Genomic DNA, 272,700 nt, shown 5'->3' with positions numbered 1-272,700 from the left:
CAAAGCCTTTGACTGTGTGGATCACAATAAACTGTGGAAAATTCTGAAAGAGATGGGAATACCAGACCACCTGACCTGCCTCTTGAGAAACCTATATGTAGATCAGGAAGCAACAGTTAGAACTGGACATAGAACAACAGACTGGTTCTAAATAGGAAAAGGAGTGCGTCAGGGCTGTATATTGTCACCCTGCTTATTTAACTTCTATGCAGAGTACATCATGAGAAACGCTGGGCTGGAGGAAGCACAAGCTGGAATCAAGATTGCCGGGAGAAATATCAATCACCTCAGATATGCAGATGATACCACCCTTATGGCAGAAAGTGAAGAGGAACTCAAAAGCCTCTTGATGAAAGTGAAAGTGGAGAGTGAAAAAGTTGGCTTAAAGCTCAACATTAAGAAAACGAAGATCATGGCATCTGGTCCCATCACTTCATGAGAAATAGATGGGGAAACAGTGACAGACTTTATTTTTGGGGGCTCCAAAATCACTGCAGATGGTGACTGCAGCCGTGAAATTAAAAGACGCTTATTCCTGGGAAGAAAAGTTATGACCAACCTAGATAGCAGATTAAGAAGCAGAGAGATTACTTTGCCAACAAAGATCTGTCTGGTCAAGGCTATGGTTTTTCCAGTGGTCATGTATGGATGTGAGAGTTGGACTGTGAAGAAAGCTGAGTGCCGAAGAATTGATGCTTTTGAACTGTGGTGTTAGAGAAGACTCTTGAGAGTCCCTTGGACTGCAAGGAGATCCAACCAGTCCATTCTGAAGGAGATCAGCCCTGGGTGTTCTTTGGAAGGAATGATACTAAAGCTGAAACTCCAGTACTTTGGCCACCTTATGTGAAGAGTTGACTCATTGGAAAAGACTCTGATGCTGGGAGGGATTGGGGTCAGGAGGAAAAGGGAACAACGGAGGATGAGATGGCTGGATGGCATCACTGACTCGATGGACGTGAGTTTGAGTGAACTCCGGGAGATGGTGATAGACAGGGAGGCCTGGCGTGCTGCAATTTATGGGATCGCAAAGAGTCGGACACAACTGAGCGACTGAACTTAACTGAACTGAAGATACAAGGTTGGTTGAAGGCATCAGCAATCCACCATCAAGTGGAAATGGTATAAATAAGATGAAGTCCTAGCAGCTCCTGAAGACAGAAGCATTTGACTGAAGAAGAAAAAAAAGCTAAGGCCTAATTTATACATGGTTTTCACAATGTGTTGCTGTCAACTGGCGGCAGATGGCTGCAGCATTGTAACCCCATTCCGAGGTGGCCCTGCGAGACAATTGTAATGGAAAATCCTCTCACTCTCAGTGGATAGAACTTTGAGCAATATGTTTGTGTCTGGGTTGAGAGAAGGTCACAAGTGTAGATAGACCGATTCATGGACGGTGACTGGCAGTTGTTCACATGGTGGGGACCCAGAAAAAAGTTTTGGCAGATTGCTGACAAAGAAGATGGGGAAGGAGTTATGTGGATGAAACTTTCAGAATGAATACAGAGTGTGAAAAAGTTTTATGTCCCGCATTACTCAGCAAATGGCATCCATGTAGCAGAGACTTTAAATAAAAAGGTGGACAAAATGACTCACTCTGAATGTCAGCCTCTTTCTGCAGTTACTTTAGTGCTTGCTCACCAGCCACAGTGGTGGGAGCAAAGGTTATGGGTGGGCCCAGCAACGTGGGCTTAACCCCATCAAGGCTGGTCTGGCTGAGTGCATAACCTGCCAACAGCAGAGACTGATGCTGGGCCCTTGACACAGTGCTTTTCTCTAAGAAAGATCAGAAGATAGGCTGATGACAGCTTCATGAAAGGTTGATCATAATGCAGGGGGCAGCAGTTTGTCCTCCCTGGAAAGAAGTCAGTCAGGATATAGATTTATCATCCCTGACCACATGGTTCTGAAAACTGGTGTTTCCCGGGCCTCTGAAGAGCTTCAGTATCACAGTTCTTTATGTCTCAGTGCAGAAAAGAATTCAGTAAGAGGTAAAAGGATAGATGAGAAGTGATTTATTAGAACAGAACTTTTGTGAGCTTTACAAAGCGGGCAGGTGAGAAATGCCACGCCCTGAGAACTTAACCTGGCTACAGTTGTATAAGCAAAGAAAAAGTGGGGAGGGGGAGAACTTTTCTCTCTCTTGGGCAGACATCATGCTTCCATCATCAGTTCCTCCTCCAGGTTGAGCAGGGGAGTTTTCTTGTCTCTACATGGTCAAGCTAGGTCCACAGATTACTGTTTTTATGTGTGCAGAAAGCATGTTCTAGGGATCATTAACTCCTGAGCTCACTGGGCGGGATGTGGGTCTCATGCCACTCTTGTTTTATTGCTTTAGGGCGTGTCCTGTGCTGCTGTTGTGTGATTTTGTTGCTAGGCAAGCGTGCCTGATTTTGTGGTTAAGCAAACCTGCTTTCTTGAGTAGTCATTAACTTAAAGGGGTCTCCCATATTTTTTCTACTTACAGGCCGCTAGTGGGATTAACTGTTTAATCACCTACTTTGTCCCTTTACTCTGACCCTATCAGTTCTGCCAGTGTGACTATCCTTGTACTAAAGGAAGTTTGACACAATATTGTTTTTGACTAAAGAGTTCATTTTTAAGTCATCCTCAAAGTTACAAAAAGCCTGCATTCTTGAAGAAAAGAAAAAGAGAAGATAATATATCAAAATATTAAAAGTAGCTCTCTAGTGGGAATTGCTGATTCTTTCCACTTTTCAGTATTTTCCAGATTATTGTGTATCTGCAATAATCCATAAAGTAGATTCTGAAGGCAATTCAAGGTAGTTTTTAAACTGCACTCTGGAAAAAGTTCAGGTTTGTAACTAAGGAAGGATTTTCCCGGAGGCAACTGTATTCTAATCGTGATTTCAGTTCTATTATTTTCAGGCCAACTGTTACAGTCTCAGTCAGTGACATTTCTGTATTATCTCAGTCACTCAAATTTCAATGTACATAAGCCTCCAGGGAAACTTATAAAGATGACAACTCCCAACCTACCCCTCCATCCTAGAAATACTGGGTCATTCTGGGTGGGACAGAGGAATCTGTATATTTTAAAAAGGAGCTCAAGCTCATGACCCTTATTGAGGTGGTCCACATAACGTCCTTAAAGAAACACTGCTCCAGGAAGCTCCAGGGCTGAGGAATAGCTAGAAAGAATTAAATGACTGTGGGGGAGTTCACAGGTGCAAGTTGTTATTCTGTTTACAGTAAGATCAGATTCCAGAAACGCAAGTAGACAACCCCAGATCCTTTTTGCCTTTGCTTAGCATTGATTCAAAATGTGGCATGTCATTGCACTCACATTACCAATCTAGGTATGCAAAATAGTTCTCTGTCTGCATGAGAAAGGCTGCACAGCATAACGGGTACTGGTGTCCGATTGCTCTTTCACAGCCATGTCACAGCTGTCTCCAAAGCCAGTGGAGACATCTGAATTTGAGTATGAGCGTCATCATTTGTTAGTTTTTGATTTTAGGTGAATTAACTAAGTCCTTAGAGCCTTGGATTTTTCACAGGAATACTATTTTTGAGCTTTTACAGGGTATGACTTCTATTGAAATATTTAATCATTCTAGACTAGGGTTCTTTTATAAAAATAAAGAGCACTAGAGTCTGATGGTCTTTCCAGTTTTAAAATTCTTTGTATATTTTACTAGGATCCTATTTTTATTATAAACTAAGTGGAAACATTCAGATACTTGCAGAGAATAAAAAATGACAATATAGAGATAAAAGCCATTAAAATATTTCTGCTTTCTTAGGCAGAATTTTATTTCTAAATAATTAGTATATTCTTAAATAAAATAATGGAGAATAAAGCAGTGATTTCTTCAGGTGAAATGAGACTACATGGTGAAGCTATAAGGTCTCCTGAATTACAGGCAATCTTTGGACCTACCGCCTAAGTGCTACCTTTTCAGATAAATCCGGTGAATGCCCTCAGGAGACTCTCTGTCATGAAAGAGTGTCCAGTGAAGAGAACTTGGAGTTCTGTCACACTGAGCCTGACGTTACCACCTCCAAAGTGGAGTGTGTGGAGAGTGGATGACGCTGGATTCCTCAGGAGCCTTTGAGCTAAAATAGGGCATGGCACCTCATTTCATTCCTGATGTGTCTCAGGTTTCTCCCCACTCTCTGTCACCACCAGACAATACAAAGAGGAAAGATTTTCCAGCCAAAGACCAGGAGCCCAGAATCCTGCCTTTCCCCATTTTCTCTCATTTTCCTGGCACCCACTTGTCCACTCCAATGCATTGTCGAGGTCCGTGCAGACAACAGACCCCTGCTGCGTAGTGGGGATTCTGAGGCACGAGCACTCTTTAGTTGAGACTTTTCAAGTGCACTTGATAACATTCAGTTGGTTTACATAGTTATTAGATCGCCTAGACACGCATACTTGCCGAACAACTAAACAGATCTTGGCATTCCACCTATCTCTTGGGTCTCTATGGGGACTTCACCACTGGGAGTATAATTACTCTGATGGCTCTTTCTCCCTTTTCCATAATCGGAGTCTTTCTGTTTCCTGGAGGACTTTCCCTCACCCTGGAGGGTAGCAGGTGGCATCACTGAATCAAGGAGAAACAAAGTAAACCAGGTTCAAGAAAGCCAATGAAAAGGCCAGAATGAAAGTGTTAGTCTGTCAATCATGTCTGACTCTTTGCAACCCCATGGTCTGTAGCCCACCAGGTTTTTCCGTCCATGGAGTTTTCCAGGCGAGGATACTGGAGTGGGTAGCCATTCGTTCTCCAGGAGATCTTCCTGACCCAGGGATCAAACCTGGGTCTCCTGCATTGCAGGCAAATTCTTTACCATCTGAGCCACTAGGTTCAATAAAACCAGTGAAAAGGCCAGAGTGAAGCACAATTTAGAAAAGTCCCTGGTGGGAAAAATTTCGTGAGAGTCCGGGGTCGTGGAGAAGTTATAGGTTAAACCAGGGGAGCGCTCAGGAAACCAGAAGCAGATACAGAGAACCACAAACAAGACTTTAAAACTGAGCTCAAGTCTCAGCAGAAAGGAAGCACCATATAGTGTTCTCTTTTGCTGTCTTGCTGAAATCTTGTCGTATGAGGGATGCAAGTCACTTACTTTTCCAGAGAGGCTGGTTCAATGCAGGGTTGAAAAACTCAACCTTGCCTCCTGTGAAAGAACTTGGTTGCATTCTGTATGTGATTTAGATGTATACTCTGGCTTTTGCTTAAAGCTGCACTGACTTTCCTTTGTCAGTTTGACTGGTGTAGCTTCTCCTTTCCTGCCCTGGAGATGCTGCTCTTTTTGTCACTCCTGTATTGGCCATAAACATCCTAGATAATCTGTTTTTCCCTGTCTCTTCTTTTGTTTGTTTGTTTTCTATCAGTGATACTCTTTGGATTCTTCCTCTTCTTCTTTTCCTCCTTCTCTTCTTCTTTTCCTCCTTTGTAGTTGATCTGCTGTCACATTCACTTTTATACCCTGTGCTTTTTTCTAGCAGGTAGTTTGGTTATTCTCATAGTTTCCCCACCTTTATCTTGTGGTTATTTTTTTAGCTCGTTGTTACTTCAGTCCCTGGTTCTCCTTATTGTCAATCACCTTACATAAAGTAGAGATTATCTTGGAAGAATTTTCTTGGCTCAAATACAGTCTTTTCAGTGTGGCTACCAACTTGATAGAAGCTTTATTGTCTTGCATTGAATCAATGCATATCAAATTGCATGTTCTACACAAGAATTTAAAATAAAAAGAATTTGTTTTCTCACTTTAGTGATTATTTAAAAATTAAGCATATTGATGACCATCTGGGTACCCGTTTTATAACTAAATACTGTTATGAAATTTCAGTATCCACAGTTGCACATATAACTGCATAGAAACCGAAGAGAGCAGGAGTAGACTTAACAAAGTGGAGGGTGAACGAGATGAATATTTTTCAGTGGTTGAAATACAGAGAACTGATGGGAAAAGTGAGTCACCACAGCCAAACTAAAGCAAACTTATGCTGGAGCAATTAATACCATGTCTTGTTCAAATCACATCATTAATCACCTTAATGTTACTGATTCTCTTTTGGATTTGATTATAATTAATTTATAAAATTTAAAAACTTTTTAGTTGTATAAGAGTTTTATGTACGAGGGACTTACAACTTTTAAATTTGAGGATAGTTATGTAATATAATAAAAAGAAATTTATCTGGCTTCCACTTGCATCCAACATGGAGTAAATTTACCATTCTGCCTGAGATGACATAAAAAGTGAAAAAAAAATATATGGGACGATAATTTTCAAGATATTAAACATCAGACAATGAAGGATAGTGTTCTTTGAGAGATAAAAAACAAACAGTGAGCCCTGTGATTGCCCCAGATGACTGCCAAGAGAAAGTTTTCAGGCCATGGCAGAGGGAGGGAAGACCCTGGTTTAGCCTGGTGAACCCTCTGATTTGAGGATACCAACTGAGAACTTGGAGTAATCTGGATGACTAGAGTTTTCAGGACAGAGTACTGAAGAAGAGACAGAGTGAGCATCACAGAGCAGTCCAGAGACCTGCAGAGGGTTTCCTTCCAATATGTAGAGAGCTGCTGAAGACTGCATGTACATGAGGAAACTACCTGAGATTTGAAAGAATCACCCAAGAAAATGACACTTGGTGTTCACCTGGGGCTATGAAAAGTACCTGTCCACTGCCCATTCTCGTCCCCCGCACCTCCTGCCAAATTAGAAATCCTCATAATTCATAGGACATGGCTCAGAAGTCAGGAATCATTAGCCCTAGAATAAATACTGAATTGGGCCCACCTAACAGTATTGAGGGCTTCCCTGGTGGCTCAGACAGTAAAGAATCCACCTGCAATGCAGGAGACCTGGTTTCGATCCCTGGGTAGGGCAGATCCCCTGGAGGAGGGCATGGCAATCCCCTCCAGTATTCTTGCCTGGAGAATTCCATGGACAGAGGAGCCTGGCAGATTGCAGTCCATGGGGTCGCAAAGAGTCAGACATGACTGAGCGGCTAAGCACACATACACACAACAATCTTGAAAGACAGATATAAAAGGGCCAAACTGTCTCCTACTTATTTAACTATGGCCTAGACCAATCTCCAGGCTAGTTATAAGAATATATAAATATCCAGCTCCTAACAAGGGAAAAAACAATGTTTGCCATCCAATCAGAAATCACCAGGCAATCAATGTTGTGGGAAAATATGAACTTTAGGAAAAATAAATCAGTAGAAACTCACTCAGAACTGATAAATGAAATTATGCATAACAACATTAAAATATGACTATATTCCATATGTTCAAAAAGCTAGGGAAAAGATTGAATGCTAATTAGAGACATAGACAGTATCTTAAGCTTCCCTGGTGGCTCAGCTGGTAAAGAATCCGCCTGCAATGCGATAGACCTGGGTTCAGTCCCTGGGTTGGGAAGATCCCCAGGAGAAGGGAATGGCTACCCACTCCAGTATTCTGGCCAGGAGAGTTCCATGGACTCTATAGTCCATGGGATCGCGAAGGGTCCGACAGGACTCAGCGGCTTTCACTTTCACTTTCAAGATATCTTAAGACAGTGGAACTTTGAGAGATGAAAACAAAGATCTGACATGTCACAGAGACATGCGTCCAGTCTAATTCCCTTATGAAAACTACAAAACCATGCAAAACTATTCATTTACTTTATTGGGGTACAATAAATCCCAAGATAATGGGAGAATTCAGTATTCAGAAAAGTAATTACCTTGGGGCAGAGGGAGGGAAAGACAAACAGGCAACAAAAGGCACAAAGCAGGTTTCCAAGGTGCTCTTGGTATTCTGTGACTCAAGCTGGTGGTAGGCGTGTGGTATGTTCTAAAAAGCACGCACGTGTCATCTATGCCATTTGGTATATATAATATATTTATAGTGTACATATCTGTAATATATATATTTCATAATATATTTAATAACAATGACAGTAAAGATAACTCTGGTGGCCATGTGGATGAAGGGAGATTAATAGAGGAAGGGAGATTAATAGAGTCAGGGAGAAAATTAAAGCCACTTTTGCAGTAGTGATAAAATGGGAAAGAACAACAAAGCTCACAAGTCTTTTGAAATAGAATTTAGGAATGTGAGTTGAATGCAGTAGTTTAAAGGGAAAAAATGAGTTTTTTTCAGTTTCCTGAAACTGAAAAAGCTTCTGAGACTCTTTTAAGTTTTTATGAATTAATAGAAAATTTCTGGAAGGCTAGCTATAAACAGACAATATTGTTACTTTCATTGGGCAACTAAAAAGCTCTAGGCCCAAGAGGGAGGGTGTCTTTTTTGAATTCTGAACCATGTTTGTGTATTAACTACCGAAAAAATGGAAAGCAAAATTAAAGAGCAGAGATTTTTGTTTAGCTCAGAATTGACCATTCTAATTTAATAAGGGAAAATGTTGGGAGAAGCAAGATAATTATGGAAGTGACTTCTCCTGTTTTTAGTTTTCTGCCGCTGAATTAGGCTAAATAGCAAGTCTTTTGTATTCATCATAGACTAGGATGGGAGTCAGAGTTGACTGTCTTCTAGTCAGGGCTGACTCCTCATGAGGTAAAGTGTAGGGCCCAGGGGTGCCCCTTCAGGAGGGCAATGGGTGGGGGCAGTCACTATGGTTGATGTGTTTAGCAACAGCACAAAGAAACTATAAAGTGTTTCCAGGTGGATCCTTGTGACTGCAGCAGCACCATTTAAAAATGAGGAAGTGAGGTTGATCCTGTCTTACTACCCTTTCTATATTTTTTTCCTGATGGACCCGCTCCTGTATATAATCCTGGGCACATATTAGCTAGTCTTCAATAAGCTGCTAATTTACTGATAATGCCTTAAGGCATTTAACCCTCCAAGAGGGTTATGCATTTCTGCATTTTTATCAGAAATCCTAAAAAAAAAAAAAAAACTCAATGCTAAAAACAGATGTTGTATGCTGTCTAACATTCTTGCCTTTCATTTATATTTGACTAATTACTAAGGCTAACCTTGTCTCTCATTTTACATAATATAAAATTTTGATCATTGCTTAATTTTTATTCATGTTTTGCCTCATTTCACAAAATATTTTTGGAGACTTGTAATAAACACATACCATAAAGTGGTGAGCTATGAATAAATTAAAAATCAGGCTCAGAGAAATAAAAACTTGAAAGTTGTCCCCAGGTATAAAAGCAGAACACAAATGGAGCACTAGAACTGAGTTTCTTTCAAGTATGGTCTAGGATTCGTGGCGAAAGTGATAAAGGAGACGTGACATGTTACTAGTTATTCTCTGTCCCCCTCCCCCTCTCATCTCCTCCCCAAAACCCACTATTTCCGTAAAGGAAGTATATAGCTTTTCCTACATAAGACCCTAGAAGAAATTTCTCACCAGGATTATAAGCTTTTATTATCACATCCAAATCTGCATGCCTTTGAAAATAAAGGACACAGAACCAAAGAAAAAATAAGTTTTAGCTGAATTAAAATGGAGCACTGGGCAAGGAAGGGACAGTAGATATATCTGACATTTGAGAGAACTGTGTCTTTGTTTACTAGTTTATATCTCAGTAACAAATAACCAGGGATTTAAGAATCCTCATTGTGTACTTCAGAAATACCATGCAATCACCTGATATGGTTGCATCACTTTGGGGGTTCATATGAAAATAGTTGAAGTGATTTCACTTGAAAATTCTGTTTGCTGAACTTTGTAATACATGTTGTTATTCTATAGCATATTTAAGTTGTTCTTTACAGAATTAAACACCTTTATTTAATGGGCCACTGGGGAAATAATAATAGTTTCTAAGGAAAAGTTTTTTCCAGCATGTTTATTATTGACCTGAAGAGAGAATATATGGATTAAAACTATACTGGACATGAAGCTGTCAGGGGGAACTGGAACCATGGATGATGGAATCCGGGTCTCATTTCATTTTGAGACCCTAAGTGACCCTTGATGAAAAGAGCCTCTTCATGAAAGTGAAAGAGGAGAGTGAAAAAGTTGGCTTAAAACTCAACATTTATAAAACTAAGATCATGGCATCTAGTCCCATCATTTCATGGCAAATAGATGGGGAAACAATAGAAACAGTGACAGACTTTATTTTCTTGGGCTCCAAAGTCACTGCAGATGGTGACTACAGCCATGAAATTAAAAGACCCTTGCTCCTTGGAAGAAAAACTATGACCAACCTAGATAGCATATTAAAAAGCAGAGATATTTCTTTACCAGCAAAGATCCATACAGTCAAAGCTATGGTTTTTCCAGTAGTCATGTATGGATGTGAGAGTTGGACTATAAAGAAAGCTGAGTGCTGAAGAATTGATGCTTTTGAACTGTGGTGTTGGAGAAGACTCTTGAGAGTTCATTGGACTGCAAGGAGATCAAAGCAACCAATCCTAAAGGAAATTAGTCCTGAATATTCATTGGAAGGACTGATGCTGAAGCTGAAGCTCCAATACTTTGGCCAGACAATGTAAAGAACCAACTCATTTGAAAAAACCCTGATGCTGGGAAAGATTGAAGGCAGGAGGAGAAAGCGATGACAGAGGATGAGATGGTTGGATGGCATCACTGACTCGATGGACATGAGTTTGAGCAAGCTCTGGGAGTTGGTGAAGGACAGGGAAGCCTGGCATGGTGTAGTCCATGGGGTCGCAAAGAGTTGGACACGACTGACCAACTGAACTGAGCTGAACTGAAGTGACCCTGTCACAAGTTGTCTGAAACATGTTCACATCAGCCAAATCCATTTCCACCTATCCATGGGATTTCTCAGATAATTCTTCTGAGCTTCTGTTCCTTTCTCTGCTCTGTATCTACACTGGTTCAACCCTGTCATCTCAGGACTTGCTGCAGGTCTTTTGCTCACTGACCTACTTGGACCCTCTTCTCCAGCTCGACCCTTGGTGCTAGTTTCTGGAGATGGGCTTATGTTCAGTTCGACTCCATGCCCTGAAGCTCTGTGGCAAGGGTGTTCCTGGCCTCTCCTGCTCCTGCTTACCCGGCTTGGCTCAGCTTATCATGTTTCCTCATGGTATGTGAGTGTTTCAGTGTTTATCTCCTTCGTGTTCTGACTGGAGTCAAGGTTGAGGAAACCTGAGCGCTGCTCTGAGTTGTTTAACAAAACCGAAAAGCTCAAGGGAATATTCATAATTAATTCATCGTTCATTCATTGTCCATTGTGTGCTGGGTACTGAGACCACCAAGGCAAAAATAATAGACACTGTGTGTCTTCACAGAATTGAATTAACAGCAAAGGAGGAAGTCATTTCAAGGCAGCCTTTTATGTATGTGATTTACTTGTCATTGAGTTACCTAGTAGACATAGTTGATGGGACATTTAGGCAAGAGTGATAAGACAAAGAGGGAGCGTCAGTGTCCTGAATAGCAGCTATTAATTGCTCTAGCACAGTAGTTGTCAAACTGAGGTGATTTTGCTTCCCACTCCTGCCCCAGAGACACACAGCAATGTCTAGAGACACTGGATATTACAATTGAGACAGTGCTTCATAGTGGTTAGATGTCAAGGTTGCTGCCAAACATCCTACAGTGCTTAGGACAGTCCCCCATAACAAAGAATTATCAAGTCTAAAAGGCCAGCAGTTCTGAACTTGAGAATCCTTGGCTAGTGTATGTGTCAATTGTATGTTTCTGAGAAAGCAACTCTCAAGAAAGCTTCCTTTGGCCTGTTGTTTGTTACTGTTAGTTGCAGCTGACATTCATTGAGGGCTTACTATATGCCAGGTATTTATTGTAAACAGTTTAAGTGGATTATCTCATTTAATCATCAAAAACTCTATGCTGGATAGAGACAGTACCAGGGCAAGTGAGAGCTGCACGGGCACTTGGAAACTCTCTGCCTCTCGGAGGAAAGATAATTAAAAATGGGCAAAGGAGATCGTAAGAGGGAAAATGTTATCATATGCATCCTTTGTGCAAACTTGCCAGGAGGAGCACAGGAAGAAGCACCGGGATGTTTCAGTCAACTTCTCAGAGTTTTCTAAGAAGTGCTCAGAGAGGTGGAAGACCATGTCTGCTACAGCGAAAAGAAAATTTGAAGAAATGAAAAAGGCAGACAAGGCCCGTTATGAAAGAGAAATGAAAACTTATATCCCTCCTAAAGGGGAAACAAAAAAGTTCAAGGATCCCAGTACACCCAAGAGGAATCCTTCAGCCTTTTTCTTGTTTTGTTCTGAGTATTGTCCAAAAGTCAAACATGACCATCCTGGCCTGTCCATTGGTGATGTTGCAAAGAAACTGGGAGAGACGTGGAATAACACTGCTGCAGATGACAAGCAGCCCTATGAGAAGAAGGCTGCTAAGCTGAAGGAAAAGTACGAAAAGGATATTGCTGCATCCCGAGCTAAAGGGAAGCCTAATTCAGCAAAAAGGGAGTCATCAAGGCTGAAATAAGCAAGAAAAAGAAGGAAGAGGAGAAAGATGAGGAAGATGAAGAGGAGGAAGAAGATGAAGAGGATGAGGAGGAAGAAGAAAATGATGAATAAGTTGGTTCTAGTGCAGTTTTTTTTTTTTTTTTTTTGTCTATAAAGCATTTAACCCCCCTGTGCACAACTTACTCCTGTTAAAGAAAAGCATTGAAATATAAGGCTGTGTAAGATTTGTTTTAAAACTGTACAGTGTCTTTTTTTGTGTAGTTAACACAGTACCAAATGTGTCTTTAGATAGCCCTGTCCTGATGGTATTTTCAATAGCCACTAGTCTTGCCTGGTGCAGTATGAGGGTTGTAGATAGGCATGGAAATTTAAAGCAGGTTCTTATGGTGCACAGTGTAAATTAGGTATATATGGGGATGGTAGTTTTTTCATCTTCAGTTGTCTCTGACGCAGCTTATACGAATAATTGTTGTTCTGTTAACTGAATTACCACTCAGTAATTACAAATAAAGAAAAAACTGCAGCTGTTTTGTTGACATTCTGAATTCTTCTAAGTAAACACAATTTTAAAAATTAGTATTGTGTTTTTCATAGGTCTGAAAATTTTTCTTTTTAAGGGGAAGCTAGTCTTTTGCTTTTGCCTATTTTGGATCACACGAATTATTACAGTGTTTATCTTTCATATAGTTAGCTGATAAATAAAAAGCTTTTGTCTACGCACCCTGCGTATCCATGATGAGGGTATAAAAGTTGAATTGAGACAGTTTTCATCCATAACTGAAACTTAAGTCTTGACCAGTTAATAGCAGATTTCACATAGCCCAGTTATGTTTACAAAGTGAAGAGTAATGGGATTACTCACAGCATGGGATTATTAGAATCAAACATTTTGAAAGTCTGTCCTTGAAGGACTAATACAAAAGTATGTTCTAGTCTTTACGTGAAGACTCTATACTCTTTAACTCCCATTACCATGTAATGGCAGTTTTATTTGGAGTTCCTATGTTTGTTTGTTTTTTGTTTTTTTTTGGAGTTCCTATGTTAAAGACCTGAGAATGTATCCCCAAAAGCGTGAGCTTAAAATACAAGGCTGCAGAAGCTTAGGTCCCTTTGTTTATCTTTGCTTTTGTTTCCAGTATTCTGGGAGGTGGGTCATAGAGGATCCTGCTGTGATTTGTCAGAGAGTGTTTTGCCTATGTTCTCCTCTAGGAGTTTTATAGTTTCTGGTCTTACGTTTAGATCTTTAATCCATTTTGAGTTTATTTTTGTGTATGGTGTTAGAAAGTGTTCTCAGTTCAGTTCAGTTCAGTTGCTCAGTCGTGTCCGACTCTGCGACCCCATGAATCACAGCACGCCAGGCCTCCCTATCCATCACCAACTCCCAGAGTTCACCCAGACTCATGTCCATCGAGTCAGTGATGCCATCCAGCCATCTCATCCTCTGTTGTCCCCTTCTCCTCCTGCCCCCAATCCCTCCCAGCATCAGAGTCTTTTCCAGTGAGTCAACTCTTCGCATGAGGTGGCCAAAGTACTGGAGTTTCAGCTTCAGTATCATTCCTTCCAAAGAAATCCCAGGGCTGATCTCCTTCAGAATGGACTGGTTGGATCTCCTTGCAGTCCAAGGGACTCTCAAGAGTGCAACCACAGTTCAAAGCATCAATTCTTCAGTGCTCAGCTTTCTTCACAGTCCAACTCTCACATCCATACATGACCACTGGAAAAACCATAGCCTTGACTAGACGGACCTTTGTTGGCAAAGTAATGCTCTGCTTTTCAATATGCTATCTAGGTTGGTCATAACTTTCCTTCCAAGGAGTAAGCGTCTTTTAATTTCATGGCTGCAGTCACCATCTGCAGTGATTTTGGAGCCCAGAAAAATAAAGTCTGACACTGTTTCCACTGTTTCCCCATCTATTTCCCATGAAGTGATGGGATGCCATGATCTTCGTTTTCTGAATGTTGAGCTTTAAGCCAACTTTTTCACTCTCCTCTTTCACTTTCATCAAGAGGCTTTTTAGTTCCTCTTCAGTTTCTGCCTTAAGGGTGGTGTCATCTGCATATCTAGGGTTATTGATATTTCTCCCGGCAATCTTGATTCTAGCTTGTCCTTCATCCAGCCCAGCGTTTCTCATGATGTACTCTGCATGTAAGTTAAATAAGCAGGGTGACAATACACAGCCTTGACGTACTCCTTTTCCTATTTGGAACCAGTCTGTCATTCCATGTCCAGTTCTAACTGTTGCTTCCTGATCTGCATATAGGTTTCTCAAGAGGCAGGTCAGGCGGTCTGGTATTCCCATCTCTTTCAGAATTTTCCAGTTTATTGTGATCCACACAGTCAAAGGCTTTGGCGTAGTCAGTAAAGCAGAAATAGATGTTTTTCTGGAACTCTCTTGCTTTTTTGACCATCCAGCAGATGTTGGCAATTTGATCTGTGGTTCCTCTGCCTTTTCTAAAACCAGCTTGAACATCTGGAAGTTCATGGTTCACGTATTGCTGAAGCCTGGCTTGGAGAATTTTGAGCATTACTTTACTAGCATGTGAGATGAGTGCAATTGTGTGGTATTGTGAGCATTATTTGGCATTGCCTTTCTTTGGGATTGGAATGAAAACTGACCTTTTCCAGTCCTGTGGCCACTGCTGAGTTTTCCAAATTTGCTGGCATATTGCGTGCAGCACTTTCACAGCATCATCTTTCAGGATTTGAAATAGCTCGACTGGAATTTTATCACCTCCATAGCTTTGTTCGTAGTGATGCTTTCTAAGGCCCACTTGACTTCACATTCCAGGATGTCTGGCTCTAGGTGAGTGATCACACCATCGTGATTATCTTGGTCATGAAGATCTTTTTTGTACAGTTCTTCTGTGTATTCTTGCCACCTCTTCTTAATATCTTCTGCTTCTGTTAGGTCCATATCATTTCTGTCCTTTATCGAGCCCATCTTTGCATGAAATGTTCCCTTGGTATCTCTAATTTTCTTGAAGAGATCTCTAGTCTTTCCCATTCTGTTGTTTTCCTCTATGCATTGATCTCTGAGGAAGGCTTTCTTATCTCTTCTTGCTATTCTTTGGAACTCTGCATTCAGATGCTTATATCTTTCCTTTTCTCCTTTGCTTTTCGCTTCTCTTCTTTTCACAGCTATTTGTAAGGCCTCCTCAGACAGCCATTTTGCTTTTTTGCATTTCTTTTCCATGGGGATGGTCTTGATCCCTGTCTCCTGTACAATGTCACGAACCTCTGTCCATAGTTCATCAGGCACTCTATCTATCAGATCTATTCCCTTAAATCTATTTCTCACTTCCACTGTATAATCATAAGGGATTTGATTTAGGTCATACCTGAATGGTCTAGTGGTTTTCCCTACTTTCTTCAATTTAAGTCTGAATTTGCCTATAAGGAGTTCATGATCTGAGCCACAGTCAGCTCCTGGTATTGTTTTTGCTGACTGTATAGAGCTTCTCCATCCTTGGCTGCAAAGAATATAATTAATCTGATTTCGGTGTTGACCATCTGGTGATGTCCATGTGTAGAGTCTTCTCTTGTGTTGTTGGAAGAGGGTGTTTGCTATGACCAGTGCATTTTCTTAGCAAAACTCTATTAGCCTTTGCCCTGCTTCATTCCATATTCCAAGGCCAAATTTGCCTGTTACTCCAGGTGTTTCTTGACTTCCTACTTTTGCATTCCAGTCCCCTATAATGAAAAGGACATCTTTTTTGGGTGTTAGTTCTAAAAGGTCTTGTAGGTCTTCATAAAACCATTCAATTTCACCTTCTTCAGCATTACTGGTTGGGGCATAGACTTGGATTACTGTGATATTGAATGGTTTGCCTTGGAAACGAACAGAGATCATTCTGTCATTTTTGAGATTGCATCCAAGTACTGCATTTCAGACTCTCTTGTTGACCATGATGGCTACTCCATTTCTTCTAAGGGATTCCTGCCCACAGTAGTAGATATAATGGTCATCTGAGTTAAATCCACCCATTCCAGTCCATTTCAGTTCTCTGCTTCCTAGAATGTCAATGTTCACTCTTGCCATCTCCTGTTTGACCACTTCCAATTTGCCTTGATTCATGGACCTAACATTCCAGGTTCCTATGCAATATTGCTCTTTACAGCATCGGACCTTGCTTCTATCACCAGTCACATCCACAACTGGGTATTGGTTTTGCTTTGGCTCCATCCCTTCATTCTTTCTGGAGTTATTTCTCCACTGATCTCCAGTAGCATATTGGGCACCTACTGACCTGGGGAGTTCCTCTTTCAGTATCCTTATCATTTTGCCTTTTCATACTGTTCATGGGGTTCTCAAGGCAAGAATACTGAAGTGGTTTGCCATTCTCTTCTCCAGTGGACCACATTGTGTCAGACCTCTCCACCACGCCCACCCATCTTGGGTGGCCCCGCAGGGCATGGCTTAGTTTCATTGAGTTAGACAAGGCTGTGGTCCTAGTGTGATTAGATTGACTAGTTTTCTGTGATTATGGTTTCAGTGTGTCTGCCCTCTGATGCCGTCTTGCAGCACCTACCGTCTTACTTGGGTTTCTCTTACCTTGGACGTGGGGTATCTCTTCATGGCTGATCCAGCAAAGCACAGCCACTGCTCCTTACCTTGGACGAAGGGTATCTCCTCACCACCGCCCCTCCCGACTTTGAATGTGGAATAGCTCCTCTAGGCCCACCGGCGCCCTCGCAGCCACCGCTCCTTGGACGTGGGGTTGCTCCTCCCGGCGCTGCCTCTGGTATCGGGTGTGGGGCAGCTCCTCCTGGCTGCCGCCCCTGACCTCGGACCTGGGGTAGCTCTTCTCGGCTGCTCCTGCGCTGTTGCAGCCTGGTGCTCCCGGCTGCTGCCCCGGACGTGGGGTAGCTCCTCTTGGCTGCGCTCTGCGTGCCGTCGCAGCTGCCCGCACTCTGTGTTCTAGTTTCTAGCGTTCTAGTTTCATTCTTTTACAAGTGGTTGACCAGTTTTCCCAGCACCGCTTGTTAAAGAGATTGTCTTTAATCCATTGTATATTCTTGCCTCCTTTGTCAAAGGTAAGATGTCCATAGGTGCGTGGATTTATCTCTGGGCTTTCTATTTTGTTCCATTGATCTGTATTTCTATCTTTGTGCCAGTACCATACTGTCTTGATGACTCTGGCTTTGTAGTAGAGCCTGAAGTCAGGCAGGTTGATTCCTCCAGTTCCATTCTTCTTTCTCAAGATTGCTTTGGTTATTCGAGGTTTTTTGTATTTCCATACAAATTGTGAAATTATTTGTTTCTAGCTCTGTGAAAAATACCATTGGTAGCTTGTTAGGGATTGCATTGAATCTATAGATTGCTTTGGGTAGTATACTCATTTTCACTATATTGAAAACATGGTATATTTCTCCATCTATTAGTGTCCTCTTTGATTTCTTTCACCAGTGTTTTATAGTTTTCTATATATAGGTCTTTATTTTCTTTAGGTAGATATATTCCTAAGTATTTTATTCTTTTTGTTGCAATGGTGAATGGAATTGTTTCCTTAATTTCTCTTTCTATTTTCTCATTGTTAGTGTATAGGAATGCAAGGGATTTCTGTGTGTTGATTTTATATCCTGCAACTTTACTATATTCATTGATTAGCTCTAGTAATTTTCTGGTGGAGTCTTTAGGGTTTTCTATGTAGAGAATCATGTCATCTGCAAACAGTGAGAGTTTTACTTCTTCTTTCCCACTTTGGATTCCTTTTATTTATACACAATGGAGTATTACTCAGCCATTAAAAAGAATACATTTGGATCAGTTCTAATGAGGTGGATGAAACTGGAGCCTATTATACAGAGTGAAGTAAGCCAGAAAGAAAAACACCAATACAGTATACTAACGCATATATATGGAATTTTAAAAAAAGGTAACGATAACCCTGTAAGCGAGACAGCAAAAGAGACACAGATGTATAGAACAGTCTTTTGGACGCTGTGGGAGAGGGAGACGGTGGGATGATTTGGGAGAATGGCATTGAAACATGTATAATATTATATATGAAATGAATCACCAGTCCAGATTCGATGCATGATACTGGAGGCTTGGGGCTGGTGCACTGGGACGAACCAGAGGGATGGTACGGGGAGGGTGGAGGGAGGGGGGTTCAAGATGGGGAACACGTGTATACCTGTGGCAGATTCATGTTGATGTATGGCAAAACCAATACAATATTGTAAAGTAATTAATCTCCAATTAAAATAAATATATTAAAAAAAATACAAGGCTGCCATATTGTTTTTTTGTTGTTTGTCCCAGCAAAGGCTCTGGGGGAAAAAGTGCTGGCTATAAATGTCTTCTCCTATTTATCTAAATACAGACTGTTTAGGAAACTTGAGACGCTCACTTAAAGGTATTTTTTAATTAATTAGACTGACTTTTAAAACTGTATACCACGTTTAAAATCAGGTTTATCTTCCTATATTATGGGTTGCCCCTTTATAAGTTGAATAGACATGAGGGGAAAAGACACTTTGTATTTCAGTATGAGTTATCTGATTTATTTGAATTTTACTTTTGTTTACAAAACTCGAGCTCATATATTAGGGTCATATGTTTATCTGCTTAGCAGTTTGGGGAACAATTTGGCAATTTTGTGGCTTTTGAGATTATTGTTCTCTTAACGTGCCAGTGTTTTAAAGTAGCATTCTTGTAATTTTACATGCTTTTGTGAGGGAGTGCTGTTTTATTATAGAATTTTGACTTGGGTTCTTTCCATTTGCTTTTGTTTATGTAATTTCAGGAGGAATACTGAACATCTGAGTCCTGGATGATACTAATAAACTAATTTCAGAGGTTTAAAAACAACAGCAACAACAACAACAACTCTATGATGCAGTCCACAACCTTTTTGGCACCAGGGACAGGTTTCATGGAAGACAGTTTTTCCATGGACAGGGGGCAGGGAAGGGGATAGTTTTAGGATGCTCCAGCTCAGATCATCAGGCATTAGATCCCAGAGATTGTGTATCCCTGCTATAGAAGTGAAGAAGTGAAGTCGCTCAGTTGTGTCCGACTCTTTGCGACCCCATGAACTGTAGCCTTCCAGGCTCCTCCATCCATGGGATTTTCCAAGCAAGAATACTAGAGTGGATTGCCATTTCATAGAGTAGGTATTATTAGCTCTGCTTTACAAATAAAGGAGCAAGTTTATTGGGATTAAGAAACTTGGCCAAGATCTAATGTCTAACAAGTGACAGAGCAGGGAGTTGAATCCAGGACACCTGGCTCTTCATTCTTCACTACCAGAAATGGTTAGCATCTCTAACTTAGAGTCAAGCGCTCCCTTCAGCTGGGCCTTATAGCTCCTGAGAAGTTGCTGGCATGACAGCTGAGCTAGCTGGCTACGGGCTTCTGCTGGAGGCCTGAGGGGAAAGACAGGTTAATTTAACAGCATGTTAGTCATTCAGTCATGTACGACTGTTTTGTGACCCCATGGACTGTAGCCCAGTAGGCTTTTCTGTTCATGGAATTCTCCAGGCAAGAATTTAACAGTATAATTCAGCCCAAACTTGGGAAAAGAGAATTTAATACTATATTAAACACCAGCATCTAGTTTAGGATGAACGGTTCTCCCACATGGGTGTGCAGCTAGCTCATTAATCTGACCCGATTAAACTGGATCAACCAAAACTGTTAGTCATATCTAATTTAGCGATGATTGTGTTGATAGAGTGAGCCACAGCACTATAAATAGCAGAATGGCACTAATAGGCTCTGATGCTGTCAGCTTTCATTAGCTTACACTTTAGTTTTACTTTTCATGGTTTTATACTTCTGCTTTTCTAAGAGCTTCTGGGCAGTTTGGGGTAAGATTTTTAGGCTCAGACTGCGCTTTTTGTCAGTTTGGTGTTCTCCGAGGGCAAAGCAGCAGCCCACTGTCATCCATACCTTTATTAGCGTTACGAGGCCTGAACGCTCTTGGACAGTAATTTGATCTAGTTCCTTAACCCTATAATCTAGCTGATAGAAGGTAATTGAACACCACGTCTGCCCATGTGATAGGGCAGAATTCTTCTGTCTTCTCACCTGAGTACATCAGGCTTGTGCCACCCAGAAGAATGAAAAGGTAACTCAGAATATGTGGGGTCCGTATAGCCCAAGCGGATATCCTTATGAAGAAGAGGAAGTATGGGCCCCACAGATAGCAGGTTAGTGTGAAGCGAGCGTGGTTTTGGTCCCAGTAAGTTTCTAAAATGACTTGCTCTGAGAACGGTATATGTGTGTGTCATTTTGAAATCCTAGGAATTTTTAGAGTAACTTCCGTAGAATTCCTGTTTGGTTGACAGGAAAGACACCTTTGTCTTAGGGCCAGTAACAGCTTCTAAGAGGTGGCTAAATGTGAAGGATGTTGACTTTCTTTTTTATTGTGATCATAGTATGAGCTGTTATGTAAAGGAAGGTTGGCAGGTGAAGGTTTTTGGTGGGTGAGCGTTGTTTTTTCTTTCATCAAGACTTGTGTGTTACCTCTCCCCCATATCATTCAATAGGTCTCTTAGACACTATTTCATTAATTACCTCTCTGAATTCCTGGGGTCAGTGTCGGCATTTTTTTTTTCCTCTTGTCCTTTGAAAAGTTATAGAGACGTTGAATATCTTGAACTGAATGACAATGAAGTAGAGATCATAGTCCCTATCATTTATTGACGGCAGTGTGCTAAGCACAGTACTGAATGCTTTAAATGTGCTCTCTCTTTTTATCTGTACAATCACCCTTTTATTTATTCATCCTCATTTTACAGAGCAGAAAAGTTTACATTAAGCAATACAAGTTGGGTTGAGTGTGGTAAGAAGGCAGCTGGGTAGCTAGACTGGGATTTGGACACATGTCTGCTGATACCAAGTTTCCTGTGATTAACTACTCTCCTGCACTGGGGATCCTTCTTGGGCTCAGAATTTAGCTGAAGGATTATAGAGCACAGGGAAAAAGGAATAAGAAGTGAAAGAATAGAGCAGGAGTAAAGGAGTGAAACTTTCCACCAGGAGACAGATAACAGTTTGTTTCCATTTTTTTTCAGCCAGGTTCTGCTTCTGTATTTCACAACACTTCTAAAAAGTGGCAATGTGCTCTAGGCAAACTGATGTCACCTTCCAGATATACAGTACAATATTTCATAATCATCATTTTTAAGGGCACACACTTAGAGCATTTTACTAGTGTTGCAGATCTCAGGCTTATTTCTGATAGAATTTCTCTCCCTTCTCTTTTCCCTTTAAGAGGCAAATAAAAGTTTAAATAAGACTTACCTAAGAAGCTACTACAAGTGTAGTAGTCATTTGATCAGAGATATAATATGTTGAGTTGTAATTTCTATCCAAAAGTCTGAATGTTTTTAGACAGATGTTTCCCGATACTTAGGCTTCGCAGTCTTTTCACAGACCATAAATCTTTAGGGGGAAATATGGATGTGAAAGTTGGACTGTGAAGAAAGCTGAGCACTGAAGCATTGATGCTTTTGAACTGTGGTGTTGGAGAAGACTCTTGAGAGTTCCTTGGACTGCAAGGAGATCCAACCAGTCCGTTCTAAAGGAGATCAGTCCTGGGTGTTCATTGGAAGGACTGATGCTAAAGCTGAAACTCCAATACTTTGGCCACCTCGTTCGAAGAGTTGACTCGTTGGAAGAGACTCTGATGCTGGGAGGGATTGGGGGCAGGAGGAGAAGGGGACGACAGAGGATGAGATGGCTGGATGGCATCACTGATTCAATGGACATGAATTTGGGTGAACTCCAGGAGTTGGTGATGGACAGGGAGGCCTGGCGTGCTGCAATTCATGGGGTCGTAAAGAGTCGGACACGACTGAGCGACTGAACTGAACTGAACTGAAGGAAATGTTAGTTCTTTTTGAATGTTTTCCAATACTTCTTGGTTCTTACCTGCTTTTGACTCAGCTTCATCTGCAAAGGAAGGTTGTAGGGCAGTAGTTGAATAAGCTGGTACTTCAGTGTGATGTCTAATAATAGCTACTATTTATTGAGCACTCAACTATCTGGCCCAGTACTAAAGCTGGGTACTTCACACTGTTATCCATTCTAGCAACCCAATATGTAGGTACCAGTGTCATCCCTTTTACAGATGATAAAACTGAGGTTCAGTGAGGTTTAGAAACTAGCACAGTGACAGAGCTTATACTCAATCACAGGTCTGACTCCAAAGTCAATATTTTCAGTTTTGCCTCAGTGGTATCTGTATTGAAACACTCCCAATGCCTCAGCTGGTGTTAGAAAGTGCCCATTATTTTTCTCATATCCTAGAATTTTCTTTCATTTGCCCCTTGCTCCAGTCACATCACATTGGATTACTCATCATACCCCAGGCATGCTTCACCTTTTTTTTTGGCTGCACTGTGTGGGATGTGGAATCTTAGTTCCTTGACCAGGGATTGAACCCGTGTCCCCTGCAGTGGAAGTGAGGAGTCTTAACCACTGAACCACCAGGGAAGTCCCTGCTTTACCTTTTTAGGTTACAAATTTGTCTTGGATTTAATAGATACAGGGAATTCCTTAAATATACGGAAGGTTAAAGAAGAACAGATAGTTCATAGTCAAGTGAAATCCATTTCCTTTCTATAGTTTAAGTATTTCAAATATTCACTCTTCTCCAAATAATCTCTACTGAGTCCCAAAGTTGTTAGGTGATCCCAATTTGTAATTCATAAAGAAAATAGGAGTAATTAGAAAAGTATACCATTTTTACCACTTGCCAACCCAATTAATAAATGTAAGTACATTTGCTCTTATTCTTACTTCCTCCCGTCTAATCTTAGAATTGAGATTGGCAAACTACGGTATCTGGGTTTGCCGAATGCTTTTGTGAATAGAATTTCATTGGAAGGCAACTACGCCCACTTGTTCATGTATTACCTATGGCTTTTTCTGGAGTTTGAAGGTAGAGTTGAGTAGTTACCACAGAGACTCTGTGACACAAAAAACCCTAAAGTATTTACTATTTAGCCCTTTAAGAAAAGTTGGCCAATCCCTGTCTTAGAAGATGGAATGGTCCTCACATGATCAAGGCTAATCTTTCTCATTCTTAATCTTGTTTTCTTTTCTTTCTTCAGATCATTTAGGCTTTCCCTTTGTCCTCTGCCTCTCCAACTCCCTTGGCCCCTTTCCCTCAGTCTATCAATATGCTATTCTCAAAATACCAGCCTTAAGACAAAACAGAATAAAGCAAAATGAAACTTTCCTTTGGTCTTTCAAGTCTCATGACCTTGCCTTATTTTTTGTCTTCCCTACTGACCTACTTCTTAAAAGTGTTGCTTTCAGGATTGATCTCACTCAAATCACTTCAGCCTTGCTTTTGTCTTCATCATTTGTTTTTAATTAGTTAATTAAACCAATCAGTTTAATTTATCAAGTATACTATTTAATTAATCAATTAGAATATTTGTTGGGTTACCACCATGTTCCAGGTTCTGTACTAAGCTGAGGACACAATTGAGTGAACCAAATTGGCAGAAATTCTTGCCATGAGAAATTTATAATCTGGTTGGGGAGACACAATAAATAAAATAAATAAGCAAAATATCCAACATATTAGAAAGTGATAAGTACTACTGAGGAAAATCAATCAGGAAAGGGAGATAGAAGTGTTGGTTGAGAGTGGGAAGTTCAGATTTTAAAGGAGTGGTCATAGAAGTATTCAATGAGAAGATGGCACTTGAACAAAGACCTAAAGGACGTGAATGAGTGAATCCCCAGCGGAGAGAACAGCAAGGGCAAGAGCCCTGAAGTGGGTGTGTGTATAGGATGTTCAGGAGCAATGTGGCTGGAGTGAATGGGAATAAAGGGCAGAGTGATAGGAGATGGGGCCGCAGGGCTAAAGGAGAGACTGTCATTTAGAGCCCCATATGCCATTTAAAGGATTCTGGCTTTTACCCTGAAGGATTTGGGACATTTTGAGCCAAGAAGTGATACGATGTAACTTAGCATTTTAAAGATTGTTGTGGTAGTTCTGTTAAGACTAGACCACAGTTGACAAAGGCAGAATGAGGAAAGTCAGTTGGGAGATTGTTGCAACTATCCTCGAGTGATAGTGGTTTGGATGTGGTAGGGTGATGAAGAGCTGTTCCAGTTCTCAATATATTTTCATGGTAGAGGCGACAAGATTTGCTACAGATTATATGTGGTATATGACATTATACTATTTAATTAATCAATTAGAATATTTGTTGGCTTACCACCATGTTCCAGGTTCTGTACTAGGCTCTGAGGACACAATTGGGTGAACCAAATTGGCAGAAATTCTTGCCATGAGAAATTTATAATCTTCCCTGGTGGCTCAGAGGTAAAGCCTCTGCCTGCAATGTGGGAGACCCCGGTTTGATCCCTGGGTCAGGAAGATACCCTGGAGAAGGAAATGGCAACCCACTCCAGTACTCTTGCCTGGAAAATTCTGTGGGCTACAATCCATGGGGTCGCAAAGACCCGGACATGACTGAATGACTTCACTTTCATGACATAAAAAGGGGGGCTGTAGTTAGTTGCTTCAGTCATGTCCAACTCTTTGTGGTCCCATGGATGGCAGCCTGCCAGGTTCCTCTGTCCATGGGATTTTTCAGGCAAGAATACTGGAGTGGGTTGCCATTCCCTTCTTTAGGGGATTGTCCTGATTCAGGGATTGAACCTGCCTCTCTAACGTCTCCTGCTTTGGCACACAAGTTCTTTACTGCTAATGCCACCTAAGAGGGGGGAATCAAGGATAAATCCAAGGTTTTTAAGCTGAGGGACTGGAAAGGTAGAATTGCCATTAATTGAGAAGAAGCTTGTATGTGGAGCAAGTTTGGGGGGAAAGATCAGGAACTTGTTTTGGACATGCCTTTTACGTATTCAAGTGAGTATATCTAGTTGGATATGTAAGTCAAGAGATCAGTGGAGATGTCAGGGTTGGAGATAAACTTGTGCAGGTCAGCGTATCAATCAGAGTTAAAGCCAAAAATGAGCTACGATTGTAACAGGAGTGGCTGAGATAGAGAAGAGAAGTGTATAGGCTCTGTGTCCTGGGGTACTCCAGTTTTAAGAGATTGAGAAAATGAGGAGGAACAGAGTCCAAAAAAGCAGCAACCAATGAAACAGAAAGAGAATCAGGAGACATGGTGTCATGGAAGCCAAGTGAGGAAAGTGATTCTAGGAGGAGGAAGCAAACAGTGGGGTCCAGGATTGCAAATAGGTCAAGTAAGAGGAAGACAAGAGACTTGACTGTTTAACTTAGCACTATGTGGATCAATGGTGACCTTGATAAGAGCAGTTTTGATGGAATGGTGGGTATAGATGCCTGATTGGAGTATGCTCAAGGGAATGAGAGGAAGAACTGGTATCAGGGAGGAAAAAAACATTTTGAGTTTTGCCATGAAAGGCAGCAGTGAAACAACTTCTAAGGGGCAAATCCAAAGACAGGTCATTTCTGTGTTCTTTATCTGTTATCTTTGACACTATGGACACTTCAGTTTAATTCAGTCACTCAGTCATGTCTGACACTTTGCAACCACAGGACTGCAGCATGCCAGGCTTCCCTGTCCACCACCAACTCCCGGAGCTTGCTCAAATTCATGTCCATCGAGTTGGTGATGTCATCCAACTGTCTCATCCTCTGTTGTCCCCTTCTCCTTCCGCCTTCAATCTTTTCCAACATCAGGGTCTTTTCAAATGAGTCAGTTCTTTGCATCACATGGCCAAAGTATTGGAGTTTCAACTTCAGCATCAGTCCTTCAGTGAATATTCAGGACTGATTTCCTTTAGGATTGACTGGTTTGATCTTATTGTAGTTCAAGGGACTCTCAAGAGTCTTCTCCAACATTATAGTTCAAAAGCATCAATTCTTCAGTGCTCAGCTTTCTTTACAGTCCAACTCTTATATCTGTATATGACTACTGGAAAAACCATCACTTTGACTAGATGGACCTTTGTTGGCAAAGGAATGTCTCTGCTTTTTAACATGCTGTCTAGGTTGGTCATAACTTTTCTTCCAAGGAGCAAGCATCTTTTAATTTCATGGCTGCAATCACCATCAGCAGTGATTTTGGAGCCCAAGAAAATAGAGTCTGTCACTGTTTCCATTGTTTCCCCATCTATTTGCCATGAAGTGATGATAGGACTGAATGCTGTGATCTTAGTTTTTTGAATGTTGAGTTTTAAGCCAGCTTTTTCACTCTCTTCTTTCACTTTCACCAAGGAGCTCTTCAGTTCCTTTTCACTTTCTGCCATAAGGGTGGTGTCATCTACATATATGAGGTTATTGGTATTTCTTCCAGCAATCTTGACTCCAGCTTGTGCTTTATCCAGCCCAGCATTTTGTATGATGTACTTTCACTTCAGTTCAGTTCAGTCACTCAGTCATGTCTGACTCTTAGGGACCTCATGGACTGTAGCACACCAGGCTTCCCTGTCCATCACCAACTCCCAGAGCTTAGTCAAACTCATATCTATCGAGTCGGTGATGCCATCCAGCCATCTCATCCTCTGTCGTGCCCTTCTCCTCCTGCCTTCAATCTTTCCTAGCATCAGGGTCTTTTCCAATGAGTCAGTTCTTCGCATCAGGTGGTCAAAGTACTCTGCATATGATGTACTCTTTATATAAGTTAAATAAGCTTGGTGATAATATACAGCCTTGATGTACTCCTTTCCCTATTTGGAACCAGTTTGTTGTTCCATGTCTGGTTCTAACCGTTGCTTCTTGACCCGAATACAGGTTTCTCTGTATACTCTGTATACAGAGTACTTTTTACATTTCTTTTTCTTGGGGATGGTGTGAAAATGCAAACAGGCAAAATGTTTGTCTGAGGAGGCCTTACAAATAGCTGAGAAAAGAAGAGGGAAAGGAAAGATATACTAATTTGAATGCAGAGTTTCAAAGAACAGCAAGGAGAGATAAGAAAGTGATCCTTCCTCAGTGATCAGTGCAAAGAAATAGAGGAAAACAATACAGTGGGAAAGACTAGAGATCTCTTCAAGAAAATTGGAGATACCAAGGGAACATATCATGCAAAGATGGGCACAATAAAGGACAGAAATGGTATGGCTCTAACAGAAGCAGAAGATATTAAGAAGAGGTGGCAAGAGTATACAGAAAAACTGTACAAAAAAGATCTTCATGACCCAGATCACCACAATGGTGTGATCACCTCCACTTGTTTCTAGAACTTCTTTCTGTCAGTATCTGCATCTCTGTGCCTAAGGATCCTCTCTGAAACAGGCACACACCAAAGTGAAGTGTCAGAGAATTGACATCCATGGGAGCAGCCCACAACCAATAGATAGCGGGAGGTGGTAGACAAATATCATAAGTCCTTTGTCCTTTGGTTGATTTGGGGGTACTCTGGGACACCTGAGTTTACACCCTTATCCTGTGGACCCAGTGGCAGCTGGCTTTGAAACATACCCTCCATTGCTTGACTTCCTTCTCTGCCCATGTCCTCACTCCCCATGTGAAGTTCTTTGCATCTCTCAAATAAATAACTTGCACTTGAACCCTTGTTTCAGAATCTACTTCTTGGGGAATGTAAACTAAAACATTGCATATATAGATTTAATCTAAGAAATAAAGCTCAAATGGGCCCACATTAATAAATACTGATTTTTGGCTTCAGTCAGTCAGTTCAGTCATGTCCAACTCTTTGTGACCCTGTGGACTGCAGCACGCCAGGCTTCCTGGTCCATCTGCAACTCCTGGCGCTTACTCAAACTCATGTCTATCAAGTCAGTGATGCCATCCAACCATCTCATCCTCTGTCATTCCCTTCTCCTCCTGTCTTCAACTGTTCCCAGCATCAGGGTCTTTTCAAATGAGTCAGTTCTTCACATCACGTGGCCAAAGTATTGGAGTTTCAGCTTCAGCATCAGTCCTTCCAATGAATATTCAGGACTGATCTCCTTTAGGATGGACTGATTGGATTTCCTTGCAGTCCAAGGGACTCTCAAGAGTCTTCTCCAACACCACAGTTCAAAAGCATCAATTCTTCGGCGCTCAGCTTTCTTTATAGTCCAACTCTCTCATCCGAACATGACTACTGGAAAAACCACAGCTGGGACTAGACAGAACTTTGTTGACAAAGGAATGTCTCTGCTTTTTAATATGCTGTTTAGGTTGGTCATAGCTTTTCTTTCAAAGAGCAACTGTCTTTTAATTTCATGGTTTTTAATGTCTTTAAATTAATGTCTTTTAATCATTTCCAGTGATTTTGGACCCTCAAAAAATAAAGTCTGTCACTGTTTCCATTGTTTCTCCATCTATTTGCCATGAAGTGCCATGATCTTAGTTTTCTGAATGCTGAGTTTTAAGCCAACTTTTTCGCTCTCCTCTTTCACTCTTATCAAGAGGCTCTTTAGTTTTTCTTCACTTTCTGCCATAAGGGTGGTATCATCTGCCTATCTGAGGTTACTGATATTTCTCCTAGCAATCTTGATTCCAGCTTGTGCTTCATCCAGCCTGGCATTTCTCATGATGTACTCTGCATGTAAGTTAAATAAACAGGGTGACAATATACAGCCTTGACGTACTCCTTTCCTGATTTGGAACCAGTCTGTTGTTCCATGCCCAGTTCTAACTGTTGCTTCTTGACCTTCATATAGATTTCTCAGGAGGCAGGTCAGGTGGTCTGGTATTCCCATCTCTTTCAGAATTTTCCACAGTATATTGTGATCCACACAGTCAAAGGCTGTGATGTAGTCAATAAAGAGGAAGTAGATGTTTTCTGGAACTCTTGCTTTTTTGATGATCCAACAGATGTTGGCAATTCGATCTCTGGTTCCTCTACCTTTTCTAAATCCAGCTTGAACATCTGGAATTTCACAATTCATGTATTACTGAAGCCTGGCTTGGATAATTTTGAGCATTACTTTGCTAGTGTGTGAGATGAGTGCAGTTGGTGCGGTAGTTTGAACATTCTTTGGTATTGCCTTTCTTTGGGATTGGACTGAAAACAGACCTTTTCCAGTCCTGTGGCCACTGCTGAGTTTTCCAAGTTTGCTGGCATATTGAGTGTAGCACTTTCACAGCATCATCTTTTAGGGTTTGAAATAGCTCAACTGGAATTCCATCACCTCTGCTAGCTTTGTTCATAGTGAGGCTTCCTAAGGCCCACTTGACTTCAAATTCCAGGATATCTGGCTCTAGATGAGTGATCACACCATCGTGGTTACCTGGGTCATGAAGATCTTTTTTGTACAGTTCTTCTGTGTATTCTTGCCACCACCTCTTCATATCTTCTGCTTCTGTTAGGTCCATACCATTTCTGTCTTTTATTGTGCCCATCTTTGCATGAAATGTTCCCTTGGTATCTCCAATTTTCTTGAAGAGATCTCTAGTCTTTCCCATTCTATTATTTTTGGCTTATAGTTCACATATTTGCAATTAACAGCTTCTTCTTAACAAATAGTTTTGGGCAATGTACCCAGGCACTAGAAAATGAAAAGGCTGAGAAAACCTCCTTTCTGAAATAATGCCTAGGCAGCTTTTCTACCTGTGCTAAGAAATATATATTTAGTCTTTTTTTGTTTCTGACACAGAGCTTGTAAAACCCTTGGAACTTCCTGAGTGAAAGGGTGAGAGGAGCATCTTTTGTTATTCATAACAAATCTTATCTGAGTTTATGCTAATAAGGTGACTCCTACAGATACATTCTGGAGGGTGTAGGTGTTGGATACCTTGTAATTTAGTCAGTCAGTTAAGTAGCTCAGTTGTGTCCGACTCTTTGTGACACCATGGACACAGCATGCCAGGCTTCCCTGTCCATCACCAATTCCCATAGCTTGCTCCAACTCATGTCGTTTCAGTCAGTGGTGCCTTCCAACCATCTCATCCTCTGTTGTCCCAAGGGAACTTTCAGCCCCACCCCTGGACAGCTGAGAAGGGGAGAGAGGCTTGAGATTGAACACCCTAATGGCCAGTGGTTAAAAGAAAGGGTTTGGAGAACTTCAGAGTTGGTGAATGGCTTCCCAGGAGGCTCAGTGGTAAAGAAATTGCCTGCCAATGCAGTAGACCTCAGTTTGATCACTGGGTCGGGAAAATCCCCTGGAGGAGGAAATAGCAACCCATTCCAGTATTCCTAAAGGAGGAAACAGACAGAACAGGCTGCAACTTGAAAGCAGGACTCCATCTTGGGCTGGACTGTGGACTGAGCTATATGCCCAGTATCTATGGAAACAACATACCAACTGGAAAACCAGACCCCCCGGATGGAAGAGCCGGGGCTTGTACCTAGACTGTCCAGCTAAAAGAATATCCTAATTATCTGTGTAGCTGAACAGAATCATAAATTCTTTTATGCTTATTGGGGTATGACCACGGGCCTATTGATAATTGTCAACTGTTAACTACCTAGGCTTAAGGCATATGAATCACGGGTTAACTTTGAGTATATCTTTCCTTTGTTCAGACTAGTTTCAGGGAATTTGGGGAGGTGGGTTTGGGCATGTACACTCAGGGTATATCAGGTTTTCACAAAAACTGGTCGGGGTCCTTGGCTAAGAGGAGACTCTGCCTTGGACCCACCGATATAATAAACTGAACTCCGCTATCTGCATTGTCCTTCTGAGTGAGTTTGTTTCCCGGAACGTGTGGCTACAACATTCCAATCTGGGAAATAGCATGGACAGAGGACCCTGGCTGACTACAGTTCATGGGGTCATGAAAGAGTCAGACATGACTGAGCAACAAATCAACAACAACAAGAGCTGGTGATGACATCGAGGTGCAGGGAGGGTGACATGCCCAGAGAGGACATGGATGCGCTGAGCCCCTCCCTTCCGCAGACCTTGCCTTATGCATCTCTTCCATTTGGCCCTTCCTGATTGTATCCCTTGTAATTAACTGGCAATAGTAAATAAAATGTTTTCCTTACTCTTGTAAGGAGCTATTACTTACTCTTGTAAAAGAGCAATTACCCTTGTAATTGAGCTATTCTAGCAAATTATTGAACCTAGGAGGGAGTCATGGAAAACCCTGTTTAAAGTTGGTGGATTAGAATTACAGGCAACCTGGGACCTGTGACTGGCATCTGATGTAGGGCAGCCTTGTGGGACACAGCCATGTGGTCTGTTCTATCTCTAGGTAGATAGTGTCAGAACTGAATTGAACTGCAGAACATCTAGTTAATATCCACAGAGATTTGGAGAATTGTTTGGTGTGGGGGAAAAAACAAACAACCATTTATTTGGTGTTAGAAGTATTGTGAGTAGAAATAGTAGAGAACTACCAAAAAGTATTTTTAAAAGGTGCATTTCCTGGACTTCCCTGGTGGTACAGTGGGTAGGAATCTGTATGCCAATATAGGAGACATGAGTTCGATCCCTGGTTTGGGAAGATCTCACATAGTGGTGATTTATTCACTAAGGCCTGTCCGAGTCTTGTGACCCCAGGGACAGAAGTAGCCCGCCAGGCTCCTCTGTCCATGGAATTTTCCAGACAAGAATAAGCCCATTCTCCACAACTACTGAAGTCCATGTGCCTAGAGCCTGTGCTCTGCAACAAGAGAAGCCACTGCAGTGAGAGGCCAGTGTACCACAAAAAGCAGTAGCCCCTGCTCACCAAAACTAAAGCCAGCCCTCACTAGGAAAGCACCTAGCAACCCAGACCCAGTAAACCAAAAATAAAAGTAAATTAATTCATTAAGAAAAAGGTACATTTCCTGCATTTTAAAGTGTGTGGTATCCTTTTCTGGTTATAAAGAAGCCTCACATTTGAAAAGTTTTGAATTTGCTGCCTTAGAAAAAACCACAGGCTCTCAAGAGGAGTAAAACTGCTCTGATCATAAAATAGTGTCTACTTTACAGATTCTAGGTTGAATAATTAATGTTCATAAAGTGTTCCAAAAGGAAAATCACTTCTCACACATGCCATCTTACTTTTTTCAGTTAATTAGAATATTTTAATAAAGTATAATTCTTGTATAGTTTACTTTTTACATTTGCTTAGGGTCCTTTAGTAAAAATACCTACAATTTAGAGGAAATATACATTGCCTTATTCACATTTATTAATATGCAGATTATTAAAAATTTCTTTTGGGAGTATAGGTGCTTTAAAATATTGTGTTTCTACTGTACCGTGAAGTGAATCAGCTGTACATATACATATGTCCCCTGTTTTGGATTTCCTCCCCAGTTAGGTCACCACAGAACACTGAGTAGAATTCCTTGTGCTATACCGTAGGTTCTCGTTAGTTACCTATCGTATACTTAGTAGTATGTATACATTAGTCCCAGTCTCACAGTTCTTCCCACCCTTCTTCCCCCTGTTGGTTTCCATATGTTTCTTCTCTATGTCTGTGTCTCTGCTTTGCAAATAGGTTCATCTGTACCATTTTTTCCTGATTCCACAAATATGTGTTAATATACAATATTTGTTTTCACTTTCTAAATTACTTCAGTCAGTATTACAATCTCTAGGTCCATCCACATCTTTGCAAATGGCACAATTTTGTTCTTTTTTATGACTGAGTAAAATCCTGTCATAAATATGTGCCACATCCTCTTTATTCATTCATATGTCGATGGACATTTAGACTGCTTCCATGTGCTGGCTGTTGTAAATAGTGCTGCAGTGAACATTGGCATACATGTATCTTTTGGAATCACATTTTTCTCTGGGTATATGCCCAGGAATGGGATTGCTGGATCATATGGTTGTTTTATTTTTAGTTTTCTAAGGACCTCCATGCTGCTGCTGCTAAGTCGCTTCAGTCGTGTCCGACTCTGTGCGACCCCACAGACGGCAGCCCACCGGGCTCCCCTGTCCCTGGGATTCTCCAGGCAAGAATACTGGCGTGGGTTGCCAGTTCCTTCTCCAATGAATGAAAGTGAAAAATGTAAGTGAAGTCGCTCAGTCGTGTCTGACTCCTAGCGACCCCATGGACTGCAGCCCACCAGGCTCCTCCGTCCATGGGATTTTCCAGGCAAGAGTACTGGAGTGGGGTGCCATTGCCTTATAGTGGCTATATTAGTTTACATTCCCACCAACAATGTAGGAGAGTTCCCTTCTCTCCATACTCTCTCCATTTATTGTTTGTGGATTTTTTGATGATAGTTATTTTGACTGATGTGAGGTGATATCTCACTGTAGTTTTAATTTTCATTTCTCTAATAATTAGTAATGTTGAGCAATTTTCATGTACCTCTTGGCCCCTTATGTCTTTGGAAAAATATGTATTAAATCTTCTGCCCATTTTTTGATTGGATTGTTTTTGTGGTTTTTTTTAGTATTAAGCTTTGTGAGGTATGTATATATTTTGAAGATTAATCTCTTGTCAGTTGCTTCATTTGCAAGTGTTTTCTGAGGGCTGTCTTTTCATCTTGTTTATGGTTTCCTTTGCTGAATATATATAAATTAAATTTCAAGAATCTCAGATAGCTCTTCCTTTTGTGCACTTAATTACATTCTGCAAAAATTGGGCAAATTCGACTGTCTTTTTAACAGTGAGAAGAAAAGGAAAGAATGAAAGCCCCTATTAAGTGAGCCTTAGTCTATATTGTTATAATTCTGCTTCTTTGGGGATAACTGGGTAAGCTCCAATCTATTTACAATTAGTTTAACTATTTTGTACACTATTTCCAGCAATTTTTTAATCCCCACCTGACTAGACTTTTCCTACTTAATATATTTTAATTTTGGTGCCCTCTTGCCTCTGGATAATGTCCAAATTTTTAACCTTTTCTTACCAAGATTCCTTTCCCTCTTCTCCCTCTTCACACTCTATTCTGGAGCCAAATGAAACTATTTCAGATCTCTAAAGCAGCCTTTCTCATGATGTTTCCCAGCCTATGTATAGACTATTTTCTCGGCCAGAGATTCTTTCTTTGCATCTTCCTCCTTCTTACCTCCCTTGCCCTTTTTTCGCTCCACAACCTGGCTCCTTCCATCTGGCTAACTCTTGCGTGGGGGTGGGGAGTGTGTGTGTGTGCCCAGTAGTTCAGTCGTGTCTGAGTCTTCTCGACTCTATGAACTGTAGCCCGCCAGTCTCTTCTGTCCATGAAATTTTCCAGGCAAGAATACTGGAGTGGTCCTACTTCAGGGGAGCTTCTGGACCCAGGGATCAAACCTGCATTTCTTGTGTCTCCTGCATTGGCAGGCGGATTCTTTACCACTAGCACCTCCTTATTCAGTCTCAAGTCTAGGTTTCTGCAGAGAAGTCTTCCCTCACTTCTTAGCACTAACGCTGTCCTCAAAAGCTTCCTAATAATACTCTCCACTTTCTCCAACCTATCATGTATCTTGTTTTTGGGGCTTACTTGCTTATCTATATCACTGTCTAGAATGTATATTTCTCAAGAAAACAATCTACCTTGTCCTTGATTGTATTAATAATCCTAGCACCTAGTACACTGCCAGGAAATAGTATCTATTTGTTGAATGAGTGAATGCATAAATATAAAAAGAAAATGTATGCTTGATGTTATGGGAAATAAAACATGGTTATGAAGAGAAGTATTTTATCTAAAATATGTTGTATATATATATATATGTTTATATATTTTATATATATTTTAGGATAAGCAGAAATTATTTTTGTCTGTGTGCACAGTAGATTATTCAAATCATTATTATTCTACACTAACATGTCCAAATTATACTTTAGATATAATCTAAAGAATAACACAGAATCTTCATGTAGGAAGGCTTGGTACACAGAAGACATTAAGTGTGTTTGTTTCAATACAATTATAGGTGTTAATAACAACAGCAGCAAGAACAACCATCAGGAATCATTCAATAATTGTATACAATGTTGTGATTGGAAAAATGGAAACCAAGAGTCTCCCTTTAGTCTGTCGAAATATTATTTTCTCCTGGAGTTTCTGCACAGGAGTAGGCAAAACCTGAGATTCTAAAGGAGCACCAAGGGTCACCATAGGAACCACAGGGAACAACATTTGTGTTTCAGGCTTCTGGAACAGAACAACTGAAAGAATGTGAGCCAGAGCAGGGGAATTTAGGAATCCATGGAAATTGCTTGAATGGATTGTTGACCCCAGTCACATTCTAGGGACAGTACGATGCTGCAGGCAATCCAAAATGAAGGACAACATTTACTTGTATCCTGTGGAATTGTCTTCAGTTGATCAAAACAGCTTCCCTGTGAGTGTATATTTTGCTTGTGTTTTTAATCCAGGTATAAATTAAGTAACAATACATAGATCCAAAAAGACATGTTTGGAGGCTTGTGAACATCAGATTTTGGAAATAATTCAGTATTTAATATCGGCTTTAACACCAGTAATGAATGTTTGTATACAATGGCATCATAACATAGTAGTCTTATTGAATTCTACAATTATTCTTGTGAGTTAGAAGTTATTATAATCCCCATTTAACACCAGAGGAAATAGTCTAGGATAATGCATACATTTGGTGATAGAGTGATACCTGAAACCCAGGCTTCCAATGATAAATCCCAGTATTTTTTCTGCTATCTAGGCTACCAAGGAACCAATTTACATATCCAAGTGATTCACATAAGTCCACCTTCCAACATTTTAAATACTCAATTATTTATTCTCCAAATATTCATTGAGCATCTGTTTTGTGGCTGTTTTCTCATCTGTAAAGTGGGAATAATAATACCTGCCTCAAAGACAACTGATGTGAGACCTGCCACATAGGTAACTGATGTGAGACCTGAGATATAAATCGCTCTACTTGGTTTTCAATAAACTCAACTTTTACTGCTTTCCTGATAAAAACATGTATAGAGTATAGTAGTGACAGTATTAAATGTACATGTGGGAGTGAACATCGGAAACAAGATTAACATGTGAGTTCACTAATGATATTTCTCATCAGGGTGATGGTAAAAGGGGTGGTGGTAAGTTGAAGTAGTGATGATCAGGGTGAAGAATGGTGGGAGGAATATTATTTTATACAGTTTTGGAGAAAAAAGTTCACTTCTTTATTTCTTCTTCAAAAAGTAGGAATGACAGATAAGTGTAGATGAATAAACTATGTAAATTTTAAAAGTTAATTATTTATTTAGCTTTTGGCTGTGCTGTGTGTTTGTTGCTTTCTCTAGTTGTGGCAAGAGGGGGCTACTCTTCATTGTGGTGCTTGGGCTTCTCACTGTTGTGGCTTCTCTTGTTATGGAGCACCAAGTCTAGGTGCATCAGTTCAGTTCCGTTCAGTTCAGTCCCTCAGTCGTGTCCGACTCTTTGCGACCCCATGAATTGCAGCATGCCAGGCCTCTCTGTCCATCACCAACTCCCGGAGTTCACCCAGACTCACATCCATCGAGTCAGTGATGCCATCCAGCCATCTCATCCTCTGTCGTCCCCTTCTCCTCTTGCTCCCAATCCCTCCCAGCATCAGAGTCTTTTCCAATGACTCAACTCTTCGCATGAGGTGGCCAAAGTACTGGAGTTTCAGCTTTAGCATCATTCCTTCCAAAGAACACCCAGGACTGATCTCCTTCAGAATGGACTGGTTGGATCTCCTTGCAGTCCAAGGGACTCTCAAGAGTCTTCTCCAACACCACAGTTCAAAAGCATCAGTTCTTTGGTGCTCAGCTTTCTTCACAGTCCAACTCTCACATCCATACATGACCACAGGAAAAACCATAGCCTTGACTAGATGGACCTTTGTTGGAAAAGTAATGTCTCTGCTTTTCAATATGCTATCTAGGTTGGTCATAACTTTCCTTCCAAGGAGTAAGCGTCTTTTAATTTCATGGCTGCAGTCACCATCTGCAGTGATTTTGGAGCCCCCCAAAATAAAGTCTGACACTGTTTCCACTGTTTCCCCATCTATTTCCCATGAAGTGATGGGACCGGATGCCATGATCTTCATTTTCTGAAGGGGCTTCAGTAGTTGCAGCACGTTAGCTCAGAAGCTGTGGTGCACGGGCTTAACTGCCCTGTGGCATGTTGGATCTTCCCAGACCAGGGATCAAACCTGTGTTCCTTGCACTGGCAGGCAGATTCTTAGCCACTAGACCTTCAGGGATGTTCCAAACAATGTAAATTTAAAAATTGTATTTTAAACTATTTGAAAAAGTAGCAAAGTGGTCAACAAATTGAGCCATCTTATGTATAGTGACCTGCCCATGGAACTTTCTTTTACTTTCTAAAACTACATCCTTCTTTACTGACAGCATTAGTCAAGGATGAGGTAATTATTGAATTATTTTATTTAGTGTTCACTGAAACTATTTCTTAAACTATATAGAATGCTGGTATACTATTGATAAATCACAGGGGTGGAAAAATAATTCAGAATTTTATAGAAGCCACATGACAACAATAGCAATGCAGATAATTAAGCACCTTTTATTTTTTCATTCTGAGTTTAAATTATTTTCTCTAAAATTTTGAAGAAAATAGTTAATAATGTACATTATTGGTTGATATTGTATCATTTCAAAATTTTCAGAATCTATGAACTAAGCAATGTCAATAAGCTAAGTTAGGGGAAAACTTAGAAAAGATGGTTAATAGAGCAAATAATGAATTCTTGATTCTACCACCAATCAGCTACATACCTTGGGAAACTGGTTTTTTACTGTGAACCTCAGTTTCTTCTTTTTTCTTTCCTATATTTTGACACATTATCTTTTACAAATGAAATATTTTATAGAAATCCTATGTGCTTGCTCATCCTTCCCTCTCCACCTCCATCCCTAGGTGGGGCCTCTGCTCCCTTAGATTCCACGGAATCTGCTTGAAAACTGGACCTAGCTAACCTTTCAGGTCCCTTCTGGTTTTTACTATCTTTGATTCTGGCTTGAAATTCTTAAATACAATTAGTGTGATGCTGAATATGACTGGGTCAGGCCAAGATTTAGCATCTGTGAGCAGCCACACTGTCTATAATTTTTTGTGTATCTGTATTTTATTAAAAGCTGCTGTAAATTATTTTTGACATTAGATAAGCAATCTATCAAAATATTGAAACAATTAAAATTACTTTGAATTTCAAATTACGCAACAGTGTAGGTTTCTACTGCCCCTTGATTCACAGTTAAACTGAAAATTAAATTTTTAGAAAGAATTCAACATATATTTTGTGTATTTGCTTTTACTTATGTAGATAACATCATGACTGAACAAGCAACTAAAAGAGCAAGTTAAAATTATAGTCTGAGAAATAATGATAATTTTAACAGAATTGAATATGTAAATATCATAGCTGTCAGGCCTTTGACTATTCTGAGCAACTTTTTCCCCCTCTCTTCTAATGAGAGAATATTTTTCTTTTATTTTTGGCAGCCAAATAATAAAACAGTTCTTGGATGGTTTTCAATCCTTTTATTCCCATCTGAATCTTCATCAGTGCCTTTTTTTCTGATCTCAGAACTAGTCACACCAGGTCACCACTGGCCTGCATTTGGTCCTGGGACAAACTTTATGAAGGATACAGTTCAGTTCAGTTCAGTTCAGTCGCTCAGTCGTGTCCAGCTCTTTGCGACCCCATGAATTGCAGCATGCCAGGCCTCCCTGTCCATCACCACCTCCTGGAGTTCACCCAAACTCATGTCCATCGAGTCGGTGATGCCATCCAGCCATCTCATCCTTTGTCGTCCCCTTCTCCTCCTGCCCCAAATCCCTCCCAGCATCAGAGTCTTTTTCAATGAGTTATCTATTCGCATGAGGTGGCCAAAGTATTGGAGTTTCAGCTTTAGCATCATTCCTTCCAAAGAACACCCAGGGGACTGATCTCCTTTAGAATGGACTGGTTGGATCTCCTTGCAGTCCAAGGCAAGTTGGAAAAGAGAGTGACTGGATAACAAAGGGGCTTGCAATCCATGTCATTTAAAAAAACGTTGAAGAAAATGGAGATTTCTATATGGGAAATAGAAAGGAGGAAGAAGTGGCCTAAGGGAGCTACCTTTGCATCTTTGAAGACTTGTTATGAAAACGAATAACAAACAGTGTTCAGCACAGTCTTAAGGGACAGAATTAGAACCAGAGAGTGATAACCTATTTTGGAACTGCCTCCAGAAGTGAGTTTTCTAGCTCTGGAGATGTATAAGCATAGGCTGCAGACTGCCTGTCAGGGCGGCAGAGGCAGGATTCAAGCTATGTTGACAAAGTTGGAATAAATATAGTCAAGTTTTCAAACTTGAGACACTTCTATACTTAGTTAAATTTCTATGTATAACATTACTTTCCCTCTCTCCAGTTCAGTGATGTCTGAATTCTCTTAGTACTTTCTTTATATGTGAAACACTGTTCCTTATTGTTGTTTAAGATAAAAGTCAGTTCCTAACATTTATATTGAGTGATTGGAAAGAAGTTTTTCCCATTATCTTCCTCCATAGACTGTGAAATCATGCCTTTATTATGAAACAACCATTAGGAACTTTGACCTCATGATAATTGAGAGAATAAAGTGTTTTATGATCTCATTAGAACCTTGACATGTATGTGTGCTCTGCGGACTATTTTGGTCACAATTTTTCTTGTAGGATTTTTTAAATACCATTTCGATTGTGAAGATTTTGGTTTAGAGAGATTTGATTGTATGGACAATCACTTATTTTCCTTTATGCAGCTTCAAAAAAACATTATAAAGTCTTATCAACCTGAAAAATTTCATTAGAATACTCATTATAAATATGCTAAAGAAAAAATAAACATTTTCATTTTGAGTTCTTAATTTTAAGAACCTCTATTTGTTTGAGTCATAATTCACTCCTCACGACCAAAATTTCTAAGCAAGAGAGTTACATGAAAGAAAATGTTTTCATAAATTCATTCTTGAAAACAGCAAGAAATGTTTAATTAAATCTGACTTACCTGAAAGTGTAGATTTAGAGTTCTTTCCATTAGACTATTAACTTAGTAAAATGAAAAGTTCATGCATTGAATGAGAACCAGAGCTTCTTTTTTCTAATGCAATTTTTCTAATACAACACTTATATGAAAAGTTGTTAGGAATTTTGTTAAGGAATTTAGTCTACATGAATTTTACATCATCAAATTTGGAAACAGATTGCCAGCACTGGATTAATATAGCTTTTTAAACAAAGTGGGTAAGTTTATTGAGACATTCACATATTTTGCTTTTCCATAACTTTCACATATTAAGTCTCAAACTTCAGCAAAATAATATGAACTGGCCGACATGACTGCTGATACTCGATTTGTGGGAATAAATATCAGGGAAAATGCAAACAATTGTTGAATGTGGACAGGACATTTAGAGATACTTCGTTCTTTAGAATTCCATAGCCATGGCCAGGGGCCCGTAAAACGAGAAGTGCATCTCGGCAGAGTGGAACACTCATTAGAATTCATCTTTTCAGGACTTTTTCGGCTTTAAAAACTCTTTTGAGATAAGCTTTACTCAAAACTAGGTGATGACAGGAAGTCGTCTTTACTGAGTCCCCAGTTTTAAATTTATATGATTCTTGTCTTAAAGATGTGGATGTTAGGGTAGGTTTTTCTTTTTAACTATCTTGCAAGGGCTTGTTCGATCTGAATATCCAAGTAATATTCGTTTATCATTTTTCTGCGGCTGTTCAGCCTGTTGGATAGCCAGCAAAGCTAAGACCAGTAAATTGAGTTTTACTTGCTGGCCTCAGAGCGCTCCTTGAGTCAGTCGTCTCTTCTCTTGCGCGCCCCCTTCCTCCAAGAGGTAAACAAACGACTGCGAAACCGAAGGCTGGCACAAATCCTTTTCTGTTTCTGGAGAAACCACTCAGAGCGCATGCTCTTCCGGCGATAGGTCCGTAGCGCCATTTTCATATCGCAGGGACTGCCCTTTAATTAAGCTCGCGGGTAGGACACCCGGCATTAAAGTTGTTCTAGCTGTTCAAAAAGCCTTACAGAATCAAGTCAAGGGCTTCTTTGAGATGAACCACTCCCAGCGCTTCAGCTCAGACTGCGTCAAGAAATTCTTTTGTGTTTATTTTTCCCGTGGACATGTGGCCCTCTCCCCATACCTCTGTTCCCTCCCCGCCCCCGGGCTGGTCGCGTTCCTCCGCCCCGCCCACCACGGGGACCAGAGCGATATTAAGGTTTGGCATTTGTGATGATTTGCGCCCACAGCGGCGACCCAAATGAGAGGACGTGGGGAACCGGATGGGAACGTTTTACCCCGTGAGAACAAAGCACAAGTTAATTCAGAATCCAGTATGTGTAGAGGAAACCAGTAGGTGTTCTTCTGAGCTAGGAGGTAGGGCTTTTTTTTTTTTTTTCCTGCAGATTTTATTTCTTATAAAGATAGAGATCCATCAGTGGTGGGATGGGCGGTGGTTGAAAGATTAGCTGTAGGTAATCTTATAGATCTTATCGATCCTAGATCTGTAAGACTGCGTGTGCTCGCGCGCATGCAAGAGTTTGGAACAAGGGTGAGTGGGGCGAGAGAAGTAGAGAATGAGAGAGACAAACGAAAACTCTAGAGTGGGAACAAGACTCAGTGGGGTGCAGAAAACGAAGGGGCGCGGGCTCATCCTTGCCTGAAAAGCCACAGCAGCGCTCTCCGGGACACTCCCAACTCCACCGTTTCATTCATAAGTTTCTGCTCTGGAGGCCCCTCCTGGCTCTTCTGCCCAGGGCCGCGTATCCCGTACAGCAATTGGTGGACGGCAACAAAGCCTTAGCAACTGGCTCTTAGTGACCTGCGGGGCGCCTGGTAACTGGGGCGCGGACCCGGCGCGGAGAAAGGAGCTGGGCTGTCCCTTTAAGGGATGGCCGCGGAGCCGTGAAAGTGGAGGGAGCCGTGGGAGGGCGGGGAGGAAGGCCTGGGGGCGGACCCAAGGGGAGGAGGAGGAGGAAGAGTTGCTGCTGAAAGGAGGCGGCGAAGGAGGAGCCGGAGCAGCTGCTGCCAGCCGGCGGGCACCAGAGTCCTGCCCGCTGCCTCACGAGTAGCCACGGGCGCGATCGGGGCCAGACGTCTCCTCCTCCATGATCACTTTGGGAGCCGGGGGAAGACTTTGCCCGGCCGTGAGAGCTGGTCTGCGTTTCCCAGGCGCGGCGGCGGTGCAGCAGCGGCAGCAGCCGGGTCCGAATCGGAGTGGCCACAGCCCGGGGCGTGTGCGCCCCGCTCGGAGCGTGCTCGGGTTCCCCACGGAATGTCCCCGGGGCGCCCGGCGCGCTGACCCCCCAGCCGCCTCCGCCTTCGGCGCCTGCTGCCTCTCTCGGGCGGGCTCGGTGTTCGCGACTGCAAGCTTCCCGGCTCCTGGGCACTGGGGAAGCCCCCGGGGGCGGGTAACCTCAGCTGGCCACGACCCAGCCCTCCCCCGTGCGTATCTCGCTTAAGATGGCAGCGGAGTCAGGGGAACTAATCGGGGCTTGCGAGTTCATGAAAGGTGAGGAGCAGTCGCCCCGCATCCTCCAACCCTCTGTCGACACCCCAGCTCTTCACTTCTCGCCCCTGTGTCCCAACCACTGTCTCCGGCTTCTTCTGGGGCCCCCAGCGTACTACAATCGCTGCGCGCGCTCTCATCCCTTTTTTGTACTATCCTTTCCCCCGAGGACCCCCCGCTTCCGGCTTCTCTGTCTTTCTTGCGTCCCTCGTTCCCTCTGCAGCACTTTCGGAAGGCCTCCCAGCTCGGTAAAGGGACCGCACCGTCCTCTGCCGGGCTCCAGCGTGCAGCGGCTCGAGGGGATTCTGCTCCAGGGGATCCTTTCAGTTGCCTTTATCCTACTGTTGCTGGATCTCGGTTTTCGGGACACCTCCAACCACACCCCCTGTCTCTCCTCCCTTCCTCTTCTTGAAGTCTCCGGAGCTGTAGGGGAGAGTCTCGCCTCTCTCTTCCCCTTCCGCAGCGGTCTGGAGATTTCTGAACCAAACTTGCATCTCCAGTTCAACGGGTACCCTCAGCTTCTACCTGCTCCCGCTGGCCTGAAACCAGGGAGATCAGGGAGTTTTGCACGCCACTGAGTCCCTCAGTCGGGCCCTCGACTCGCTTCTCTAACTGGTGTGCTCTTGGATCTCTGTGGCTTTCCGGGAGAGATCAGGTTTCTGCAAGAATTCCACGTGTTAATGGGATCTTTAAATACCGGGTAGCAGTTGTTATTTTGTTATAGTGTATTAGCACCCCTTACCCCACCAGCTTCCCTGCTTCTCATGTTTTCTCCCATCTTTTAAACTTGTCTTTCAGATCGATTATATTTTGCTACTTTAAGGAATAGACCAAAAAGCACAGTAAATACCCACTATTTCTCCATCGATGAGGAGCTGGTCTATGAAAAGTAAGTTTCTATATATTTTTTTAATCTCAGCTATTTAACTTGTTGGCTCTTGGGTAAGGAAATGCTATGCACCTTTATGACAGTTTTATTCTCCTTCTCCAGTGGTGCAAGTAACAAATCCAATTTCTTAGGCTCAGAGCTGGGGAAGAGGTGCAGGGAAAGTTAAGGTAATTTGAACCTGTCATCACCTCATTCCTTTTAGTCCTCTGTCTGTATTAGTTCTTCCTACCACCACAGTAAACTGCAGCTGTAGATTCCGAACACTCCCCAGAGCAGGGCCAGGGAGAGGCACCCTCTGTCCTTGCTGGATTCTGTAATAGGCATGTGAATCAGTCACAGAGTATTTATTGGAGCACCTACAGAGTACAGGGCAGTGTGTGTATTACAGGTGCTTCAGCTTTACCGATCACAAGGCCTCTGCTGTATCTCAGGATGTTTTTGTTTGTGCAGCTCATATTTGGAAAGTGGGACACACTTAGCTGTGTCCCAGTCATATCTATGAGTAAGATTTTACCTGGGTGGTAAATTGCTGCGTTATTTTATTTGAGTGTCCCAAGCGTCACTGCATTATTATTTTTGCCTTTGAGGAAGTGGCATAGGAGTGCTGATTTACATTCTTTGGTTACTTTGGCTTTGTGGGGTTAGGATTTAAGAGTGAAAGATGCATGTAGGGAACTGTTTTCTGTGAAAGACTGTTGATCTACATGAAAAAGATTATAGTATAGTAAACATGTAATTCAAAGAGAGAGAAGTCTCGATTCTATAAAAGCAACATAATAGTAAGGAATAAGAAGGCTGAGTTGGCTTGATTATGTCCTTTTATCAAAAGAGCTGGTGTTTCAGGGTAGTCAGTATATTCTAACAGAAAATTTAATTTTATTTTCTTGTTGCCTTAACCAGAAGTCCAATTACATGAACATAGTTAAGTGAACTGTATTCATGATAGAAAGTGCCCTAGGACTTGTGCTGTTAAGGGGGATTTTGGGAGTTCTGCCTAAGGATTTGTGAGTACCATCAGGCGTTCAAAGAGTGAGAGTATTCTCGACCATCCAGAGCATATCTTTTCTTTGAGGGAAAACAATCTTTAATTGTCACTTCATCAGAGGGATTCATGAAACTGATGTCTTCAGGACATTTCTCTTACTGGTGCTGGGAGCAGGATGCTTCTTGAATGGCTGAAGCAAAAGTGGGAATGAAAGAGCCCTTTGCTGCTGCTCATGAATGCCCAGAGCTGCTGCAGCAAAGAGGTCTAAATCCCTGGTGTCAGATTACAGCTCTGCTCCTAGACAGAATGGAGTGCTGCACTGCCTACTCCCTGACCTCAGGTACCTGGGTGATGTCACGGCCAGCAGTGTTTCTGGAGTATTCATTCTGTTGTTGTGAATGTGCATTGTTGTCGCTTTCTTTTTCTGTGTGTAGAGTTTGGGGGCCTCCCCTGAGTCTGAGGGTAGGAACAGTGTATACATTATTATGTTCAGTTCTTCAGTGATGTGCTGGAGGTTAATATGTCACTGAATTAACCCCAGGCATTAAGGTCTCAGTTGCTTCTTTTGGGATTGCTAGTTGATAGATCTAGATCTAACAGGAAATTATGTTTAGTCAATTAAACACAGTGCTCAGTGGTTTGATTCTGATGTTTATATATGAGGAAAGATTTTGTATGATTTTAATGTTAGTATTTTAGGATAGGACTTCAAATCACATTCTTCTTATACTGATTCTACTGTATTTCTGTAAAGAAAGACTTTCTGGAAAGACCATCCAATTTATATTGTGAAATTTTGATGTCATTTGAAACTTTGATAAAGACTTCAGTCTGGGCAGAGTGTGTACTTCTTTTTGTTTGAGGTGCCCAAGTACTGTGCCACAGGAGTAGCTATGGTTCTGATCACCCACAACTCCATTTTTTGGTCACCTTCAACATTATACAGGGTTAGATGATATAGTGAATACAATGAAGATGGATACACGTTACCTTCACGGAGCTCCAGAGCTGGAGGGAAAAAGACAGGACTTCAGTGAGAGAGAGAGAAAAGATAACTGCCATAGATTCACATACTCCCCTGTGCTGGGGGGAATTCACGGCTGGGGGAGCACATTTGGTTGAGGGGTTCAGAAAAGCCTTCATGGAAAAGTTAAGACTGGCTTGCAGAATGGACAGAGATGGGAGAGGAGAGATCCCAGAAGCAGGAATAGCAAGGACGAGGAGGGAGGCTCTAGAGTGTCCTCAGGGAATAGTGAGACCTCTGGTTGGCCTGGTGTGTATACAGGTTCAAATGGGGCTGTGTAATCTGAAGCTGAAAGGTCAGCTGGGCGAATTGAGTGCCAGGGTTCCCTTAGTATGCCATGGGACTCTTGAGGATTTGGGGGCAGTCCACGGTATGACTGGTCCTATGCTACTGCAAATAATGGCACATTTCATCAAGAATTTAAATGCACGCCAGGTGCTAGGTGCTCCACAACTATTAATTTATTTTATTTTCACTTCGGTTTTTAGGCAGTTACTGTTATTATCCTTAGTGTGCAAACAATGAGAGTAAGGGACAGAGAGGTTAGGTAAATTGCCCAAGGTCACAGAAGTAAGAAGTAGCAGACCTGGAATTTGAAATCGAGCCCTCTAGTTCTGGAGTACGTATGTGTGTTCTGTGCTTAGTCGCTCAATTGTGTTTGACTCTTTGCAACCCTTTGGACTGTAGCCCTCCAGACTCCTCTGTCCGTGGGATTCTCCAGACAAGAATATTGGAGTGGGTTGCCGTTTCCTCCTCCAGGGGATCTTCCTGACCCAGGGACTGAACCCAAGTCTCCTGTGTCTTCTGCATTGCAGGCAGATCCTTTACCACTGAGCCATCTGGGAAACCCTAGAATACATAGGTCCTCAAAAAATTAATATGATAGCATCATTTTGGACAGATTAGAGAGGAAGTAGAGCCTGCTTAGAGAAATTCTGAAATGTTCAGGGGGAAGAAATAAATGCCTTGATTAGAACTGGTGGCAATGGTGGTGGAAAGAAGAGCTCTGAATCCATGTGACTTGGCAACAGATCATGTGCGTGGGTTGGTGCGGTGCTGAGGAAAAAGAGGGGTCCAAGAAGTCTTTAAGACAGCCTGGGTCACAGTAAACCTGTTGGGACCATTGACTGAAACAAGAAGTAGGGCAGAACTGGTTTTTGTGGGGAGATCAGGCGTTCCGTGTTGGTCAGGTTGGAAGGAGGGAGTTTATGGGATGTGCACATCAGGGTTGGATATCACATAAATTAGAAGTCCTTAAATTTGGAGGTTTTCCTCCAAAGATGATAAAGCTGTGAGAATGATGTAATTTCTGGGAGATACAGAAAAATATGAAGGGCTGTATTTCATAGGCATGACCAGGATGAGAGGAACCAAGGGAAAGAGGTAGTAATAAGCAGCCAAAAAGGTGGATCAACGCTGAAGGAGAGAGTAGAGAGGGGAGAGGAATAGACGCAGTGGAATCCGTCTTGTCAGCACTGCTTTTAGGACGTATTGAATTAGAGAGACCACAGAGACCTTTGAAGGATGAGTAATATCAGAGTTCTTCTATGACAGATAGCTTATGGTGACAAAAACCTGGACTATTATATCAGATTGTAATTCTCCAAGGAAAGAAGAGGGCTTGCCTGGTGGCTCAGCGGTAAAAGAATCTGCCTTCAATACAGGAGCTCAGGAGACTCAGGTTCGATCCCTGGGTCGGGAAGATCCCCTGGAGGAGGGCATGGTAACCCACTCCAGTATTCTTGCCTGGAGAATTCCATGGACAGAGGAGCCTGGTGGGCTACAGCCTATAGGGTCACAAAGAGCCAGACACGACTGAACCGATGCCTGCAAGGAAAAGAGAATATTAGTATATGTGATCACATGGGGCCTTATACAGCCCTATATCTGTGTACTTATTTACGGAATGTGTAAGTGAAATGCTGCCTTTCTGGCTAAATTATCATCGTGGAAATGCAACTATTATTTTTTGAATTAAATAAATCAACAAATATTTAAATAGTGAGGCTTTGTTCCTCTTAAGGGAACTAAGGGCAAAATTTCTCCCAGCCAAAATTTTAGAACTGTTTTCAAGCTGACTTTGCCTGTGGGGTTGTTGGAGTGGGGTGTCCACTGCAGTGATAGCCCACACCTCTGAGTTGGATCTGGGAAGGCAGTAAAGGCCCTGAAGTTTCTTAATCCTGGTTTGGTAGCTACCGGCTCTGACACCTGTCAGGGCAGAAGGCATAGATTGGCAACCCAGACCCACAGGTGCATCTGCTACCCACACCTGGCAACTGTCTGAGAAGCTAGTGGAGAAGGGTTAACAAAGTTGGCCTTATGAGATCCCAACTATCTATTAGAAATGAATTTTCTCTTTGAGTTTTAAACAGAAGTTACCACATTAGTATAAAGGCATGAGCAATTTTAGTAAAATGTGGTTGATAATAAAGCATACATTTATCCTTGGGTTATGATTTCACAGATCAGAATTAAAATCAGAGTGTAAACTACCACACTTGTGGGGAAAATGTAGCCCCTAAAAAAGGGAGCCCTTTAAAGATTTGTCTGTATTTGATTAAGCTATAAATAATGCACAACTTTCCAGAAAGGCTAGTTCTTTGGTTTTGGAATTGGGCCGTGTAATCCAAATAGAGGCTTACTTTTTATAACTTGGCTCAAATTCCTTTTGGCTCGAAAGTTAACAAAATCAAATATGTTAATTGTTATAACTTTGTGGGCCCCTCCTAACTGTGATGGGTATAGAGTTGAACGTTTATGCATAGAAAGGAGACTGTAGAATTCTTATCCATTTTCATTTCTTCTGTCTTCGTGTTTGCAAAGGTACTGAAAATGCAGGAGAAAACTCTTCATGGACATACTCTGGGTACTGCATATTAAGCAGTTTCTGAAATGATTCAAAGAATTTCACCAAATGTTTTAGCATGGAAGAATGAGCAGCCTCTAATGAGAACTAATTAACTTGAAGCTTTAAATAATTTAAAATGTCCAAATTTCATTTAAACTTTATTAAAGTAGCCTGATATTAACGCAACTGGGAATTTTGGAATAAATAATTTATAAAAGAATGATTTCTTATATGTAGCTTGTAGCATAGGCTGGAGTTGAAATGTGAGACTAGGACATCTTTGAGAGAAAGACAGAAAAACTTCTCTTGCCCGGAAATATTGTAGGAATAGAAAATTTAGGTTAAATCGAGGTAGGAAGAAACCCTTTTGTTTTTTCAGTTTTTATTTTGAATTTAATGTGTAACAAGTAGGCTAATGTCACAGAAAGCTGAATGCCACCTAAGCATATGAACATACACAGATATACACAGATATGTGATCTTATATAGAGCCTTGAAGTGAAAGTTGCTCAGTTGTGTCTGACTCTGTGGCCCATGGACTCTAGCCCATCAGACTCCTCTGTCCATGAAATTCTCCAAGCAAGAGTACTAGAGTGGGTAGCTGTTCCCTTCTCCAGGGGATCTTCCTGACCCAAGGATGGAACCTGAGTTTCCTGCATTGAGCCAGGTTCTTTACCTTCTCAGCCACCAGGGAAGCCCCTGGGCCTAGAGCCTTAGGGCCATCATTTGGTACCTCAAGTCTCATTATAAATTGCTATGATATAGACAGAACAGGGGATACAGTTGAATTCAGAGGCACATTTCATCATGAGAATAAAAATAAAATTATAGCAACAGCTAGTATTTATAGTCCCATGACAAGCTAATATTTACAGTCCTATGACAAGCAATGTTCTTTATGTACATTAACTCAATCTTGGGAACAACCCTAGGAGTTAGGTGCTATTATTGTCACTACTTTATAGTTGAGGAAACTGAGACTCAGAGAGGATTATGTAGATCCGAAGGTCATTGAGCTAGTAAATTTACCCTGAAGTCATGCTCTCCTGCTTCCAGCAAGTTCCCTTTTGTCTTGAGCCTGAGGCTGGTAAAGAGGGTGGAGAACAGCTTTGCCCCTCCCTGGCTCATGTGACCCTTCTAACTTGAGTGGTGATGGCTTTGGCAAGGAATGGGCTGCTGACATTGTGTACACAAATTTATGTCCAGGCTGTATCTGGATATGTGCAGTAGTAATTAAAATGTTTTCCCGCAGCTCCACTTTTGTGGATATGAATTTGCTTTTTCTCCTTTCAGTGGTCTGCCCTGCCTAAAAGAGAGAGAGAAAATAAATTGAGTTAATTATCATTGTATGTTAATAGGAGAGGTGAAAACAAAAGAAGCCCAGTTTTTATAAGCTTATGAAAATTCTTTGCAGGAAGACTGTGAAATGTTCTTGCTGCTTAACTGGTGTCACTTAAGATGTAATGATATGTGCATAGAATTCTCCTGAAAAATCAGAAAACTCTTTAGCATTTAAAAGGTGATATAGGTTTCTACTTTCTTCCCCTTTTCTCCTTTCTCTCATGCTAATCCTGCAGAAATAACAGTTCTGTTCAGGGCCACTTTTTCCATTCTCTGTTTTGAACAAAGAGTTTTAGGTGTGTGCTTATGTATGTGTACCTGTGTATATAACCAGGATTATTATGCTGTATATGTCATGAGAAAATAGATATCTGTAAACATTCACCACTTCCCTGGTGGCTCGGGGACAGTAAAAGTGTCTGCCTACAATTCAGGAGACCCGGGTTTGATCCCTGGGTTGGGAAGATCCCCTGGAGAAGGAAATGGCACCCCACTGCAGTACTCTTGCCTTGAAAATCCCATGGATGGAGGAGCCTGGTAGGCTACAAGTCCATGGGGTCGCAAAGAGTTGGACACAACTGAGAGACTTCACTCATTTCGCTTATACATTCACCAGTCAGTTCTTAATTCTGTGACCCACTAGAGTCAACTTTTACTTTCAGGATACTGATTTATCAAATACTTGCTGTTTTGACCTCTTTGGCATTCACAGTGGGGTCGTCGATTTCTGTTCTTCATAACGACAATTGTTACTCAGTTCTTTCAATTTGCTTGAGCCAAGCTTGGTGAAAATGCAAAAATTAACTGAGGTGCTGAGGACTCAGTTAAAACTGACAGGGCTAGTCTTAATCAGGAAGCCTGAGAAGGGATTCAAATGGGTTGGAGGAGAGTCCTGTGAGGAGCTGTGTGCCGTCCAAGTTCTTTGTTGGCCAAGTCACCACAGGGCGGCTTCATTATTGTGTTTGAAGTAGATCCCTAAGACATCAGATGTTCTCATTTGTAAGTTCATAAACACATTCCAAAGCCGAAAGTAAATGACTTACACTTAGCCACAGCTTAATGCATCTTTGTGCTTTAAAAAGAAAGAGAAGGAAAAAAAGACTCTTGACATGTTTTTATGGGAAGTGAAAAAAGCATAATTTAAAAGCTGTAGGTGGTTGGAAATAGAGGAAACAGTGCAGTCCTGTGATTGATACATCGTGCTTCCACTGCAGAGGCACGGGTTTGATCCCTGGCGGAGGAACTAGGATCCCTCATGCCGCATGGTGGGGCCAAAAAAAAAACCCCACTCCCCCCAAAACAAACAAACAAATGAAATATTTAGATGTGATAGATTTTGGTACAGAGCAGTATGCTAATGCTTTGGGGGTACATAAATACAGAAAGAAGGAAGTGTAAACAAACACAGGCAAGAAATGACAAAAGTTGTAAACGAATATATTAAAAATCCAAGAAAGGAAGAGATATTACTTCCCAGAGTGATAAAGACTTCATAGAGTGATATTTGAACTAGCTTTTGAAGGGTGTGTAAGAGCGAAGAGTATATTTTATGATCTTTATGAGGACAAGTACCGCCTATTTTTGCTCACCACTGTATACATATATCTAGCACAGAGCTTGGCTTAGAGGTTGTACAAGAAATTTTAGCTGAATGAATGAGAGAAGAAGGAAAGAAAGAAAAATTTCAGTGTTGGGGAATAGCAAGATTTTGTTAGGTGAGGCAAAATATTTGAAGTGCAGAGAGGTCGTGGGTGAGGCTGGACGCGTGGTTGGGGACTGGCTTATGGAAAGCTGTTTGGATCTCAGTTCTGCTGGTTTACGAATGACACAGGGAGACTGAGCAGAGCTCTGCTTAGGGCAAGTACTCCCGTGACTGGGAGGTGTGGCAGGACTGGATTATGGTTACAGCAATGGGAACAGAAAGGCTAGGTGGGAGAGAGGCTAGAGGGGATGGATTGTCTATATTTGAGGCATTTGAGGGGTCAGGGCAATTGAAGGTTAAGTTCAAGATGTATGGTTTGGATGATTGGGAGAAAGTGACACCTTAAAGTAGGGCATGTATGTAAATCAGAAGGAGAAGCTACCTTTTTGTTGCTTTATTTGGGGGATGGGGAAGGGAAATAAAAAGGGGAGTCTATAATGAAAGTAAAAGAGGAGTCATTGTCCTTTGTGATCTTTAAGCAGAAAATAGACAATGCCTGCCCTGGATATCTAGCTATTTCCTTGTTTTAAAAATCTGGGGAGGTGGGTGGGACAGCTGATCTCAAGTTCCTTTCTGGCTCACTGATTTGAAGTGGGCTCAAGTGTGGAGTTCATTGTTTCTTTAAAAAATTTTTAAGCTTTAGTTTCAATTTACATTAAAAAAGTTGGTTTTGTTAATCGGCTTCCAGGACCACCGAAGAATCAGATGTTGAATGAGAACCATCAAAAACATTATTTTATTTATTAAAGCATGTAATGATCCCAGCCTTTGACAAACTTGGAAACATCTGGTAAAGCATCACAATTATTTGTGATCATCAGTGAATTTCCTTTATGGAAAATAGTTTCATAAGCTATAGTTTTTGAATAAAGTGTTTCATTTATTAATTTAATATTTTGGTGTTAAAGATCTTCATATCCTATTGATGAACTGAAGAATTTGCTAGTTCAGACATGTTCTTCTTTTATAAAATTTAGTTTTCTTTTGAGAACCAGAAGAGATGGTGTATTTCAAATTTGCTCTCCTTGCTACATATACTCTTACAACGCATATACTCTTATCTAGTCTTGTCTGGGAATGTGGCATTTCAGTAGGGCAGCTTCTACAAAAAGATGGAAAATTACATCTTAAAATATCAAAGTAGTTTTGTAATTTATGGGAACCTTTCTAAAATGAATCTACATTGTTGCCTTCGTAAAGAATTTACTGATTATGATTTACTCTTTTTTTCTGTGAGACTTTATTACTATGAGTACATTGGTTGTACAGTTTCATTGTAATTCAGGTATAGTTTTAGGAGCTCCTAAAGGTGGCTGAGGCAGTAAAGAATCTGCCTGCAATGTGGGAGATCTGAGTCGATCCCTGGGTTGGAAGATCCCCTGGAGTAGGAAAGCGCAACCTGCTCCAGTATTCTTGCCTGGAAAATTCCATGGGCAGGGGACCCTGGTGGGCTACAGTCTACAGGTTGCAAAGAATGGGACATGATGGAGCATCTGAGCAAGCGACTGATCACAGCACAATAAAGAGATTTCTGCTTAAGTATCAGATTTGCTAAACATCTTTTGTTTCGTAAACATCTTGTATCTTTTAGTGTTTTTAATCTAGTTAGTTTCTGTTGATGAATAGCTCACCTGAGTACTTTCTAGGTGTTATTTACTGTTGGATTATGTACATTAGTCGCTCAGTTGTGTCTGACTCTTTTCAACCCCATGGACTGTAGCCCACCAGGCTCCTCTGTCCGTGGGATTCTTCAGGCATCCTGGAGTGGGTTGCTATGCTCTTCTCCAGGGATCTTTCTGGCCCAGGGATAGAACCCAGGTGCCCGCATTGTGGGCAGATTCTTTACAGTTTGAGCTATTAGCTTTTGACATTTCTATCAGTGTACCAGCAGCCACCAATAGCTGCCTCCTGCCTGTGGTCTGTCTGATGAGTCTAACATGCTATGGGCATAGAAACCAGATATCATGTTTTATTAGCCTTTGGTGCAGTATAAGGCTATATAGACTTCCAAGTGAGTTGGAGACTTTCATAAATATTGCTAAAGGGCATGGGTTTGTGGCAGGCTTTAAAAGAAATAATATGCCTTACTTGTGATTCTCATTTATATTCCCGATTGAGATTTCTGAATTGGGGATCCATGTATAACTGATTTCTGATTCTACACATTTCTTTTTCTTTTAAGAGAGTGTGAAATTGATATAGCACTTATCTTTAGTCCCCATAATCAAATTGTTGATCATCTGTAGCTGAATTAATCTGAAATGCTAAAAGCATTTTATTTTTATCTAAGTGTGATGCAAAGAAAAAGGGTTAAAAAGGTCTCTTCTAGGGAGCTGTGAATAGTGGGATTGTAAAATAGTGCGTTTTCTGTTCTGCCAGACACTTCAGTGTCCAATGTACTTCATTCTATATGCTCTATAGATTGCCTACAGCTCTAGAAAACTCATAAGTAAAGTTTTAGGCTGATTTTAGCTTGGCAAAACTCTCAGATACCACTGAAGGGGCTGCTAAGCAAAAAAAAAAAAGGAGTTGGGATGCTGTATAGTTGGGGTGAGTCTTTTTAGACTGGGAGCCACTTCTGGAGCAGGTCACATTTAGAGCAAGCCAGACTCTGTGTGACCCTATGGACTGTAGCCCACCAGGCTTCTCTGTCCATGGGATTCTCCAGGCAAGAACACTGGAGTGGGTTGCCATTTGGGCCTTAGGGAAGCTATTAATGAATATTCAGATATCGGACAGTCTGTAAACTCTCTCAAGGAAAGACCTACGATTCTTTGGAAGCACACAAGAATAGGACCTGGCCTGTAGGATGGAGTGGTGTGTGTGTGTGTATGTGTGTGTGTATGTGTGAAGTGGGATGAGGGTGGAGGTGGGGATACAGATGGAGGAGGGATCAGAGAAGAATATCCTGAGGAAGTGTGACTGGAGCTGAGTCCTGAAGGGTAAAAGGGTGTTAATTAGGCCAAGGAGGGTAATGTGCGAAGGGCCTGAGGCAGGAATGAAAAGAAGTAGCTTGCTTGGAGCTTACTAGTACTGAAATGGAAATGGTACAAAATGAGAACTAGGTGGGGGCTACATCATCCTGGCCTCACAGACAAGTTTCAGGGTTTTGGTTTTAATTTCAGGAGTTTAGAGAGGTGATGTGATCATTGCCAGATGTTAGAGTGATTATTTTCCTTTTCAGGGCCTCCCTTGCTTTATGACGTGTGAGGAGGGTTAGTCTTTTATGTACAGGGGATCAGTCACCAATCTGTTTTCTACCAAAGTCACATGTGTACTCTCTGCATAGCTCTCCTGCCTTTAATACCTCCCACTGAATAAAGGGGTTAATTTACACTGCTTGAGAATGTTTCTATGGGAGTGAATTTTAATCTTGCCAGTGCATTCCTGAAGAAGTCTTCTTTTGTTTTCATTAATCTGAGACTCAAAGTGGGAGTGTTTAATTAATTGACTTGCTTCAAAAAGGGAAGTCACAGGATTACAGACCTTGGTGCTGAAGGTTCTCTGTTATCGTTTAGTCCTGTCTTCCGTTGTTGTTGTTGTTCTGTGGCTAAGTTGTGTTCTACTCTTTGCAATCCCATGGCCTGCAGCACTCCAGGCTTCCATGCCCTTCATTATCTTCCAGAGTTTGCTCAAATTCATGTTCGTTGAGTCAGTGATGCCATCCAACCATCTCATCCTCTGCCACCTCCTTCTCTTTTTGCCCTCAGTGTTTCCCATCATCAAAGTTTTTTCCCATGAGTCAGCTCTTCACATCAGGTGGCCAGAGTATTAGAGCTTCAGCTTCAGCATCAGTCCTTCCAATGAATATTCAGGGTTGTTTTTCTTTAAGACTGACTAGTTTGCTCTCTGCTCAGTCCAAGGGACTCTCAAGAGTCTTCTCCAGCTCCACAATTTGAAAGCCTCAATTCTTCGAAGCTCAACCTTCCTTATGGTTCAACTCTCAGATCTGCACATGACTGCTGGAAAAACCATAGCTTTGAATATATGGACCTTTGTCAGCTAAGTGATGTCTCTGCTTTTTAATATGCTGTCTAGGTTTGTCACATAACTTTCCTTCCAAGGAGCATCTTTTAATTTTGTGGCTGCAGTCACTGTCTGCAGTGATTTTTGAAAATAAAATCTGTCACTGCTTCCATTTTTGCTCTTTCTGTTTGCCATGAAGTGATGGGACCAGATACCATGATCTTAGTTTTTTGAATGTTGAGTTTCAAGCCAACTTTTTCACTCTCCTCTTTCACCCTCATTAAGAGGCTGTTTTTTTTTTTTAATTTTTTTTCAATTTTTTTAAGTTTAATTTTATTTTTTAAACTTTACAATATTGTATTAGTTTTGCCAAATATTGAAATGAATCCGCCATAGGTATACCTGTGTTCCCCATCCTGAACCCTCCTCCCTCCTCCCTCCCCATACCATCCCTCTGGGTCGTCCCAGTGCACCAGCCCCAAGCCTCCAGTATTGTGCATCGAACCTGGACTGGCGACTCGTTTCATACATGATATTATACATGTTTCAATGCCATTCTCCCAAGGAGGCTGTTTAATTCCTCTTCATTTTCTGCCATTCAAGTGATATCGCCTGCATATCTGAGGTTGTTGATATTTCTCCCAGCAATCTCAATTCTAGTTTGTGATTCATCCAGCCCAGTATTTCTCATGATGTACTCTGCATGGAAGTTAAATAAGCAGGATGACAATATACAGCCTTGACATACTCCTTTCCCAATTTGGAACCAGTCTGTTGTTCCATGTCCTATTCTAACTATTGCTTCTTGACCTGCATACAGGTTTCTCTTTGGCTTTAAGGCAAAGTGGCAGCATTAACCCATTTTACAGAAGCAGCAGCGGGAGCCTCAGGTGGCCCTGCTACTTGCCCCAGATTAATAACTGAGTAGGTGGAGAAGGGTTCTACATATTCCCAGTGTTTTGTATCTGGACGTCCCTAAAACCCTGGATAATGCACCAAAAGACAGGAGTGAGAGTTGATGTTGGGGTTCTCTCCTTTCTTTGTGATCTCAACAAATGTCAGACTTTATGTAGGTAAATAAATAGTAATGATGTCAAGTTTTCCTATCTTATAAAGCTTCTCTCTGAACTGTTGATTTGTTCTCTAGCTATGTTGAGAGCATAGTGAATTTCAGGGAGAAAGCTGTGAGGGTCTTCCCCTTCTCTGTGGGGGATACCCTGAGGGAAATGCCTTCTGAACCCAGACCCAACACACTGAGAGAGCAGAGTACATCAATTAGAGTGAGTAGATCTTGAAAAACATTTGAACTGTTGAATAGTTTGTCCAATATGGATAACCAGAGTCATGAACAATCTAGACTATTTTTAATATATATTCTATAACAGTCATATAGAATGACTGTGATAGGAAAATGTAATATAATATAATAGGCGGAAGGAACTTTAGAAGCAAATTGAGCATTTTCATTCAATAGATGAGAATGTGGAGTTGCAGAGAGGCTAAGACTTCAGCCCAGGGACATTGAGTGGTTCAATTGGGACTGGAACCCCTTGCTTTCCAATGGTCTTTAGTTTTCCATCAGTCTGTAGTTGACTGATGTGTGGCTGGGAAGCTTCTTAGACGTGTAGCTTTTCTACCCTAGGAAGTTGACATCATTGTGACTATGGTTTATTATACATGAGCAACAACTCAGAATTGTACTTTGATCTTAGGTTAGTGTTTGCTGAACATTTGAGGCCTTTTTGAATTTTGATTGTTGTAAGTTTCAGCTATGCACAGGATCTTTATCATCAGACTGGAGGGGTGCTGATAAGTTTTAGTAATAGGGGAAATATTAGGTGTAGCGTGTAGCCTAGAGGTCTGTGCTGATTAATTTCACCAAAATTTTGCACATATGTACATACATACACATGCACACATATCACTGTCCTTTGGAGGAGACTGCTGTCTTAGTTAGTGCTTATCAGCGGTAATTATGTTTACTTGTCTGTCATTGGGTGGTGAGCTCCTTGTGGGTAAGGACTGGTGATCAGCAGGTTCTCAGTGATATTTGATTAATGGAATGAATGAATAGATGAAACATGTCAGCAGTGCTGACAAAAAAAAATGAAGAGTTGGCATGCCTTATAATGATCTTACAGACTTTTAAATATTTTTGGTATGGACAGATCAGATCAGATCAGTCACTCAGTTGTGTCCGACTCTTTGCGACCCCATGAATCGCAGCACGCCAGGCCTCCCTGTCCATCACCAGCTCCCGGAGTTCACTGAGACTCACGTCCATCGACTCAGTGATGCCATCCAGCCATCTCATCCTCTGTCGTCCCCTTCTCCTCCTGCCCCCAATCCCTCCCAGCATCAGAGTCTTTTCCAATGAGTCAACTCTTCGCATGAGGTGGCCAAAGTACTGGAGTTTCAGCCTTAGCATCATTCCTTCCAAAGAAATCCCAGGGCTGATCTTCAGAATGGACTGGTTGGATCTCCTTGTAGTCCAAGGGACTCTCAAAAGTCTTCTCCAACACCACAGTTCAAAAGCATCAATTCTTCGGTGCTCAGCCTTCTTCACAGTCCAACTCTCACATCCATACATGACCACAGGAAAAACCATAGCCTTGATTAGACAGACCTTTGTTGGCAAAGTAATGTCTCTGCTTTTGAATATGCTATCTAGGTTGGTCATAACTTTCCTTCCAAGGAGTAAGCGTCTTTTAATTTCATGGCTGTAGTCACCATCTGCAGTGATTTTGGAGCCCAGAAAAATAAAGTCTGACACTGTTTCCACTGTTTCCCCATCTATTTCCCCTGAAGTGGTGGGGCCGGATGCCATGATCTTCGTTTTCTGAATGTTGAGCTTTAAGCCAACTTTTTCACTCTCCACTTTCACTTTCATCAAGAGGCTTTTGAGTTCCTCTTCACTTTCTGCCTTAAGGGTGGTGTCATCTGCATATCTGAGGTTATTGATATTTCTCCCAGCAATCTTGATTCCAGCTTGTGTTTCTTCCAGTCCAACGTTTCTCATGATGTACTCTGCATATAAGTTAAATAAACAGGGTGACAAAATACAGCCTTGACGTACTCCTTTTCCTATTTGGAACCAGTCTGTTGTTCCATGTCCAGTTCTAACTGTTGCTTCCTGACCTGCATACAAATTTCTCAAGAGGCAGATCAGGTGTTCTGGTATTCCCATCTCTTTCAGAATTTTCCACAGTTTATTGCGTTCCACACAGTCAAAGGCTTTGGCATAGTCAATAAAGCAGAAATAGATGTTTTTCTGGAACTCTCTTGCTTTTTCCATGATCCAGCAGATATTGGCAATTTGATCTCTGGTTCCTCTGCCTTGTCTAAAACCAGCTTGAATGGATAGCACTCTTTAATTAATATGTTAACTTTTAGTGCCTTGCTCAGAGCAGGTGGTCAAAATTTTGTTTAGTGAGTATTGCTTGGAATATAGTTTATCTTTTTTGCTGAAGAGTTGAAAATTTTCAGAGAAAACTTCTGATATATAGAATAAGGTATCAGGAGGGAGGGGACATAGGTATACCTTTGGCTGATTCATGTTGATGTATGGCAGAGACCAACACAATATTGTAAAGCAATTATCCTCCAATTAAAAAAGAACAACAGCAGCAAAAAAGACTAAGACACAACTGTACTGTAAACAATGATTCCTCTAGGAATGGACCCACTTAAATTAGAGTTTGTTAGAAAAGCCAAACACAACACAAAATAATGATGCATCGTTAAGTGTCATGAATCTCATGAGAAGACGTAGACATGTTGGGTATAATAGAAATGCTTCTAGGTCCAATTTTTTTTTTTTTTTTAATTTAATTTTTGGCCACACCCTGCAGCTTAGTTCCCTGACCTGGGATTGAACCCGTGCCCCTAGCACTGGAAGGTGGAGTCTTTAAGCACTGGATGGTAGGGGAAGTTCCTAGGCTTAACTCCATTTCCTTAAAATCTGTGGGTCATGGGTGACCCTGATCAACATTTGCTCTGTCCTTGGGCTCCCATTTCTTCATCCTGTCCACATAACCCTCCCTTCCCTTTCTTCCCCACTTGTAGGACTCCAGTTCTTTTAATTTCTTTTCTAACAAAACAGGGAAGAATTTGATTTTAGCTACTTAACACTTACTGAATAAAAGTAAGTGTTGATTTTCACTTAAAAATTCAGGAGTTTCATTCTAGATATTGGCCCATAATTTGCCAACCTTACAAGGGGAAATTTATATATAGATACAACATATATTGGGAAAGGAAATGGCAACACACCCTACTATTCCTGCCTGGGAAATCCCATGGATAGAGGAGGTTGGTGGGCTATAGTCCATGGGGTTGCAAAAGAGTCAGACATGACTTAGCAACTAAACAACAACAACAACAACAATGATATATATGTATTGATAAGGGATAGATATATAGACAAAGGATATTTACTCATATGTTCATTCATTCATTCAATTTGGAGGAGTACCTCAGGGTGCTCTACAATAATAAAATAATACATCCATGGTCTTCCTTGCCCAAAGGAGATGTTTCCCCTCATTCCAGCAAAAGTCTGGGGCCTTGCTTGGCAGTGGCTCTGGTGACCTCCTTCCTGGGAGTTGCCAAAAGAAGACACTATCAAGGGTCATTACCCTCAGGCTTAGGAGCCCACTCAGCCCTTGGGTTTCTTTATTGCATTTCTGCAGGGCTTATCTGTGCCATTTCTCCTCCCCATTTTCACTGTCCCCGGGTTGATGACCTTCCAGTCCTCTTCTACCCTGAGCCCAATTCTTTTATTCTCCTGCCTTGGTTCCAAGTTACCATAGTACGTATTTTATGCCTTCTAGCAATTATTTTGGGAGGAGGCAATGGCACCCCACTCCAGTACTCTTGCCTGGAAAATCCCAGGGACGGAGGAGCCTGGTAGGCTGCAGTCCATGGGGTCCCTAAGAGTCTGACACCACTCAGCGACTTCACTTTCACTTTTCACTTTCATGCATTGGAGAAGGAAATGGCAACCCACTCCAGTGTTCTTGCCTGGAGAATCCCAGGGACGGCGGGGCCTGATGGGCTGCCGTCTATGGGGTTGCACAGAGTCGGACACGACTGAAGAGACTTAGCAGCAGTAGCAGCAGCAGCAATTATTTCAATAGTTACCAATTGATTTTTCTGTTTTCACATTTTCTATGTGAAAATTAGCTAATGGTCTGTCTTGTAATGCATTTCCATTTTCCCCACCCTGGGTGAGGAAAATTCTTACAAAGATACATGTTGTAGGGAGGTGTCTTCTTTGTTCCAGGCATTTTATTGTACCTAAGTCAGTGATAACCTGTCTTGGTGTGAGCAGTGAGCGGCTGTGATTGGTTTTTCAGTGCTCTGGACATTTTTGAAATGTATTTAGCTTGTTAGAAAATTGTATATATACGTATAATATATATGCCTATATACATATATATGGTGCTGGTGCTTTAGTCATGTCTGACTCTTTGAAACCCTGTGGACTGTAGCCTACCAGGCTCCTCTGTCCATGGAATTCTACAAGCAAGAATACTCGAGTGGTTGTCCGTGCCCTCCTCCAGGGAATCTTCCAGACCCAGGGATTGAACCCGTTTCTTATATCTCATGCAATAGCAGGAGGGTTCTTTACCACTAGCTAAAATCCCATGGACGGAGGAACCTGGAGGGCTGCAGTCCATGGGGTCGCTGAGGGTCGGACATGACTGAGCGACTTCACTTTCACACTGTATTATAAATACTGTAAGCACTGTAAGGAAAGGATGTATAAAATGACCATAAGATAGAGTTTGTTGGCTGTATACTTGTCTGTGACAGTTCTGAACTTTGAAGACCTGTTCTGAATTGCTCTTGGCTGTGCAAAATGTTTTTTAAATTATATTTATTTATCTTTGTGCTGGGTCTTCGTTGCTGTGCAGGCCTTTTTTCTCTAGTTGAGGCAAGTTGGGGGGCTGTTGTCTAGATGCGGTATGCAGGCTTCTCACTGTGGGGTCTCCTGCCTTAAAGCACAGGCTCTAGGGCACGTGGGCTTCAGCAGTTGTGGCTCGAAGGCTCTAGAGTGCGAGCTCAACAGTTGCGGTGCATGGGCTTCATTGCTCCACTGCATGTGGAATCTTTCCAGAGCAGGGTTCCGTGTCCCCTGCATTGGCAGGCAGATTCTCAACCACTGGACCACCAGGGAAGCCCCTCTAGTTATTTTAAATAATTTATCTATTTATTTATATTATCTCTAGTAGTGTTAGTCGCTCAGTCATGTCCGACTCTGCAATCCCACGAACTGTAGCCCACTGGGCTCCTCTGTCCATGGGATTCTCCAGACAAGGATACTGGAGTGGATTGCCATTCCCTTTTCCAGGCGATCTTCCCAACCCAGGGATCGAACCCAGGTTTCCTGCATTGCAAGCAGATTCTTTACTGTCTGAGCTACAGGAAAGATATATATCTCTAGTTGTTTGTTATTTTTGTTTTTATTTCTTTAAAAAAAAATCTTGATCAGTATCATCTCTCAGCGCAGAACATTTTCTGCAGGGATGGAAATGTTCCATTTCTGTATTGTACAACTTAGTAGCCACTGGCCACATGTGGTTTTTGAACTCTTGATATGGGCTAATAAGATGGGAGAACTGAATTTTTAATTAATTAATTTACTTTACTGAAATAAATTTATTAATTAATTTAACTTAATTTAAATAGCCACATGTGGCTAGTGGCTGCCATATTGGAGAGTGCAGATCAACTTAAGAATAACGTCTGTATTTGATTTACTTTTTTCTGTGTTATTGCAGTATACCAATTTATTTTCATGGTTTTGGTGAAGTAAGTTTGTTCATTAACCATGTACTTCCAAAAGTACTCATGGCTAAGCTGGCTGTAATGTTAGAAACAGCTTTGAGTTTGGGATTGAAGTTGGTTTGTAATGGTTAGTATGAAATTAGAGATGACTTGAATTCTTTGTGCTTTCCTAAACTTTGTTCACAGTGAGTTAAAAAAGCTGAAATAATTTTAACTAAAAATTCTAGATTTACCTTAAAATTCTACATCTCAATATTTATGTTCAAGTAGCAAAAGAATCAGATATATTAGTTAAGAGTTTTTCTTACAGTAAGCCAAGGACAAGGAGATCTGTGTGATAGAAACGGGCTGCCTTAACCAGTGCTGATAGGTGCTTATTTGCACAGTCCATTCATTTTGCCTCTCTTGAGTGAATTCTTGTCAACAGGGCTTAACTGGTCAGTAATTAAATGTTATAGGTATAGTTCCTTTTGCGTTCATGGGTATTTTGTTTATACTTAGAGCACAATATCACACTGGGGACTTTAGAAATAGATCAAGAATTTTTAATTTCAAATTGTTGCAGCTTTCCTTTTTTGGTAACTCTACTCAACTCTCATGGAGCCTGTGTGGAGGGACACCTAATTTTTGTGTTACCTTGAATATAAATTACGTGTTACCAAAATATTGTCAAGTTGTCTGACATGGTAAAATAAACAAGTTTAGTACTCTTTGCTTAAGTAAGGCAGGAGACTGTTGACAGATTTGTAATGACATATCTATGATAATGTATTTTGGGTAACAGAAAAAATTAAGTAAACCCTAATTTTTATTTAAAAAACTTAAACAAGGGTCTTTTGGGGATGCTTTTTTTGGGGAAACGTGTTGATATTTAGTAAACTTATGGTCTAGGTTAAATTGAATTTGGGCATTAATGAGCAAAATATTCATAATGCAGACTCATTTCTGTCTGTGAATGTTGCTCAGTCGTATCTGACTCTTTGTGACCCCATGGACTGTAGCCTGCCAGGCTCACCTGTCCATAGAATTCTCCAGGCAACAATGCTGGAGTGGGTTCCCTTCTCCAGGGTGTCTTCCCAACCCAGGGTTTGAACCCAGGTCTCCTGCATTGCAGGCAGATTCTTTACCATCTGAGCCACCAGGGAAGCAGACTCATTTGCTGAAGTTTATTATGAGCAGTCCATTCTTCTAAGCATATTAGGCATGAGATACTATCACTGAGTGAGAAGCTTACACTATAGTTGGCGGTAGAATCCACACTTAAAAAGATAACTCATAGTATGTGATAGATTATGAAAAGAAAGTGAAAGTGAAAGTTGCTCAGGCGTGTCCAACTCTTTGCAACCCCAGAGACAAAATAGTCCATGGAATTCTCCAGGCCCGAATACTGGAGTGGGTAGCCTTTCCCTTTTCCAGGGAATCTTCCCAATCCAGGGATCGAACCCAGGTTTCCCACGTTGCAGGCGGATTCTTTACCAGCTGAGCCACAAGGGAAGCCCAGGAATACTGGAGTGGGTTGCCTATCCCTTCTCCAGCAGATCTTCCTGACCCAGGAATAAACCGGGGTCTCCTGCATGGTATGTGTTGTGGGCCAAAAGAACGGCTCAGATGATAAGTTTTGGGAACTTTGAGAGAAGGATGGCTAGTTTTTCCTTAGGATGAGTGGAGAAGTTAGGACTTGAACTGAATTTTGTGGAAGCTAGAAGGTATTAAAAAAGAAAAGGAGAGCACTCCAGGCAAGGAGACCAATGTGAACAGTAGCTTGGATTAAGAATGTGCATGGCGTATTTGGGAATGAAGAATGAATGTTTGGAATGAAGATTCTGTACGGGACCTGTTAGGAGAGATTTGTCTGGAAGCCAGGAGTGTGATTTTTGAGTCAAAGAATTATTCTGAAGGGAGTAAAGAGCCATTAAACATTTTTTTTTTTTATAGTGAAAACTTTTATATTTGGAATTAGCCAGCTGGACTCAGTTTAGATGATGCCAATTTTGTTGGCAACATCCAAAGCATCATAGTCAGGAGCCAGTCGAACATATGCCTTCTTCTCTCCATCAGGCCTGATCAGAGTATTGACCTTAGCCACGTCAATGTCATAGAGCTTCTTCATAGCCTGTTTAATTTGGTGCTTGTTGGCCTTGACATCCACAATGAATACCAGTGTGTTGTTGTCTTCTATTTTCTTCATGGCTGACTCGGTCGTGAGGGGGAATTTGATGATGGCATAGTGGTCAAGTTTGTTTCTCCTAGGGGCGCTCTTGCGAGGATATTTGGGCTGCCTCCTGAGCCACAGCGTTTTGGGCCACCGGAAGGTGGGCGACGTCCGGATCTTCTTTTTTTTTGTGGCTGTGGACACCTTTCAACACTGCTTTCTTGGCCTTCAAAGCCTTTGCTTTGACTTCAGCTTTAGGAGGAGCAGGGGCTTCCTTCTTCGCCTTCGGCACCATCTTCATGAAAAGGCTAAACATTTTTGAACAGTGAGAGGATATGTGAGAAGCTAGATTTTCTAAAAATTAATTTCTAGTGCGGAGTACAGGTTGATTGGGCAAGAGAGAGAAAAAATTTAAGTACTAAAGATGTGAGATGAAGAAAGACCTGGACTTTTGTTGCCAAAGTAGGAATAGAAGAGGAAGGATGACTTAGAGTAATAGCTTATTTGATATATAAGAACTAAATTGATACTTACTTGCTGCCCTATTGTGATTAGGAGGTTTCATGTCTGAGAGACTGGAAGAAGGAAAATATTTCAGTCTGGAAGGCTGATTGGAAGGAAAGATGGATTGAGTTCCAGGTGACAAAAGGACCCAAAGATGGAAAGTCCAGCAGGTAGTTGAAGATGGGAAAGACTGATGCTGGATCTCAGCTTAAAAGCCGTCTGTTTTCCATGGTGTTATCATGTAATTTATAACAGCAGACTGGTGACTGTATCCTGGAGAGGATGTAAAGGAGTGGAGAGAGGGAGCTGAGCCAGGGTGTTAGAGCATACAGAAAGTTCAAGGAGAACGAAACTGAAAAAAGACTGCACTTAAGGTACCTGAGGATTGAGAGCAAGGTTTGAGAGGAACAGTTGGAATTGGAACCTGGGGTGCATGAGCTTTTAAATAAAACCAGGAAGTACAGACCACATATATGTTTTGTTCATATTGGTTCTTTCAGTGTCTGCTTTTTAATTTTTTTGACTTAATGTCCTGGCAAAGAGATAAAAGGAGGTGGAACTCAAAGCAGGCTAAATAGTTACCTGTTGCAAGACTGCTTATACTAATTGGAGGGTATTGGCAGGGTGAAATCACTAGTTATTTGGGTCACTCTGAATCAGTTATGTACTGACTCTTAATCCTGAAAATAATTGAAACTCGGTTACAACTTTAATGAAAATAAAACTGAACATTGATGTAACTGAAAATTGTATTTTTACTAAATACTACTTAAAAAAATCTCAGTTTCTATGCAGATTTTGGACCTCTGAACTTGGCAATGGTGTACAGATACTGCTGTAAACTAAACAAGAAGCTAAAAGTGAGTATTGTGGTGATGTTTACATTTTGATATTAAACTTTTAAACTGTGAAGTCTAACCAGTGGGATTGCTATGCGTGTACCATTTAGGTAGGTAATCTTGATCTTTGGAAACTGAAGTGAGTAGTTCACCTAGAAGTTGATATTGATCTACCTAACGTGTCCCACAAAGGACACGTTAACCTCTTTCATTTTTCAGGATCAATGGAAACTTGAGCTGAATGAAGTCATTGGAATAGTGATCTAAGAAAGAAAGCACAAATCCTTTTAGGTTGTTGTTAATGAGTCTATCAAGTTCCCTCCTAGGATGATTTTTCTGAAACCTTCAGGTCTGCTCCTAGATGCTGTTAACCAGGAGATAAAAGGGGGCATGGCTCATCATTGCACAGCAGGAGTCGTGGAGCATAAGCTTTTTCTGTCTGATCAAGATTGAAATGTTTGCGTGTTTTTTGAATGCCGTCTCTGTCGCATTAATAGCCGAGTGAGAATAATGAACTAGCAACAGAGACTGGACTTTACCTTTTATGACAGAAATTGGGTCATACATTCACTGTTCATCTGTATGTTTTTATATGTAGCTTTCCCCCCCTCCTTGAATTTTAAACATATATGAGGAAAAGTGATATCTATACTCCTAGTTTTGGTAAACATTTCATCACATAGAAGGAAATATTTATCTTTTTCTCTCACCTTTCTAAATGAGGGTCTTAAATATTTCAATTTGGAAGGTGAAATCTACACAGCAGATTAAGTGCTAACCTCTAAATTATAACACTCAGTTTAATCTTTCTGTTGGGCAAAATGTTACTGGTGTGACATAGTATAATGCCTTATACATATTATCTGCTTAGTGATAATTTTTTTACTTGATTGATTTTTATCCAACTTAAGCATGAAAAGCAAGTCTGTCATGCAGAATTTCCTGTAAAATATGAATTCACAAATTTTTGTCATTTAACTCAAAATGATAAATGGACATGGAATGAAACTAAAGAGATATTTTTAAAGTAAACAATTATATAATGTAACATCTGTTGTAATCACCTTTGTAGGGAATTGATTTTGAATTTATTCTCTGACTTGAAAATGCATAGTAGGTACATTTCTTTAACTGAACCTACTTAACATTTTTCAGAAAAGAAGCTACTCCCTGTAGTTTAAAAGATAAAGTTAAAAAAATTTTTTGAAGTAGTTTTTTATTTTTAATGAAGTTAAAATTTTTATAATTACTTAGGAAGCAAATAATATCCCCCAAAGGATTTAATAAAAATATTTAATGGATTTTTAATAGATAAGTTAACAAGGATAAGATAACTTATAAATAATTGAAATCCTTTTCTTCCTTTTGAAGACCTAGGACTTCACTTCCTTGATTAGTAGTATGTAATTTGTATATAAACTGGGTATTGTAATCAGCAAAGTGGAACCAGTCTACTATCTAGACTGATTGAAGAGAAAGGAATCATTATTAGGGAAACAAAACTTCTGGTCTGACTCAGTGTTCTATATGTTGTTGTTGTCAGTCTCCCAATCGTGTCTGACTGTTAGAGACCCCACAGACTGCAGCACTCCAGGCTTCTCTGTCTCTCACCATCTCCCAACTACATAAAAGTAGATGGATTGAATTAAGATGATTTTTCTATCATATTCTGTACTAAACAATATGAGTAGGTGTATAAAGGACTTGTTTTGCTTTGCTTTCGTTTACAAAGCTTTCTTTCAACATTATATAAATTAAATAAAGTTCAGAACAGTCCTCTAGGTTCATTTCGGTGATCAGATAATCTGATGGATGCCTGGAATGAATGACATTTTTAGCTTTAGTGCAGTTAATGGGCACCTTGTTGCTTGCTGAGGGAATGAATTTTAAATGTTAATAAGTCATGGGTTATCTCAATAAAGCAGGTAGAATCTCTTTATTAGAAGAAGAAGACTTGCTTTACCAATTCAAAGCTACAGTCACTTCAGCCTTGTAGAATCTCAGTTTGCTGTAAAATAGGGATTATAGAGCTCTCAGAGAGATGGTTAGGATTATATATCTAGAGGTTAGAAAACAGGTTTAAGAAAGCGTTATGAATTTTGAAGTCCTATACAAAAGGAAGGTAACGTTTGTGAACCCTGATCGAAACTACAATAAAGACAGTTCTTCAACAAAGTTTATGACCACCTTCTCAGTTTCACAGCTATCATTTCCATATGAGAAAGCTATCTGATATAATTTAGGAATCTAGATGACCATTGAGTCCAGCCTTCTGGTTTGCAGACAGGAAAGCCCCAGAGAGGCATGTGACTTGCTCAAGGATGCAAGGTAAAGTTGGGGCCAGGTTCCCAGGCCCTTGACCACATCATTCACGCTCTTTTCTCCACCTTTCCTGCTAACTGCAGCCTCTGGTTTGTCATCTTCCTGTGCTCACCCACAGCCCAGCCCTGACTCACTTCCCCTTGCTGTCCCACTATGGTCTCATAGCTCCTCTGCCTCTTTTTTGCTCCAGTGACTGTTCCTGCCACTCTGGCTACTTTGCCTCCAGGAACCCAGATTCTAGGCTTTCTGATGTTGAACGTACCCTCCTTGTTACGTGCCCCACGTTGTCTCTCTTATCCTTGTGCAATCTCCAGACCTCAGTCTCCCTATTCCTTTCACTTCCTATCCCGTCAGTTGCCTTCTGATGTCTCTTGTCTGTAACCCGTGATCACTCATTTTGATGAGACCTTTGGCACCTTACTTTCGTGCCTTTTGTCTTTCTCACCTTGACAACTCCCATCCTTCCTGGCAGGTGATTTCATGCACCAACTTACTGATTTACTGAAGATTGCAGTCCCCCTGCCTCTCCCAGCCTTGTACTTTACCCCAATCGTATTGCTGCTCCATACAAGTGCATGTGACATCTAGTCTGACTGTGAAGAGCCCTTGCCCTCTGGCTTGATAACCCCTCATTTGAAGACCTTGTTCTGGCACCATCATGTTTTGTAAGCGTCTCCTTGTGCTGCAATACAAGGTGGGAGGTGCTGCCTTGTTTTCCCATAATTCTCTGTGCATATCTCTATTATTGATGAGCTTTAATTTTACCTGAAATTATCATTTCAGTTCTAATTTGCACTTTTTAATTGCATCTTTTTCTCACTAGACTTTGAGTCCTAGAGGATAGAGGAATGTATTATAATTTTGTTCTCCAAGTATCCAGCACAAGGATGCTAAAGACAAAGAAATCTGTTGATCTTATCATGACCTCATGACTTAGACATCCTCTTTTCCTTTGCCTCAAGAAGTTTCAGTAACCTGCCCTCAGCATTTTACATCCTCAGTGTGTCCTGATTCCTCAATCATTTGCTATTGCACCTTTGCCTACCTTACTCCACTGAAACTGCTCCAGTGACATCGTAAGTACCCAGTCTGATAGCACTGATTTGGTCCTCAAAGTCCTTTATTTCTCTGAGTAATTGGCACTATTTTAACAAATAACAGCTTCTTAGAATTCTTCTGTGTGATTTCCTGAATCATTTAGGTGCATTTTATTTCCTACTTTGGAAATTTTTATTTCTCACAATAAAGCACTCATGATTTTTTCCCCTTTATTTGATACCTTATGTAGATAGGTAATATGTTACAGTACATTCTATTTATTTCAAACCCAAATTTGTTATTTTTTATATGTTAAAAGATTTTTTTCAAATTGATGATTTGAGGTGATTTATTGCTGTTTTTTTTGGTGTGTGTGTCAGTATACATTCTATTCCCAATGGCCTTTGTTTTAATTTTATGAGTTAAAATGGAAAATTATTCATCAAATGTCTGCTTAGATTGGAAAACCAAAACCAGAAACCACCATCAGCAGCAGAAACCCTGTTTCCTATTTTAAACTATATTTTAAAAAGAGTAAGTATTAAAAGTTGTACAGTAATAGGTTGTAGTTTGTTATTTCTGCTCAAGAGTTACCATAAGAGAATCAGTCAAAGAAAAAAGATTTAATGAAGTGAGAACAATTTGAAAAACTGTATACATTATTTAATTTAAATCCATAAACTCTTGAAATTATATATAAAATTTTGTATGTGTTTACATTTTTCTTCTGAGAGGATTCATAACTTTTTAATAGGTTCTCAAAGGGATTTTTGGTGCACACAATGCTAAGAACTCTAGAATATAAGAGCTTCTTATTAATAATATAGCTTGCTTTACATTAATGAAAGACAAAGTAGTGGTATTTTGAAAAGTAAAATGCCTTTTTTCGTAGTTAATCAGTTAAGAAAATCTTTCAATTACTGATTTAATAACCTGACAGTTTTATAAACATAAGATGGCTGAAATGGCTTATTCTAAAATAAATACAGTTTTAACTGTTGATTTCACTTTTCATCAGAGAAAAATAAAAACCCAGCCTGGGGGTGGGGGAGGGGAGTCTAAGAGCATTGCTGAAAAAAGGGGACATTTTCTAGGGCACTGATTTTTTTTTTTTTTAATACCTGCTCTATGAATCAACAAGACAATCACAGTAATCTTGGGGACTTATTTTTAAAAAGATTTAACAGAATATTGACAGAAATGTAATTTAAAGTGTACAAAATGTCCTGCGTGACCCTTTTAGGGTAAAAGGAGGAAAGGGAGTGGGAGTGGGCATGGTGAAATGGATGATTGTATTAGAACAATGACAGTACCTGGCAGATGGTGGGGGCTCAGGGAATGTCCTTGTTGCTGAATGGATCAGTGCAGTAATCCTGTCTGGCAACTGCCAGGGAAGCAGGTACTTCATACAAGAACTCTTGATATAATGATCAGACCACCCTCTTATTACAACTACAAAAACATGTGGAAGATTTCTTCATGAGGTTATCTTCTGTTGTAGGTTCATGGACTTCTGGGGGAAGAAAAGCAAGCTACATTCCAGAGAGAGTTCATATAGTTTTAAAGAGGTTTATCAGGGGTGCTGAAACAGTGTGATCATACATAGAGTTTGCAAGGCCTGGAGCCTTTATGCCCATTCACAATCCTCAAGCAAGAAAACCCCCTTTTATAGAGCAACCCCAAATGCCTTCAGTTATTTTATCAGCCTGATCGAATAATCTTTATGAGCAACTGTTCTTGACATTTTGACTTCTGCTTTAATCGAGGTGCCGTTTAATTGAAAGAAACGTACTGGGTTTGAAACAAAATGGACCATAAAGAGACACTGTTTTCTTTTAAAAGAAACTATTCAACCTGCTTTATTTTAGCTCTGAATAAAAACATAAACCATATTTTGTTTTGCACAGCCAAAGAAAATTTTCAAGAATATCCCTTTCCTGGGAAAGTTGGAGGTAAAACATGTAGAGGTCATGGCTGCTCATAGGAAGACCTGTTCATTTTATCGCTTTTGCAATGGGATGACCACTGGTTGCTATGGAGACGCTGATTGCTGAGGCCATTACTGGGCTAGACTAGTCACCTGTAAGAGAATGATGCCTTGGTCACCGTGGTCCCTGTGCTGTAATCTACTTAATCTGACCACCATCATTGGCAGAGCTTGCTTGTTTAGGGAAGTGCATGGGCTCTTTTTTTTTATTAAAGGGCATATTATCCAGGCTGCACTAATATCTTCTTTAGCTCAACCAGGCTGATTCATACAGCTTGGGAAACACCACATTCTAACCACACGACTTGAAGATTTTACTTTTAAGCATGGCAAGCAACTTTACCAAATGGCTGCCCTCTGAAAATCTGTGTCTTTAAATTGGCCATTAACTCTTTTGTTTTTGTATTTTCTGGCTTTGAGCTTAATTGTATCCCCTTTGATTTTGAATGGTTATGTAGTTCTGACCTAACTGAAGAAGTGCATGATTTGTGTCTGTCATCATAATCCAAGGATAGCCTGGTGGTTCTGTGATTTGTGTAACATGTCATCATTTTCTCTCTCTCTGAGTTGCCGTGGCTTGTTTTTCACAGTGACCTCACTAGAATGCAACCTTTCACATAGCTTTCCTTCCTGAGATAGAAAATGTCTGCCTGGAGTCAGTATCCTCATTTTCATTTGTGTTTTTCTACGATTGCAGTCATTGTACTTTGGTTTACAAGTACCATCAAACATTTATATGCTGTGTTACATACTCTTATGATGTACATAAGAGTAGTAGAACTTTAACTCTCACTCAGGGAAACAGTATAGATCTGGAAATTTCCATAGCTTTGCTTAGGTTAATTGATAGATGTTCAATACTGAATCCCATCTTTTAGCTAGTATTTTTTTTACCTTGTTAAATGAAACAGTTATTGTATCTGTAATTAAGATTACTCCATTGGTCCTTCCTGTGCTATGAATGCATCCCTAGGTAGTTATTCTCTTCTGTTTGTCATAAGCCTTGGCCAATATTTCCCCCTCATTTAGCATCAGATATTCATTGAACTGTGAGCCTTATGAGGCTAGAGACTGGGGTTCTGCTCCCCTTGTTACCATGTTGCTCAGTGCTGTGCTTGACACACAACAGCTACTCAGTTCATGCTGAGAGAACCATTAGAACTGTCTTCAGCTGCAGTATCCCGGTACCCAGATTCAGCAAACTGATTACCTGTGGGCTGCTTCCAGTCCACAGACATTTTTTGGGAAGGGAGCATGAATGCTGTTTAAAAATTTTGAATTCATGGTCAACATTGCAATTTATGAAATTCTTCCTTTATTAAACTATGAATTTCTGACTTCTGTTACATATTGTAGCATCTGATTATGGGCCCAGACTCCTGCACGAGAGCTGGGTCTGCTTTGGGCATACTTTTCTAGTTTGCCAACTGACCCACCTCAAATTCGTGGCCACTCAGAGCATCTGAATTTGGAACCTCTGGAATTACACCATTTAAAGCAGTTTGGTTACTGAATCAGTAAAGGAACTTTTTCCTTAGGTGTTACCAGCTGGAATGTAATAATGTACAAATTGTAGTAAATGTTTCTGAGAATCTGGGGAAATGTGTTTTTTATAACATGCTTTAAAAAGTCATATGGCATGATTTGGAGTTCCTAAAAGAATTTAAATGTCTCTTGGAGCTACTTGACCAGATGGACAATATGTTAGGGTCCATATAGTGCATTTCCAGGTGTTGGGCTTATTCACACATTTTCATGCAGCTCTTTTTCAAGATTTAGCAATATGTTAGCACAGTAGAGGTCAGTCTGTGGTCCCTGGACCAGCAGCCTCAGTATCACTGAGGAACTTGTTAGAAATGCAACTTCTTGGGCTCTTCCCTGCTAAATCAGAAACTAGGGGTGGGGCCCAGCAATCTGTGTTTTAATAAGCCCTCCAGGTGACTCCGAACCAGTCTGTTAAGAGAATGAAATGCAGCATAATAATATAGTAATAAAATATAATTTAGATTGAAATTTAGTTTTGTTTTTTTTTTTTTCTGAAAAGTTTTAAAATTATTGACCACTTCAACCTGAGAATTATTTAAATTTCGAACCATGAAGCTTGTCATGGCCTTATGATTGAGAGTTAAAGTTTACACATGTTATCAAGCTCAGAGAGTTCTGAATTTCTCCTGTCCGCCACACTTGCAGAGAGCGTTCAACTCTCTATGATCTGACCTTGGAGCTCTGGGTCAAGTGTGGTAAACCAGGCCCTCTATGGCTTCAGGCTTATGTTCTCTTGGTAAAAGAGAAACACTGCTTGCCTGTTACACTGTAGCCTTGCCCAGAACCTCCTGTTTGGGATTTGCTGTGTCTGGTCAAACTGGACGCCTCTGGCCCTGTCCTACTGCTTTGAGAAATGATGGAATGTAGCAACTGATCAGTAAATATTAGGTTGTTGTTGCTGTTATTATAAAGGAGAGTCCACTTAGTTAAGAAGATTCAGAAGGCTATATATTCCAGTTTCTAGATATAAATCTACAATATAGTATAAATAGTGGCTGCACATTAGAATTTGCAATGAGTCATATGCAGTCTTGCTGCACAGCAGATGAACAGTCCAGAGGTCGTAGTATTCCTTCTGTGACATCCTCCCCTTTATATTTAAGACTATATCCATTTGTTTCACTAGTTTATAACTTTGCTATTGTACACAGTGTTTTTATAGTCTCAAAGCTTTTCATGTAAAGCAGGAAGAATCTGTAATAGAGCAAGGAACTCACTGGAAGCCAGAGGTGATGGTATGATTTAGCAAGTAATGTCCATGAGGGGTTTGGCCAGCACACTGGACTCTAGAGGAGACAGGCCAGGTAAGGAAGAGGCAACTGTCCAATTTGGAGGCAGGAAGTTCTCTTGATATTAGGGCAGAACTTGAGAAAATACCTACAGGGCTCATTTATAAAACAGAGTCCTATGGCTGCACACTGTACCTTTCTTCTCTTGTGTGGTAAAGTTCTACCATGAAAGTTCTCAAAGGATGAGCCACATGTTCCTCTAAAGGCACTTTAGTCATCAGTGTCTCCAATGGACGGTATTGTTCCTTCTAGAGCAGTTTGATATGTAATAGGTAGTTTGTGTGTGTGTGTGTGTTTTAAAGAAAAAGGGCATGTTTAATATTTGGAAGGAGGAAACATTAAAGAGTTTGTGTATATCAGCCCAATCATGTAAAGCACCACTAAACAACTGGCAGAATGTTTTGTTATCCCTGAAAAATTCATGTGAGTAGCAGAATATCTCCTCTGTTGAACAGCATTGCTGCTGCAAGACTGGGGCAGGCCGACCCGTAAGAGGAAGGCCTGGCTGTGACAAGGAGGGAAATTAGGACAAGGCTTGTAATGTCTAAGCTTTTTCTCTGTTGTCCTTCACTTTGAATTAGTTTTGATTCCCTGAGTGAGAACTCAACTCTGTGTGACCTGAGATACTGGGCAAGCTTCACTGAACAGATCGGTTTTTGACTGTGTGCTTTTGAGAGTTAACTGAGAAAAACACTAGAATTCCAAAATCGCTAAGCAAAATAAATACTAGGAGTTTTAGAAACATCCCTGGAAATCAGATAGAAAACTCTCATTTAAAAAAGTTCGTTATTGTAATATACTGCATGGTGACTACAGTTGATAATACTCTATTGTAAATGTGAAAGTTGCTAAGAGAGTAAGTCCTGAATGTTCTATCACATGAGAAGGAAATTTTGTGAATAGGTATGATGACAGATGTTTTAAAAAGTCAATTATGTTTCCATCTCATAGGCAGCTTCCCATAGGAGGTATTTTAAAATAGTTTAAATTTCTAGGTAGATTTTATAAAGACTATTCCTTATCTGATGTAATTTCTTAAAGCTTTTAAGGTAAATTATAAAGCCCTTAAATTTTTACTTTGTATTGTATTTACTTAAAAATTATATAGAGAGTGAAAAGAAAATTTCCTTCAGAATTCTGTCCTCAGTTTAATGGTTCCCATTGCAGGGTGGTGCTCTGCACTCCGTATACTTTAGAATTAGAGAGAAAAGCAAACAAATACAGAAAATTCAAGAACAAGCCAACAGTAAAGACCATTGGCGATAAGAGTACAGCCGTATGAGTTTGTCACTGTTGGCAAGTAGATTTGTAAAATAAATTTAATTCCACATTATTTAATGATAACTTAAGTAGTTTGTCATGAAACCTAAACTCTTAGTAGAAAAGAGCCTCCAGACAGGTAATTTAAACTTCCTCACAGGTGTGTTAGAGAGTCAGGAAATAAAAATAGTGAGAGACTGGGAGCCAGAAGAGCTGAGTCCTTGTGTTCCATCCGACTCATGTTAATGGAGGCCTGGGCTTTGTAAGGCATTCTTTAGGTGGCTTGGGATTTAGAGACCATAGAAGAAGCTTAGGTTTTAAGAGCCTTGATTCTCCTTTCAATAAATATAACTTATTGATGGAGATAAATCACTGGCAAAAACAAAGACACAAACAAGAAATGTCCAGTAGATAATGTAGTTCCAGTGGAGGAAGCAAGTAGGCAGGTGTCAGGACCATTGATGGTGACCTTGAAGTCTTTAGATAACTTGTGTGCATTAACTTGACTGAACGGAATTGAATAAAATGTACTCTTTTATTTTTAAAATGAACTCAAACTTTATTTCGTAGGGGTATTTTAGTAAGCTTGTTTGGAAATAAGGACTTTGGTACTAAGATACTCTCTTAGAGGCAGACACTTATTTTTCAAAGTTTAATTTCAAAGAGCAATGCTATTTTCAGAATATGAGCCTTGGTTATCAAAGACATGCCTGAATTGGGGCAGTGAGGGTTTCCAGGCTCACAACCATGAAACTAATTTTCTTTGGTTACATGTTAAAGCCAGAATGTTGTAGTTTCATCTTAGAATTGACTTCAGAGTTTTGAAAGAGTTTCTTTTCCTTATAGAAAATAGCAGGGTAAAGAAAGGTATATAGTTGAGTTCTTACATTTTTAAGAAGAAAGAAAGAGAAGTCACTCAATCACGTCTGACTCTTTGTGACCCCATGGACTGTAGCCTACCAGGCTCCTCTGTCCATGGGATTTTCCAGGCAAGAATACTGGAGTGGGTTGCCATTCCCTTCTCCAGGGGATCTTCCCAGCCAAGGGATTGAACCCGAGTCTTCCGCATTGCAGGCGGATGCTTTACCTTCTGAGCCACGAGGGGCTTCCCTGATGGCTCAGAAGCCTCATTATCTACATTTTTAAAGGGGCTCTCAAAGCACATATTCTGTGGGTTGTAGTCAGGGTGTAAAGTATAAAAAGCTGCTTTGGCAGTAGCAATGAATTTATAGATAAATGTTAAAATGCATTTATGTGTCTATATTTTTAGAATCATTTGTCTGTTTTGAAATATGAGGAAAACCAAATAACTGTTTTGAAATATGAGGAAATCGAGCTGTATCATGTTTTCATTGTTTTATGTTTGAGTTTATTAATAATTTTATTTTATTTTAATGGATCTTTTAATTTTTCCCTTCTTTTCATGTTTAGCATGTATACAAAATACTGTGTTGCTTATTTTGGATTTGTTTGAGCATGCAGCATATTGCCTGGCGAAGAGCAGCAGGTGCTTAATAACTGTTCGTTTGAATCCATAAATTTAGTGTATGGCTATTGTGTTAAAATGTTTGCTGGCGTAATCCTTTTGATGGTTCATCTTTTTCCATTAATCATTTATTTTCAGATAATGGGGATTTTTATAGAATGTTATAAAAAGAAAATATTAATATTGACACTCTAGTTAATATAGGCATTTAAAATTTTTTAAAGAGGAAAATAGATTGGTTGGCACATTTAAAAAGAAATGGCATAATGTAAAAAGTAAAGATAACTTTTCTGGGAGTGAATATAGTATGCTAGGGAATGAAAAATGATGAATAAATTTTACATACAAGATCAAGTGTAAATCTTCAAAAATGATTCTGGCTAATACAGATCACAATAATTTAATTATTTCCTACTGTGTTAGTCTCCTTTCTTGAAGAGAAACATATTTGATATAGTGTCAGTTCTTACATGATGATTGAGCTATAAAATGTCTGAGCTGGTAACCTTCCATCCTGTAATACTTATACACCGATGCCCCGGAAATTAAAAAATTGTTAAATGTCACTGATTATGACACGTCTCTGTACTTTAAGAGATGATGTTTTTTTGTATGGTGTTTCTGTGGTCACACTAACTCTTTTTATTCCCTCTTTCTAGTCATACAGTTTATCGAGAAAGAGAATAGTGCACTACACCTGTTTTGACCAACGGAAAAGAGCAAATGCTGCATTTTTGATAGGTGCTTATGCCGTAAGTACTTTTTTTGTGATTATTTTCTATAATCAGGCCACTGGAATATTAACACTGTCAAATAAAATCCAGGACGCTTTTTCAGTGGATTTGGGAGATGATGAAGATTATTAGCAACTTGCAAATTGATCTGGAATGGAAAGCGTGGACCGATATTGATGAACCATTTACTCTTGGGTCTTCTTTTCCAGTAGCTAATGAGAGAATCTTGGGACTAAAACATATAGCTTGTATCCCACAGTTGTATAGGTGTTTTATAAAAAGAAAGGATATTTACAGGAAAAAATATATACTAGAAGATGATTAAAGACTGTTAAGGGTTTCCTCTTAGGAATAAGAGGAAATCTTTAATTGCATGGGGGAGGATTATTATTATTGTCAGTCCCTTTATTCATCTATACAAGTGTTTACAGTAAGCAAGCTGAATATAAATCCTGCATATATTACAGCTTCCCTAATAACTAGACATGGCTTTTCAAAATTAATCTTGATTAGAAATTTTGTCCTCTGAAATGTAAATGTGAGTTCTACATGAATGTGCTACACAATTTTGGTGTGGACACTTCTAGAATTTTCTATACATACTAGGATTGGGCAGGAAGGGGAGAGAGGTGTCCTTTTCCTTCTCATCCTTCGGGAGAGTCTGTGTCTCTAAAGCCTGGAAGCTCACTGCTATGTGACCTTTCAAGGGCCTTCTTCTGAAGACCCTGACCAAAGGAGGCACCGGCTACCAGACATCAAACTCTGCCACATCAAACCAAAAGCTCTGAGGGGAAGAGCCCAGCTGTGCTGTTGCAGAGACTGTCAGCTGTTGCACGGTGTGGGCTGAGAACAGTGGCAGGCTGACAGCCAGCCTGTGGCCTGGGGCCTTGTTTCCAAACGGAGGTATCCAGCTCTGCCCACCATTTCTCATCAGGATGTGGCTACCAGAAAGCCTTGGGCCATCCCTGGTGGTACCTTTCTTTCTCGCTCTGTAGACAGCATGCTCTAGTACTTGGAATCATGACTAAGAATCAGAAACACCGCTATTCATCCTGAAGTGGCTCTGGGATGATGGGTAAACCACTTTATCTTTCCTAGCTTTACTTAGTTTCCTTATCTGTTAAATAAGAGGGTTGGATATAATGAGCTCTAAGTTTCCTCCCAATTCTGAGGATACTAGGATTATTTGTAGTGCCAGCCAGGCTCTTGCTTTTATTTGGAGAGCATGCATGAAAAGCTGGCCATTGGCATGAAGGTTCAGTGAAGTGCTGGTAAGCTGAATTAAGCTGGCATGCTTATTTTTCACTTTACCTTTGATGACTGCTATTTATTTGAAACTGATAATTGACACTGTGTATTTAGAATATGGAGAGTCTGCAATAACCTCTGGATTCAGGCCATGTAAACATCGTATCTTGCTGAGGGGTTTTGTCCTACCTTTGAGCGTGTTATTTCTTGAGGCCTTTATCACAAGTAATTGTCATCAGGAAGAGGCATCTGCTGCTCCCGCCTTTCCTTCCTCCTCTTCCCCTCTCTCCCCACTTCTTTCTTTTTTTCTTTCTTAGTGCCTGTCCTTCCTGTTTTTAGTGACATCCTTAAGTTCAGCATGGTATCTTAGGGATTTTGATCGGAAGTTTAATTCTAACAGATGTGTTGAGCTTGGGGGTAAAATATATCTTCTATTGCAGAAGTTTCCACCACTTTAAAGCAATCAAATGAGAGGAAAGCAGTCTGGGGAAGTGCTGAGGGCAGCTTGAGCTTGTCTTACAGGCTGTTACAGTCCTGAGAAGCAGGGTAATTATTCTTGTATTAGTCATTTCCCAATTGATTTTCTTTTCTAATTTTAGAAATGTGTTCCCCAGGAGGCTTTTGGACACAACACTTAATAAAAATGAAAACCAGGAGTTGCAATCTTTCCTGAAAGATAATTTTATGCTTTACTTTGTATTGTATGTGTGCATTTAATTGTTGATTCAGATATCTTAAGAAGACAGTAGTGGCATTATACATCTCAGCTAAGTTTCACATATATTACATTATTGCTATTGGGATAAGTCATAATCTCCCAGGGGAATCTTCTTGGACATAAAAGACTTTGACTTTGGAACAGCTGTGTAGTCAAATGGCATGAACTATGTACCTGTGTTTTTTTCAGAGTCCCCAGCAGTAAAGGTGTCACCCTTTTTGAAATGTGGTTATCATTCTTCTATCAAGGGTCATTGACTACTAAAAATATTTTGTACTAAGACAAGACTTTTTCTCTGAACCTTAGTTTTCTCATTAGTAAAATTTGATTAGTACCAGGGTTTTCTAGTCTGTCTCACAGGATTATTATCAAAATCAAATATCTAACTGCCTGTTGGATAGCCGCATATCTAAATGATATCTCACATTTATTGTGGCACAATTTTTAAAAATTTATTTTTAATTGGGGGATAATTGGTTTACATTGTTGTGTTGGTTTCTGTTGCACAGCAACATGAATCATCTGGAAGTGTACATATAGCCCCTTTGTCTTGAGCCTCTCTCCCACCCCACCCCTCACCCCTCTAGGTTGTCACAGAGTGCCAGGCTGAGCACCCTGTGCTATACAGGTACTTCCCGTTCGATATCTGTTTCACACTTGACGGTATATATGTGTCAGTGTTTCTCTCGGTTCGTCCCACCCTCTCCTTCCCGCTATGTCCACAAGTCTGTTCCCTACATCTGCCTCTAATCTTGGCAGACATTTTTACTCCTCTCCACAAATCTATTTATTCCCCGACTCATTGAGTTTTTAAGTAAATGAGCTACCATCAGCAACTTACTGAATCAAAGGATAGTAGTCATTTTGATTCTTGTCTCCTCCACATTATACTCATCAGTAATTTCTAACTCTAAAACCTGTACTGAGTCAGAATGCTTCTTTTCATCTCTGTTGCTGTCACCAGTCCAAGCCGCTGTCACTGTTCATGTGGCTGACCACCACAGCTTCATACATCGTCTCCTTTTCACACCCTCGCTTTCCTTTAGTTCAGTTGCCACACAATTGTCAGAGTAATGTTCTAAAACTATAAATTTGATCATTACCCTCTTTCAAATCTGTCTAATGTTTGCTCACTGTTCTTGGCATGAAATTTAGTCTCTTTACCCAATGCCATTAAGATCTTCCCTCATCTAGCCCTTTCTACCTCTGTGGTCTCCTTTCTACCTTTCTACCTCTCCTTTCTACCTCTGTGATGCCTTTTAACCATGACATCACAAGCTTATTCCCACCACAAGGCTTGGTATTTCTGTTCTCTCTCTCTGGAATGTTTTTACCTCAGACATATACATTCCTTCTTCCTTCTGATCTTATATCACCTCCTCAGAGAGACTTTCTCTCAACTTTTACCTTGCTTCCCCCACCTCCAGTACCCTCTGGCCCTTGATGTTTCATTTATTTATTTTTACTGCACTCTACTACTTGAAACTCTCAGGTCTGTTGGTGTACTTACTTTTTTATTATCTCTTTCCTAGACTATAAAGTAGGGACCTTGTCAGTTTTGTTCATTGCTGTGTCTAGGAAATGATAAAATATTTAATCAAGAGTTAGGCCCAGGCATTCACTAGTTGAACTGGAAGCTGGCCACAATGGAGCCTTCCTGCTGTGCTGAATCATGGGGAAGTCCAGGGTGGAGGGTGTCCCAGGGAAGAGACAAGGTGGCTAGCAATGAGGGGTGGGAGGGGGCTGTGCTGGGTTATTTGCCACTGGTATGAAACTGTTTCAGTACTTGAACACTGAGCATCAGTTTAGAACTGTGCCCAGTTGGTGGCAGGTGCTCCATAAGTACCTACTGAATGAATGAATAATGAAATGATAAAATATGAAAGAAAGAAGGAAGATAACTTCCTTTGGGTCACTTCAGAGAGAAACTGAAAACGATCAAATGGAATTAATTGGATATAGCTTAAAGTTGTATCTTCCTCATTACTAGAAATACTTGCAGTAATGACTGAGCCAACCATGGCCTTTAAAAATGCAGGATCAAAGTAAAGGTTATGGACCAAGGGAAGTGTCTGTATACAAAGTCACATCACTACTTTACTTCTCTTTTTTCTCTTTTGATAAACTTTTTTTCACTTATTTTTGTTATGGTGAAAAACACATATCATGCAATTTACTATCTTAATCATTTTTTCTTTGTTTCTTTTTTAATTATTTTTTAATGAGTTATAACTGACATAACATTATGTTGGTTTCAGAGGTACAACAAAATGATTCAATATTTGTATGCATTACAGTATGATCACCACAACAAATCCAGTTAACACCTGTTGCCATATATAGTTACCAAAATCTTTTTTTTTGATGAGTCTTAAGCCTTTTTAAGTGTATAGTTGAGTGGTGTTAGGTACATTCATATTGTTGTACAATTATCATACCTTGCTTTTGAGTATGACAATTTGTGCAAACATTATGTACCTGTAGAGTCAGGGCTTTCTGTGGTTTCTCTGTTAAATCATGACTTTAAGTATGTCACAGAAGCTTTCTTTTTTGTGTGTTTCTCTTTCCTTATCTGTAAGTGAGGGGGAAACTTTTTATGTTCTATCTCCTAGAATTGTCATGAGTATCAAAAAGGAGATAAAATACAGAACATCACATTCAGTAGGAAATCCACAAACCCTTCTCTGTGAGTGATCTGAAAGCCAGAGTTGTTGGAATGATGTGGCCACTGGAGATCACAGTGACACTTCCCAAGGGACAGACATCCATTTCAGGGAAGTCCCCACTCATGAAGCATCTCTTTACCCCTTAAGCTGAGCCATTGTGGACCTTAAGATGCAGGGTTCAAATTTTAAAAACAGATCAACTCTTTTGAAAAGAGGTTTTCCCTTCCAGTACAATACGCAGTGCAGTTTCAGAGTTAAGAAGCTTAGATCATTATATCATCCAGAATACTCTCAGATGAGTTTAAAGAAGATGGCTTTTGAAAAATTATAAGCATGAGTTAATTAGGTTCTTGCTACATGCTTGAAAACCAACTCCTCACTGATTTTTATACTGTTTTCAGTTCGTAGAGGGCTTCCCTGGTGGCTCAGACAATAAAGAATCTGCCTGCAATGCAGGAGACCAGGGTTCGATCCCTGGGTTGGGAAGTTCGCCTGGAAAAGGGAATGGCTACCCACTCCAATATTCTTGCCTGGAGAATTCCATGGACAGAGGAGCCTGGTGGGCTAAAGTGCATGGGGTTGCAAAGAGTCAGACATGACTGAGTGACTAACAATTTAAAGATGGCTTTTGAAAATTTATAACCATGAATTAATTAGTTTCCTGCCACATGCTTACAGACCAGATCCTCACCGATTTCTGTATTGCTTTCAGTTCACAGAACTGTGCTAAACAGGTCAAGGGGAATTTGCAGAGGCCATAATGATTGAAGGACTGGAAAATAATTCAGGGTTAAAGAATTAAGAATTTTTTCAGATATGTGGAAGATACTTAAACAAAGATGGTAACCACATTATATGTTCCTTAACACATTTGTTGAGGTTTCAGATTGCTCAGTAAGGGGTCTAATTATGGATTAACTGGGACTGGCCTGACCCAGATGTCATGTCTGGATCAGGGATGACAAAGCTAAGGTTTGTAGACTTTCTAACCATGTCTGTGTCTGCTGTTCCCTCTGTAGACTATACTTAAGGCCTTAGCAGTTGCATTATACCTCTAAGTCTACTACTAATTGCAAAGAAGCCCTTCTGCCTCTGGTGTAGAGGCTGAGAGCAAAGACTTCAGCGGAGCCACAGCTTGGCCTTGAATTCACTTGTTATTTGTATGTCTTGACCAAGTTCTTTAACTCATCCAAACTCCTGCTTTTTCCATCTTTAAAACAGAGATGATAACATCCCACCCAACATAGTTGTGGTGAGGATTGAGGAGGTCATGCTCATGAAGGGGTCAGGGCAGTGCCTGGCCTTGCGGCATTGTAAGCACTTAGGAACAGCTGGTGCTCTAGGAGGGAAAGCTGTGTTGCTTTCCAGATTGTTTTCTAAGCTGTTGTCTTACTTCCCCTGAAGAGCCAAGGCTGCTCTCCTCTTTTTGTCTTCCTTCCTTTCCATCTATTTCATACTTGATCCTTCCTTAACTCAGTGACACTCATATGGTTGTTACTCTGATGTGACTTAGAATAATTCACTGGAAGGTGTGAAGCTGTGCGTATGAGTTCTTTTTTTGCCTCCTAGGATGAAGTATAACCTTTCAAAACTGGTAAACAGACCAATCACAAGCACTGAGGTTGAAACTGAAATAAAAAAATCTTCCAGCAAACAAAAGCCCAGAGCCAGGTGGCTTCACAGGCGAATTCTACCGAAAGTTTAGAGAAGAGCTAACAGCTGTCCTGCTCAAACTCTTCCAGAAAATTGCAGAGGAAGGAAAACTCCCAAACTCATTTTACAAGGCTACCATCACCCTGATAACAAAACCAGACAAAGATGCCACAAAAAAAGAAAATTACAGGCCAATATCATTGATGAATGTAGATGCAAAAATCCTCAACAAAATTTTAGCAAACAGAATCCAATAACACATTAAAAAGGTCATACATCATGATCAAGTGGGCTTTATCCCAGGGATACAAGGATTATTCAGTATATGCAAATCAATTTGATACACCATATTAACAGATTGAAAGATAAAAACCATATGATCATCTCAATAGATGCAGAGAAAGCTTTTGACAAAATTCATTACCTGTTTATGATAAAAATTCTTCAGAAAGTTGTTTGTATTCTAAAGGAAGAATTTGCCCAAACCAGATGAATTTCTCACTTTTGAAATCTGTGTTCAGGTATTTGTTAGTTCAGTAAATATTTATTTAGTTCAGATGAGCTCTACTCAACATTGTAGTGAACTCTGGGAAATAAAAAATAATTAAAGACAAAAAGAAGGAATGCCTAGCTTTAAAATAGGGCAACAGATGAGCAATAAATAAGTTTGGGAAAATGTGTAGTAAGTGTCAAATTTGAATAAATATTCATTCAAAGAGTGTTTTTCCAGCCCTTGTAATACATGAGACCTTGTTCTAGGAGTTGAGGATACTAAGGTGAACAGCTCCCTGCCTTCTGGTTTGGGTGTGGGCAGACCGTCAAACCTGGAGAGATTTGAGAGGAATTAAGGATGACCAGTCCCAGTGGGCCAAGTTGGAAAGGGAGAATCAGACAGGGAGCATGGCATGGAAGGGAGGATGCTTTTGGTGGTGGTGGTGGGGCAATTAGGAGAAGATAGAAAATGATTAAATTATTCTAAACATCTCTTTGTAAAGAGGACAATTTAATGAATTCAATCTAAAAATTGGCATAACCACATTATAGAAGAAAAGTAGGAAACTTCTCTTGCAATTATAGCTCTCTAAAGAAAGAAAGTGAAAGTGAAGTTGCTCAGTCATGTCCGACTCTTTGTGACCCCATGGGCTGTAGCCTACCAGGCTCCTCTGTCCATGGGATTTTCCAGGCAATAGTCCTGGAGTGGATTGCCATTTCCTTCTCCAGGGGATCTTCCAGACCCAGGGATCGAACACCGGTCTCCAGCATTGTAGACAGATGCTTTACCTTCTGAGCCACCAGGGAAATCTGAGTCTAGCTCTCTAAGCTTAGGCATAATTGCAGTGTAGTTTTGTGAACTGTTTTTCACTTGGTCTAATGGGGTTACAGAGTCAGACGCAACTTAGCGACCAAACAACAACATGTGTTTTGCCTTTTTTGCTACCTACCTGACCAAATGGAGAAGGAAATGGCAACCCACTCCAGTGTTCTTACCTGGAGAATCCCAGGGACGGAGGAGCCTGGTGGGCTGCCGTCTGTGGGGTCGCACAGAGTCGGACACGATTGAAGCGGCTTAGCAGCATCAACAGCAGCAGCAGCACATGACCAAATAATATTCCCTTTAGAGTACATACCATTTTTAACATTGTAGATTCCTTTCAAAATTTTTTGTAATGTGACAAACAACTTTCTGCATTATAAATGCTTCTTTTTCTGGATTTTCATCTTTAGATTGCCACAACTGTGATTAATAGTCTTTTATTTAAAAACAAATCAGCATTAGTTTAGGCTCTTGAAGTGTATTACCATATTTAAGCTAGTTTTAACTAAATTTGTTATCATGTGAACTCTTCAGTGTCATATACCTTTGCATAATGGGTATTTAAAAATGGTAAATATGTGTGTGTGTTTAAACCATTGGAAGACTGTAAACCAGGCCAGCTAACTCTAAATTTGTTTTTGTCTTTATTTTCTGGACCAAGCATGTTCATTTCCTTAATCTCTGACTCATAATTCATCCATAAATTGCAATTTCAGAACTGCTTTAAGTTGTCATTAAAAAATTATAGATTAAACAAATGTTATTTCAAATGTAGAAAAAAAAATAAAATGTAGGTAAAATTATCAAGAAAAATGTTGGTTCAAAACAAGAAGGTGTTTTCCTTAAATACTTTTAAAATAGTAATAAAGCGGATGTCAGCTACCAGTGTTCTGTCACCCTCTGTGGCTTCTTGGTAAACCTACCAGGTAGCGTTTCTTCTGCTTATAGAAATCGTGGAGGAAGGGAGGAGTGGCCCATGGTTGGGGCAGGGCAATATCCTGTTTGCAGTTCCTTCCTTTTATAGCTTGATAGGCAAGAATGCTATTGTGATGGTGCCTGTAAATGGGCCAGAGAGGCTTTTATCCTTGCAGGCTAGTATTTTTGGTATCTTTAAGCAGGTCAGACGCCCTAAAATCATACAGCATTTTCAATTTCAAACTCTTTGAACTTGGAAATTCTGTTTGTCTTCTGCATGTGGATAGAGCAGTATCATCTTTTTCAATTCTCCTTGCATATTTCGGTTAAGCTGTGGGCTAGAAAAATCAGCAGTTTGCTTTTCACTTGTGGAAGGTTTGATTCTCAAGTTTAACTGAGTATGTCTTTTTTAGTATTTTTTTTTTCCTTTTCTCCTTCTAACAAGTTTCCTCTGTGTTGTAAACACACACACACACACACACACACACACACACAGTATTTAGGACTATACATTTCAGGGCTGATACTATGTCTGCTCACCCAGTTTTGAATCCTATAGTCTTGAAAAGACATATACTTTCTATCCGAAAAGCTTGTGTCCATTTGTTTCATTTACATACTGAATTAAGGGGATATATATTTGTAATGTAACAGGGAACTTCATTTTGTTCCCACAATAGCCCCAGAGTCTAGAACAGTGTCTGACATATCCTAAGTGCTCAATGAACACTTGCGTGAATGACTGAATACTTAATTGATAAGCATTAGTAACATTGGACAATGTTAATTGGGGTAGATGGATAATGATGTAATGTACATTGGATAATGATAATTTATCCATTTGTTTATGGATAAATAAATTATGTCCCACAATTCTTGAAAGTTTGATATGGAGCAATTAAAAAGCTCGAGTGCTTAAAAATAAACTATGAAGTTAGTACTAATTACAGAAATAACAAGAATCACAGTGTTTTGAGGCATTATTTTTTAAAGTTACTGAGTAAAATAAGATGTTTTTATAGGTCTCTAAAATTTTAGAATTGAAATGGGCTTTATTAATATATACAAACATTTGAAATCAGTGTTATGGGTGATAGTCTTCATTTTTAACCCCAGCATTATTTCTGTTTTTCTCAATAGGGGAAAATCCTTATTTATGCATTGTCAGATATTTTTAAACAGTTGTCCTTGAACTTCCAACATACTTTTCAGTAAGAACTAAGTCAAAAGCTCAAGAAAAGAATACTGGAAAAGGAAAGAAGCACTGAAAGCCCCTGAAGACATTATCTGTTACATCGTGTAACTTGGTGCTAAAAACACCCAAAAGACTCAATTTTCAGAACCACTGAAGTATCTCTGTAAGAAACTAAGAAAAAAATCTGCTCCAGTATTGCTTTCTCAGATGGAGAATCTCAGCCCAGAGAGGTCAAGTGTCTTGCCCAAGGTCAAATCCAGTTAGTGAAAGAGAAAGACTAGAACCTGCCCCCAAGTTCCCGGTTGGGGGTATATCCCCTCACAGCAGGAAGCTGAGCAGTGCCAATCTTGGAATAATACCGTCTGTAAACTAAGTGAAAGCGAAAGCAAAAGCCGCTCAGTCTTGTCTGATTCTGTGACCCCATGGACTATACAGTAGTCCATGGAATTCTTTAGGCCAGTTCTGCAAAAGAATCAAAGCAGCATTCAGTGTGGAAGGGTAGAATTTTTCCATTGGAAAGCAGCGTTTCAAATACACTGGTCACGCAGTTTCTCTTCCAGGCAGCACACTGCTGATGGAGCTAACACATGTTTGTGTACAAACCAGGTGAAATGTCAATTTTCCTCACATTTGCTTTAGTGATGTCTGTGGATGTCCCCAAGTAGTTCAAAGTGTCAGGAGTGATAGAAACACAGGAGAACTGAAGAGTGACATGACATAGTTTAGGGTGATATTAAGGACTGGGTCTTTATAAGCTTTTTTTTTTTTTTACTATAATCAATAGTAAGAAACATATTTTACATTGCAGCTTAGTTCACATACACACACACACACACACACACACACCATTCACATGAATAATTGAAACAAAAGATTAGTGAAACAATTCTTACATTATGATGGGTGAGGTATAATGATGTTTTATATTCTGTCCTATTTTATTGAAAAAAAAGAAAAGTCTTTATCCATTAAATTGATTTTGTTTCTCACAGCCATTGGAGAATCTGTGCTTAGATCTGAATTACTGTGCTTACTGCTTACTGGGCTTAGATCTGAAATGTGTTTGGATGTTTTTTAGGGCACTGATTTTGGCATTGAATGTGCAGGTGATTGGGTTAGCCTTCAATTAAAATGAACAGCTTAAGGAAATCGAAAGTGTTCTGAACTCCTCAGAGGTCCTCTCTAAATATCAAGATGTACTGCTGGCTCCCACATGATTTTCATTCAGTTGCTACTTGATCCTTAGAAAAATCTGAGTTTGGTTTAAGCCCTCAAATAATACAGTTTATCGTTTCATATCGCACTTCCATTTGAATCTCTCTGTTTTCCTCAAACTCCTCTCCTACACATCCCCTTCTTCCTGGTAGTCCGAGTGTGCATTTATTCTTTGGGGACAACCTTGAATGAGAAACGCCTGTGCTTGGGTCAGCTGTGGGGGCCCTGAGGAGCCAGCAATGAGCCTGCCTCTGGCTCTGTTATGTGAGTGCCTTTCCAATTTAATTTATAAATTTGTGCTCGTGGCATATAATACCCCATTGACCTCATGATGTCTAATCTTAAACCTTAGGTTTATAAGGGTTTTTGAATGCATACTTTTTTTGTAATGTGCAGTTTCACATTTATTAAACAACACAAGCAGATTTGAAGATGAATGAAGGTATTTTTACTTTTAAAAATTAAAATGCATTTTAAAATCAAGAAATCAGATGCAGATTATAAGATAAAGATAGAGCTAAGAAACACACTGAAATACATGAATATAAACCAAGAAAGATTCTCCCACTTAATTTTTAAAAATGTTCAGATAATCTATATAAAGAATGCTTTATTGTTTAATGTATATAAACATTATTTTTAGAGTTATAGAAATTCTTTGAAGGAAATAGTTTTAGAATGAAAGTATATTACATATCCACCAATAAAATGTCTCAAATCTGTCAGTTTATGTATTGATAAGTTTAACTGTTTACTTATTAAACTTGGATATAAAATCAGCATGCTGAAATCTGCTGCACTTCTATACACTAATAATGAACCATCAGCAAGAGAAATTAAAGAAATAATTTAGAATTTAGCTACTTTAATTTTTTATTTTAATCTCAGAAGTGTCATCCAAAAAGCTTAAATGATCAATTAAAAAAATAATAATAACTCTACAAGATAAAAATAACACAGATTATTGGTTTTTGTGACTATATACCTACATTCACAAAATAACTGGAAGACCTAAATTTACTGACAGATGAGAGCTAAAATGGCATATAAGATTTAGTTTTTCCTTCTGTTTTTTGATGTTCAAAAATTTTGGCTTTATTTAAATATACCTCAAATGATGTTTTCCCACATATATCTTCTTTTTTAAAAAAAACTTTTATTGTGGTAAAAGTCACATAATATAAAACATGATTTTAACCATATTTAACTGTACAGTTGAATGCATGCTTTTAATTTATATAAATTTTATTTCAAGACTTATTTTTCTATTTGACATAGTGAATAAAATAGTGACCTTTCCCCTACTATGGGCAGTGAACGAAAAGCGCTCTCCATATGTACTTTCTGAAGTTTTAAATAAAAGAGAAGCTAACTGCAGCTCCTGTTGAGCTTGCTGTGTGTTGAGTTATTCTAAAGATGCTTAGTGCCCCAAATATGGTCACTGCTGCCATAAACCTAGATTGTGTCCGTGCTGGCTACTAGGTCTGTGTTAGCTCTACTCTGTCCCTGGATCTTTCTTAGTTCTCTCCTCTCCTGTGCTCTGCCTCAGCCTTGTTTCCTGGTGCCTACCCCCTGGTGCCTACCCCCTCGCCCCTTCCATAATAAATGCTTGTAGGGCTTTTAAATTTTCATTATGGAAAACCAGGCTTTTATGATGAGCACCTAAAACCAGCGTTGTAGTTAGTCAGCAAATTCCGGTTAAAGTAAATAACGGGCAAAGAAAGTGTGACTTCAGCCTGAAAGAAATATTTAGAGTTGCTGCAGTACCTCAGAGAGTTATTTAATAGGGGAGAAACATTTATGGTTCATAGTTTCAAATTAATGAGCAGACAGACAAGCCTTTCCGTGTGAAGCTACCTCCTGTAGGATGAATCAGACTTTACAATCCTTTCACAAGTGGGTGTGTGAGTCAATTAGTGAGGCCTACTTTGGGAAATTTGTAAGTTGACTGAAGAAATAAAAAAAACAAAACCCCACAATTCCCTTCTCAGAAACTTTTTCTGATTTTTTTCCCCCATAATTGGTCTAGTTTCCTCTCTTCACGCCTGTTTATTTTGTCATTTCTTATTGTCTGACCCAGAACCTAGCTTAATTATAGCTTTTCTCACCTTGTCTTGTAACTAATTATGTGTAATATAATCCACTAGAATGAGCTCTTTGCTGTTACTTGCTTTGCTTTTCTTCCTACTAGAGAGCTCCTTGGGTGAAAGTATGACTGTTATTCACATTCCTATCCTCACTACTTGTCTCTGTTGTTTTAAGGAATAAGGAATGAACAAGATAGGAGACAGCCCTGGAGGTAGTTCTAATTCCCAGAGGTCTTGTGTTATCTGTGTGAGAGTTGATGCAGACAGACTCCAAGCTCAAGGTCTGCATCACAGCACTCCTGCCCCCTGGTCCTGCCCTTGACTTCTGTAACCCAGGTCTCAGCTGCAGTGCTTTCAATTTAAAATCCATGCTTATTAAAACCTATGGGAATGGACCCACCCATACAAAGAATTTAGGCTTATGTGATAACTCTCCTAATAGCATTGGAGGCTATTGTGTGTCTTGGAGTTGGAAAAGCCTTAAATCCTATTAGTTTGAATGTGGTAAAGTATGTTCCCTTCAGAAATGCCTGAACTTTGGAGAAAATCCTCAGTTGTCTGTAAGGGAGTTGTAGTTTTGGCAGTAAACTGCATATTTTGCCAGGAGCCAAATTTTAAGTTTTATTGTTCTTCGGGAAACACATCTGTGAAATAATGGAAATAGTGACAAACTGTGCTTAACATTTTAAAACAGTTTCTAAAATTATTTTGTTTACTTGAATTAAAAAACAATAACTTTAGGATAGCCTGACATTAGGCTATGACATTAACATAAAGCTTAAAAAAAATTAGAGATTAAATTTTATATGTGTGTTTTGACTGATGACAGTATTTTATTTCTGAATTTGTGGAAGAGGAAGCTAGATTTTAGTTGTCGATTAAGATCATTTTACTACAGTTTAAAATTTGGGGGTTTACCCAGAATATGAGCAAGTGGATTTCCTTGATAAACTTTATTTCACCTTTTTTTTTTTTTTTTAAAGGAACAGTAGTTGATGTAGACTTTGAGTTAAATACAGAGACTACAGAATGAGATGGGGGGTGGGGGGCGGGCGCGGGTGTCTACTCTAGCCATCCAGAGAGTAATTTCTCCTCTGAAGAACTGCTCCCGTGGAGCTGTATTCAGCAATTCTTTCCTAAGTGACAAAAACAGACAGACCTTAGACAGGTCTTCTCTTGCCCTGCCTGCCCAACTCTACGCTTTTCTCTAGGTCTCCTCGCCTCATTGTACTAGGAGACCTAGGGAAATTAAGTAACTTGCCACGAGAGACAGAGTAGGGACGGATGAGAACCCCCTGTGTAGTTGGCCCTCCAGTGCTTCCCTTCATTAGCAGCCTGCCTCCTTAGGTAGACGCCCATAGTCCAAGTTAATACCATGTGTGTAATAACCAGTTACCTCTTTTCTTACACTTTGCTCTTGGCTGTCCTTTATGCCTGTTACTCATTCACATTCCTCTGTGGAGCTCTCCATCTTCATCTTTGCTTCCACCTCCCCTGCCGGCCCCCACTATTTCCATCTCTTTTTCTTCCTTTGTTTCTGATCACGCCTCACCTGTTGCTTTGTTTCTTTCCTTTAACCCCTCCCCTTTTTTTTTTTTAAAGGTAAACTAATTCAATCTTTTAAAAAATATTTATTTATTTATTTATATCACTGCAACCAGTCTTATTCAAGGCAGGCACGACTTGGTAGTTGCCAGTAGCATGTGGGATCTTCGTTCCCCAGCCAGGGATTGAATCTGCATAGTCCCCATTGCAAGGCAGGTTCTTAACCACTGGACCACCAGGGAAGTCCCCCCTCCTTCTATCTTAATTGACTAGTATATAGAATAGCAATATTGTAATAATTAGAGTTTTTTGGTTACATGTAACAGAAATTGGCTCTGATTTGCTCGGGTTCAAAATTTTAGATGAATTTTCTGGTAGTCAAAAGAGGGAAATAGAGGGCTCCTAATGGCCTTCACTGTTTGATTAAAACTCTCTATTCATTTTAATGGGAAATAGTCTTTCCCTCTCTCCTGTCTGGTTTGTTTGATCTTTCTGTCATTGAGCAAGTAATTATTGAGCAGCTGTGCCAGATAACTTTTCTAGGCTCTAAGGATATAGCATGGAGAAGGCAATGGCACCCCACTCCAATGCTCTTGCCTGGAAAATCCCATGGACGGAAGAGCCCGGTAGGCTGCAGTCCATGGGGTTGCTAAGAGTCAGACACGACTGAGCGACTTCACTTCACTCTTGCGACCCAACCACACCTTTGGCCAAGGCCCTCCCCTTGAACCCCTCGCCTTTGGCCTAGAACGCGCTCCTGCACCCCTCGAGCCCCGTCCCTTCCTCGGCCTAGGCTCTTCCCGGTGTCCAGTGTATTGTCTACCACGCAGCCCGAGTTTGCAATAATGCAGACACCGAGGGAAAAAAAAAAAAAAAGGATATAGCAATGAACTAGAGAGATAAAAATCCTTGTCGTCATAGAGCTTACTTTCTGTTGGGGGAGACAGATGAACAAATGAAAGGTTGGTGATAATGGCTATGCTGGTGTTTTTCTGGCTACTTCAGGTTGGAAGCTCAGGGGAGCTGTCTCTGAGGTGTTGACAGTTAAGCTGATAAAGAGGAAGAACATTCTAGGCAGAGGTAATAGCAGACACAAAGGCTTTAGGGTAGACATGAACTTGAGTATGACTGAGGAGCCAAGAGAAAGCCCGTGTGGTTGGAGCATAGAGGATGAAGAGGCTGATTCAGTGATAAGGTGTGAGGTCCCTACCATAAGGTGTGAGGGCCCTGCCAGGGCTTGTATGTGAGGGGAATAGTTTGGATTTTATACTCCATGACATGGGGAGCTGTTAGAGAGTTGAAATGGTCTGATTTGCACTTAAAAGGACTTTAAAAAGTCATCTTTCAGAACTCTACTCAAAGCTCTCCTTGATACCAGTCATCTCTGTGTTTCATATTTCTCTTATGCTGCAATGCCGTGATGATCTGTGTATTTACATGTCTGCCTTCCCTGTCTTTTTTCATATCCCTAAAATATAACTCTTCTTTAATTTCTTCCAGTGTCTTCTAGTTGTCTTGTGCTGCTTTGATTTAATTTATTCTTGTGTTTATTCTTTTTGATGCTATTATGAATGGAATTGTGTTCTTAATTTCTTTTTTGGATTGTTTATTGCTTGCATTTTTATATATTGGTCTTATATCCTATAATCTTGCTGAAATTATTCTGGTTGTTTTTTGGGGATTTTTAAAATTATTTTCTCTATATATAAGATAATATCATCTGTAAAGAGAGATAGTTTTACTTTTTACTGCTTTTTTTTTTTTTCGTCTTGCTTAATTACCCTGACTGGAACTTCCAGTGTAATGTCAAGTAGAAGTTGTAACAATGGACATCCTTTTCTTATTCCTGATCTTCGGGGGGAAAACATCTAGTTTTCTGCCATTAAGTATAATGTTAGTTGTGGGGTTTTCACAGATGCCCATGAATCAGGTTGAGGAACTTTTGTGTTCTTAGTTTCTTGAGTGTTTTTTCTTTTTTTTAATCATGAAGCAGTGTTGGATTCTAACAATGTGTTTTAATGAAGAGATGGATAGATTTTGTTGTGAGTTGTACTGTCTGTGTCAGTAAGTAAATTTTCTTGAAGTGAGCTTCTAAATCTGTAAAAGATGCTAATCAGGTTGAAGCCATAGACGTGCTTGTTGACAGTTTTTAGTTTGTCAGTTGATATACATTTAATGGTTTCTAACTTCCCTGGTGACTCAGTGGTAAAGAATCTGCCTGTCAATGCAGGTTCAATCTCTGGGTCAGGAAGATCCCCTGGAGAAGGAAATGGCAACTCACTCCAGTATTCTTGCCTGGGAAATCCCATGGACAGAGGAGTCTGGCAGGGTCATAAAGAGTTGGATACAACTTAGTGACTAAACAACATATGCGATAGATCTGTGGGATGGATTTAAATTACTTTTATTTAAGTTGAAGTTTCCTTCACTCGGTTCAGTTCTACTGTTTGTGAAATTAGTAAACTATTTAGGGAACATGGTTAGTTTACACGGTTAAGAAGTAACAGTGGTTACTTCTTAAGAATGTCTGTACATTTAAGAATGATAAATCCTATTATGTTCTTGAAGGATACCTCTGTCATGTGGCATCTGTTTGAGCAGTTTGGGCTAACACACAGTAAAATTGCCACAGAATACTTTCTGCAAACACCTGACTGGTGGGCAAAGCTCTTGCTTCTCCTGCTTTCTCTAAGCAACAACTCTTTGTAAATACTGGAAAAGAACAACCAGTTCCTTGTTTGTATTCATTGTTGGTTTTCTATTCTTGAGTCAATTCAAAAGAGCAGTAGCTTACAAGTTAGCATGAGATTCTAGACCTGAGATTTAGTTCACATGCTGTGTGGCTTCTGTCTTAGAAGTTTTCAGTTTGAAAAAGAATAAGGTGACTATATTCAAAAAGGAGAAACAAAACGTTTTTGTTTTTGGTCCTTCAGGTGCATACTCTAGTTACTAAAATGAATACAGTGGGTTGTCTGGTCTACCTTCTGCTCTCCTAGGAAATCTTAGGCAGCCATGAGTTGTCATTGTCTTACTGCTCTCCCACCCAGGTTGGGTTCCATAACTGGCAAGTTTGGCCATTGTACTCTTGTATGTGCCCAGTTTCTGACTTTTCTTATTCATTTTTCTTCCAGTTATTTTGCTCTGTTTGCATTGAGAAAATCTTCTTCCTCTCATACTTGCCCTGCCTTCTTTGCCTCAGATTTGACATTAGTCCTAATCATATTGCCAAATATTGAGAAAAGCTAAAATGCATTTTGAAGTGGAATTAGATGTAATAAAGTACCAGTCAAACATTTAAAATAATTCAGGGTTCGCTTTAGACTCATTATAAACATATTTGTTGATCTCCTCACGTTTTTCTAACCTAACCTTTCCACAAGTACCAGCATTGAGGGAAAATAAAAAGCAAACAAACGTATTTAATTGAATTATTTTGTTTTAGTTTTTGAAATAATGTTTTCTACTATATTTTATTTTAGATATCTGATTGTAGTAATAATATGGAATACAATATTGTTTTTGGACTAGGCTATAAGACTAATAACCATAAGACTTTATTTTTGGGAAACTATTTCCAGAAATCTAAATATTAGCTTTTACAAATAGGCTTTTGGAATAGAATTCATTTGCAAGTTAAAGACTTTCTATAATGGGCCATAGGTGTTCAGAGGATTTAAACACAGGTTCTTGATCTATTGCAGTGGATCTATTACCTGCTTCTTCATCATAAATGAAGTTATAGGTCTTGCCTTCTAAGCTTGATCAAAAATTCAGTCTTTGCTTTAAAGACTCTTCTCACTTTAAAAAAACTTTTCTTTTTTAATTTGAAAGGTTTTATGAAATAAAACTCATACTCTACCCAGAATTAAGCAGTGAAAGTCATCATGAGAAGTTTCTAACATGAAACCATTTCATTTCAGAGTATGTATTATTCAGGTGATATTCTGGAGAGAGTCTATTTTTGTGCTTTATGCAGACACTGGTTTCTGATGATGACTGATGGTTGATATGCAGGGTTATGTTTATCTATGAATTGTAACCTAACAGCCTTGTACTCAGTTTGGGTGAGACCAAGGACTCAGCTTTTCTTAGGACCAAGTATTTTCTCCTTTTCCCCTTTAAAGGGTCCGTATAGACTTCTGTGTGCTGAGAATATTGGCTTAGTGTTTCCTTAGTTTGCTTAAATAAGCAGCTGAGCTAGTTCAGTGAGGTACAACGAGCTCAGCAATATCTGTCCTGGAACTCGAGCTCTCCTCAAGCAGGAGAAGCCCATGGCACTGAGACACTACTAGCAGGGAATATGTATTTGTCCTGGCTATGGTTGTCAGTTCTGGAAGGACATCTTTTCAAGCTGATCATGAAAGTTCTGTTTCCCATCCAATTAGATGGGAAGATACACATGGCTGATGTTGTCTGCAATTTTCCTAAATTACCCATCAAAGAGTTCCCAGTGGTTTCACTCTAATTATACCCATGAGAATGGTGGAGAGAGTATTTCTATTTTAAACTAATCCTCACATTAATAGAATAAAGTCTACTGGCTACTCACTGAATATCAAATCCCCAATTCAAATTCAAATGTGAAACAAAAACACATGAGAGTATTATAGAGCAGACATGACCTTAACCAAGAGGCACATTTATTTCTAGACCTTGTTCTTAAGAGGATAATGTGGAAGCAATGGAGATAAGAGACCTGACATGAGGCTCTGCCTTTCTTCTATAATGAGGGTTGCCTCCATTACTTGTTAAGCAGATGCATTGTCTAATATTCTGCAAGCCTTGTAACCTGTGGTTTATAATAGAATCAAAACCTGAAGAACAGGAAGAATGACTGACTTTCTTTTACGGCGTGTTCAAAGACTGTAAGAGACAACATACATTCCTTCTGTTCTCATTCAATTAAACCAGTAGAAGAAACTTAAAATAGACTGAATAATGCAAGTTGTTTTAACTATACAGTGCATTTCTGGTTTGTAATTAGTCTTACCTATCTAATGTGTAATTGTTTAACAAGGAATATTTTCATTTCCGTAAGTAGTTAGAACAAAAGTAGAAATGGCTGTGCATTTGAAAAATGTTTGCCTTTTTCCTATTTTAAAATTTTATTTTAAAGTTGAGTGCAGATATTGTTTTCTTAGTCACTGGTTATAATGGGAGGAAATGATTAAGAAGAAAAATGTTGCTAAAAATAAAAAAATTAAGCATTTTGTTTGTGCTTGTTTATGACAATCAAGACTTAATGCTTTCTTCAGGAAAAAGAAGTTTATAAATGAAGTACCCTGACACTTAGGAAGTCTGAAAACCAAGTCTTGCAAGGCAAGGAAGAGACTTTAAAAGTTTTATGTTTCAGCTCTTTGCAGAGCTTCTCACCTCATCGTATGTTTTTATAGATGTTAATTTCATGGACTTCTGTGGTTTTACATCTTGTAGATAACTGGTAATTGCTCTCTTCTCCGTAAAAAAAAAAAAAAAAAAAAAACCCAACCAAACCTGGTAATCTTACTGTTTTGTTCGTGAGAAGTTTGCATAAGGAAAAATGAGTACAACGGCTCTCTCCTGGTTACTTTGTTGGAGAGCGTTGTGGGCCAACAGTGATCTTCTGATAGTTTGACAGTGGATTGATAAAACAGGAGCCAGTGCATGTATTTTGTGGTTGTTGATACTAAGTCATCGGGAGACTCAGGATGCCCTTTGAACAAAATGAGAGGACTGAACTAAATGACGGTCTGCGTTACGGCTCTGGTGTATAGCGATCGTGAGGGATGTTTACAGCCTCGTGTTTTGATGTTTGTTTGCATACATGGGCTTTGGACTAAGGTGTCAGAAATAATAGCAGTTATGGGTCCATATTCAGATGGATACAGGTGATGGAAAAGAGAAGAAAAAATAATTTTGAGATCAAAGTTTATCTTTTTCCTGTGGTCCCTTAATATAGATGAGTAATGTGGCAGGTACAATTCTGAACACTTTATATACATTGTTAATTCACTTAATCTTCCCCAAAAATAGCCTGCTGAGGCAATTACCGTGTTATTCCCACTTCATAGGTTAAGGAAATGGAAGCACAGAGAGTTGTAATATAGCTCGTAAATGAAGAGCCTGGCAGCTTGGCTGTGGACTTGGAGTGCCTAACCACTACACTGGGTCCCCTACTCCCTAGATAGGGGATCAGTATTCTGTGATCGTGTCGTGCGTGTTCTCACATAAAATGCTCTCTTTCCCTCCACTGTTTGTTCCTGCAGCCGTCAAACATTTTTTGTGTGTGCTATGTGCCAGGCATAGTGCTGAGTCTCGTAGATATAGAAGAGACAAGAAATCCTGCTCTCAGATTTACGAGCCTAGCCAGGGAGACAGACTAAAATAACCACAGAAACCTCGTGATGACAAACGAGGGTGAGAATGTGAAGGAGAAGGGCAGGGAGCTTTGAGAACGAACAGCAGGGGCCTGAGCTCCTCGAGGTGCCAGAGAAAGCTGCCCTCCCACAGTGACTAGAGCTATGATGCCAAGGGGAGCAGGAGACCATCTAAATACTGTAGTGAGGCCAGGAAGGCTCAGGTAGAGTCTACTGTCTTTGTGGACCATTTCCCAGCCCCCTTTAGAACCCTTGTTCTCGATATCTCAGTACCAGAATGACCGTGCAGACTTCCTTGTGTCCCTGTATGTGTGCAGGTTCCTATGCAGATTGTAAGCATTAAGCAGATACATGTTGGTCTTCGGTGACTGTGTTCTGTTCCACCTACTGCTTTCTGCCTTTTATCTCATGTTGGGAGTGGCCGAGTGTAACTTCAGAACAGATAGGGGGAAGTGAGAGAATGAATATCTCAGTCAGGTGGCATGCCTTGGCTCTCAAAATACTTTCTAAAAGCTTATACAGATCATTTGATCTAAAGCCCTTATGTTTGAAATCAATCTCTTTCTTACTTTCTCTTTTAGCACACCATTGAAGTCTTGTTTCTATGTACCTGGTTTGATGCTTTCATATAACTGGGATCAGAAAGTTAATTTCACTAGCTCCTCTGGGCATTACCACTAAAGTTATAGTGACATGTTTAAAAAATCTCATTCACTGAATATTAAATAAGCTGAATTAACCCCCTAGGGCCGATATAGTCTTTGTATTTTAACAGTTTAAAGTAGTTTATATTCACTAAACATATACGTATTTATTGAACATCTACAAAGGAGGCTTTGTAAGGCTTATAGAAGTGTGAAACACTTGGTTACTGCGCTTAAGGAGCTTCATACTTAGGCTAAAGGAAAATAATTGCAACAGAACTGTGAGGGGCCCATCAGGAAGTGGTCAGGAACGCCTATGGGGGCTATGCTGCCTGACTCCACTGCACCCTAGCTATGTGGCCTTGAGGCAACTGATTCTCTGCATTTTGCGTGTAAAATGTACGTTGTGCTTGTGAGGATTAATGACCCATATTATGTAAATTGCTTAGAATAGTGCTTGCCACATAATATAAACGGTATAACTTCTTGTTTTTATTATCATCATCATTGTCATGGTCATTATAAAGAATATGAGGAAGAGTTTCTGAGCTAAAAGAAAAGACATCATGGAGGTAGTATTTGAGTTAGGTCTAACTCAAACTACTGCACAATTGCACTCATCTCAGATGCTAGTAAAATAATGCTCAAAATTCTCCAAGCCAGGCTTCAGCAATACGTGAACTGTAAACTTCCTGATGTTCAAGCTGGTGTTAGAAAAGGCAGAGGAACCAGAGATCAAATTGCCAACATCTGCTGGATCATGGAAAAAGCAAGAGAGTTCCAGAAAAACATCTATTTCTGCTTTATTGACTATGCCAAAGCCTTTGACTGTGTGGATCACAAAAATCTGTGGAAAATTCTGAAAGAGATGGGAATACCAGACCACCTGACCTGCCTCTTGAGAAATCTGTATGCAGGTCAGGAAGCAACAGTTAGAACTGGACATGAAACAACAGACTGGTTCCAAATAGGAAAAGGAGTACATCAAGGCTGTATATCATCACCCTGCTTATTTAACTTATATGCAGAGTACATCATGAGAAACGCTGGACTGGAAGAAACACAAGCTGGAATCAAGATTGCTGGGAGAAATATCAGTAACCTCAGATATGCAGATGACACCACCCTTATGGCAGAAAGTGAAGAGGAACTCAAAAGCCTCTTGATGAAAGTGAAAGTGGAGAGTGAAAAAGTTGGCTTAAAGCTCAACATTCAGAAAACAAAGATCATGGCATCTGGTCCCATCACTTCATGGGAAATAGATGGGGAAACAGTGGAAACAATGTCAGACTTTACTTCTTTGGGCTCCAATATCACTGCAGATGGTGACTGCAGCCATGAAATTAAAAGACACTTACTCCTTGGAAGGAAAGTTATGACCAACCAAGGAAAGTTAGATAGCATATTGAAAAGCAGAGACATGACTTTGCCAACAAAGGTCCGTCTAGTCAAGGCTATGGTTTTTCCAGTGGTCATGTATGGATGTGAGAGTTGGACTGTGAAGAAGGCTAAGCGCCAAAGAATTGATGCTTTTGAACTGTGGTGTTGGAGAAGACTCTTGAGAGTCCCTTGAACTGCAAGGAGATCCAAGCAGTCCATTCTGAAGGAGATCAGCCCTGGGATTTCTTTGGAGGGAATGATACTGAAGCTGAAACTCCAGTACTTTGGCCACCTCATGCGAAGAGTTGACTCATTGGAAAAGACTCTGATGCTGGGAGGGATTGGGGGCAGGAGGAGAAGAGGATGACAGAGGATGAGATGGCTGTATGGCATCACTGACTCGATGGACGTGAGTCTGGGTGAACTCTGGGAGTTGGTGATGGACCTCCCAGATGGGAGGCCTGGCCGGACATGACCGAGCGACTGAACTGAACTGAACGAAACAAGAAGGATTTTAACAGGCAGAGAAGGTGTGGAGAGGATTCCAGAACAAACCTCAGATACAAGAAAGTGTCAAGTATGATTCCAGAATGGTGAGGAGTCCAAGCTAGTGAATGGGGTTCATCCAAGGAACAGTGACAAATTCACCTGGAAAGGTGGATTAGGACCTTATCTTGGGGAAGGATTGACAGTCTGGCTGAACTTTTGAGCAGAACTGAGTCTCTCAGGCTCTGCTTTAGAATTACTAGAGTAGGCAGGAAGTGGAGGCAGAGAGAAATGGTGTGAGTTATAGCATATGGAGAGAAGGGTTTGAAATAAGTTGATAATGATGAAAAAAAGGTCATGTGCATATCTGCTGGAAAATAATGAAACTTAAAATTCAGGGCCCCTCCTGTGCTCAGAACCCTAGTGGTGGTTATGTATTAATAAAATTTCAAAAGATATTTGTATCCTCTGTTTCTTTCCCCAAATAATATGTTTCAATCCCCTAAAACTGCTTCCACCCCATAATTGAAAGAGACTGGAGAAAGAATCAGTCTATGTATTGATTTGATGAGGGTGGGTAGAGTGAGACAGAGAGGCCAGCGTTAAAAATGACTTTTGAGATTTTATCTGAGTGATGGGGGAACCTGATGGGAAAGAGGGATGATGAGGAAGCCATTTAGAGAGCACTGGTCTCAAACCAAGTGAATGTTCCAGACTGGTTAGCTACCAGGCAAAGAAACATTTTCTTTCTTTCTTTTTTTAAATCTCTGCACACCCCTATCCTCAATTGCTGTTGAACAAGTGTGATAATTTTAAGTTATATGAGGCTGGAGAAAGGGGTCTAAAGATGACTGCTAATTAATAGGCTAGAACCCAAAGCACATATCATAGGGACTTCTTTGTAATGTCCACATTAAGTATGCTGTATAGGCTAAGCCTAATTTTCTGAAACCTTTAAAGAGAGTCCCTCCTTTTTGGTATGGTTCTTCTATATTCAGCAAATCTTAGTGCTTCTAGACTATTTTCAAGTTGAAACATCTGTTTTCTGGAAACTTCTATCTTGAAGAAGTTTAATGGACTCAGACATGGTTGGTAATGCTGATTTCACGGCTGTTTTAGTGTTCCTGTGGCAGTACCTGACTGGGAAAGGCTGTTCTCAGCATTTTATTTCCTTTTTCATAAACAAGTAAAATATTAAATAACAGGAAATCAAAAGCCAAGATTGAAGAATACTGTCTCAGATGGCCAAATTGAATCTTCAGGATTATTTTCACTTTCCAGATCACAAAATATAAATGTAATTGACAGAGACACTCAGGTTTCAAAAATGAAACATTTTTGAATTATGGGTGTGTGTGTGTGGGGGGGGGGTGTTGGCTTTGCCATCAGCCTTTTTTTGGGAAATAATAATACCTAAAAACAAAGCTAAAAACATAGTAAGATCTGAAGCAAATATCTCCGGGGAGGCCCATTAGCAAATTCATGACTCAAGAGTCTGGTTTAGACTTCTGTATTAAAGCATGTGTTGTTTAAAGAATCATCTCTTGTATATCAGATAGATTAAATTATCTGAGTAAGAAAAATTGTTGTAAATTCCAAACTGCTTCTGAAATTCACATGTACCATTTTTTGACCGGCTTTAAGGATTTAATGACCATAGGATATAGTTTAAATAAATGATTTAGATGTATTTGCAGATTAGTTCAAAGAGGATTTTGTTTAACTTACCAGGTTGGTCTACTGTTCTATGAAATTAGTTCAAACTTCTTGTTCGTTACAATGGTCCTCAGTGTGTCGTGAACACAAACATTTTATTTAACTTTTTTCTTCAGTTTTATTGAGATATAACTGACATACAGCACTGTTTATGTGTATAACATAATGATTCACTCACATACATCATGAAATGATTATCCCTGTAAGTTTAGTGAACATCATAGTCTCATATAGATACAAAATTAAAGAGATAGAAAAAAATTTTATGATGAAAATTCTTAGGATATACTCTCTTAACTTTCATATATAACATGCAATAGTGCTAATTATATTTATCATGGTATACATTACATCCCTAATACTTATTTATCTCATAACTGAAAGTTGGTACCTTTTGACTCATTCACTTGCCCCTCCTGTCAGCCCCCACATCGGGTAACCATAAATGTGATCTTTTTTTTTGTATGAGACATTTATTTTTGAAGTATAATGACCTACAATACTGTGCTAGTTCCTGTTATACAGCATAGTGATTTGGTATTTCTATACATTTCAAAATGATCACCATGGTAAGTCTAGTTGTGATATGTTACCATTCAGAGATGTTGTTGTTGTTCAGTTGTCCAGTCATGTCTGACTCTTTGTGACTGCATGTACTGCAGCACGCCAGGCCTCCCTGTCCCTCACTATCTCCCAGAGCTTAGCCAAGTTCATGTCCATGGCTTAGTCCAAGTTCATATCACCAACATCCAGCCACCTTGTCCTCCGACACCCTCTTCTCTTTCTGCCTTCAGTCTTTCCCAGCATCAGGATTTCTTCCAATGAGTCAGCTGTTCACGTCAGGAAGCCAGAATATTGGAGCTTCAGCTTCAGCATCAGTCTTTCCAATGAGTATTCAGGGTTGATTTCCTTTAAGATTGACTGGTTTGATCTCCTTGCTGTCCAAGGGGCTTTCAAGTGTTTTCTCCAGCACCACAGTTCAAAGGCATCAATTTTTCAGGGCTCTGCCATTCAAAGATACTATATACTATATTCCCCACATTGCACATTTCATACGCATGGCTTATTTATTTTGCAACTGGAAGCTTGTGCCTCTTCATCTCCCTTACCTATTTCTTTTTTTCCCCTCCTCACTCCCTGCATCTCTAGCAACCATCTGTTTGTTCTCTGTCTATAACTCTGTTTTGTTATGTTGTTCCTTTTTGTTTTTTTTAGATATTTGTATAAGTAAAATCATACAGTATTTGTCTTTCTGTGACTATTTCACTTAGTATAATATTCTCTAGGTTCATCCGTGTTATTGAAAATGGCAAGATTTCATTCTGGCTGAGTAATATTCCATTGTGTGTGTGTGTGTGTGTGTGTTTGTGTGTGAGTGAGACCACATCTTCTTTATCCATTTGTCTGTTGATGTGCACTTGGATTGCTTCTGTATCTTGGCTGTTGTGAATAATGCTTCAATGAATATAGGAGTATATAGTCTTTTCAAATTAATGTTTGTGTTTTCTTTGATTAAATACTCAGGGATGAAATTTCTGTATCATATGGTAGTTTTATTTTTAATCTTTTGAGGACTCTCTGTACTGTTTTTCATAACAACTGTACCAATTTATATTCCCACCAACAGTGCAGGGGGATTTAGTTTTCTCCACGTTGTTATTTGTTGTTTTTTTGATAATAGACATTTTGACAGGTGTGAGGTGATAATCTCATTGGGGTTTTGATTTGTTTTCCCTGATGACTAGTGATGTTGGGCATCTTTTCATGTGGCTCTTGGCCATCTGAATGGCTTCTTTGGAAAAGTATCTATTTAGATCCTCTGTCCATTTTTTAATTGGGTTGTTTATTTTTTGGGTGTTGAGTTGTATGAGTTTTTGTATATTTTGTATATTAACCCCTTATCACATATATCACTTACAAATATCTTCTCCCATTCATCAGGTGGTCTTTTTGTTTTTCTGATAGTTTCCTTCACTGTCAAAAGCTTCTTAGTTTAATGTAGTCCCATTTATTTTTGCTATTATTTCCCTTGCCTGAGGAGACATAGCCAAAAAGATATTTTTAAGACCAGTGTCAAAGAGATTACTGCCTACATTTTCTTCTAGAAGTTTTGTGGTTTCAAGTCTTATATTTAAGTCTTTAATCCATTTTGAATTTATTTTTGTGCATAATGTGAGAGTTTTCCATTTGGATTCTTTTGCATTATAACTGTCCAGTTTTTCCAACATCATTTATTGAAGAGGCTGTCTTTCCTACACTGTGTATTCTTGCCTGCTTTGTTGTAGATTAGCTGCCTAAAGGCACTTCTCACAGAATTAGAATAAATAATTCTAAAAAATGTGCGGAGACACAAAGACTTCAAATAGCCAAAACAATCTTGAAAAAGAAGAGCTAAAGGTATCACTTGCTCTTACTTCAGACTGTACTACAGAACTATAGTCATCAAAGCAGTGTGGTACTGGCACAAAAACAGACAGACACACAGATCAGTAGAACAGAATAGAGACCTCAGAAATGAACTCATACTTGTATGTGCAATTAATTTTCACAAACATTTTTTAAATTTTAAGAGTTATACATTATAAAATTCATTTATGTGTAGACTCTGGCAAGTGATACTAGTTTTCCATTTATAGAAGTGGTATAAACTACTTTAGAATGAATTAAATTAAAAGATTGTGTCTATTTATAAAGAGAAGAACATAAATAGAAATGATAATACATGGTGCTACGTGTGGTGGCAGAAGTTGAGAAAGTTGATGCATGATTAACTGAAGTTTGTGAAACATTGGCTTATTGGAAAATAATATATATTATACTTGCTTACAGTACTGTAATTTTAATTAATTGTTAAATTAAAATCTCACAGCTTATTGGTCATACATATATGTTAGAATGTTAGCTCTTTAAGAATTTTTTATTAAAAGTTAAAAGAGTTATTTGGATCTTGATATGTGGCATCAGTGTTTTGTGTGTGTGTGTTCTTAGTTGCTCAGTTGTGTCCGACTCTTTGTGACCCCATGGACTGTAGCCCTCCAGGCTCCTCTGTCCATGGGGATTCTCCAGGCAAGAATATCAAAGTGGGTTGCCCTCCTCTAGGGGATCTTCCCAACCCAGGGATCGAACCCAGTTTTCCCACATTGCATCAGTGTTAATGAGCAGAAAAAAATTAGTCTAATTGGTTGACTCCTAAATGTGGGCTCAGCTGGTAAAGAATCTGCCTGCAGTGTGGGAGACCTGGGTTCGATCCCTGGGTTGGGAAGATCCCCTGGAGAAGGGAAAGGCTACCCACTCCTGTATTCTGGGCTGGAGAATTCTATGGATTGTGTAGTCCATGGGATCGCAAAGAGTCAGACACGACTGAGCAACTTTCACTTCAATAGGTTGGTTAGGAGTAAGAACATATATGTTAAATGTTATTCTATTGAGAAGAGTTATAGGACTTCCTGGCAAAGAGTGGGAAAATTTTATAAAAGCCATGCATGTACTCACTAATTTCGGGGTAAATTGTTACAGGGCTTCCCTTGGCTCAATGATAAAGAATACTCCTGCCAACGCAAGAGATGTAGGTTTGATCTCTGGGTAGGGAAGATCCCCTCAAGAAGGAAATGGTGACCCACTCCAGTATTCTTGCCTGGGAAATCCCATCAACAGAGGAGGCTGGCAGGCTACAGTCCATAGGATCACAAAAGAGTTGAACACTACTTAGCGACTAAACAATAACAATAAAACCAAGCACTGTACAAAGGGCTTTTGTTAAATTTTATCAGTCAAAGGTTGGGGAAGATTCTTCCAGTTTGGATTCATGTATGCTAATATCTATGGCACCCCACTCCAGTACTCTTGCCTGGAAGATCCCATGGATGGAGGAGCCTGGTAGGCTGTAGTCCATGGGGTCGCTAAGAGTCGGACACGACTGAGCGACTTCCCTTTCACTTTTCACTTTCATTGATTGGAGAAGGAAATGGCAACCCACTCCAGTGTTCTTGCCTGGAGAATCCCAAGGACGGGGGAGCCTGGTGGGCTTCCGTCTCTGGGGTCGCACAGAGTCGGACACGACTGAAGCGACTTAGCAGCAGCAGCAGCAGTGAGCAGAGCATTATTTTTTTTTCCTGAGAAACAGAAAAAGAAAATCAGGATATTTAGAAGATGCTTTGGAGTTAATTTTATTCAGCAATTACTTTTAGAAATATTAGAGTATCTGGGAACAATTTTTTGAGTATTAGTTAAATATAGACTTTATTTTTGGGAAGATACACATTTAATACTTTGTAAATGATTTAGTTATTCCACATTAAAAAAAATAAATGAATATACATTAGTACATAATACAAGAAATGTGAAGATAGTAGAAAATATAAAGTCCTCCCTCCTCCCACTAATCTTTCTTCAGCCCTATTCCTACACATAACTCCTATTAACAGTTTGAAGTCACATAATTTTAAAAGCCAGTGTAATGGCTTTTGTAAATTGAAAGAGTAGGGATCTTTGTTTCTGTCACAGATTCTGCTTGCATTGCCCGTATCTGTATTTTTAAGCAGATGTGATGTGTGGAATTACTGTGGCCTTTGGATTCAAATCAGAATTGGAATTCTAACTGCATCACAGAGCAGCCATGAGAGTTTGGGAAGTTCCTTACCTTTCTGAGCTTTAGGTTCCTCAACAGCAAAGGCTTAATAAATTTGTTTTATTTCTGAACTCTAGTCTTTCTCTTTTTAATCAGTGGCATATCAAAGAAGACCTGGCATAAGAATCCAAGACATTTTTTCTCCTGGAAAGATGGAATTTGTCATTTTAATGACCCCAGCATGCATGTATTCAGTGATGCACTGCTTTATTAGAATATTTCACCAGTCTCCCAAGTACCTATCATCAGGTTATAAAAGGACATTGCATTTACCTGCCCCTAGAATATTCCTGGAATTTAGATGGCCTCTGTTGAGTTTCACTTTGCACTTATTAATGATTAAGCACTGGGATAAAAATAAAAACAAAGACTCTCATCTTACAGTGTGAGAATATGGGTCATGTGTGCTAAGTCATGCAGGTAAGATGAGTAGCAAAACTCTGTGGGGTAACCGGTCTAGAGAAGTCTTTCATGTGGGCTGTTAACTCCCTCCTGTAGAATGATTGCCTCAAAATTAAATGGAGTTAATGTAATTGCTCCTGAGAATGGAAATGTATTTTGCTTTTCAAAGATGGTTGTATAAGCTTTAATTATCTAATCCAAACACAGGAGCTTTCTACAAACAGTTTTCTCTTTTAGCAGGCATAGTCAACTTGCAAATACTGCTGCATCTTTAGGCTTGAAAAATCATTGCGTTATAACCAAACCTGTAGAGTATTATATAATCTACCCATTAGGGAACAACAAACTCCTGTTTTAATGTTGGTTACAGAAAATGGTTTTTAAAGCTAGGGTTGGTTTAAGTGAATTTTTGTAATCATTTTAGCTGCAGCTCGAGATGTGGTTCTCCACTGGTGGAATCTGCATCTCCTGTCTTGATCATTCTTTTACCATGGTTTCATTTTCTCTGCTGTTTTTGTTTCATATTCAGTTCACTTTGTTTGGTAGGTGCTTTATCAGACCTTGTTTACTTGTCATAGGAATATGGAACTTTCTTAATAAAAGTTAGAAGTATTTTTTTAATATATTGATTTTAGCTTTCTTTTTTTAGAGAATTGAGTTGTTTTCTAGTCTTGAACTTACTAATAATTAAATACGTGTAATATATTGCTACCAGAATAGCTTCAAGCTGAAAGAAACTTTGTAAGCAGAGAATAAACCCTACTTTTTAAGAACTGGGACTCTGTCATTTTTGTTGTTGAAACGCATAGGGTTTTTTGTTTGGTTTTTGTTTCTTGGCTGTTCTATGTGGTATTCAGGATCTTAGTTTCCCAACCAGGGATCCAACCTGTTGCCCCTGCACTGGGAGCATGGAGTCTTAATCACTGGACTGCCAGGGAAGTTCCATGCATAGGGTTTTGATGTTGGGACATATTAAGGAAATAATGCCATTAATTCTAGGTAGAGAGGATTTTAGGGATCAAATTTGATTCAAACTGTAGAGGAAAAGGATCAGTGCTCTTGTCTGAGAATTAAAATATTAAACTGCACTTAGAATAAAATCAAACTCTCATCATGGCTTGCAAGGCTCTTCACTGACTCTCCCTTCTTCCCCCTTCCCTAGCCTCTGATCTCTGTCCGGCTCACCAAGCGCTGTCCCCACTCAAGGACCCAGCCCCTTCTGTCCCCCCTTTCCCTTAGCTATTCCATGGGTTTCCTCCTACATCTCTCCCAGAGACCCCTTCCTGACCACTTCGAGGTATTAAGTAGGTCTTCTCTTGTCCAGGACTCTGCGTATTTCCTTTTCAGCACTTATTTCAGACTGTATTTATTTTTTAATAAGTAATTTATTAATTATTGTTTTTGCCTCTCAAGAACATAAATTCTATTAAGAAAGGTGGCAATTCCTCATACAGTGCCTGGCATCTATTGTATATAGTCAATAAATTGATTAAGTGGAAATAGTTTACTGGTTTTAAGAACTCTTTTTTATTTGTGTCTTTATTTAAGATAGTTTGTCCTGCTGGTCTGGAGGGATTTAAACATCCTCGACATCAAGAGCCTAGCCAGTATGTTTTCCAGTGCTCTTACCTGCATGCATTTCCTCTCATTTCATTGTGATTTTATTGATTGTTTAGAGAGCAACATAGGCATTCCTCAGAGCAGGCAGAGAACTCAGTAGATCTCCCATGGGTCCTGTACCCTGAGATGTCTTTCAGAATTCACCAGGAACTAAATTACTTCACAGCAGATCTTCTGTGAAGGACAGAGAACTCTATATTGGTCTTTGGTGAACACACAGTTCAATCATGGAGGTACAATTATTCTGTTCCCTAGAGAAAACCCTGCCATTATTTCTGTTCAACGTGCCTTTAAACAGCCCTGGATGGTCCCTTTATGGGTTTGCCCTGTGTCTTTTGGAGAAGGAAATGGCAACCCACTCCAGTACTTTTGCCTGGAAAATTCCATGGACAGAGGAGCCTGATAGGCTACAGTCCACAGGGTTGCAAAGAGTCAGACACTGAGCAACTTCTTTCCTGTGTCTTTAAGCTCTTACTCATCCTTAAGCCAAAGGCTGCTGTTCAGCTTTAAGCTGAAAAGGAAAGTTTGGCAGCCTGCTTGCTGTCTAAATATCAACATTATCACCATGACAGTTGTCACATTCAGAGTGAAAGAACGGAAATGCAAATTTGGTGAGTAAGTAAAATTAGTTTTGTGTCATACTTTGGTTGTATTCTAAATGTTGCTATTTATTTGTCTTAGGTAATCTATTTAAAGAAGACACCAGAAGAAGCCTACAGAGCACTCCTCTCTGGCTCAAACCCCCCCTATCTTCCATTCAGGTATAACTGCTTGTGAGACTTGAGCTGTGGCACTTTGCTGGGCAGCTCTCTCTTTTAGAGTTGGATTATTGTGTTTTTTAACTGTATTAAGACTATGACTGTGATGTTATGTGGAATGAAATGAGACTAGTGTTTATTATTTCATTTTTTTAGAGATCCCCTCCCCCATCTAGTAAGAATAAAATAGCTTTCTCTTTTTAGGAATTATTTTTTTCCTTGAATTTTTTCCTGTATCTTGATGATTTAAGCATGAAGAGTACCTGGTTTATGACCTAATTAACCATGTCAAGATTTGTTAAATTTCAATAATCGGGTAAAGAATCCATCTGCAATGTGAGAGACCTGGGTTTGATCTCTGGGTTGGGAAGAACCCCTGGAGAAGGGAAAGGCTACCCACTCCAGTATTCTGGCCTGAAAAATTCCATGAACTGTATAGTCCATTGAATCGCAAAGAGTCGGACACGACTGAGTGACTTTCACTTGCATATTACTGATTCATCCATTCTTTCTTTCATTTTGTGAGCATTGATTGAGCTCTGACCAAATGTCAGGGACTGGAAATATAGAATAAGACCCTGAAAGTACCTTCCCAGATGCACATCTTTAGTGGGGACCCTAAATCACTTGTTCAGCAGACACATCTAGCTTCCATCCAGAGAAAGGCTGTCTCTCATTACAGTGTTGGAAAATGATATTTTGTAAGTATCACTTGAAGATGTTTTAAAATTTCAGGTAAACTTGAGCTTATTTGTAGAGTAGAAGGGAACATATATCAGAACTTCCACAACAGACATCTCTGATAGAATTGAGAATGATTCTAATATTTTTGCCTTTTTATTAGTGTACAAATCTACAAGCATATGGATTGCTTACTATTGTTACTAATATCAAAATTACCAACAATAAAGAAAGAAAAGAACAGGAAAAATTGAGGAGACCTCTTTGTGTTCATTACTCTCCTGAAACTCACAAAAGCAGGTCCCAGTGCCTCACACTTAAAGATGCTTTTTGTAAATATTTATTCTAATGAATAAATTAAGACTGAATCCTCTGAGATTCAGAGGATTCCCACCTCTGTTTCTTGACCACAGAAAAGAGTATTATTAGACACAGGGTGGGTGTCAAGGAGAGGAGGAGTAGGGGGTGACAGCGCCTAGTATGCTTCAGCTTCTCAGTGAAAGCAAGGGGTGAAGTACTGGAATTGGGACAGTGAGAGGAAAATATCCTCAAGCAGCCCAGAGGATAAGCTAATTAGACATTGAAGGGCAGATAGAAGAGGGCAGATTATGAGAAATGCGTGTTAGTTGCTCAGTTGTGTCCAGCACTTTACGATCCCATGGACTGTAGCCTGCTAGGCCTTCCTGTCCATGGGATTCTCCAAGCAAGAGTCCTGGAGTGGATAGCCATTCCCTTTCCCAGGGGATGTTCCCAACCCAGGGATCAAAGCCAGGTCTCCTGCATTGCAGGCAGATGCTTTACCACTGGGCTTCCCTGGTGGCTCAGTTGGTAAAGCATCTGCCTAAAATGCAGGAGACCCAGATTTGATCCCTGGGTCAGGAAAAGATCCTCTGGAGAAGGAAATGGCAACCCACTCCAGGACTCTTGCCTGGAGAATTCCATGGACAGAGGAGCCTGGTGGGCTATAGTCCACAGGATTGCGAAGAGTAGGACCCCGTGCTTGTGCAACTTTCACTTTCACTTTTCTTTACCGCTAGCGCCACCTGGGAGGCCCAGGATTATGAGAGGAGAGTTTTAATGGTGATGAGAAAGCAGTTATTTCCTTCCACTTCTAATGCCTTCTAGAATTTGAAAGTTCTTTGCACAATATAATTCTGTTTTTTAGAAAAGCATAATTGTTTTAGTCAGTTTGGGCTGTACCATAGCCTGGGTGAGTTGTAAATAACTGAAGTTTGTTTCTCATGGTTCTACAGTCTGATCAGGGACCAGCATGGTCAAGTTCTGGTGAGAGCCCTCTTCAGGGATGCACCTGCTCACCTCTTGCTGTGTCCTCACATAGTGGGGAGAGGGCAGAAAAACTCTCTGGGGTTCTTTTTTAAAAGAGCATTCATCTCAATCATGAGGGCTCCACCCTCATAACCTAATTACTTCCCAAGGTCCCACTTCCTAATACAATCCCATTGGGGGTTAGGTTTTCAACATATGACTTTTGGGGGACACAAACATTCAGTTCATTGTGGTAATGATAATATTAATTACTTCCTAAATTCTAAGCAAAGTGGTTAAGAGTGTATGATTTGAAGGCAGAGACTCTGCCTGGGTTTGAAGATTTGTTCTGCTCTTTTCTGTATATAGTAAGTACATGTAATTTGGACAAATTACTTATCCTTTCTGAGTTTCAGCTTCCTTTTCTGTACAATGGCTTCCAGGCTATCTTAGAGATGAAATGAGGTAATGCTGTATCACTGTCCTGCTGCAGTACCTGGTTTGTGTTTTTCTCGTTCTTGTTAGTACTATTACTATTTATTAATAAGACATAAGGATTATCCATAGGATATAAAATGAATAGGAAGTGTTTCTAATGATCATACATTCTAGTAGGGGCAGGTGGCTCTATAGGCACATAATTAATTATTTAAAAACTGGGTTGTATAAAAATAGAAGAAAAGATTCTGACAGAAATGTGAGAAAGTATCAGACTTATTTAAACTGAACTTTTAAAGGGTTTGGAGGTAGAGAGTGGAGGAGGGAAAGTTCGCCATGAGTGTGCCCTGCTGGACAGTCCTGGAAGGCATTGTGTCTGAGACAACTTCCAACATTGGTAGGAACCATAGCATCCATGGTGAGAAAGGGGCCAATAACTGTGAAGGGATCATAGATGTACTTTTCCTTGAGACAGTGATGATTCTTTAAAATTTTTTTTTAAATCAGAAAAATGTTTATAGTTTTTGTTGTTATTTTGAAAACAGCACATGCACCTCGGAATTGTAATGCTGTAACATTGGTAAAATTGTAATTCCAGTCAGTAGGCCCAGTGGGCAATGTATCTATTCAGGTATTTTAAGTGGAAAATATATATTAATTTTTATGCTTTTAATGTTATCCACTCAAAATTCATGGGAGATGTATTTGTTTCACAAGCCAGATGAGCCTTGTTATCCTTAATTGTCAATTTAGATGAAGATATTGAGGAGGAGAAGGAAAGAATGAATATTTCCTTTAAGCATAACTTTATTTTAGCCTATATGTGATAGGTAATTAGTTTCCTGAGAACTAGAATTTTTCAATAATTGATAAGATTGGAATGGAAGAAAAGATAGTAAGAAAATTATTACTACTACATAGACTTAAATCATAATTTTTATAGTTGTAGCCTATTTTTCCAAATTGTTATTTAAATATTTGAAAATATTTCTGTGGTTAAATACATTAACGTGGTTTAAATATTTTTAAAATATATAACAAGGTATTATTGAAAAATCTCTCTCCCACCCTTGATTCTTATCTATCTGGTCCTTTCTGGTATCTTCTGGTATTGGTTTATTCTATATCCTTCTAGAGTTTCTTTATGTGTATATAAGCAAATAAAGATATTATTTAGCCTTTTTAAGTCTAAAAAAAGTCTTATATTTCCCATTTTATCACAAAATGTGACATATTATATGTACTATTCTGCATTTTGATTTTTTTCCCCCTTAACTCATCTTGGATATCTTTTTACACAAATACATAGAGACCGTCCCTCCTCATTTTGTCATGCTGCTGCTGCTGCTAAGTCACTTCAGTCATGTCCAACTCTGTGTGACACCATAGACTGCTATATAATGTACAAAGTGCATTTAACCAGTCTCTCTCAGGTAGACATTTAGATCATTTCCTGTCTTTTAAACTGTAGCTTTTTAATTCAGATGATCTCAAATGTCTTTTAGAAGAAACTGAGATAATACTCTGGAGAATATTATAGTATTGCTGTTAGACCTAAAAAGTTTAAGTAATGTGTTTACCTGAAAAAAGAATGCTTAACACAGACATTTTTTCTTAGTTTAGGCACCTATTTCCAACTAAAAGTTTGATCTTGAACATGTTGTATGTTGTATTTTTTGATAACACCATGAGTTGTATTTATATTAAGTTGCATTTCTAAATCCGTACTCTTTGTAAATCATACATTTGAAGCAGAAAATACTACACAATGTGCATTTATAATTCAGTGAAAAATTTAGTTGAAAGAATACTACTAGTTTTCTGGAATTTTATTACAGAAACAGTTTTTTCTCCTAATGCTGACATAAGATGTGAAGTGATTTTAGTCTACAGCCCAGATCAACTTAAGGCTGATGCAGTACTATTAAGAATCATTTTTATACTAGTTCTGGTCAGCCATCATCACCTTGGCCTTCCTTTGATCTAGGGTTTCATTCCATTTATTGTTAAATTACACTTCTGTGTTCATTCTCTAGATTTTTTTTTTAAATCCTTCTTTCTTTATTAATACTTTTTCATTACTCTGCATTGATGCTGCATTAATTTGCATAATTCTACATTAATCTTTCTGCATTAACACTTCTATTTAAAAAACAGGGATTTGCAAAAGGAACTTCTATTTAAATGTGATTGTTAAAAAAAAAATAAAAAAAATAAATAAATGTGATTGTTTTATCGTGTAAGAATTAAGAAAAATGAAGAGAGTTTTGAAGGCCTGTTGAAGTGTGAATGGTGTCTTTGTATGCCCTCTTTACTGAAACGCCTGTGTTGCTGTTTGTTCTATACATAGTTTTAGTGTCTTTCTAATAAAAGTGTTTTAAGGTTTAAATTTAAATAATGCTGTTCTTCAACATTTTATTGATTTAACAAAAATTTACTGGAGCAGTCTCTTCTGTAGTGACTTGGCTCATTTTTCTAGAGAAGCTTGGCAGGTCCTGTGCCTATAATTTACTATTACATTTTGTTCATGGCCTATTACGTTTGCTACATAAACCATGAAAACAAATGTCTTATATTGTGATTATTTGTTTGCAGAGCTGACTCTCCATCAAATATAGCACAGTCTTCTCTCAAGGACTGGGATTGGACTCTTCTTATTTGTGTGCCAGAGAATAATATATACACTAATTAATTTATTGCTTTTTCTGTGCATGTCACTGTGATAGTCTATGGGTTTAAAGGTTATTAGGACAACCAGGTGGAGAAGGCAATGGCAACCCACTCCAGTACTCTTGCCTGGAAAACCCCATGGGCGGAGGAGCCTGGTAGTTTTCACTTTTCACTTTAATGCATTGGAGAAGGAAATGGCAACCCACTCCAGTGTTTTTGCCTGGAGAATCCCAGGGATGGGGGAGCCTGGTGGGCTGCCGTCTATGGGATCGTACAGAGTCGGACACGACTGAAGTGACTTAGCAGCAGCAGCAGCAGCAGCAGGACAACCAGGTACCTGCTCTAGGGAACTCAGTGTATAGTTTGTGTATGTGTAGGTATGTAAAGTAGTTAAAGGGTCTCATTAAAGTTTGGAATTAGGAGGTGTGGGAATATTGAGGAAGGAGGTTTAACACTGGAACTGGAGATTGGAGATGTTAGGGATAGGTGCCATGAATGCCTTTCACCTTAAGATGAAAATGGAGAATAAAAATGCAGGAATTGGTCTTAGGTGCTGTAATTTTTCACTTGTATGGCATAGATTATCTTTTTATAATGATAAGTTGGGTAGGATACTGTATAATATAATGTTTGCAGTGTATTGTTTTAACTAAAAGTACTATCTGAGTTTTTCTATTTGTAAACTTTTTTAGTTTTTAAATTATGAAAATGTAACACATTTATAGGAGACTTGGAAAATACAGAACAAAGTTACATAGTTCCACTATATATTACAATTATTTAAGTAGATAAATTAAGATTTTTAGAGTTTCAATATCAAACTCTCAAAAATTAATAGAATGAATATACAGAGAAATAGAAGGATAGAGTAGACCTGAAAAGCACTATGAACCAATTCAACATAATTAAGATTTATACAGTTTTTACACAATGAGTGAGTGAAAGTTGCTCAGTTGTGTCTGACTCTTTCCGACCCTATGGACTATACAGTCCATGGAATTCTCCAGGCCAGAATACTGGAGTGTGTAGCCTTTCCCTTCTCCAGGGGGTCTTCCCAACCCAGGGATCAAACCCAGGTCTCCCACATATCAGGCGGATTCTTTATCAGCTGAGCCACAAGGGAAGCCCTGCTGCTGTTGCTGCTGCTGCTGCTGCGTCGCTTCAGTCGTGTCCGACTCTGTGCAACCCCATAGACAGCAGCCCACGAGGCTCCCCCGTCCCTGGGATTCTCCAGGCAAGAACACTGGAATGGGTTGCCATTTCCTTCTCCAATGCATGAAACTGAAAAGTGAAAGTGAAGTTGCTCAGTCGTGTCCGACTCTTAGCGACCCCATGGACTGTAGCCCACCAGGCTCCTCCGTCCATGGGATTTTCCAGGCAAGAGTACTGGAGTGGGGTGCCATTGCCTTAGGATACAAATGCTATTCAAGTTCCTACAGACTACAAACTAGGAGACACTGGAACATATCCAGGGACATAAGACCAGGTGCAAAATTTGATGGTCTAAAGGTATTTTAATCTTGCAGAGTCTGTTCTTTTATCACTGTGGAATAATGTGAGTTTTTCTATTTGGATTTATCTTACAAATTGTAAATAACCTAGCTAAAAATTCACTAAAGATGAAGCAAATTTAAGAAAAGGTTTAGATAGATTTACTGCTTATTCTTTTTTCCTTCCAGTTTTATTGAGATATAATTGATATACAACACTATAAATTTTAAGTGTACAGCAAAATGACTTGACATTCATATATTGTGGAATAATTACCACAGTAAGTTTAGTTAACATTTATTACCTCAGGTAGTTACAATTTTTTTATGATGAGAACTTTTAGGATCTACTCCCTTAAGAACTTTCAAATACGCCCTACAGCAGTGTTAACTCTGGTCATCATGCTGGGCTGTATATCCCCAGTACTTGTTTATCTTATAACTGGAGGTTTGTACCTTTTGACCATCTTCGTTCAATTCTCCCACTCCTACCTCCATCTACTGCTTATCCTTGATTACTATAAGTATAGTAGACTTTGGTGGCATTTAAATTTCTTCTTGGTGTGACACTCAAGGGGTATTTGTTGTCATGTTATGTCTGCAGTTTTAGGGTGTTCTATTTAATTGAAAAGTAAATGTGTCAAAAGCTATACTTTTCACTTTACTAAAATCGCCAATGTATTTATCAAGAGTTTGGCTTAAAACTAGAGGAAAAGAGTATATTTCACTTACTTTAATTCTTTGAGTCCATTCATCTTTACTGTAGGCTTGGCCGTTGGCCGTCAAAGGAACAAGGGGCCTTTCATTTCTCGGGCCAGAGTCACAGGGTTTGAATTGGCGAGCCTGGTATGAGTCTTTTTAGGTTCTCTTCTGTCAGTCACTGTACTACCAAATTTATAGTGTGTACTGTTGACCAGTCATTCTACAAAGTCATATTAATTGCAGCCTGTCTATGAAATCACCAAACCTTAGTGGAATTCCTAGATTATTTTCTTGGTAGTCAATGGCAGTGGTTTTTAAATCTGCATTTTTGGGTGTTCATAAAACAGTGTTTGTGAAAACTCTCTAAATCTCTCCTAACATTGAAAAGGTAACCCGTCTAAATTGTACAACTCTGCTTTTATATCTTTTTTTGTGCTTTTAAATTCACTTTGCACTTCTTTTTTTTGTTGGTCCATATGTATTAGCTTGGTAACTTTTTTGGTATTGATGATTCATAAATCTGCTAAAACCCAGTTTTTCTATGACATATAAAATTAAATGGGGAATACAACCATACAGAAAATAAACAACATCAGGGTCCCAATTTCAAAGACAAATACCGAAAGCATGACTTAAAAAATAATGGCTTTAGGTGCAGAGGTGAGGATGAGATAGGGTGCTATGCTGACATCCAGTGAAATAAAGCTGGTTGAATGTTGGCTGTCTTGTCACCAGTTGTTAAGTTTAGCGTGTGTTTTGTTTTGTTATTTTTTTTGGTTGGTCTCATCCTATATAGATCCAGGAACATATTTTTGCATGGCGAATTTATTTTAGCTTGAATAAGAGGCTTACAGTCAGTGTTTCCCTAAGGAATATTGCTTCTCATGTGTTTGTGTGCTAAGTCGCTTCAGTTGTGTCTGACTGTGACCCCCAGGCTCCTCTGTCTATGGGAGTCGGCAGGCAAGAATACTGGAGTGGGATGCCATGTCCTCCTCCAGGGGACCTTCCCGACCCAGGGATCGAACCCGTGTCTCTTACGTCACCTGCATTGGCAAGTGGGTTCTTTACCACGTGTGTCACCTGGGAAGCCCCATTTACTTGTTTTTTAGAAGTCTGGGAAGCTTTTAAAAAAGATTGATGCTGGTTCTACTTCCCAAAATTCTGATATAAGTGGCCTGAGGTGAAGTCTGGGTGTTGGGATTTTTAAAAACTACCAAAATGATTCCAATATGCTGCCAAGGTTGTGAACTACTGCTCTATAAGATTTGTTGTTGTTGTTCAGTCACCCAGTTGTGTCTGACTCTTTGGGACCCCATGGACTACAGCACGCCAGGCCCCACTGACCCTCACCATATTCTGGAGTTTGCCCAAGTTCGTGTCCATTGCATTGGTGTTACTATCCAGCCATCTTACCCTCTGACACCCTCTTCTCCTCTTGCCTTCAATCTTTCCCAGCATCAGGGTCTTTTCCAATGAGTAGACTCTTCTCATCAGGTGGCCAAAGTATTGGAGCTTCAGCTTCAGCATCAGTCCTTCCAATGAATATTCAGGATCTATTTCCTTTAGGATGGACAGGGCTCTTTCTGTTAACATTCAGCAGAACTAGCCTTCTGAAACTCTACTGCACATTTCCTGATCCACACCTGTGTGGAACAAAATAGGTCTCTTGGGATTAGAATAATAAGTTGCCATTTGTGGAAATGCTTTTGTGCTGTTTCCTTAGTCTTAGAAATAGATGGTGTGTCAAATAGGGGTATTTTATCTAATAGGAATAGGAATCTAACAGGAACAGGAGTTTTCTCTTAAAGCTGACTTGATATCAGAAAACCTTCCTTAATAGAGAACCCACAAACCTCTCCCTAGCAATCCTTTAATGACATTTGTTATTAAAATGAACCCATACTGTTTGTGTTCAGGGATGGGTTTGTTGTGTTTTGGGGATGACCCCTAGTGATATATCAGTTGCTGAGCTAGTAATGTGGCCCTGTCTTAACGGGAAATCTTCTCTGGGCATGCCACAGCTTGTAGGTCTCAACAAAGGCTCAAAGGGGTCAACCTCTTAGAATTTGGCATTAGGCTGCCTACTTTCTTCTAAAGCAAAGTAAATATGTGCTAGCAGATGTTAGATGTAATTATAAAATGTATCTCAACATAAAATGTTGAACCAAATATTTGTTAGCTCGAATATGATACTGTGATTTTTGTTTGTATTTCAAAAGGAAAGTTGTCTTTAATACCATGTTTTTTTCCCTGAGTATCAAAAATGTAGAAACAAAATTTATTTTATGCTCTGCCGGGAGCCGGCGAGAGGCATTCCACTCATGACAAAGGTCATGAGGAAGGAGGCTCAGCACACGCAAAGGCGGGATCGAGCCTCAGGAGTCCCCCTGGATATTCTCGAGCATCTACCCCCCAAAACCAGAGTCTGCCTACTTTATTGCTTTGTGCTCTCACCTCTGACTTTACTGGGGGCTGTCCCCCACCACCATCTCGCTCTCTCTGTCAAAGAGTTAACTTACAGCTCCAATTAATAAAGTTCCTGGGCAATTAGGAGTGTTTAAATCCAAACCCCTCAGATAGCTCTCTAACTCGCCTGACAAGTTTACCCGGACTCCTACAGCTAGGCATACGATTGTTTACAGTCTCCCAGCCTCAAAAGGCATGGGAAGCTTAAGATATTCAAATAGCTTAGAGCCTCTCAGAGAGTTAGAAACTGTCAGAATAAACTAGTAAAAGATTTCATTGATGAGCCAGTGCTTGCTGCCAAGTTTCCACATCCCCTGAATTGTATCCTTGAATGTGAATTAATTAATATAGTTGGTATGTAGAAAAAATAAGTAGTGGCCTTGGTGTTAGCAACTTTAGACCCTTAAGGTAATAAATTCTTTCCTTTGTTGTAAACCCATTGCACCTCTGCCCTATGGGAATGCAGTTTTATCTAACACCTTCGGCAATGCTCTAAGACTTTTCTTTCATTCTCAACTTTTCTTTATGATGGCCACTTCTCTGCTTCTCAGTGTTGATCTTTGGAGTCATTTCTGCCTCCATGAATCTTTTTGCTTTTGATGCTTGATGTGATTGGGAAAAAAATCTGCATTAGTTTTTTAAAAAATAATTTTATTTATTTATTTTTGGCTGTGCTGGCTCTTCGTTGCTTCATGGGGTTTTTTTTTCCTAGTTGTGGTGAGCAGGGGCTACTCTCAGTTGTGGTTCGAGGGCTTCTCCCTGGGGTGGCTTCTGTTGCTGAGCACTGACTCTGGGGCATGCGGGCTTCAGTAGGTGTTGCTCCCAGGCTCTGGAGCAGGCTCACAGGCTCAACAGTTGTGGCTCACAGGCTTAGTTGTTCCTCAGCAGGCGGGATCTTCTCAGATCAGGGTTTGAACTTGTGTCTCCTGTATTGGTGGGGCGGATTCTTTACCACGGAAGCACCAGGGAAGCCCCTGCCTTAGTTTTGAATAGTGAGGATGGGCTCGTTTCCTGAGTCTTGAAAATAGAAGAGAAGAGATTATTCTGTCCAGACTGTTGAATCTATTCTCAACAGCTGGGGTGTATTGAGTAACTTGGACCACCATGAAAAGCAGATTTATCAGGTTTTCTTGTGACAGTGGTAAATAAGCACCACTATTCAGAATCTGAAAACAGAAACAACTGTCAAGGTCTGTATGACCCACTAAATACACAGAAGGAAGTGAGTTATATCTTTTTTTTTTTTTTTTCTTTTGAAACATGGCAGTGCTTCAATAGTTTGAGTTGTGAAAATTGGCTCAGATTACTTTTTTTGTTATTCCTGTTTTTATGGTTTCGGATCAGGGTACCAAACTTTCTGTAGTCGGGTAAGTGCCAAATTTTTTGTACTCTTTATAGTACTTTTCCAGTAGCCAGCCTTGGTTGATGAAAGTGCTTTGGAATAGTTTGCAGTCATTTGCCTTAATGAGCATAGGTATTTTGTTGAATGCCTCATATATGAAGCACTTATTTTCAATAGTGGAGTCAAAGACAATTTACTAGTATTTTTGTCTTTAAGCAAAGTTAAATGTGGTTAAATGGGGGACACTCAGATATTGATAAAAGGCCCAGAGCACAGCTCTTGGTCTCTTTCTGGTGCCTGTTATTGCTACTTCTAGACAGATTCTGTTTTGCTGATTTATATGACCTTTTACGCCATGATTTAGAAGTGAATTTTTACATATCTCTGTTTCTTTAGATAAGCAAAAATGATTAGTGTATAGCTTTATGTTCAATCTGAAAAGAAGAGATTCTGTGTCGCATTTTTTTGTTAGGTACTGGTTGTGCTCAATTTTTGGCTCTGCCCCATGAAGCCATTTGATTTTGTTTTCAAGTGGGAAATAGCTTTGTCCTCCCCACTGGTTCTTATCAAATATATTTTTATCTTGTAGGTATTAGATAATATTAAACAATTGGCTTATTCTTTTCTAGGGACCTGGTACATATATGTCACAGATGTGTTCAGAGACTGAAAGCCAGGTGTACTTTGGACAGTTGTATAAAGTATTTAGTACATTGCCTAATTCCCAGGTATCCATACAAATTAGTCTAGAGCTGAATGGCCTAGAACAGTAGCTACAACCTACATGTACTATTCAGCACTTGCAATTTGTTTTGTCCAAACTGAAATAGACTGTAAGACTACCAAACACACATTAGATTTCAAAGACTTAGTATAAAAAAGTAAAATATCTTATAATTATGTTGATTATGTTCTGAACTGATAATATTTCAGACTGGATTAAACAAAATATATTATTGAAATTGATGTCATTTATTTCTTTTTACTTTAGTATGGGTATGTAAAAATTAAAATTACACATGTGGCTCTCTATTGCATTATATTTCTGTTGGAAAACTATGATCTAGATTACATTTTTGTGACTGTATATAGTTGATGATTACAGATTGTTTTATATAATTTTTACTTTGAAATGTCAGTAGTTCCCAGCCACTTAGAGTTGTTCGGGCATATGTTGAATGGTCTCCTGGTAATGGTCATTCATTCATTCATACAACAGCCACAGCATAGTAATGTGTGCAATACTGTACTAGACTCTGGGCATACAGCATAAAGAACACATTCTCTGTCCTTAGGAAGCTTGTGATCTTGTGCTGGTTGTGCAGATGGGATTCAGTTCGGTGGTTGGAACAGTGCTCAGATGACCTTTGAGATCCTTTCTAACCCACTGCTCTGCAGATATTTGCCTACCTTGTAGCTACTTGCTATCCAGAGGATTTGCAGAGAATCATAGACTCAAGACATATAAAGGAGGCATTTCTGTTATTTCTTAGTCCATTTGCTATAGCTCTTTTTTATTCTTTAATGGAATCTCCACATTGTAAACCGTGCAACTCTGGTTTTCATTTTTTTCTTCAAACAACTTCATTACCAGAAATGTTTTCTTACTATTTTGTGTAAATATGTTCTTTCATCTCTGGTTTCATCTGCTTATTATTACCATTTGCAGGGTTGCTTCATTCTGAGTGATTTCTTAGATTCACGGGTTGTAGGCAGTGGTGTGCTGGTAAACCAGCTCTTTAAGTAAAGAGCATTTGCTGATTTCTGTGGTGTAAATATTCCCACCAAGGCTGATTTGGGCTCTCAAAATTTTTGATTATCTAACAGTTGACTCTTGAGAGTCTGTAAAAAGATAGCTCTAGGATAATCAAGTCCTTCCTCTTTGTCTTTGTGGATGTTGATTCTGGTTTTCTTTAATTTTGCTGCTACTACTTCTCTGTAAAATAAATGTAAAAATATGAAAATAAGTAAAAATCCCAGTTGTTTCATCTATTAAAATATTCATACATTTAGTTTTTTATTCAGCAAATATTTATTGACTGCCAGGGATTTTTTATGATAACTTCATAATAGTTTTATGGTTCAGTTGACTATTATGCCAGAAGTCACATTTAGAAAGATAGAATTGCCGAGGTGGATAGAATGTGGATGGTCAAGCATGAGGCTGAGCTGAATTTGTATTTGGATGTCTCTAGATTGGTCCTAATGTTAGTCTTCTGTATTGGGGGTTATAGACCCATGATTTCTTCTTCAGCAAAGCTGAATGATTAGAAGTCCTGGGTGTTTGGGGTATTACCTCCTCCTGAATAAAGAGCATCCTTGTGTTTACCTGTTTAAGTGAGTAATGCAATTTATGGTATAACTGTCATGGTAGATAAGGGTTAGAGCCATAGTTTTCCCAGGCAGCATAGGACGTGCAAGCTTTTTTCTGTGGTTGATCTCTGTAGGCTTTCAGTGGTCCTTTGTGAGGAAGGTGGAAAAACACGTGTCCTCTTATTCAACTCAGGAACTATTTGGCTCAATAAATATAAATGAATGCATGAATGATTGAGTAAAAAAGCAAATCAGGAGTTAAATAAACAAATGGGAACCATAACTGCAACAAAAACTGTGGGAGTATAAAACTTTGTAGCACATTGGTATAGTGATTTAAATCCTAAAAGCTCCCTATAACCTCTCTAAAGTATCTGGTTTAAAATAAAAGTGTGTTTAATACCACTTGACAAAAGAAAACTACTTTGAACATCATTGCTTTTAGCTTTTTTCAGTCAATACTCTTTGACAAAGAGAACAGAGGATGATATCAACGGACAAAAGAATTTTGGGTTAATGCAAAGAAAGCTCTTCTCGTTAATGAGAATTGAAGTGTTAGGCCCTTGAGATAGCAAAAGTGGCTGTAGGATATTATACAACATTTTCTTGGGATGTTCTCCCAAGCTTCTTTAATTTGAACACTTACTGACAAACATTTATTGTTTGTTTCATACCAGGCACTGTAATAGGTACTAAGGAGACAATTAGGGAGTAATAAACATATAGATGCTGTCTTCTACGTGACTCTTATATATTGAGAGGCAGAGAATCAAATGAACACATCAGGATATAATGTCAAACTGTAGTTAAGTCCAGTGGGGAAAAAAATGTTGGGGACCTGATCTAGCCAGAGAGTGGGGCTGGAGGTTTTTCCTCCTGAGACAAGTGATCTATGAACTGGGAGCTGAAGGCTGAGTAGGGTAACCTAGGAACAGGCGATTGGAGAACATGTGACCTGAGAAGCAAAGGTTCTGTGGTGGGAGCTGAGTGCCTCTCCAAGGAGCTCAGGGAAGGGCATTGTGATGGGCTCAGAGAGCGAGAAGGGAGAGTGAAATGAGGGAGAGACCGGAGGGGCAGGCAGGGCCGGGTATCACAGGCCTTGCATCTATTTTAGGATTTGAACCTTCCCTTCAGAGAGCAGTGGGAATCAGTGAAGGGTGACAGCAGAAGAGTAACAGGAGCAGACTTGCCTTTTCAAGCTATCACTCTGGCTGCCATGAAGAATGCTCAATAGAAAGGCAAGGAGTGGACATGGGGAGGCTCTTGTCTGCATGAGAGGTACTGCCTGAGAGTTAGCAGAACTGAGGAGAAGTAAGTGCATTCAAGAGATGCTTAGGAGGGAAAAGCAATAAGGCAGAGCACAGTAGAATACGGAAATGAGAGAGATGGAAGGACTTCTGGGTGCTAGCTTGAGTGATTATGGAAGCTGTATCTTTTACTGAATTAGGGTTGGAGGGCCAGGGTATTGTTGTTACTATTTTGGGGTGGGGCATATTCAGGAGAATCTTCTTACACAGTGAGACCCCATGGACTGAAGCCCACCAGACTCCTCCATCCATGGAATTCTCCAGGCAAGAGTACTGGAGTGGGTTGCCATTTCCTTCTCTAGGGGATCTTCCCAACCCAGGGATGGGACCTGGGTCTCCTGCATTGTAGGTAGATTCTTTACCAGAATCTGAGATTGTGAGCTCAGATTCTGAGCCACCAGAAAAGCCCATAAGATACCTTAAGATGCCCAAATGGAAACATCATGTATGTGGTTGGCTGTACCATCTTGGAGTTTTAAGGAATCAGTGCTAGAGAGAAGCCCTTGAAGCTTATTGGCAGATAGATGGTAACTTATGTCAATGAGTTTGTATAGGGCAGTGATCCTCAAAATGTGGTCCCTCCTACCAGAAGCACTGATAGCACCTGGAAACTTGTTAGAAATGGACAGTCTCAGCCCCTTCCCCAGACCTGCTGAATCTGAAACTCGGATGGGGTCCAGCATTCTGCGTTCTAAGAAGCCATATTGGCGGTGCTGATGCTGATGACATTAAAGTTGAGAGTGCCCAGGCTTGGGGGAAAGTATGGAGTATGAAGAATCTGAGTCTGGAGTTGAACCTTGAGGAGACGGGAGGTGAAGGATGACTTTGCACAGGACACTGGGATGGAGTAGTGTTGAGAGGGGTAGAATCCAGAAACAATGAAGAGAATATTCAGAGGGAATTACCTGTTCCTGACATATTAATAGTAAATAAAATGATGCTTGCAGAATCTTCTCTGGATTTAGAATAAGCAAATCCAGAGAGAGAGAAAATAGATTAGTGATTGTCAGGGATGGAGAGTGGGGGGAGATGGAATGAAGAGTTACTACAAATGGGTATAGTTTCTTTCTGGGGTGACAAAAATGGTTTGAAATCAGTGGTGTGAACTGTTGTTCAGCCACTCAGTTGTGTCTGACTCTTTGCAACCCCATGGACTACAGCACACCAGGCTTCCCTATTCTTCACCATCTCCTGGAGTTTGCTCAAACTCGTATCCATCAAGTCGGTGATGCCATCCAACCATCTCATCCTCTGTTGTCCCCTTCTCCTCCTGCCTTCTATCTTTCCCAGCATCAGGGTCTTTTCTAATGAGTCAGTTCTTCCCATCAGGTGGCCAAAATATTGGAACTTCAGCTTCAGCATCAGTCCTTCCAATGAATATTTAGGGTTGATTTCCTTTAGGATTGACTGGTTTGATCTCCTTGCAGTGCAGGGACCCTCAAGAGTCTACTCTAACACCACAGTTCAAAAGCATCAATTGTTCAGCGCTCAGCCTTCCTTATTGAATTGTGACTGTACTGAAATTGTGATTTGTGACTATACTAAAAATCACATTACGAAAACACTGAAAATCACTAAGTTGTGTACTTTAGAAAGGCTAAAATGATCAATTTTATTTCATTACAAGAATTTCACCTGGGTTTAGCAGTAAGGAGATCATTGGTGACCTTAGTGAGACATGTTCTTGGCATGGATGAGGGTAGAAACAGAGTTGGTTAAGATGTGAGAGAAGAGAAAGTGGTAGCAGTGAGATGAGTAATTTTTCAGAGAAGTCTTATTTGAAGAGGAAGCCAAAGAGAGGGTAGTGGTTGAAGTCAAGAAAATTTTTTATTTTAAAAATGGTAGGAACCTGAAAAATGTTAAAATTCTTTTGGGAAGGGTCCAAGAGAGAGATATAGAAAGGAGAGAAATCATCCATTGTGTTGAATAATTATGCAGTTTCAGAGTGGGAAGAACTTTTGAGTTTACTAAAGCCTGATGTATTCCTAAACTTCACCTCCATTTCACACAACAATGTAGGTGGAAAATATTCCTTGCAAGTCATCTTCCAATTCAAACTTGAACGTTGTGTGGGTCAGGTATCTTGCTGCCTTCCAGGACCAACCATTTTATTTTTAGATGCTGCTGACTACATCGGGTGGTTGAGAAAACTCAACAGGAAAGATTTATTTATAAAATGGGAGATAATATGACTTGTAGACACAATGGGGGAGGAGACATTGGGACCTATTGAGAGAGTAGCATTGAAACATATTTATTACCATATATAAAATTAGATAACCTGGGGAAATTTGATGTATGATGCAGGGAGCTCAAATCAGGTGCTCTGTGACAACTAGAGGGGATGAGGTGGGAGGTGGGAGAGAGGTTCCAGAAGGTGGGGACGTATGTATACGTATGGCTGATTCATGTTAGTGTATAGCAGAAACCAACGCAATATTGTAAAGCAATTGTTCTCTGATTAAAAATAAGTATATTTAAATAAAAAATATTTATTTTATCAAGTAAAATCTTTCAACTTCTTAAGGGTACCTTCCAACTTATTTTAGCCCTTCATCCTCACTGCCTGAAGAACCCAGTGCCGTCGCTTCCTGAACCTTTTGTGAATTATCTGGTATTGATTGGGTCGATGCTGATTTTTCTACTGTTACCTTAGTATTCAGTTTTCTTAGTCTTCTAAATTATTGTCACTCATTTATCTGATTTCCAGCTTTCAGAATTTTCTTGATGTCTGCTCTCATCTCCCTGACCTTGTTGGATTTCATGTTAAAAAGCCCTTTAGAATTCTCCTTCTGGTGGGGTTTTGGTAGATACAAAATTTATTGTCACCTTTATCATTTTCTCTCTCTTTTTCCCACAGAGAATGTGTAACATGTCTCTGTGTCCCTTCACTTTTATGGTTGCTCTCCTTTGACTGCGTATGTGCCAGGTGCCATTAATAAGCCATTTTTCTCTTGCCTAGTTACGAGGGCAGCTTTCTGCCTTCATGAGGATTAAATGTGTTAATGTGTCTAAATTACCCAGCATAGTAAGTTTTGGTAAAAAAGGTATGTCATCAACTTCCCCCAGTCCTGAGGATGTGACTTAATTTTATTGCATCCTTATTATATTAAATGTCTGCCTGTCTTTCTAGCTTGCTGTGACTGCCTTCTATCCTAATTTCGTCAGATGGCCTATTAACTCTCCCTTCACTCTCAAGTCTACATGTTTGATCACCATATCACTAGAGTTGTCTTTTCAGTTGTTGGTAGAGACTGGCTGTGCTAGGACAAGAGATATCATCATAATCTCACCATGCTTTGCAGACAGTAAGAAAGACTGGATTTGGAGCTTGTCTGATAACCTATATTTGTGCATTTGTTTAGCTGAGTCTAGGTGGGAAGGTATACTTGAAGAAGTAAGGGGCATCTTCAATTCTTATAATTTCTTCTATCTTTTTTAAATGCTGAGCTTTTCTTTTCTTTACCAAAGCAGTAGTTTTTGATCTAGTGTTTGTGGAGAGAATTCAGAGGATCAGTGAATTTAGATGACAAAAATTCTTTATTTTCACTAACCTTATAAGATAATGTGCGTGTGTTCAGTTGCTCAATCGTGTCCAGCTCTTTGTGACCCCATGAACCACCTGCCAGGCTCTTTTGTTCGTGGGATTTTCTGGGCGAGAATATTCGAATGGATTGCCATTTCCTCCTCCAGGGGATCTTCCTGTCCCAGGGATTGAATGCCGGTGTCTCCTGCATTGGCAGGTGGATTCTTTACCACTGAACCACCTGGGAAGTCCCAATTTATAAGATTAAATTCAACAACTGGGTTGGCTGAAAAGTTTGTTTGGATTTTTCTGTAAGATAATTTTTCTAAAAGATGTAACAGCAGTAAAACCTGAACGAACTTTTTGGTAACTCAATATAAATGTTGTAAATAATAAACTATAGTAGTATTAGCAATTCAAGTGACTTTTTCACAATAGAAACTATAGACATTTTAATATCCCATTACAGCTGTTGTGTATATCTTAAGATATTTATGTTCACTCCTTTAAAACTATAATCAGACCTACTACTAATATGTTAAGAATGGTATTGTACATAATTAAGTATTGTATTATATATTTGTTTTTGTTATGTTTTGATAACTTTACATTTAATTACATTTGTCTTTTATCAGTTCTATGTATTTTATTCATTTGAAAACATTCTGAAAAGAGGGATCCACAGGCTTCATGAGAATGCTGCAGGGGTCCATGACAAACAAAAGGTTCTGAACCTTGTCCTAAAAAGACACATTCCTACAAAGGAATGTGTTGTTATTTATATAAATTAGTATTTTTTCTTAGATCCATAGCTACTACTTTCACTAGCTTAATCCATTAAAATTTGCTTCTTAATATATGATTTATGTCTTTACAAGATATTTGAAAAGGGGGCTCTTTTTTTTTCCCTATGTGTTCAGATAGCATTGAAAAAGAACTCTTTAAATCAGGATGAAATACCTAGAATAACCCTTCCTTAACATAGGTTAACTTTGAAGTTTCAGGACTTTAACATTTCTTTTAGGCTGCCTTGCTTAAGATAACCTACTGTTTTTAAATTAGGTTATCAGGATGCTGAAACTCAGTGATGTTGATGTTGCATTTCAGTTCGCGGCTTAGCAGCCATCGGTTCAAGTTCCCTTGACTGGTTGTGATACAAGACTTAGTTCTATGTTAATTATGTGTTAAAACCTTAAAGAGTCATTTTCTCCCCATGAAGTGTCTTCTGTGGTGTTCCCCGCTGGGCCCCCCACTTTGTGTGGTACATTTGACTTTGTGATTGGCAGGTGCCTGACAGCTCTGTTCATTCAGGTCAGCAGTGGAGGCTGGGCCAAGCTACTGAGAGCCTTGAGGTCAAGTTTCTTGCCTTGGACACCTTGGAACATTGTTAGTGTTAAAGCTCCAATGCCAGTTCTGCTAACTGACCTGAACTTGATACTAGAGTTTTATGTTGCCTAAAGAAGGCCTGCTAAGTTGCTCTAAAAACTTAAATAAAGGATGAAGCACTCAGTTTTCGATGCAGTAGGTCTCCACTTTTCCTAGAACCCGAGAGGAGATTGTTTGGAAGCAGGATGGCATTTTCCTTAGCATTTTTTGTGGGGATGACGGTGGGGGTAGGGGAGCAGAATGGAAGTGGTGGCATTTAATCTGTGAAAGTAACTGCCAGGTTTTATTGACCTGAATACATTGTCCCCCTTAAACTTTTATGTTTGTATTTGCCATATGGGCTTTCCTGATGGCTCAGATGGTAAAGAATCTGCTTGTAATGCAGGAGACTCAGGTTTGATTCCTGAGTTGGGAAGATCTCCTGGAGAAGGGAATGGCTACCCAGTCCAGTATTCTTGCCTGGAGAATCCCCATGGACAGAGGAGCCTGGTGGGCTACAGTCCATAGGGTTGCAGAGAGTCAGACACAACTGAATGACTTTCACTTTCACCACTTTGCCGTATTCCTGCCAGATGGTTATTTCTCTTTCTGATTACCTCTCATGATGATGCATGTTTTACTTAATGAAACACTCATTGTTGATAATAGTCATAATACTTATTGAGTGGTTCCTTTGTGCTAGGCACTATAGGAAGGACATTATTTTTTTTAATGAAATCCAACAACAGTTCTGTGAATATTAAATTAGTAACTTCATTTCACAAATCAGGAAAGCAAAACAGATAGAGGTAAAATTGGCTTGAGCTCCCAGCCAATATGTGGCAGAGTTGGAATTTGAAGGCAATCTGATCACAGAGCTCTGGTTCCTAAATCTGCTCTCTCTTAACTCAGCTTGTTGGATTCAAGCAATTTCAGAAGCGCTTGAGTTAAGCTGTAGGAGTAGTTAACTAGTAGGATCTGATGTGTTATATAAGTTTACCATGTTGACAGCTGTGAAACCAAACAAGCATGTATCCAACTGACATATTATTTTGAGTATTCAAAATGCATGTCTTTAATGTTACTTTTCTTTTGTCTTCATAGGGATGCTTCCTTTGGAAATTGCACTTACAATCTCACCATCCTTGACTGTTTGCAGGGAATCAGAAAGGTAATAACAATTTCCTTGCTGTAGCTGCCATCGTAATTTAACAATATGAAAAAGGAGTGGAGTTGCTATCTTTGTTGTTGGAGAGAAGGGAGAGGGGGTAGTAAGAAGGTGGCTTTCTACTTGAACGATGGTTGATCTGCAAAATACAGACCACAGGGCCAACAGGGGAGGTGTTCTGGGGGATAACTCTTCTTATAGACGCGGAAGGGGTCTCCCTTTCTCATTTAAACTGTTTGTGTTAGCATTTCTACCTGCTGCCATTGCCGTGACCTTGCTCTGTCACCTGCTCAGCTTCCTTATCAAGCTAAATCTTGGTGTGAGAGAGGCAGGAAGTCATCTAAGCCACAACTCTCCTCTGTCAGTGTGGAGAACATTCCCACCTTGCTTTTCTCATTGGATAGTATTACATACCCAGGAAGTAGTCAGCAGGTTAGATATTATTATCTCACTTTTACAGATGAGGAAACAACCCCAGAGAGGTTAAGTCACTCTCAGGGCCACAGGGAGTTATTAGGGCTTCTTCTAACTCAGATTTCCATATCAGTCTGGAGTTCCTTCTAGTATCTTATCCGGGTATGTCATAAACCCATGGTTGTCCCAGTGTGGGAACTTGTGCAGAGATGCGGATGCTCAGACCTCATCCAGTAGCAACTGGACCATGAACTCTGGGAGCGGTGCCCTGCTGTCTGTGTGATCTGACACATCTAAAGTTTACAGCTGTAGTTATGGAGTTATTTATATATGTTGTGGAGAAGTTAATCCAAAAGATTGTTGAGAACTTTGGAATATGTTTTAGCAACATTGATTTACAGTCTGAGTCATGCATGTTATGCTGTGAATTCTAAAGAAGCTTCAGAGTACATCATTCCATCTCGAACATACAGCCATGACTTTTACCAGCCAGGAATGTATGTATTTCATAACCCATTGGCAAGGGTCATCGTGTAAATATAGTATCAGTAGTGAGCTTTGTTCTAGATTCTTTTCTCTGATGCAGTATAACATTGCTTTTGCCTTATTTTAAGTTGAGAAAATTGCTATGGTAAAATATGTACTTGTTTTCCATATGTTTGTTTTTGATTTTGTTATTTCATTTTAAAATGAACTTAAACTCTGTAAAACTTTAAAATGGTTTTCAAACATTTTTCGTTTCACTTAAAAACTATCAAGATAACCTAGCCTATCTCCTGCGAATAACATCACCAACCCACACTTCCAATAACACAAGAACCCTTATGTATATTTCACCCAGTATACAATCCAGAATTGTAGCATTTAAAAAATATGACTCAATGGAAAAGGGTAATTTATTTATGGTCACTATTATTATTATTGCTTATCCTGCCATCTGGTACAAGCTGTTTCTTTTATAATACATATGAAATTGAAGAAGAGTTCACACTGGAGTATCCCTCCTGTTGTTATGGTAACTGATAACTTGATACAGACATTTATGACATCCTTGCTCATGTAAAAGGAGGACATGACTTTGTTCATTAATAAGGTCTTCTGTAAATTTTTTGTTTCATTAAATGCTGGGGTTTATTTTACCCAAATGTAAATGAGATTTAGAGGATCTGATTGATTGTTCAACATGTCTCTAAGTAACTGGGACACATTGCCTCTCTGAACGCTCTCATATGGGGCTTCCCAGGTGGCGCAGTTGTAAAGAATCTGCCTGCCAATGCAGGAGACTCAAGAAACACAGGTTTGATCCTGGGTCAGGAAGATCCTCTGGGGTAAGGTGGGCTACAGTCCAGGGGATCAAAAAGAGTTGGGCATGATCGAGCGTGTGCACATGCCCACACACACACACACACACTCTCAGACTATTTTTGTGGCAGTGAGTATGTATCTCCTATGAAGGTAGAGTATGTCCATGTTTTTGCCTTTTTAGAAAGCATATCTTTCTGATTTTGATGTATTGGCATCATTATAAGCACAGGTTGTATATGTGTGAACTACACATAGAGGCATACACAAACACAAACACTCTTTAAAAAAAGAGGAAGCAAAGTGGTAGTTCAGGGCATGTATTCTCACTGTTTTGTCTGGAATGGTACATGAAGATGAAGTAAGTTGCTTTGTTTAAAGGTGAAATAATTGAGATAGGTTGTTCTGCTTGTCCTGTAGAGGTTGTCTGAACCAGTGTTGTCAGAGTCACTTAGGAAGGCATTTAAAAAACAATGATCCCACCCTCAAAAAACCTGATTTCATAGTTCTGCGATGGGGCCCAGGGGTCTGTATTTTAAATATAAATTACCTTCGATGCGGCCCAGGGGTCTGTATTTTAAATATAAATTACCTTAAGTGCAGGTGTTCTACGTTTTGGAAAACACCGGTCTCTAAGGTATTTTCAAAGATAGATGTACTAAACTTGGCTTAAGAGATTCTTCTATTTTTAATGACTTGATCATGTAACTTTTAAAAGTAACTGATTTTGTATTCTAAGGTAATTTGTATAGCTTCATGACTTATAAAACAAAAGACACCTCTTCAAAATATTATGTCTGAATAAGCCAGATACTTTTAAATTCTAAATCATTGGTTATAAAAAAGAAGTATGAAAATTTTCTTTGTTGTTAAAAGATCAGTTCTTCCTTCTAAATTGTAAGAGTAGTCAAGTACATTTTTACTCTTTCAAAAACTAACACTGTAAAACAAATTCTCTCATTGTAGACTTTAGGAACAAATAAGGGCCTATTAAGTAAAAACTCCCTTTTTACCAAATATCTCATTAATGATAAAAAGGAAAAAAACCTGAGAATAACTGATTTTTCTTCCAGCTGAAAATTTAATCACAATTATATATTCTGTTATAGTTAAGTATGAATTAATTGCACAGTTCCCAATAGGTTTTAACTATACATTTATAGTATGATCCATTTAATATATATGAATAATTTTAATTAAAAACTAATGTGTATTAGAACTCAAGAAGCATATTGTGTGGGACATATTTTCATATTTTTCTAAGTGTTTAGTCCCAAAGACAGCCCCAAAGCAAAATTATGTATGTTAGATGGTTTCTAGATATGTATTACGAATTGAAAGTTTCAAATTTTCTCCTTCAGGTCAGGCAGAATCATTTGTGAGCAGGAATTCCAGAAATGCCTAGAAGTCGTTATCAATTTCACATGAAAAACTAATTCAAATTCTGCTTTTAGGGATTACAACATGGATTTTTTGACTTTGAGACATTTGATGTGGATGAATATGAACATTATGAGGTTTGTACATTTTAATTTTTTGGAAGCTATAATTTCACATTGATTAAATTGTTCTTTTATTCCTAGCACTCAGGTATTACAAATTGATTGACTGCTAAATAAAAGCATTCTGCAGTTTTCTATAGTTGTCAGCTTCATCCTTTCAGCTTTGATTATTGCCTTTGAACTAGGAGTTATCAAAATTTTAGTTAGGAAAATACCATGTCTCTCTATATTCTTTCATCAAACCTTTATTGACAGTTACTTTGAACCTTTAGTTTATAAGAAAAAACAATTTAAAAGTATAATTTGGTAGTAAAATCATGTTACTTTTATTTAAAAATCTGGGTTTTGATTAAAACAAAACCAGATTTGTGTCTTGTAATATTTTTGATTGTGTATATCTTGATTTGAAAGGTGGCTGAATGTACTCAGTTCTGAGAGTTGGTTGAATTTTTTTTTTTTACCATGGGATCATAACAAAGGGTTCCCCTAGTGGCTCAGCCATAAAGAATCTGCTTGCAATTTGTGAGATGCAGAAGAGGGGTTGGGAAGATCCCCTGGAGGAAGAAATAGCAATCCACTTTAGTATTCTTGCCTGAAAAATACCACGGACAGAGAAGACTGGCAGGCTACAGTCCATGCAGTTGCAAAGAGTCTAACATGACTGAGTGACTAAACACAGACACACACACTATTACAAAGTTTTTGAATAGTTATCTTGCCTGCTCAGCAAGGCAGTTTAGGCAAAGGCTGTGCAAGTTACATTGTGCTATAAGGAGGTGTTAGGAAAGAGCACTTCCAGGTTAGTAGAGGAGTCTTCAGTTCAGTTCACTTCAGTCACTCAGTTGTGTCTGACTCTTTGTGACCATATGAACTGTAGCACTCCAGGCCGCCCTGTCCATCACCAACTCCTGGAGTTTACCCAAACTCATGTCCATTGAATCAGTGATGCCATCCAACCATCTCATCCTCTGTCGTCCCACCTTGAATCTTTTCCAGCATGAGGGTCTTTTCAAATGAGTCAGCTCTTTGCATTGGGTGGCCAAAGTATTGGAGCTTCAGCTTCAACATCAGTCCTTCCAATGAACATCCAGGACTGATCTCCTTTAGGATGGACTGGTTGGATCTCCTTGTAGTCCAAGGGACTCTCAAGAGTATTCTCCAATACCACAGTTCAAAAGCATCAGTTCTTCAGCATTCAGCTTTCTTTATAGTCCAACTCTCACATCCATACATGACCACTGGAAAAACCATAGCCTTGACTAGACAGACCTTTGTTGGCAAAGTAATGTCTCTACTTTTTAATATGTTGTCTAGGTTGGTCATAACTTTCATGGCTGCAATCACCATCTGCAGTGATTTTGGAGCCCCAAAAAATAAAGTCAGCCACTGTTTACACTGTTTCCCATCTATTTACCATGAAGTGATGGGACTGGATGCCACGATCTTTGTTTTCTGAATGTTGAGCTTTAAGCCAACTTTCTCACTTTCCTCTTTGACTTTCATGAAGAGGCTCTTTAGTTCTTCTTCACTTTCTGCCATAAGGGTGGTGTCATCTGCATATCTGAGGTTATTGATATTTCTCCCAGCAATCTTGATCAAGCTTGTGCTTCATCCAGCCCAGCGTTTCTCATGATGTACTCTGCATATAAGTTAAATAAACAGGGTGACAATATACAGCCTTGACGTACTCCTTTCCCTATTTGGAACCAGTCGGTTGTTCCATGTCCAGTTCTAACTGTTGCTTCCTGACCTGCATACAGATTTCTCAAGAGGCAGGTCCGGTGGTCTGGTATTCCCATCTCTTTCAGAATTTTCCCCAGTTTATTGTGATCCACACAGTTAAAGGATTTGGCATAGTCAATAAAGCAGAAATAGATGTTTTTCTGGAACTCTCTTGCTTTTTCCATGATCCAGCAGATGTTGGCAATTTGATCTCTGGTTCCTCTGCCTTTTCTAAAACCAGCTTGAACATCTGGAAGTTCACAGTTCACGTATTGCTGAAGCCTGGCTTGGAGAATTTTGAGCATTACTTTACTAGCGTGTGAGATGAGTGCAATTGTGCAATAGTTTGAGCATTCTTTGGCAGTGCCTTTCTTTGGGATTGGAATGAAAACTGACCTTTTCCAATCCTGTGGCCACTGCTGAGTTTTCCAAATTTGCTGACATATTGAGTGCAACACTTTCACAGCATCATCTTTTAGGATTTGAAATAGCTCAACTGGAATTCCATCACCTCCACTAGCTTTGTTTGTAGTGATGCTTCCTAAGGCCCACTTGATCTCGCATTCCAGGATGTCTGGCTCTAGGTGAGTGATCACACCATCATGATTATCTGGGTCATGAAGATCTTTTTTGTACAGTTCTTCTGTGTATTCTTGCCACCTCTTCTTAATATCTTCTGCTTCTGTTAGGTCCCTACCATTTCTGTCCTTTATGGAGCCCAACTATGCATGAAATGTTCCATTGGTATCTTTAATTTTCTTGAAGAGATCTCTAGTCTTTCCCATTCTGTTGTTTTCCTCTATTTCTTTGCATTGATTGCTGAAGAAGGCTTTCTTATCTCTCCTTGCTATTCTTTGGAACTCTGCATTCAGATGCTTATATCTTTCCTTTTTTCCTTTGCTTTTTGCTTCTCTTCTTTTCATAGCTGTTTGTAAGGCTTCCTCAGACAGCCATTTTGCTTTTTTGCATTTCTTTTTCTTGGGGATGGTCTTGATCCCTGTCTCCTGTACAGTGTCATGAACCTTCATCCATAGTTCATCAGGCACTCTGTCTATCAGATCTAGTCCCTTAAATCTATTTCTCACTTCCACTGTATAATCATAAAGGATTTGATTTAGGGTATACCTGTATGGTCTAGTGGTTCTCCCCACTTTCTTCAAATTAAGTCTGAATTTGGCAATAAGGTGTTCATGATCTGAGCCACAGTCAGCTCCCAGTCTTGTTTTTGCTGACTGTATAGAGCTTCTCCATCCTTGGCTGCAGAGAATATAATCAGTATGCTTTCAGTGTTGACCATCTGGTGATGTTCATGTGTAGAGTCTTCTCTTGTGTTGTTGGAAGAGGGTGTTTGCTATGACCAGTGTGTTCTCTTGGCAGAACTCTGTTAGCCTTTGCCCTGCTTCATTCCGTACTCCAAGGCCAAATTTGCCTGTTACTCCAGGTGTTTCTTGACTTCCTACTTTTGCATTCCAGTCCCCTATAATGAAAAGGACATCTTCTTTAGGTGTTAGTTCTAAAAGGTCTTATAGGTCTTCAGAGAACCATTCAGCTTCAGCTTCTTCAGCATTACTGGTTGGGGCATTGACTTGGATTGGCGTGATATTGAATGGTTTGCCTTGGAAATGAACAGAGATCATTCTGTTGTTTTTGAGATTGCATCCAAGTACTGCATTTCGGATTCTTTTGTTGACCATGATGGCTACTCCATTTCTTCTAAGGGATTCCTGCTCACAGTAGTAGATATAATGGTCATCTGAGTTAAATTCACCCATTCCAGTCCATCTTAGTTCGCTGATTCCTAGAATGTCGATGTTCACTCTTGCTGTCTCCTGTTTGACCACTTCCAATTTGCCTTGATTCATGGACCTAACATTCCAGGTTCCTATGCAATACTGCTCTTTACAGCATCGGACCTTGCTTCTATCACCAGTCACATCCACAACTGGATGATGTTGTTTTTGCTTTGGTTCTGTCCCTTCATTCTTTCTGGAGTTATTTCTCCACTGATCTCCAGTAGCATATTGGGCACCTACCTAGAAGTAGTCAACTTTTCCTGAAATGTGAGACACCAGTAGACTCTGAGTAGGTTGACCATTCGTGAAAATGAGCTGTTCTGTCAAGGTTCTCCAGGGTTATAACATTTATCACTCTTCTTAGCAGGGCTTCCCTGGTGGCTCAGCTGGTAAAGAATCCACCTGCAATGTGGGAAACCTGGGTTTGATCCCTGGGCTGGGAATGTCCCCTGGAGAAAGCAAAGGCTACCCACTCCAGTATTCTGGCCTAGAGAATTCCACGGACTGTATAGTCCTTGGCTTCACAAATAGACACGACTGAGCTACTTTCACTTTCACTAGGAGGACAAGGGTAGCCCTCACATTCTGGTCTCTAGGTCAGGATGTATCTGTTCGGATATCCTGCTTACATGTTACGTTTGACACATCTGAGAAGAAACTAGTCATCTTTCACCCAAACTTGGGCTTTGGCTTTGTTCATCTGTGTGAATGGCATCACTGCTCTACTGTTCACCCAGGCTCAAGACTGAAAACATCGCTTTTTTCCCCTCCATAATCTGTTGACTATTTGAGTTCCCGTTGCTAGGGCCCCTGGGGTGTGTTTCGTCTCTCTCTTCCTCTGTGTTCTCATTTCCTTCCCCTGGCTCAGGTGTTGTGTCCTCTCTGGTAGACAATTATAACTGCTCTTTAAGAAGCCCAGGCCCTTCGCCCCTTGGTCTTTCACACACTTCACTGAATGGTCTTAAAACAGAGTTCTTGCCTTGTCTTGTCCCCACACTGGCTGCCGCTCCCATTATCTGGCTGAAATGAGGGTAAATTCCCCTGTCCTGGCATTGTTAGCTTTGGATGCAGTCCAGCCCACCTTGCTGGCCCGTCTCCTGTTTCTTCAGTCTGTGCACTCTGTGTTCCAGCCCTTCTGGGCTGCTTATTTATTGTTTCTTGAATATCTCTGCACCCTGGCTGAGCTTGTTTTCTCCAAATACCCGTCACCTTTAACATTTTCCTCTCATGTGTGTAAAATCCTACACAGATCAGCTCTCACCCTTTACAATATTCTCTCCCCCTCTATTTCATGTGTCAAGATTTGTGCTTTCTATTTTTCTTATATTATGGCTATTTGCATAAAAGCTTTATTTTCCTTACTAGATTGTAAATTCCTTGTGGACTGTACATGATTAAATGGAAAATGTGTCCTGTGTTCTTGGATAGAAAGGTTTAACCTCATAAAACTGCCACTTCTCCCTAAACTAATACATGTAGTACAATTTATTAAAAATCTCCAAAGAATTTCTTCTTCTTAAATTGTAAAAACTTTGTTATTGTGGCATTTTTATTGGGTTGGCCAAAAAGTTTGTTTGGGTTTTTCCATACGATGGTACAGAAAAACCCGAATGAACTTTTTGGTGCACCCAATAGTAGTGTCGAAAAAAAAAAGAATCCTACTACCCACCCCCATCCCACAAAGAATTGGGAACAAAACGATTGCATTTTAAGGGGGAAGGTTGAATAAATAACTTCTAGTACAGATACACCATGGAATGTTATGTAGTGATTTAAAGAAATTGACTTGAGCTATGCCACTTTTCGTGAATGATTTCTATTATATATTGATTGGAAAAAGTTGATACGGAAGAGTGCTTATAACCTTCTATTTTTTTAAACAAACAATAACAAGACCCGCCTCCACCTTGTACATATATCTGTCTATCTGTATTATATGAGCAAAGGTATCAGTAATTTCCTATGAAGCGAGTGAAGTTTAAATTGTATAGGTCCCCATTTGCATGGAATCCATTTTTGTGTTCATCATTTTGTATTCTTTTTTTGAAATGGGCCTCCACGTTAGATAAGTTTCAAGTCTCCCCCAAACCTGCATCTCTGTCCCATGTATATGAACCTGGAGAAAAATACATGGCAAAACAACTGGAGCCATTTCAATGAAAGGAGAGATTGGGGTGGAGGTTAGAGAGGGAGGAGGACAAAGACCTACCACAATAAAGAGAGAAAACTAGTTGATGATTTACTTACTCCTTTCTCTTTTTTAAAACTTTGATGGTGATGTTGAGAGTTAGTTGAAAAAGCTATTGAAAACCCTAAACATAGTTTTAACTTTATTTTTGAAAAGCACGCAACCAACTAACTAAAAATCTGATAAGAATGTGATCACATCTTAACCTGAATGAATAACAACGACCATCAGCCAGGTAATGGGAGGAGAGGAGGCAGTTGAACACTTGAAAAGTTTTCCATCAAATAACTTCCTTTTAGAGAATGATTTGTCTATTCTATCATAAAGCCTATAAAATAAAAAATCAGAAGTAGATGTGTGATCAGCAGGTAGGGGGCATTTCATAAATGCTGCTTAAGAAACAAGTGGATAAATAAAGGAACTCTTCCTGACAATCTGTGGGCCCAATCGTTTTTTGTTATAACTTGTTCCACTGTTTGCTCTACTTTAGTGAGTCTGGACATTTGGTAAACTCGTGGAATAGCTAAGTTCATATACTTCATTAGCTCTAACAAAGTCAGTATTCCAACGAAGTCTATAGTTTTCAAAGTAAAAGGGTTATTATTGATAGCAGATTATGAGAATGTAAGTCTTAGATGATAAGGAAATGCGCAAATTAAAGGTTCCAAAGGCACTTCTTGACTAAACCTCATTTAATATTTGACTCAAGAAAAAGCTTAAATTGATGATATAGCAGTTCTATGTGAGATTAAAAGGGAGTCTGTTATTTATTTATGTATTTTTGGCCATGCCGGGCTTCGTTGCTGTGCGCGGGCCTTCTCTAGTTGCGGTGAGTGGGGGTTACTCTTTGCTGCTGCATGTGGACCTCTCCTTGTGCTAGCTTCTCTTGTGGAGCACGGGCGTGGGCTTCAGTTTGCAGCACTCAGTCAGGCCCAGTAGTTGTGGCACATGGGCTGAGTAGCCCCTCAGCATGTGGAATCTTCCTGGACCAGGGATCAAACCCATGTTCCCTGCATTGGAGGTGAATACCTATCCACTGTACCACCAGGGAAATCCTAAAAGAGTCTTGTGATAAGAATGCTTCTTTTAATGTTCATGACAAGGTCAGCAGAGCATAGGAACCACTCTGCTCATTCTGCAAAAGGGTCTAGAGCAGTGCTGTCCAATAGAAATATGAGAATCATATTTGTGTATATAATATATATATTCAAAAGCTAATATCTGCATTTTAAAAAGTAAAAAGATATGATGAAATTAATTGCAATAATATGTTTTCTTTAATGCACTGTACCAGAAATAATATTTTGGCATATAATCAATGTAACAATTATTAATGAAGTATTTTATATTTCTAATTTTGAATTGAGCCTTTGAAACCCAGTGTGTAGTTTGTACTGCGGCACATCTCAGTTTGGACCAGCTACATTTCAAGTGCTTGGTAGCCAGACATAGCTAAAGTGCAGATTCTTCAAGGACAGGCTTGCCAATGAACCATCATAAATGACATGAAACCTAGGATAACGGAACAGGTTACATCTTGCAGCTTCAAGTGTTTTAATTTTTCACGTAAGAATTAATTTCAAGGCTCTATTCTATTTAGAAGGTTTGGACTAAGATATCTCAGGCTGTTACATTATTTTTATATGACTTACAAATAGTCCATTGTATAAATTATTGATAAACAAAAGTATTTTCTAAAATATGGTCTCTTTAGGTCCTTTGCCAAGCTGTTGTGGAACTATATTTTTGATCATATTTGCACTGATCAAATAGATATATTCTTGGAGCTATGCTGGGAGGATCGAAAAAGTAACTGCAACATGAGGCCCCAAAAACTTATGCTAAGAATCAGTGTCCCCTTTTCCAACAGGTTTCTTAAGGTATTCTCCAAGAACTTGAGAACTAAGAACAGTCACTCCTTTGAAATCTAACCATCAATAAGTTTATTTGAAAAATTAAAATAGACCTTTAACTCTAGGGAAAAACAGTGAAGATGAATGAGTATTCAAATTATGTATCTGTAGGTATGTGAGGGGCTTCCCTGGTGGCTCAAAGGTTAAAGCGTCTGCCTGCAACGCAGGAGACCTGGGTTAAATCCCTGGATCGGGAAGATCCCCTGGAGAAGGAAATGGTAACCCACTCCAGTACTCTTGCCTGGAGAATCCCATGGACGGAGGAGCCTGGTGGGCTACAGCCCATGGGGTTGCAAAGAGTCAGACACAACTGAGCGACTTCACTTTCACTTTCTTTCAGGTACGTGAGGATGTGTATCCTCTCTAGCAGTAAAGCTTAGTAAATATTCAAAGTATAGGAAAATATTCTGTTTGTAAGACCCTGAAATAACACCCACATACAGAATCTGCCTTCGGTCAACTTCTGTTCCTTTGTGGGGAACTATCCTTACTGAGTAAGACCTTGTTTAAATACCACCGCTCACTAATGATGCCCTCTTAAGCAGTTGTTATTCATCAAAGAGAAATTGAATTACATCTTTAGTTTCTTATTTTGATTGTCCCCTAAACAAGATGGGACTTTCCACTACTTACGAGAAGGCTTGCTATATTGTTGATGTCCCTTTGTTGGGCATACACAGATGGCTCACAGAGCAGCATCCTATTTCTAGTTGTGGGGAGGGGAGAGAGAGAGAAATGCAAAGAAATGGAGCTTCCATGGCAGCATTTGGAGTTGCCTCATCAGTGTGCCTTACATTTATGACTGCATCTAGAATTTGGCCTATGCAACTTTGAGGAGCTGCTTTAAATATCTTTTTGGGATCAGCTATTTGGAGAAGACTCTTGAGAGTCCCTTGGACTGCAAGGAGATCCAACCAGTCCATTCTGAAGGAGATCAGCCCTGGGATTTCTTTGGAAGGAATGATGCTAAAGCTGAAACTCCAGTACTTTGGCCACCTCATGCGAAGAGTTGACCCATTGGAAAAGACTCTGATGCTGGGAGGGATTGGGAGCAGGAGAAGGGGACGACAGAGGATGAGATGGCTGGATGGCACCACTGACTTGATGGCCGTGAGTCTGAGTGAACTCTGGGAGTTGGTGATGGACAGGGAGGCCTGGCGTGCTGCGATTCATGGGGTCTCAAAGAGTCAGACACGACTGAGCGACTGAACTGAACTGAAGAGCTTCAAGTTAATGTAAAACCTACTTCAAAAGCTAAAAGATTGCTTTGACTTCTTTCTTTGAGCTATTTCCTTTCTGCCATTATGTTTTTCCTCCATAAGTCATCCCTTTATTTTGAGAAAAAATGCTTTCTATGAAATAATTTTATCAATATGAGGATATTTCCCAGAATATCAAGTAATTATTAACTTGATCTGGTGCTTTTATGTGCTGGCAAACCTGGGGCGTTTCTTTACCACGGGTTACTTGATGGAGGTGGGTGGAGCTGGGTTTGGCTTCGGCAGGCCTGATGACAGGCAGGCTGGCTCCTGCTGATCTGAGTAGAGTCACAGTACAGGGCTTCCTCTTGTTTTCTCTGGTCACGGCACATGTGGAAAATGTGACTGTATTTGATCAGCACTGTGTGATCATAGTTCACAGCTTTCGGCGACTGGCCTGGGATCCCAGGCTGCCCCAGCCCCAGCCCAGGCAACTCCATTCTGTTAAACTGATTGGGAGGCTTTGTTCTACAGAAATAAGGTATGCAGGTCAATGTTTGATATATGAGAACCAAGAAGCTGCATCACACTCTTTATGGCTTCAATTTGGTAGCTTTTCAGTTAATTTATTGAACAGACATTTATCAAGTACTTCCTATTTGCTCAGTATATTTGCTAGGCCAATATTTTTTTTCAGAAGGTGCCCTGTAATTTCGTTTCTCCATGGGTGGGTTTAGAGACTTTGTTCTTATCAGCTGCTGTCATACATTCCATGTATTCTTGTGCCTCATTCTGCAGGTGTTATCATGTTTGACCCTTCCTACACACTTCCCTCTTTATGATCGTCAGATTGTCTATGCAGCGTTTCTCGCTGATCTATGACAGGCTGAATGTGGAAAGTTTTGCTTCTGAGACTCTAGCAATTCATAAGTCATAGTTATTGCTATCATCGCCTCTTCTAGAAAGTGATTTCACATTTTCTTGGCTGCATTGCAATGGAGCCCATCTGGGGACTGTGAGAAAGTGTCAGTAGATTCTGAATGCTTGGGACTGGCTGGGATTTTCTTGGTCCTTGGGTGTCTTCCATCAAGTCTCCACATCACTCTCAGAGACCATGTTTTAGAACTTAAGTCTGCTTATATCACTCCCCTGCTTTAAGTCCTCCATGGGCTCTACCCTCAGGTAGAGTGTGGAGGAAACGCATGCCCCTGAGTGCAGCACAGAAAGCCCTCTGGACATGGGCTTTGCCATCTTCCCCGTTTGTCCTTTTGCCTTCCTCCTCACACCCAGTCTGCATAGCTTCCTGGGTGGCAGTGTTTCTGCATACTTTTGTGCCTTCACACATGTTCTTGTTTCCTGTTCCTCCTCCTTGTGACCTTTTCTCCCCTGCACACAATATTTATCTATTTGCATGTCTTAAGCCTTGGACGGCAAGGAGATCAAACCAGTCAATCCTGAAGGAAATTAACCCTGAATATTCATTGAAAGGACTGATGCTCATGCGCCGATACTTTGGCCACCTGATGCAAAGAGCCGACTTATTGGAAAAGACCCTGATGCTGGGAGAGATAGAGGGCAGGAGGAGAAAGGGGGTGGCAGAGGATGAGATGTTTAGATAACATCACTGACTCAATGGACGTGAATTTGAGCAAACTCCAGGAGATAGTGGAGGACAGAGGAGCCTGACATGCTGGAGTACATGGAATCCCAAGGAGTTGGATACGACTTAGCAACTGAAAAACAACAAAAACAACACAGTCATTCTTAACTCGATGGGAGCTCTTCTCACACAGCCTTGTGTGATGCTCTGTTTACACACCTGTGACATCCCTGCACTCTGGGTACTTGAAGTCAAGAACCGTGTCTCACTCATTTTTGTATCAATAAGTAACCCAGTAGCACAGAATACTCATAGTGGGCTGTCATTAAATGTTTATGAAGTGAAAGAACTAATGAATAAATGAGCGAATGAGTTCTAAAAGCAGGAGTATAACACATTTCAAGATATTTTATATTATCTGTTAAAACTAACTACTTTTCAATAGCAAATGAGCAAGACATATTAATTAAGAATCCACTTTGATTTTGTAGTGACACTCCAGGGAGAAAATTTATTGATTACGATAGGCAACTTCTTGAAATGACATTTCTTTTTTTTCATTACCAGCCAATCTATGAAGCAAGAGTGAGTTGTTATTTTCTTTTTTTAAAAAAACCCACTTATTTGCAACACAGATTGCTAGATATTGTAATCTTCAATCAGGGCTAGCATGTAATGTCAGTTTAGTTTAATATATGAACAGAGACTGTCCCCAGGTTGACTATGTCATTCTTCATTGCAGTTTAATAAGTAAATTGTCAAATGATCAGGTGGGGTAAATGCCCAATATTGCCCTTTTGTATATACCTTGAAAATAAAGTTTGTCAGGACTCTTCTCTCTCAGTGTGTTACCTCAGGTCAAGGGCAGGAATATTTGTTGAACATCTGACATATGAGGTTTCAAGGCTTTGCTTTCAATTAGAATTTGTATAGCAAATTAGAATGTTATCTAATGCTGCTTCAGCGCTCAGCTTTCTTCACAGTCCATCTCTCACATCCATACATGACCACTGGAAAAACCCTAGCCTTGACTAGATGGACCTTTGTTGGGTGTTCATTGGAAGGACTGATGCTGAGGCTGAAACTCCAATACTTTGGCCACCTCATGCGAAGAGTTGACTCACTGGACAAGACCCTGATGCTGGGAGGGATTGGGGGCAGGAGGAGAAGGGGACGACAGAAGATGAGATGGCTGGATGGCATCACCGACTCGATGCACATGAGTTTGGGTGAACTCCGGGAGTTGGTGATGGACAGGGAGGCCTGGTGTGCTGCGATTCATGGGGTAGCAAAGAGTCGGACACGACTGAGCAATTGAACTGAACTGAACTGAATGCTGCTTGCTTTGTTCTCTGTGAATGAAAAAACTGGGGGAGAAAAAAAAAAGACGTGAAGTTCTGGCACTGTAGTTTTGAATTCCTGTCATATGACTGGGTCAAGCAAGCTCCAGAATGCAGGTATATGAGCATGTCCTCACACTTGGAGGGACTAGGGAGGTGAGCCTCACAGGGTGACTATTAAAAGAACTTTTAGAAGCATTTCCCTGGAGCTGTCCTGTAGGGTTGATTATACCCCCAAAGACCACAAGTTTAAGGAAGCAAGATTCAATCTTCTTGGACCCAGTGTTTTCACATCTACTAAAACACTGTACCCATTGCTGCTTCAAAGATTGTGTTGGTTAAATTTGTAAAGTATCTTGAGGTCAAAGAAATTCCCCATTTTTTTTCTTCCTCTCTATTTATTGTTTGGTCTCTGTCCTTCCTTTCACCTCCACTTCTAAAGAGAGCAGTCTTGAATTTGTTGTCACTCACGCAGTCAACTGATAATGGGTCTTGCCTTGACCCTTATCATTCAACTGAAACTGTTCTTGTTTAATGCAAGAGTTACCCAGACGGAACAGTTGACTTGGTCTTCTTCCTACTTGATTTACTCTGTGGCCACTCTCTAATTCTAGAAACTCACTTTCCTTCCCCAACTTCAAAATTCTGTCTCTTGCTTTTCTCTTCCTTCCATCTCTGGACATGTCTTGGGCTCCCTTGCAGGTTCTTTCTCTTCCTTTGGCCACCAGAAATGCTACTGGTCTCTAGGCCAAGTGATTTCTGGTTCAAAACATTTTCCATGAGTGAGGGGACTGTCTCCAAATTCAGCAACCACATATATGCTGATGGCCTCAAATCTTGATGTCTTGAGCACTGGAAAGGCACCTATACACGTACACCAGATTCTTGCTCCCTGCGGTTGTGCCAGCAGGGGCATTCACTGGATGGGGCTGCGGGTGAAGGTCCCTAAATGTTTTCTGTATTTAGAGGTGACGCAGTCATCCACATGGGGCTGCTCTTTCCCTCTACCACACTGTTCCTCTCAAAGTTCAGTTCAGTTAGTTGCTCAGTCGTGTCTGACTCTTTGCAATCCCATGAACCGCAGCACGCCAGGCCTCCCCGTCCATCACCAACTCCCGGAATCCACCCAAACCCATGTCCATTGGGTTGGTGATGCCATCCAACCATCTCATCCTCTGTCGTCCCCTTCTCCTCCTGCCCCCAATTCCTCCCAGCATCAGGGTCTTTTCAAATGAGTCAGCTTTTTGCATCACGTGACCAAAGTATTGGAGTTTCAGCTTCAGTATCAGTCCTTCCAATGAACAGCCAGGACTGATCTCCTTTAGGATGGACTGGTTTGATCTCCTTGCAGTCCAAGGGACTCTCAAGAATCTTCTCCAACACCATGGTTCAAAAGCATCAATTCTTCAGCGTTCAGCTTTCTTTATAGTCCAACTCTCACATCCATACATGACCACTGGAAAAACCATAGCCTTGACTAGACAAACCTTTGTTGACAAAGTAATGTCTCTGCTTCTTAAACTGCTATCTAGGTTGGTCATAACTTTCCTTCCAAGGAGTAAGCATCTTTTAATTTCATGGCTGCAATCACCATCTGCAGTGATTTTGGAGCCCAGAAAAATAAAGTCAGCCACTGTTTCCCCATCTATTTGCCATGAAGTGATGGGGCCGGATGCCATGATCTTAGTTTTCTGAATGTTGAGCTTTAAGGCAGCTTTTTCACTCTCCTCTTTCACTTTTATCAAGAGACTCTTTAGTTCTTCACTTTCTGCCATAAGGGTGGTGTCATCTGCATATCTGAGGTTATTGATATTTCTCCCGGCAATCTTAGATTCCAGCTTGTGCTTCATCCAGCCCAGCGTTTCTCATGATGTACTCTGCATATAAGTTAAATAAGCAGGCTGACAATATACAGCCTTGACGTACTCCTTTTCCTATTTGGAACCAGTCTGTTGTTCCATGTCCAGTTCTAACTGTTGCTTCCTGACCTGCATACAGGTTTCTCAAGAGGCAGGACAAGAGGATCTAAAGTAATGATCTAGAGTTGGTTATTATTTAAAGCCAAATAGCAAGGCAACTTAATTTAAGCCAAATACCTCAAATATTTACTTTGCTTTAAGCTCACAAAGTGCCAGTCATGACAGCATATTTGTGTTTATGTAATACAACTATATTGTCAACACTATTTTATTGTTTCAGAAGGTAAGGAAATATAAAGAAGGTGTTTTAATGAATAAAAAAGACCTGGTAGTTCTGTCTTTATTTTTAAAATAATATTTGTGCCATCATGAAACCTCTTATGTATGTGTATGATAGCATTTATTAAAGTTTAATGCAGCCTTTTCTTTAATGAATGTCTTAGTTCAGGCTGCTATAACAAAGTATCGTAGACTGTGGCTTAAACAACAGACACTTATTTTCATAGTTCTGGAGGCTGGGAAATCCAAGATCAAGACACCGGCAGAACTGTTGTCTGGAAATGGCCCTCCTCCTGGTTCATAGATGGCCAGATTCTTCTATGTCCTCCCTGTGTCCTCACAGAGGGAGCTCTCTGGGGGTCTCTTATAAGGTCACTAATCCATCCATAAGGTCTCCAATCATCATGGCCTAATCTCCCAAAGGGCCCACTTCCTAATACCATTCCACTGGGGATTTGGTTTCAACATGTGTATTTTGGGAAGGCACAAACATTCAGTCTATAGCAATGGGTAGAATGGAGATGGTAATAACACCAACCTTAAAGGCTGCCCTAAGGAAACAAGTGCATGTAATACTGTAGTGCCTAGTGCAGAGCCTGTGGTGCATATGTGTTTGCTGTTATTCTTATTAATGTTATTTGTTACTTGTTTTCATACTCCTTAAGAGAACAGAGGGAATATTTTTATTTTATGTATGACACAAATTATAGTCCTTGATATATAATAAAGGCTTAGCAAATATTTTAATGAATTTTGAATCATGCTTAAAAACTGTTTATCTGTATTGTATTAGAAAACACATCTGTTGATAAAGGGAACCAGTCCAGTAATTGTCAGCCCAAAGGCCTATCTTTTCTCTCTTAGTGTCTGTTTTTTATAGTGGTAAAATGGCCAAATGTTTTTCCGTATTCTTTTCAGAGACTGCGACCATCTCAACAGAGAGATGCCTTCTTAGAAGTTGTAAAAATTCATGTGTTCAAATCAAATTAGATTTTATTTAATTCTTATTCAAGAAATTTTTCAGTTTTAATGCTGTTTTACTTTGTAAGAAACATTGATTCCTTTTTTTTTGCAAACTAAATGCACCAGGAGGGTTAACTATTCCAAAGAAATGTGGTGAGTCTTTTGTAAGTTCAAGTATCCTAGAGTTACATGAATGTTAACACATAAATGTATCAGTTTCAAGAACTCAGATTTTCATTTTGGGGTTTTCTTGCAGTGAAGAACACCTGCGGTTTCTCTACTTAGGTTGTAGGCTTTAGATTGGAAGAGGTAAAATCAGTCTCTCACTTCACCTTTGCCTAGATGTTAGTTTGTAAATGTGGTAATGTTGGAAAGTATTTTAAGTTCCTGTCTGATCTAGGTTTCTTGGAAGTGTGTGTGTGTATGTGTGTGCACATGTGCACACTCATATGCGCAGGCACACACATTTAATTAGAAAAACCAGTTTGTGTCATCATAAGTATTTTATAATTGATAAATATTGACATTTGTATAATCTACTGTGAGAGAAGGCATGGATATTAATTTTGGAAACTTACCAGTAAGTTTAATGTATTAGTTAAAAGCTATAATTTTCTTATTAATTTTTTTTGTAAGATTTGGATCTAAGACCTAAATCTTATCATTTACACCATTAACCTTATCCAAGCTACTAAACGTAGCCCAGTATTATCTAACGTTTATCTAATGTTTTGGGTAGGCAGAGTTGGAAACATATTCTTTTGGTTCTGTGAGTGAGTCCATTGCCTCTCTCCATATAATTGATTACAGAAGGTTACTAGTTAACCATACAGATGTCTTTAATCCGCATAAACAGACATAGCACAATGTATTTATGTAGGCCCACTTCCTGTTCAAGGATACAGGAATAGTAAACGTAGAAGCCTGTTTTCTTCTACTGTTCATAAATAGTTGGTTTTAGCCTTTTGGTGATTACAGCATAGCTTTATTTTTGAATTTTAAAAATGTCTTAAGCTTAGAAATTACTTGAAAGGAATATTTGGCCATTAATTTGACTGCTTTATTTAAATAAGAAAATGTTTAATTATCATAAACAGCTATATATTAGATTCTTTATTCAAATTATTCTAAGTGGATAGCAGTGCTTGGCATTTAATTTGGCATGAACATTCATAGCATCTCTAAGATTTTATTTAGGACATTATAGAGATTTTATGTTTATCATGATTAGATTAATGCAATTCAGACATTTACAAGGTGTCATGCAAAGTTTCATTTATAACTTTTATATCTGGAAAGAACCGTCTGCATTTTAAACATGAAAATTGTACAGCTAAGTTATGGTTTTTGTGAAAATCAAATCCAATCGGCAGTATAAGTAATTACTTATCGGGAGAGGCTCCCGATTTCCTTGGTGGCATTACTCTAAATGGCTGAGTGGTAAAGAATCCGCCTGCCAATGCAGGAGACGCAGGAGAGGTGGGTTCGGTCCCTGGGAGGATCCCCTGGAGGAGGAAATGGCAACCCACTCCAGTATTCTTGCCTAGAAAATTCCATGGATAGAAGAGCCTGGCGGGCTGAAGTCCATGGGATCATAAAGAGTCAGACATAACTGGGCAACTGAGCATGCACATGTACACGTGAGCTCTTACAGCAGAGTGCAGACTGTATTTGACACAGATCTCCACATTGAGGTCTGGGCTGAGTAGTGGAGCACGGAGCCTTTCATGTGGATTACCTTGGCCCAGCAGAGAGAACTGCCTTCCTTCCCTGCCTGGGGAGGTACCTATGCAGTGCTAGAGGAAGCCTAGCACAGGTACCTCCATTGGAGCCTGGAAGCTGCACCTGGTGGTGGGGTGGGAGTAGGGGTTAGGGGTGGGCTAAACAGTGCTTGCGGGAAGAAGAGATACACATGTTCTGTGATGCACTGCACAACTGTGTCCCAGTAGCATGCAAAGTTTGGGTACCCTCAATCCTGCCCCAGTGTTCCGTGGGTTCAGAGGCACACCAGGAAGGGAAGAAAGTGAAGGAAACAAAAGAGTAGTGGGAGGATGCGCGACCCCTTGCCTGGTTTTCAGGTGTTTCCTGAGGGTCCTAGAGTGTGTAGAGCAGAGACTGAGAGCTGTTAATTAAAGTCGGTCCACTCATGTGTTTTATTTGGTTTACTAGTATTTAAAAACAATTTAAAATGCTTCAAATGTAGAGAGATTTTACATGAACATCCAGTTGGAAGATCGGTCATATTCAAGCAACTTTCCTGTGGACAGTTGGCTAGGACTGAGGGGCATTTGCCTCTATATGCTTCTTGCCTTTTCATACTGTTCATGGGGTTCTTAAGGCAAGAATACTGAAGTGGTTTGCCATTCCCTTCTCCAGTGGACCACGTTTTGTCAGAACTCTCCACCATGATCTGTCCACCTTGGGTGGCCCTACACGGCATGGCTCATAGTTTCATTGAGTTAGACAAGGCTGTGGTCCATGTGATCAGTTTGGTTAGTTTCTGTGATTGTGGTTTCATTCTGTCTTCTCTCTATGGATAAGGATAAGAGGCTTATGGAAGCTTCCTGATGGGAGAGACTGACTGTGGGGGAAACTGGGTCTTGTTCTGATGAGTAGGGCCATGCTCAGTAAATCTTTAATCCAATTTTCTGTTGATGGGTGGGGCTGTGTTCCCTTCCTCTTGTTTGGCCCGAGGTCAAACTATGGTAGGGGTAATGAAGGTGATGGGACCTCCTTCAAAAGGACTTGTGCACACATAGTTGTATTTAGTGTTCCTGACCCTGCAGCAAGCCACTGTCTTGGGCTCCAAAATCACTACAGATGGTGACTGCGGCCATGAAATTAAAAAGATGCTTGCTCCTTGGAGGAAAAGCTATGATAATCCCAGACAGCATATTAAAAAGCAGAGACATTACTTTGCTGACAAGGGTCCGTCTAGTCAAAGCTATGGTTTTTCCAGTAGTCATGTATGGATATGAGAGTTGATTGGATCATAAAGAACTCTAAGTGCTGAAGAATTGATACTTTTGAACTGTGGTGTTGGAGAAGACTCTTGAGAATCCTTTGGACTGCAAGGAGGTCAAAGCTGTCAATCCTAACGGAAATCAGTCCTGAATATTCATTGGAAGGACTGATACTGAAGCTGAAATTCCAATACTTTGGCCACCTGATGGGAAGAACTGACTCGTTGGAAAAGATGCTGATGCTGGGAAAGATTGAAGGCAGGAGGCGAAGGGGATGACAAAGGATGAGATGGTTGGATGGCATCACTGACTCTATGGACATGAGTTTGAGCAAGCTCTGGGAGTTGGTGAAGGACAGGGAAGCCTGGCATGCTGTAGTCCATGGGGTTGCAAAGAATTGGACACGACTGAGCGACTGAACTGAGCTGATGTCTCTTGCCTGACCCTTGTGACTGTTGGGTTGGTAGCCCCTGCAGTAGACCCTGGCTGTCTCCAGTTTGTGGTATACCATGAGGGTTTGATGAGCCTGTCTCTCATTCCTGACTTCTGTTTCCCAGTCTAAAGATCAGCACTGACAAAATATAGCAACCTACAAAAACAAACAAAAAAGGGAGATGTGTTCCTCATGACCCAGATATTTTTTGATTTTTTTTTCATTGTTTCAAGGATGTTTACCATATTCATGGAAAATGCTTGTATTTTATGTCTTCTGTTGTTTGCCTTTATTTCTTGCCAGGACAAGCAATGTTTGTTTTCATGTCATTTTCATTGCAGAGTAGCCAAAAGACAAAATTATTTTCAGCAAAGTATCTCCACTTTAAATAAAGTTTTCTAAACTTTTCTAGATAAAAATGCATAAAATTTTGAGAATCAGATTTTTTTTATTTTAAGCTGTATTATTTTGTCTTCATGTATGTCCAGTTAGTCTAGTACTGCTAAGTCGCTTCAGTCATGTCCGACTCTGTGCGACCCCATAGACGGCAGCCCACCAGGCTCCCCCGTCCCTGGGATTCTCCAGGCAAGAACACTGGAGTAGGTTGTCATTTCCTTCTCCCATGCATGAAAGTGAAAAGTGAAAGTGAAGTCGCTCAGTTGTGTCCGACTCTCAGTGACCCCATGGACTGCAGCCTACCAGGCTCCTCCGTCCGTGGGATTTTCCAGGCAAGGGTACTGGAGTGGGGTGCCATTGCCTTCTCCATTTACTGCATACTAGGTTAATAAAAATTTGGTCATTTCTACTGGCAATATGTGAAACCATTTCTCTGCTATATTTTAAGGCTGTATTAATACATTTAAAATATTTTATCAATATATTATTTTCAAAAAGTACTCCATGTTTAAACTTGTTTTAAAAACTGTTCTACTGTGTAAAAACAATGACTGCTATGCCAAAGCAGTTTTATTTGTAAGGGTCTTCTAAATTGTATAAGGATTATAAAATATTTTTCTTCTCTTTTCTCACAAAATCCTCCCAGCGAGTTGAAAATGGTGACTTCAACTGGATTGTTCCGGGAAAATTTTTAGCATTTAGTGGACCACATCCCAAAAGCAAAATTGAAAATGGTAGGTTTTTCTTTACTTTACCCTCTGAAAATATTAGTTAATCTTCTTTCATTTCTTGGTTTCCTAAGATAATGCTTTCTTTTGGTAATATTCTCCAAAGAATATTTATTAATTAAAAAGTTGAACAGTAGTAATTAGTATGTTAAATTTAGAGTTTAGTGAGTGGAACTATAATCACTGTTTAAAACTAGCAAATTTGTAGGTTGCTGTTAATAGTGTGTTCACTTTACCTTGACCCAATTATTAAAGAAGAATCTGAGAAACCAGCTGATCACAACAATAAGCAGGTTGATGAATTGTATCAGCCGATCTCAGATTTATTTGGTGGTGGAGGCGTGCTGCACATCACAGTATTCTTTTGGGAACAACATGATTAATAATGTGATGATGGTATCATTTATTGAGTACTTACTGTGTGCTGCTGCTGTTGCTGCTGCTAAGTTGCTTCAGTCGTGTCCAACTCTGTGCGACCCCATAGACGGCAGCCCACCAGGCTCCCCTGTCCCTGGGGTTCTCCAGGCAAGAACACTGGAGTGGGTTGCCATTTCCTTCTCCAATGCATGAAAGTGAAAAGTGAAAGTAAAGTCGCTCAGTGGTGTCCGACTCTTAGCGACCCCATGGACTGCAGCCCACCAGGCTCCTCCTCCCATGGGATTTTCCAGGCAACTGTGTGCTAGTTACCAGCTAATCACAGCACCATCTCATTTAGTGCACACACGATTCTATGTCGTGTAGGCACTATCCATTTCACAGAGGAGGAAACCGAGGCTTATGAGCAGGGAATTTGCCCAAGTTCACAGAGTAATATGCAGAACCGGTGGTACTTCAGCACAGAGTATAGCTTCTAAACCTCGTTACCGCACTGATCTGTTCAGTTCCATCCTGACAGCTAGGAACAATCTTCCAGCTGACAAAAGTTAAACTACTTATTTGCAGTCTTTGTATAGCCAGAGGCATACATATTCAGGGGAAAAAAAAGACTAAAAATAAGCCTCTTGAGGGAAGGGACATAGGTATACCTATGGCTGATTCATGTTGATGTTTGGCAAAAACCAACATAATACTGTAAAGCAATTATTCTTCAATTAAAAATAAATAAATTTAATAAAAAAATAAGCCTTTTAAAAAAAATAAGCCTTTTGAATGAAATGTGGTTGACTATGTGAGTTTCCTCATTAGCATATTTTTTTTTTACTTATTATTATTATTTTTTAACCTCACATTCCCTAGAACACAAATAATGATAGGCACCAAAAGTTTAAGAATGATTTATGGGAGAAATACATAAATTTTAAAAATATCACCCATGAACATAATAACTCATCTTTTTCCTGCCCCCTATCTGGTCTTACAGTTGAAACTCTAGTCCTCCAAAGAAACATAATTGAAAACCCCTATTCTAGATTTATTCTTCTTTAAATTATCATCATCATCATAGCTATTTATTCCAAAATCTAGTTTCATTGCATATGGTTATTCATTTATTTGGATTTGATCATTTGTTTGCATTTTCACACATGTGCCTATCATTTCATACCTATCATCTGTCTCCCAGGGAACTCTGCTTGAATTATGGTTTTCCTCTGGGGATGGGTAATCCTCCTGACAACCAGGCGGTCACTGTACTGAAGCCAGAGTTAGATCTTCTTATTCACAAATTTGCTCATGAGTCTTTTTCACTCAAGACATTGACTGATTAACCTCTCTTCTGTTGGATTGTTAGGAATAACTTGTTAAGTGCCTCAGGGAACTGCTTTTCCAGAGTTGGTCTTCAAGACAGGATTGATTAAATCTCCCTTTTGTGCAAAATGACCCAACTCAGACCCAGAAAACTTAAGTAGGCATATGGTTTCTGTAGTGGCTTTGTTTTTGCATGAAGCTGAAAGAATTTTACCATTTAGGATTTCATTTTTAAATGAAATTTCCTTAAAGAGAAGCTGAGGAATATAATTTTTAAAAACCATTTAAAATATTTTTATAGAGGTAATGCCTGATTATCATTTTTGAAAAAGAAGAAAATGCAGATGAACTAATATTATTAGCAGCATAAAAAGTGATCTATAATTGTAACTATGTTTTCTATGTTTACTAGTTGGTGGTGGGATTATTTTTTTTATTTTTAAACTTTACATAATTGTATTAGTTTTGCCAAATATCAAAATGAATCCATCACAGGTATACATGTGCTCCCCATCCTGAACCCTCCTCCCTCCTCCCTCCCCATACCATCCCTCTGGGTCGTCCCAGTGCACTAGCCCCAAGCATCCAGTATCGTGCATTGAACCTGGACTGGCATCTCGTTTCATACATGATATTTTACATGTTTCAATGCCATTCTCGCAAATCTTCCCACCCTCTCCCTCTCCCACAGAGTCCGTAAGACTGTTCCATACATCAGTGTCTCTTTTGCTGTCTCGTACACAGGGTTATTGTTATCATCTTTCTAAATTCCATATATATGCGTTAGTATACTGTATTGGTGTTTTTCCTTCTGGCTTACTTCACTCTGTTTAATAGGCTCCAGTTTCATCCACCTCATTAGAACTGATTCAAATGAATTCTTTTTAATGGCTGAGTAATACTCCATTGTGTATATGTACCACAGCTTTCTTATCCATTCATCTGCTGATGCACATCTAGGTTGCTTCCATGTCCTGGCTATTATAAACAGTGCTGCGATGAACATTGGGGTACATGTGTCTCTTTCCCTTCTGGTTTCGTCAGTGTGTATGCCCAGCAGTGGGATTGCTGGATCATAAGGCAGTTCTATTTCCAGTTTTTTAAGGAATCTCCACACTGTTCTCCATAGTGGCTGTACTAGTTTGCATTCCCACCAACAGTGTAAGAGGATTCCCTTTTCTCCACACCCTCTCCAACATTTATTAAGGATATTAATTTTCTCTTTATCTGTTTTTTGTTTTTGGCACACAGTTTTTTTTTTTTTTTTTTTTCCCTAAAGAATACACACACACACAGAGACTTACAAAAATATTTCTTTTTTTTTTTTTTATCAGCATGGAGTTATAACATGATTGATATCTTATAGCAACTATTTTTTTCACTTAATGTATCACAGACTCCTTTCTATGGCAAGGAGATCTTCATTATAAATATAGATAATGGTAAATCTTCATGATAAATGTAGATCGTCATTATAATTTTCTGTGAATGCATTCAATTACTATACCATAGTTTTGATAATTACTTGATTAATTTTTGAATGAGATCTGGGTATTCACAGTTTTTCACTTTTTAAAAACTGTAATGGTTGGCATACTTGTCCATATATCTTTTTTGCAGCCCCAGTTTCTTTTCTATATTCTCAAGAGGAATCACAAGGTAAAAGGCCATGAGTACTTTGTGTGTCAGTTCTTAATTGTCAAAAATCTTAAAATTGTTTCCAGTCCTATTTTACAGCATGGGGAAATCATTAGCTACCATTTGCTTATGTGCCAGGAGCGATGCTAAGCCTTTTGTGCACACTTCATCTGTTGAATAATCAGAACCACCCCCTGGAGCAGGGGGGTAGCTGTTTTGTGGATGAGAAGATAGAAGCTTGGTAACCTAACTTGCCCAGGTTGACAGAGCTGGAAAGTAGCATTGTGTGGATTCAAACATAGGTCACTTTGATTCCAAATTCTGTGTTCTTTTTTTATTTTACTTCAGAGGAAAAACGTGTTCACTATAGAAACTTTAAGCAATCTAGATAAAAAGTCACGTGTAATTATATTATCTAAAAATAACCACTGTCAAGTCATCACTCTATATTCATCTTTTCTTTTCTGAATACATATGTTGTGCCCTCTCACATTGAGGGAAGTAAAACAAGATCTGAAAGTGCTGCTTATATAATACTTATCAGTTTTTATGTCTAGAGCAATTTCATTTAAGGCTGTAATTGTTAGAATATTGATATTTTACCTGAATCCCCATTTTAAAATCTGATATTCACTGAAAGTATCATTATATTTTTTGCAAAGGGTTTTAATTTAAGGTAAAGAGTCCTTTTTGAACTTAAGAAAATATTTTCTGATGTAATTAGTAAACTTGATCCAGTTACAGTGAAGTCCTGGCACATTCTTTTTTCTTTTTTCTTTTTTTGAGTTGACAAACCCTATGTTTCCTGGGGAGGCTGAAAGTCGTTTTAGGGGGTTTGTTAGTAGAAAAGGTATACTTTCAAGAAATTAACACTCAAATGACTGTTGCTAGGATGTAGTAAAAGGAAGCCCTAAAATCTTGGGATCTGGCAGAAAGCATTGTAACAGTCTTAAGTGTGTGTTGTGTCAGCAGAGACTAACCAGGAATTCCTTACAGCCGTCTTTGTTCACATTTTTTTTGACAGGTTGGAAGGGAGGAACCCTACCCCCTTTTTGGTTAATAAACTTGACTAATATAGCAGTAGGACAAATTCGATTTCAAATTTTTTCCAAAAAAATTCCCCAAATTCTCAGCTGGCAATGTCCTTCTCATTTCCACCTTAAAAAGAAAGTAAAAAGCACAGAGAAAGCTTGGAACAGAGAATCCCAACAATTTGAAGTGTCACCTGGCTCATTTAAGGAGAGAAGCTCAAGTGTAGTGCCTGAGCTGGTTGAAGCCTGCCTCTGCCCCTGGCTGTATGGTTGTTGTCGTTCAGTCGCTTAGTCATATCCGACTCTGCGACCCCAGCAGCGGCACGCCAGGCCTCTCTTGTCCTTCACCATCTCGCGAAGTTTGCCCAAGTTCATGTCCATTGCATCAGTTAACTGGCTGTGTTAACTTACACCAGTTCCTCAACTTCTCTTCGTATCAAAAGGGGGAAAGTGGGATACACTGTGCAGGCATTTGGTGAGGATTGCAGATATCCTCAGTGGTGAAAAAAATCCGCCTGCCAGTGCAGGAGACACAAGAGATGTGGGTGGGATCCCTGAGAGGGGAGGATCCCCTGGAGGAGGAAACGGCAACCTACTCCAATATTCTTGCCTAGGAAATCCCGTGGACAGAGGAGCCTGGTGAGCTACAGTCCATGGTGTCACAAAGAGTCGGGCATGACTGAGCAACTGAGCACACTCACACACACAACAGAGATTTTTTAGGAAGTGTCTTGCACAGTGTCGGGCACATTAACAGGTGTTATTAGAGAGCAGATACTCTGATTATATTTTTATCATTAGAGAACCTAATAAACATATTTTATTGCTTTCCAATTTTCCTGCCTATCTTGCCGTTTTAACTTTTAATAAAGAATGGGTGGATTGGTCATTTGACTTTACTGTTCTGAAGTTTCCTAACTTTAAATGAGGGGCTCGGAAAAGATGCATTTTTACAGTCCCTCTTTCTGAAAATCTTTCTGGTCAGCACCAGGGCTGTGCTTGAGCTTTATGATGTCAGGGCTCCATCTAGCGGCCAGACGGAGGAAGGTTTGTTTGAATGGTCCCTCAGTTCACACTATGCTAATGGTCCCTCAGTTCACACTATGCTAAGTCGCTTCAGTCGTGTCCGACTCTGTGTGATCCCATAGACGGCAGCCCACCAAGCTCCCCTGTCCCTGGGATTCTCCAGGCAAGAACACTGGAGTGGGTTGCCATTTCCTTCTCCAATGCCTGAAAGTGAAAAGTAAAAGTGAAGTCGCTCAGTCGTGTCCGACTCTTCACCATCCAATGGCCTGCAGCCTACGAGGCTCCTCTGTCCATGGGATTTTCCAGGCAAGAGTACTGGAGTGGGGTGCCATTGCCTTCTCCGTCCACATTGATAAAACCAGTCCCCTATCAGAAGCATCTGAACACAGTTAAAACACCCACAAACAGTTGTTTAGAAGTCAGAGGATATTGTCATTGTTGGTTATAACTTGTTCGAAACACTTTTTGAGGATTTTTAAGATATATGCTCACCGACTCTAGGAAGTGCAGCCCTTAATGTTCATATAACATTCCGTTTTCTAACATAGAATAGAGTTGGGTTTTGCCTGAGATGAGCCCCAGCACAAGCCCTGGAATCTGACTGTTGTTCTGTCGTTAAGTTGTATCCGACTCTTTTGTGACCCCATGGGCCATAGCCCACCAGACTCTTCTGTCCATGGGATTTCCCAGGCAAGAATACTGGAATGGGTTGTCATTTTTCTTCTCAAGGGGATCTTCCCGACCCAGGGATCAAACCCAAAAGCTCCTGCCATGGCAGGCATATTCTTTACTGTTGAGCTGTCAGGGAAGCCCATTTATTCTTGTTATCAAAGGTAAACTGAAAGCTTTCATTTGGCAATCTGACTGCTAGTGTTCAAACGCTGCCTCTGTCTCTTCCCAGCAGTGTCTCCATGAGTCAGTTCACTTTTCCAGGCATTGTTAACTGAGTAAGGTTTATTGAGATGATATACATGAAACACTTAGCTTAGGGACTGGCATATAGAAGTGCTCAATATATGTTAAGTATGATTATTACCATTATTGTTATTTTTTCAATGCCCTATTGCCAAATCTGGATACCTGTTCAGTGTTCTTCTCTCAAAAGATACACATAGTTTCTATTGATAGTAGATTTAGGTATATTATCTGTAATGCTGTTTACTTATGATGGAAATTCATGTATGAAAAGAGAAGCTCTCACAGCTTTGGTGGAGGAGGGGAGCTGCTGCTGCTGCTAAGTCACGTCAGTCGTGTCCGACTCTGTGTGACCCCATAGACGGCAGCCCACCAGGCTCTTCCGTCCCTGGGATTCTCCAGGTAAGAACACTGGAGTGGGTTGCCATTTCCTTCTCCAGTGCATGAAAGTGAAAAATGAAAGTGAAGTCGCTCAGTCGTGTCCGACTCTTAGCGACACCATGGACTGCAGCCTACCAGGCTCCTCCGTCCACGGGAGTTTCCAGGCAAGAGTACTGGAGTGGGTCGCCAGTGCCTTCTCTGGAGGAGGGAAGGGACAGTACCAAATGAACCATTAGCACACTTCATGACAGGTGCTATCATGGAGGTGCCAAGTGTGCTAGGAAGCCAGGGTCAGAAGCCCTTGTCAGCCCATCATACCACGGGAAGGTTCCCATGCCATGAATTCATGAACCCTCTCCTTCCCATTCCTTACACAATAGAAGAGCACTTGTTATTTATCTCTTTAGGCTGGGAAATGATTTGAGCACACAAACCAACTAGGGAAACAGATCTGGTTTTTTTTTTCCTAAGCTGAAAAGCATCTGTTTTCTCTAAATGTGTATAAGTCACTGTTTCTACACAGAAGATTTTAAATAAACTCTGTATTACTTGTTTGCTCCAAAGTAGCATGGTTTGTGAAAATCATGTATTTGGGCTGTGTTAGGCCCGTCTGCCAGTTCTGCCTCTATCCCTTGTGTGGCCTTGGCCAAGTGTACCAGTTAGGGCTCTTGATTGCAGGCAGCAGAACTCTGGTAAATTAAACCAAAAAGGCATATTGGGATTATGCTGGGGAGCTCACAGCCTCCAACGGAAGGCTGGAAAATGAGGTTTAGGAAATGAGCAGGATCTAAGAAAGATCGTATCTCAGCAGGATCCAGGCAGGACTAGAAACCACTTCATTTCAAATAGAAGGAAGGGATGCAATAGAAGGAATTTGCTAGAAACTTAAAGTGTTAGTTGCTCAGTTGTGTCCAACTCTTTGCAATCACATGGACTGTAGCCCTCCAGGCTCCTCTGTCCAGTGAATTCTCCAGGCAAATATATTGGAGTGGGCTGCCATTTCCTCTTCCAGGGGCAACTACCACACAATTGCACTCATTTCACAGGCTAGCAAATTAATGCTCAAAATTCTCCAAGCCTAGGCTTCAACAGTATGTGAACCAAGAACTTTCAGATGTTCAAGCTGGATTTAGAAAAGGCATAGGAACCAGAGATCAAATTGCCAACATGCATTGGATCATAGAAAAAGCAAGAGAATTCCAGAAAAACTTCTATTTCTGCTTCATTGACTACGCTAAAGCTTTTGACTGTGTGGATCACAAAAAATTATGGAAAATTCCTAAAGAAGACCACCTTACCTGTCTCCTGAGAAATCTGTATCAGGTCAAGAAGCAACAGTTAGAACCGAACACGGAACAATGAACTGGTTCCAAATTGGGAAAGAAGTACATCAAGGCTATATATTGTCACCCTGCTTATTTAACTTATATTCAGAGTACATCATGCGAAATTCTGGTCTGGATGAAGCACAAGCTGGAATCAAGATTGCTGGGAGAAATATCAATAACCTCAGATATGCAGATGACACCACCCTTATGGCAAAAAGTGAAGAGGAACTAAAGAACCTCTTGATGAAGGTGAAAGAGGAGAGTGAAAAAGCTGGCTGGAATCTCAACATTCAAAAAACGAAAGTCATGGCATCCAGTCCCATCACTTCATGGCAAATAGATGGGGAAGCCATGGGAACAGTGACAGACTTTATTTTCTTGGACTCCAAAATCACTGCAGATGGTGAGATGAAATTAAAAGATGTTTCCTCCTTGGAAGAAAAGCTATGACAAACCTAGACAGCAAACTAAAAAACAGACACATTACTTTGCTGACAAAGGTCTGAATAGTCAAACTTATGGTTTTTCCAGTAGTAATGTGTGAATGTGAGAGTTGGACCATAAAGAAGGCTGAGCACTGGAGAATTGATGCTTTTGAACTGTGGTGTTGGAGAAGACTCTTGAGAGTCCCTTGGACTGCAAGGAGATCAAACCAGTCAGTCCTAAAGGAAGTCAATCCTGAATATTCATTGGAAGGACTGATGGTGAAGCTGAAGCTCCAATACTTTGGCTACCTGATGGGACCAGCTGCCTTGTTAGAAAAGACCCTGATGCTGGGAAAGATTGAGGGCAGGAGGAGAAGGGGACGACAGAGGATGAGATGGGTGGATGGCATCACTGACTCAATGAACATGAGTTTGATCAGGCTCCAGGAGATGATGAAGGACAGGGAAGCCTGGCATGCTGCAATCCATGGGATTGCAAAGAGTCGGACATGACTGAACAACAACTTTCAGGGGATCTTCCCAATCTAGGGATGAAACTCAGGTCTCCAGCTTTGCAGATAGATTCTTTACCTTCCGAGCCACCAGGGAAGCCCAAGGAATTTGCTAGAAAGAAAGTTAAAAAGTAAAAGGGCAACTCTGGAAAAAAAGAAAAACAGCATATTAAGGAAGAAATAGTTATTGCCTTTAAGGCCAGGGTTAGGGGAACAGAAAGGAAAACGTGAGACTACCAGCCTGGGAGCTCTGAAGGGCTGGTGCTGGAACTTGAGGCCTGAGGAGTGGGGACCATGAGGCTCGGCTGGTGCTGGGAATGCCAAACTAAGCTGGGAGTTCCTCTCTTCTGCAGAAGCCATGCTGGCAGGAAAACATGTGGTGTCTCTTCCTCCTCTGGCCTCCAGTTGTTCCGGCCGTGTTTTAGTGCCTCCCATTTTTCAAACTGACAGAAAACCAGAGGGAAAGGTAGTTTGGGAAAATGTTAAATGTACACCTAAGACTCTTGTTGGCTTGCAACTAAGAGAAAATAGGAAACAACCAGCATATTCGAGGTTCGAGACAGCAGGAAATACAACCAAGGACACAGTGCAGAGAATGCTGGTTTGCCTTGCTGGCTGCTGCTGCCCACCACGCTTGGAGTCCTGAGTGGTGAACGAGTCCTGAGTGCGATCATCTCACTTGGTGCGCCCTGAATGGGTTACAGCCGTAGTAATCAGTGCGCTGAGAAATAAGTCCCTTTAGTCCCTGGGGCCACTAGGTAAGGCTTGCAGTGGCCAGAGCCCCCAGTGGTCACCTTCATGACTGGCCAAGCGTAGGTCATGCGTAGGGCTTCCCAGGTGGCACTAGTTGTAAAGAATCCACCTGCCAATGAAGGAGATGTGAGAGACAATGGTTCCATCCCAGGGTTGGGAAAATCCCCTGGAAGAGGGCATGGCAACCCACTCCAGTATTCTTGCCTAGAGAATTCCGTGAACAGAGGAGCCTGGTGGGCTGCAGACCACAGAGTCACACAAAGTAGGACACGACTAGAGTGACTTAGCACGCACCCACAGGTCACGCATCTGTAACCCAGCTCCCAGCAAGTCACGTGGTGCTGGACAACTCACAATGGAATAGTCACAATTCTGACCACTTGTTCGCCTCAAAAAAGGAAATATCTCCTTAACTGATTACTCAACCTCTTTTAGTTAACTGTTACATGGGGTTTACTCTTTTTATCTTAATAGGTTGTTCTGAGGATTAAAAAAAACTTACATGCACTTGTGACTTGTACATAGTAGGTATGCTCTTCAGTGGGGGAATGCACTGTAGATTAAAACTATACATCTGGCAAAAAGGCTTTAACTGTAGCTCAAAAGTATTTGTCAAGAGGAAGAAAAAACAGAGTCCTCCCAGGCCTACTGTGCACCCTGAGGGCCTCATGAATGCCTTTGTTTTTGGCTTGGAGGGCACGTGCTCCTGGGATTTGAATCTTAAGAGGTTGAGGTTTTGAACTATTCAAGAGTTTCTTTACAATACTCATATGTTTTTTTTTTTCTTCTCTCCCTCCCATGGTGTTTTTCTCCAGTTATTCAGATGGCTGCTTTTAGGAAGGTGCTTCGACTTCACCCTCTCCTGAAATGCACTTTCTTCCTAAGCTCTGTTGAGACTGATCTCTATCTTGAAGGGTTTTCGTGTTCCTGGGTTACATGAGACGACATACGTGCCTTTTGCTTACACCTGCTGCTTCCCTTTAGGTTATCCTCTTCACGCCCCCGAAGCCTACTTTCCTTATTTCAAAAAGCATAACGTGACGGCGGTCGTGAGGCTGAACAAAAAGATCTACGAGGCGAAGCGCTTCACGGATGCGGGCTTCGAGCACTATGACCTCTTCTTCATCGACGGCAGCACTCCCAGCGACAACATCGTGCGGAGGTTCCTGAATATCTGCGAGAACACCGAGGGGGCGATCGCCGTCCACTGCAAAGGTGCGAGCAAGGAGGCCTTGGTGGGCACCGGAAGGGGGTGAGACCAAAGGCAGCACAACAGGCGAAACAAAACCAGTTAGCTTCTTAGGAAACAAATGGGTTTGGTTTTAGAACACTGGAACCCCGGCCCCCCGCCCCAGCTCAGCTGGTAACAGGAGACCCCAGTTCGATTCCTGGGTTGGGAAGAACCCCTGGGGAAAGGGATAGGGTACCCACTCCAGTATTCTTGGGCTTCCCTGGTGGCTCAGATGGTAAAGAATCCCCCTGCAATGCCAGACACCTGGGTTCAGTCCCTGGATTGGGAAGATCCCCTGTTGAAGGGCATGGCAACCCACTCCAGTATTCTTGCCTGGAGAAACTCCATGGACAGAGGAGCCTGGCGGCCTACAGTACATGGGGTTGCAGAGTCGGATACGACTGAGCGACTAAGCACACAGCATCCCTCCCCCCAGTAGTCTTTAGCTTCATGGAACCGAATGTCTTGCCTGCCCATTGCTAGGGAGGGGTAGTGTACCTGGCTCATCGCTAGCTTCCTTGCCACAGATGTGTTACTACCTCTGAATGACTGAAAGACTTGTGTAAATGCATCTCTGGCCTCCAGGAGAGGGTACTTTGGGACAGGAGTCGCCAGATTTGCAAATAAAAATACAAGATGCCCGGTTAAGTTTGAATTTTAGATAAACAGCGAGTACTTTTTTTTTTTAGCAAGTCTCAAATATTGCACCAAACATATATTCTGTATTTTACCTGGAAACCATGTGTCAGCTACTCAGAAAATATGAAATAACTTTTGCTTTAAGCCTAGTTGTTGGGCTTTGCGGAGGCTCGCATTGTAGATTTTCCAGCACGGTGGAAGGTATTTTACTGGGGTCTTTGGTTTCAGCGAGGAGAAACTGCTTGGCCATCAAAGGCGGAGCCTCTTGTTGCTCACATGCGGCTTTTCGTACTGCCGCTGGGTGGTGCTGTTCTCCGGGGTTGCGTCTGAGAAGTCGGTTTCTGTGGCGTTTTATGCAAATTGTCTAGTAGGTGTTGGGGATTGTACTGTTCTTTTCCTGTGCTTGTGCTGCTGTAACTGACTTATTCAGACGAGCATGGCCTTGGTTCTGACAGAAATTAAAATACCGTTTTGTAGGCCCTTGTTTCTATGTTTAAGAGTTGAGTAGGTGGAGGTACTTTGCTGAAAATGTGAGCAGCAACTGAAAGCTGCATTTTGAGAGAGGCTGGGCGATGGAAACAGCTGCATGTGGCCCCTGGTTCAGCTGCGGGCTCCTCGGTTGGGTCAGGCTTTGTCCACGAGAACACAAAGCCCCCGACTGGCTGGACTTGCTGTCTCCCGGGTGGTGGGGGAGTGGGAGGGTGGATCTGCTAGGAAGGTGTCTCTAGACTGGTGCTTTCCGTTCTGCCCAGGTCACGGCGGGGTGGCTGTGCTCTGGCTTTCCCCCCGTGTGATCCCTGTGCACCTGGCTCTGCCTCTCTATCTCATTTTGTTAAAGATTGCCTAGGCCCAAGGAAAAGCCTGCATTTCTCATGCCATTGTCCAGCTTTAGTATGCACAGGGTGCGCATCCGCCATTGTGACTGGAAGGGACTTGAGCATCTGCACATTTTAGAATCCACGGGGATTCCAGAACCAGCCCCTCGCGGATACCAGGAGACCACTGAATGTCAAGTGTCGGTGGAACTCGAAAGCTAATGAGAATATGGCAGTTGCTAACACTAATAAAGCTAGAGGTGGTGATGGAATTCCAGTTGAGCTCTTTCAAATCCTAAAAGACGATGCTATGAAAGTGCTGCACTCAATATGCCAGCAAATTTGGAAAACTCGAGCAGTGGCCACAGGACTGAAAAAGGTCAGTTTTCATTCCAACCCCAAAGAAAGGCAATGCCAAAGAATGCTCAAACTACAGCACAATTGCACTCATCTCACACGCTAGTAAAGTAATGCTCAAAATTCTCCAAGCCAGGCTTCAGCAATACGTGAACTGTGAACTTCCAGATGTTCCAGCTGGTTTTAGAAAAGGCAGAGGAACCAGAGATCAAATTGCCAACATCCGCTGGATCATCGAAAAAGCAAGAGTTCCAGAAAAATATCTATTTCTGCTTTATTGATTACGCCAAAGCCTTTGACTGTATGGATCACAATAAACTGTGGAAAATTCTGAAAGAGATGGGAATACCAGACCACCTGACCTGCCTCTTGAGAAACCTATATGCAGGTTAGGAAGCAATAGTTAGAATTGGACAGGGAACAACAGACTGGTTCCAAATAAGAAAAGGAGTACGTCAAGGCTGTATATTGTCACCCTGCTTATTTAACTTCTATGCAGAGTACATCATGAGAAACACTGGGCTGGAAGAAGCACAAGCTGGAATCAAGATTGCCGGGAGAAATATCAATAAACTCAGATATGTAGATGACACCACCCTTATGGCAGAAAGTGAAGAGGAACTAAAAAGCCTCTTGATGAAAGTGAAAGAGGAGTGAAAAAGTTGGCTTAAAGTTCAACATTCAGAAAACGAAGATCATGGCATCTGGTCCCATCACTTCATGGGAAATAGATGGGGAAACAGTGGAAACAGTGTCAGACTTTATATTTTGGGCTCCAAAATCACTGCAGATGGTGACTGCAGCCATGAAATTAAAAGACGCTTACTCCTTGGAAGGAAAGTTATGACCAACCTAGATAGCATATTGAAAAGCAGAGACATTACTTTGCCAACAAAGGCCCATCTAGTCAAGGCTATGGTTTTTCCAGTGGTCATGTATGGATGTGAGAGTTGGACTGTGAAGAAAGCTGAGCGCCAAAGAATTGATGCTTTTGAACTGTGGTGTTGGAGAAGACTCTTGAGAGTCCCTTGGACTGCAAGGAGATCCAGTCAGTCCATTCTAAAGGAGATCAGTCCTGGGTGTTCTTTGGAAGGAATGATGCTGAAGCTGAAACTCCAGTACTTTGGCCACCTCATGTGAAGAGTTGACTCATTGGAAAAGACTCTGATGCTGGGAGGGATTGGGAGCAGGAGGAGAAGGGGATGACAGAGGATGAGATGGCTGGATGGCCATCTGACTCGATGGACGTGAGTCTGAGTGAACTCCGGGAGTTGGTGATGGACAGGGAGGCCTGGTGTGCTACAATTCATGGGGTCGCAAAGAGTCGGACACGACTGAGCAACTGAACTGAACTGAATGTTTAGTAGGAGCTATTCACATGCTCTCTTTCAAAGCTTTTGTGTCATAAAAAGCAGTATTTCTTATGGCATTAATTTGTCCTTATTTCCTAATCAGTTAGTTTTTTGGTTGCCAAGGCATGTAGTTTCTCTACCTGTCATGTCTTGGTGGTTTAGTCACTAAGTCGTGTCCAACTCTTGTGATCCCATGGACTGTAGCCTGTCAGGCTCCTCTGTCCATGGGATTCTCCAGGCAAGAATACTGGAGTGGGTTGCCATTTCCTTCTCCAGGGGATCTTCCTGACCCAGGAATCGAACCCAGGTCTCCTGCACTGCAGGCAGATGGTTTACCAACTTCTGTGTCATGTCTTGGATTGACAAATTCAGGGGAGGAGAAATGCAAAGCTTTCATTAAAACTCAGCATATCTCTTGATGTTATTCCTCACCTAACAAACGTTGGGAAAATAAGACGCTCTGGTGTTAAACATTCTTTTTACAGGTATTCTCTCTATTATATCCTTGAGCTGTAATTGTTGCCCTTGTAAGGAATATTTTAAGAAATACATATATTTTATATTGCAGGGTTTTAAAAAAATATTTTAATCAGAACCTTTAGCATTGAAGTCAGTTCTTATATATGAAGGTCACATTTACAGGCGGTGACATTTTTTTGAGAGTTATTACATTTACTTCCACTTGTACACACATGTAGGATTCTTTCCCAAAGATTACACCTTTGATTTAATTACAGCTGTAATGCTTTTAATAGCATACTTAGCTACTATAGGCCTGTTAATTATTTTGACATCTGCCCTAATTAAGTCGGTTTAATTTCCTGGGAATTAAAACAGCACAGAGCATTTTAATTGAATTCTAAGGAGGAGGGAGAGAGACTTATCCGATGTCAAATGAACTTTGGTAGCTGCTGAAAAGAGAATGACTATTTCATGCCTCAATGTAAAGTGCTAAAAATAGAGATAAACTGGAAAGTAATTTTCTGGGAATGTGCAAAATCTCATAACGATTCAGTATCTGCAGCTTGCCTTCTGGTTGATAAAACGAAGGACCATGATTTTGTGAAGTTTTCCAGCACAGATAATCATTAAACAGTGGCAACATTGTGATGTTCCGCTGTGTGATTTTTGATGATCTGTAGGGGTTTCAGAAAATGCCTGAAACTGTAAGGCAGTCAGCGTTTAACTTGGTATAAATAGAAGACTTTTCAACATCTTCTCTCCCTGTGCCAGGGAGCCCTTTAATTATGAATGCTTTAAAAAATTTGTTAAAGTTTTTATAGAAACTTAGTGAACTGTTCCTATTCTGTTGGGTTGTGGTAAGAGCTCCTGACTATTGAGTGCTAAGTAGGTTCTTTTTATAGATCTAAATTATAGACTCTTTAAAAGGGGGAAGCAACTTTTAGTTTTAGAGAAATTTGAAAAATTTCTGTGCCATCCTTTTCTTTTTGATCGTGAGTTTGTGTGATGAAGAGCCTAACCAAGGGAGCAGGTAGCCTCCTGCATGGGAGGGATACAGGGGGAGACAGGGCTATCTTGTAGAGAAGGCCATCTTCTCCCCAGGCTGAGACCCAGATTGGTGACTTGAAAAGGAGTACCCTGGAAACCGACTGGGCTTCCTGCCTCAGGCCATCCAGCTGTATTCTATCAATATGATTACCTGAACAGTAGTCTTGTCAGATGTCTGAGGATTTAACAACTCTGCAGAAACCTAAAATATTTACTCTGGGCACAAACATGAAAGCCAATAAATCTTATATTAAAGGAAGAGAATCCTACTGAGACCGCGATTAAGCTTCGCTCTTTTCTAAAGAATGTTGATGTTTGTTTGGGGGCAAAATGTACTTCAGATGAAAACAGGACACACAGACATACACACACACAAACTTTATCTAATAAAATAGTGTAAACATAATTTTTAAAAAGGGAGAGTTAATGGGAAGGGAATGCCAGGCATCCATAAACTTGAGCTTGATTATAATTCCATTGATGTATCCTCAACCTCAGGTGATACTACCCTCAAGGGAGAAAAATTTGTTTTGGGGTGGTAAACAAATGTTTTCCTTTTTTATGCAAAGAACAGATTTATACACAGTACATATAGAAATATGCGATCTGTCTGTGACAGTAAAATTTCATGGGGGACAATCAGGAGAAATAATGCCTAGAGAGACTCTTGGCTGGGCAAAGATTGAGAAACACTGATTTAGAGACATACCTTTTTACATTTTCACATTTTTGAGACTAGGATGGATCTTAAAATGATTGCATATCATAGTTTAATTTTTCTTAGTGGAACTTAAATAATGGTGTGTGTCACACCATTAGATGACATGATTTTTTTTGGCTGAAAAATTGTGTATTTCCAAATGGTGAGGAGATTAGAGAAGATTGGCTTTATTATTTGAAAAATGATAGGGAAAGCTACAAAAGGACTCTTCCTTTAGAGGTGGGGAGATTCTGAAACATATAAATGAAGCTGCCAACTTTTTCCTATTTCCTTTTCTAACTGCATGTTTTCGCGGATGACATTGTACCAGTTTTCCAGGCTAAAAGTATCAGTTGCCTTTCACTTTCCGTGTGACCCAATCAAAATGTCTTTCTAACTCAGCTCTTCCTTATTACCACTGTCTCTCCCTGCCTCTGCCTGGCAGCCAGCCTTCCTGCTTCTCTCTCTGGCTTCCATCTCTGACCTTTCCCATCCCGGAGGTATGCTGCAACCTCACCCAGCTGCTTTTATCATGTCAATTTCTTTGTCCCCAAATATATGATGGCTTTATTTAGGGCTTTTTGTTGGTTAAAGGAAAAATCAGATATTTATAGGATAATGGCTATATGTTTATTATTAATAGTTGATAAATCATGAATTCCTAAATGAGCTGAATTTTGCTCATTAGAGCCTCATCTACAAATATTTGAGGAATAATAGCACATATATCACAAGGTGTGACCTAATCAGTGAGCAGATGGAGCACTGTGCATCTGAATCTGGAGAATCCCAAATAACTCAACAGTCCTTGGTGTCTTCAGCCCACAATTGGTAAGCTGCTTCCCCTAAGTATAGGCTCCTCCACTTGACTCAGAGGTGCCCCTTAATCTGGCCCCTCCATACCTATCTGACCTTATTTTCCACTCAACACACACTGACACATTCTCCAGGCCATCTGGCTTTCACTCATTGGACCCTTTGCTGAAATTGTCTGCAGCCTTCTTATTCTTTAGAGTCAGCTGAAGTCCTTGTCATCAATGACACATTCCTTGAAGACACCAACAACTCACACAGTCCCTTTCTCTGAGAGCCTAGCTTCAGTTTAAACCTAATTTCTTCACTTGTTGGTTATTCTTGTGTCTACAACTATTTGATAAAATATTGTGGTCAAAAATTATATCCTTTACTTGCTTATCTTCTTAACCTCTGAGCAAAGCCCTGACATGGGTAGCTGGTAGACGATCAGTCAGTAAACATTTGACCAACTGAATCAAATGTTTGAAAACAAAGACAGAGCCACTTTGTCATTCTATAAGAAAAAGAGTATATGATAGCAAGAGATTAAGTAGTGGAAAAATAACTCAGCGTAGTGCCTTACTCATAAGTGTTACTTAAATAAAAGTTTATAGTGCTGAGTTTAACTCCAAGAAGCCAGATATGGAAAGATTTAGAAAATAGTTATAAATAAGCATTAGTGGCTCAGTGCTGTATATCTCAAGAGAGGAGCATCCTGCTTGTCTTCATGTTTCTGGCCCCAGCATCTGTCACAGTGTCTCATACTCAGTGTTCTTAGTATTTGTAGAATGGAGTGACTGAGCAGATGAGCCAAAAGTGGAAAGAACTCTGGAGGATAGCAGGATCCCCAGGGAATTTTAGTCTGGAATTCCATAGTCATTTGTTATGCTAATATGAGTGAATTGATTAGTATGTTGGGCCTCAGTTCTGGTGTATGAACGGCAGTCACCGTATTTGAAGTCTTTATAGTTTGATCACATTTTTGAGTATTTTGGGGAAGGGGGAAGCCAGTGTAGATTTAAAAGAATTGTTTAAAATGCAAAGTCCTATCACTTTTATTTCTCTGGAGAGAGGGAAAAAATAGCACAATTTGTGAAAACACTTTGAAGAATGTTTTGATCATGATAGTAACCAGTACTTCTTTGACAATCATTTCTAATTGTATTGATTTCTCCTACATAACAGAAATTGGGTTTGACATAAGGAAAATATCCTGACACAAAAGCTTTTGAAAAATGCCAGAGCCTCAGGAAATGAAACTTGAGCACTTCTGTTGGCTTGGTTCTTTCTCACTGGAGTGCATGCTCTACGAGGGCGGTGACGATGTGTATTTTATTCATCACCTTATCCCCGGCTTCTAGCACAGCACCTGGCAGGTAGTAGCTGCTCCATCAGTGCATGTTGGCTGAGGAAATAATGAAATCCTGGTCTCTGAAAGAGTTACAAGAAGTTAGGACAACCTAGTGGAAATAGTATTGAAACAGTCCTGGGCTTGGCAGCTAGTGAGGTCAGATGATGCTTATGGTATTGTCCTATTTGATTCTAGAATTCCTTATTCTACAATAAATTAAAAAAACCTCACCATTTAAATAGGTCTAAAAAATGACCATGATAATATAATCAGTTACACTTACTGACTCAGCATCACATACACACAAACTGTTAAATGAGGGTTCATCTCCACCTGGACTGGAACTAAGGAGCGTGGAGACACGCCTGACAGCTGATATTTTGCAAGTGCTTGTCTGGAACCAGCATTGCCTTAACATTCACAAAGGCAGTCATTCTCAAAGGTCCTCGGGAGTTGAACTGTCCATAATTTTCAAGACCTTTGCTCTTTTATATAGATATATTTATATTTCCATATGTTTATTTTGATCATATGATCTGTGTTTTTTCTTGAGTTAGAATTATTATTTAGCCCCTGATCATGTAAAAAGCATTACATTATTGCCTGGGTTTAAACATCTTGCATTGTATTCATACCATGGCAATTTCTGGACACGGTATGATTTCAGTATGTTTGTGGATGTATTTCCTGAATTTTGTATTTCTTGTTCTTTTCCCCTCTCCTGCAGCTGGTCTTGGAAGAACGGGGACCTTGATAGCCTGTTATGTCATGAAACACTACAGGTTTACACATGCAGAAATAATTGCTTGGATCAGAATCTGCCGGCCCGGCTCTATTATAGGACCCCAGCAACACTTCCTGGAAGAGTAAGTACATTGTCTCTGTTATTACATGTTGTCCTTGTTCCTGATTATTTCTGCCTCTTGCTGCCCAGTTGTGGACCCTGTCAGGCCTGTGGCTGTGAAATGGCTGCAGTGTTAGAGAAGGCTGAGCCTTAGTCTAATGGAACATTGTTGATTTGACAGCTAATGCATTCTAACTTTGTACCTTTTATATCTCTTAGATCAGGTGAGAGTGAGAAGAAAATCACAGAGCTATCTCTGCCTACCTCTTTTCTGTCATTTTCTATGTGTGATCTGGCTACAGTGCAATTTTCTTATATCATCCCACTTGGCACTTTTCATTCTTTTGTTTGCACGTCTAAAAGCAGAATGAGAAAAAAACACGACCAAGGTCACTCAGTGATTTCAGCGACATTGCTGCTCCCCTGACAACTGACTACCCTGTTCATGGAGCTGCAACTTACGAGTGACCAAGGAGGAAAGGAAGAGAACTGGGATTTAGTCCTGGCTGTACCACTAACTAGCTTTATGACTATTATTTAGAAGAATACTTATAAATTCCTCCTTTGATTTGTTCACTCATTCATTAACTATTTGTCAAACCCCAGCCTGCAAGGAGAAGTTTAACCTGTATGGGTACACCCCTTTCTAGTTTCCCTTTACAAGTTCAGAAATTACCATTAATTTACCCATTAATAAAATGAGATAAAATTAGCACAAGCTAATTTAGGTCCAACTCTAAAATATTATCAATTCGTGTCTTATACTGAAATTTCATTTTTTCCTTTTCTAGGATGGATTTATTTGCAATAGCATTCTTTTTCAGATAATTCCTTTCCCATTTAAATCATTTTATGTTGCTGAGAAACAAATGATCATGAATTGCATAGAAATATGCTGAAGTAAACTACAAGCATTCAAATGGTTAAAAGAATTTGAGCTGGCTGAGGAGTTACCTAAGCTGCCAATCCCAGAGGGAATAAGTGATAGGAAAATAAATGCTGAAACACATGCAGTTATACCTTAGCCTAAAAGAACGAGGTGTTACCATCTTTCTAAATTCCATATATATGCGTTAGTATATTGTATTGGTGTTTTTTTTCTGGCTTACTTCACTCTGTATAATAGGCTCCGGTTTCATCCACCTCATTAGAACTGATTCAAATGTATTCTTTTTAATGGCTGAGTAATACTCCATTGTGTATATGTACCACAGCTTTCTTATCCATTCATCTGCTGATGGGCATCTAGGTTGCTTCCATGTCCTGGCTATTATAAACAGTGCTGCGATGAACACTGGGGTACACGTGCCTCTTTCAATTCTGGTTTCCTCAGTGTGTATGCCCAGCAGTGGGATTGCTAGATCATAAGGCAGTTCTATTTCCAGTTTTTTAAGGAATCTCCACACTGTTCTCCATAGTGGCTGTACTAGTTTGCATTCCCACCAACAGTGTAAGAGAGTTCCCTTTTCTCCACACTCTCTCCAGCATTTATTGCTTGTGGACTTTTGGATCGCAGCCATTCTGACTGGCGTGAAATGGTACCTCATAGTGGTGCACTAGGACGACCCAGAGGGATGGTATGGGGAGGGAGGAGGGTTCAGGATGGGGAACAAATGTATACCTGTGGCGGATTCATTTTGATATATGGCAAAACCAATACAATATTGTAAAGTTAAAAAATTAAATTAAATTTAAAAAAATATTTTAAAAAAATAAAAGAATGAGGTAGAAGTGTAATGAAGACACAAGGGAAGAATACTCAAGAACAGGACCATTAAGAAGACAACTTCTAGGTTGAATATCATGTGAGATATTAATACAAGTAAAAGAATTGTATTCTTTTAGTTTTCTTTTTGTCAGATTCCCTGCCAGTGATTTCCACTATTTTGCTTCCTGTGTGCCTACAGCAGGGGACTTGGTGCTGTATATCTGCCGGGGGCTTGTACTAATTACTTACTAAAGTTGAATAAATGGCCTTACAGTTAGAATACAAAAGACATTCCTAAACCGGGATCTTGAGGCCATCTCTTAAAATCAGTGTTTGGAAGAATGATTGTGTTTGGAAGACACAGTTTAGTGCGTTAGTGACATTCACGTATTCAACAGGTGCATGTTAGGTGCACACTCTCACCAGGCAGTGCTCCTGATTCTGAGGATGCAACAGTGAAGGTGACAGGCGGGGTCCCTTCCTCCCAGGGTGCTGGTATTTCTAGTGTAAGGAGCGCACAATAAACAAGTGTTATGTTTGGTTTCCAAGTGGCTCAGTGGTGAAGAATCCACCTGCCAATGCAGGAGACTCGAGTTTGATTTCTGGGTCAGGAAGATCCCCTGGAGGAGGAAATGGCAACCCACTCCAGTATTCTTGCCTGGGAAATCCCATGGACAGAGGAGCCTGACAGGGTACTGTCCACAGGGTCACAAAGAGTCAGACACAACTTAATGACTAAACAACAACAATGTGAATTGCATCTATCTTTTGAATGTAGAGCCAGGATGGTCATGATGTGCTATTATTTGTTCATATGACTGGATCTGGTATGCTAATGTTTATTAGCATATTCAGATTTCTGTGTCTGTACGTTTGAAGGACATTGGTGTGTGATTTTCTTTTCTTGTAATACTTTGGTTAAGTTTTGATATGGGGGTTATGCTGTCTTTGTAAAACAAGTTGTGAAGCATTTCCTTCCTTCTCTGTTTCCTACAAAGAATCTATGAATAAAATAATATTATTAGATTTGAGGGGGTGGGATGAGAATGAGAGGGTCATTGGGAAATAAGGGCCTGCTTGATGTTGGATGGTCTGGAAGGGTTGATCATCTAGTATGACAAAGGTAAACCAGAATGTGAGCCATGATGGGTTTGGTTCTGAAAAGCTTTTAGAGCTCGATGGGTCATCAGTAGAGGCCTGAATGTATGAGCCATCTGATGACTTTCTACCCAGCAGTCTATAGGGTCTTGTAACCAAGGGAATGAGGAAGGTTCTCTACGGGCCATTTGCTTAGGTGGGCAGGAGGGGAGCATGAGTACTTAGGTAATCTCTGCTGCTCTGCAGGGCAGTGTTGTGGTCCACTGGGGAAGGGGAGGTGCTGGGCCACAGGGAGCCTGGGGGCTTAGGTGGCCAGACACTTTTGTTCAGTGCATTCCCTGACTGTTTCTAACTTCCTGCCGGGAAAGCTTATTTATCATACCTTTCTCCAGGCATTCTGTACACAACCTCAGGCCTTTTCCTAAGCTACATTTGGTGGCAGTAACAGTTTTTCTCTTACCTTTCTCATGCTGCTTGTATTAGTTGATAAAATTTACTTCCTCTATCATGTATAAATCATTAGAAGTGAGGGAAAGAGTTCATTTATGATTCTACTTTCTTTTAACAAGTTTCTCTAAGTTCCTAATGATGGAACTTTAAAATAATTTTCCATCCTGAACATGACTGTTACAATTTTCTGTTGATTTTAAGTTTTTTTCCAGTGGCCTTTAACATATCTGTCCATGTCATCCTTGACCCAGTTTACAGAGGTCCCTCCTTTCTTCCCTCATTTCCTTTATTCCTTCCTTCCTGCAACAACTGTTGATAATTGTTGAAAGCCACTGTTTGGCAGTATTCTTTGCACTTGGGGTGTTGCAGTAAAAGAGTAATTTCTGACCTATGGAGATGGAAGAAAAAGAATGAGAGGGAGGGGAGGAAGAAGAAAGCGGTGGTAGGGGCAGGGGGACGTTGATTTGTTGTGTGGTTAATAAACAAATGTATCAATTATATGGGCTTCCCAGGTGGTGCTAGTGGTAAAGAATCCACCTGCCAATGCAGGAGATGCAAGAGACCCAGTTCCATTCCTGGGTGAGGAAGACATCCGGGAAGAGGGCATGGCAACCCACTCCAGTATTCTTGCCTGCGAAATTCCGTGGGTAGAGAAGCCTGGCAGGCTACAGTCCATGGGGCCACAAAGGGTCAGACACGACTGAGCGATTATAGTTTCTCTGACCATGATAGGTGTGATATAGAAAAATGAAGCAAAGAATAGCAGAAAGCAGAGAAGACAGTTTTAAATAATGTGGTAGCGGTGGGATGCATTGAAGGCTTTTGAGCAAAGGCCTCGAAGAAGTGAGAGAGTAAATGGTGGATGTTCTCAAGAAAAGGGTTTCCCTCCAAGGGAACAGCTGCTAAGGCTCTGAGCTGGACTGTTTCACAGGCCATCATGGCTTATGGGGCCAGGAGGAAGAGGTTAGAATATACATTCTGCTAGGCCTTTGTAGGAGTCTGACTTTTCTTTGGGTGAGGTGCAAAGTCATCAGAGGGGAACTTCCCTGGTAAAGAATTGGGCTTGCAAAGCAGGGGACGTAGGTTTGATCTTGGTTGGAGAACTACAATCCCACATGCAGTGGAGCAACGAAGCCCACACACCTTAACTAACACTTGACACAAACAAGTAAGTATTAAAAAAAAAAACCACCACCCTTAACTGCTATGTTAAAAAAAGGCAGAGGATTTTTGAGCAGAGGAGTGATGCAATCTGACTACAATAGGCACACACACATACAGATACTTTTTTAATTAACAATTTTATTTTGGGATAATTGTACATTAACATGCAGTTGTAAAAAATGACAGAAAACTCCTATGTACCTTTTACCCATTTTCTTAGTGCTACCATTTTACAAAGCTCTAATATATCAAAATCAGGATATTGACATTGGTACAGTTAAGATATAGATACAGTTAACATTCCCATCACTGCAAGAATCCCTCATGTTGCCTTTTTATAGCTACTCTCCCTTCCTTCCTGCCCACATCCCCTCCTTGACTCCTGACAACTGCCAATCTACTCTTCCTTTACATATTGTCATCTCAAGAATGTTATATATATGGAATCATAGAGCATGTAACCTTTTGGACTTGGTGTTTTTCACTCAGTATGATTCTCTGGAGATTCCTCCAGATTGTTGCATGTATCAATAATTGTTCTTTTTAGTGGCTGAGTAGCATTCCAAGGCGGAGAAGGCAATGGCAACCCACTCCAGTACTCTTGCCTGGAAAATCCCATGGACAGAGGAGCCTGGTAGGCTGCAGTCCATGGGGTCGCGAAGAGTCGGATACGACTGACGACCTCACTTTCACTTTTCACTTTCATGCATTGGAGAAGGAAATGGCAACCCACTCCAGTGTTCTTGCCTGGAGAATCCCAGGGACAGGGGAGCCTGGTGGGCTGCCCTATGGGGTCGCACAGAGTCGAACACGACTGAAGCGACTTAGCAGCAGCAGCAGCAGCAGCATTCCAAGGAAGGAATGTTCTACTGTTTGTTAACCATTTACCTGTTGAAGGACAACTGAACTGTTTCCAGTTTTCAGCTATTATGAATAAAGGTGCTGTAAATTTTCATGTACAGCTTTGTTCAAACATAAGTTTTCATTTCTCCTGGCTAAGTGCCCAAGAGTGCAGTTACTGGACTGTATGGTACCTGTTTACTTTTATAAGAAACTTGTCAAACTGTTTTCCAGTTTGGCTGTATCGTTTTGCATTTTCACCAGTAGTGTTTGAATGAATGAATTTCTTTTCATATTTGCGAGCATTTTCTTTTAGCCATTCTGATAGGTGTGTAATAATTGATCATTTTTCAGTTTGCATTAAAATTGTAATCGTCAGTAATAATGAACAACTTTCCACATACTTATTTGCCATCTTTATAATGTTTTGGTGAAGCATTTGTTCAAATCTGCCTATTCTTCATTTGTTTTCTTATTATTGAGTTTTGATAATTCTTTAATGTTCTGGGTGCTAGTCCTTTGTCTTATAAATGGTTTGCAAATATTTTCTCTCAGTCTGTAACTTGTCTTTTATATTCTAAATAGGATCTTTCACAGAGTAAAAGTTAAATTTTGATGAAGTCCAATTTATTAGTTTTTTCCTTTTTTTTAGCTCATGCTATTAGTACCAAATCTAAGATCTCTTTGATTAGGCATAGATCCCCTGAAGTTTATGACTCATTTTGAGTTAATTTTTGTGTAAGGTGTGAGACTCAGGTCAAGGTTCATTTTGTTTTTTGCCCATGGATTTCCAGTTATTCTGGCACCATTTGTTGAAAAGGTTACATTTTCTCCCTTAAATTGCTTTTACATCTCTGTTAAAAATTTCTTGTTGTTCAGTCGTAAGGCATGACCAACTCTTTGCGATCCCATGACTGCAGCACACCAGGCTTCCCTGTCGTTCACCATCTCCTAGAGCTTGCGCAAACTCATGTCCTTTGAGTTGGTGATGCCATCCAACCATTTCATCCTCTGTCACCCCCTTCTCCTCCTGCCCTCAATCTTTTCCAGTATCAAGGTCTTCAAAAATTAGATAGGCATATTTGTTTCTCTGTTCTGTTCCATTGATATATGTGTTCTTTATTCTGTTCCATTGATATATGTGTCTATTCTTCCTCCAGAACTGTACTCTGTTGATACTGTACTTATGTAGAGAGCCTTAACAGAAGAATGATTCCTCCCATTGTTCCTTCTTTAACAAAACTGTCTTAGCAATGCCAGTTCCTTTACTTTTCCATATAAATTTTAGAATAATCTTGTCCTTATCTATAAAAAAATATTGTTGCAATTTTGATACAAATGTGTTAAATCTCTGTATCAGTTTTGGGAGAATTGACATCTTTACTGTTGTTGAGTCTGCCAATCCATAAACACAGTATTTATTTCTTCATTTATTTTTATCTTCTTTGATTTCTTTCATCAGCATTGTTTAGCTTTCATCATATAAGTTCAGTTTTGTTAGATTTACACCTAAGTATTTAATTTTGTTAAGTGATTATCAGTGATACCTTTTTTCATTTCAGATTCCATGTAATAATTGCCCACATGTAGAAATGCAGTTCATTTTCTATCTATATTTATGTTGTATCCTGAAATTTAAGAGAGAGAGAGAAGGAGAATACGTATGTCAATTCCTGGGGATTTTTTGCATAGACAAGTGTGTCATCTACAAATAGGGAGAATTTTGTTTCCTTTCCAATTTCTATGTCTTTTACTGCTTTTTCTTCCCTTGGTGCACCACCTAGAAGTTGAATAATTGTGGTGAAAGCAGACATCCTTCCCTTGTTCCCAATCTTGATAGGGGGAAACATTTAGGCATTCGTGATGAAATCTTAGTTGGAGGTTTATCAAGTTGAGGAAGTTCCTCTTTATTTCTGAGAGTTCTTACAATGAGTGAGTGTTGAATTTTGTCAAATGCTTTTTCTGCATTGACTGATATGATCATGTGATTTTCTTCTTTAGCCTGTTAATATGGTAAGTTACATTTAAAAAAATATTGAATGAGCCTTGCATCTCTGGAATAAACCTCATTTAATCTTGTAAGTGGGAACTTTGCAAATGTGATCAGGTAAAGGATCTCAAGGTGAAGAGATTATTCTGGTAGGTTGGGTGTAATCACAGGGACACAGGAGGAGTCAGACAAGAAGGTTATGTAATGATGGAAACAGATTAGATTGAAGCTGGAGGAAGGGGCCATACACCAAGGAGTATGGGCAGCTACTGATGGCTGAAAAACACAAGGAAACAGATTTTCCCTTCATAGTTTCCAGAATGAACCAACCCTGCCAACAATTTGACTTTAGCTCATATGGCACAAGTGGTAAAGAATCTACCAGCCTGCCAGTGCAGGAGACAACAGGGATGAGGGTTCGATCCCTGGATCCGGAAGATCCCCTGGAGGAGAAAATGGCATGCACTCCATTATTCTTGCCTGGAGAATCCCATGGACAGAGAATGCTGTAGCCCGTGGGGTCTCAAGGAGTTGGACATGACCGAGCATGCACACACACATACACAGTGAAACTGATGATAGACTCCTGCCATCCAGAACTGTGTGAAAGCAAACGTGTGTTCTTCTGAGCCACTGGGCTTGTGGTAATTTGTGATAGCAGCTTTATGCAGACAAGAAACTAATCCATCTGTGCACATTGTGTAAATGTGTGTAGATAGTAAATATGTACAGTGAGGTACATAGATCCCAAATGTGCACTCGTGTATTCCAGACTTCTCTTATTCATCATGTTTCTACTTTGGAATATTTGATGTAGTTGAGTCCCATGATTGACATGTTATTTAAGGAAGATTGGGCTGCAGCAATGTATAAGATGAATTTAATGGAGGGAGATTAGAGTCAGAGAGGCTAAAAAGGAGACTGCTAAAATCCAGCAGATGGGGACTTGTCAAAGGGGCTACAAGTTAGACTGAAGAGTTAGAGATGGGCACGAGAGCCTTTCAAGGAGATAAATCTCAAGCTTTGAGGACTGACTAATGATATGAGAGATGAAGAGCTTTGAAGTGTGACTAATGGTATGAGAAATGAAGAGTGTGATGTCAATGATGACGCAAAACCATGAATAAGTAACACGTTCATTAAGGAAGAAAGAAGAGGATTAAAAAGTTTTCTGATAGGTTTTCGCCTGTCAAAAATGACTGAACAAGTTAGAGGGATTGTATTCTTTCAGAAGTGAAAATTCCAATCAGTGCTTTTTAAGTAATGTTAATTCTAAATCTGTGACTTTATGAAAGCTATTTTCCACATTCTTCTAGTCCTTGAACTCCAAAATATGTCCAGGTGTTGATTTCTATGCCGTGAAGAAACCTTCCTCTCATGTCATCGGTGGTAAGAAAGATGTTTATTAGCATCCTTGTAGGCTGGTGAATTTATGTACTGGCAGATGAAGACATCTTTTTTGTTGTGGTCTGAAATTTTATATTTAAATTTTTTCTAGGATATAAGTAAAGCTATTTGCAAAACAACCATCAAGTGTTTTTCTTCTACTAAAAGCTCATGTTCTTAAGCTAAAAATACTATTCTGCACCCAAAATATGTCTTCTACCAAATATCCTCAAAGTTCTTAAAATGCTGCACAAACATGACTCTTATTACTAAGCCAGTCTAAACTCATCCTTCTCAGAGAGAGCCTGTAGAATATAGATAGTATATAGATGGGATCCGGAGAAGGCAATGGCACCCCACTCCAGTACTGTTGCCTGGAAAATCCCATGGACGGAGGAGCCTGGTAGGCTGCAGTCCATGGGGTCGCTAAAAGTTGGACACAACTGAGCAACTTCACTTTCACTTTTCACTTTCATGCATTGGAGAAGGAAATGGCAGCCCACTCCAGTGGTCTTGCCTGGAGAATCCCAGGGACGGAGAAGCCTGGTGGGCTGCCGTCTATGGGGTCGCACAGAGTCGGACACGACTGAAGCAACTTAGCAGCAGTAGCAGCAGCAGATGGGATCAGGCTGCTTTTATGGTTTAATGTTTGATTGAATCTTTGCTGTGTGGTAGTCTGCTGACTTCTTTAATGGTCGTGATCCATTAAAACTTTCATTCATTAGAAGGGGTCCTTGCAGGACAGGCATGCAGTTCCCATGAGGACTTTTAGCTCACAGAGATCTTTTACTTGTGGGTACTCATGTGATGTGGAGGAGATAGCAACCCACTCCAGTATTCTTGCCTGGAGAATTCCATGGACAGAGGAGCCTGGTGGGCTACAGTCCACAGGGTCGCACAGAGTCAGACATGACTGAAGCGACTTAGCATACGGGAACGCACCCATATGATGTATTGTTGTTTTTATGTTTTAATTTCCTCCCAAGACAATAAGAATGCAGAGCTTAAATCTGGACCCTACAGGGAGTTCTATCTTTACACAGTAGAGCTTCCACTTTGAATGAAGTTATCTTTAAGGAATCAGTGTTGTGGTTGAACTTTTTTATTCTTAGATCCATAAATCAGAATTTGACTATTCTGTTATATCATAGATACTGGGCTGGCTTCTCTGGTGGCACTAGTGGTAAAGAATCTCCCTGCCGATACAGGAGACATAAGAGATGCGAGTTCAATCCCTGGGTCAGGAAGTTCCCCTGGAGGAGGGAATGGGAACCCACTCTAGTATTCTTGCCTGGAGAATCCCATGGACAGAGGAGCCTGGTGGACTATAGTTCATAGGGTGGCAAAGAATCAGACATGACTAAAATGACTGAGCACATCATACATGTTTTCATTAACTTCCAGTAAAGTTGGATATTTTTCCACATTGTAATTTAGTTATAAGCCTTCAGTTGTCTGCAGTACTTCTCAGATACTAAGGTATCCAACACTCATTTGGGGATCTTGGGAAATGCGGTTTCTGGTTCAGGATATCTGGGGTGGGACTTGAGATTCTGTCTTTCTAACAACCTCCCAGGGAATTCGATGCTGCTGGTCAACCAGCCACATTGTATAACAAGGGTTTGTGGCTCATTTTTACTTGTAGCTTATGCAATATTTAGTTTGGTGCTTATGGCATTTGGGGAGTTTCACAACTGGATTGAGCCACTGAGTTTCACAACTGGGTTGAGCAACAAAAGAAATGAATAGTTCAACCATTGTTTTTCATTTCAGGAAATTACCAAAAATAAGATGAAGAAAACCTATCCAGAAAAATGGAAAAAATGCTTTAAAATGTCTAGCAATAACAGCTTGAATTTTAAATTATAATTTATTTATAGTATTTTTTAAAGATACATGGACTAGCTGCAGTAATATGGATTAAACTTCTTTTTAGTAATATCTTTTAAAGATTTGAGAACTTATCTTTCCTAAAATATGGAACTTAAAATCTGAAATATTGTGAACAAAGAATTTAAAATAATAATGGGCAATAATGTGGTTTGTTTATTAAAATAACAAGCACAGTGCATAGACTTGAGTTTGCACTATTTATTGGACAGTCAGGTTTTTTTGCAGTAACACTTGATTATATTGCTTTTCAATATTTACTGCTATATCATTTGATCTATTTATTGGCTCTCAGGTGACATTGAATCTACTGGATAACAAAAGTAAGTTTCTAATTCGGATCTAAGTAAAAAGGATAAGGGCTTCCCAGGTGGCCAGAGCAGGAGACGCAGAGACATGGGTTTGATCCCTGGGTCAGGAAGATCCTCTGGAGTAGGAAATGGCAATCTACTCCAGTGTACTTGTCTAGAAAATTCCATGGACAGAGGAGCCTGGTTGGCTACAGTCCATGGGGTCTCGAAGAATCAGACATGACTAAGAGACTGAGCACGTACACACACACACACACACACACACACACACACACACAAAGGGTAAGGTTAAAAAGGAATTTTTGGCAATGGTGGCATCAGAAATTTGTCTTGAAATACTCATGTCAGTTACTGAAGATAGAAGATTGAATGATTTTTGTTTTGTTTCCTGTGTAAAAGGGTTAAAGTTGGGGAAAAAATGTAAACCATAAAACATTAAGTTTACCTACTAAGTTTGTATTTTGATATGTTACCAGCGCTCTAGTTCCTAATTGTGAGGTTCTAGATCCAACCAGTCCATTCTGAAGGAGATCAGCCCTGGGATTTCTTTGGAAGTAATGATGCTAAAGCTGAAACTCTAGTACTTTGGCCACCTCATGTGAAGAGTTGACTCATTGGAAAAGACTCTGATGCTGGGAGGGATTGGGGGCAGGAGGAGAAGGGGACGACAGAGGATGAGATGGCTGGATGGCATCGCTGACTCGATAGACGTGAATCTGAGTGAACTCCAGGAGTTGGTGATGGACAGGGAGGCCTGGTGTGCTGCGATCATAGGGTCGCAAAGAGTCGAACACGACTGAGCGACTGATCTGATCTGATCCCTAAATGTGAATTAGCTAGTGAATTGAATCCTTTTGGGGATTCCCTAAGTCATTTTTCCCCTCTCCTTTTGTATTTCAGAAGTAAGAACTTCCCCCATTCCCTCATAAATTCTTCCTAGTGAGCGAGTGAAGTTGCTCAGTCGTGTCTGACTCTTTGCGACCCCATGGACTGTAGCCCCCAGGCTCCTCTGTCCATGGGATTCTCCAGGCAAGAATACTGGAGTGGGTTGCCATTTCCTTCTCCAGGAGATCTTCCCAACCCAGAGAACAAACCCAGGTCTCCCACACTGCAGACAGATGCTTTAACCTCTGAGCCATCAGGGAAGCCCAAATTCTTCCTAAACATCTTCCTATTAAATCTTCCATTCATACAAGGTAAGAGTAGAACTTCTTGATTACCTATCTTGTTCCTACCTCCTGAATCTTGGGTACTGCTCTCTAGTCTGTCTTCCTTTGATATCAAGTTAGACCATTTCATTAGCCCAGTTCTTTAAACCAGGAACTGCTTGTTACCATAATAACAGAGCAGTTAGTGGAGTAGGCACACAGGGAAGGCTGGGGCTCAGGTCACAGCTGGAGGAGGCCCAAGTCGAGCTAGAGAGTTGGTTGAGTTTCTATATGAAATGACTAAATGGTGGCTTTGGATGGATACTGAGGTCGGGACTAGGTCATACTAGGAAAATATGTGTTGAGGATGGATAAAGAGGAAGCGTTATGGTGTGGAGATGGGATTAAGTTGCAGTCAGGGAAGTTTGGGAGAAGAGGTCAGCTACAAACAGAAGAAGTTGTACAACAATGGCTGCCACTGTTCTCTGAATTCAAAACCAAAAGTATCTACAACAAGACAACTGAAAGGAGGTTTTCTAAAAGACTTGTGAAGATTTTATGTCATAATTAACTATGAATTGGCTTGTAATAAGTCTGAATTAATTCTTCTTTTTCTTATGTCCCAAGCTTGGCTGGCCCAAACCTGAATAACCCAGGGCCAAGACGTGGCCAAAACTAATGACCCCAGCACTGGCTACTTTTCTCAAGACTGTTCAAAGTCACTTCAAAGCACAAGTTCTTTTTTAGCAGAGGGTCAATTATGTCATGCTCTCTTATAAAATGCACTACTTTACTGGAGGATTTACTTTGAGTTGTTATATTAGCTTCATAGGATTTGATTTTTAAATGCTAACTACTTAAAAATACATGTTTTACTTCTTCTGTTTGAGATGAGGCTTTTAAGGTGTAATAGATACCACAATAAAAGCTAGCGTGGTTTCCACTGTCAGTATAAAAAGTATTTGCGTGAAGTTCTGCTTTTTCTTAAGGAGCACTTGAATATCGCATCGCTTAGCAACACACAAATCAGCTTTGACACCTTATTCATCTGTATTTTCAAGTTCAAATCAAGTCTTTCCACTGATGGGACAGATTGAGTCTTTTAAACTGAGCAAGTGAAAGGTGTCACTTTGTCATTTTCATCTTTAGGGTGGCAGCAGCAGCAGAGTTTTCACTTTATAACATTTCAGAATTAGAATTTTTTTCAATTTATCCTCTTGGGCCTTCCAGCTTCTTGCCTTACTTCCCCTCTCTGTGTTTTTTATACCTCAAGACCTTCTCAGGGTCTTCCCTTCAGTTTTGAGATCTAATGTGAATTTCTTAGTATGGCGTGCAGAGCCCATTGTGAGCTGGTTCTCACCTCCTCTCCACTCCTGTGAAGGAGGCGGCCTTCAGCCAAGTTAAACAACCCAGTTTTCCATACATACAGTCTTTGCTATCATTGTTTCTTCAAGCCCATGTGGTTTTCTTTGTCAGGAGATACTCTTGCTGGCTAAGCCCTGCTCATCGTTCTAGATACTTCTGGATTCTCAGATAACTTGTGTCTGATTCTTTCAGTTTGAGTCAGGGGCCCCTTTCCCTAGGCTCCTAAGCAAATCATGGTCATAGGGCTTTACTATTGGATTTCAGTTGTTTATTTTTCACATACTAAACTGGAAATTTCTTGAGGGACAGGAATTCTGTCTTATCTGTATATTTATATCCTTTCTGTGTGTTTCATGTAGCTGATTTTTTCATTATCTGTGACAGGGCTAAGTCTTCTCTCCCTGTGAAGAAGCAATTCTTTATTACTAGGGTTTTGACCAGAGGCCCAAGGCCTCTACTATTTATGAATTTATTTTTTGAAGTATTTGTACAGTACCAAGGACTATGATTTTGTTCACTACTATTGGAAGGATGTAATATTCAAGCATCATATAAAAGGTTATGCTGGATGTTAATAGTAAGTGAGAAAAGTTTGGAGGAGTGAAAAATTAAGGCAAGAATTTTTGAAAATGCAAAGTATCAGGAAGGCTATTCCATGATTTTATGAAGATTTCCACAAAGGAAGAAAAAGTTAAGTTTGTTTTGAATATATATTTTTACAACTGGTATAGAAGAGTTAAATATGATTCAGTGGTTATGCTAGCCTCATCAATGTATGCATCCTAAGTTCAGGAAATAATCCTTGAAAGTTTGCTTCCAAGAAGCAAAAAAAAAAAATTCCCATGGTAGAAGGTAGATATTGCCATACTCCCTAGCAAATTGGTGTGTATCGATATCTGGAATTTTAATTTTATTCATATATTTAAAAATTCACCATATTTTTATTTTAAAATTTAATCTAGTTAGAAACATGGTTTAACCTAGTTTTGATTTTAAAACAATTTTAGGAATGATAAGTTAGTCTTATATATGGACAACATATTTTATATCTATACTAGCTATCTATATCTAAATACTTATATCCATAAAGGCTGTCTCAGAAATTATATCTAAAGGCATTTTTTTCTCTCTTTTGCTTTATTTGAAAAATATTGAAAAGTGAACAAAAGGTAAAAGAAAAATAAAACTTATTCTTTGAAAGTGAAAAAATGAAAGTGAGTTGCTCAGTTGTGTCTGACTCTTTGCAACCCCATGGACTATACAATCCTTGGAATTCTCCAGGCTAGAATGCTGGAGTGGGTAGCCTTTCCGTTCTCCAGGGGATCTTCCCAACCCAGAGATCAAACCCATGTTTCCCACATTGCAGGTGGATTCTTTACCAGTTGAGCCACAAGGGAAACCCAAGAATACTAGAATGGGTAGCCTATCCCTTCTCTAGTGGATCTTCCTGATCCAGGAATCAAACTGGGGTCTCCTGCATTGCAGGGGGATTCTTAACAACTGAGCTATCAGGGAAGCCTTGAAAGTAGGGTAGGAAAAAAAAAAAGAAAGTAGGGTAGGATATTATATTTAAATAAAGAATGCCCCTCCTCAACCGTTCAGTTGCACCCTATGCTGTTAAAATTTTGGCTTTTTTTTCTCCTGACTTCTAAAGGTGCTCTTGTTAAGACAGTGTAGTAATGTACTGCTTGCTATCTTTTATGGTAACAACTTTTAAGAGTTCCTTTTCAAACTTACTCTATCTTCAGCTTTGATCTATATTTTTATTTATTTTCAAACCTTTTTTTTTTAACAAAGGCAAACAGCACATTGTTTTTTTTAAAAAGTCCAAAAGTGTAGACATTGGGAAGTAGAAAGCAAAGTTTCCTTTGTTACCATTCTTGAGGATAACTCATTAATATTTTGGCATATAATCTTCTAAATAACTGTGAACTGTGAATTGTAACATTTTTCATTTTTTCCCCAAAAGATAGGATCACACTTTCCACACTCTGTCACCTAATTTTTCATTCACTAATGTCTTGTTTCATGGCCACTCTTCCCTGTCACCACATGTAGGGCCATCCCAGGCTTTTTTGACTGTATAATATTTCACAGAATAGCTTTACTATAATTTAATAAACCTGTTGTCCACTACATGCCTCCATTATTTTACTATTACAAATAATATTGTATCAAGCATGTTTATATCTTGTACACAAGTGAATATTTCTGTAGTATGATGCCTAGGTATGTATTTGCTTGGTTGGAGGGGTTGCATATGTAAATTTTGCTGTAATTTAAAGGTTAACTTCTTCAAGATTCTCAACAATTTTTAACCATAAACACTAACATTCTGATTTGGGAATAAACTTTGTTTAGAAGGAAAGACGGATTCCTTTCCTGAAGGCCCAATGAGACAGGACATTTCAGGGAGGGTTGTTTTTCCTCTCATGTTTTAACCTGAATTTTCTGTGATATGTGGAACTTTTGAGAGAAAGTATTACTGGGTCTTCCTGTTGCCTCAAGAAAAAAATCTATGTTCTTATTGGTGACATCTCCTTGATAATGTTATTATTTCATTACTTGTTGGTATTCCTTATGATGAACTATTATGTTTTTAGTTGAATTCTAATCTATACAGTATGATATAATATGGAACATGGGGGCGTATGAAGGTGACCCCATCAATAAAAATAGTAGCCCAAAATTGTCATTTTGCTTACACATTTTAAATTATTTTTTTATAGCCTTGAAGATAGTTGTAAATATGCCCTGTTTGAATAAAGGGAAGCTTGTAGATGAACGTCAACTACATTTTCTTTTTCCCAAAATATAATCAATTTGAGGCTATAAACCTTATTTTTAGATCGTAAGAGTGGGTTTGTAAAGTTATACGTTCATGACTTTTTATGATACCACATACAATTAGGTGTGTGTTTAGTACTTTTTAAGGTGATATCTCCATCTAACTTAAGTTCATTCACCTATATCTTTGAGTCCATTTCACTCCAGCTATTTTCACAAATGTATCAATTTGCTATTTTAGAAATATATTACAGATTTTAAATTAATATTTAAAAGAGAAATTAGCTCATAGACTTTATTACTGTGGAAGTTGTTCTAAGCATCTAAGAACCTTAAAAGTCAACCCATGTAGGACTATACAGACATATATTGAAAGAAGGGTGTTTGTGTTTAATATAGAACTTTATTTTGTCATTCAGAAAATGACTTTATTTTCTTTATTCCAAGACTTCATAATCTTTCTAGTCTGATTTGCAAATATCTATCTGGTATATCTTTTTGTCTATGAGATGTCATATTTCTGAAGAGATGATAGTCATTCATTTTAAAAATGATTATTATTTTTTTCTCCTTTTTACAGGAAACAGGCATCACTATGGGTCCAAGGAGACATTTTCCGATCCAAACTGAAAAATAGACCATCCAGTGAAGGAAGTATTAATAAAATTCTTTCTAGCTTGGATGATATGTCTATTGGTGGAAACTTATCTAAAATACACAACATGGAGAGATTTGGAGAGGTGAGTTGTTTTCCAGGAAGATTTTCCTATCTCCTTAAGACTGACATTCTGCATGTCTTCAGTTTTCAGTTGAACACATATAACATAGTCGTATCTCTTCTCTAAATGATGACAGTACTAAATTTTTAGGTGTAGAGGCACCACCTATAAAGCAAGAATAAATGCGAAGAAAGCAATTATCCTTACAAGAAAAAAAGCTGTAATTTAAGGAGTACAATTATAAAGGAGTCTGCTCTGGTTTGGAAACTACTTGCTAAAGCGAAATTGAAAAGCAGACTTTCTATTTGAAAATGGAAATAGATATTAATCAGAAAAATCTTAATGTGATAATTGGATAGTACATACCACAAATGATACATTGCAACCTCAAATACATGATTTCTAAAGTAAGTCCAGAGTTGAAAGCATAACCAGGGGCAATTTTTTTTTTTGAGACTCCAGTAGAAGCAAACCACTTTAAATAGTTGACATACATAGTCTGATTTAATCTGCATAACTAGAGATTAAGTGAGTTAGGCAACATTATCTCTATGTTATCATAGGAAATTGAATATTAGAGAAATTCTAATCTTAGTGTTAGAAACATAATTCAATCCAGGTCTATCTGATTTTAAATCTGTATTTTTTTCTATTATACCTCCTATGTCTGAATAAAAATGGTAGTGATTTACTAAGAATTTTCTTGCCTGGAGAATCCCAGGGACAGAGGAGCCTGGTGGGCTTCCGTCTATGGGGTCGCACAGAGTCAGACACGACTGACGCGACTTAGCAGCAGCAGCAGCAGCAGGCTCATGGGTATTCTTGGAACTAAAAACAACCTGGAAATAATTTGTTCTAATTTTTTACCTTGTGTGGATCAGAAACCTGAGTTGCATAAAATTCTATACTTGCTCAAGGTTACAGAGTTTTTAAGTAGTGGAACCACCTTCAGAGCAGGTAGTCTAGCTGCTAGTTTAGCTTTTTCTATCACAATATGACTACGGGCTTCCTAGATGGCTCGGTGATGAAGAATCCACCTTCCCATGTAGGAGATGTGGGTTGGATCCCTGGTTCAGGAAGATCCCCTGGAGGAGGAAATGGCAACCCACTCCAGTACTCTTGCCTATAAAATTCCATGGACAGAGAAGCCTGGTGGGCTACCATCCATGGGGTCACAAAAAATCAAACATAACAGAGTGAGCGTGTGCTCACGCATCACAGTATTGACTAAGGCAAAGGTAAGCACCTGGTTTATATTTATTTTTATGTCCCTAAAGGGGCAGGAAAGCTATTAAAATATTTAAGCAGCAAGTGCAGATATACATTCTATTAGGCAGTGACAAGGGCCTCGAACAGGCTTAGCCCTCGAGGATGGAAGGAATGTATCATAGCTCTGTTAGGTCAGCAGATGGCAACCCAAACAGATTTGTTTTTTCAGGAATCTGTTTGATTCAGGAAATCAAACAGATATCCTTTCACCAGGAAAGATAATGAGAGTGTTTGGAGATAGGGAGAGTGTTTTCTTCAAGAGGAAGCACGGAGACTGCTGGAGGAACTTAGTTTTCAAGCCTGGGGTCTGTTCTCCAGGACAGTCACCAATGAAGTGGCTGAGTTTAGTGGTTTGACCAGGCGTAAATCTTTTTAGCCAAGGTCGCGTTGACATTCAGAGCCTTTGGAGACCTTTTCTTGTCTTTGTGTTATAGTTTGACCTTTTCAAAGCAAACAGAAAGGATATGGACTGTCATTTTAGTGAGATAATATAGCTAAACAAGAAGGTCAGCATTTCCTCTTCAGGTTGAGTTCAAGTAAATAAGACTTTTGAGTATGGCTTCTGAAGAGGTACATGTGAAAACTGTCTGTCTATCTAAGAAATACATTTATCTTGCAGAAACATAATGCTCTTACTATTATAATCTGTATTATTGACATCTGATAGTTAGAACATTTGTTCTCATACTTTTTTGGAACCCAATTTGTTGAACTTGAGATCAGTGAACATTGATTTATCACTGAAAGGGTGATGAATGCAGTATGATTGAAATTCAAAATACCAGTTTTAAATATGAACATATATTCAGATGTTGGCTGTTTTACCTCCTTCCTCTTTTCAATACCCCTCAAATTAATTACTTTAGTTCTCATTCAGAAGTGCTGTTAGTTTTGAAATTAGAGGACAGAAATGAAAGGGTTCAGAAATACTAGGGAATGATGGTGTGGTTAAGATTGTAGGCATGACATATCTATGGGTTTATAGTTAGCTGACCACTTTATAGTTAGCTGACGCTTTGTGTAAACACCTCTTATGATTCTCAGTCTTTTTATTGCCATGCTTATCTGGTGCTGTCTCCATGAATAGGGGGAGTTAGTTTACTCAAGTGAGTATATATGAGTTAGTGATTTCTTTATCATTCTTGTAATTGGGAAAATACTTTAAGAATGCTGCAAAAATTTTAATAACGTGTTTCAAGTTCTATACCAACATTCAGGATAGAAGCCCATGGAAACCCTGGATATATTTAAGTTTATGTACAAAGAAATTGCAAAAGGCAGTGATCTTCTAAAGGTGTTTTTATTTTTTAAAGTCAGACTGAAAGCAGAAATAGCAAATTATCTTTTGATTTCCAGGCCTACAGGAATTTTCCTGTGATTGGTTATTAGGAAGCTTAGGAAACTCTGTAGTTACCTGATTTGGAGAGCTTGAATGTGTAGTTTTCCAGTGCTTATAGGGTGAGTAAAAGGAAAATAATCAGAAGTATCAACTGGAATGCTTCAGGCCATAGTAATGGAATAGGCTATGGCTTTAATGAATTCTCTTGGTCTGCTCAGGGTTAAGAGAAACCTTTTAAAAACAGGTTTTACCTTCATTGAACGTGGTTGTTAGTACTGGCTAGGCACTATGAAATATACTTGACGGATATGTGCGGGTCTGGAGTGGGCTCCCTGCTCCACGCCCCTGTCTTGCACGGCCCTTTTCCTCATAGTCCTTACTCGCCTTCCTTGCTGGGTGCAATCGTGTCTATCTATCTGCCTTCATCATAATTCTACTCCTAGCCCACAAGGACTTTGTAAATATTACCTGAATGAACAAAGACCGACAGTTTCACAGAAAACAAATAAGAATACAGACATGAAATTGGGAATAATAATTCAAGCTATCCAAGGGTTTATTTTTCTGGGCTCGAAAATCACTACAGATGGTGACTGCAGCCATGAAATTAAAAGACGCTTACTCCTCGGAAGGAAAGTTATGACCAACCTAGGTAGCATATTCAAAAGCAGAGACATTACTTTGCCAACAAAGGTCCCTCTAGTCAAGGCTATGGTTTTTCCTGTGGTCATGTATGGATGTGAGAGTTGGACTGTGAAGAAGGCTGAGCACCGAAGAATTGGTGCTTTTGAACTGTGGTGTTGGAGAAGACTCTTGAGAGTCTCTTGGACTGCAAGGAGATCCAACCAGTCCATTCTGAAGGAGCTCAGCCCTGGGATTTCTTTGGAAGGAATGATGCTAAAGCTGAAACTCCAGTACTTTGGCCACCTCATGCGAAGAGTTGACTCATTGGAGAAGACTCTGATGCTGGGAGGGATTGGGGGCAGGAGGAGAAGGGGACGACAGAGGATGAGATGGCTGGATGGCATCACTGACTCGATGGATGTGAGTCTGGGTGAACTCCGGGAGTTGGTGATGGACAGGGAGGCCTGGAATGCTGCGATTCATGAGTCGGACACGACTGAGCGACTGATCTGATCTGATCTGATCTGATCCAAGGGTAGCACATACTCAAATACAAAATAGTACCAGTGATAAGTGCTCGTTTTGATCATCAGTGGCCTTAGGATCCATTGTGCATTGGGCTTATAAAAAATAGCTTTAAGGGACTTCCCTGGAGGCCCAGTGGTTAAGACTTCACCTTCCAATGCAAAGGGTGTGTGTTCAGTCCCTGGTTGGGGAGCTGATATCCCACATGCCTCCTGGCCAAAAAACCAAAACATAAAACAGAAATAATCCTGTAACAAATTCAATAAAGACTTTAAAAAATGGTTTCAAGAAGATGAAATTTAATGCACCTTATTTAAAGTGCCAGATATATAAGGAGTTAAATGACCTTACAAGGCAACAACAATAGCAACCTAAACAGTGCCTACTATGTGCCTGGCAGTGTTCTAAGCACTTAACATGGATTAAATTTAGTCCTTAAAACAGCTGTATGGAATAGGCACCTTTCTTAGGTCCATTTTACAGATGACATAACTGAGGCAGAGGAAGCCACCTGCCCAACATCACAAAGTAGAGTGGAGCTGTCATTTGAACCCAGGGACTCTGGCTCCAGAGTTAGCCCCCAACCCTAAGGCCTCTCACGGTACCCCGCTACCTGTCCATGGGTTCTTCTGTGTGGCTGTAGTATGTAACCTTAGCCAGTCTGTCCTCAGAAATTTCCCCTGCAATCACTGTTGTTTCTATCCTTTTCTTTTCCTACTCCAGGGTGATAGTCCAGTATTAGCACATCAGTCAGTATATACTCTTGACTTAGAGATATTAATTAGATACAGGTGCTGCTGATGTTTGGCCGAGTTCACATAAATTGACAGTCAGATAAATGAGAATGTGGTGCTTTAATTACCTCACTCAGTTACTATGATTTATAAATATCCCCGTGAACAGGGTATATCTTAGAAATCTATGAAATACAAATTGAATCTCTAAGGCCCTACCTTTAAGCACCTTTCTTTCTACTCGTAGGTCCACTGAGACATTCCAGGTCCAATCTGAGAGTTGCTGGGATCCACCAGAGGCTGTCAGTCAGGGGAGATTTACCATTTGGGGAGCTCACCCAGGCTGTGCTGTTGAAGGAGTGCTGGTGTCTGTGTGTGGCTAGAAGTGGAAGGTCACAAGGCAGTGGTCCAGGTGATAGAGGTCTGAACCAGTGGCAGGAAAAAGGAGGAAAGATGAATTTGGGTTGTTTTTGGTCAGTCACCTCGTCATGTCTGACTGTTTGTGACCCCACGGATTCCAGCATGCCAGGCTTCCGTGTCCTTCACCATCTCCCAGAGCTTGCTCAAATTCATGTCCACCAAGTCGGTGATGCCATCCGACCATCTTGTCCTCTGTTGTCCCCTTCTTCTACCTTCAATCTTTCCAAGCATCAGGGATGAATTAGGGGGGCTCTGATAAATCCAAATTTTTTGTTGATCAGAAGCAACTTATGAAGATGACCTCTTTGCCTTTCCCCAACTTTTATATCTCATAGGTTTAACATCTGAGAGCTGAAAAGAATTTTAGAGATGACCCAGTCATTTTTCCTGGCCAAATCATTTAAATCTGCAAAAAATGCTATTTTCGTCTTTTTCTTTCAGTCCCTTGACTTCTATTTTTACTTGTTTCTATTTCAAACTCTCCTTTTATGTCATTTTTCGATTATAACTCTTCCATCTTATTCCATAGTGTGCTATATTTCATCTAAAAGATCTTTTCTTAATGGCTTACACGATGACCTCCCTAGTAGCTTTCTCTGTTTTATTAATATGTTGGTCAGTAATTTATCCAACTGAAATCTGTGGGCACAATTTATTTGATTTTGGTTTTCATCTTGTCTGTATATAGTGGACAAATTGTAGAATAAAGTACATCTTCATATTTTATGCTATTATTTGCTCTTTAGCTAGACCATCACCTGTTAATAAGAATAGCTTAAAATTTTTTTTATATTATTTTTTATTGAAGGATAATTGCTTTACAGAATTTTGCTGTTTTCTGTCAAACCTCAACATGAGTCAGCCATAGGTAGACATATATCCCCTCCCTTTTGAACCTCCCTCCCATCTCCCTCCCCATCCTACCCCTCTAGGTTGATACAGAGACCCTGTTTGAGTTTCCTGAGCCATACAGCAAATTCCCGTTGGCTATCTGTTTTACATACAGTAATGTAAGTTTCCATGTTACTCTTTCTGTACATCTCATCCTCTCCTCTCCTCTCCCCATGTCCATAAGTCTGTTCTCTATGTCTTTTTCTCCATTGTTGGCCTGTAAATAAATTCTTCAGTACCCTTTTTTTTAGATTCCATATATATGCATTAGAATATGGTATTTATCTTTCTCTAACTCACTTCACTCTATATAATAGGTTCTAAGTTCATCCACCTCTTTAGAACTAACTCAAATGCATTTCTTTTTATGACTGAGTAATATTCCATTGTGTATATGTACCACAACTTCTTTATCCATTCATCTGTTGATGAACATCTAGGTTGCTTCCCTGTTCTAGTGATTGTAAATAATGCTGCATTGAACATCGGGATATATGTGTCTCTTTCAATTTTGGTTTCCTCAGGGTGTATGCTTATCAGTGGGATTACTGGGTCATATGATGGTTTTATTCTTTGTCTTTTAAGGAATCTCCACACTGTCTTCCATAGTGGCTTTATCAATTTACATTTCCACCAACAGTGTAAGAGCATTCCCTTTTCTCCACACCCTCTCCAGCATTTATTGTTTGTGGACTTTTTGATGAGGGCCATTCTGACTGGTGTGAGGTGATATCTCATTGTAGTTTTGATTTGTATGTCTCTAATAATGAGCGATATTGAGCATCTTTTCATGTGTTTCTTAGCCATGTGTATATCTTCTTTGGAGAAATGTCTGTTTAGGTCTTTTTCCCACTTTTTGATTGGGTTGTTTGCTTTCTGGTATTGAGTTGTATGAGCTGCTTCTATATTTTGGAAATTAATTGTTTGTCAGTTGTTTCATTTGCTATTATTTTCTCCCATTCCGAGGATTGTCTTCTCACCTTGCTTATAGTTTCCTTTGCTATGCAAAAGCTTTTAAGTTTAATCAGGTCCCACTTGTTTACATTTGTTTTTATTTCCATTACTCTAGGAGGAGGGTCATAGAGGATCTTGCTTTGATTATGTCATCAAGTGTTCTGCCTGTGTTTTCCTCTAAGAGTTTTGTAGTTTCTGTTCTTACATTTAGGTCTTTAATCCACTTTATCTTTGTGCATGGTGTTAGGAAGTATTCTAATTTCATTCTTTTACATGGAGCTGTCCAGTTTTCCCATCACCATTTATTAAAGAGGCTATCTTTGCCCCATTGCATATTCTTGCCTCTTTTGTCAAAAATAGGGTACCCAGAGGTGCATGGGTTTATCTCTAGGCTTTCTATCTTGTTCCATTGGTCTACATTTCTGTTTTGGGGCCAGTACCATACTGTCTTGATGACTGTAGCTTTGTAGTATAATCTAAAGTCAAGAAGGTGATTCATCAAGCTCCATTCTTCTTTGTCAAGACTGCTTTGGCTATTTGGGGTCTTTTGTGTTTCCATATGAATTGTGAAATTTTTTGTTCTAGTTCTGTGAAAAGTGCCATTGGTAATTTGATAGGGATCACATTGAATCTGTAGATTGTGTTTGGTAGTATAGTCATTTTCACAATATTGATTCTTCCTACCCAGGAACATGGAATATCTCTCCATCTGTTTATGTCATCTATTTCTTTCATTAGTGTCTTACAATTTTCTGTGTACAGTTCTTTTGTCTCTAGGTAAGTTTATTCCTATATATTTAATTCTTTTTGTTTCAGTGGTGAATGGGATTGGTTCCTTAATTTCTCCTTCTGATTTTTCATTGTTAGTATATAGAAATGCAAGTGATTTCTGTGTATTGATTTTGTATCCTGCAACTTTGCTAAATTCACTGATTAGCTCTAGTAATTTTCTGTTACTATCTTTAGGGTTTTCTATGTACAGTATCATGTCATCTGCAAGCAGTGAGAGTTTTACTTCTTTTCTGAACTGGATTCCTTTTATTTCTTTTCTTCTCTGATTGCTGTAGCTAGGACTTCCAGAACTATGTTGAATAATAATGGCAAAAATGGACCCCCTTGTCTTGTTCCTGCTCTCAGGGGAATGCTTTCTGTTTTTCACCACTGAGAATAATGTTTGCTGTATGCTTATCATATATGGCCTTTACTATGTTGAGGTAGGTTCCTTCTATGCCCATTTTTCGAAGAGTTTTAATCATAAATAGGTGCTGAATTTTGTCAAAGCTTTTCTATTGAAATTATCATATGGTTTTTATCTTCCAATTTGTTAATATGGTGTATCACATTGATTGATTTGCATATATTGAAGAATCCTTGCATCCCTGGAATAAACCCAACTTGATCATCGTGTATGAGCTTTTTGATGTGTTGCTGAATTCTGTGCTAAAATTTTGTTTATGATCGTTGCATCTATATTCATCAGTGATATTAGTGTGTAGTTTTCTTTCTGTGTGTTGTCTTTGTCTGGTTTTGGTATCAGGGTGATGGTGGCCTCATAGAATGAGTTTGGAAGTGTTCCTTCCTCTGCAATTTTTTGAAAGAGTTTTAGAAGGATAGGCATTAGCTCGTCTCTAAATGTTTAATAGAATTCTCCTGTGAAGCCACCTGGTCCTGGGCTTTTGTTTTTTGGGAGATATTTTTTTAATCACAGCTTCAATTTCAGTGCTTGTAATTGGGTTGTTCATAATTTCTATTTCTTCCTGGTTCAGTCTTGGAAGATTGAACTTTTCTAAGAATCTGTCCATTTCTTCCAGGTTATCTATTTTATTACCATATTGCTAAGTCACTTCAGTCGTGTCAGACTCTGTGTGACCCCATAGACGGCAGCCCACCAGGCTTCCCCGTCCCTGGGATTCTCCAGACAAGAACACTGGAGTGGGCTGCCATTTCCTTCTCCAATGCATGAAAATGAAAAGTGAAAGCGAAGTCGCTCAGTCATGTCCGACCCTCAGCGACCCCATGGACTGCAGCCTGCCAGGCTCCCCCATCCATGGGATTTTCCAGGCAAGAGTACTGGAATGGGGTGCCATTGCCTTCTCCGTTATTAGTTGTTCATAATAGTCTCTTATAATCCTTTGTATTTCCGCATTGTCTGTTATAACCTCTCCTTTTTCATTTCTAATTTTGTTGATTTGATTCTTCTCTCTTTTTTTCTTGATGAGTCTGGCTAAAGGTTTGTCAATTTTGTTTATCTTCTCAAAGAACCAGCTTTTAGTTTTGTTAATCTTGACTGTTGTTTCTTTCATTTCTTTTTCATTTATTTCTGCTTGTATCTTTTTGATTTCTTTCCTTCTACTAATTTGAGGGGTGTTTTTTGTTCTTTTTCTGGTTGTTTTAGGTGTAAAGTTAGGTTGTCTATTTGATGTTTTTCTTGTTTCTTGAGGTAGGATTGTATTGCTATAAACCTCCCTCTTAGAACTGCTTTTGCTGCATCCCATAGGTTTTGAGTTGTCATGTTTTCATTGTCATTTGTTTCTAGACATTTTTTTGAGTGCCCTTTTGATTTCTTCACTAACCTGTTGGTTATTTAGAAGCGTGTTGTTAGTCTCCACGTGTTTGTGTTCCTTACACTTTTCTTCTTGTAATTGATATCTAGTCTCATAGCATTGTGGTTGGAGAAGATGCTTGATACGATTTCAGTTTTCTTACATTTACTGAGGTTTGATTTGTGACCCAAGATGTGGTCTATCCTGGAGAATGTTCCATGTACGCTTAAGAAAAAGGTGTATTCTTCTGCATTTAGATGAAATGTCCTGAAGATATCAATGAGATCCATCTCATCTAATGTATCACTTAAGATTTGTGTTTCCTTATTAATTTTCTGTTTTGATGATCTGTCCATTGGTGTGAGTGGGGTGTTAAAGTCTCCTACTATTAATGTGTTACTGTCAATTTCTCCTTTTATGTCTGTTAGTGTTTGTCTTATGTATTGAGGTGCTCCTATGTTGGGTGCTTAGATATTTACTTAGATTGTTATGTCTTCCTCTTGCATTGATTGATCCCTTGATCATTATGTAGAGTCCTTCCTTATCTCTTGTAATCTTCTTTATTTTAAGGTCTATTTTGTCTGATATGAAGATTGCTATTCCAGCTTTTTTGCTTCCCATTTGCATGGAATATATTTTTCCATCCTCTCACTTTCAGTCTATATGTATCTTGAGGTCTGAAGTTGGTTTCTTGAAGACAGCATATACATGGGTCTTGTTTTTGTATCCATTCAGCCAGTCTGTGTCTTTTGATTAGAGCATTTAACCCATTTACATTTAAAGTAATTATTGATATATATGTTCCTCTTCCATTTTTTTAATTGTTTGGGGTTGATTTTGTAGATCTTTGTTCTTCTCTTGTATTTCTTGACTATATAAATCCCTTTAATATTTGTTGTAAAACTGGTTTGATGGTACTTTTGCTTGTCTGAAAAGCTTTTTATTTCTCCATCAATTCTGAATGATATCCTTGCCAGGCACAGTAATCTTGGTTGTAGTTTTTTCCCTTTCAGTACTTTAAATATATCCTGCCATTCCCTTCTGGCCTTCAGAGTTTCTGGTGAAAGATCAGCTGTTAAATATATGAGGTTTCCCTTGTATGTTACTTGTTGCTTCTCCCTTGCTGCTTTTAATATTCTTTCTTTGTGTTTAGTCTTTGTTAGTTTGATTAGTATGTGTCTTGGCGTGTTTCTCCTGGGGTTTCCTGTATGGGACTCTGTGCCTCTTGGACTTGATTGACTATTTCCGTTTTCATGTTGGGGAAATTTTAAACTATAATCTCTTCAAAAAATTTTTCATACCCTTTCTTTTTCTCTTCTTCTGGGACCCCTATATTCAAATGTTGGTGCGTTTGATATGGTCAGGTCTCTGAGACTGTCCTCAGCTCTTTTCATTCTTTGTCCTTTATTCTGCTCTTCAGAAGTTAGTTTCACCATTTTATCTTCCAGCTCACTGATTCGTTCTTCTGCTTCAGATATTCTGCTATTGATTCCTTCTAGAGTATTTTTAATTTCAGTAATTGTGTTATTTGTCTCTCTATGTTTATTCTTTAATTCTTCTAGGTCTTTGTTAATTGATTCTTGCATTTTCTCCATTTTGTTTTCAAAAGGTTTTGATCACCTTTACTATCATTATTCTGAATTCTTTTTCAGTTAGTTTGCCTGTTTCCTCTTCATTTATTTGGACTTCTGTGTTCCTAGTTTATTCCTTCATTTGTGCAGTATTTCTCTGCCTTTTTATTTTTATTTTTTTAACTTATTGTGTTTGATGTCTCTTTTTCCCAGGCTTCAAGGAAAGTTGAATTCTTTCCTTGAAGAAGGTTGAATTCTTTCTTCCGTTTGGTTTCTGCCCTCCTAAGGTTGGTCTGGTGGTTTGTGTAAGCTTCATATAGGGTGAGATTTGTGCTGAGTTTTTGCTTGTTTGTTTGTTTTTCCTCTGATGGGCAAGGCTGAATGATGTGGTAGTCCTGTCTGGTGATGTATTTCTGTTTTGTCTGTTGTTTCGATGGCGTCCTGCACAGGGTGCTACTGGTGGTTGGGTGATGCCGGGTCTTGTATTCAAGTGGTTTCCTTTGTGTGAGTTCTCACTATTTGATACTCCCTAGGGTTAGTTCTCTGGTAGTCAGGGGTCTTGGAGTCAGCGCTCCCACTCCAAAGGCTCAGGGCTTGATCTCTGTGGTGCTGCTCAGCAGCAGGCACAGCGGCCCCAGCAGCCACATGGCATGGCTGCCACTCCCACTGCCTGCTGCCACCCAAGAATATCTTTTAAAATGCTCTTTCTTTATGTGTTTTAGTTGACTCTCATTTTCCTGTCTTTATGTAAGGCAGGCTGGTATCCAAATGAAAAGCTGCTGAGGCTCAGACCTTCAGGAGTGCAACAGGGAGCCTAAGAGCAGACCTCTTTCCTTGGGGGAGCCAAAACATAAGGTCTTCCCTGGGCTAGGCTTCTTCACCATCACCAGCAACCATGTGGCTTTGTTTCAGGGGATCTGCTGCTCCTAGAGCAGCTGAGAGCAGGGAGTGGGGGTTGCACTGAGACTCTGGAGAGAGGGGCTGAAGCCCAAGAGCACAGGGAGGGCTGGGTTAACCTTTGTTGTTTGTGGCTTTGTTCATCATTAGTCATCATGAGGAATGAATTTGGTATAAAGAATGAGGTCTAATAGTACCTGATCAGAAAACAGCCTCAGAATCCCCCAGGTCTGTCAGTTCTTGGGATTGACTTATGCCTCATGGCAAATGGAGCTATATTTTCTAATACATTTTCCCCCACACAGGTGCTTATGACCCAGTATATGTTGCACTTGTGCTCAGCTGTATCCTACTCTTAGCAATTCCATGGACTGTAGCCCACCAGCCTCCTCTGTCTATGGAATTTTCCAGGCAGGAATACTGGAGTGGGTTGCCATTTTCTTCTCCAGTATATCATCATGACCCAGGGATCAAACCCTCATCTGTTGTATCTCCTGCATTGGCAGGCAGATTCTTCACCACTGTACCACCTGGAAAGCCCCATAATTTATGTTATAGGTGCCCTAAGAAATACAGGCTTTGGTTATATGCCCACCTGCATGTCTTTTTCAGGGTTCCAGGAAGCTCAAATCCCTTTCTATATTAGCTTTTTGTTTCTTTTCAAAAATATTTTGAAAACAAGTATAGTTCATTTACAATGTTCTGTTAATTTCTGCTATATAGCAAAATTATACATATGCATACATTCATTTTTTACATTATTTTCTATTATGGTTTGCAATAAGATATTGAATATACTTCTCTGTGCTCTACCAGTAGGACCTTGTCATTTGTCCATTCTATATATAATAATTTGCATCTGTTAACCCCAGCCTCCCACTCCATCCCTCACACTCTATCCCAACCCCTTCCCCTTGGCGATCACCAGTCTCTTCTTTATGTCCATGATTCTGATTCTGTTTTGTAGATGGTTTCATTTGTGTCATATTTTAGATTCTACATATAAGTGATATCATATGGTGTTTGTCTTTCTGACTTACTTCACTTAGTGTGATAATTTCTAGTTGCATACATTATCCAAAATAATGTTGACATTATTTTGTTCTCTTTTATGACTGAGTAGTATTCTATTTGGAGAAGGCAATGGCACCCCACTCCAATACTCTTGCCTGGAAAATCCCATGGATGGAGGAGCCTGGTAGGCTCAGTCCATGGGGTCGCTGAGGGTCAGACACGACTGAGCGACTTCACTTTGACTTTTCACTTTCATGCATTGGAGAAGGAAATGGCAACCCACTCCAGTGTTCTTGCCTGGAGAATCCCAGGGACGGGGGAGCCTGGTGGGCTGCCGTCTATGGGGTCACACAGAGTCAGACACAACTGAAGCGACTTAGCAGCAGCAGCAGCAGTATTCTATTATATATTTATCCATTCATCTGTTGATGGACATGTAGGTTGTTTCCATGTCTTGGCTATTGTCAGTAGTGCTGCTGTGAACATAAAGGTGTATGTATCTTTTTGAATTAAAGTTTTGTCAATATACACCCAGGAGTGGGATTCCTGGATCATATGGTAATTCTATTTTTAGTTTTCTGAGGAAACCTCTATACTGTTTTTCACAGTGGCTGCACCAACTTACATTCATACCAGCAGTGTAGGAGGGTTCCTTTTTCTCCACACACTGTCCAGCATTTGTTATTTGTAGACTTTTTGACGGTGTGAGGTGCATCTCATTGTAGTTTTGATTTGCATTTCTCTAATTAGCGTTGTTGAGCATCTTTTCATGTGCCTGTTGGCCATCTGTATTTCTTCTTCGGAGAAATGTCCATTTAGATCTTCTGCTCATTTTTCAATCAGGTTGTTTGATATTTTGTGTTTTTTGGAGATTAAACCCTTGTCAGTTGCATTTTTTGCAGATATTTTCTCCCATCCTGTAGGTTGTCTTTTTGTTTATGGTTTTCTTTGCTGTGCAAGTCTTGTAAGTTTGATTAGGCCCCATTTGGTTTTTTTTTTGTTATTATTTCTATTGCCTTGGGAGACATTTAAGAAAACATAGGTATGATTTATGTCTGAGAATATTTTGCCTATGACCTTTTCTAGGAGTTTTATGGTGTCTTGCGTTTAAGTCTTTAAGTTATTTTTGAGTTTATTTTGTGTGTGATGAGAGGGTATGTTCATTGATTTACATTCAACTGTCCAACTTTCCTAGCACCCTTTACTGAAGAAACTGTCTTTTTCCCATTGTATGTTCTTGGCTCCTTTGTCAAAGATTAACTGACCATAGGTGTGTGGGGCTTTTTGTTTAAATTAATTTTGTAATTTAATTTAAATGTGTTTTGAATAACATTGTGTATAACTATTTTTGTCAAGAGTTTGAAGGCTGTTAATCATTTACTAAGAATTTTGTAGCTCATATGTTTTATATTCTTCATCCTAAAAATGGCTAAAACTTCTTACAGTAGCCACAGAAATAAAATAAGGGGTGATTGAGACCAAAAAAATAATAATAATAATAAAAACTCCATGATTTAGATTTTAGCAGATTTTTCCAGACCTCTACTGTGTGTCCAGTTCTTTTTCCCTCCCTCTTCCTTCCCCAGGTCCTGATTTCCAAGCAGTTCTCCTTGCCTGGTCCAATCTGTCATCTCTCATCAGACGACTGCTGTTCCTTCCCACCAGTCTTGATCTCTCTAATTTACTAACCTCATAGTAATCAACTAAGAGGAAATAATTGTGTCACATTCAAATGAGGATTTTGGTTTTTTTTTAATGTAAAGAACTCTCAAAAATCAACCTGAGAACTCCATGTACACAAATAAAATGGGAGGCCTTATGGTTGGTAAATATAAAAAAAATGTTCTACTTCCTTAGGAATAAAGAAAACACAGATGCTATTTATGCCCATCAGGTTATGTGAGATTAAAGAAATGTATGCTGTATTAGCAAGGGTTCTGGGGATTAAAAAGCTCTTAAACATTGCTAGTTGGAATTTAAAATGGTCTAGTCTTTTTGGAGAGTGGTTTGATAATATACAGCAGGAGACTTTAATCTAGCAATTCCACTTCTATCCATTTATCTTAAGGCAGCAATAATAGGATGGGTTCAAAAACCATGTGCTTGTATAGAAGGATGTTTGTTGGAACTGTTTATAATGATGAAAGACAGAAAACAGCCTGGCCGAGGGCAAAATATATAAAATCTGATATATCTAGACAGTGGAATTTTATAGAACCATAAAAATGATAATGTAGAGGATCTTAAAAATTTGCCCTGAAACACTTCCACAGTACATTTAAGTGAAAAAGTAAGTTACAAAGAAGCATGTTTAATTCAGCCTCCTTTTGTGAGGAAGAAATGTGTTGGTAGGGTATGTGTGCCACGGGGAAAAGTCTGGAAGACTATATGACAGAATGCTAGTGTGTTTTACTTTGAAGATAAGTATGTAGGTGGCTTTAATATTTTTTTTGAGATAATATTTTCTGTAGTTTTTTGTTGCCTATGACAAACAAGTACTATGTGGTAAAATATATTTTTTTTCTTTGGAAAAGTCATGGTTTCCTTCTCCAGAGGTTGAGAGCTGGGACTTAATATATAATGTTTTCTTTTTCTTTGAGAGCTAGTGTACTGAAGTAAACTCCTTAAGGAACTTAAGAAAAAAATATGTTAATTCTGGGTAGTAAGGTACATGACTGGCTGTTACATCATTTACTTGTTTTCTATGTGTTTAAAATGTATTATAATTAAAAAAATGTTCACCTTTAAGATTTATAATAAAGTAGGAGAGATAAACCAGAGAAGGCAATGGCACGCCACTCCAGTACTCTTGCCTGGAAAATCCCATGGATGGAGGTGCCTGGTAGGCTGCAGTCCATGGGGTCACTAAGAGTCAGGCACAACTGAGTGACTTCACTTCACTTTTCACCTTCATGCATTGGAGAAGGAAATGGCAACCCATTCCAGTGTTCTTGCTTGGAAATCCCAGGGACGGGAAGCCTGGTGGGCTGCCGTCTATGGGGTCGCACAGGTTGAAGTGACCTAGCAGCAGCAGCAGGAGAGATAAACACACATAACTATAATATAAAAATAGTTACTTTAACTGTATGTTTTAAAATTAATTTTTATTTTTAAAAATCATGACAACAGTTTTTGAAATTTCAAAAGTATTGAATTCTGATAAAAAAGAAAATCAGTTCCCTATCCCACCTTGCTGTATTCCCAGACCCACTCTCAAAAGGGGAAAACCTTTAAGCAAATTATACTAATATTTTCCCTGTCATATTTCTAAGTATCTTACAATAACACTATTTTTTAAAATTTATCAATTATGGGCATTTTCCTATTGTCTCCTGGTTATGGTGGACAAGAATAATTCTTCTACCTTGCAATTACCTTTACTCCTCCAGCTTCCCAATATAGTTATAATTTTGGTTAAACCTAAATAATGTATACATTATTACTATGTAAATATTGCTCACTGTTGAGCTTAATAGCCCACTATGACTGTTTCCTTTGTTGAAGCTCTCTTTTTTCCCTAGAGTTATTTGCCGTTTTTATTTGCATGGTTTTCTATATATTTGGGAAAACAGAATGTTACTCTCTGTACCCCCTCCCCCCACCACAAATTGTGCCAAGCAATTTAAAAATTTTCAAAATCTCAACACAGCAAAAAAATCTTACCAAGTCCATTCTTTTCCTGAGGACGCTTATACCTTCCAACCTGGACTAACTGTTCTCTAGTGCAGACATAGAGTTCTGACCCAAGACCTTTTCTTCACACTCTTCAGTTGGGTCCCTGATTTTCCTGGATCTCACATTGTCTTCTTTTTTTCCCTGAAGCACATCCTATAATAATTTTCCCAGAAAGAGTGTGTAAGAGGTAAATTTTTGTACCTTTGTTCTACCTTTACACTTGACAGATAGGTTGAATATTGCAGTCTCAAGTTGAGGATCACTTTCCTTAGACTTTTGAAGGCACTTCAGAGCTGGGAACACAAAGATCTTCCTTGTTGAATGAACAAACGAGCATTCCTGGCTTGCCCACAAAGACACTCATTAGACTGTGAAACTGATTGGGGTGAAAATCCTGTCCGGCCTTCCAGAAGCTTTCCTTGCCTATCTTATGGAGGCTTATAATGTGGGAGACCTGGGTTTGATCCCTTGGTTGGGAAGATCCCCTGGAGAAGGGAAAGGCTACCCACTCCAGTAGTCTGGCCTGAAGAATTCCATGGACTGTGTAGTCCATGGGTTTGCAAAGAGTTGGAGATGACCAAGCAACTTTCACTTTCATATTCTTCTTGGTTCTCCTCATATTCTGGAGACTCTTGGCTGTGCTGTCCTTCCATCAGGAGCAAGTAACTCTTACCAACGCAGCATGTTGGGTGCTAGGTGAAGCTAAGCTCAACTTCTGAGATGTGCCGTCCTGCTTGGAAGTCTAGCCTGCAGGCATGCCTGATCTCTGTTCCTGCAGGCTTCCTTGGGTGAAAGTGGATTTACTCCCACAGGGACTGAATGGACAAAGATGAATAGTATAATTGATTTCTTGGGACTTTATAGGTAGACATTTCTCGGTGACTCTAAGAGAACCCCCTGACTTTGAGGTTCCATGATCCCGTGACTGTTGAACTAATGTTCTTTGCCAGGATGGCCCTTCCTGTTGGCTTGGTTTGGCTTGCTTCACAAGTACTCCCTCTTTAAGACTCGGCTAAGGAATTGCTTCCTCTGGGAAGCTTTCATCTTCATTTCTTTTTCTTCCCTACTGGCTCTGTATTTCTTTCTTTTTTTTTTTGGCTGTGTATTTCCTTTGTCTTTTTTTCTAAGATCAGAGCTGTAGTAATGAGGTGTAATCTTTTTACCCAAGACATGCCTACTAAGCTCCAGATGCATCCATGGACCCCAACATAGGCGGCAGGGAACAAAAAGTGTTTTGATTCAGGAATGGCCATCAAAAATGACTAGAATGTGACAGAGGGAAGTGTATTTTTGTACATCTTTCATCAAATAAGAATTCTAGCTTTAAAGAGGAAAGGAGACTTATGGCTAGAAATGATCTTAGCAAATGCAAACCTTTTGATTTTTTTTCAGGTAAGGAAAAGACAAAATACAGTTGTTATGGTGCAAAGTTAGTGTGCAGTGGCATGTATTTTAGAAAGAACATTGTATCTGAGGACAGAAAACCTGATTTTAAAATCATAGCTCTGTCATGAAGAGTTTAGGGGAGCTTAGGTAATATTCTTACATTCCACTAGCACCTCCTTTTCTCATCTTGAAATTAAGAGTATCAGTGCCCTCCCTATCCCCACTCCCTGGGTTATGAGAATTAAATGTGAGCTGGCATGCAAAAAGAACTAGTGTGGTACTTATATATTTATTTCCAACTGTAAGACTTATTTCATCAGGCAATACACTTTCCCAGGCTAGTAAGGTTTAACTCCTTTTGGAAGAATCTTGAGTGCTTTTACTAGTGTTAAATGATGTTAGTAAGTTACTGTATAGATATCCTAAGTTGTTCTATCTGTCACTTATATAAACAAATTATGGAATTTGCAGTGATGGATTCTGATAACTTCTGGAAAATATTTGTACTGTGTCTTTTGAGCCAGCTTATATCTAAGCTGTATTCCGAAGTGTGATTTTGTCTGCAAGAAAGTCTCCGTCGTTGTGGTCCATTGCAACAAAGCTCCTTCTAAATTTACCGCAGCCATAATCATGCTTCTTTGATTTGGAATTTGACTAGTATATTTAATTGGTAATTAATACAATGTTCTTTAGTATCTATGTGACCATTGCTGAATTTGTAGTGCTTTTATTCTTTTTAGATAATCTATGTAAAATATATTCCATATACAGAGATAATCTATAAGCGATTAAGAATTCTGTATAAAGTAGAATTATTTGTAATGACCTTTCTGTGGAACATGAATTTTTTTTTCAGAATAATTTAGAAGAGGATGAAGATGTGGAAATGAAAAATAATATAACCCAGGGAGACAAACTACGTGCCTTAAAAAGTCAGAGACAGCCCCGCACCTCACCATCCTGTGCATTTAGGTAGATCTATTTTAAACTTTTAAGTTTATATTTTACCTCCATGTGTGGGTAGAATATTTAATCTCTTTTGGTTATCATTCTATAAGTACCATGTTTACCTCTCATTTTTTGGTTTATTACTATTTTGTGTTATTTATTAATGTTGTGGGGAGTAGATACATTTTAGAAGCTTATCGAAAGCAGCTGCTGCATCTTAATTTCTGGAATTCCCCCTAAAATTGCCACGCTGTGGTTGGTTGTCTCTGGGACTCTGTTCAAAATTCTGTTAGGAATGCCACTCTTTTCCTGTGAATGGGCTTCTTCTTCTGTGCCGAATCCTCAGAGGTGTGCCAAGCATTTGTATTTAATCTAGAGTGTGCAGGAAAGTATTGTATGCCGAGCTTTTGGTATACCCTCACTCGTTAGCCCGACTTCCTATTTCTGGGAATTGAATAAGCAATTCCTGTCTGTTAAGTTACAAACAATCTTAGTTTGGAGATCTGAAATTACTCATCAGAATCAGTTGGTGGGACTTAACTTCAGACCACAGCCTTTGAAATCTTCTGCTAATTCAGACTAAGTGGAAGAAATAAAGCTTCAGAATTAATGTAGGTTCAATATCTCTAAATATCAAGATTCTTTATTGTAATGTAAGAGGTGGCAAGTCCACAAATGAGTATCATGGGAAATGGTTATTTTCCTTTGACTTTTAAGTGAGAGAAATGCATAGCAAGAAGGCTGTTTTGCTATGATAAATGTCGAGCAGACTACTCACAGAGAATTTAGTTTTATGTATTATCTGGAGGGATTATAACACTTAAGTCAGATTGGGTCTGGTCAGATCATTATCTATGCTTTGAGTACTGGTTTCCTGCCCTGAAATATGAAGGTTCGTATATAGCTTGAAGTTGAGGTAATTGTTTTATATAGTAAGATGGGAAGATGGAATAGAAAATCTGGTACTTAGTGATACTCACCAACTGCCACTGAGAGGTTAAGGAAATGTAGATCTACCAACGAACTGCTATGGGGCCAGGAGTTTCGCTAGGTACCTAGTTTGGACATGAAGATTAACTGAGTAAGCACAGAAGGTGGCACCGTTACCTATATTTGTGTTGGTTGCTTGAGATTAGAGAAGGTAAATCGCTCCCTAGCTGGTATTCAAACCCAGCACTCTTCAAAGTCCATATTCTTTTCACTGTATATACTGTCTTACTGGAAGTTTCTTCAAGATCAGTAAATATATTACCAATCTTTGTTATTCACCATTTTTCCTTGAAACTCTAAGAAAGTGCTTTATGTTAATTAAAATTAATTTCCAACAGATTTATATTTGATTTGTAAGAAGCCATAAGTGGGAGGAAGGGATAAGTTGTGGTATAACTTGGCTGATAAAATGGCAAAAGAAGCAAGAGAAGCTTCACTAGACTTGAGAAGGCTCATTCCAAGATGGTGTTTATCTCTTTCTTTTCATCCTTATAAATTTTCTCATTTTTCTGAATATAATTTTTCTTAACAGCATCATGGCCCCATCATCAAACTTTTTTTTTTCCTCACTCTGAATAGATGCAGTACCAGCTTCTGATGAAAAAGAATTTTACTGTAAATGAAATTCAAGATGAAACAAAATGACTAAAATGGATTTCCCACTGGCTTTAGGACTTATAAAGTAAATAAATACTAATATCCATTTGCAAGGTCTATCCCTCTTGTCCATTTAATAATTTTGCTGGTCTGACTCCAGAGGATGTGGCTTTTGGTCTTGGCTTAAATGTGTGACCCTGGTGATGAGTGAACATTTGTCTTTGGTTTCTGTAGGTTGGAGGATATGAAAGGGCATCCAAGAGCAGTGTCCCAGCCTTCCAGGTACTGTCAACCAAGTTGAATTTCTAGTAGATTATAGGCAAATGCTACCCTTTAGATGGGGCTCCCCAGGTGGCTCAGTGGTAAAGAATATGCCTGCCGAGACATTAAGAGATATATGAGATGGGGGTTCTATTCCTGGGTTGAGAGAAGGAAATGGCAACCCACTCCAGTATTCTTGCCTGGAAAATCCCCTGGACAGAGGAGCCTGCGGGCTACAGTCGGACATGACTGAGCACACACACATTGCCATTGGGAGTGACCTAGGCCACTGAGAGCCATGGCCGTGGCAGAGACCTTGAACTATTACTAGATGATGACCCTTTAGATACATTTCACAACTTTAAGCCCATGGAAATAAGCTGCACATAGCTTTTCACTTTTAAAATTCCTTTGTTTCTGTTCCAGATTATTATAATTGGCTTTATAGTTAATGCTCATGATGAGCAAGAGTTTTGTTTTCCTGAGGTGCCCGCAAGGCTGCATGGCTGTGGGAGTGATGCCAGTGTACCCTGTGTGCCCAGCATATGGTGGGGTCTCTTAGTAAACCAGAGTTGCTCTGCAACATGCCTTTCAAGCCTGTGATAGATTTTGCCTTGAATTTTTGACATTTCTGTTCTTTTTTCCTCCTATTTTTGCATGTGTCTGTTCCCTTCCTTTGTTTTCTAGTTTTATTTCCTTCCTGAGTCTCCATTAGAGGAGGAAACGTTAGTGGTTTTCTTTGGAAAAATGTTCCCCGAACACTTCCTGGTGGTCTCGGTGGTATCAGGATTGCGCATAGGCCTTGGTGAGGGTTGTAGAGATATTTGACCAAAACTGTCATGAACAGATGGGGAAAAAGCTAATACATTCCTCATCCCTGTTCTCATTCAGCTGTAGGTTTAGGGTTGCTTACTGGAGCAGTTCTGATATGACCCAGACTTATCCAGAAGCTGGAGCTGCTTCCCTGTTCAACTTCTTCTGTCCTTAATTTAGAGGCAAACCATATTGTACGCTCCTGTTTGGAGGGAAGATGATGAAAGGAAGAGTACAAGTAAAGCAGCTTTTCTGTAGCAGATAGGGAAAAGAGTCCCTCTTCATTAAAATACCTGTCCAGGACAAAACAGATTTGGTATTAAAACCATGACTGGGCCTTGACTGTCCAGACTTGGGTCAATTTTCCCTCTGTGTTCACTCAGCAAACATTTACTGAGCACCTGCTCTGAGTCTGGCACTGTGCTAGTCACTGGGAATTGAAGTGAGAGAAAGTTCTTTGCTCCTGAGGGAGCTTATTTTGAGGAAAGTAGACAGTATCAAATAATTCAAGATGGTATAAGAAGCTATGATTTACTGTGAGAATATATGATGAAGCTGCATGCTGACCCCACCTGGGAATTCAGTGAAGGCTTGCTGTAAGAGGTAGCAGCTGATTGGCCTATTATGAAAGGCTAAGCAATAGGAGTGAGTCAGATGGCAGTGGAAGGGAAAAGTGTGTGTGGGGGTGAGGTAAGGGCAGGGAAAATAGTGTATGTAAACTGGACAGGGGTATTGATGTCATCCATCCAGGTATCTCAGAGCATTTTATGTAGCTGGAGTAGAGGAATGGTGGGAAAGTGTGGAGAATTGGAAAATACCAGATTTCAGAGGGTTTTATAAGCCAAGCCAAGAAGTTTAGTCTTTTTGGACACTGAGGAAAGATTAAATGGTTTAAATAGTGAATCGACATGATTAGATATCTTAGATTTTGCTAGAGGCTATTCAGAATGTGAGTTTCCAGGAACAAGATTAAAAGGGGCTACTAGGAGTAAGGATAAGAAATAATGATGCTTACCCCAGGCAGCTGCAGTAAATCTTTCCAGTCTTGGAAAGGAGAGGAGAGATTTAAAATATACAGAAGTAGAATCTAAGGACTCGGGAGGAATGAACGCCAGTCCAAGGGAGGGAAGTGACCAAGGATGGCAGGATCATGGTTACCATGGGACTTTGGTTCCTGCATTTAAATCCCAGCTCTGCCTCTTCTCATTCGCTGAGAGGCTTTGCTGACTTGCAAAGTGCAGTCTTCGCCTCCCTTGTAGGGTTGTTGTGAGGATGAGCTGAGTTAATGCCTGTAAGGTCTGAGATGAGCGCCCGGCTCAGAGTGAGAGCTGCGTCAGTGTCGGCTGCTGTTGTTAGGACCTGACCTGATCTCTTTAACATTTGTTAGTTTACTTTGTCCTGGTTGATGGCTGAATGTTACGATAACACAGTTCCTGTGTGATTCTTTGCCCGTTTTCCCCCACAAAGATTGGGTTCTTCCCCACAAGGATCTGCATCTCCTTTGAAGACCTCGAAAGTGGCTTTGTCCCCTTCTGTGACAGCCAAGAGGATAAACAGAGGCTCTGTATCCTCAGGCGCCAGTGTAAGAAGGTAATTTTTCTCTCTTCTCCCGAGGCACTGCAGGAGGAAAGGGAAGGCAGCAGCGACTGCCAGTTTGTCTGAAGTTTGTCAGAGGAGGGGACGGGAGGGTGGCGGGGCGGGGAACCACCAAAGGCTCTGTGACCCCCTAGGCTTCTGTTCCTGTCTTGAATTGTGGGGACAAGGCCATGGAGGGAATGCTGTACAACATGCCCTTCCACAGCAGGCCTACCATGATCCCAGGAACGGTGTTCAGTTGCACAGACTGATATTGTATGATACTGTTGTCTGCTCCCTGATGCATAGGGGCAGAACTAAACAGGGCAGGAATGTTTGATGTAGTCATAGGATTGAATATATATTAATAGAAGTTACATCTTGTACTTAGGGCTGCTCTGTGCTCTCCCCTTACACAGTCCTATTCATTTACTTCCTGCCTCAGGGCAAAGAGAACCCCCACATATTCTATTTCAGGATCTCTGGTCAAAGTGAGCCTGCTCTAGAGTCTTAACTGATTTTGACAGAGGAAGTTGCCACGTATAACTACAGGCCACATATTGTAAGATCACCAAGAACTATTCTGTCACCATTTGCATTGATCCGAACTGTCTGCATCGCCTTCCCCTAATGTCCTGATTAATGTGTTTTAGAAACATGAACTCTGCATGAGTATACATGGCTATCTATGTCCCCCCCCCGCCCCCACCTGTGTTTTTCATTCAGCTTTTCCATAAACTCCCGGCTAGCCAGTTCTCTAGGGAACTTGAATGCTGCAGCCGACGATCCAGAGAACAAAAAGACCACATCACCCTCCAAGATGGGTTTCATCGCCAACCCGTTCACCAACCTCTTGAATGGCAGCTCCCAGCCGCCTGCCAGAAATTACCCTGAGCTCAACAACAACCAGTACAGCCGAAGTAGCAACAGCAGTGGGAGTGCCCCAAGCAGTCAGCCGGGCCCCCACGGCGCTAAGACCACCGAGGAGCACTCCACTGCCCTGCAGCCCTCCTACACCGGCCTGTCTTCCTCCTCAGCGAGATTCCTGAGCCGATCAATCCCCGTAAGTTCGCAGACACCACCTCTTGGCCCTCAGAACCCTGAACGTGACTTCTGTGCCTTGGCTGGGACCGCAAGTTTGCAGACACCCCCTCTTGGCCCTCAGAACCCTGAGCTCAACTTTTGTGCCTTGCCCTCCCAGCCAAGGCTGCCACCAAAGAAATTTAATAGTGCCAAGGAAGCCTTCTGATCTATGCCTCCCTCTGTGTGGTGAAACTGTCTCTGCATGCACATTCCGCTGGCTCCTTAAGTAAATGCCAAGTTTCAACCTGGTTTTCTTTCCTCCTTCTTTTTCTTCTCCTCTTCCCTCTCCTTTGTATGTGATGTCTCTAGGAAAGGAAGCGGCTCTCACTCCCTTCATCGTGGACCCTGTTGACTTCAGTTACTTTTCAGCAGGTTCATTCTCCAATCACTCTGAGTATAGGGTACAAGGTCAGGGGACTGAGTCACATGACAGGCAGCATCTGCTGTGGTTGTGGTGGTATCCCGGCTTTTGCTACACTGTATATCAATGAATTTGGAGTATTTAAGCATATAAGGTGGTGATGCACAGCGTCTTCTCAGAAGTAACCATTTAAGCCCTTGACTGTGTCACCTTCTGGCAGGAAACTGACTCAGAATTGATTAAATGACAAATGGAGAGTGTTGATAAGGAAGGTTTATGGGTAGGTACCTGGGATATAGGAGAGGGGAAGGCAGGGTAACAGGAAGATGTTTAAAATGAGCTCTCACTCTTCTAGAGATAGGATGAGGATCTCCATACACATTTTACCCATGAGTTCTTCATTTCGGTCTCCAAGCCCACTTTTTAACCAGTAATCCTTGTTCAGTTCAGTTTAGTTCAGTTCAGTTGCTCAGTCATGTCCGACTCTTTGCGACCCCATGAATTGCAGCACGCCAGGCCTCCCTGTCCATCACCAACTCCCCGAGTTAAGTAAGATTTTGTTGGTTCGCCCCCCTGTCAAGAGTCACTTTAATCACATTTGTTGATTGCTTCAAAGGGAATTGAGATCTATGGGAATGTGAGTTTTGATTCAAGAGAATGAGGACAAAATAGGAAGGAGAAATAGATCTACACAAGGCAGTGTCAATCAGTGTTAGAATGCAGCCTTGCCTCGACTCAGGCACAAGCAAGCCCTAGTGTTCTGGGAAGGCTGTGGTCTTGTGCCCCTCATGCCCACTGTTCTTCAGACACTTCCTCAGCCTTTACCCTGGGAGGGGGCTTCCCAGGTGGCGTTAATGGTAAAGATCCCACCTGCCAATGCAGGAGACATAAGAGACGTGGGCTGGATCCCTGGGTCAGGAAGATCTCCTGGAGGAGGGCATGGCAACCCACTCCAGTATTGTTGCCTGGAGAATCCCATGGACTGAGGAGCCTGGCGTGAACTACAATCCATGGGGTCTTAAAGAATCAGGCATGACTGAAGTGACGTTATCCTGGGGGAGGTGGGTCTTTGCAGGGGAGGGAAGAGGAGGAGACATGCGGGTGGCAGTGGGCCTCTCAGGGCCTTTTGTGAAAACCCATACCCCATGGTATTAGCTAAGAGGACCCACTTTCCTTATATGGCAGTTTAGAAACCACTTTTCTAATGTGAAGATGCAGTGTGTGTGCGTACTCATACGTGTGTGCGCGTGTGTGTGTTGGACTCATTACTACACCCATCCCTACCTGAGGCCTCTTTTCAAAGTTTTTTTCCCACTCTGTACACCCAGAGTCCTTTCTAGCACATATGATTCCCCCCATCTGATTTTATTCCCGGTGATGTTTTTCAACTTGAGATTCCTGTATAGATTATAGCCTCAGCCGACCCTATCCCTTAATTTGACTCTAATCCCATTAAGTTATGGGCACACATGTATCAATAAAACTTAAATCCTTGTAACTGGGATTAGATGGAAAATGAAGTGTATTTACATTTTCATAACTAGGTTTACAAGTCATGTACTTCAGAACAGGAGTTGAGTTCAGTCGATGTTTTCATATACTGATTATGGGTCAGCCTCTTTTTTTAGACCAGAGTATGAATCTTTCCATTTTCAGAAAAAGTGTTAAACATGAAGATAATTACTTGAATATCTTGCAGATTTTGTGGCTAAAGGTTTCGTGTACAGTAAGTCCCCTGCATAAGGACTAGTTCCTTCTGAGAGTGCATTCACAAGTCCAGTTTGTTCCTAAGTACAACAAAGTTAGCTTAGGTGCCCAACTATTAATAATGCAATCAGCTATATAGTACTGTACTGTAATAGGTTTATAATACTTTTCACACAAACATAAGAAACAAACACGAAAGATAAAGAAAACATTCTTGACAAGTACAGTAATACAGTACAACAGTACAGCTGGTATACTGGCATCAAGTAACAGGCAAGAATTACTGACTGGAGGAGGGAGAGGAGATGGGAGATGGAAGACTCGAAAGATAATCAGCAATAGAAGACAGAGGCCAAGATGCAACTTCACTCATACCTTTACGTTGATGGCACAAGTTCTGTTTCCTTGTTGGATTCAATTCTATCTACCCTCTTGAAAACAACAATCCAGTGATGTCTGTGTAGTAGCTCTTTCTGTCTCGTCATAGATGACGTGGAAGCACCGGATTGCATTCTGAAGGGCTGATGCAGTCTTCCTGTACTGTTGTAGGTTGGGTCCTGGCCTCAAAGACTAACGGTGCCTCCTCAAAGAAAATCTCCTTGCCGTTTCCTGCATCGTGAATCTCTTCGGTTCTCCAGTTACTTCTTCCTCTTGTCTCTCTCTGTCCTTTCTCTGGGCCTCCAAGTCCCAGTGCTTCTTAGCAGTACTAGCTACATCCCCGCTGCTTTTATGCTTGCTTCTGGACATCCTGGGCTTGAAATCAAGATACTGTACCCTATAGAGTCCTGTTCAGTAAAGTACATGAAAGTACAACCCCGTGTAGAAGATGCATGCGTGGGACAATACGCGCCAGACATGTGAACTTACTTATGTGATTGGACATGCGAATGCACATCTGCGTCTTTGAAAGTTCAAAACTTGAAGATTCATATGTAGGGGACTTAGCTGTAATCCACATTTATAGCTGAATACTTAGCTTGGTATTCAGTTAGGAATACCTGATTGGTAGATAGCTGAATACTTACCAATACAAGCACTGGTAGTTTGATGAGAATAACGTTCTACTTGTTCTGGATCTCAGTTTTCCTCTTTTCTGTTGGCAGTGTGGGGACTGCCTAGCTCCCATGTTGGTTCCTGTAGCCACTCTGTCTATATAACTTGATTTTGGCTTCATTCCATATTTTGTTATTTTTCTTCACCTCTCCTCCTGTGCCTCATCCCTCTCCTGGCCTGAATAGAGTGATTTTCCACTAATGAAATTTAAAGTAATATTCTGTGTGGGCAGCTGCTCCTCTTCCCTTTTCTCCTTAAATTTGTTACCTTAGTGTAAAGAAAAGCATTTATAAACAGAATTGCCAGCAGGACATTTTCCTCCCTCTCACCCTCCCAGGAAGTAAGAACAATAGGTGTCTTATAGCCGATTTTCCTTCCTTCATCTTTGCCTAATAAACCTCTGTGAGAGGAAGGGCTCCAAGCCCTACCGTTGCTGGCTTGCTGGCAGAAAGTCTAAATTAAGATGGAAATTCCCATTTCATGCAGAATAAAGTAGGAGGTTGAGTGTTTTCCCTTCATTGTTTCAATGCAGCTTTTCTAATTGTTACAGGTTTCTTGTCTAAATAAGATGGTCTTTCTTTCCAGTGCTATATCACTCAGCAAAAAAATGTTTTTAAATCCTCAGGTAGGAAATGAAATCTAGATTGCAGTATCCTTCCCCCACCTTTAAGAAAGACCCAGAAACTCCTAGGGAACGGGGGTTGCCGGGTATTTAGAGGGCGTCTAATATTTTAAAAGCTGCAATTAGCATCTCTTTTGAAAGCTGCAATTGCTTCTCACTTTGTGCCGCAGTTCAGCCCCCAGAAAAACGTGGAAATGATTTCCTTGTTCTGTCATTAAGTGCTTTAACACAGAAAACAAGAAGAAGTGTTAAGGAATCCTTATGGTTGTGACAGAATTCTGAGAAGCAGATTTTATTTTCATTTATTTGGCCTGTTCTGTTCTTCTTGAGGTTTCTACTGACCAGCACAACACACCAAGTTTCATTTTGGTTGACCCACTTACTGTAAAAAAAATCAGTTTTCCCTCCCCGGCATTCAGAGGAGTTTTCAAATCTTAAAAGAGTTGAAGGACGTGTGATTATGGTGTGGGTGGGGTGGAAGTATTTTATTAAATTGAAATTACTTGAGGCATCTGTCTTGAATATTTGCTCTATGTTATTTTTAAGAGACTTACCACTGAATTGCTAGTCATCTGCCTCGTCCTTGCCTGACCCTGCAAGTGTAGGTTAGGTCACCATGCTTCCCCCGTAAGCCCTTGTACACCCTGCCTTGGTCTTGATTGATACTCAGACTCTCACTTTGCATTTTAATCATCTGTCCCCTTATCTGTATGCCCCACTAGACTGTAAACTTTGTGAGAGCAGGGACAGTATCTCTGTTTTTCACTCTTATGCTCTGTGCCTTGCTTATTGTAGGTGCTCATCAAGTACTTCCTGAATATTATGGATGTTTGGATATTTAAATGAATGATCGTGCTAAGAATTATTGCTTCCATTTTAAAGATAAATACCTTGAGGGTTTGAGAGTTTAAATATTTTGCCCTAGGTTATACCACAAATATGTTGCAAAGCTATAATTTGCACCTGGATCATTTTGACTACAAAAAAGCATTTTCTTCTGATTATTTCATATCATATATATACCGTGATAGGTGTTTACAATAGAGGGATATCTAAAGGATATCTCTTTTTTTCAAGAAAGATTAGGAAATGCTGTAAAGAAAGGGTAACATTTTAGTTGGGCTTTGGAGGACGAATAGGAGCCCTCTAGGAATCTAGTGATGAAAATATGAAGAGGAAGAATGGTCATTTCAGGCAATGGGAGCTACAAGAACAGAGGTAGAACCTTAGTACGATAGTTCTTAGGTTCTAAAGACAAGTAGACCTGGGTTCAAATCTTCTCTCTACCATTTCCTTTTGGCAAGTACTTTGGCAAGTTACTTAACTTCTCTGAGCCTCAGCAAATGGGAATAATAGTAATCAGGAGCATAACTAGGTTTTGTGCATCCTAAAACTTAAACAATTTGGTGGGACCTATTTAAGATAAACAGTACAAACTATTTTTGTAAATTTTATAGACATAAGACTGTGCTTTGAAAGGGGTTTGTGTGCCTGTGAGGCCTTAAAGCTAATGTGGTAATGATAATCTTTGTAATAGGGTGCTTGTGATCATTAATTGAGATAAGTCATCTGAAGTACTTTACGTAGTACATATAGATAATGCTCCATAATTGCAGCTATAATTTTTTTTAAGAGCGATGAGTGTTCCAGTGCAGCTGAAGCTTTAGGTGGTTACCTAAAATCAGGCTGGAAAAGTAAGCTGAAGCCCAACTAGGAGATGCAGTTTAAGCTACTGGAATTGCTTTAGCAAGAGTGACTTGATCAGATCTGATTTGATGAAGATAATCCTGGCAATCATGGGGACGGGAGTTCTTGGTAGAAACCCTGAAGGCAGGAGCCCAGTTTGAGCCCTGTCTGCTGTCCCCAGTCTGTACTTCAACAATTGTCCTTGGGTATATTCTATGCTTTTCATAATGACCTGCATTTCAGTGCCCATAATAGTACAGATACATTAAATAATATATGACCAACAACTAACATATTTTTATTATGAATTTTAAATGGTATATTTATTTTTATAAATGGATACTTAACTACCTGAGGAAAAATTATGGTCTTTAGGAAACATTTTTTAATAACACTTGAGCATGCTGCTGCTGCTGCTAAGTTGCTTCAGTCGTGTCCGACTCTGTGCGACCCCATAGACGGCAGCCCACCAGGCTCCCCCGTCCCTGGGATTCTCCAGGCAAGAACACTGGAGTGGGTTGCCATTTCCTTCTCCGATGCATGAAAGGGAAAAGTGAAAGTGAGCATGAGGAGTTGTAAAATAATGTGTTTTTTAATAAATATATATATATTCATGTTGGCAACAAAACTTTTTTATCACTTCTGTGTCAGGGGTTACATTAATTTTTGCTTTATGAGAACAGCCTTTTTATTACAAGCTTTTACTGTATTGACCTTTAGAATGTATAAACATAAGTAAGATAAGTAGTCCTATAATAAGGTTCTTTTGAAAGCTGCTTTGGGTTTCGCCTATTAAAATCCTTTTTGTGACTTTTAAAATTTTTATTAAGTAGTAGCTGATACTAAGCTTTTATTTACTTACGTACTGATCTTCAAACATTTTAAGATTAGTCTCTTAGTGATGCTTCAGATTATGTCATGGTCATTCATTGTCTCTTGGAATTTCCCCATTCTTCTCTATTCTGTAGCTTTCTCATCTTCTTTGTTGTGTTAGCCTTGCCAATGGTTTTCCTAACTCAGTCTTTTAAAAACATTTTAAATTAGAGGCTGATTGTGTTACAATGTTGTGTTAGTTTCTGCTGTACAACAAGGTTAATCAGCTATAAGTGCACATATGTCCTGGCTCTCTTGAGCCTCCCTGCCCCTCCTCCCTATCCCACCCTGCTGTGCTGTCACAGAGCGCCCAGCTCAGCCCCCTGTGCTATGCAGTTGTTTGCTGCTGGCTCTCTGTTTTACCCATGGCAGCGTATATCTGTCAGTGCTGCTTCTCTCCGTTCATCCCACCCACTCCTTCCCCTGCTGTGTCCACAAGCCCATTCTCTATGTCTGCATCTCTAGTCCTGCCCTGCAAATCGATTCATCAGTACCATTTTTCTAGATTCCATATATATGCATTAATATATGTATTTGTTTTTCTCTTTCTGACTTACTTCACTCTGTGTAACTGGCTCTGGTTCATCCACCTGTGGCATTGCCTTAAACTTGATGCAGTTTTTCAGCCAAGAAATACTAATACTGTCGAGATCTTGAGCTCGGTCTCAGTATTGAACCACATCTTTGGCTTTCTTTCAGCATTGGTATTCTTCTGTTCCCTTCCCAGGAGACTTGGAAATGTCAGTTGACAAAGCATTGCTTTGTTCTGAGGTCAGCATGGTCCCAATAATGCCTTTAAATGTGTATAGATATTATATAGATACACACAGTGTTTGCAGACTGTTGTGAGCCTTCAGCCTTCTGATATTAATGAGGTCATCATCTGTGTGGGCTTTGGCATCCTCAGGTTCAGTCTCTGATTGAAGGTTATGGGAGTGGAAAGAAAGGATATAAAAAAATAGTATGTTAGCTTAGCTGCTATAATAAAATACCCTAGACTAGCAGTCTATATGGAGAAGGCAATGGCACCCCACTTCAGTACTCTTGCCTGGAAAATCCCATGGACGGAAGAGCCTGGTAGGCTGCAGTCATGGGGTCACTAAGAGTCGGACACGACTGAGTGACTTCACTTTCACTTTTCACTTTCATGCATTGGAGAAGGAAATGGTAACCCACTCCAGTGTTCTTGCCTGGAGAATCCCAGGGACAGGGGAGCCTGGTGGGCTGCTGTCTATGGGGTCGCACAGAGTCGGACACGACTGAAACAACTTAGCAGCAGCAGTCTATAAACAACAAGTCAATTTATCACAGTTCTGGAGGCTGAAAGTCAGAGATTGGGGGCCAGCGTGTTCAGGTTCAGGTGAGTATTCTCTTCTGGGCTTCAGACTGTCATCTTATTGTATCCTTGCATAACTGTAAGAGGGTGATGAAGCTCTCTGAGTCCCTTTTATAAGAAGGCCAATCTCATTCATGAAGTCTCTGTTCTCATGACCTAATTACCTCCCCAAATCTCTACCTCCTAATACCATCATATTGAGGAGTTTGGCTTTTTTTGTTTTAAGATTTTTTGATGTGGACCATTTAAAAAATCTCTATTGACTTGTTTCTGTTTTATGTTTTGGATTTGGGGCTGCAAGGTATCCTAGCTCCCTGACCAGGGATCAAACCCACACCCCCTGCACTGGAAGGCAAAGTCTTAACCAGTGGACCATCAGGGAAGTCCCCAGCTTTACTCTTTAGCTACCAAGCTTCTACCAGCATTCATGACAACTGTAACATTTTTCTAATCCTTAACATCATCAGTGATTTATTGATTACCTCCTATGTACCTTACATTGTATTAGCTGCAATGCTTATACATCATCTTCCCAACCCAAGAATTGAACCAAGGTCTCCTGCATTGCAGGTGAATTCTTTACCAATTGAACTATGAGGGAAGCCCATCATCATATTTATTTAACCCATAATTTACAGATGAGGAAACCAAGACTCAAAGAGGCAGTGACTTGTTCAGTCTCGAAGCTGCTTCCTTAGCTCCTGTGATCTTTGTTTTTATTCATTTGGAATTCCATTTCATAGACCTTCTTACTGCTTAGACCATTGCTTCTGATATCTTGGATTCTATAAGGCTCCTCTCAAACATTTTCTCCTCCTTACCACTAGCTCCTCCCCATGACCTCTTTATGACCCCTGCCTGTTCCCTTTCTGTTTACTTCCTTCTGTAACCCACATAGTCATTTCTGCTTCCTTTTTCCAACATTCTCTTTTCCGCTTGAACTTTTTTTCTATAGCCACTTCATCACTAGCCTCCAAAATTAGATCAGTTCAACCATCTCCTATCTGTTTATAGTCTCTTCTGAGCTCTGTTGGAGAAAATCCCATGACTGTCAATTGATTCCATTTCAAATAAATTTCTAATTTACTCAGACCCTTCAGTGCTCATGATGAGTTTACCTGGCCTATCTTGGCTTCCTTTCTCTTCCCCGCATTTGTTGTTCTGTCACTAAGTTGTGTCCGACTCTTTGGGGCCCCATGGACCGCAGGACACCAGGGTTTCTTGTCCTTCTCTGTCTCCCAGAGTTTGCTCAAACTCATGTCCACTGAGCCAGTGATGCCATCCAACTGTCTTGTTCTGTCATCCCCTTCTCCTCCTGCCTTCAATCTTTCCCAGCATCAGGGTCTTTTCCAATGAGTCATTGACTGCTCCAAAACTTTTTCACATTCTTCATCAGCACAAATCCTCCAACCTCCAGAGGCTGAGAACATATAATTTTTCAGGAATAATTCCCCTTAACTGCCCTCTTTACTACCTCAAAGTATATCTGCATCTGACTTGTCCTTTTATTCCTTTTCAAAAACAGAAGCTCTCCTCTTTTTCAGTGGTAACTCCACGAACCTGAACTATTCTTTGTGGACTGTTTCTGGGAGTTGGCCTGTGCACAGCCTTGCTCTCTTATATCTCCAGTCTCTTACACCCTGTTTGCCTGTCTCTTCACCTGCAATCAGGTACAGGCCGGTCTTACCAATTGCTTCCCTCAGTTCTGCCACCTCTCATAGTGTCTCCTTTATGGCCAGACTTGGACAAGAAAGGCATGTGCACCGCCTCCTCCCCGCTCCCCCCTCCTCCCCAACACCCGCTCCCCGCGCCCCCGACCCTGCCCCCCGCCTTCTGGTGAGTCTTTTCCACTGGCTGCCACTGACTTCTTTAAACCAGATCTGATGATCTCTTGTCAGTTTTCATTCTTCTTAGTTTTTGTGCAGCATTTGACGATACTGACCACCCTTTTCTCCTATTATTTTGGTCCATTTTGAGTTTTGGAATATTATTTTCCTGTTTCTCCTCCCCTTCCCATTAAATAGTTACCTGTTTGTCTTTGTCCACCTGCCCCTTTATGATTTTTCCCCAGTCTCTGACCTTGGTCCGCTTCTCTGTGTGGGTAATCGTCTCCTCAGCATTGGACTTACATTTCTACCTTCCCCTGGGCAGTACTGGAGGAGGATACATGCCCTTCATTGGTCCTCTCCTCCTCTTGTTTCCTGGCTAAATGTATCTTTGTATATCCAGTCATCTGAGCTAGAAATCTGAAATTGTCTTTGATGCTACTTCTGCCTTTCCCTCTGCCACATCCAGCCACTAAGTCCTAGCAGTTTTCCCTTGAAATATCTGTATTTTGTTGTCCATTCTTAGCACTGCTGCCTTCACTGAGGTCTCCATGGACTATTGAAATAGCCCTTTAAATTTCCTTCCTCTATTTTGCTGCTGTGCTAGATTTCTGAGACAAGCTGCTCAAACTATTCCTGTGTTCAGAATCATTCAGTATCTCCACTTCACACACAGGGTCCGATCTGGATCCCTGGCCTGCCTTCGGGGCCCTTCTCCATCAGTCCATGTGCCTCCCCACCGGCTCTTCTTCAGCAGCTCCAGTCAGCATCCTGACTCAAGCTCTGCCTCCTGCCGAGTCCTAGCACAGGTGGTTTACTCTGCTTTTCCACCTGTCTCTGCTTGGTTATATATTTCCTGGCCTGGCTCACTAGTTTTCTTTTTGATAAGGCGTTTGTGACCCATCCAGGCAGAATACCTTTTCATCTCTTACAGGATTTTGTTCACAACCCCCTACCCCCAGCCCCCACCCCGGGTTTCCCGAGACAATCAGCTGTATGTGATTCTCTCTCTCTTCTGCTGGCTTTAAAGCTTCTCAGAGACATGTTTGTTTTCTCAGGTTCCAAAGTACAGAAAACGCCTAATAAATATTTATTGAACTAAACATTGGTTAGCATATCTAGGTTCACACATGTTAAGCAGAGGGCTAATTAGGGGCCCGTTATTATTGCAAGCACAGGAAGCACTAATAGCAAGCACACAACGCTTCAGCGTCAGCTTTAATACACAGTAATCTGAGAGTTTATTATTTTCTAGATATGTGACTTTACTAAAATAAGAGAAACTACATTTTAACCAAGCTTGCATCAATATAATTTTGGTGTTCAGATGAACTGAAAACTCATGTGATGGTTGGCTGAGTCAAGTTGGGTGTCAACAATCTGTCACCTAACAATTGAGCTCTTTATGATTGTTGAAGAGCACATATTAAGTTCCTCCAGAAAAAAGAATCTATTAAAAGTTATGTAGGAAGGGGAGAGAATAGTTATATAGCATTTTAGTTAACTAAAATCAGATTGTTAAATCTTTGGGTCCCTGACCTGCTTAGAGAACACTATAGAAAAATGCTTACACTTCTTTCAAAGCTGATTTTATCACAGAGCATAGCCTTTTTGTGTTAATATGATGCCAATAAAAACATTATTCAGCTGTGCTTCTGCTAGAGTATGAAATCACATTTGTGGAAATATGTATCAATGCATATTGATATATGCATTGATTATATGCATATAATATGATTATATGCATATATGCATATGCATATCAATATATACATATAATGCATACATTTTGTGTGTTGCTCATTTACAAGCACTACAACTGGAAACTCCATTGCAAAGCTATAAAAAGCCCAGGAGTATAGTGGCAGTTATAGATAAACTTATTTTTACTCAGTGTTTTTTTTTTTCCCTCATTTGTTCACTAAATCTTAAAATACAGGACTTACATGTATGATACCATATTGCCAAATGTATTTTTTCTTTTAATTATCAATGATACCATGAAAACAAAGCACTTTTTAAAAATTGAGTATAGTTGATTTATTGATACAATATTGTATTAGTTTCAGATGTATGGCAAAGTGTGAAACAAATCACTTTTTTCCTTGTAGGTGCTTTTGCCTGGGTAGTTAGAACTCAAACAAGGGTAACTGGTAGATTATTTTTTTCTTCCTTAAGGGACTTGGGAAAATGGGGAAATGCAAGGAAGAAGAAATAAGTGTGGCAAAAGCACATGGCGGTTTTGACCTACATCAGATCACAGGGTCCTTTGGTTCAAGTTGTTTGAACCTTAAGACATTATTGTATTGTTTTGCTGGCAAAGACCTTAACTTTAATTATTCGTTATGTTTTGCTGTTTTTGATAGTCAGTTTATAGTTTTATTTGTTAACTATTTGTATAGTATTTATATTTATAATTATTAGATATTTTTCTACCATGATTAGATAACTGGGCTGTTTAAAAAAGAAACTCCTCCAGAGTAGCTAAATTTTTAAAGTCACTACCTACATCTGCCAAAACAGATTAGTAGCACATTTCCAGAACAGAACAAATTGTCTTGATCTCCTTACCTAACACTATGTTTTGTGTCAGATCCAACTGCTTTCAGAGCAAGAATTCTTGATGGAAGCTTATATTTTGACATAAAAATTTGGGGGGCTGCAATGTAAGGTAATTTTATCTTTCATTTGCAGGCTGGATATTGCTATATTATTCATTTACGGTATTCGTACTGTAAAAATACTATGTAATCATGCTAAACTTGATCTAGTCTTAACTCACTAAACCCTATTGAACTCAATGGGCACATAAACTTGAATTTTCTATATGAGAAATTAAAATCTCTTGGTTATTTAAATAAGTGCTACTTTGTAAAATAATATTTACACCTCAGGTCTCCCTTCCTTTGTAATCATATCTTTGTCTTTGCTGAGGATTTTTTGTTGGTTTTGTATTTCAGATTGATTAGGTATCCTTATGGTAATGATAAAAATTGGCAAGGCCGAATTAAAACTTTAATCAGAATATTTAAACATGGGCATTCTAATAAAGAAAATTCCTTTATGGACTATTACTGAGAATTCTTTTGGGTTCAGTCCTATGGAAAATCATTAAAAAATCTTAATTACAGTAATAAATAGTACATTCTCTTTTGTCTGTTAATATTTCTTTGCTTACTCAGGCTCATACCCTACTCATTATTTGTCTGTGTCAGGTGATAAAATATTCAGTTGATAAGGACTGAATCTCAGGACAAATGCTTAAAGTGTCTTGAGGCATTATATTGTGGAGGCTAAGACTTTGGGCTTTGTAGCCACTGCTGGAGTTCAAATTCCTTCCTAGTTGCATGATCTTAGGCAAGTTGCTTTAATGTTTTGTTCCTCAGTTTCGCCATCTCTAAAATGAGCCGTTCAGAGCATTTAATGAGCTAACACACATAAGATGTTTAGAATTGTGCCTAGTATGTAGAAAGTACTCAATAAGTATCCTTTTACAGAATAATTGACCAGTAGCATATCTAATTTATCAAGAATTCCAGTTAGTTGTACTTCAATTAGTCTATCTTTTGAACAATAAAATCAATAATGATATTGTTTATATAGTACAATGATGCATTTACATTTTTACTGTTAAAATTAAAAATGCTAATAACTGGCTATTGTGTTTTCTGGAACATTGATAGCTTTAGGATACATGTACATTTAGAAGACAAATGAACCAGATACCCTGAATACAACCCCATGATATAAACACGTGGTGCTTGAAATCTAAATGTCATTGTTACTATTGTCCCCTCAGTTAAAAGGCCTTGAAATACTAGTTATACTTTTTTCAAGTGGATAGGTCATGTAGATTTTAACAGTCCTCTTCCTTCCCTAAGTCCACTTCCATTAAGATTTCCATTTTAGACTGAAAATGAAGAGGAGTTAATTTATTACATAACACTGATGTCAGAATAATGTGCTAAACCTGTTTTGATCTGATCTGATTTTTTTTAACTTTATTTACACCATATAAAGAAACCATGGAATATGTTTGGTTTGGTTTTGAGAACTTTGGTATCATATTTTTATCCCACAGTACCTAATATATTCATACTACTGATGTTCAGTCATTGTTGAATGAATTAACCAGCATGACAGAAGACTAATGAATATATACTTCACGTGAAGGATTGAAATCCTTAATATTCTAGGAAATGTTTCCATTTTTCAGTTCCGTGTATATCATGATTCCATAAATCATGTAAATATATGTACAGACATATTTTTTCCGTGTATATTGATGCATGTATAAAACACTTTGCCCCGGAAGAAAGTTAGTTTCACAAAGGTCACTTGTCTAGCATCTGTTCATTTGCTGTATCTCTATTTATTGAGAGTTGATAAAACTTTAAGATACTTGCAAAAACAACTTCGTTATAAATTTTCAAGCAGTCACAGGAGCTTTATAATTTCTGTTAGTGATAACATGAGTAACTTCTAGTTAGAACAAAAGTGAAAGTTAAAATATTGCCAAGAAAACACTGGCCAATGTATAGCCTGCATATGTGGCATCTTTGCAGCTACAAAGAACTTGTGGCTCTGCCCTCTCGGCCTACTGGCCAGATTTCAGAAGAAACTGGGATAAAGCACCTAGAAAAATGGTAGTCCACTTTTAAGCTCTAAATGCTAGGTTGGCAGCTGTTGTCTCACAAGTTAAATGGGCTTCAAGGCATTGGACCAGTTTCACTGGACTTTCTCTTTTATTCTCTCTCTAAATTCAGGTGTATTTACAATATAGTACCCTAAGTTTTGATCATCTCTCCTGTTTTGAAGCCTTTACGTAAACTACATCCTGCAGTCATTTTGCCAAGCCTTTTCCTTTTTTTCCTAATGCTCTTGACCTTTAACCTCTGAAATTTGCAGCCTGAGAGCACACCTACCCTCTACTCAACCTTCCCTTTCCACTCTTTGCCTAATCCTTTGCTTGTGAACAGTGTTACTCTTATTCTGTGTATATTATTGCTTAATGTTGGCACATTTGTCTTTTCACTTTATGTCTGTGTGACAGTGTGGTCTTTTGCCCTTTAAGGGCAGGGACCATAACTTTTGACTCACTGTGTTGATAGATTCTTATGTACTATAGTAAATGGCTGTTGGTAGGATATAAAATTCACTGGGATTTTGAAGCTAATCAAAGATAGTTTGAATCCTTTTGTAACTTATTTGCAAAATGAAGATTCTTCTTTTTTTTTTTTTTTTACTGATACCTATACTATCAAAAAATGGACTGATCTCAGAACTGATGACCTATTAATAAAATGCTGCAGATAAATTTGAAAAATATTTATTGGAGGAAGAGAAAAGGGCATTTGGTAGCAAATCAAGTAAGCTTTGTTTAAGGTATTTGATTAGAATTGTGCAAAAATCGTTAATGTTGTGTTTCTTCTAACTGCTGTTTGCTGCTCAAAAATAACTGTTGGCGGATTTGTCTGTACCTCTTTATCTTTTCCTGGCTTATGTCTGTTATCAGTGCATTCTGATTACATATCCCAAGCATGCTCCTTTTATATGTTGTTACCTAATGTGATGTGGGAAAAACTGTGTTTATTTTTTTGAAACTTGCCCACTGTTTATTATGTTATGACTGCAAGACTCTTCTGCACAAAAGCTTTTTGGGTCTTAAGATAAAATTTCAAAGCTAGAAGTGCTTTGTGTCCCCCTAAGTGGAAAGAATTTATAAGGTATTTATAACATTCAAACATTCTTAAGGAGTCTAATTTTTAAATGATGGCTAATTCTACTGCATTAGAAGCGTTAATCTTCATTTGATATGTGTTGAATTAAAAAATATATATTCCTTAAATATACTTTAATAATCTTCAATTTAGCCTCAAATGTCATTTAATGCTTTTCAGTAAAACTCAATAGTATTGTCCAAAGGTAGAAGTGAGTTTAATGCTACCTATCAATTTCCAAATAATACTTAATTTTTAATCACTAGTACTAAATTAGTGAGCCTTTTAAAATATAAAGTTTTCTTGTAATCACTTTACCTTGAATAATAATTGAATATCCCATTTTTAGCAAATCCTTTGTTTCTCTCATCTTCTTCTATTCTTCTTAGTTTGTTTCATATATCTTTTATATAACAGATCCAGGCTGCTTTGTGTTGAAGGGAAAAGCTGCATGATGTAGGAGAACTTTTGTGTGTGATGGAATTTAACCTCAATTTATGTCTCTCCCTGCACAGTCCCTTCAGTCTGAATATGTTCATTACTAAGGCCTTGCCACTCCGGTGAAAGCTGTTCCACTCTTACATGCAGTTTCCTCATCTGGATGAGCAATGTAGAGAGAAAACAACTGCTTGCTGGAAGAATATCTCTGCCTTTTTACCTTAAATTAAAGAGAGCACTCAGATAAGACCTTCATGAGACTTGAAACCAGAAAACTCTGGTTAATGACTACTCTAAATGCACTGAAACTATGTTTATGGAGATGTCAACTTTTTAAGACAGTTTTCATGTTGAATTTGGTATTTTGGAAGGTTATTTTTAATGTATTTCGGAAATACATTTATTACATTTACATGTACAGTGTTACATTATGTATGTATTGTGAACTTTAAAAGACTATTTTGATAAATTTATAAATATATAAAATTATGTAAAAACTAGACTATATTTTGACTTAGATTTTCTTGCTGTTTCCTACCAAAAATTTGTATTTTGAATTTGTTTAGTATGGTTTTATCTACAATGAATAATAATTCCTCTTTATTAAGAAAAAGTAAAGGAGAAAGGTTTTAGAAAGTGATCTGTATGATTCCACTACGAATATGGCACATCAATTCATTCTTTTGGGAAGTCCGTCTAATTTAATAACTTTATCCAGGTTTCTCTCTTAGCAAGAGTACAATTGTTTGATACGGCTTATTAAGATCATTTCTCTACCCTTTGTTTTTGTTGCTGAGCCATTTAGTTTTGCATCTTTGGAGGTTTTAACAAAATTTAACATCCAGTTGAAGATCAAAATTCACTGAATGTTTTTCCTTGAAAGCATAGTTTTTCTCTATGAAATGACTCAACGGTCCAAATGCTTTTACTTCTTTCCTTCTCACAAAAGAATTCTTAATCCAATTAGAATATTCTGATTTTGGTACGAGGTTTTTGCCTGTATTCACACATGGTCTGGCAAGTTTTAAATCAGCAAAGAGGATTCAAAGGATGCTGCTAAGTAGTTTTCTGTATTAATAAAGGAAACAAGTTTAAGACAGATCACAAAACCCCTGGCACACAGGCTAGCATATCTGAAACCTCACATGAAAATGAAGGGACTCCTAGGTACTTCACAGGCCTTTCATGTAAGTGTAATCTTACATTTAGGGTCCGGAAGCCTGTAAACCTTTTTTCCATGGGGAGTTGGGGAGTATTAGGTTCTCATTGTCTTCCATGCTGCTCAAGAATGGACTACTCAGGCAGTCCAGTGGATTTGTATGAAGTGCTTTACTCTCAGCCACTGAGTTATTTATCAGGTATTTATTAGAAGGGGGTACCTTGAGGCTATTATACATGCTTCAGCAAAACATCTTGTTTATGTCTTACTTTTTTAAAAAGGCATTTGAATGAATGTTTGACTCAGGTTCGTTAACCTTCAAAAACTGCAGTACCAAATAATTGCACTAAACTGATTAAAAAAATGAATTGTATGTTTTAGGAATCAAAAATTAAGTGGAATTAAATTGTATACCTTTTCTAAAGCTAAAATAGTAAAATATTTTATAATGAGTTATTGTAAAAAATGATCAGTTAATTGTATAGGAAAATGATAGTATTTTTTCAAAATTATCGGTGAAAAGTAATTCAGATGATATTTGAGGAGTGGGGGAAAGGGAACCATATAGACAGTTGTAGTTCTGTGAACACTAATTGTGTGCAGCTACTAAATGATTGTAAAATTGACTACTGTAAATTTTCCATAATTATATGTGTATATTAGTCATATGTATCTACATGGGTATGTCTTAAAATTATTTATACACATGTACATACATAGACAAATCAAGAAGAATATGTGTATAATATAGAAAGTATATAGCAAAGTGATTCTACTCCAATAATAAAGATTGACATGTATTTTGTTATGAATAGTTTACCTTTGAAAAGACATTTTGTTCTATTTTAAGGTGTAGAAGAATACACTGCTAATAAATAATAAAAGTTTTATGCAATTTACATTCTCCCTGTCTTTTGTCATTTGGATTTGGAGTATCAATGTATTGAAATATCTTTATAATTTTACATTTAATTCACTCTACATTAAATTCACTTTTGAGTTTCTAAAAATCTCCGTTTCAGATTTTTATTTACTTTCCAGGTTGTGGCTGTTCCTGAATTATGTGACAGTGAGCACAAAGAAATCTTATACTTCACATTTCACAAGAGTCAGATAATATCCAGCCTTGTATATTTAGTTTTCCTTTTTGTTAATAAAACACTGTTCATGATCAGTGTTTTGGGCTTGCTTGATCATGGGAAATGGATGGGGAAACAGTGGAAACCGTGTCAGACCTTTTTTTGGGCTCCAAAATCACCGCAGATGGTGATTGCAGCCATGAAATTAAAAGATGCTTACTCCTTGGGAGGAAAGTTATGACCAACCTAGATAGCATAAAAAGCAGAGACATTACTTTGCCAACAAAGGTCTGTCTAGTCAAGGCTATGGTTTTTCCAGTGGTCATGTATGGATGTGAGAGTTGGACTGTGAAGAAGGCTGAGCACCGAAGAATTGATGCTTTTGAACTGTGGTGTTGGAGAAGACTCTTGAGAGTCCCTTGGACTGCAAGGAGATCCAACCAGTCCATTCTAAAGGAGATAAAGCCCTGGGTGTTCTTTGGAAGGAATGATGCTAAAGGTGAAACTCCAGTACTTTGGCCACCTCATGCGAAGAGTTGACTCATTGGAAAAGACTCTGATGCTGGGAGGGATTGGGGGCAGGGGGAGCAGGGAACGACAGAGGATGAGATGGCTGGATGGCATCACTGATTCGATGGACATGAGTTTGAGTGAACTCCAGGAGTTGGTGATGGACAGGGAGGCCTGGCGTGCTACAATTCATGGGGTTGCAAGGAGTCGGATGTGACTAAACTGAACTGATCATTTATGACTGGTCATAGGCTTTGCAGGTGGCTCAGTGGTAAAGAATCTGCTTACCAATGCAGGAGACTTAGGAGACGCATGTTCTATCCCTAGGTTGGGAAGATCCCCTGGAGGAGGAAATGGCAACCCACTCCAGTATTGTTGCCTGGAAAATATCATGGACAGAGGAGCCTGGCTGTTTACAGTCTATGGGGTCACAAAGAGTCAGACACGACTGAACAGGTATGCACAGAACCACTGTGCTAAGCTGGTCCTGTACACCTGAGCAACAGGAATTGTGAAATAATCAATGTTTATCAATCATTAGGTTTCTTTTAAAAAAGAATAGATGTTTTTCTTAAGAGAGAAATTATAGAAATGAATCAGATATCACACACCTTGCCACTGTTGGGTCTATGACCTGAAGAGCTGGCTTGGGAGGAAGAAGCTGCATTCTTTACTGGAGATATTTTATGTGTTAAACTGGATCTCTTTGGGTTGTGATATTCCTGATGTTTTTCTTTTATCTTCTAAAATTTTTCAGAACACATAGGAATGGTTGTGGGTGGGAAGACAGTTTCACTTCTTGAGTTGGGAATCTGCCAATTAGCTGTTCTCACAACACTGCCTGAGACATCTAGTTGGGGTACCAAGGTTGTCATGAGCCCACATCTTAGAAAAGGAGATTTCTTCTGAATTCATGAACTTGTCTAGAAGGGCAGAAAATCTTTTTCTACAGATCTAGTGCCTATGAAAAAAAAAAAAAGTAGAAAAAAATCAATTAACTAATCCCAGCACATTTCTCACCTATTGAAATCTTGAGTTCACATGCTTTTGTTACCTCAGATGTCAAATGATTTCTAAATCTCAAAACACACCTGGAGAGGCTACCCTGTTACGGATTTGGCTGTGATTTACATAACAATAAGAACATAAGTTTACCAACAGTAAGCTCTACAAATGTATTTTCAAGATTGTTCTCACTTGTATGCTTTCCTTGGTGACATGTGTTAAACCAACACTATTTTTAAAAGTTTCTACTTTTTACTTTGGGAGGAAGAAGCGCAGTGTGTAAGCTGAACAGTACTCTGTGGTGTTTCATGTCATGTAAGAAGCCTGATCTTTCCCCAAGTGCCCTCGGAAGGCATAGTTGATGCCAGTGAAAGCCTTGCTGTGCTCTTGGCAACAACTGAGCAAAGCAAGAATTTGCTCACTGCATGTCTCCTGAGAAGATTAATTAGAGAGGTATCCAATTACAGCAGGATACAATTTACAGCATAAGAGGAAACTTTTTTATTTACACATAGGTTGCATAGAGGTGGCATCCATGGCAGAGAAAGGAAAGTAGAAAATAATTGCATTAAGTTATTTTGAGCTGGGTTGAAATGTTAATTTATTCCCACCCAGTTCCTTCTCTATGGATTGAATTATGATAATCATCTCAAGAAGGAGAAAAATAGATTTTCTAGAGAATTTAAAACTTTTTTTGGTTAGTGCAAGTAGAAACATATTGGAAGATTGCTTTTAATGCAAAATTCAGTTATTTTGAATTGGTTTTCAATGGATGAACATAAATTATTTGATCTTTTCACTCACCATGGCTTTACTTTAACATAAATTAATTGACCTTTTCACTCACCATGTCTTGCTTTAAGTTGAATACCACCAAAAAGAAGATGACTTTCATCATCACTTGCTATTTCTTGTTTGGTTTGAATCAAGTTAATCAAAGCTTTATTGAGAAGCTGGATCACAAATGAAAAATGAGTTAACTGTGGAAATGACTCCAGCTGCAAATGTTTATATTTACATTAAACTTCAGAATCAAGGGTAACAATCTATCGAATGGGTTTTGTTTATTTATATTATGGCTCTCCCAAAAAGATTTAAGGTGGTTTTCCATGGAGTCGCAAAGAGTCAGAGATGACTGAATGTGCATGCATACACATACACACACACACACACACACACACACACACACACACACACAAGACTGGAGCAGGTGTATCACGGAGGATTAAAAACAGAGGGCTTCGGAGAGCAAATTTGGAGGCAACTGAGGCTGAGACTGAAAACAGATGAACTGCTTCCCAAACGTCATAGAATATGGATCTTCTCTTAGGTTGGGCACATTACACCAAGTACAAACCTTTAGTCAGCTCCAGGGCTCCTTAGTGGGATTTATTTTACTCAAAACATTAATATAATACATGATGGTTAATCATAAGCTCTATGCTGTACAGTGGGTCTCTAGAACTCATTTATCTTGCATAATTGAAGCTTTGTTATTTGTTTGACTAATTTACTAAGAAGGTAGATCTTGTGTCCTTACCACAAAATAAAACGAATGATGATGATAAAGATGGGAGGGAACTTTTAGAGGCGATGGATATGTTTATGGCACAGATTGTAGTGATGTTTCCATGGAAGTATACTTACCTCCCAACTCACCAAGTTATATATATTAAATACGTCCAGCTTTCTGTAGGTCAATCATACCTCAATAGTCTAAATTTTTTTCATATGAAGAGGTTATCTTCAAGTGAGTTTGTCAGTCTTGATATTCAGATCTCCCAAAATGATTGTCATGTACATGGAATAGAAATTTCAAAAGGCAAATTGAAACCAGAGACCAGAATAGTATAATAATAGTCCATATAACTATCTATCTGTCTATCTATCATCTATCTATCTAGTATTTATTGACCTTTATTGACAGCTAATGGAGACTAAGCTATAAAGTGTAACATGTGCCTTTTTGTATTGAGAAGTAAAACTTGAAAGATATAGGAGTCCCAGAGACTTGAGATTAAAGAAGTCAATTTTGTCTTTCTTCTAAAACAAAAAAACAAAAACCCTGTGGGGGAAAGGAAACCCATTTTTTTAAAATCTAGGTTTCTTGCAGGTAGAATTTTAGCACCATACTGCACAAATTCTAAGGGGGCTTCCCTGGTGCCTCAGTTGGTAAAGAATCTGCCTGCAATGCAGGAGACTCAGGTTCAATCCCTGGGTTGGGAGGATCCCCTGGAGAAGAAACTGGCTACCCACTCCAGTATTCTTGCTTGGAAAATCCCATGGACATTCTAAGAGAGATCCCACATTCCAAGAGGCAAGATCCAGGATCCAGGCTTTTTTTTTTTTTTTTTTTTCGGTTCTAGAAGGATGTAACCAATTAGCTTCTCTTCAAGCTTGGCTGTAAAGTAACTTGGTTCTACTGATGGTGACCAGCAGGATTGGAAATACCTAGTTTTCCTGATTTGAGGAGATATATGAAATTCACTTTTTTCCCTTGGCCACTTTTCATACCCATATCTTTCACAAATATAGCAGTCAACTGCAGACTTTTCCTGCAAAGAATTGCCAGTAACTTATCTTACCACTTAGATCACAGGCCTTCAGTGACCAAAGAACACACGCCTGGGGCTGTGTTCAAGGAGAACACTTTAGAAACCATTAGATAGATCAAATGTGGGTGGCAGAATCACTGGGCTCCCGGATTCTCCTGTCCCCTCCCCACAGAGCAAGCACTGCCTTGGAGTTCTCTTTCTCAGATATAGTACCCGAGGCTACATGAGGGGTACTGGCCCCGAGATGGCAGCTCTCACAAGTAGAACTGCTGAGAAAGATTGCTAATTGACAAAGCTGACAAACTGAGGCTTTAGAATAGTTTGATCTTTTTTAAAGTCAAATCTTGGGCTTCCCAGGTGGTGCTAGGGGTAGAGAACCCGCCTACAAATGCAGGAGACCTAAGAGACTCGGGTTCAATCCCTACGCCAGGAAGATGCCCTGGAGGGGGGCATGACAATCCACTCCAGTATCCTTGCCTGGAGAATCCCCATGGACAGAGGAGACTGGCGGACTACAGTCCATAGGGTCTCAAAGAGTTGGACACGACTGAAACTACTTGGCACAAAGTCCAATCTTGGGGAAAATTATCCTGAATTAAGGATTCCTATCTAAGTGACAGGTGGTTAGGATTTTTCATATCTAAGGTAAACCAAAAGAGGAAAGTTCACCCATCTGGTCCAGAGAAGAGATACTAAAATAGTAACTAAGCCAAGGACAGATTATTTATCAGCTAGTCTGGATAGGAGAAGCCCTGTTTGTTGGCAACCCCAGGACCAACTCCAAGTTTGATGATTTGCTAGAAGGACTCACAAGACTCAGCATATGGCTGCACTGACAGCTAAGACTAATTCCAGTTGGATGCAGAGTAAAATCAGCAAAGCTGCCGGGAACAAGGTCTGGAGGAAACCACGTGCAAGCTTCCAAGAGTCCTCTCCCAGAAAGGCACACAGGATGTGCTCCAGCAACCAGTGGTGGCAACACATGGAAGTGTTGTCTACCAGTGAAGCTCATTAGATACCAAGCACCCAAGGGTTTTTTAACTGGGGCTAGTCATGTAAGTAGCCACCACCAACACGAACCAAAATTCCAGACTCAAGAAGGAAAGCAGGAGGGCGGTCTGCATAAACCTTATTCTTTTCCTGGTCCAAGGACAATGAAGCACCCTTATCATTAAGGGAAGTCTGATAACAGCACAGGGATCTGTTTACCAGTCAAGTTCCCAGATGCAAGCCAAGGCCAACCTTGAAAGCAGGCTTTTCTAAGGACACTGGTCTCAGGCCTGCTATGTAAACCCTATTTTGCACACTCTGTATCTTAGCCAACTGATCTGTAGTAGCTAAAGCCCACTTAAATTAACATGCAGTTAATCTTACTTTATGAAGTGAAACTGAAGTCTCTGTTATCAAAAGACTTCTTTGTGGATGGAATGAGTTGTGATCCAGGAGACAGGACCTATCCTTTTGAGTCCCCACTGTTCCACGTGGGCCAGGGTTCTGGTTTCTGTTTGTTTTTAAATGGGTACATTAGGAAGTCCTACCACTTGCCCTCACTAAACACTACTGGTCGTAGCAGACACGCCAGCACCCAGTGTCTCCAGTATTCTAATCTCTTGCAGGGCAAACTAGAATAGAAAATGCTCTCTGAATCTACTTTGCTTTAAGAAATGAACTAGTCTAAAATTGTTTTCTCCTAATGTTTACCCATTATTTAATATGTAAAAAGAAAAATACAGGTTAATATATTTTTTTCTTCCTTTCTAAAAATTTTTACTGGAGTATAGTTGATTTACAAGGCCGTGTTAGTTTCTGGTATGGCAAAGTGAATCAGGTATACCTATATCCACTCATTTTAGATTCTTTTCCCATGTAGGTTATTATAGTACTGAGTACACTTACCTGTGCTCTATAGTAGGGCCTTATTAGTTATCTATTTTAAACATAGTAGTGTGTCTGTGTTAATCCCAATTTATCCTTCTCCTTGCTTCCCCCCTCCAACCATAAATTTGTTTTCCACATCTGTGACTCTGTTTCTGTTTTATAAATAAGTTCATTTGTAGCATTTTTTTAGATTCCACATATAAGTGACCATCATGTGATGTCTGTCTTTCTCTGTCTGACTTACTTCACTTGCTTGCTAAGTCGCTTCAGTCATGTCCGACTCTGTGCGACCCCATAGACGGCAGCCCACCAGGTTCCCCCGTCCCTGGGATTCTCCAGGCAAGAACACTGGAGTGGGTTGCCATTTCTGTCTCCATTACTTCACTTAGTATGGAAAAATAACCAGAATAATTCTAAAATATTGCAATTTTTAAAATACTGAAATAACATTGAAAATTACATTAAAAATATAATTAATATAAGTAAAAAATTAAAATGATAAAAGATTTATATAAGTTGACGTGCTTAAAATAAAAGAATAAAATATGCAGTGGAATAATGCCATTAAGGAACTAAAGATTTAAAAGCATGAGGTAGGATAATCTAAAATAAATTAAGAGTAAATCAAACAAAAAAGATCTGGATTTTAAAAATAGTAAAACATAAAAAATGAAGGTAAGTTTAAAACACTCTGAACAAAGCAACAGGACTTCTTGAGCAGAGAGCGTTACAGATGCTCACTGGCCTCCCAGTTAGCCTAATCAGGTCTTGTGAGAATCAATTTGTCCAGGCAGAATATTCCAAGGAAAAGACCTATGAACAAGATATTTTATCAGCTCAAATTCTCCCAGTTAGATTTCCAGGCTGTCATGTGCAAACCTGTGAAAGCTGTTAAACCCTGGGGGAATATTGAGAATATGCTATTCTTTTTGAGTGATTAAGCCAGACAATGGGCTAAGTGCCATGAGTCTATAAATAAATCTATAAGGTATCTTACTATGTAGACCTCAGAGGTTTTAGGTAGATGAAACAGAGGTGAAGTGAAATGAGTTGTCCAAGGTCTTACATCTAGCAAGAGGGACAGCCCAGGTTTAAACACAGCCTTAATGCCAAAGCCCATCACCTAAACTTTTTGCCGTATTACATGTAACCAAACAGACTCTTTTAAATATGGCCTGATTGCTATGAAAGAACACATCAAAACAGAATACCAGACACAACAGGTTTGATTACTTTGAAAGTAGAACATGTTTCAAGGTAGGGAGTCTTAGAGACAGATATCTAAATTAATCATCTCTTGCTGAGTCTCAGCTCGTATGAAAAAACTAAAGAGGCCACAAATTCATACACTGGAATCTAATGAAAGATAAATTCTTGAAAATTTAAAAACTTGTTTTAATGTAGCATTGAAAAGATTAGGTGGCCAAAAGACAGAGTTCAGGTCTGCCACAGCCACTTGCCCATGTATCTTTTTTTTTTTTTTTTTGCCCATGTATCTTTTGACATCCCTGAGCAAAGGCCATATAACAGTAGGCAACGTCTAATAAATAAGCCATTTAAGAATTTTTTATACAAATTCTTACATTGTCCTAATAATAAAACCTCCAAAATCACTGCGGATGGTGACTGCAGTCATGAAATTAAAAGATGCTTGCTCCTTGGAAGAAAAGCTATGACAAACCTAGACAGCATACTAAAAAGCAGAGAAATCAAAAAAAAAAAAAAAAAAAAAAGGCAGAGAAATCACTTTGCCTACAAAGATCTGTATAGTCAAAGCTTTTTACAGTAGTCATGTACAGTAGTTTTTCCAGAAGTCATGTACAGATGTGGGAGTTGGACCAAAAAGAAGGCTGAGCACCGAAGAATTGATGCTTTCAAACTGTGATGCTGGAGAAGACTCTTGTGAGTTCCTTGGATTGCAAGAAGATCAAGCCAGTCAAGGAAAGATTGAGAGCAGCAGAAAAAGAGGGCAACAGAGGATGAGATAGTTGGATGGCATCACTGAATCAATGGACTTGGGTTTGAGCAAACCCTGGGAGATAGTGAAGGACAGGGAAGCCTGCTACACCACAGTCCATGGGTTCGCAAAGAATTGGACATGATTTAGTAACTGAACAACAACAACAAATAATACTAAGTCCTGGGCAATTCTTTTCCAAGTTGTTCTCTTAGTTTTAATGGGCTCAAACACTGTGCATTAATATACCTGACATATCAGAATTAGAATCCTACTTAATATTTCATTGGGCTTCCCTGGTGGCTCAGAGGGTAGAGCGTCTGCCTGCAATGTAGGAGACCCGGCTTCGATCCCCGGGTTGGGAAGATCCCCTGGAGAAGGAAATGGCAAGTCACTCCAGTATCGTTGCCTGGAGAATCCCATGGACAGAGGAGCCTGGTAGACTACAGTCCACAGGGTCACAAAGAGTCAGACGTGACTGAGCAACTTCATTTTCACTTAATATTTCATTGAAAGCATATGTTGTGATTTTAAGTCAATATTTTTATTTTTAAAAAGTAATATGATTCTTGTAAAAAAAATAATCAGGACTGTACAGAGTAAAAGATTCAAACCCTCCTTTCCCTCAAATCTGCTAGCCTGAAGTAACTGTGATAACAGATCTGACTTTCAGAAATTTTTTTCTAAAGCATGTTCTGGAAAAAAAAAAAAAAAAGCATGTTCTGTACTTAAATAATGACTCTTATCTGAACACCCAAAATATTATGTGTTTTCTCTTGTTCCTGCACAAATATGCTCAGTGTTCCAAATGATGTTCTGGATAAAAATAGGCCCTGTACCCTCTTGTGAGTTATGCTTTAAGGCTTCTTCTTACATATTTTTCTGTGCCACGTAAGTCAACCCTTCTGGTGGTCAGCTTACTTTCCACCTTCTTCAGAAAGCCTTTCCTTACTGTGGCTTTGGTGAACTGTCATTTTTTTGCCCCTCACTGGACTGGGACACCCTTGGTTAAGCCTGTGCACCCTTTGTTACTTATCTCAGGTACCCCAACTCATAGAAGGATAGGTTGGACCCCTTTATTTCACTTCACCTTTTTTCATATTTTCTCTGTGCTGTGTTTAGTCCTTAGTTCAGTTCAGTTCAGTCGCTCAGTCGTGTCCGGCTCTTTGCAACCCCATGAATTGCAGCACACCAGGCCTCCCTGTCCATCACCAACTCCTGGAGTTTACCCAAACTCACGTCCATCGAGTTGGTGATGCCATCCAGCCATCTCATCCTCTGTCGTCCCCTTCTCTTCTTGCCCCCAATCCCTCCCAGCATCAGAGTCTTTTCCAATGAGTCAACTCTTCGCACAAGGTGGCCAAAGTACTGGAGTTTCAGCCTCAGCATCAGTCCTTCCAATGAACACCCAGGACTGATCTCCTTTAGAATGGACTGGTTGGATCTCCTTGCAGTCCATGAGACTCTCAAGAGTCTTCTCCAACACCACAGTTCAAAAGCATCAATTCTTCGGCGCTCAGCTTTCTTCACAGTCCAACTTTCACATCCATACATGACCACTGGAAAAACCATAGCCTTGACTAGACGGACCTTTGTTGGCAAAGTAATGTCTCTGCTTTTGAATATGCTACCTACGTTGGTCATAACTTTCCTTCCAAGGAGTAAGCGTCTTTTAATTTCATGGCGGCAATCACCACCTACAGTGATTTTGGAGCCCCCAAAAATAAAGTCCGACACTGTTTCCACTGTTTCCCCATCTATTTCCCATGAAGTGATGGGACCAGATGCCATGATCTTCATTTTCTGAATGGTGAGCTTTAAGCCAACTTTTCCACTCTCCTCTTTCACTTTCATCAAGAGGCTTTTTAGTTCCTCTTCACTTTCTGCCATAAGGGTGGTGTCATCTGCATATCTGAGGTTATTGATATTTCTCCCTGCAATCTTGTTTCCAGCTTGTGATTCATCCAGCCCAGCATTTCTCATGGTGTACTCTGCTATAAGTTAAATAAGCAGGGTGACAATATACAGCCTTGATGTACTCCTTTTCCTATTTGGAACCAGTCTGTTGTTTCATGTCCAGTTCAAACTGTTGTTTCCTGTTTCTCAAGAAACTGCCTCTTGAGAAACTCTGTTTCTCAGGTGGTCTGGTATTCCCATCTCTTTTAGAATTTTCCACAGTTTATTGTGATCCACACAGTCAAAGGCTTTGGCATAGTCAATAAAGCAGAAATAGAGGTTTTTCCAAAGAATAGCAAGGAGAGATAAGAAAGCCTTCCTCAGTTATCAATACAAAGAAAGAGATATCTTCAAGAAAATTAGAGATACCAAGGGAACATTTCATGCAAAGATGGGCTCGATAAAGGACAGAAATGGTATGGACCTAACAGAAGCAGAAGATATTAAGAAAAGGTGGCAAGAATACACAGAAGAACTGTATAAAAAAGAGCTTCACAATGAGAGCTTCACCAGATAATCATGATGGTGTGATCACTCACCTAGAGCCACACATCCTTGAATGTGAAGTCAAGTGGGCCTTAGAAAGCATCACTATGAACAAAGCTAGTGGAGGTGATGGAATACCAGTTGAGCTATTTCAAATCCTGAATGGTGATGCTGTGAAAGTGCTGCACTCAATGTGCCAGCACATTTGGAAAACTCAGCAGTGGCCACAGGATTGGAAAAAATCAGTTTTCATTCCAATCCCAAAGAAAGGCAATGCCAAAGAATGCTCAAACTACCGCACAATTGTACTCATCTCACACACTAGTAAAGTAATGCTCAAAATTCTCCAAGCCAGGCTTCAGCAACACGTGAACCATGAACTTCCAGATGTTCAAGCTGGTTTTAGAAAAGGCAGAGGAACCAGAGATCAAATTGCCAACATCTGCTGGATCACTGAAAAAGCAAGAGAGTTCCAGAAAAACATCTATTTCTGCTTAGTCCATAAGTCGCGTCCAATTCTTTGTAACTCCGTGGAATATAGTTTGCCAGGCTCTTCTGCCCATGGAATTTTCCAGGCAAGATTACTGGGTGAGTTGCCATTTACTACTCTGGGGGATCTTCTTGACTCATGGATTGAACCCTGGGTTCAATCTGCATTGGTAGGTGCAGATTGGTTTTCTGCATTGGTAGGTGGATTCTTTACCACTAACACCACCTGAGAAGCCCCTATTTTTCTCTGAGTGCTTCAGAAATTCAGAGCCATGGAAATTTTATTTTCTTAGGGAGACTCTTAGTCATTAGATCCAGAAGTCTAAGTGAAATCTGGTTTAGGACAGCTTTCTGCTGAAAGAAATTTGAGGAATCAGAAAGCATTTGGGAAAATTTAATGGGCCACTGTCTCTGGTGTCTTTGCTGGTCTATAAAGAATGGAGATGGTGAGAAAGGTGTCAAAGAAAATAACCTGTATTGACCCACAGAGATTGGAAAGTTGGCTATGTAGATTAATATTTCATTCATTTATTCAACAAAGCTCATGAGAGGCTGACAAGGAGTTATAGGTATAAAGTAAAAGCCCCTGTGCTCAAGTTCACAGTCTTGGGAGGAGCACAGACACCTTAGCAATCCGCATCCAGTTTGATGACACATTTTTCCTGGGAAACACTGACAGTCCTGAGGAGAGCAATGCGACTCAAACTGAAGGAGAGAATGTGGGCTGAGGAGGCTTCCCAGAGGAACAAGCATTTGTTGAGATGGTTTTGAGGACAGAAGGAGGTGTAGGATTAATGTTGGCATTATTTTTCCTAATTAAAAACCTGAATGTGTTCAGTTTGCAAGGAATTAGAGGAAACAACAATCTTGAGCCCAGTGGAGACAGCTGCTGCCATGGCTGCCTCCAGCTCTCTGCCCTGACACGGTCAGTCTATACTTTTGAAACTTGAAGGTAGGCTCCAGAGAAGAGGTGGTTTGCACGACAAAGGAACTGCCTGCTCCATCTTCACTGCTTTTCACAAGGGGACAAAATCGACTCAGGGAGGGGGCAGGGTTCTGTGTAGGAGGGGATCACAGGGACTGCAGGAAGAGAGGCATGGAAACGCTTTATCAAACAGTAGCTTTCCTGACACAATTTCCTCTGCTGGCTGCTTTAAAGGATGTATATAAATTTAACATCGTGCGTGTGTGCTAAGTCACTTCAGTGTCTAACTGAACAGTGTCTGACTCTTTGCAACCCCATGGATTGTAGCCTGCCAGGCTCCTCTGTCCATGGGATTCTCTAGCCAAGAATATTGGAGTGGGTTGCCACGCTCTCCTCCAGGGGATCTTTTCCGCTCAGGGGTTGAACCCGAGTCTCTTCTGTCTCCTTAATTAGCAAGCAGGTTCTTTACCACTAGTGACATCTGAGAAGCCAAGATTTAACATTATAACAATTGTTAAGTGAGATTTATATGGAACTATGATTCTAAATTCTGGCTGCATGAGAATCACCTGGGGAGTGTTTTAAAACTAGTGACACCAAGGTCTTACTTCAGAGTAATTATACAAGAAAGTGGGTTATGTGGCCTGAAATGGCTTTTTTGGCCTTTAAAAATGTTAAAAAAGAAACTTCATTAATTACTGGTGCACAGTAGGGTTAAGGAATTGAGTGGAGAAAGCCAAGGTTTCCAAGCATTTAACGTTGCCTTTTAAACTAAGATTTTCAGCTGTTCAGGGTGGCTTTCAAAATCATGGTTTAGATTCAGAAACAGTAAACTAAATAGTGCCCCTCCTTAGCAGTTAACAACTATCTTGCTCAAGGTATCATGCTGGGAACCCAAGGAAATAAAAAGAGAGAACCCAAGAGAATAAAAAGAAGGGGGACAAGGGTGGGAAGGCATCTTCTCCACGCCTTCATCTATGTCTTCAAGGAGTTCACAACCCACTTGGGGAAATTATCTAATCATGTGTTGGTTGCATTTTTTGCTTGTTTGTTTGTTTTTGGATTGTGAGAGATAGCCAACTTTAACTAGCTTAGGACCCAAGAAGCTTGTAGAATCCAAGGACCAGCAAGTGGTTGGACTTATGCTCGAGTTGGACCCAGGATTAGAGACCAGCAGGCGCACCATCTATCTCTGCACAAATAGTACGTCTGCTGGCACTGCTCTCGTTGCAACTTCAGTCACCCGGAGGCACTGGCTGCCTCTCACACTCAAGCCCACAGAGAATCACTCCGAATTTAATAGGCACCAGGCAAAGGAGGGGTTAGTTTTACGTTTAGTGTTTGAGGGACACCTGAGTGGAGGTGTGTACTATGCAGTCAGAAATGGATCAATGTCCTCGCCTCAAATTCCACGATGGGGTGGCTTCTAACACATATTCTGAAGCCTCTTTCACCAGGTTCCCTGGGCTGGCCCACTATCCAGAGAAAGTGTTCAAGGATTCAGTTCAGTTCAGTTCAGTTGCTCAGTCGTGTCCGACTCTTTGCGACCCCATGAATCGCAGCATGCCAGGCCTCCCTGTCTATCACCAACTCCCGAAGTTCACTCAGACTCACGTCCATCGAGTCAGTGATGCCATCCAGCATCTCATCCTCTGTCGTCCCCTTCTCCTCCTGCCCCCAATCCCTCCCAGCATCAGAGTCTTTTCCAATGAGTCAACTCTTCGCATGAGGTGGCCAAAGTTAGGAAATTAAAAAAATATGCTAAGAAAAGAGCTTCTGGAAACTGACAGCGATTGGGCACCTTATTTCTGAGATGAGGAAAATAAAAAATATTAGCTTTTCTAACCACCACTGATTGCCTCGATGAGGTAGAAATAGTAGCTTCTGGTCATCTTGTTTCCTAATTAATCTAATTTAGACTTTAAAATTACAAGGAAATTTCTTAGATTTTTCTTGTTATTTCAAGTGTGATCTTATCAGTCCGGCTGACCTCTAACTAAAGATGATGATAATTGTGATCATGAACCCAAAAGTGAATAATCTATTTTCTTTTCAGTGATATGTGAACACACACACAGAGCACTCTTTTAAATTGACCTCATCATTAAAATTGCCTAAAATATTCCTAAACACTTGAGAACGTGAAACTTTCCATCTAGTTCCTATTTCTCTCAGACAGAAATATGTTTTAAGAAGATTTTAAAAATAAACTATATTAAACCCCTTACTGGAAAAAAGTCACTTCTGGACAGAGACCAAGTCAAAGCAATTTTAGTTCAAATTGGTTTTCCTGGAAAAGTTGAAAATGTAGTTCAGAAAAGAAACGCCTTGGCAACTTTACAAATCAACAAAATCAGTCTACATATCCTCAACCACAGTAATTCTCAGTACTACTGAAGGAAAGAGTCTCCTGGCGAGCTTGTTAAAATGCAGATTTCAGGGTCCAGACTGTATTAATATTAATAGCTCTCCCGCAGACCTGGGTACTTTTGGTACAGGAGATTTGAAGATCACAGTTCAATTAACTGAAAAGACAAACACAGAGATTTATAAAAGTTGGTACCTGACTTGATATACCTGTTGCAGTTTTAGATTCAGCTTGGTGATATTTCAAAAACCCCATGCTGCTAATTGAAATTCCTGAGTGTGTGGTGGTGATTTCATCTGGATTTCTCATGACGATTGACCCTCTACTGACATAAGCCTTTTGGTTTAGCCATCATTGAAATCCTGTCTAAATAGGATAGAAAGAGAAAAATAGGAAGTGAGAAAAGTAGAAAGCCGTTGCCTACATTGACTGCGTTTATGCCCCGTGTTCTCAGGATGCATCAGGAAGGTTCACTTTCATGAGCCTGCCCAGGTTAGTTTACTTCTGACCACTAATTGCACTTTGTCTAGATCTTTCAGATCAGTAGATGAACAAACCACAATACTTCTAGGGCCTACAGTACTTGATTTGAGCTGTAGGTCCTTAGCTTTTCTTCATGGTGGTGGCTATGGTGTATTGATTTCAAGTTACTAAAGTTACTGCCCTGGTTTTAAGTGTACTCTCATGACCTCTCAATAAGGCATAACCACCCTCAAATTGCATATGTTTATATATATATGTGCCTTCTGATAGCTGGTATTTGGACTCTTTACCAGAGAGAAACAGATATTTCATAGAATCAAGCCTTAAAAACCACATACTCAGCAAACTACCCAAATACATTGAGTGTAGTTTGTATTTAGAAATAATACGGTTAATGTTTAGTCCAATAATTATGTAGTAGTCATCGTTCTTATTTCAGGAGACTGAATGACAACAAGGATAATATTGAGGTTTGTTAAAACAGTGGAAATATTTGAAATGTATATGTATGTGTTTATTTGGCCTTTAGAGGTTTGTTTGGGTGTTTTTTTTTTTTTATCTTTAAAGGCAGTTAAATGTTTCTATTTTATTTCTTTTTCAATGGCATTATAGACTTTTTAAATGAAACAAAATTTAGTTGAAATAAATTTTTTCATCTCCAAAAAAAAAAAAAAAGTTGGTAGGATGAGAATGAGGAATTGTGTTAATGATGATGTTTTGCTTTGCTTCACTGATGGCTCAGTGAGTAAAGAATCTAAATGCAATGCAGGAGACACAGGAGATGTGAGTTCAGTCCCTGGGTCAGGAAGATCTCCTGGAAGGGGAAATGATGGCCCACTCCAATACTCTTGCCTAGAGAATCCCATGGACAGAGGAGCCTGGTGACCTACAGTCCATGGGGCCACAAAGAGCTGGACGTGACTAAACACACACACATATTTTGTTATGAAGCTATTTTGTTATAAGCTAAACACAACTTATCTCTTAGCCCCCCTCAGCAGGGCCAGCTGACTTAATGTCATAGGACAACCTGGTTTGAGGCACAGATCTGTCACTCTGTGTGTGACATTGGGTAAGTCATTCACTGTCTTTGGGTTTCAGTTTTCTTTTCTGTAAAGTGAGGTGACTGGATGATATCAGTGGTCCTTAACCTTTTTGAGATGTGTCTCCTTTGAGCAGCTAAGAAAATTCTTCCATTTTTTTCTCCAGAAAAGTACACAAATACACTTGCACAAGTACACGTGCATTTTTGCACACAAATTTAGGGAGGGTCACAATTCCCTTAACATGCTTACAGGGACTTCCTGAGCCAGTGATGCTCAGAACTGGAGAAATGGCTCATCTCAACTATGCCTCATACCCCCTCCCATTCAGATTTGTTCCACTGGGGCATCTCCACTCCCTGCCCCATGTGGGGCATCACCTCTGTCAACGACAGGCATGGCACTTCATGAAGCTGCATAAATCCAATCATTAAAAGACTCTACAGAAGTAGGTGACATGATCTTCAATTTATAAATGAGAAAACGGAGGTTTGTAAAGGTGAAATCACTTGTCCGAGGTCACATGCTTGTAACAAACAGGCTCTGGATCTGACGCTGAGCTCTTAACCTCTCTGCTGGATAATTCTTTGTTGTGGGGTCTGTCCTGTGCCCTGTGAGATGTTGAACAGCATCCCTGGCCTCTACCCATTAGATGCCAATAATGTCCTGCCTCTCCCAAATTGTGACAACCAAAAGTGTCTCTAGATATCACCAAATATACCCTGGTGTGCAAACTAGCCCCCAGCAGAGAACCACATTACGTTCTCCTGATTACATTACTACAGTGAGCTGCAGTCACTGGGGAGGAAATAGGGACTCTGAGGACAGGAGAAAAGTTAAGAACCATGATGCCAAGCTCTCACGTACTTCAGGAAGGAACAAACCATAGGTCATTTCCAGCTTCAAGATTCCCTAAATTCTTAATTTCTAAAAATGTTCCTGTTGAGCTTTAATGTAATGGTAAAATGCTTGTGTGCAGCTGAGTTACTCCTAAATTTGGCTGTGAGACAACAAAAGCTGTTGCTCTTTGAACAACCTCTCCTACAGGCCAAACTGGCCTGTACCAACATGATTCCCAGAGAGGAATGCCAAGGTCTGAGGAAATACAGCTGGGATTTGAAATGGGATGTCAGATGGCCTCAGTGTTGTGTTTAGCAAGGCTGCCCTGTGGCTTGGCTGGCAGCAGACAGGGGAGGCACAGGAAATGAGAAGTTTGTCATTTTTGCCACTTACTGGTTGCTTTCCCAAAGCACTTGAAACGGTTGCTAGACCCAACTGGTCCAACTGAGACAGTTATTTGATCCGGTTTGGGGGATTATGAAATTGAGAGCTAGAAAAGTCAATATTGGATGCTGTTGGGGGCGGGTGTGGGGTTATATGAGGGGGACTGTTATACACAAAAGTTCTATTTAAAAATAATCTAGTGGATTATTATATTTAAAATGGCTAACCAACAAGGTCCTACCAGAGAGCACATGGAACTCTGCTCAAAAGTTATGTGGCAGCCTGGATGGGAGGGGGTTTGGGGGAGAATGGATACATGTATATGTATGGCTGAATTCCTTCACTGTCCACCTGAAAATGTCAGGACATTGTTAATCGGCTGTACCCCATTACAAAATAAAAAGTTAAAAACATTAAAAAAAACATGGAAGAAAATAATCTAGTGGAACAAAGCACGAAGATACGGTTACAGGAAGCTTTTAAAGTGTTTGAGAAAAATCTCAATGCTTTGCAGATTGACTGATGGTGGTTGTATCTCCTGAGAAGGAAATTGAGATTCAAATTCCAGCCCTACATATCAAAGGTTCCCAAGAGACCTATTCAGTAAACAAATGTTTACGTATTTACAACGTGTCAGACACTCTGATCAAAAACAGAGCCTGGCCCTGGACTAGGTTTCAGTCTGGAGAGGGAATGACCATAGCCAGGAAGCTCGGCTGTAGCAGCGATATGCTCAGGCACTTTGGGGGGCACCCAGGCTACACAGTCCGTCATGGAGATCCAGAAAGACTTCCTAATGAAGTCTGAGTTCAGTAAGACTTAGCTGGGCAAGGGTGGGGGCAGATTGTGGAGACAGCCTGGGAATAGCAGGTACTGAACAAATGGAGATGCTTGGATGGGAAGGAGAGGAGATTCTGGGGCACTCTTGGGGAGGGCACGCCCACAGCGAGGCTGGAGCAGAGGTTGGGGAGAGAGGTGGGTGGGGTGGAAAGATGAGGTTGTGTTGGGATTTAGCTGGGACGGTTTTAAGATTTCTGCAGACCTCGACCGTTTTGAAAGCCCCGTCATATCGAACATGAAAATGTATCCTGATTCCATCTTAAACTAATTTACAAGTAACAATGAGTTGAATTTCTGTTGACTCTTTAATAGCTTGCTCCTTTCTATTTCAAAGTTTTCTTTTTGTATTTCAGAGCAAGTAATTTTTTTTCCCCCCAAATACCAAACCTCTTCAAAGGGTATTGAAAAGCTGATACGCTGCTCTAGGCACCATGCTTATAGGGCTGTAATCACAATTCTTTGTTTTAAACTTGCAGGTTTAAACCTGCATAAAGCTGATAACTGCCCCCTCCACTGCCCAGTGTCCATTCTCTCCCTTCTCCCTTCAGCAGGCCTGAGAGCACTCAGTTAGAGTGGCCCCAGCTTCTCTTGCAGCAAGGAACAGCCATGTGACCAAAGTTTTGGCCACTGGGGTGTGAGCAGAAGCGACCTGTGAAATTTTCCGTTCATATATTTAAAAAGGAAGCTGTCTGCCCCTCTTTCTTTTTATCCCATCTCTACCAGCTGAGTATGGGAATATGTATGGGAATATGGACATGGTAGTTGCGGGGGCGGGGGGGGATATTCTTGCCTAGAGAATTGCATGCATTGGAGAAGGAAATGGCAACCCACTCCAGTATTCTTGCCTGGAGAATCCCAGGGACAGAGGAGCCTGGTGGGCTTCTGTCTATAAGGTCACACAAAGTCGGACACGACTGATGCGACTTAGCAGCAGCAGCAGTTGGGGGAAATGTCAGCCACATAGACAGGGGTAATACTCCAGGGCAGTGGCTCTTGAACTGTAGCATCAGAGTCACCTGGAGGGCTTGTTAACACACAGATCGCTGGGCCCCATAACCAGGAATTATGAGTCACTGGGTCTGAATCATTCCTAACAAGTTTCCAGGGGATGCTGATGCTGCTGGTAGGGAACCACACTTTGAACACTATCCCCTAAAGGGTGGTGGAGCACTAAGAAGATACTTGGGTGTCTGGACAACGCTGGGGGGGCAAGGGGGTAGAGATCTGTCTTCCATCTGGACTGCTTGTTTTTTTCTTGAAACCTCTATCGCTTTGGGTCTTGTTACATCAGCTTAATCTACAGCAGCTAATCCATGTTAAGTATATTAAGCTTTGCCCAGGGAGGTAGTATACTGTGTGACTGAGTATGGGGAGCGTGTGCATGCTCAGTCGTGTCCGACTCTTTGTGATCCAATGGACTGTATGTAGCCCGCCAGGCTCCTCTGTTCATGGGATTCTTCAGGTAAGAATACTGGAGTGGGTTTCCATGCCCTCCTCCAGGGGTCTTCCCAATCCAGGGATCAAATCTGTGGCTCCTTTGACTCCTGCGTTACAGGTAGATTCTTTTCTGCTGAGCCACGGGGAAACCCTTGAGTATGGGGAACTGGATTTGCATCTCAGTTATGCCACTTCCTTAGCTTCCTAGATTTGGAGTAAGTTCTTTAACCTCTTGTGACTCTGTTTTCCCATCTATTAAGTGGATTTAAGTGGACAAGTTTCCCTAAACCTCACACACCCTTTCTAGACCATGTTCATCACCAGGACCACAGAACTCTGTGCCCAAGGGCCATGAATGCACTTCCATGAGCTGTATGAACATCTTCTCTGGCGCTGCCCTTCTGATGACTGCCTGTGCCTTCCAGGTACCACCCTAGGTCTGAGATGTTACCACGGAGTGACTGTAGGACAAAGATGTGAGTGAAACTTGAATGGGCAGGCTGGCAAGTCCTGTGTTAAAATGAGGCCTCTCTGGCGTGTGATGATTGAACAGAGAGTGCGGAAAAAACAAGGGGGGTGGCAGGTGAACTGTGGGCCAGAGGCAAGCTCTCCAAGTTGTCACATTTCAGTGGCATGGAATAATTTATAAATCTGAGAATTCTAGATTTGAGAGTAGCTTTTCAGTATATTTGTCAAGATAGGAGAATAGAGCATATTTTATTTAACAGTTTGATAGCTTGATTTATGATTTTAAAATATTTAGACGTATGGCCTATGGACTTCTATCTGGACTCCTTGGCCTGCAAATTTAAGCCCAAGCCTGGTTACTGTGTTGGCCTGGCATGAAGACTAAATAAAAGAAGACATGAAAAATACTCAAAACAATGGTACACGTGGTATGTGTGCACCATTAGCAATGATGGTACTTAATTCTCTTGAGGGCAACATGGACCTCATGAAAGACTTAAAGCAGAATACGGCATTTGCTTACTATGTTTTCTACAAATATTGACTAAGGCTCTACTCTGTGCCTGGCATTGTTCTGGGAGCTGCCAATAAGAGTGGTGAACAAAATAAAGCTCTATTTCCAATGAATGTATATTAGAGTGGGGGGGGGTGGTTAAACAGATAAAAATAACTATTTTATCTTTAAGATTCAAGTGATGGGTTTTGGTTTTAGAAAGATCATACTGGCTGGAGGGAGGTAAGATTGCACTTAGAGTCAGGAGCTTGTCGGGATAATTCAAAGAAGAGATGGGCTTCCCAGGTGGCTCAGCAGTAAAGCATCCAGCTGCCAATGCAGGAGACACAAGAGACTTGGGTTCGTCCCTGGATCTGGAAGATCTCCTGGAGAAGGAAATGCCAACCTACTCCAGTATTCTTGTCTGGAAATTTCCGTGGACAGAGGAGCCTGGTGGGGTCCATGGGGTCTCAAAGAGCTGGACATGACTGAGCACACATACACACAAAGAAGAGATGATGGTTGTCTGATGCCAGGTAGTGGAAGAGTGAATAAAGATCAGTGAAAAGAGTAAAAAAAGATTAACCTAGTAGAATGATGGCACTTGGTGATTAATGGATATTGGGAGTAAGACTGAAAATAGGAATCAAGGGTGACAGCTAGGATTCTGAGGTACCGGGATACTGGTGATGCTGGTCGCTGAGATTTAGATAGAACACAGGAGAAGAAATGAATTTGGAGAGGAGGAGGTTTTGGAGATTTGGGGTTTCAAATGCCCATAGAGCACCGACGTGGAGATGTCCGTAGGCAGTTTTATATCTGGGCAGATCTTTGGCCAGTTAGAAAGTGTCTCAGTGGTGATAGCCAAAAGCAGCATGGTGCAAGCATTCAATGGGAATGTAGAGGCAGAAGTAGTGAGGAAGTAGAAGCAAAAAGACAGCAGTTTTGTCAGGAGTGTGTGAGCTGTGCAGGCTCCCTGAGAAGGAGGTGAAGTGCAAGGAAACTTTGGTGGTTTAGTTGCTAAGTCGTGTCTGACTCTTGCAACCTTATGGATTGTAGCCCACCAGGCTCCTCTGTCCATGGGATTTTCTAGGGAAGAATACTGGAGTGGCTTGCCATTTCCTTCTCCAGGGGATTTTCCCGACCCAGGTATCGAGCCTGGGTCTCTTGCACTTCAGGCAGATTCTTTACCAACTGAGCTACCAGGGAAGACCTACTTGTAATGAAATTGACATTTCTGTAAGGCCAATGGAAAGCAAGCAGTGGAGGGTAGATTGGAGATTCATCAGATGGGGTAGTTCACAGAGCAAGTTGCTGCAGGGGTAGGAGGAAAGAAATTCTAATGAAAACTATTGACTGTTTCACCATGGAGAAAAACAAATGAAATCATTTATATATTCATTTATGGGCTTCCCTGGTGGCTCAGTGGTTAAGAATCTACCTGCCAATGCAGGAGATGAGGGTTCGATCCCTCGGTTGCGAAGATCTGGAGAAGGAAATGGCAACCCATTCCAGTATTCTAGCCTGGGAACTCCCATGGACAAAGAAGCCTGGTGGGCTACAGTCCATGTGGTCACAAAAACATCAGACGTGGCTTAGTGACTAAACAACAACAACAAACCCTTATCCATTTGTTGATTCAATAACAAGTATATTAATTCTAACTGAATACTGTTCTGACGCTGGAAATAAGATAGAAAAAAACTCTCACCCTATATCATGTAAGTTCAGTAGCTTAAAACAAAAACAAACCCCCAAACAAAAACTGGGCCCCTGCCAGGCCAGGGCTAAACAGGCAGGGTCTTGGCAGAAGTGTATGTGATTGCAATACACCTGAGTCCCCCAGCAGAGATTTCACTCACTCCCATGTAAGGCAGCAACAACTGGACCAAGAACCTGGACTCTGAATCCCCCTGATGTGAAAGAAACTTTTTATTTCAGCAAGTTTTAACTATTAATGATTAGAGGCTCTCTTGCAAGCTCATTGCCCTTGCTGTTCTGAAAGCCTTAAATAACAACAGATAAAAGACACTGGCAAAAAATCCCCCAACTCAACTATTCCATTTAGATATCACCTAAATGGACTAAATTCATTAGGTCCTGCTTAATCCTACCCCCATATTAATGGGGTTAATAGTCAATAGACTATAGTTAATAGACTATTAACTATTAATGAGTTAGTAGTCATTAACAGTTTTTGAAGGACAGGCAGGGAAGCAAAGGAGGGGCATCTTGTGCTTCATCCTAAACAGGCACCCTGAGGAACACACTGGAAAAAACTCCTGCCACGTGACCTGAGACTACATTACATGTTAGACAGAGAAGATATATTTCAAGTGTCAGAGGAGGGTGGAGATATGTCAAATTTATGCATGGGCATTCAGAGAAAGTTCGAACACAAAGGGCCTTGGAAGTCTCCGAGTGAAATTCCTTATTTGACAAGATGAAAACAATCCATCACAAGGCCATTTGATAGATGTCCAGCTAGAACCCAAGTGTCCTGAAAACCCACCTAGCATTTTTTTCTGTCATGTTTCTGAGTTAAATTTTCAAATAAATGACTTTCCCAGTGAAAAATGATTTCTGGAGGGTGATGACTTTTATGAAAAATTTCGCCTGTGGAAGATTTCAACATCAGACTGCAGATCTCTAAGACCATAGGATCAAAAATTCTGCGGTAAAAACAGATCACTCTGTTCTTTATGGTGTGGATCATTCAAGCCCCTTGCTTTCCCCCCAGAAACCCACTGGTATGTAACCTTCTGACCAATTCATTTTTACCCTCTATTTCATTACTGAAACAGAAGCCACACTCTAGAAAGGAGTTTGGTGATGAGAAAGAAAAATGAAATTTTGATTGCAATTAAGACTTGAAGACTTTCTGTATATTACAACCCATATCTCACCTTACCAAAGAAAAAGTGAATTTCAATTAGGACATAAAGTAATTCTCTCTGAAACTGTGGGATGGAAAGATCAGCCCTGGGTCTTAGGAGTATATTTATCTCTCAGAAAAATCTCATCCCCAGGATGCATCAGACTAAGATGAAATACATTGGGGTATATTACATTTTATTCTAGCATTGATGGAACGGGGGTGGGGGTGGGAAAGGAAAGAAAAATGAAGCAAGGTGAAAAATAGGGCGATTGAGAGACAGAAAAGACAGAGAAACTTGTTAATTACAGGACTTTCTGAGCAAGATATTTTTCTTCCCTTTCACAAGTTAGAAGCTATGAATAATTCATACCAGCATGGAAAGGCTGCCTTTTCCCTGGGTGATGTATAACTGAGCAGGAGAGAGCTTCGAGTGGGTTCACCGCATCAGCCACCACTCTAGCTTCTGAGCACGGGGGTGCTCTCCTCTTGAGCTCAGCTTCTGCTTTTGCAGACAAGCACCCTTACTGCTGCTGCTGCTGCCTGCCTACCTGCCCACCCGCCCCGGCTTGCAGCCTGCCACTTCACTTTCTCCAGCCCTGCTGCCAGCTGAGGAGTCTCCCTGCAGCTGCTGGCTTCTGCCTAGGGCCATGTGTGGATGCTGCACTGGGAAGGAGGCACTTGCCCCTGGCGCTGATCCCAGCTGAGTTTCTCCTGTTGATTGCAGGACCGCAGATGCTGCTGCTGAGGAGGTATTTGCTGGCCTCCCTTCCTCTGCTACCCACCAGCTAAGGACCAGCCAGAAAGTAAGATACCCCCAACCCCTTTCCCTCTGGCATTTCCCCCAGCTGGCATATCTCTGCTTTCTCATGGAAACTAGGGGCTCCATCTGCCATTCCCACGTGTGTATATGTGTGTGTATTTAGGGGGTGAAGGGGCGATTGAGGGACAGGGATTGTATTGTTCTGTCCCAAGGCTTCCCTGGTGCCTGCTGAGTGCAAAGAGGCCTTTCTCGGCACTGGAGACATTTTCGAGGCAGGCACTTGTCATTTGCCACCCCCGTTCTCCTCGAGCTCCCTCTACCCCCTTCCCCAGCCCATTATTCTGCCACAGCCTTTTGTGTCGGTGGCAGAGGGCTGAAGGAAGGTCTCTGCCTTCCCTGCAGGAGGGCATCAGGATGGGCCGCGCTGCGAGAAACCGACGCTAGCCAGCGAGGTGTGAAGAGTTGGCCAGAATGACCAACTCTTCCACGTCCACCTCCTCCACCACCGGGGGATCGCTGCTGCTGCTCTGCGAGGAAGAGGAGTCGTGGGCGGGCCGACGCATCCCCGTGTCCCTCCTGTACTCGGGGCTGGCCATCGGGGGCACGCTGGCCAACGGCATGGTCATCTATCTCGTGTCGTCCTTCCGAAAGCTTCAGACGACCAGCAACGCTTTCATCGTGAACGGTTGCGCCGCCGATCTCAGCGTCTGCGCCCTCTGGATGCCGCAGGAGGCGGTGCTCGGGCTCCTGCCCGCGGGCTCCGTTGAGCCCCCCGGGGATTGGGACGGCGCCGGGGGCAGCTACCGCCTGCTGCGGGGCGGGCTGCTGGGCCTCGGGCTCACCGTGTCCCTCTTGTCCCACTGCCTGGTGGCCCTGAACCGCTACCTGCTCATCACCCGGGCGCCCGCCACCTACCAGGCGCTGTACCAGCGGCGCCACACGGCGGGCATGCTGGCGCTGTCCTGGGCGCTAGCCCTGGGCCTCGTGCTGCTGCTCCCGCCCTGGGCGCCGCGTCCGGGCGCCGCGCCCCCGCGCGTCCACTACCCGGCGCTGCTGGCCGCCGGGGCGCTGTTGGCGCAGACGGCGCTGCTGCTGCACTGCTACCTGGGCATCGTGCGCCGCGTGCGCGTCAGCGTCAAGCGGGTCAGCGTCCTCAACTTCCACCTGCTGCACCAGCTGCCCGGCTGCGCCGCCGCCGCCGCCGCCTTCCCGGGCGCCCCGCACGCGCCGGGCCCGGGTGGTGCTCAGCTCCCGGCGCAGGCTCAGCCCCTGCCCGCGGCGTTGCACCCGCGGCGGGCGCAGCGGCGTCTCAGCGGCCTGTCGGTGCTGCTGCTCTGCTGCGTCTTCCTGCTGGCCACGCAGCCGCTGGTGTGGGTGAGCCTGGCCAGCGGCTTCTCGCTGCCTGTGCCCTGGGGCGTGCAGGCGGCCAGTTGGCTCCTGTGCTGTGCCCTGTCCGCGCTCAACCCGCTACTCTACACGTGGAGGAACGAAGAGTTCCGCCGCTCCGTGCGCTCTGTCCTGCCTGGCATCGGCGACGCGGCGGCCGCTGCTGCCGCCGCCACGGCCGTGCCCGCGGTGTCCCAAGCTCAGCTGGGCACTCGCGCCGCCGGCCAGCACTGGTGACCCGGGAAGGGCGCTCGGGAAGCGGAGATGCCCGCCTTCCAATGGCCTTGGTCACCACCGCCTCCTGCCCTTGGAAAGTATCCCCAGCCTGAACGAAGACTCCTGCGGGCGAAGCTCAATAATAAATCGGTGCGAAGATTTCGCCTTCGACCCCAGTGGGATACCTGAACCGAGGTTTCAGTGTACATGTGGGCCGCGAAGTCATTTTCGACGGCCACCTGATTTTTACCCTTTGTTTCCGTGTATTAGAGAAATCCTAAAGTCAGAACACCGGAAACTTCAGGAACTTGCACACTGACTTTTCGAAAGAACCGGTTAATTTCTTTTAACAGTTTTGGAAAAAACAGCTTTGTGACCTTGATTACCATTCCCACCTTCATCGTCTTACGATGTATCTAAAGCGCCTTGAGTGCATTAGCCAAAGGGAATAATATTGATGAAGGAAATAATATTTATAAAGCATTTGAGAAAGTAACCTATCTTTAATGATGCTTCTGTTACAATTTAGCCTTTCTATATTGACCTGAAGAATGAAGCCACAGATATGCACACCAGTAAGTTGCCATTAAGACCTCAGGCCCTTTGTTCTTAAAAGGGTTTTTATAAAGTAAAATCATTCCCGGATGAGACAGAATCTTAGCCAGTGAGGAGGGAAACCCTCAGATTTATTATTTTACATTCCCCTTTGCACTTCTAAGACTGAAAATGGACATTAAGTGTTAAAGTGACAGGTTTCCATTGTGTTGATTGATGGTCTGAGCCAGCTCTGGAATGTTGAAAACAATAAGGGCGCTATCTATTTTAGGTACCAGTGTCAGGTTTTCTGTGGCATGCACATTTGTTGTTACCCTCATTTTGTCATCGATTTACCTGCCTTGTGAGTGTGATTGCGGCTGTGAACTTTCTGTACTATAATGGTTGCTAAGGAGAATAAGTCCTTCTGTTTTCTCTTTAACATTTAAAATATCTCAATGCACCTGATTTAATTAAACACGACTAACACCATGACTGCATAGCTAATATTAACCTCTATTGCATGCTCCTAGATGCTAGAACTTACTGAGCATGTGGTATACTAAAGCAATACCCATTGGACAAGGACATTGTACTTCTTCCAGACACCAGAAGAAGCAGCCATCAATTATATGAAAAGAGACATAGAGACACCTCTGGCTATCAAGAATTCTCGTCTTGACTCAATTTATGAGAAAACTCTCAGGTGGGACTTTATCTTGCAAATGAACCACTCTGCAAAGCCACCTGTGCTTTTTTAGGGTTTAGACAAGCCACACGTTAGAAAGTAATAATTTTTTTATGTAGGTCATATGTATTACCATGACACTTAACATTGATATCATATATGTTAAAGAAGGTATAATGAACTCAGTTATAAAAAGGAACAGTTCAAGTGGGAATCTGTTCTAAAGTGTATAATTTGAGGCTTGCCATTTTCATCTCTTTTAGTAAATTTATTTAGGGATGTTCAATATTTGAAATGCAAAGCTGTGTGAAATCACTATAAAATTAAAATGAGAGAAAAGTAGTAAAATAATCAGTTACCAGCAATTCTGACTGCTGCTCACTACATCCAGTCTGGGGCTGAGCAGCCTCAACTGTGTAATTCAGGAACCAAATTGTTGGCCTCCTGGACGTTTGTAGGCCAGGAGAGTGGGAACACTTGTACATTTGAATAATTATGGGAGTGGCAGGAAACTTTGACATGTTTGCAGAAAAACAAAACAGATGTGTTCATCACCAGTAGTCAGCAGTCATTTTATTAATCTAATCCCTTTGTGCATGCATCATTTCTCTCTTACTAAGGTTTCATCTGCTCCCATTTTTCTGGATTTAAATACTTAATTAAAGTTCAGACAACTCTTCCTCTGTCTGTTTTTTTCTTGTCTCTGGTCTTCTTGAATAGCTCTTTGAGAGCACTGTAACAGATGACACTGTATCCCAAAGCACTGGTGATAAAAGCGACTTCTTGGTTCTGGCTTTATTTGATTCTACATTTAGTTTCTAAATTTATTTCTATCTTCTATAACTAAATAGGATACATATGCCAGCATTGAAAAGAAACAGCTATTATTTCCTTTCTGTAAGTGTAACTGATTTGGGGGAAAGGCTGCAACAACAGAGAACTGAATTTTACTTTTTTTGTGGGGAGGGGGCTGGGGGACACTTGTCTAAGTTCCTTATCGAAAGGTTTTCTTTTAATTAGGCCTTTATCCTTGTTTCACACGGTAGATGCTACAAACGATTTTCCCCGCTATTCCTGCAAACAGTTGCCAAGCACATAAACTTAGCTTTTCAAGTATCCAATATCTTGGAGTGTTTCTGGCTAACACAGAACCGCCTTTGCTGGCTCAGTGCCATGTGGGAGACCTACTTCAGGTTGTATTTACTGGTAATTAACTCCAGAGGACTGATTCACTTTTAATTTAGAAGTAGAAATGACGTGTCTAAAAATGCCTTATTCAGGCAAGAGCTGGGAGTTGGAGTTACTGCTTTTACAAATTAAGTTAATGAAGATTGTGTTCTGTTTAAATGAAACTACATATTATCCACTCAGGAATGCAAAGTCCTAATTGCTGTTGTGGGCTGTCCTGCTTCGCTTTTTCTACTTTTTTTCTTTAGGTATATGCCTGTTAAGACATATAGCACACTCCCCACCCACCCATCCTTGCACTTTAATGGCTAAATTCTAGGATGTAATAGGTATTACTCCTAGTGCTTTCCTGCTTCCAAAATGAAAATATGTGCTTAAACAATAATTCTGTTTTGTACACAGGCATCCACGGATGTTTTTCTTTGTTTGTTTTTTTTTTTTTTTAATACTATAGAGCTTTAACTCTCTGATAGAGAAAACCCTTGAAAAGATCTGCTTACCAAAGAAACGTGGGTCTGCTCTGGCCTCCTGGTTCAATGCAAATCTGTTCTGACAACAGCTGAATTGGCCAGCTTCATTGTTTTCCACGTGGCCTTTATTCCATTCTCCCAGGGACTCAGACACTGCTCATCTGGCTCAATGGCAGTCCAGGGAGCTGACCTGACAAAAGGCGTCAGTGGCATAAACTTAAATTCAAGAACGCTGAGAAAAATTGTAGATGTCCCTCACTTTCAAAAGCCTGCCCTTAATGTTTCTCGGGTGTTGGGGGTAAGAATGGATCTCTGGGTAGGAGCTCTTGGCTTGCAGAAACAAGGCTGGGGGGACCCTTTCTTTCTGCCTTTCCTCTCCTAATCAGTATGCTGAGTGAGGGGACCCCCTGTGTGGACTCAGCCCAGGTCCTATCTCTGCACACCTCTGCCTCTCAACCAGCCATCTTGCCCAACTCCAGGATCTATGACACGCATACAGGGAGTAGAGCAGAAGTGACCTCAAGCCATTTAGAAAGGGAATTCTGGGGGTCTGGGTACCAGGGCAAGGCACAGGCTCTGCCTGGGGGAGGGCACATTTCCTTGGCTCCCCTTTCTATGTGGTAAAGGAATTAGCCAGAGGAGGGTGGGAGCAGGTTCTTTAAAGCACAGGACCCAGACTGGGACCCTCAGTATCTCTAACCTAAGGGCAATTCTGCTTTCATATACTTCCTCCTTGGGTATCCTTTCCTAGCTCCTCCCACCTTAAACAGGTGCAGCATACACATTTTCTCCAGGTACTTAATCACATCAAGCCTATTGCTGTCAGTAAGGAGGATGGTGGGGAGGGAGAGGGAAGGGTACCAATGAAACCAGGGAGGTCAGATGTTGATGGTTATTGAAAGGGCATAATGGGTAACTGGGATGTTTTGCACAGTTCTCTTTACTGTGTGTATCTTTGAAATTTTTCATAATGAAAAGTTTAAAGAAAAGTGAAGCCAAGGAAGAAGTAAGGAAGAAAGAGAAAAAGTCGGGAAAGAACAATAATTAAGGTACCTAAGGTTATGTGGCAACTTAAAAGGAGGAGCTGGGATTCAAAGTTTTGTCTGAATCCAGAGTGTGAGAGAGCATGCAAGCATGACAGCGCATAACTACTGTGCTGTCAGATACGATCAGAGTTTTTAATCAAGTGTGGCTCCCTCTCTATGATGCGCTGTTGTTGTTCAATCACCCAGCTGCGTTCGACTCTTTTCGATCCCATGGACTGCAGCATGTCAGGCCTCTCTGTCCCTCACTATCTCCTGAAGTTTACCCAAGTTCATGTACATTGCATCACTGATTCCAGGATGTGACCATTCTCTAATCCCCCCCCCCCTCCTACTTGTACCTGTCACTATAGCCTGCTTGTTCTCTGCACTGCCTTCTAAACGTGGCCCATGTTGTGTCTGTAACTTGTTCATTCAAGGACCTCGCTAGTGTCACCTCGCATCTCATCACTTACCCAACCCTCATCCTTCCTTCCTGGAAGGTTCCCTTTGTTTCTCCCCATCGTCAGAGCTCCTGTAGTCATAATCTCTGCCCCTACAGCCCTCCCACACCTCTCTGAGCTTACCACATACTCCCTTGTGTTACCTCTGCCATTATGTCTGTGACATCTCTGAAACTAGATAGGAAAGTTTTTTTTTTTTTTGGTTTATTTTTTATTTCTTCATTTTTTAGAGCAAATACTGCCTTTTATCTTTTGCTGTTGTTGTTATTGTTCAGTCACTCAGTTGTGTCCAACTGTTTGTGACCTCCTTGTCCAGGCCTCCCTGTCCTTCCCCACCTCCTGGAGCTTGCCCAAACTCATGTCCATTGAGTCAGTGATGCCATCTAACCATCTTATCCCCTGTTGTCCCCTTTTCTTCCTGCCTTCAATCTTTCCCAGCATCAGGGTCTTTTCTAATGAGTCAGTTCTTCCCATCAGGTGGCCAAAGTATTAGAGCTTCAGCTTCAGCTTCAGCATCAGTCCTTCCAATGAATACTCAGGACTGATTTCCTTTAGGATGGACTGGTTGGATCTCCTAGCAGTCCAAGGGACTCTCTTGTGGTTGGTTTCTATGAAAGGGAACTCCTGCTGGTGTGGAGCAGACAGAGGTGAGAGCAGTCCTCAGGCTTCCTCAAACATCAGGACTCGAGTGGTGGGACTATTTCCATATTATGGTCAGAACATACTGGGGTCTGAAAGTGGCCAGGAAATAGCACCCCCTCTTCACTCACTGAGTTTTGGACCATGTGATACATAAGAACATGTATGTACATGGTGACCCACAGTATCACCTGTATATTGACGAAGTTTCATTTAGAGGACGTAACTAAATGTAAAGCCTGAGATGGGCTTACTAATGCCCTCCCTACCAGTCTGGTCCTTGGAAGAAGCAAGTCAACTGGCTCTCACTGGTCCAGGTGAGAAGGAGGAAGACAGCACATCTCTTGGGCTCAAGACCTTGTTAAACTAGCTCTACTCTGAGAACTTGGCTGGTGGCTGTTGCCTATCCCCTTCACCTGCAAGGGATAGATTAACAGATGGGGCCATACTAGCAAAGGTGCCTTCTCTGGAGATCAGACGAATGAGAAAAAGGCATTCTCTTCTAGAAGACACTGAGAGAGGGTGCAGTCAGGAGGAACAGGCAGGCTTCCAGCATGTATGTGTGTGTGTTAGTTGCTCAGTTGTGTCTGACTCTTTGAGACCCCCATGGGCAGTAGCTCACCAGGCTCCTTTGTCCATGGAATTCTCCAGGCAAGAATACTGGAGTGGGTAGCCATTTCCTTCTCCACGGGATCTTCCTGATCCAGGGATTGAACCTGGATCCTCTCATTTCAGGTGGATTCTTCACCCGAGCCACCAAGGAAGCCCTGGCTTCCGGTAGATAAGCCATGGAGCTGTTCTTCTATCCAGATTTATCTGTTAAAGGAAATGCCTTACAGTTTCTGGGAATAGGTAAACTGACCATTGTGTTAGGAGTGTAAACCTATTATCACTGAAACTAGACCCTAAATGCAAATTTGAGCTATAAACAAATGTAGTATCCAGATCCAGGAAAGAATAAATTGTGCCATATTCTGAAGTACAATTGAAGGAGATCCTCGGTGTGGAGAAGAGAAGAATATATGAAAAAATAAAATTGCTTTCAAATATCTGAAAGGCTGTCAAATAAAATAATTCTGCCAGCTTCCATTTCTTGGTAACATACCATGTGTCAAGTACTATGTCATGCACTTTACATATATTACCTTTTCTGATTTTCAAACAACCCTATAAGGCAGTTATGATGACTCCAATATTGTAGTTGCAAATGCTGATTCTTTAAGAGTTAGACTTGCCTAACTTTACTCAACTGACAAGAGAAAGAGAGGACCACTGAATTCAAGTCCAGCTAATTCCAGATCTTGGCATTGCAAACACAACATCCAGCCGCAGATAAGGGAGGAAATGGGTGAAGGGTGTGGTTCTATGAGCAAAATTTGGCTCAGTGGGTGGGAGATAGATTTCAGCTTAATTTGAGACAGAACTTCGTCTCAATATGCGCTTAAAATAGAACAGGCTGTCTTAGGAAATTGCGACTTTCCTAATACTTGAGGAATTCAAGTACGGTGTGGAGGACTAGCTCTGGAAAGAATGTCTATTATGTGGGAAGTTTTATCAAATCAACTCCGAAATGCCTTTGAAACTGAATTTCTAAGATTATATAATATTTCTTCTTCTGCTTGGAGGTGACAAAATCTTTCTCGCTCTGAGCTTATAACATTTCAAATAATTAGTCCAAAGGACTCTGTTTGGCAAAAACCTTACCCACATCAGCCAACAGAGAAGCCAGCCTAGGTGACCAAGGATGTTTCTCTCTGGACGTGAATATGCCACATTCTTGGTGATTTTGCATCATTTCTGCAGCTATTTTTGTTTATTTCCTTTTTGTTCCCACCTCATTCCCAAACTTTTTTTTTTTTTAATGGAAAGTGGGCTGAAAGAAGTGCATTGTATTTAAAATTTCTCAGGCTAAATATCAGGGCCTTACACACCACCTAACTCACTTAAAAAGTTTCATAAACACAATACTTTGAAAGACCTTGAGAAGACTATTTGGATGAGAAATAAGCTATTATTGGCTACTGGGTAAAAGCTACCTTTGTTGAAAGTTCCTGGCTGAGTTTTTCTCCTGTAATGAAGTCCCCAGCAGATCCGAACCAAAGTCTGCTTGTGTGTTCAGATTTGGTGCTGCGCCGTGACAGTCTGACTTCTGTCAAGGTTCTGACACAATGCAAGATGAATTGAAGCACTAAAAGCTACCAATATAAAAACTGAGTAAAGAGCTATTTTGGATTTGTTGGAGACAAATAACAGACCAATAAACCTAAAAAATAAACCTAAAATTTATAGACACTGTGCTTTCTAATTCACTTGAACAAAAATGTGAAACTCCTCAATTTATAAGCACTGAAACTTCCTGGTGTTGGAATATGGAAACAATGCCACATGCTTTCTTGATTTACTGGAAGTGAATATGGCTTTCTTTAATCTTTGTCATTGTTATTATTGTCATTACCATCATTATGAGTACCATAAAAATTTTAGTCACTAATAGCTCAATGCAGAACACTGAGTTAAATGCATTAAATTTTGCTATTTAACAAAGTACCCTGGAATAGTGACTTTAAACAATAATCATTAATTTGCTCATGAATCTGAGAGTCAGAAATTTGGATGGAATTATCTGAGTGGTTCTTCTGCAGGTTTCAGCTAAACCCAGTCTGCAGTCAGTGGTGGTCCATGGTTCACACACCTGCCTGACATTTGATCAGCTCTTGGCTGGGCTAGCAGTTGGATAACTGCATTAGTCTTGGCTTATTCCTGTGATGGTGGTCTCAGCATCAAGTTTCTGCTTCTACATTGGCTAATGTACATTGATCAAAGCAAGTTATAGGACAAACCCTGCCTCAAAGAGGGGAGGAATGTAATCATCTTTTCATGGGGCTATCTTCGAAGTCACCTTGCAAGATTGTGGAGGGAAAGGAGTTCTGGCTATTTTTGCAATGGACTGAAGATATTAATATATCATCCTTATGCATAAGGTTCTGACAATCTCATTATGGAGATAGAACGTGAATAGGAGCAAACAACAAGTTGCCCCATATAAATATATACACCGTTAAATAGAATAGAGTAGGGAGTGAACTCAGGATGGCTTCACCAATGATTTGGAAGGGTATAGGAGAAGAAACTGAAGGGTGCTCAGTTCTGGCTGACTCTTTGTAACCCCATGGACTAGTTCTTGAGGCCAGATTACTGGAGTGGGTAGCTTTTTCCCTTCTCCAGCAGATCTTCCCAACCCAGGAATCTAACCAGGTCTCCCGAATTGCAGGCAGATTTTTTACTAACTGAGCTATTCTGCTTTATTGACTATGCCAAAGCCTTTGACTGTGTGGATCACAACAAACTGTCAAAAATTCTTAAAGAGATGGAAATACCAGACCACCTGACCTGCCTCCTGAGAAAGCTGTATGCAAGTCAAGAAGCAACAGTTAGAACTGGACCTGGAACACCAGACTGGTTCCAAATTGGGAAAGGAGTCCATCAAGGCTGTATATTGTCACCTTGCTTATTTAACTTATAGGCAGAGTGCATCATGTGAAATGCCAGGCTGGATGGAGTGTAAGCTGGAATCAAGATTGTCGGGAGAAATATCAATAACCTCAGATATGCAGATGACACCACACTTATGGCAGAAAGCAAATAAGAACCAAAGAGCCTCTTGATGAAAGTGAAAGAGGAGAGTGAAAAAGTTGGCTTAAAGCTCAACATTCAGAAAACTAAGATTATGGCATCTGGTCCCATCACTTCATGGCAAATAGATAGGGAAACAATGGAAACAGTGACAGACTTTATTTTTTTGGGCTCTAAAATCACTGCAGATGGTGATTGCAGCCACGAAAGTAAAAGACGCTGCTCCTTGGCAGTAAAGTTATGACCAACCTAGACAGCATATTAAGAAGCAAAGACATTCCTTTGCCAACAAAGGCCTGTCTAGTCAAAGCTATGGTTTTTCCATTAGTCATGTATGGATGTGAGAGTTGGACTATAAAGAAAACTGAGCACCGAAGAATTGATGCTTTTGAACTGTGGTGTTGAAGAAGACTCTTGAGAGTCCCTTGGACTGCAAGGAGATCCAACCAGTCCGTCCTAAAGGAAATCAGTCTTGAATATTCAGGACATGAGTCTGAGTAAGCTCCAGGAGTTGGTGATGGACAGGGAAGCCTGGCGTGCTGCAGTCCATGGGGTCACAAAGAGTCGGATACGACTGAGTGACTGAACTGAACTGAGGAGAGGAAGTGAAGTGAAGCTTCTCAGTCGTGTCCGACTCTTTGCAACCCCATGGACTGTAGCCTATCAGGCTCCTCTGTCCATGGGATTTTCCAGGCAAGAGTGCTGGAGTGGATTGCCATTTAAGGGCATTGTAAACACAGAGAGAGGTAGGAGCAAAGACAATGTATTAAGTTTTCACTGTTTTCATTACAAAATTCTGTGTCTTAAAGCAACACATATTTTTTATTTTCCAGTTCTGTAGGTTAGAAGTTCATACGATCTCACCAAACTAAAAGCAAAATGTTGGCAGGCTGTGTTCCCTTCTGGAGGTTATAATGGATAATCTATTTCCTGCTCACTTAGATTGTGGCAGAATTCATCTCTGTGAGGGTGTAGAATGGAGGTCCACATTTTCTTGGAGCTTCCCTGGTGGCTCAGACAGTAAAGAATCTGCCTACAATGGTGGAGACCGGGGTTCAATCCCTGGGTTGGGAAGATCCCCTGGAGAAGGAAATGACAACCCACTCCAGTATTCTTGCCTGGGAAATCCCATGGAGGCAAGAGCCTGATGGACTACAGTCCATGGGGTCGGAAAGAATAGGACACAACTGAGTGACTGACCCCTTGTAAACTGAGGATGAGACCCAGCTTGTTGCCCTCCCTGACTCATGGTCTCCTCCCTTCAGCTTCAAAGCCATCAGTGGGGAGTGGGGTGAATCCACTCATGTCTTCTGTCTTTCAGCCTTCTTGCACTTTTTAAGGATTTACGAGATTAGATTGGATCAATTCAATCTAATCTAATCCAGATAATCCAGGATTATTTCATCTCAAGGTCATTAACTTTAACCTTAGCACAAAGTCCCTTTAGTTACAGTAGGTAACATCATCCTAGGTTCTGGGAATTAGGACATGATGTATTGGAGGGAGGCATTATTCTCCCTACCACAGACAGGGCAGCAGGGCTGTTTGACTGCAAAGAAAAAGTTAACATAAAGAAAAGAAGGAGGTAAGATTAAGTAGGAAGGGAAGATGATATTGATCCAAACATATTTTATGATTGGAGTTTTTAGGCTTAAACCTAAACATAAAGCTCACTCCTAGTGATTCTGAAACTTTTATCCATATCTTTATTAATCAAGAAATATATACCAAATTTTTATTTTTAGTGATTGTATGGGTGGCTCAGCGGTAAAGAATCCACCTGCCAATGCAGCAGACCCGAGTTCGATTCCTGCGTCAGGAAGATCCCCTGGAGAAGGGAATGGCAACCCATGCCAGTATTCTTGGCTGGGAAAATCCCATGTCCAGAGAAGCCTGATGGGCTACTCACAAAAGAGTCGGACACGACTTAGTGACTAGACAACAACAATCACAAAACAATACTTTTTAAAATGTAAAATAATACCACAAATATACTTAAAAAGCTACACCTCCTTTCCCCACCTCAGCCTATCTGCTATTCAGGGCCACTGTTGTCTTCTACTCCTCCTCTCCCAGTCACAAAACAGGATTCTCTCTCTGAGATCCCTCCTCTGTGTTGACAACATTTCTATAACATTTGTTGACCCAGGAAGCTGTCTGACCTTGAAGCACATCACCATCTCCAAGATATTATGTAAGCTGTATTTGTTGGCGGGAGCCTGTAGCTCATTTTTATATGACTTGACCTTTTTACAAATATAGTAAAAAAAAAAAAAACACAACTATACTTATACAATGTCAATTTCTTATTAACTAATTGGATAGGATTTCACGGAACACTATGTCTCTGACTAGACTCACAGTCCAATTTTCATTTTGTTTTCTTTGGACTGAGTTTCCCACACCCCAGTTTGAGTCTGCAGTGTCATTACTAAAAGTACGGAGGACCATCCTTGTTCTCAAGAATAGCAACAAGAAGCTCCCAAAAGGCTCTTTGAACTTCTAAATTGAGGTGGAGATGAAAGAAGAAGTGCTCTTTGTCTTAAAGACTATCTTCTTTCTTCATGAAAGAAGTCAGTCTTAATGCTGAAAAATGTAAGAACAAGACACCTCAGTTGCAGAGATGAACATCTAAAAGCATAAAAGAATGGTAATTTGCTGTAGCTAAAAATAGACCCCTACCTTGATGCATTTGCACCATGTGGGTTGTTGGCAGTGTGGCCAGCCTTCATCTGTAAAGAGACAACGTCAGAGCCTGCAGTCAAAAATCAGATACAGTTGATTTTAATGTGCTTTGCTTCTAAGTGGGACACATTCCAGTGATTTCTTCTTCTGACTCTCCTCACACAGATAATCAGAGGCATAATTATTACCTTTCTGGTTCCAATCATTTATCACATGGCTACTCTGCAAACAATACAGTTGTGGTCCTTGCCTTTAGGGGTCTTAGGTCCAGTAGGGGAAGGAAACACAAAGCAAGTAATTACACACATTACTCATTCATTACAGTTGGGATAAGTGACAACAAGCAAAAATGGTCAGTGCTATGTACATTTATAAAGGAAAGCACTAAATTAGTTTTCTAAAATGACCAGTGCTCTCTGTAGCCTCCTGAACTTCTATCAACTGTATCCTTTGTTTAGAAATCAGGTGATTCCTTTCCTCAGATCAGATCAGATCAGTCGCTCAGTCGTGTCCGACTCTTGGCGACCCCATGAATCGCAGCACACCAGGCCTCCCTGTCCATCACCAACTCCCGGAGTTCACTCAGACTCACGTCCATTGAGTCAGTGATGCCATCCAGCCATCTCATCCTCTGTCGTCCCCTTCTCCTCTTGCCCCCAATCCCTCCCAGCATCAGAATCTTTTCCAATGAGTCAACTCTTTGCATGAGGTGGCCAAAGTACTGGAGTTTCAGCTTTAGCATCATTCCTTCCAAAGAAATCCCAGGGCTGATCTCCTTCAGAATGGACTGGTTGGATCTCCTTGCAATCCAAGGGACTCTCAAGAGTCTTCTCCAACACCACAGTTCAAAAGCATCAATTCTTCGGCACTCAGCCTTCTTCACAGTCCAACCCTCACATCCATACATGACCACAGGAAAAACCATAGCCTTGACTAGATGGACCTTTGTTGGCAAAGTAACATCTCTGCTTTTGAATATGCTATCTAGGTTGGTCATAACTTTCCTTCCAAGGAGTAAGCATCTTTTAATTTCATGGCTGCAGTCACCATCTGTAGTGATTTTGGAGCCCCCAAAAATAAAGTCTGACACTGTTTCCACTGTTTCCCCATCTATTTCCCATGAAGTGATGGGACCGGATGCCATGATCTTCGTTTTCTGAATGTTGAGCTTTAAGCCAACTTTTTCACTCTCCACTTTCACTTTGATCAAGAGGCTTTTTAGTTCCTCTTCACTTTCTGCCATAAGGGTGGTGTCATCTGCATATCTGAGGTTATTGATATTTCTCCCGGCAATCTTGATTCCAGCTTGTGTTTCTTTCAGTCCAGCGTTCCTACTACCTTCATTTTTCTGGCTTTTGGAAATTGTCTTTACTTCCTAAAACTGAACCTCCCTACATGCTCTTAGGGTATTTCTCTAGTGGCTCAAATGGTAAAGCATCTGCCTGCAACGCAGGAGACCTGACTTTGATCCCTGGGTGGGGAAGATCCCCTGGAGAAGGGAATGGCTACCCACTCCAATATTCTTGCCTGGGAAATCCCATGGACAGAGGAACCTTGTGGGCTAGAGTCCATGAGGTTGTAAAGAGTCACACATAACTAAGCGAATAACATTTTCACTTCATTACATGCTCTCATAGCACTCTGTGATTGACCTGTAGCTCATATCTTGCATATATTTAGCAATTGTTTTATTTATTTATTGGCCTATATGTCCCTGTAGGCCATAAGCTTCTCGAAGGCAAGACTGTGTCTTATTCAGTGACATATTTTCTACTACATAATACACACCAGATAAATGCTGAGAGAGTGAAAGAGAGTCAGTTGACATTGGGACGCTGATCTCTACGGTGAAGCCATTTATCAGTTAAGTTCCCTCTTTCCCTTTCTCACGTGTTTCTTCAACGTGTATCCTTCAAGTTAGCTCTTCAATATGTTCAAGCTCACGCCTCTGTAAAGAAATCCTCCCTTGATTAGCTATCTCATCCAGACACTGCCTTATTTCTCTTCTTATCTTTATAGCTCAGCTTCTTGAAAGAAGTATTTTCTTTTGCTGTCTCTACTTTCCTTTGTTCACCCAGTCCTCTGCCTCTCATTTTACCATACTCTCCAGCTTATCAGTGACAATGATCTCTTATCTAACTGACTTTACAACACATCATCCTTTGTTGCCATTCTTGCTGCCCTATCTTGGTCTCCATGGTGGACTCCTCTTTCTCTGCCCTCTACTCCTCAAAGGCCAGTTTTCCTAGTATTTTCAGTCCTGGCTCTCTTCTATTCTCAATGCACATAATCTCTCTAAGGGATATTATCTGTTCCAGTGATTCAAACAACCAGCTGTATTCTGCTGATCCAGCCCAGATGTCTCTCCTGAACTTACATCTCTATTAACTCTTGATTGAATATACACACGTGGATGTTCACCAATTCCTTAAACTCAAATTACTAATGAACATTCCAAATTGGGGAAGGAGTATGTCAAGTCTGCATATTGTCAGCCTGCTTATTTAACTTATATGCAGAGTACATCATTCAAAATGCTGGGCTGGATGAAGTACAAGCTGGAGTCAAGATTGCCAGGAGAAAGATCAATAACCTCAGAAATGCAGTTGATACCACCCTTACGGCAGAAAGTGAAGAGGAACTAAAAAGTCTCTTGATGAAGGTGAAACAGGAGAGTGAAAAGTTGGTCTAAAACTCAACATTCAAAAAACAAAGATCATGGCATCTGGTCCCATCACTTCATGGCAAATAGATAGGGAAACAATGGAAACAGTGACAGACTTTATTTTCTTAGGTTCCAGAATTACTGCAGATGGTGACTGCAGCCATGAAATTAAGAGACAGAGACATTACTTTGCCAACAAAGGTCCGTCTAGTCAGAGCTATGGTTTTTCCAGTCATAGTCATGTATGGATGTGAGAGTTGGGACTATAAAGAAAGCTGAGTGCTGAAGAATTGATGCTTTTGAACTGTGGTGTTGAAGACTCTTGAGAGTCCCTTGGACAGTAAGGGGATCCAACCAGTCAGTCCTAAAGGAAATCAATCCTGAATATTCACTGGAAGGACTGATGTTGAAGCTGAAACTCCAGTACTTTGGCCACATGATGCGAAGAACTGACTCATTTGAAGACCCTGATGCTGGGAAAGATTGAAGGCAGGAGAAGGGGATGACAGACGATGAGATGGTTGGATGGCATCACTGACTCAATGGACATGAGTTTGGGTAAACTCCAGGAGATGGTGATGGACAGGGAAGCCTGGCATGCTTCAGTCCATGGGGTTGCAAAGAGTCAGACATGACTGAGCAACTGAACTGAACTGAACTTCCCAAACCAGCCTTCCTATGCTTTCTACCTTGGTAAATAGTATCACAGTTAACTGACTCCTCATTATTCTTCACCTTTTACTTTTGTCACTACAAGCAATCCTCAGGATTTATCCCCTGCCCCCACCCTCCAGAATTCTCTCTTTTTTATTTTATTATGGTTTCCAGCCCCGAGGAAGTATCCATCTGATCTTGCATGTTGACCATCTTTTCTGGCAGAGGCTTTAACATCTTAATCATTAAATTTCAGTTCCAGTATTGCTTTGTCTCTTGGCAGTGTGTTGCTTTTTCTTGCCTTTTCTATAATTTTTTGTTTGAAGTTTTAAGACAGAGATGCGGAGGCAGAGAGTTTTACGCCTGGAAATGGGCACGTCTTTCCTTCTGCTGGGACTTTCGTGTGGGGATTTGAATTAATCTAGTTAGGAATTAAGGATTCAGGTTCACTTTTGCTATAGTTACCCTTGCATTAAGCTTCAAATGCCTCTAGGGATCCCTTGTGTTTCTGGTGGGACTAGTATGTCGGCGGGTTTTCACAATGTCTGCCCCAACCTCTGCTTTAGGTTTTCCCTTTGCACTGTATCAAAGAGGGCCTGTTTCTATGCTCCTGGAACGTTCCCAATGGTATCTTACTGTTCCTTATTATTCAGTGTTTTCCAACCTTGGAGGGGAGGTGAAGGGAGGTTTTTGTTCCTCTGATTCTGTTTCAGTCTCAGCAGGCACCATGCCCCTGGTCTTGGGACACTTCCTTTCCAGGGCTCCTACCCCTCCCACAGTTGCAGTTCTAGCTACATCATGTATTCCTTCCCTTCTCCCTGGAGTAGAGTTTTCCTACAACCTTCTCCAGCCGCAATGTATTTTCACCAGAGCTCTAAGAGCAACAGTCCCTCTCACCTCTTTGGACCCCAGGAAATGTCACAGCTATTTTTCTCCACTCCTTTACCTTTGCTTGCTGTCTCTTTCCTGGCTTCTGTTCTGCAGGCTTTCAATATGCTCAGGTCCTTCACAGCCTGACTGATTCATTAAATAGTTTATCTTCTATGAATCTACTTCCACAGTCCTCTCCTACTCCTCAGTCTTTCCAGTCTGGCCTCCACTGTTCTTCAGATGTTGCTCTTGTTAAAGTTTCTATGGTCAGGATTGGGCCCTGTAGACCACGATCCTCAGAGACCAGATGACTGGATGCACCATGTGCAGATCATCTCTGCAAAATAATGACCGGGAAGTAGGAAAACAAATGCCAAAACACTAACCAAGCCAACCATGAACAAACATTACAGTCAATGATTTATAGTGGAGCTCTCAGAAAGTAGCATTGACATATACACACCATCATG

The 272,700-nt window shown here is 40.3% G+C and overlaps 2 protein-coding genes and 2 pseudogenes across 10 annotated transcripts; 3 read left to right on the top strand and 1 right to left on the bottom strand.

Annotated features, from left to right (window-relative positions):
* Positions 1-5,897: 5,897 nt before the first annotated feature.
* LOC113890317 lies at positions 5,898-12,482 on the top strand (annotated as a pseudogene).
* Positions 12,483-40,230: 27,748 nt separating this feature from the next.
* On the top strand, positions 40,231-231,181 carry CDC14A (cell division cycle 14A). Of its 8 annotated transcripts, none has more exons than XM_027536391.1 (17): positions 40,231-41,479; positions 43,410-43,500; positions 65,599-65,674; positions 70,921-70,965; positions 77,240-77,332; positions 109,784-109,863; positions 130,531-130,597; positions 133,765-133,827; positions 153,167-153,254; positions 163,928-164,158; positions 172,420-172,558; positions 189,254-189,413; positions 208,091-208,206; positions 210,004-210,051; positions 212,311-212,433; positions 213,145-213,481; positions 229,201-231,181. In XM_027536391.1, the coding sequence occupies exons 1-17, from the start codon at positions 41,386-41,388 to the stop codon at positions 229,228-229,230; spliced, it is 1,881 nt and encodes a 626-aa protein (XP_027392192.1). In that variant the 5' UTR covers positions 40,231-41,385; the 3' UTR covers positions 229,231-231,181. The 8 variants fall into 8 exon arrangements, 7 of the variants coding, with proteins under 7 accessions (XP_027392192.1, XP_027392194.1, XP_027392195.1 ...); XR_003510288.1 differs by having other exon boundaries at positions 41,197-41,479; positions 213,168-213,481; XM_027536392.1 differs by lacking the exon at positions 40,231-41,479 and adding an exon at positions 42,134-42,614.
* Positions 64,078-64,641, bottom strand: LOC113889561 (annotated as a pseudogene).
* A 23,599-nt stretch (positions 231,182-254,780) lies between the features above and the next one.
* GPR88 (G protein-coupled receptor 88) lies at positions 254,781-258,619 on the top strand. 2 transcript variants are annotated; one of them, XM_027536389.1, is made up of 2 exons: positions 254,781-255,159; positions 255,519-258,619. In XM_027536389.1, exon 2 carries the CDS (start codon positions 255,588-255,590, stop codon positions 256,737-256,739), a length of 1,152 nt encoding a protein of 383 aa, XP_027392190.1. In that variant the 5' UTR covers positions 254,781-255,159; positions 255,519-255,587; the 3' UTR covers positions 256,740-258,619. The 2 variants fall into 2 exon arrangements, with proteins under 2 accessions (XP_027392190.1, XP_027392191.1); XM_027536390.1 differs by having other exon boundaries at positions 254,813-255,105.
* The last annotated feature ends 14,081 nt before the right edge of the window (positions 258,620-272,700 follow it).

This window comes from Bos indicus x Bos taurus, chromosome 3, assembly GCF_003369695.1.
Source record: "Bos indicus x Bos taurus breed Angus x Brahman F1 hybrid chromosome 3, Bos_hybrid_MaternalHap_v2.0, whole genome shotgun sequence".
NCBI classification, from domain to species: domain Eukaryota; kingdom Metazoa; phylum Chordata; class Mammalia; order Artiodactyla; family Bovidae; genus Bos; species Bos indicus x Bos taurus.
The sequence above is the reverse complement of the archived record's forward strand: the minus strand, read 5'-3'. Positions and strand labels throughout refer to the sequence as shown.

Coding starts and splice junctions, on each gene's coding strand:
- GPR88 (XM_027536389.1), top strand. CDS start 255,588: ATGACCAACTCTTCCACGTCCACCTCCTCCACCACCGGGGGATCGCTG.
- CDC14A (XM_027536391.1), top strand. CDS start 41,386: ATGGGAACGTTTTACCCCGTGAGAACAAAGCACAAGTTAATTCAGAAT. Junction 70,966..77,239: donor CTTTCCTGGGAAAGTTGGAG/GTAAAACATGTA, acceptor CCCTCTTTCTAG/TCATACAGTTTATCGAGAAA. Junction 153,255..163,927: donor CAAAAGCAAAATTGAAAATG/GTAGGTTTTTCT, acceptor GCTTCCCTTTAG/GTTATCCTCTTCACGCCCCC.